This window comes from Enhydra lutris, unplaced genomic scaffold (genome assembly GCF_002288905.1).
Source record: "Enhydra lutris kenyoni isolate GAN:26980312 unplaced genomic scaffold, ASM228890v2 scaffoldscaffold50, whole genome shotgun sequence".
Classification (NCBI taxonomy): Eukaryota; Metazoa; Chordata; class Mammalia; order Carnivora; family Mustelidae; genus Enhydra; species Enhydra lutris.
This window is the reverse complement of record NW_019154134.1, coordinates 5,989,851-6,215,713: the sequence shown is the minus strand read 5'-3', so window position 1 is coordinate 6,215,713 and position 225,863 is coordinate 5,989,851. Positions and strand designations below refer to the sequence as shown.

Below are 225,863 nucleotides of genomic sequence, written 5' to 3'. Positions count from 1 at the left end.
GGCTCTCTGTTCAGCGGGGAGCCTGCTTTCCCCTCTTTCTGCCTGCCTCTCTGCCTAATTGTGATCTCTCTGTCAAGTAAATAAATAAAATCTTAAAAAAAAACCAGAAAAAAGAAAAAAACATATTAACTGGAAAGAGTTGAAGATCACTTCAACTGACTGTGGGTCACAGCATGGATGGCAAATTGCCATTCATTCATTGACTCACTCTCTCATGCATTTATTTATTTATTTATTAGAAATTGCCTTTTTTTTTTAGATTTTTATTTATTTATTTATTTGACAGACAGAGATCACAAGTAGGCAGAGAGGCAGGCAGAGAGAGAGGGGAAGCAGGCTCCCTGCTGAGCAGAGAGCCCCGTGGGGGCTCGATCCCAGGACCCTGAGAACATGACCGGAGCTGAAGACAGAGGCTAAACCCACTGAGCCACCCAGGTGCCCCAGAAATTGCCTTTTTAAAGGAAGATATTTGGTCATGTTTCTTTTTATGGGACATTGGGGTAGTCCCCAAGAAAAACTCAAGGTTTGCCCCTCTTGGAAGAAAGAAGGACAACATATCATTTATGTCAGAGACTGGAGGAAATTAAGCCATGAACTTAATTTATTTAAATCTGATCAGTTCTTTCAGAGGGTTTCCTATTTATAAATAAGCACAGAGAGACAGGAGAATTTATAGGGTTTTCTTTTGGTGTTTTCTTTTACCTAAAACTCCCACAATGTGTGTTACCACAAATTGCTTCTATTTTCCATTGTTTCATGGAAGAAGCACCCAGAAGGGAATCCTGGAATCCCAGGCTCTGGCAGAGCCAAGAGTATTTAGTGGCAAAGGCCTGGAGAGGTATGCTTGGGCGCTGACCAGACAGGACCAGATAGAGAGGCCATGGGTACCTCCACCTGCTTTGGATTTGTGGAATCAACACCTAAAGGAAGAAACCAAACCCCAAAACCAAGAGACTAAGCCCAAGAACTAGAGTGGAAGTAACAGCTTTGCTTTTCTGTGCTTCAGGGAAACAGCGTAACTCGCTTTAACATTTAAACATGGCAAAGGTTGACAAGAGTCAAGCTTTTCATAGGTAGACTTAAGGAAATGCATCTTTGATTTTACAGTGAACGTTTAAAGCTAAATCTAAAACAAACACATGCATACAGCCACATACGCGCATGCGCACACATACACAGACACAGCAGAAGTCAACAAGCAAAGAGGGCTAGCTGGGAGTCTAGTTTGTGAACCTACTGATGGATAGTCTGGGAAAGGCAGGCACAAACTTTTCTTGATTTGCTGGGCACACTTTCCAAGCAAGTGGGCCTATTAATTAAGCATGACAGTGGCTAGCTTCATTTACAATGTACATTGTTCCTACTTGATTAATTCTCACTCAGCAAAACAATATAATGCAAATCTGTTGGATCTTCTTGTGAGAGCTAGTCTTTATGTCCTTCTTTTATGCATGCAATTTACACTAAGGTGAACAGGGAAATAACAGGTACTCATTACCAACAGCAGGTACCAAAGAAGAAGGAGCAGCCTATCTATATGATAATCATTCTGACTTTCAAATCACAATTAGGGAAAACACTGGTTTGGACCACAGGAAGTGGCTATATTTTTAATGTCAAATAGTCAAATATAAGTACTTTCATATGGTTCAATGTAACACATAGCAACATGGGATAACACTAATTCTATAGTAAGCAAATCACTTGCAATCGCAGAGGACACATAATTTGCTTGACTATGTTAAACGTGCTTATGAGAAAAGCCTACTTGCAACAAAATATACCAAAATCTTAACAGTGCTTGTGTGGGGTTGACAACATTATGAGTGCTATTTTTACCTTTCCTGTTTTTCAAAAATTTAATAATGTTGCTATTTACAGTGAAAAAACATTTAAAAATAATATGCAAATATGGTCATGCATTTCAATCTTATTTTATAGGATCTGGTCTTTGCTTATACAGATTATATTTTAATATTATAGATATCATAAATATTAAAAGATATGTTATATTATAGATATTAAAAGATAGAGATATGATAAAGAAGTATTATAATAGAACATAACACTGGATGTGCTCACTCACTTTTTTCTCCATCCCTATTTTTGGTTTTGGACTTCAGAGTCCTTTTCACAGAACTGCCCCCCGTCCCCAAGTATCTTGAGAATGAGAGGAGCTCAGAATACTTACAGGTCACAGTGAACAGGGGGCAACAGCCAGTTTCCTTTGACTAAATCTTCTACACAGTTTTCCAGCGCTTTGATTAGAGCTGGGTAGCATCTTGCGTTTGATGACATTTCATCTCCTCATACAATCCTGCACAGGATTCTGGAAAAACTGAAAGCGATCCAGAGTGAAGTCCCATCTTCCCCCCGCCACATGTGGTGCAGAGCAAGTTGGCCTTAATGACCTGGTTCGAGTACATAGACAGGCACTCTGTGTCAGAAAGAGAAGGTCAAAGCAGTGTGGATGGCGTGAGGCTTCCCACCTGTCTCTGTGGTGGTGTTCTCGACGACGGTAATTACTGTTCTGTCTGATGCTCACACATTTGTTAGTGTTTTGTTATGATGATTCGGGTAAGTTTTACTATATATTTGGGTAAGTTTTACTATAAGTGAATTTCCTATTACGTTAGGCTTTGAAATTATTTTTTCGTCCACATGTCTCAATTGATTTATCTTTGTTTTGAAACGGTTAAGGCAAAAATGAGAAATATCTAGACGTGCTCCTTTTTCTTTCTTTCTTTCTTTTTTTTTTTTTTTAAGATTTTATTTATTTATTTGACAGAGACAGATACCACAAGTAGGCGGAGAGGCAGGCAGAGAGAGAGAGAGAGAGAGAGAGAGGAGGAAGCAGGCTCCCTGCTGAGCAGAAAGCCCAATGCGGGGCTCGATCCCAGGACCCTGGGATCATGACCTGAGCTGAAGGCAGAGACTTTAACCCACCGAGCCACCCAGGTGCCCCCCCTTTTTTAAACTTTTTTAAAGAATGGTTCTCTAATGTCAGGGTAACCACTCAGAGTGCCTACTTAAAAGGTAGATTTTCCAGGTCCACTGCAGGGACACTGGGTCAGAGTCCTAGAGGGGGAACTTGGCAATCTGCATTTAAATAAACACTTCAGGTGATTCTGATGCAGCTGGTCCCCAGAGCAGTCCTGAATTTATAAGGCTGTGACCAAGTCTTGGAAAGCAGTGAGTTAAACTACTTTTGCCTCTTTGTGCTGACATTCCTAACAGAGGGCATTTTCCCAGCTCGCCATTTGATCATAGGTGTGCAGAGATCGCCAGGAGGACAGTGTGATCAGAGCTAAAGTGTTGGAGTGGGGTAGCCCAGGGCTGCAACGTTCCTGGCAGGACACATACAACTTGGCTCTGGTCCCAGACAAATCTCCTGCTCCTTGGCTTGCATGAAGACCATTCTTCATCTTCAAATTCAGCAGCTAGGGCAGGGAGAGCCTGCTTCCATTGTTCTGTAAGGGCCTACTTAGCCAGAGCAATTTCATCTCGGTTAAACAGTGATTTTGTTGTTTATGCAGTAAAACTTAAACTGACCCCGCCCCCTGACCAGGGGAACTTTCCTAAAAGCAAGTCTGGGAAACCAGTAAAATATGGTCGACCAGTCCCTGATAACAGAGCCCAAATACAAGGGCGGGTCAGGTCAGGTGGAGATAACAGAGCCCGAATGCAGGGATGAGTCAGACCCGGTGGAGACATCCAATCACTATCTCCCTAAAGAATGTGGACCCTGCCTTTTGGACACCAATCCTGACCAAGGTGATAGGCTAGTTCAAATAGCTACTATAGGGTGAATTGTAATTCAATTGGCCACCCGTGTGTGACCTAGCATGACTATGCAACTTTCTCTGTGTGTTACAATCTCATTGGCCACCTGTGTGTGGCCAGGCTCAACCACATGGCCTTTGCTCTATAAAAGTTAGTCTGTGAGGCTGGGAGTTGTCGCTCTCTCTATAAGAGGTGGCCCCAACCGGTCGGTTTGATTCTTGATGGTTGGCACGAAATAAAGCTTTGCTTGACCTTCGCTTTGTATCAGTCTCGCTCCTTTGATCACGGACCCTAACAGTTCCAGTTGAAAAAAACGCCTTATTAGTTACACAGGTACCCATGTAAGTAAAGGGACCTTTGCATCTTAACCCCTGGAAGAAGAAAAAGTGGTCTTTGGGGCGATTGATTACATCCTGGGTATTCTGCCTGGGAACAGAAGGCTCATGGGGAGACTGTTTCCCTTCTTTTTCTTCCTCCCTCCACCTCCCTCCTTCTAGGTGATTCCTGGGCACGGTTGCTAACATGACTGGAGAGGTCACATTTCCCCCCAGGAGAGCCTGAGTGATCTGTAAAGAAATAAAAACCACTGCCTTGGTTTCTTGAGCCTCATGGGAGCCAAGCTCACAGAACTGTCTGTCTCTGCGTGAATACGATGGTACACCTTGCATATAATAAAGCTATAGGTTTTTAGTGGCTTTTATTTATTTTTCTCTTTACCCTTTGTTATTATGTATATGGAAAACGAGGCAAGGCAGATGAGCTAAAATAGGGGTGCAGCTATAAAATATATGTCGTAGCCCAGGACTGCACGTTGACTAAAGTCCCCAGCAGGGAAGGGCACATAGCAAATTTGCTAAGTACACTTTTTTTTTTTTTCTTTTTGCTTGTACTTCTAATTCCAGAGTATGAAATCATGGCAGGACCTTTTTCCTGAGCAATTTACACATTCATTCATTTCCTATCTGTGCTATTACTCCATAGATGTTTTTGGAGGAGTTCTGCAAAGATGAATAAAACATAGTTCTTACCTTTAAAGACCTGAGTAGTAGGAAGACATAAAAGAACACTGTAGACAAACATGCAAACGATCACAGCGCTAGATAGTGTGCTGAGTGCCTGGGGAATAGAAATGAGGAATAGAAAGAATTCAGAGACAGCAGATACTGTCGGTAGGGAGCCTGGGAGGTCTTCACAAAGAATGCAGACTTATTTGCTTATTTCCTTCTAAAAGAGATTGAAAGGATGAGATGTTAGCAGCCAGGGCAGGAGAAGACTTCGGGTTCAGGTAGATGTAAGTAAAAGGCAGACAGTTGAGGATTATGAGACTGACACAGGTGGCTCACTGAGAAATGGTAAACAGAGCTTAATGATTCATCACGTTTCAGTGCCTTTGGAATCCAGACTTGACACTCACCTATTCCTTAAAATGAAAACTGTTCGCAAAGTGCTCTTTTTTAAAGCTCCGACTTGAGTTGCTATTGTTCTTTTATTCGTTCAGGTACACTTTTTTCTAGCTTTTACAATTTTCCATGATATCTCTGGATAACAGAATCTTGAATTTAAGCAGTGCTTCTCTTCACTAAGAATTCAAAGCACCTTTAAAGTAATATCTATCTGCTTCTTACCCATGGGAAGAAGGAAGCGTCAGGCAATAGAATCTCTTTTCTTAAAGCTCACAAAACAAGAAGATTAAAGACTACATCGCACAGAGCAGAGTGGGGAAGATCCCATTCTCCTGCTGTGGCCATTCCTAGTCTGTTCATTTCCTATTCCAGGGCTGCATTGTCTCACTCTCAGGTTGAACACTATGTTATTGATGTTAAAGACCTCTCAGTATTTCATGGCAAGATTATAATTTGGACTGATAATTTAGTAAGTTATATTAAAGAACAAAAATCAACCACTACAGAAACAATAGTAATAACACTGTCTATGATTTTCCAGGCACTGGTGAGTTCCAGACATTGGTTTTGATGTTAACTATAATGCAAGGTAGATGTTATAATTCCCGTGGAGAGATAAGGACCATGGAATTTAGATTGGGCAATTAAAGTGCCCAAGTTCATACAACAAATAGTTGTCACACAGCGTTCTAACCCAATTCTACATCACGTAAAAACCACCAACTTTTCATTGTGAAGCATGACTTCACAATGTTCACAATAACACTGTTTTCTGAAAGCAGTGGCCCTTTACCATCTTTCTTTTTTTCTTTTTTTGAAGTTTAGAGCCATTTGAGAATCTGATGAAGCAGAGACACACATATGCACCCAAACACTTGCATACCATTTTTGGCAAATTCACAGACTTCCTGATGTCCATCCATGGCCTTGAAGGAGCTCATGGATCCCACATTAAGAATTTCAGCTCTGAAGATATCATTGAGCTATAAGAGAGCATAGTGTGTGGTCAAGAACATTAACTCTGGGTTCAAATCCCAGCCCTACTAGTAGATGACTTCAGTAAATTTAATTAACTTCTCTATGCCTCTTAGTTTCCTCATGTGTAAAATGAAGCTGATAACAAGAGTACATAACAAGATTAAATATTAACATATATAAGTCATTTAGAATACTGCCATGCTAATTGTAAGTTTTATTAAATATTGGCAAATATATGGATATTTGGACTGGATTATTTACCACTGATATTACTGCTTTCTTCACCATCCCATCACTGGAAGCAGACACAAACACATTCTGAAGCCAAAAGTTTAAAGATTTACCTGAGAGCTCTGACGATTCAGTTGTACTTGTATAACTGAGAGGTCCAGTTAGTAAGTCATCTATCCTTCTTCAACTTAGTGGCTTTGTTGATTGTTCCCTGAAAGGTTTTGCTCTGTAGATCTGGCCTGAATTTAGGAGAGTCACCAGATAGAGTTAATGCATTCATATTTTACTGTAGACAAGAAGGGCGTGTTTTCATCTTAAAAAGTCAATATGCCTTTTCTTTTTTTTTTTTTAAAAAGATTTTATTTATTTATTTGACAGAGAGAGATCACAAGTAGGCAGAGAGGCAGGCAGAGAGAGAGGGAAGCAGGCTCCTCACAGAGCAGAGAGCCCGATGTGGGGCTTGATCCCAGGACCCTGAGATAATGACCTGAGCCGAAGGCAGAGGCTTTAACCCACTGAGCCACCCAGGCGCCCCCAATATGCTTTTTCGATAGCAAAGACAAATGGTCACATTATTGGAAATCAGCTCTCTTTCATCTGGATGGCCAGCATGCCCTCTAGACTGAGGATGACCTGGAAATTTTGGGGTCATGTGAGCCATGGCCAAGGCCACTTAGGCAAGAAAGAAGCACCCCAGAGGCCAGGGTAATGCTGGTGGCATGCATCACCACAGGATCAACTTCGACAAAGATCTCAGTCACTCAGGTGACTTTGGAAAAACTGGTATGAGCCATTAACACTTAAAGAGGAACCCGAGCTTCTGCCCAACTGTCAACCTTGTTATACTGTAGTCTCTAGTCAGTCAGTGAGCAGACCCAGGGACATGCTGCCAAAAACAGGACTGGAGCTGCTCCTGTCATTGATGGGGTGTGATGGGCTACTACAGAGTTCTGGAAGAGGGAATTCTCCCCAAACAGTCTGGTATCATGAAGGCCAGATTCTTCAGTAGAAGAGCTGAGGAGAGGATTAAGGGCGTGTGGGGAGCCTGTGGCCTGGTAGCTTGAAGCCATGTGGAGGGAGGTTCATTGTATGCTAACAAGCAAAAGAACCCCTCAAACCCAAAACTATTGGAAATTAAGTTATGGTTTCTTTCTTTCTTTTTTTTTTTTTTTAACATTATGTTAAACATAAATGAAAAGAATACAGATTTTATTTTCTTTGAGTAAAACTAAAAAGCATATGAGAGTATGTCTTCCTTCCAGGAATTTGGAAATCTATGGAAGTAGGAAGAGAAAGGAAAGGAATTTTCATGGTGTTGTTACCCACATAGGGAGACTGTTTCATTTCAGGTTTTGACATTTGTGATGCATAATGAAACACAAAATATGTGGGTTTTTTTCTTTCTTTTTCTTTCTCTGCAATGCTGCTGAAGATCTCGGTGTCTTATTACTAGGAACCATAACCTAATTTTAGCGATGGTGTGGTTACTTATTTGTCTCACAGGTAAGGTCATTTCCTTTGGGCTTAGACCTCTCCTACCTTTAAGGGTAAATGTGAAACCATGGAGACTGTGACAAATTAAGAGCATGTGAGAGAAAACTGCTCTTCTTTTGACAACTTTTTCACTTTCAAGTACGAGTTTACTTTAAAAAGCCGAGCATTCAAGTGTCCATTAGAAATTGTTTGGAAATAACATATTTAAGCCTATTCTGGTGGTGAAAGGATAGATACGTGACGCATTCATTGTTGAGGTTGTTGAGTGATCATCAAGGAAAATCCGAAGGGAGGATGAACACCTGAAAAAAAATGATTGGAGAATCTGAACAATTTCCAAAGAAAATATAAGGATGGCTGCTATATTCCTAGATTATGGAGGAATGCATAAGCATGCAGCACAAATTATTGATAATAAAAATGCAATTTAAAACATTTAGGTACTATTCAGATAAAAATTAAAAGACAGAGTATTCTCTCTTGTTGGGAATTCTCATGTGTTGACAGTTATTTCAAATTGTTACTATCTTTTTGGAAGCCAATACTATAAGGGTTATTAAATTATGCACCACCTTTGACCCAACAAATGATTTCTATAAATTTAAAAAAATTGTGGAGATGCAGAAAGATTTAGCTATAAGGAGTTCCATTGCCTTCTCATCCTCTCAAGAGAAAAAGTTGCAAGTAATCTAAATGCCCCCAAGTAATTAAGTAAGGCTATGAGTTTCCCATTGCTACTGTAACAAATTACCAAAAACGTGGTGGCTTAAAACAACCCAAATTTCTTATTTTGTAGCTCTGTAGGTCAGAAGTCTGATGCAGGGTGTACTGGGCTAAAATCAAGACTCTGTAAGGCTCCATCCCTTTCTGGAAGCTCTAGAGGAGAATCAATTTTCTTGTCATTTCTAGTTTCTAGAGGTCACTCCAAAGCCATTGACGGCTGGTGGGGTCTTTCTCACAGTGCACGGCTCTGACATGGACTCATCTGCCAGCTGCTTCCACATTTAAAAATGCCTGTGATTACATTGCCCCATCCAGATAATCTCCGTATTTTAGGGTGAGCTGATTAGCAATCTTAATTTCATCTGCAACCTTCATCCCCCTTTGCATAATAAACATATTCACAGGCTCCAGGGAGTGGGATGTGGGCATTTGTGTGTGGAGGGGGATCATTATTTTGGATGCTATTATTTCTAAGTTATAATTCATCTATATAACTATTCTAGGCAACTATTAAATAACATGGACAGTGATCACAAAATGTTGCTGTATCAAACAACATGTTGGTGTCACCACAGATCCTCTTGGCCTCCAGCAAGTCCATGGATGTTGGCCACCTGTTCTTCAGCTACTCTGTGGAGAACCATTCTGTATGGTGTGGGATTGTCTTTCCTGGGTACCATGTGAGAGCACCTTGCCTCATGCCCTCATGATACAGCTTATGTTTCTCATCCCTGAATTCTTCCTCTACTGCTGAGACCTAGGAGGTGCATGATGCAGAAATTCAGGGAGATCAAGCCTTTTTGGGAAATCTATTGATTAGTGGGAGATGGAATCCAGTGGATAAACTCTATTTTCCTTTGTCCTCCTCCCAAGGGGTATTCTTTGAAGCCATAATTCCCAGGGTTCTTGGAAGACAGTCTGAGCAATCAGCTGCTCTTATTACCAAGAGGTTTTCCAGTCCAGCTATGCACCCTTGCACTGGTACTTCTCCTTGACACTCCTCTTCTCCCTCCATACAAGCCCCACTCCCTTCTCAAGTATTATGATCTCTAAGAAAGTGGTAGCACATAATCTCTCCTCTCTGAGAGCTCAGGCAAAACAATTGGGAGTAGCACGCGGAGTGGGGAGTGGTCTTGTAAATTAGATCAATGCAAAATAAGATTGGATTTCCACACATTTATCTCAACTGTGTTTCTTTTCTTTCTTTTTTTTTTTAAAGATTTTATTTATTTATTTGACAGACAGAAATCACAAGTAGGCAGAGAGGCAGGCAGAGAGAGAGGAGGAAGCAGGCTCCCCACTGAGCAGAGAACCCGATGTGGGGCTTGATCCCAGGACCCTGAGATCATGACCTGAGCTGAAGGCAGAGGCATTAACCCACTGAGCCACCCAGGAACCCCTCAACTGTGTTTCTAAACGTTAAGCCCCTACAATGGAAATACTATTTGTATAATTCATGTAATTGCACATTCATTAATTCTTCATGTATTTGTCAAAAACTTTCCATTAAACTGCGCTCTGAGCTCTAAAAATGCAGAGATGAACAAGGACATCTTCTCAGCACTCAAGAACTTAACCATCCAGAGTGGGACTTCTCCTCATGTCACTTGTCTTCTCTCATAGTTCTTCAGTTCCTTCCATCCCCCCATTCATTCAACCATCCATCTACCCATCCGTCCACCCATCTAATATTTAATGAGGGGCCACTGTGTTCTAGGAACTGGAATAGGCATGAAAAGTGGATATTGTCCTAGTTGGCATGGTAGGATAAATATGGTGCTTCCTGGATATTTGATGCTGATGTGGGATAATTTTCCTAACCTATGGAATTGATATAGAGTATGATTTTAATAAATGCATTCACTGGTTACATATTTAATTCTTTCTTACATGCTGGGCACTGTGCTAGATGCATAATAAATCCTGGCCCTCACAACCTTGATTTCTTAGGGAACTATTAGTAGTTCAGATTTTCAGGAATCTGAGTGTGGAAGTGGTGGGAGATGAGGGTAAAGAGGAACTTTATGGAGAAACATTAGCACGATGATAAATAAAGTATGTTTAAACTTTATTTACTTAAACATAAAGTATGTTTAATCCTGAGAGGCTCAGGATTCTGTCCTTCCTCATTAAAGAGAGGCCACTCTGGGACCAATGGGGGTAATGACAGCTCCAGAATGTCTATATATGAAAGGATTAAGAAATAGCAACTTGTTGAAAGGTGGGGATTTGCAAATTGCCTTGGAGTCATGTTTCCATAGCAAGACCCAGTTTTTACCTAGAGTGAATGCTTATTGAAGAGGGGGTGGGTGCTTAATGTGAAAAAATTGGCATAAACTCATGCCGGGGTGTGAGGCTGAATGCTGTCAGTGATGGAAGAGGGAGGGAGTTGACAGGGCCACTGGTTAGGAAATGGTTGTCCAGGTTGGAATTAACTGAAACTGTGGGGATGGAATGGAAAGGACAGATAAGAGGCATTAAAATTAGTTTATTTAGTGATAATGAGTTCTCTACAAAGAGACAGGGCCAGAGAAGAGGGGGCTGGGTTGGAGAGAAGAGATGGCAGTGGGTGCCTACATTTCTACTGCCCCATGGTGCAGGACGTGGGCACCCCCAGCCCCTGTCTCACAAGTGGGAGAATAGGGTTTCCCTGAAGTGGGGCATGTTGGGAGAGGGGTAACTGTAACTTCTTTGATTTTCTGAATTTGGGGCTTAGAGTGAACTTTGGTATGAGAAGAGACTTTTATGAGGTATTCACCCCAACTTTCTGGTCATAATTCAGTTGGTTAGTTATGGTTGAGGGACAGAGCTTTCTATATGGTGGGTTTTCTAGGCAATGAAACTACCAGACCACTGTCCTCCCCCACTTCCCCAACCCCTGGCTCTGCATCTCATGTCACCATGCTAGGTCATTAAATACCTCACTGCCATTACAGCTATAGCTACCACTAGGACAGTCCCGCTCATTTTCTTTCTGTCTTCTTTACAACCAATTTACTGAGGTATATAATTTGCATAACATGCAATTCACCCATTTAAAATGTACAATTTATGTTGTCACAAATGGCATGATTGCATCCTTTTTGATGGCAGAATATCCTACTGTGTGTGTGTGTGTGTGTGTGTGTGTGTGTGCATATCTCACACACCTTTATTCTAGACAAACAGAAAACTAAAAAGGATCATAAATACGGGGAACAAATTGATGGTTGTCAGAGGGGAGGGAACTGGGAGGATGGGTGAATAGGTGGAGGGGATTAAGAGGTACAAGCATCCAGTTATAAAATAAGTAAGTCACTTATGAAATACAAATGATGAAAATAAAAAATGAAAATAAAAAGTGTACAATTCAATGGTTTTTTATATAAAACTACTAATTTTTAAAAATTGTGGTAAAACGTACATCACATAAAATTTGCCTTTTTAGCTGTTTGTAGTGCACAGTTCAGTGGCATCAATCATATTCACAGTTTTGTGCTAGTATCTATTTCCAAAATTTTTCAGCTGCTTTAAATAGAAACTTTGTAACCATGAAGCAACAATTCCACAATCCCCGGGACTGTGGACAGGGTCACTGCCATGGCCCCATACCTGAGATCAAGGGCCACAATGCCTCCTTCAGATGGGGCTGAATATGGACAACAGAAAGTGTCTCTTTACTCCCTCCCTCTGGGATAGCAAGAATGGAGTAATAAATAACAGCAGTCTACTGCTGGCAGGAGGAGACAAAAGTGAGGGGAGAGAATCTCATTGAGGTTCAGGCTCACGGGCAAAGCCAAAGGCTGAAGTGGATCGGAACACTGAGAAACCTTTTGTGCTAACCCAACCCCAGCTCTAAGTACAAGGTAATGCCAGGGGAATTTAAAGCCTGAGGTATATTGACAGCAACTAGCAACAATAAATACAAAACCAGGTTAACTCCTGAGTAGGTTGACTCAATTCCTCCCAGTAGAAGTCTAGATAATGAAGAGTTATTCACACAGCCAGACACGAAACTATTTACCTCAATGTCTACTGTCTTGAAAATTATGATGCTCACAAAGAAGCAAAGAAAAACATCACACAGTCAAGAGACAAAGCACTCAATAGACTTGAGCTCACAGATGCCTAAAATGTTAGAATCCTCAGAAAGAGAACTTAAATAATTATGATGACTATGTTAAAATCTCTAGTGGAAAAGACAGACAACAGGCATGACCCTATGAAGGATATCAGCAGATATACAGAAACTACTAGAAGGGACCAAATAGAAATGCTAGAGATGAAAACCATAGTGAAAGACTAATAACTTGAATGGCTCATTAGGGGACTTTATTCAACAGGAAACTTAGAGATGGGTCAGTAGTAATTATCCAGACTGAAGCACAAGGACAAAGAAGAAAAGATGGAAGGAAGGAAGGATGGAAGGAAGAAAGCCAGAGCAGATCATCCAAGAGCTGTGGGACAATACTGAACTCACCGTCATAAAATGGAATCTCCGTTAAAAGAGAGGGACAAGGTGGCAGAAGAAACGTTGGCAACAGTAATAGGGTGAGCCTTTTATCCCTCCTGAAATCATGTAAGACTGCTCTTTTCTTCAGCAGGCTGAGATGACATTTGCAATCTGATTATTTCACTAATTTGAGCTACCTGGACATATTTTCCTCTCTAATTCAATTTCTAGAAGCTGCTATATTCCTCCCCTTATTCATTCAACTTAAGATACTTAGAAATTACCCACTATGGGCTAGATCTGGGAGGCAGGGCCACAAGGGATCTAGCGGCCTAAATAGACCCAGGAGACACTGGGGCTCTGGCCAGTGGGAAGACAGACAGGGCTTTGGAAGTGTGACAGCCCTGCCTGTAAATCCTGTGCCTGACACTGACCACGTGCACAATATCTGAGCACAGTGGTGCGGGGAGTCAGGGGGCTGTCGAAAGGACTGCTGTAAGGGGTTGCTTCTATGAATGACTGAACTACTTGGTCTGGGGTGATGGCAGGCATTTCTCCCCCAGCTTCCCAGGTAGTTATAAAACCCTAGTGAGGACAGAGAATTGCCTCTGTGAAGTGGACCCCTCCCCCAACCCCCACATAGCAGGCACTCAGCAAATGTTCGTAGGCCCCCTGTACCTACCTGGAATCGCTTCCGAATCACAGTCTTGGCAGATGCAGCCCTAAAGGGAAGGCTGATTTCCTCTTTATTAGATATGGGGAGGGAGAGGGGAGAGTGGGTGTTGACAGGAGGAAGAAGGTCCCCTGAGAGTGAGTCTGAGGGGAGGCAGGATGGGCTGCAGCTGCCCCAGGCTCATTCTGGGGAGTGTAGGGGGAAGGGTATAACAGGAGAATCCTTTCTCACCAGCTTCTCTCAGCTCAGCTCCCCCCTCGCCCCCCCCAACACACACACACTAGCAACTTCAGCTCAAGACAAAACATTTCCTGCAGTTTACACTTGGCCTGATTGGAGAGTGCCCTCCTCTCAGTCGTCTGAGACCCAGTCCTGTCTTTCCTCTGCATCATGACTGCCAAGTGCCATGTTGTTGCTGTTGTTGTTGTGAATACACACACTGTAGGTGATGGTATAAGACATAAATCTACTCTGTAAAAGTCCTTGAATTAGTAAAATTTGATAATTGGTGAAGGGGCTGGGTGATGGACCCGTTCCCAGAGTACACATTCAACCTAGTATTCTCTGCACCTGGGGACTTTCAAAACTAGAGTCCCTGATGGCTTTACTGTGCTGTCTGTGTTACTTGTACCTTGGCAGAAGAGTGACCTGGTGGTATATTCTTACCATCAGATTGTTGAACTTGACCAGTGAACAACTAGCACATAAGAACATCGCAAAAGGATTTGGCTAATCACAATGAGTTATAATGTAAAAAACAAATCTTTAAATTTCATTTTGGTATATTTTAAATGCTTATGATTTTTCTTTGGCCTTTTTTGATTTGTTTTACCGATAGTCTGTGAGATAGCTGATTTTTTGTTATGTTTTGTTTTGGTCTGGGTGAATTTGAAGAAATCTATACGTATGTCCAACTTTTTATAGCATCACAGAGAGCAAGACAGACACAGTTCTGTGGTTGTGTACTGGACTGTTTGAAAGCACAGCTGCTGGGCAGAAAGTGGTGGCTCCCCAGCTTTTTGAGTTAGACACACCTCACTTTACTAGAGTAGGTGTTTGGAGGCTGAAAACCACATCTTCTGTTGTGGGGAACAGAGCTAATGACTGGGGGGCAGGGGTCCTGTGGGCACTAAGCAGTTTGGGTGACAGTTTTTTCTTTGTCTACCAGGCTACTTTATTAGGTTAGATTTAGTTACTGCTCCAGAGGTATTCGAGGGTGGGTGGAGGATGAGACTTCTTTCTCTCCTTAACTGACATCTGGAAAGAGCGCTCAGGGTAGAGGGGGCAGGGGCACGGTAGGAGGAGAAGAGTGTGAGTGTGTGTATGTGTGTGCAATAGGCTGACCAAGTATGAAAGCAAAGGCTTGATTAAGATGTCTCTAGTTCAAATGAAAAATGTCAGTGAAGCTGAGAAAATAACCAATGAGGTAGTTTTACTTGGATGTGAAATGAGCACATCTCTAGCGTCGCACTATTTGTTAAGAGTAAGATGGAACAGCAGTTATCATATAGCTGAGCTGTAAGAAAGAACTCACCTTTAACAAGAGCTACTATATGGAGGCACTTTGGTGGCTCAGCCAGTTAAGTGTTGGACTCTTGGTTTCTGCTCAGGTCGTGATCTCAGGGTCATGAGCTCAGGGTCATGATCTCAGGGTCATGATCTCAGGGTTGTGAGATCAAGCCTCCCATTCGGCTCAGGGCGGAGTCTGCTTAAGATTCTCTCTCTCTCTCCCTGCCCCTCCTGCTAGTGCTCTTTCTCTCTCTGAAATCAGTCAATCTTAAAAAAAAAAAACAAACAAACCAAAAAAACAACAAAAAAACTAAAGCTACTGTATGTGTAGAAGGCTACCGCTGTGATGATCTCTTAGACTTTTCTCAACTACCAGTTTTATACATGGGGAGATTGATGATTAGGGAGGTTAAGGAACTTGACAAAGCTAGTTAATTGTGCACTTGGAATGCAAATCCAGATGGACTCCAGAGCCCATTTTCTTCTCCACGGGTAGCAGGGATGTCCGTGCCACAGTGAGGTGTGTGCAAAGCTGACTGATGCGTGACAGTGGAGTCTGGGCCAGGGTGATGTCCATAAGGGAGTGCCTGTCCGCACAGCAGTGACGTTTGAAACTATGTCCCTGAAACGAAAGATCTGGTTAACCACCGTTAGCCAAGTTTGGTGGGCGGAGAGCTGCAGAGTCTGGACTCTAGCCCTGACTCTCCCAGTCCCCGGGGATTGCCCCCCTGTGATGCATTTATTTTCCCTGGCAGCTACTTTTCTGTCTCTTAGGTAGGGGGATAGTTAGACTTAAAGTACTTGTACCACCTCAGAGGCTAGGAGAATGCCTTGCAAAACTAACTTGTGAAATGTAGTTTTGGGCAAATATATACTGACCACCATTTTCTTGGGGACTTTGTTCTGGTCGTAGTGAAGGGATCTCTGAGAAAGTGTGGAGGGGATCCTGGGCACAGGGACAGGGAGGAACTGCTTGAGGCAACTGGCTAGCAGCTGCCTGAGGTTGGAGAGCCGTGAGTGAGTAGCCTGACTTTCTGCCTTGTGGGGAAACTGGCCAGTAGACTGGTCTGTAGGGGAGTTTCATGCAGGGTGACAACGATGGACCTCCTGGGCTAATTACGCTGAGGGAGGGCACACTGACAGAGCTTCTGAGGCTGGGTATGGCTGATGGCTCCGGGTGATGGAGACATCTAATGTTTGTTTTGCGAAAGACACAGAACTTTAGTCCTTTGGACTCAAGCGTCTGTGGCGCGCGCGCGCGGGTGCGTGCGTGCGTGCGTGCGAGTGTGATTCCAAGACCTTGCCATCCCAGTTTCCTCTTCATAGTCTCTTCACCTTCTGGAACCACAGGGCTCCAGCGACCTGGAAAAGTTGTGATCCATATTCAGGCTCCTTCACTGGTGGAATCCGGACTTTCATGTTTGAAGTGACTGGAAGGCATAGGGATGGATGTTCAGAGAGGGGCCATGGACCTTCTTATTGCTTCCAAGGCTCAAGGGATAGAGACAGGGATTTAAAGTTGATGACATATCCTCCCGTGATAGCCTCTCTTTCCCGCAGAGGTGACAGGCGCAGGGCCAGAAGCATTTGAAAACGAATGGTTGGAGGCACAGTTTTTCCCCAGTCTTGCTGGGCTTCTCTTGCAGGATTTCACGCATCCATTCGTTGGTTTATTCATGTATTCATTCATTTGTGGGCTATTTACTGACTTTCCCATGATGAGAAAGACACCGACCTCACATTCTATGGGGCTGGAGTGGGTACCAAAGTATATCAGAAAGAGACCTTATTTGGAAGGAGTTTACAAAAGGAGATAAGATAGAAATGGCAATACCTAAAATACAAGGTAGGAAATGCTAAATGCAAAAAATGGCATTTGCTAAACACTATGGGGTTCTGGAAGAGGAAGAAAGTACCTGCAACTGTGAAGGTCAGGTAAGGAATCATGGGGGAGACGGTTGGATTTGGACGTGCGGGGATTGGAGAGAGAGCATGAAAGGGTGCTCCTGCTGAAGGAAGGCTCCAGCACAAAAGTGGGGAGGTGGGAAAGTGTTTGGGGGAATAGCAAGCTGTTCGGTTTGGCAGGAGCATGAGGTTACTGGGTACAAATGGAAGAGTTTCCTCTCACTCCCACCTCCACACCTTCAAGAATAAGGCATATGGAAGACAGCATCAGGCCTAAATCTTGCCTCAATTAGTACTACTAAGAAAAGGAGTTAGGGATCCAAACCACCTCTGGTTCTGGAGTCCATGGGACCCTGCCAAGGAGAGAAGTCAGTCAAAAGAACAACTTGAAGACTCCCTTCCTTGATGGTTTCCTGAATGGATTCTGATAACCACTCTGAAAAGGGCTGGTGAACCAACTCTCAACACAGACACCCTTGGCAAACCTAGGCTGCCAACTCTTTCTGGACATTGAAAGGCCTGGTTTTTTAAGTGGACTCCTCTCACAAACACAAGAAACAAGTAATAGCAAGTGAACTGTTTCTTAGAGGAAAAACTAAAGCAAAAGCTTTCCATTCTTCGGATCTAACACTGTCTTTCTTCTGGCATGAGGAAGACCTTGGGTGTGGGCCACCTTAGAGGAAGGATGGGGGGAACACTGGCATCTCCAGATGGCTATTGCTAAAATGTTTTCACAGGTTCTAGATGCTACTTTCCAGTAACGAAGTCTGCACAGCAGGGCGGACGTTGAGCAACATAATGGACAACATTTTTCAGAAAAAATTCATCCATGTTGTTGCATGTGACAGGATTTCTTTCCTTTATTTTTAAAAATTTGAAAAATGTTGCAGGATTTTTTTCATTGCAGTAAATGAAAATATATGTAGCGTAAAGTTGGCCATTGCAACCATTTTTAAGCATACAGTTCAGCGGTAATAAATACATTCACATTGTTGTGCAACCTTCATGAACATCCATCTTCAGGACTTCTTCTGTCTTTCCAAACTGGAACTCCATACTCATTAAGCAATGAGTCCCCATTCCTCCCTCACTCAGCCTCTGGAAAAGAGCATTCTACCTTCTGTCTTGATGAATCTGACTACTCTAGGTACTTCATATAAGTGGAATCGCACAGTATTTGTTCCATCATGACTGGCTCATTTCACTCAGCATATTGTTTTCAGTGATTATCCATTTGGTAGCTGCTGTCAGACTTTCCATCCTCAATAATATCCCTTGATATGCTTATACCACATTTCCCTTCTCATTTCACCCATTGGTGTTTCCTTGGGTTGCCTCTACCTTTTGGCTCCTGTGAACGATGCTGCTGTCAACATGGGTAAGCAAGTATCTGTTTGAGTCCCTTTTTTCAGTTTTTTTGTGTATATACCCAGAAGTGGAACTGCTGGACCCTATGGTAATTGTATTCTTAGCTTTTTGAGGAATCACCGTAGTGTTTTCCACACTGTCCCTACCATTTTGTATTCCAGCAACAGAGCATTAGACTTCCGATTTCTGCATGTCTTTGCCAAAACTTGTTACTTTCTGCTTGATAGTAGACATCTGAATGGGTGTGAGGTGATATCTCATTTTGATTTTTATCTGCTTTTTGAGAACATTTTTTATATAACATTTCTATAAGGATAAAAGTCATGACACAGGCTGAATGCTTTTTTACAGTATGACTCCAAGAAATGTATAGTCCAATGGATATTTTCATTAAGAATCAAGAGTGGAAATTTTATACAAAGAAATAGTCCCTACATCGATCCCACACTTCCATAAAAATGAGGAAAAATTTTTTTAACCAAAAAAGAGCATGTTTGATATATTATATATGGCAGATTTATACTTACCTTCCAGTAGACAATCTACGTTTCTGTCATTAAAATTGAGCTTTAAATGAACATTTGGCCACTCAGCTAAAAGCTGCTTCTTGTTAGTTGGGAAATGGAAAGAAATGGAAGAGCATCAGACTTTCATCACAAATAGATATTCTACTGTTACCTGCCATTAGATCATTCACTTACCTCTTGACTTATTTGTGAGAAAATAAATAATACAATAAATATTTCCCAAGCCTTTGAAATCTTACAATACCTTTGAATACATTCTTTAATTCATTCCATTATAAAATTTAAGCTCTTACTAATAAACTACTTTATTAAGTTCTCGTTGCCTAGCTTTCATGATTATCACATTAGTCTTGGGTACTTCCAAAATTCAGTTTCCCACACCACTTTCCTTGGAAAATTTGATTGTTTAGGATGGAACAGACCCAAGAATCTGCACTTTTGTTAAATATCCCAGTAACATATTACTTGTTTGCCTCTGAATATATTGCTTTGATTATCCTTGCCCAAAGTATGCACATCTCTTAACTCACTACCCAGTTAAAGAAAGGGTATTTTGATAAAGATGACAACAATTTAACATTTTAATGAATGAAATATTTATTATTTTAAATCACATTACTTTTCATGTTATCAAACATGCAATCAAGACATTAGTGTTTCAAATTACCATTGAATAATTGAACATAGAGAATTAAAAAACCTGAAATCACAGGAACTTTGAGTTGGAAAAAAATTTTCAAATTCCCTATATTTTGTCTTCTGTTCATAGGATGTACCTGGCCATCTATGAATTTCAGGCTCTGATCGAGAATATTCTAATTGTCTGTGGACTACACCACAAAATGTGATGACGCATTCATTGAAGGGCTGTTCGATCAATATTCAACAAGAACCAAAATGTGAAAAATATATATGAGCCCTGTAGAGAAAGCAAGAGAGAGAGAGAGAAAAGGAAATTAAAGAGTTATAGGGAAGAAATAAAGTGTGCTACATTTTTAAAAAGTTAAGAAAGATGTTAGTTGAAAACCTGGTGAAATCCAAATGAATTCTATAGGTTAGTTAATAGTGGTATACCAATGTTAATTTCTTAGGTTTGAGATATGTGCCAGGGTACTATAAGGTGGTAACCTTAGTGGAAACTGGATAAAGGACATGGAAAATTGGTACTATCTCTTAAGTTTTTCCGAAAGTCAAAAGTTATTTTAAGGGGCACCTGGGTGGCTCAGTGGGTTAAAGCCTCTGCCTTCGGCTCAGGTCCTGATCCCAGGATCCTGGGATCGAGCCCTGCATCAGGCTCTCTGCTCATCGGGGAGCCCGCTTCCTCCTCTCTCTCTCTCTCTGCCTGTTTCTCTACCTACTTGTGATCTCTGTCTGTCAAATAAATAAATAAAATCTTTAAAAAAAAAGTTATTTTAAAATAAAAATTATATTTAAAAACGTGATCTTTTAAACCCCTGGCTCATCTCACTGTAGACAGTAAATTCACTGCTATAAATTTGATCGTTGCCTGAACAAATTGGATCCATTTCTGTGGTGCAGAAATGTAGATAGTATGCATGGAGAATACAGTTTGGATGGATACATGATGATATCAAAGCGCTTCTCAACAGGGAGGATCTGAAGGTGGCGCATGGTGGGGAGGCTGTCCTCCACTGTGGAAGCAGTTGGGCTTAGCTTGCTCCTCGGGTGTGGCTCATGTCCTTGTGCCCTACTCGTCCCCTATCGGGCTACATGACTCTTCCCACGTGCTCCGTTCTGACTCAGTCTTGGGATGCACCCCAGTCTGAGAGAGGAGTTATTGGAGATGGTCTTAATGGCTCTCTAGAAACAGAGGCCAATATGGAGGATTCAATGTGCAAGGATTTGTGAAATGAAACACCTGTGAGAGAAAATGAGGAAGGAGGTGGGAAGGCTGACCAGAGAGTTAGACTGCAAACTCCTTCAGAGTGAAGGGGACAGGAAGGGAGATTTGATGGGAGTATGCAAGAATGCCCTGCTGGCCACGGAGGATATCTGGAGACTGTCATGGAGGTTATGAGACAAACTGGACCATCAGAGGAGTTCCTTTCTAGCACGAATGGGCCCATTATGATGGATTTCAAATTGCAAAGGTCAGTTCAGATTCATGCATGATTAGGCCTTCTGCAAACAGAGGTCTGCAGGGGTCAGGATCATGGCCACCATGGAGAACTATCATTCTGCATCAGGGCTTAGGCATTATGTCACACTGGTTGATAGTCTGCCTTTAGTAATTCACAGTTAAGTTCAATGAATTGATTTCTGCCTTTGCACAGTATCAAGCAAAATTACAGTGAGAGCTCAAACAAAACGACTTTCAGAAACAGGAACTTTGGGGAAAGGTGCAAGCGTGGCCCCTAAGTTTTTACAGACATCTTACCATTACCATCTATTGTGCTGAGGTTATCTATAACACAGATTTTGCCATTACTTTGTGATAGTTTCTCATACTTTTGAAGAATAAAAATAGACTATTGTGTGCTTACCCCCTTCCCCTGCAGAAAATACATGGGTTGCTATAAGTTCTTCCATTGCTTGCACAGACTGGATCCCATTCTCTGGTGCAGTACTTATTCTCAGATGGAAATTGTGTACAGTCCACCATCTCAACAGAGAGACAACAAAATTCATCAGGGAATGAAACTCTAGAATTTTCTTGAATCTCCCTCTGAAATGCTATGTGTCAAACTGGAAAAATATAGTCTATATGTAGTTGTAAAAGGTAGTATCTATAACACTAACACCTAGAAAACGAACACATATGTCCCTTAAAAAATAAGACATTATAAAAATGTCTTTACAAACCTGCTATTACTTTGTAAAAGGTCACAGAACTAGCTGTGTTTTTTTAATTTGATGACCACCATCCTCACTTCCCTTCACATCTTTCTACTTCCAAACTCGAGAAGAAATTATAAAGCTGAAGTTTTTCTGTTTATCATTCCCTTAGCTTTCCTGATAATTTCACAATGTATATGTGTGTGTGTCTGTGTATAAACATATAGATATAAATGCAATTTGTTTGGTGTTGACAGTGTTGGTAATCTCCATAAATAAACAATATATATGCATGCTTATATTATCTGCTTCTGAAATTTCCCTATGGCTCTGTTTATTCAGATACTCAAATAGGTACTTTAATTTTCACCTGTGTATATATGGAAATTATCATATTCCATCCATCCTTGAAGTGTGTATTTTTGTTGGTTCACTTTTCCTTTTGTTTTGCTAAAATGAACACTTCTACTATAAACACCATTTGACCTCTCTCAGATGCTTATATGACATATTTGTACCCTTTAACTACATTTTTGTGTAATGGGATATGTACATTTTTATGTTGTCTAGATAATGACAAATGGGTTTTTAAGGCTGTTATGTTTCTATTCCTTGACTTTAGTGTAAGAATACCACTGTTTTGTTGTAATTTTTGAAAGATTTCTCTGTTGTACATTTGTTTGATAAATTCCACTGTTAAAATTTACAATAAAATAAGCCAAGTATTTTATTTTTTTCCAACTTCCATCATTATTGACTTACCGTAGACTCGGTTGTAGTCGGAGGTCTGAAAGATGTCTCTGCAACCAACAGATTGATGTAATCATTAAAAGTGAAGATGAGGAAGAGGAGGAGGAGAAGAAGAAGGAGAGAAAGGAAGAAAGAAGGAGGAGGAGGAGGAGGAGGGGGAGGGATGAGGGAGGAGATGAGAGACGAAGAGAAGGAGTAGGATAGGGAGGAGTAGGAAGAATGGTCTTTTTGGTAAATAGAACCCATCTCTTAATAAACCTATGGGAATTGTTCCTCAACACTTGGCAAGTAATGAGGTGGGGCTTTGTGTCATTAACAAAACCAAACATTCACTGAATGCTATCAAATTTGGAAATATTTTGAAATCCTAATTATTCTCACTCTGTGAAATATAATTTGATGTATAATTTTTAATCATCCCTAATGCCCTTCTTTGAAGATAGGCTCTTTTTTTCTCCTTCTTTTTGTAGATGAGACATCTAAAACTGAGAAGACCATGCTTTCGAGCATGTCGCTTACATATGAAGAAATCAATTAGCACTTAAAGAATCAGTTCCCTAATCTAAATGGGAACATCTATCCAATAAAATGCAGATGACTTATTCTGCAGTTCATGGTCCCCCTTCAGCTCTAAGAAAGATAACTTTTGCCAGAGGAGTCAACGTGTCTCTCCTTTGAGCCTGTTTTTGGGACCTCACTGGGTGATCAAGAAGCCAGAATATTAACCAACAGCAGACCCAGAAGAGATCATTCCTCCTCATGGTTTGTATTTACCAACAATGGATTTGACCTCCAAAAAGGAAGAAAAAAAAAAGGGCAGGGGATTTAAGTAATGTTCTTTAGTCACAGATGGACAAACAACGAAGTTCTGCTGCCCATTCTAACCCACTACTCTGTCTCCACTTGTCCAAAAAAGGAAATGAGAAAAAGCAATCCACTGATGCAATTTTAAAAAGACATTTGTGGGGCACCTGAGTGGCTCAGTCAGTTAAGCAACTGACTCTTGATTTCAGCTCAGGTCAGATCTTAGGGTCCTGGGATTGAGCCCTGTGTCAGACTCCCCATTCAGCTGGGAGTCTGCTTAAGATCCCCCCCACCCCCGCCCCGTGCCCCTCTCCCCCAGCTCAGGCATGCTCATTTGTTCTCTCTCCATTAAAACAAATAAATAAATCTTAAAGAAACCCATACTATGCCTCTTATCACTTTACCAGTTTAGAGGCTGCAAAGGAGCTCCTCCCTCCTGGATTGTTGCAGTGGCTTCCCGCATGATCTAAGATATATTTCGCCTTGGACAGGAAATAGCTCACCTTGAACTGGAAAACTTACTCACCAGAATAAAGAGGAAACACCAAGGCAATGATGAAAATAGCTTTGATCCACGGTGAGAGGAGAGACATTTTATCAAGTCTGTGGAAAGAAATTTTGGTGTGTTTAGAACATGTGGCACATGGACAAATTTTCTGTTTCCAGATGAGGGTTTTTGACTGGCAAAGTCCAAAATCCTAGAGTGCTTAACAGATAACTAATTAAGGTAGACCACATATTCTTATTTTTCTTCCCTCAGCTCTCAGATTCAATAGGACATATATATGAACAAAAGGGCTCCTAGAGATGTGAGAGTAATCCCAAGATAAGTCCTCTCAGCACATTCAAGAAGGAGCTGCTCATTCTCCCAGGCTTGGCACAGCTCACAAGGAGCCTGGCTGCACAGGAGGAAATAGGCCCTTTGGAGGCCCCGTTTTGCCACAGAACACAGAAATGGTTATTTCTGGAAGGAGTGACCTTGAGCAGTCCTCACAGTGATGCTCTGTGCCAGGGCCACCTTTGTGACAGTCCTCCTCACTGACCTGAGACAGAGATGGCAGTGGAGAGAGTGAGGCCTTCAGCTTTAGGGACCGACTCTGTCTGTTTTGCTCATGTGTCTCTCTTGGTCACTCCCACCCAGCAGAGGCGCCTCCTTTACTGGCCTATCGGTGGGGAGCCTGATGGCACAAAACAGATGATCGGCAGCAGACAAGAAGCTGAGGTATTATGTGCTATGTGTGGAAAAGACGTCCCAGTTTTTCTCTCAGGGGGAGGCTGGGGACAATTTGATCCGATGAGTACAGAAGAATGAGATGGGAGAGCGTAATCAGGGTAACTATAGATCCTAAGATAGGGAAAATGTATGTAAGCTTTCCAAGCTATTGAGTTGGAAAGGACAAGAGAATCAAAACCAGCCAAGAAGAGCAGTTCGCTGAAGTGTAATTAGATACAGGCTTAGACCCTGGGCTTCACAATGCCGGAGCAGAGACTCAATCGGAGATTTGTTTTAGATTGAAACTCTCCTTACAGTTTCAATGTCAACTTTTTGATTTGAGATAATTATAGGTTCAATGTAGTTGTAAGAAATGACACAGAGCCCTCCGGCATCCCTGAGCCAGTTTCTCCCACTGGGAGCGTCTTGTAAAACTGGAGGGCAGGGGCACCTGGGTGGCTCAGTGGGTTAAAGCCTCTGCCTTCGGCTCAGGTCATGATCCCAGGGTCTTGGAATCAAGTCCCGCATTGGGCTCTCTGCTCAGCAGGGAGCCTGATCCTCCCCTCTCTCTCTGCCTGCTTCTCTGCCTACTTGTAATCTCTGTCTGTTAAATAAATAAATAAATAAATAAATAAATAAATATCTTTTAAAACAAAAACAAAAACAAAAAAAAAACTAGAGGGCAAATTCCCAGCCAGGAATTGCTATGAGCAGGAGACCTCTGGTCCGTGTCTGCTCTCACTACCAAGATTGTGCATCAGTTGTTTGTACACGAAGCCTGGGTAGTGGTATGTTGGAAAAACTCCCAGGTGGGTATCAGCGTAGCCAAATTTGGAACTTAGCCTAAAGGATAGTAGGCACGAGAGAGACCAACTCAGGGTGTTAATCCTTCCTTGATATGTATGTGCATCCAATCATCACGCTGTACGGCTGTAATTTACAGAATGTTATATGTCAATTCCATCTCAATAAACCTGGAAAAAACTAAAGAAGACTCACAGAAACGAGATTGAGACCACATGGGGCAATGTCTCAAGTTAAATAAGCGGGTGACATTAGAGGCTTTGAAGAAGGGTAAGGTATCATCAGTCATTGCCTCCCTAATTAACTAACCTCCTTCACAGTCCGATATCTGGAGTTTGGGCAATTGAAAACCTTGATTTCGAGTCTCATCTACCACTGAGTGACACATTGACACAATGTTCAATATTCTAATATGTAACTTCTTTATTTTAAATGTGGGCATAACAATTCCTGTGTCTTAGATGTCAGGGATAAAATAGAAACGCAGTTTGCATTCACAGTTGAGTGGTGGGCTTACCTTTGCCGCCCTAATGTAACTTGCCTTTGACCAGCAGTGGGAACAGCTAGGACTCAGGTGGGAAACTTGGAGGGTAGCACAGTTCAACTCCAATTTAATGGAAGAATACAAAATCTGGTGAGTGCAGAAAGCGCTCCATTATTCTAGTTCAGTGAATATTATTCCTAGAGGAACTCTTGGAATTATTGACAGACACCATCAGAGGCTTTTGTAGCAGATCTGTTCTTCTGATGCAGGACATTTGAGGAAAAAGAAAACTGAAGTCTCGAGTTGAAATTACTGAGAAGCCCTCCATAGTTCCCACCCTAGACTTCTCCTCTTGTTTGTTCTCACCAGTAGAGACTATGAGCAGGAGAGGCAGCCTATGAATCCCAGCTGGCCACATGCATTTTTGTTTTCTGTTTTTTAAATTATTCGGCACAAGGGATGTTTACATGTGTGAGTTGAAAGTTTCATGAAGAAAAAAATGAAGATATTATTCAACTTGCCTCCGAGGAAAGCTAAGAAGACTGCATCTTTCAAATAATAGAGATATTAAGAGAGAAGGAAGGAAAAAAATGAAAAGTGCCACTTCTAAAAAATGAGAAGTGCCCCAGTGCCACTGCCCCATAAATTGTGGGCAAAGAAATCCACCATTTTGGACAATAACGGTAAGCTACCCGAATTTTGCCTGAACATGTAAAACACCAGCTGGACTGATATATGAACTTCTCCCGGGTCATTGAATAATGCGTGTGTATGGTTTTGTAAACTTCATACTGTTGAAAAGAGAATAAGAGAAGTCCACATTTACCAGTATTTCATGAAAGACTGAATTCTTCCAGTTCACCACCTGTTTCAGAAGAAACCAAAGGGATTTGATGCCATATGCCATGCTTTTGAAAGATGTCTCAGAGGATACCTGGGAGGTTCACTTGGTTACGTGTCTGGCTCTTGATTTTGGCTCAGGTCATGATATCAGGGTTGTGAGATCAAGCCCCACATTGGGCTCTGCTCTGAGCTTGGAGCTTGCTTGGGATCATCTCCCTTTCTCCCTCTGCCCCTTGCACTCACTTGCTCTTTCTCTCTCTCTCTCTCCTAAAGTGGTGGGGTGGGGGGAGGGAAGATGTCTCAGGCAATAACCAAAGAGCAGAATTTGCTGATATAACGCTCAGTGCTCATCACAAGTGCCCTCCTTAACCCCATCATCCATTTAACCCATCCCTCACCCACTTCCCTTCCAGCAACCCTTAGTTTGTTCACTCTAGTTAAGAGTCTCTTTTACAGTTTGCCTCCCTCTCTCTTTTTTCCCCCTATGTTCATGTGTTTGTTTCTTAAATTTCACATATGAATGAAATCATACGGTATTTGTCTTTTTTCTGACTGACTGATTTTGCTTAGCTCAATACACTGTAGATCCATCCACGTTGTTGCAAATGGCAAGATTTCACTCTTTTTGATGGCTGAGTAATATTCCATTGTAGACATACACCCCAACTTCTTTCTCCATTCATCTGTTGATGGACATTTGGGCTCCTTCCATAATTTTTCTATTGTTGATAAGGAAAGCCATCTTATACACGAAAGCCACCAAAACCTAACACAGATTGTCCCTTCAAGAAGTAAGGGCAGGGGCACCTGAGTGGCTCAGTGGGTTAAAGCCTCTGCCTTCGGCTCAGGTCATGATTCGAGGGTCCTGGGATCGAGCCCTGCATTGGGCTCTCAGCTCAGCAGGGAGCCTGCTTCCTCCTCTCTCTCTCTGCCTGCCTCTCTGCCTACTTGTGATCTCTGTCAAATAAATAAATAAAATCTTAAAAAAAAAAAAGAAGTAAGGGCAAAGGGTAGCTGTGACCGTCTTGTTCGCTCTTGCCACCTCAGCTAGCTTCACTATGCTGAGAAATCTCCTCTAAAGATCTTTGTATAAGAAACTAGATGTAAGAGAAATGTTAATGATAAGGCACTGGAGTTCCTTTTGTCCTGCCCAGATTTTGAGAACTTGCCTTCTACAGATGTCATCAAAGCTATTCAAGCAGCATAGAGTAGGGGAATGTTTTTGATCCAATAGGCACACATGAATGGGGAGGGGAGAAAATGATGTGTAGTTAGTTATGGCTATGTACAATCTGTTCAAGCAAGGGAGTTTTACAGGCTCCAAGAAACTAGGATAAGAAAGCAAGACTTTTGGAATCTGTAATCGCTAAATACGACCAGAACCTCAGTATTTTAAATAATTGCTAGATATGAGAATCACTGAGGAGCTTTATAATGACATCTGGGTTCATTCCCTGAGATGGTGATTCGATTGTTCTATATTAGACCCTGGGCATTGGTATTTTGAGGGGGGGTGGTTAGAAGTAACCAAGATAAATGTGCAGCTCCAGTGGAGGTGGGTAACAGAACAAGGGATGTAGAATTACCTCTGGGACTTCATTCCAACCATTTCCCACCGTTCCAAACCAGAGCTTTTGTATTTAATAAAAACATTTTATAAACTGCTCTGCCATGAGTTTTATTTACTTAATATCTGTGAAGCTTATTTTAATGTCATTTTATATAAATTAGTTTCTTCTTTTGAAAAACACTGTATGATGCTTCTAGCATTATGTAAGCATTAATTTAAGCATATTTATTAATGGGGATTTATTTATTTCACTCCTGCTCAGAATGATCTAATTTTTTCCATGGCCTCTAGAAGGAAATAAAAGTCATTTAAATATCATGAAAATTGGTCATACAACTGGCTCTGGCTTGAATTTTTTGGTGCTTCTGTAATTACTGTCAGATCCCAGAAAAGATGTACCATATCACAGAACCCATGCCCCTTATGGGTCAAGGGCTTTTTTCATATTATTTACTTGCCTGAAAATTTTTGTCCCCTTTCTTCTGTATATGGTAAAGAAGGATTTTTCCTACTCTCCTTCTCTTCCCTACTCCTGTGTCTTTCTGAATGTATCTTCCTATGTCCTTTTACTAGGAAGTAAACTTTTATGGAGCTGGTTCATTCATTTCTCATCAGCTATGGCAAGACTGTAGCCTTGTACAAGAGGTTACCCAGCCTGGACTGTCATTTGCTCCCAGATAGCTCTTATCAAATAGCACTGAGAAATAGAAAGCTTCAGGTGGTTGGAAGTGGTAGAGTTGATACTGTACAAGGTAATCTTCAGGTGGCAGTCTAGGGACTGGGACTCTTCAGGACAACAGTGATAGGGATAATGTAGAACAATGGATCACACTGAAGTCTCTTTCAGTCTTTGGGATTTTTTCTAGCTATCCTCAAGAGACTTAATCAGGGAGTAGTGATGTCATAGGGAAGATGGTACCATTTATAAATAAGTCAGGGGGATATAATCTAGGCAGCTAAATATATTTACCTAACCCTGGACAATTTCTTTCTTTTTTTTTTTTTTTAACGATTTTATTTATTTATTTGACAGACAGAGATCACAAGTAGGCAGAGAGGTAGGTAGAGAGAGAGAGAGGAGGAAGCAGAGAGCCCTATGCGGGGCTCGATCCCAGAATCCTGAGATCATGACCTGAGCCAAAGGCAGAGGCTTTAACCCACTGAGCCACCCAGGCACCCCAGCCCTGGACAATTTCTTATCTAAGGGGACTCTTTAGCTAAAATTTCTATCTCTATTCCTTGAAAATCAATGCCTTTAATTTTTTGAAGTGTTCATGAACACTGAACTTAAAGTAGAACTAATTATTATTTTTAAAAAACTTTTCACCTATTTTTCTCACCCTAGTCCCCCATGTTAGGCAAAAAATCAATTGTGTTGTATATCTGCAAGTTTGGGGAAAGTCTAGAAAGCAAATAATCCCAGAAATCAGTAGCAACTCTGGAACTGACTTTATTTGTAGTGGAACAAATTTGAAAATAATGTAAGATCCATCATATTAGTAAGACTCTTGCTGACCTCAGTGGAACGCCTGAGGAAATCCATTTCTTAAAAGAAATGAAAGTAAATTTTGAGGTTCCAGGTAATTTGGTTGCTGTCAATGCTTAGCATTTCCCTTCATGATTCAGATTCAGTTTTCCATTACTCATCCTGCAATCAAGTTAATGAAAGAAATTAAGGATCAAGAAGTTGTGGCACCAACACAGAGAGCAAATGAGATTATTTAAAAATCACATGGGAAAGAGCAGGTCTAAGCTTTGGCTCACCTGTTTCACACTGAGTGCTCTGAGAAAATGTGACTATGTGCCAGTCCTTCCTTGACCCTGGGCCATGTGTCTTATGTATAAAATGAGAAAACAAGGGTCTCGTGTTTCTTCTTGCTCTAACTTTTATAGCTCTAGGGCATGCTTACCTTTAACATTTATTTATTTCTGCAGGAATGATTTATTGAGCCTTTAATAAATCAACTATAAAAAATAAAAGCGGTATAATTTTTACCTCATTACTATCTTTATGGCTGAACCTTCATTGATTTTGAAAGCTGAGTCATGTAACTCTTTCTTAGCCACGTGTTCTCATTTTAAGCAGCCTTATAATCACCATGTTTTGTGTGGATGGACAAGCGTGCAACCCTTAAATGTTTGCCTGGCTCACCAAATCCATTCTCTAATACTGTTATTTAAATTAAAAATACGTTTTAATAGTCAAGATTAAGTAATCCATGGGATTCACAGTCCTGTTTATCCTCTGATACATTGTGTTTGCTGTCTTCAACTACAAGAAAAGCTCCATGGAAGCAGGAAGTAATTCTGTGTGTTTTGCTCACCACCTTCCCTCCACACAAGCAATGCCTGGTATATAGTGGAAGTTTAATAAATATTTGGTAAATGAATGACTCAATAATCAATTTATTCCTACTGCAAAAGCTGAATGTAGCACATTCTCTCAGAAAATGCCTGAATTTACTGTTTCAGGGTTCAGTACCTTTCATTTTTCCTTGGACAAAACACCCAAGGCACTATTGAGAGAAAACTACAGAGACACAGAGAAAAATGTTCTTTTACCCCCTTTCAATCACAATAATACTTCCTGATAGAAAGACACAAAGAGTCATCTTACCTTTTGGCTTCATTGAATACACAGCGGTTCCCATAGGTTTTTCCATCAGAACCACAGACTGGCTTGTAGACAGATGGACATTTTGTATTTTCAGCTGGGTTCTTGCTGCTGGTTTTTCCAGTCTGCAGTAATGTGAAAGACCAATAGGCAAATAAAGGGAACTCGATTTAATTCTGATATTGTAGTTAAACCAGGAGTTCTTGCTAATTAATTATTGATTAAGCATTGCTCTAAAGCAATCATTTTGTTAATCCTTTTAATTTAAATTACACAACAAAACTGAAAAAAGAGTAGATTTTCTCTGTTGCATAATCACAGGCATATAGTATATTTAATTGACAAGCCCCAGACCAGATATGGATTAAATACCCAAGTTGGGGAGCAGACCCTGAATTAATGCAGCTCCAGAGCCCCTCCTCTTATTACACATCAGACTGCCCCACTTTAATTCCTTGCAGGCAAGTCTTCCCTTGCCTGAGAAAACAATAATTGTGGAAAAGTCATACTGGCAAATAACATATGTGATTGTATATATTTTTTAGAGATTTATTTATTTATTTGAAAGAGAGAAAGAGCGTGCACAAGAGTGTGGGGAGGGGCAGAGGGAGAGAATCTCGAGCAGACTTCCCCGTGAGCAGGGCTCCATCTCACAGACCCTGTGATCATGGACGGAACTGAAATAGAGTCAGACACTTAACTGATGGACACATAGGCATTCCACATGTGGTCTTCACTTACTGAAACTTTCTTTCGTCTTATCGCATGAAAGAAAATGAGGCGGGAGGTAGGATTTGCAGAGTTAAGTACTACCTGAGGCACTAGCTTAGAAGGGAGTTACAGAATGACAGAAGCCTGTGAACAGAAAGGAGCTCTGACAGCAGATGAGAACAGAGACACTAAATGAAATTGTGAGGATCTTCAGCAGGAGGCTTTGTCTTCTTAGGACCAAGGAAGGTGAACCTCTAGTTTAGTCTTTTCTGACTCAACCCCCATTTTCGTTTCAATCCATCTCTCTCTTTCACACGTGCTCTGAAATGGACAGGGTTAGCACACCTGTTTCCAAAAAGAATGTGACATTGGGAAAGCTTAAGTGACACTGTAAACGCTCAGAAACATGCTGGTGGTGAGAGTAAGTTCCGGATGGTGGGAGCGTCCCTGGAAGATCACTACTTCATGCCAGCCTAGACATAAGGACCGAGAGGGACAGGCAATTTTCATTAGAAAGGGTGTCGAGTGAGGAATGACAAATCTGAGATAAAAAATGAAATTCCCATTAAGATCATGAGATTGAGGGCGTGCTCTACCAAACTGTTTTGGATGGAGTAAGTGGAGTGCCCAGGATCATTGCTGAATGGAAATAGGAGGCTGGCAGTTGGAAGAGAGAGAAACTGGCAAGTAAACCCGAAGCACAGCAGGATTCAGAGGCAACACAGGAGTCATGGATGTACAGCTGTTTGCAATGATGTCTCACAAACATCATCATTCACTCGTCTGACAAGCAGTCCAAGAGAACATATTGTATGCCTGTCTTGTTCTAGAATTTAGGGACACAGATTTAAAAAGAAATGGTACTTTCTTTAGAGGGGTTCATGTTCCAACTAAACATACAGACAATCAATTACAAAGCAATATGGTACATTCTATGAGAAAGGATATCATCGATATTTGGAATACCACACTTGAACATCAAAGGGTTCTGTAAAATGTGGATGATGTGTGACCAAGAGTGACATGAAATGTCCAATCATAACCAATCATGACATGGGTTCCAATCATTAAAAAATCCTAAATGCCATGCTCAGGAGTTTGGGTCTTATCTTCTAGGCAGTATGGTGCCACTGAAGAATCTCCAGCTGGGCAGTGATAGGACAGATGAGATTTGTGATTTAGAAATGAACCTTGAATGGCTTGTAGATTATGGATGGGACGGAGAAAGGCATGAACGTTAAATCTGGTGGGGATAGGGACTCAGTTCACGGAGGCCTGACCTTGTCCAGCATAGGTAGAAAGCCTGGTATGGAAGTAGAAGGGAATGAGAAATGGAATGGAGAAGGATGACTCATCAATGATCGTAGATGTATATGGAAATGGCCACCTCCAGATTCCTCCTCATTTTGTTGAATCACTATCACCACAAAGTATCTGTCATTAGTACAGTATATTTTGTTAACTATTTCAAGTCTTGGAAAATAGAATGGCTGAGGTAAGTTTTTGTTTGTTTGTTTGTTTGTTTTTTTTTTTTTTTTGCTAGGCAGGGAGTCTGATGTGGGACTCCATCCTGGGATTCCAGGATCATGACCTGAGCTGAAGGCAGTCGCTTAACCAACTGAGCAACCCAGGCACCCTGGCTGAGGTAAGTTAGGAGAGGGAAAAAACAAAGAGATGAACATTAACCTGAATCTCCATTATATGGGCATTCAAAGGGTTGCCTACACTTTTTCTTTCTTCTTGATTGTAAACAGACCTTGGTTTCCCTTGTTGGCTAGACCATCCTGGTCTTCTTTGTGGGTCAGATGACATTGAACCCCCTTGCTGGCTAGATGACCCTGTACCCCCCTGCTGGCTGGATGATCCTGGCTTCCCTTTCTGGCCAGATGACCCTGGGTACCCTTGCTGGCTGGATGACCCTGGACACCCTTGCTGGTTGGATGACCCTGGATGCCCTTGCTGGCTAGAAGATCCTGGTTTTCCTTGTTCATTAGAAGCTTCAGCATTCTCTTTTAGATTAGAGCCTCCTGAATTCCCTTGCAGACTCCCAGGCTGATTGAGAATTCCTGGCCTTCCTTGCTTATTAAAATTCCCGGGTTTCCCTGGCTGGTTAGAGTACCCTGTTTGTCCTTGCAGGCTAAATGTTGCTTGTTTTCCTTGTGTGTTGCTACCTCCTTGCTGATTAGATTCCTGCTGTTCTCCTCAATGGTTAGCTTCATTTTTTCTTTCAAGAATAAATGCAGGTTCTGGACCCTCCTGTGGCTTAAAAACATTTGTTTTCAAAATCTGGGTTGAAGACACTGGAATGATACCATAAGCACAAAAGTAAAATAATGTTATTTAACTTCAACAATTCAAAATCAACAGCATTCATCCCCAGAGGTAGTACGTATTTCACGCCTCTTTGATTGTTTTTAACCAAACCTCAAGACAGAAGCTTTGCATAACTTCTCATAACCTTAATGTTTTGATTCCTCCATTTTTTTTCTTAACTGTATCATGGGTCCAAAAAAATCATGGGTCCAAACCGGTCTGTCCCATTTCTAAATCAGTCTGAATTACTTGAGCTGAATTATCCATGTTTCATGCTACAAATTCCTTTTAATGATTTCCTGATTAATCAAACAGACTCTGAGTTATGACCATTATAAACTTTCTCTCCATCACAGAACCCTTTCCTGTATTCCCAACCTCATGCTACAGAAGACGCTATCATCAATTTTCCAGACATAAGTCTTGCCAGGCAGGCATGAGCCCTCTTTACATATTCTTTTCTCCATCTCCATATATGCTTTCTGTAGCTGTTTTCTTCCCCGCTTGCCTCTGTTCTGAAGGCAGTGATTCCCTTCTTTTTCAAAACATCAGCTTTATGTCCACCATTTCCCACAAAGGCCGTAGCATCAATCAATCAGCCCTACTCCCTGGTGGTTATTTGTTTCTTTCTTTTGTGCTCAAACTACTGGAGGAGGTGGTAGATATTACGTGACTATTTCTTTTTATTTTTTTGACTATTTCTTAATACCTACGTATCTTAGCTCTTCTACTCCATCTCTCTAATTGATTTTGGAAGTTTATTCATCACTATATACATATATATATATCTTATACATATATATACACACACATATACACCTCATATATATATGTAAGATAAAAATATATATGTATATTTGATAAATAGATATATGTTTGGAATAGAACTTGAATAAATTATATATAAATATAGTATATATATTTAATATACATATTATATAATGTAATATATTATAATATATGATACAATATATAATATATATTATATGTCATATATTTAAAATATAATATATGACATATAATATATATTATATATTGTATCATATATTATAATATATTACATTATATAATTTGTATATTAAATATATACTATTTTTATATATATATAAAATTTATTCAAATTCTATTCCAAAATAAGCAGGGATTAGACAACGATCCATAAGCAATCCATAAATGAGTGGAATGGCTTTCTAGTTGTTGAGTGCAATGGAATTCTGTTGGGTCTTATGTTTCTTGTCCTTGGTTTGGTACAAAAGTGTTTCTTTTTGGCTTCCTCACCTTTTCTGTTTAATGGCTCTCTGTTCCCCCTTCCTTTCTCAACTGGGGTTTCCTCAAAAGCTGTCTTCAGGCTTGCATTGTTTTTCTTCACAGGCTTCCTTGGTAATTTTTTCAATTTATATTTCCACAAGTGTACACACTTGTACCTTCGGGTAAACTTGACTAAAATCAAATGCCTTGTTGATTATCATCCATTGAGCATGCAATGGTATACCATATTGTTGGTGGTTAAGGTCTTACCCAGGTCAGGAGCTTGGCACTCAGGAACCTGGCCTACTAACTGGTGGTGTAGTGTGGGCTGGAGTATGTGGGTATGATATAGCCATTCTTTCAATCTACCAAAAAGTATATTTGAAGAGTCCATTACTATGCTGGAACTATAGTAAGATCTAGACACACAGCCATGAATAAGACATTGTTGTTGTTGTTGTTGTTGTTGTTGTTTTTAAAGATTTTAGTTATTTATTTGACAGAGAGAGATCACAAGTAGGCAGAGAGGCAGGCAGAGAGAGAGAGAGAGGGAAGCAGGCTCCCTGCTGAGCAGAGACCCCCCCCCCCGATGTGGGGCTCGATCCCAGGACCCTGGGATCATGACCTGAGCTGAAGGCAGAGGCTTTAACCCACTGAGCCACCCAGGCGCCCAAACAAGACATTGTTATTCTGCCCCAAAGAAGCTGGAAAGTCTAACAGTAGGTACAAACAAACAGACAGACATTTACAGTAGTATGATCAATGCTCTAAGGTGAGAAGTAAATTAGACAATAGACCCAGAGTAAAGATTGGTGATAGTAGGGCATCATCTCTCCTTCCTGGAGGAGGTGACACATGAGAAGGATAGGCTATGATGTACTGTATGGGGACTAACATAACATAATAATAATAAAAAAGAAGGATAGGCTATAGCCAGAAAAACAGATAGGAAAATAATTATTTTCAGCAGTGAGATGAGTATAGGCATGAATTGTAAGAACCAAGCAGTGTTCCTTAACAGGCACTAATTTTGAGAAGAAATCAACTAGGATAAAGAAGTGGATGAAATGGTAAAAACTACATCAGTTAACCTATTTTCTTTGTTACTTATGTTTAGTTTTTTAAAAGGCCATACAAGCAAATACGTTTAATTTCCAAGATATAAAAAGGTAAATGGTTAAAAATAACTTTCCCTTCCTTTCCTCTCCCAAAGCACTTTGGACAAAATTACATTTACTAGGTTCTTTGGTATTATTCCAGAGATGTTTTACATATTTACAAACATATTGGGGATATATTTTTCCACACACTTACTAGCACATTATACACTGTTCTACTCCTTATTGTCTCCCTTGGCAGTACAGTGAGGTTTCTCTATATCAGTACGTATAGAGCAGTTTTATTATTTTCCCTAAGGGCTCCATATTATTTCATTTGTTCAATTTACCATAATTTATTTAAACGGTCTTCTGGCAATGAGTAGCTATGGTATTTCTCTCTTTTCCTAGTACAAACAATGATCTAATGAAAATCCAATTAAAATATCCTTGCTCACATGGCTAAATTTGTAAAGTAAAAACCAAGGGTGGAATTTTTGGGTAAAAAACAGAACTCAAATATCAGAATGTGGCTTAACCATGGGCTTTTTTTAAGTTAAACTTTCACAAAATAATTATCCTCACTTATTGTTTTGTATTTATCTCTTCTGATTTTACAAACTAAATACACTCTAGGCATTGCTTTATATTGTAACAGTCATATTCCTGACCCCTCTCTTTTCTTCACCCTCCAAATCCACAGAACCACCACATCTGGTATTCGTGTACTTTCTTCCATCAACAAATGCCTACTTAGTACCTATGAAATGTCACCAGGCAAGGCACTGAAGTTCAAAAGAGATTTGGTACCTGCCGTTAAGGAACATGTATGTTCTAGAAGGGATTTTATCAATGTGCATTTTTCCTCTAAAATGTACATAATCCTAATAAATGCATGTATAATATACCTCTTTTCTCTGACACATATATTATAAAAATATAGAATGTCTGTGTCATTTATTATCTCGAGATATTTACAACCCTAGCTGGAAATTGCATCTTTGAAAACAGACCATGTAATTGTATTGAGGTAAGGAGTGGAGCTCAACGACAGGCACCAGAGAGCTCAAGTGATGGTAGCTAATATCAGTGCAAATGTGATCCTTATGACAGCATCTAGGAATGGTTATTTACTTTCATTTTATAAATGAGAAAACAGAGATTAAAAAATTATGTGAGTTGCCCCAAATGACATAAATAGGAAATTGAAAAGCCACTGTTAGAACTCATTTCTCTGTGACGACATAGCCCTAGATCATCACACAAAACCGTATTTTTTAGGGAATGTGAGCTTGAGAGTATTCACAAACTCTCATAACCCCTTGAGATTTCATTTTCTTTCTAGTGTAATGTATTGCTTTTCCCATTCCCCTGCCTCTGCTTCTCTTTAGCCGCACAAAACCATTATTCCCTGTTGTCTTACCTTGTCCTTACTTTTATGCCTTTGGTCTATATTTATGCTGTCGGAAATGACCCTCTTCCTTTTCTCTGTCTGATGGATATTTGTCACTTTAACATTTTCTGACAAAGTATTGCTAAGTCGCTCAACGTTTCTAATTCTTTGAGAGTTGAAGGAAAGTCTTTGAATGTAACTTTTCTTACCTGAGAACATGGTCACGAACACGAAGGGGAGGAAAATGAAAGCCTTCATGTTAGAGTCCGCTGTTTCTGAAGTCTTTGTTGGATGGAGGTAAGGGTAACTCTTCAGTAGATGCTTTCTGAATAAACCATCCTGATCACCATCATGTTATATATCTGAAAAATCCTCCACCCTAGTTGCTAAACACTGTCACTTTGTATAAAAAAATTATAGAGTAACTCTCACAAACTGGAAGGTGTTGCTTCTTGAGTGGATTGCCATTTTTAAAATTAGTTTTACACCCCAACTCCCATAAATATCCAAAATGTAATATGCTTCTATTAGAAACCTATCTCACAGAAAGGAATAAAAATGGTAAAATCCATCTGGGAGAGTGGTAAATTCAGTGCTCAATTTTTTTTATTGTTAAGAGATGACTGATCTTCAGTTAGTACTGTTACTGACCTTGTAAGTTTGTATGTCCACAACAGACATTCCCATGACATTTTCCCGCAGATAAATTATGTGCCAATTATTTACCTCAAATTATATTTTAAAAGCCAGTAAAAATGCATCAGGTATTAGTCATTAAGAAGTGATGAACGTTTCCAGTGGGAATGATGATGTATAATGTATTTTTATGAGGAAACAAAAACCAAGACATCTTCTGTTTGAGAATAACATTACACCATTGACCTTGCCTTAAGCTATTATGCCAAACAGAAGCTCATGCGAAAATCGCCTTGAGATTTTTAGCTAGTCATAAAGTCAATATTATGAAACAGTGAAATTCTATGTTCAAGCTTGGCTGCCCTATATAAGAGAAATTTGAATTAATTGAGGCCTGGCTAAAGCAGAATGACCTTGATAAAAGGGATCTAAAAAACACATAGCAGAAGGTTGGTTGACTGTAGCAGAAAATGTAAGCTTGAGTAAAGACAGACTTAGGAGTGATGTTGCCATTGGATTCATCATGTGAAGGGCGTTAGCATGGAGGAGGAAGGTACTATGTGATCTGTGTAGTTCCAGATGGCAGAACTCATCCCAATATAAGGAAGTGCAGGATAAATATTCTTGAATTCTAAAGAAAATTTCAGCTTTGGGAAGGGAGGTGAGATAGGTGAGTCTTACAATTCCTTCTCATTCTAAAAAGTCTTCAGATTTAGTGGTTCTGGATTGCGTTTGATTTTCATTTCAGCTTCTTTACAAGGGCAATTTTGAAAATGATGAGTGATTTCTTTTAACCAAGCCAGCAATGTTAGGGCATCAAAAAGGACAAGTTTTAATTTTTTGTATAGTAAAAAGGCAAGATTGTTTCCCTCTCCACAATTATTCTCTGTACTGAGATTCAGTTGAATGTCAGAACAGGCTCAGTGAATCAGAAGGCCTGATTATATGGAAATATATATATAGATAGATAGATAGATAGATATAGATATACAGATATGTAGATTTAGATATATAGATAGATATCTATCTCCACATAATATACCCCATATTATTAATATACATATTTGAAGACCAGATAAATTTAACTAAAATTTCATTATGGCAAGTTCCAAAACACAGACAAGTTGAAGGAATTATGCAGTGAAAACCCATATAACGCTACCAGGACTCTTCAATTAATATTTTGGTACACTTGCTCTATGATGTATTGATCAAAATGGGTAAATCTGATATAAGTTTCTTTCATATCCAGATACTCATTAGAGACCTCAATTCAGTGAATTCCCAAAGAGCTGCATTTGCATTTTTACCTAAACAATTGCTTTGTACATACTTAGTGCCATCGGCTGGTCTACCCATGCTTTTCTCCTAGCTCCGATGTTATCACACTTCAGAATAGCATATGTAAAAAACAAATATCATGTGCGGATACTGCAGCAAGAAGATGAAGTCTCATGAAACCTCTGCTCCAAGGTCTTGGAGACCCTCTCACTAATTAGTAGAAGCTATTGCTGGTTGCGCTAAGGCAGTGCTTTCTCTATGTCACTGTTCTCCAAGCCATGCCAAAGGGTGTTTTGGATAATTGCTTTTAGTCCTCTAATTTTCTTAAATGGAACATTTAATTTCTTCTTTAATGATGGGAATCCTCCCACCTTTAGAATTGTCTACCATTGTCATCTTCCTTTACAGCTGGGAGTCATGTCAAAATTTTTTCTTGGAGTAGGCTCATGAAATGAGGGCATGACCATTTACCAGTGAAGGGAAAGGGGTGTCCCACATATCTTGGAGTGGGATTCTACATCAAGGCTACTTTTGTAGTGTTCTTCGTGTTTGGGTGGAAATAACAAGAACATTAGGGTCAGATGACCTAAGGTGTCTGTCACTCCTCATTTTAGTTGTGTAATCTTATGCAAGTTAATCTCTCTGTCTCTTTGTCTCTCCATCTGTCTCTTTTCCTATCTCCCTTTCCTCTTATTTCAAAACTCATGATAATAATACCCTATTGAAGGAGTTTAATTTTGCAAAGTATTTTATTGTGGTTTGGAAGGAGAAAGTTCATTCCTGAAGTTTAGTCATCTCGGTTTCTGATTGTGAGCTGTCTTCTAGCATCCCATGTCCAGTTACCTGATTCAGACCCAAGAAGCCATCTGTCATGCAGCTAAAGGGAAGGAAGCTTTGAGATCCTTATTAGCTCTCTTCTGAGGAATACTTTAGCCACTGTGTTTCCTTTCAATTCTTCCTTCGGGGGAATAGCAGGTTTTGTTCTTTGAACCTCACATGTGTAAAGATTGAGCACAGTACAAGATGGAAGGCAGCAGCTACATAGCATTCACTAGAATATTCAGACATAGATGCAAATAGGTTGAACTGAATTCAGCAGAAAAGCAGAATATTTGGTCTGGTTTTTGAAGTATAATTCATATTGCGTAAAAGACATAACATCTCTTAAATTCAGAGTCAGAGGGAGGCTTGCCATCCAGTTACCAAGTCTCATTAAATAGTTCACAATATTAAGAAAGAGGCAAAAGCTCAGGCACTAGGTAATCACTAACTGAAGGCCTTTTGCCATTTCTCGGTTGACTTATTAATTGGTCATTTCACCCAATCTTTGCCCACGTAGAGGCATTAGTTTCAGAACACAGAGTCCTGCAGGGTAGCAGATGCTTGAGATAGAATCTTGGGTAACTTCTCTGCTTTGGGTGTCAATTTCTGCACTCAGCACATAGTGCTCATCAGTTTTATACAAACTGAAATTCAGATATATTTAGTTTTATCATTATTTATTGAGATGATGCATATATCTGATACCCACACTAAAATGTGCCATTAATGTCACCTATTGTTATTATATCTGTGGGAGTATTTGGGATTAGAACCAAGACTCTTTCATGTATTTGTTAATTTCACATTATATACAGTTATATACAGATATAACTGGCCACATTTATGTGTACATATATTATGAGTATATGTGGCCATTTATTGTCTGTGGCCCAATCAGATACAGACGGCCTGTGACATCTTACACCATAACATACTTAAGGCTGCTTTCTAGACCTTTTGTGAAAAGACTCAGAAACCTTGAAATTGTGAGCCCAGGCTATGTGCACCCCCATAATTTCCCACAGGAGAGAAAACAGATTGGCCAAGGACATAAATTTGTTTGTTCACATACCATCTCTGTCACACCAGTATACTGATTCACTGGTCTTTTCAAAATATTTGACTTCCAACGTGTATGCCCTGTATTAAGAATAACAAATATTTAGTAAACACCCAGGACCAGACTCTGTGCCAAGAACTTTATATGAATTATCTCATTCAATTCTTAAAACAACCTGTTTTATAGATGTTGTCTTCATTATTCCAATGAAAAAACAGAGATTGTTATGGAATTTTGTGACAGAGCCCATCTTCTAAATTATCTCTCTTAATTGCTATAAAATATCTTCTGCCTGGGTTAAAACTCAAACAATATGACTGACCCTTTCATCTAGATCAGTGTCCCCTGCCTTCCTCTCAAATAATAATAAAATCTAAAAAAAAAAAAAAATCCCCCCAAAATTGTTCTCTATTGATAGAACGGGCTGCTTCTTTATTGTGAATTTTCCAAAACCAAGAGTACTAGATGAGGTGCTTGAAATTGTTGTGACTTAAAGTGAGATGCAGAGCTCACATGCCATCAGGAGCCAGGAGCTAATGAGAACGAGTCTCGGGGCCCTGTGGGAATAACTCATCCAAAGAAGTCAAGAGTTAATCATTGTTGTTACTAAGGAGCACGGGCACCATGTCAGCAGGTCCTTTCACTTTTCCAGAGTTTCTAGAAATCCAGTTTTTTTATGTGAACTTCTTTAGTATTCAAATATTGATTTCTACGGAAAGAAATGACTGTAAGAAAATCCTGAAGCCTTGTTTTCCATTTGTTGGAGATCTTTTTCTTTAGCAACAGTGTGCTGAAAAGTATGTGATACTGGCCTTCTCTGAGTGCTGATCTTAGTTTTTCTACATACTCAATTTGAGACTTCGGAAACAACCTTCTCTAAGATATCATTTTTCACAATGTTTCTGGATTTTTTCTTCTGCTTCCCCCCCCCCTTTTTTCCTTCCTTCCTTCCAAAATACCAGCAGCATCTTTATTTGAATGCCAATGTTTGTCAACCATTAAATTGACTGATTTTTCATTATACAATTCAATACAAGAGGCAATCTTCAGTTTGTATGAAACGTGACTCTGAAAAAAAGACTTGTTGGAAAATCCTTCCTGCTTTTAGTTAAAAAACACTTCTTTCACAAGAAACTCATGTTTTAAAACTATCTTTATACATGAATTGCCCCATTAATATGCCTGGTACAGGTTTAACGTGAGAGGTGTTTTTTTTTTTTAATTTAAATTCTAGTCAGTTAACATAAATGGTAAAATTGATTTCAGGTATAGAATTTAGTGATCCATGACCTACATATTCCGTTCTTTTCAAGCCAGCGAATTTCTTGTATGTCATCGATCAGCTAAAAATGCCATCCCTGCAATGAGGTTTTCTATTAATGCACTGCAGTAATTTCCTATAATTCTTAGGCTATGAATTGCTTTAGCTTGGCTCCCAAGGCTCTTTATGAACTGATGCCTTTCATCATTGATCACACCAACCTTCCATTTCCATTTCTGAGATTTGATTTTTGAATTGTGTGTTGTTATTTTTAAAATTATTATTATTTTTTATTTTTATTTTTCAGATATTTTTTTTTTTTTGTTTATTTGTTTTTCTCTTTGCTTGGAATACTCTTCCTCCAAATTTGCATGGGACTGAATCCTTTTTAAGCTGTCAGGATTCAGTTCAGAGTTACCATTTTCAAATAATTCCTCTCTCTAAACTGTACCTGCCCTTCTCCATCTCAGGTCTCAATTTGATTCCTTTATCAATTTATTGATAACTGAAAAATTACTGTTATCCCTTTTTTTCTTTTTAGAGAGAGGAAGAGAACGTGCAAGTGGGGGAGGTGGAGGGAGGGGTGGGGGGAGGGGCAGAGGGAGAGGAGAGACAGAATCCTAACTAAGCTGGCTCCATGCCCAGGGCAGAGCCTGCCTCAGGACTCAGTCTCACCAACTGGAGATCACGACCTGAGCTGAAATCAAGAGTCAGATGCTCAATCGACTGAGCCACTCAGGCATCCCCTGAAAATATATCTTTAAAATATTTTTTGTGCAGCCACTCAAATCTTAAAGCATGACACTTTAAAATAGAGAACGTCACCCTATTCTTGGGATGGTAGCTGGTATCTCATAAGTATTGAAAAATTATTTGGGTAATTAACAAAAGGAGTAATTTATTCACTGCGATTTTCTAAAAAAAACAGAAGCATATCAAACTACATTTTAGTTAGCTGGGATACATTTGTCTCTCCAAGTAGTCTATAAACAGTCTGAAGATGCCAAGCTTGTCTGTCCATCTTTAGATCTCTAAGCATCTACAACATGCCAATAAATGTATACTTTCAAGGTTTTTCACATTCTACCACTCATAGAAGCTGATGCTATTTTAGACAACGCTGGAGTAAACTGATAAAGCTGGTAAAACTGATACAACCCAAGACAACTGTCCTCGGGCTTCAGCTGTTCCTGAACCTATTTAGCTGCTTCGATGACCGAAGGGACCCACAGTCTGTCCAATGTGGTACTTATTTCTTGTGTCCTCATACAAGCTGAGAAGCTCTAAAAGCCACTCAGTGTGCCTCTTAGGGCAAAATACTTCCCCAACTATATGATATACTACAGAATGCTAATTTGGGTCAGATAATATATATTTTCTCGGACCAAGCTTTGTTACCTTGAGCTCATCTGCCTAAGTCTGAAGAGCCGAGATTCAAAGTGCTGGTGGGTGAATTCTGGGTTTGAAAACTGTAGTAATACTCTATGCCTGGTGTTTGTTTTCAAGTGGTAGCATTTCAGACTCAGGTGGCCTAACTAAATCAAACAGGTGGCTCCACTGTGACCTAAAAAGAACACCAATGGCGAAAGTGTGCCAAGTAACTTTACTCAAACTGTTGTCCTTTATGCATGATAACAGGTGGGAAATACCCCGCAAAAGGTAGTGAGTAACAGGGACCAAATCTTCTGATGCCAAGGACAAACGGAACACTATTCTTAGCTTGCAGGGTCAGAGGAATCAGCATTTCCCATTGTATTTGAAACCAAGTTTTCCATTTTTTTTTTTCCCTGAAAGAAAAGCGATGGTGCTCAGAATGAAATGTAGTGGAAATGGGAAAGGATACTTACACTTTCTAGGTCTCCTTGGGGATAATTAGTTTGCCTAATTCTAATTAAGAGCCGTCTGTACAATACTTAGAATAGGAAAGGCTTAACCAGTACCTTCCCAGGCCCATTCCCCACTGGCCCAAACTAAGTGTGCATTTCTAGAAGCCACTTCTATGTGCTTACGTAGCTGCCTTGCAGAATTCACAGCCATTGAGGTTAAGTTTGCCCATCAGAACCACACACCGGTTTTTGGATCTTGAGACAGGGTTTTCTCCCTGTAACTGGTTTCTCATAGTTGCTGCAAAAAGCCTGGAATTTAAATGAAATACTTTTTTTTACTTCATGAATAATGCCATTGACATCATTAGTTCGCTCACGGAACGAAAAGATAGGCTAAATTTATGCTTAGACATTCTTTGAAAAAGCACATATTTTATTATTCCAATGAAGATATATGTTGAAAATAAAAAGTAATAAAAGTTACATGCTGTCCGAGCACCCAGAGATGTCCTTTGCAAGCATTTGTTGTTCTTTTTTTTTTTTTTTAAAGATTTTATTCATTTACATGACAGGCAGAGGCTTCAGGTACCACCCAGGTGCCCCAAGCATTTGTTGTTCTTGCCATTTCTTCTGTATGCATTGCATTTCCAGTTTTATATTAAAAATAGAATCACAGAGGTGCCTGGGTGGCTCAGTGGGTTAAGCCTCTGCCTTCAGCTCAGGTCATGATCCCAGGGTCCTGGGATCGGGCCCTGCATTGGGCTCTCTGCTCAGCAGGGAGACTGCTTCCTCCCTCTCTCTCTGCCTGCCTCTCTGCCTACTTGTGATCTGTCTGTCAAATAAATAAATATAATCTTTAAAAAAAAAATAGAATCACACTGTAAATATGCCCCATTCATTCTTTATCACTTTACCTTTTCTGTACCATTATGCACATCCCGGAAAGCACAATTTTTGTGGTGTAATACTCCAGTCTAAAGATGTGAAATGATTTATTTTACTAGTTCCCCGTTGTTGTATATATATATTTTAAATAATCAAATTCTCCTTTTATTTTCCTTCTTATTTATCGTGATTTTGTTTTAAAAGATTTCTCTTTTTGCTATTTGGCTTCCCTTTTAATTACCTTTTGCATGATTCCATAAGGAAATCAATTTAATTTCTTTACTGTGTACTCAATAAACATTGATTGAGTGCCAACCTTGTGCCAGTGAGTTGAATTTCCAAGGTCGTCTAAATTTCTAGTGAAAATTTTACAATCAAATTTTTCCTCAAGAAAGTAACTGTTGCTTAAAAAGAGTTGAGATTAGGAGATAAGACAAGTACATGTGATTTTAGATTACATCCCATACTAGAACGATGGTATTTTGGGGACAACTGGTGAAATTTGGATAAGAGGATAGATTAGTTAACAGTTACATGTCAATGTTAAGATCCTGATTTTGATGACTGTGCTAAAGTTATGTAAAATGGTAAGATGGTATTTTTTCAAACTATTTTTACTGTTTTTTCTTTAAATCCAATTATTTCAAAATGAAAAGGTCAAAAAAACTTTAAAAAATAAGTACAAAGAAGTCCATTTAGACCACTCCATCAGCATATTTTAGGTTAGATATGTAGACGAAAAAAAGGCACATCTCAAAATTTTGGTAATAGGCTAATTTTTGGAAAGTAGAAATTTCACACGGGATAGTCTTACATTTTGCATTACATTCACATTACATCACATTTCACATTGGATAGTCTTACATATTCTCTATTATTTGCTGAATCTTTCATTCATTTTTAAGTTAGGATTCACAAAGGAGAGAAAACATTTTTCTGACCTTAAAGAGCTCATGCCCTAGTAGAGAAGACTATTTGTGAAGGGTAATAAAATAAGATAAATGTGGAACTGAGTACATTAATAAAATCCAACAGAAATACAGGTGAGAAAGCAATGAATCATTGGTGGGAACAATAGATAGAAATGACTTTGCTGGTGGAAGATTTCTACATATGCAGGGCACGTGAGAGGGGGTGTAAGAGTCCTTTGGACTGAGAGAACGGGCACACTTTAAAGATGGCGCAGACAGTAGCTGGCAGTTGTCTTTCGGATAAAGAGTAGCATCGGCAAAGGCATCTGAGAGGTCTTGGCCAGGGAGAGACTGTGGGCCATCTGGTATGGGCAGTGCCCTGGTTGCAGGGGGGTAAAGAATGAATGAGGGGAAACAGGGACACTGCCCACAGATTGGAAATGGACTCACATGCAAAGCTAAAGAATTTAGATATTACCTTCTGAGCAGGTGAAAAGTATGATTTTAAAATAGAGGATCAAGTGACAGAAGTTAAACATTAGAATATTCTTTGGTATCAGTGTGCAGGATATTTGTTGAGTGGATTAAAGTTTCAAAAGCACTGAAGTTGTTTTTCCTTATATCCCTTTATAATCATTTTATGAAAAATATTTAATATTCAATTAGAAAAGCAAAATTATAAATGTTTAACTTAGTTATTAAAATGTAATTATAAAACATCATTTAATAATAACTAATTTGTATTTAGCATTTATTATATGCTGAACACTCTCATGGGCTGTATACAAACTAACTCATAATACTGAAGTAAATGCTATTATTAGCTGAATTTGATTGATAAAGAAACTGAGGCACAGAACACTGACATAAGTTACCTCAAATCAAACATTTAGGGAGTAATAGGGCTGGAATAGGAGCCTACATATTCTCTTTCTCAGAGGTCATACTTCAGTAAATCAGCTAAACTGCTCCACTGTATTTTTTTGTATTTGAAGGTATATATCTATTTTTTAATGTAGGTCTTATTATTGTTACTATTACTTTTATTGTAGACCTTCTGAAGAATGTTGATCCTGTAATTATTATTTGCTAACACAAACTGCCAGCGGATTCAGTATTTATGAGTCTGGCATAGACTCACTGTGTATACTCAAGTATGCTTACTGAAATTTAGAGCTGTGGTTCTCCAATTTTAATGTGCCAAAATGGCAGAGGACTTCTTAAAATGAAGATTCCTTGGCCTCAAAATGCCTAGATGTCCTAATTCAATTGATAGTGTAATATGGATGTGTAAGAAGCAGGAATGTGAATTTTTATGTAGCATTTGTAGGGATGTTATGAACGAGGTACACAGATCCAGAGTTACTGGATGTCCTAAGTTGCCTGGGATGCTCTCCGTTTTTTTATTATCTTTTTGCTAGAACTATTATACACAGTACTTCCACTTCCAAAATTATCCTGATTTGGAAAATAAATGATATTCACCCCACAGTTTAATAAACACTGCCTATAAATGCCTTCTATCGAAATGTGACATCTGACTAATTTCAGGAGGATGGGAGGTGAGTTTCAAGTCCTTTGGTGGATCTGCACCAGTGATGATCCTTTGTCTATGTCAGTGTGTCAGGCCACCATTCCGTCTTCTCACCAAGCTAGCCAAATGAACTCTGAAGATCTTAACAGAACAGCCATGTACCCTTCAGCTCTAGATCTGCTATTGTTGTAAGGCAACTTCTTATGATTGAAGAGGACCCATGGGAGAGTACACACCTGAGAACCTCCTTGGCTTACAGCCTCTGCAAAAAGAGACCACACACTGATAAATCACAACAGCTCAGAAGAATCCCAGAATTTAACAGCTAAAATTATCCCTGGTGATTGTCCCTTGCAACTGTCTTATTTTATGGAGGAAAAACTGAGGCCCAGAGAAGGGAAGAAGATTTCTCAGGACACACAAGCTGTTAGCCACACAATGGAACTAGAGGCCAGATTACAAATGTCCAGTACAAAGCTCTTTTCCCTTCATTTGCTATTTATGATTTATGTGGCTTTTATCCAAACATGTGGCTCACTTCCTTAAGATTTATCTTAAAACTGAGCTATTCTGGGGCGCCTGGGTGGCTCAGTAGGTTAAAGTCTCTGCCTTTGGCTCAGGTCATGATCCAAGATCCTGGGATCGAGCCCCGCGTCAGGCTCTCTGCTCAGTGGGGAGCCTGCTTCCCCCTCTCTCTCTCTCTGCCTATTGTGACCTCTCTCTCTCTCTCTGTGAAATAAATAAAAAATCTTAAAAAACAACAGCAACAACAAAACTGAGCTATTCCTGAAGGGAGGAAGGCACAGTCTAGATCTATTCTTTATCAAAGAGGCATATATTTAACCAGAAAAGAAGTTGAGAATTCCAAAATTCTGAAGTCATTTGATTAAGGGATAACCAAGATAACTTGCAAACAAGTGGTAACATAATAATAGAATATAAAAGAATTTCAAGAACACTTAAAAAAGTCACATGATTCACCAGCATTCCCATTAACACTAACAATATCTACCATGTACTTGGGAGATTTCTATGTTTTAAGCACTATATTAAATCTTATATACATTAAGTCATTCCAATAATCCCAGAGAGAAGGAAGTTGAGTTCTGGGGCAAATAACTTGTCTAAGGACATACACTTTGTAAATGGTTGAGCCAGCATTCAAACCCAGGTCTTCCAGACTTTAGAGCTAAGGTAGTGAAGCATAATCTTTTATTGAAAGAAGTCTTAGAGCAGGTGAAGTTCACACTCTATATTTTAATGTGATGAGATAGAAGCCAGAGAAAAGGAGTAAGTTGCTCCTTATTAAAAAAAAAGACAGGAACATAATGAGGATTAGAAGTGAAATCCTAGCATCCCAGTTGTGGGCATTTTCTACTTCTCTCTCCAGGAGTCTCTCTTTCTAATTATCTCTTTACTTTGCTTGGGTGAGTGAGAACGACTCAGCTTTCTGTAAAACGAAAGCTTATCCGGAAAATTCTGGCAGTTGAACTCCTTAGATAAGAATTTTTTTTTTAAGATTTTATTTATTTATTTGACAAACAGAGATCACAAGTAGGCAGAGAAGCAGGCAGAGAGAGAGGAGGAAGCAGGCTCCTTGCTGAGCAGAGAGCCCGATGCGGGGCTTGATCCCAGGACTCTGGGATCATGACCTGAGCCGAAGGCAGAGGCTTTAACCCACTGAGCCACCCAGGCGCCCCTAGATAAGAATTTCTTAAAGGTGATTCTAAATGAAAATTTCTGATTTCACTATAAATTGTTTCCTTGAGGAATGAAGCTTCTGCTGTTAATTGTGGTCTGCTGAGGGAACACAATTAATTGGCCTGGAACTCCTAGATTACCCACTTGGGGCCCACGTGACCCAGGACAGACCATCTCATCCTACGAGATGTAACACTGTTTTTACAATAGGATAAAACCATCTCTTGTGTAGCATTGTACTAATAATTAAAGTAGTCAATTTGTAAATAAAAGTTCCTTCTCAATTAAAAATGTGATGGGCAGCTACCATCATTAACCATCCTAATTATCATCATTATCAATGTCATCATTAACAACATCACATCACATCAAGACTGCTGACACTAAATGATCTGGTCCAGAATGTCTTTTCTCATATATATAGTACTCACCTGTGAAGATGAACAGATAGGCCACGCTGACCAAAAGCAGAAAGCTGCCTGATGGCTCCATGGTCGGTGAGGTCTGCAAGGTCGGTAGGGAAAGTGTTAATAGAGTCCACCACCGTAGATGTTCTATGGGCTGTATTTTAAAGTGGATTTGTATGTATGCATTGAAGTATATACATTTTCAACCAGCCAGATTCTTCACCCTGATTGTGTAATCTATTTTCCCAGTGATTAAGGATACCAGAAACCAAAGAAGATTATTTCACGCCTTTTGCAAACAATCAGGGACAATGGACAAAAGTGATGTTTGGACAGAATGAAATGAATTCCATGTAACACACACAGTTGGCTCCCATCAGCAGCACATGGTGATAATTGCAATCAAGTCATTTTATTCTAATTTGCTTATTTTGATCTATCTGCCCCCAGCAGAACTTTGGGCCAGAAAGCTTCCATGTGGCGGTAAAATGTAGGGTGGTCTGTATAAGATATGTACAACATTAATAATGTTTTGTGTCATGGGTACTAGGACAGTGAAGATGCTGATGTGAGGGATTTTGAGGTGGAGGAATTCACTAGGCTGACTAAGGACATAACCCTAATAGTCATTACCTTAAAGATCCAGACAAGCAAGGTGAATATGAATTGGAGACTTTGTCTTCAACCCCTTGCTTTTAGGTAGCACGTGTGTGTTGATTCCTATTCAATATTTTTATTCTAGCAAGTTTTTCACAGGTGGATTTTAGTCATTGTTCATAAATGTCATCCACACTTACCTTCTTTCTCCTTCTCAAATACACAATGTGTTCTTCTCCTTAGGGCTCTTGTACTCACTCTTTCCTCTGCTAGGAAAAATCTTGGTTGAAAGATTTGAATAGTTCATTTTTCTAGAAATATCAGTTTACATATTACTTGCTCATCAGTGAAGATTTCCCTGACAATTCAAAGTACACCCACCCCTCATCAGATTAATTGTGCTTACTACTTTCTTAGTTCTTTTTAATATCTACAATTATCTTCCTCATTTGAGTATTTACTTGTATATTTTTCCACCAAGGAAATACATATCTACACACAGTCATACGCACAAATGTACACACCTACATGCTAGGATATGAACTCAGGGATCTTTTCCACTACTGTGTCTCCATGTCTCCACGCATAAAATAAGGTCTTGCCCATAGAAGCCTGTAGAATGATACTAGTTTTACAAACGCTAACTAATAAAAATTCCTTCCTTCCTTCAAAAATAATAATTGAGCACCCATTATTCCAAGTATTACCAGATGCTGAAGATGTAGTGAAAACAAAGACAGATTCATAGAGCTTACCTTCATTTTTTTTCTCAGACACTTGTTGGGTGGAACCTACTGATTCCAGGAAATTTATTAGATTCTGCAAATTTAAAGATGAGTAAGAGGGCCACCTGGGTGGCTCAGTTGGTTGGGCGACTGCCTTCGGCTCAGGTCATGATCCCGGAGTCCTGGGATCGAGTCCCACACTGGGCTCCCAGCTCCACGGGGAGTCTGCTTCTCCTTCTGACCTTCTCCCCTCTCATTCTCTCTCTTTCTTTCAAATAAATAAATAAAATCTTAAAAAAAAAGTAAAGATGAGTAAGAGAGGTTCACAGGTAGGAGGAGAAGAAAGCAATTTGGCTAATGTTATATACAAATAAGTAGGGGACCCCTGAGCACAGCACATTTGGGGGCCAGTGAAGGGTGGTGGGGGGAAAGGCTGAGAAGGGTGGTCAGGACCAGTCATCACAGAGGATTTGACCTCAGACGTAAGAAAGTTGGGGGCACATAAAGTGATAACCAGCATTCTAAGAATAAAGATTAATGCAATACAAAATAAAAAATTAATATAAAAAAGAACTAAGGTATATTTTGAGAAATAGTTAGACTCAAATGCAGAGACAGGCCTTAAGCTGAAAGGTTTATAGGTGATGCTGAGTTTTGTCATAACTCTTGTGCTTGAGGTTCGTTAAGATCCCTGGATCTATGGGTTTATAGTTTTCATCAAATTTAGAAATTTTGTTAACTATTATTTTTTAAAATATTTTTTCATTCCCTCATCATCCTTCTCCCACACTGCATGAAGTTGTCCTACAACTTACAGGTATTTTTTTCAATATAAAATTTTTCCTTTGCTTTATTTTTGCTCATTTCTAATGCTTATCTTCAAGTTTGCTAGTCTTTCCTTCTGTACTAGTTAATCTGCTATTAATACCATAAGGTTTATTTTCCTCAGACATTTTGATATTTTCATCTTTATAATACATTTTGGTTCTTCTTTTTTCTATGATTCTTTCTTTTATCTTCCATTTACCTTACTAAACATGCTCTTCTACTATCTTGAAGAGATAACTGATTTGGTAGCCTCATCTGTCAATTATATCATTTATGTTATTGCTGGATCTGTTTATATGATTGATATTTTTCCAGATTCAAGGTCATGTTTCCTTGCTTCTGCCTTCTATTTTCAGTTTTTTTGCATCCTGTTTTCATTCTCACTTGGTCCTTCTTTAGATATTTTTTATCCTAGAGAATCATTAACTCCTTGTCCCTTGCAAGGAATGACATATGCTATGTAAAATGGCTAGGGGTACAGGTCCTGGGCAAGAATAGAAGCAGGAAAAGATGCAAAAAGCAGATTTTTTAATGGAGAGCTTCACTTTACTTGTCTCAAGACTTCATTAAAATCCAAAATTTCTTTGCTGAAAGCCACTAACTGAGGGAAAATATTTGCCATATTTAAAATAAACCAAAAAATCTCTTAAAACTCAACAGTTCCCTTGAAATGAGCCAGGTAAAGTGTATTAGCAAGAGCAAATCTCTTCCTGGATTCTAGGATTTGGGAAACGAAAAGTTGGTGTCCTTAGGGAGGCGGGCATGAAGTCTTATGTGGTGATGTGTTCTTGAGATCATGCCAATTTCACTTACATAAAAGAGTATGAAGGTTCTCAGTAAGTCTCAGAAATTAACCTATAATTAGTTATGACACCTGTAGGAGTGGCTCAGTGCCTCTTGAAATACTCAGTATGAAAATATTTAATGGTGTCTGCTTAAATCTATAAAACTGTTTTCAAAGTATTGCACATCTAACAAAATTATGACCACAAAATGGGTTAGATTTTATTAAGTGAACAGTTTTCTGTGTAATGAGAACTCAAGGACTGTATTTATGACGTCAAATTATTTGTCTAAAAAATAGAATAATTCAGTAACTGCCATTGTCTTTCTAACCTGAGAATTGTGTGGTTTCCTTTCCCACTACTTCTTCCTTTTCTCAGCTGATGGTCTTTCCTACTTTCTCAATACTGTGTTATTAACTATAGTCACCAGGCTGTCAGTGGATCACCAGAACTTATTCATCTTATGTATGCCCTTTGACCAACATCCTCCTATTCTCCCTTACCTTTCCCACCCGTGGCAACCATCATTCTTCTTTCTGGTTCTGTGACTTGGACTTTATTTGATTCCACATATATATGACATTATGCAGCATTCGTGTTTCTGTGTCTGGCTGTTACATTTAGCATAATGTCCTCTAGGTTCATCCTTGCTATTGCAAAAAGCAGGATTTCCTCTGTTTTAGTTAGTTAGTTTGTTTGTTTGTATTTTAGGCTGAGTAACATTCAATTGTATGTACTGTTAAAGTAATTAAGGTAGGAGGACACTGCACTGAAGTGGCTCTAATGCCTTGGCAGACTAGGTAGTAAGCAAAACCAAACTAAACCAAAGTCAACAGGCTTGAGTCAGAGGAAATGGAATGTAGGCAAAACCAATTGCAAATAGCCAACTAGGTTCTCCCAAATAAGCCAACTGCTACAGGTAGGGTCAACCAAGCAATTGCTTTGCTTTGCTTCCACATCTGTGTTAAAGCCTTTCCTCTAGCTTCTGTCTGTGCTCCTAACCATTTTAACTTTGGTGTTGCCTGATTTGAATCAACGTTTACCCAAATAAATGTGTAAATTTTAGTGATCCTCAGTTTATCCTTTAACAACATACACAAAATTTTCTTTATTCCTGTCAATAGCCACTTAGGTTGTTTCCATTAGGGCTATTGTGAGTAAGGCTGCAGTGAACACGGGAGCACAGAAATCTCTTTGACATCAGGATCTTTTTACTTTTAGAGACGTACCTAGCAGTGGCATTGCTGAAGCACATGGTAGTTTTATTTTTAATTTTTTTGAGAATTTTTTAAACTGTTTTCCATAATGGCTGTACTGATTTACAATCCCACCAACAAGTTATAAAATATTTTTTCTCCATAACCTCACCAAAACTTGTTACCTTTTGAATTTTTGATAATAGCCATCCTAACAGGTGTAGGCTGATACCTCATTGTGGTTTTGATTTGCATTTTCCTAATGGTCAATGATGTTGAGTTTCTTTCTATGTACCTATGGGCCATTTACACATCTTCTTTGGAAAAATATCTATTCGGTTCCTCTACCCATTCTTTAGCCAATTTTTTTTTTTAAATTTTGGGTTGTATGAGTTCCTTATGTATTTTGGATATTAACCCCTTATCAGATACATGGTTTGCAAATATTTTCTCCCATTCTGTAGGTTGCCTTTTCATTTGGTTGACCGTTTCTTTTGTTGTGCAGAAGCCTTTTTAGTGTGATGTAGTCACACTTGTTTAGTTATGCACCTATTGCTTGTGTTTTGATGCCATATCCAGAGAGTCACTGTCAAAACCAAAGTAATGAGATTTTCCTTTTGTTTTCTTCTAGCAGTTTTACAAATTCAGGTCTTATGTTTAAGTCCTTAATCCATTTCAAGAGGGTTTTTTGTATATGGTATAAGATGAACTTCATTCTCTTGCATAGGAATATCCAGTTTTCCCAATACCATTTATTGACAAGACTATCTTTCCTACTTTGTATTCTTGGCAGCTTCCTTGAAGATTAGTTAAGCATTTATGTGTGAATTTATTTCTGGGTTCTCTATTCTGTTCCATTGGTTCATGTGTCCATTTTTAAGCCACTACCACACTGCTTTGATTCCTTTAGCTGTATAATATGATCTGAAATCAGTGTGAGTGAGATCTCCAGCTTTGCTCTTCTTTCTCAAGACTTTCTCAATAGTTTATCTATTTAAGGTCTTTTGTGGTTCCAAATGAATTTTAGGATTATTTATTTCTATTTCTGTGAAAAATACCATTGGAATTTTGATAGATATTGCATTGAATCTGCAGAACAATTTAGGTTCTATGGACATTTTAACAATTTTAATTCTTCCCAGCTTATGAACAGAGGATATCTTCCCATTTATTTTTACCTTCTACACTTTTTTTTAAATGAAGACTTTACTAAGAGCCAAAGAAGGTCATTATATAATGATAAAATGTTATTTCATTGTGAGGATAAAACAATGGTGAATATATATGCACCCAATACTGGAGCATTTAAATATATAAAGCAAATACTAATAGAACTGTTGGGAGAAACAGACAATGACACAGTAATATCCCCTTTTCAACTGAGGATAAATCATCTGGACATAACATTAAAAAGGAAACGTTGAATTTGAACTACTTTTAGGCCTGATGGATGAAGTGGAACAGAACAGGGCATCCAACAGCAACAGAACACACATTCTTCTTGAGTGCAAACAGAACATTCTCTAGGGCAGATCATTTGTTAGGCCCTATGAGTCTTACCAAATTTAAGGAAATTGAAGTCATATCAATATCTTTTTCGATTACAAACTTATGAAAATGGAAATCAATAAGAGAGGACAATGGGAAGACTCACAAATATGTGGAAATTAAACAACACGTTTCCACAAACAACAACAGCCACCCAGCAGACAAAGGAGAAATCAACAGGGAAATTAAAAAAAAAAAAAAAAAAACAGAAACAAAAACAAAAACCACTTGAGACAAATGAAACTGGAAATACAATATACTAAAACTTATGGAATTGTGCTTTATGATGTGCATTCTTTTAGTGTACATGTCTTATTAAATCTAAAGGAAGTGAGCTAAATGGGGGCCATGCAAGGATTCCCTTCCCTTATTAGGTTAGGTCTAAATCTTCTCACACAAAAGCAGAAGACATGTGTTCTGCTTATTTTCCCTTAGGTCAAACTACAGAAATGAAATGCACTCGAATTCTGTAAAGTTACGGATACCAGCTCGGAGGAAGAAAAGAAGAAAGTCAGAGAAAAACCAAGAACATTTCAGAGAATGCCTGGTTCAGAGTTAGTAACCCTTTTTTTTTTTTTTTCCAAAGATTTTATTTATTTATTTGACAGACAGAGATCACAAGTAGGCAGAGAGGCAGACAGAGAGAGAGGTGGAAGCAGGCTCCCCGCAGAGCAGAGAGCCCGATGTGGGGCTCGATCCCAGGACACTGGGACCATGACCTGAGCCGAAGGCAGAGGCTTTAACCCACTGAGCCACCCAGGTGCCCCAAGAGTTAGTAACCCTTTAGAACCAGGATTTCTCAGGCTACAACTCTAGCCCCATCATGAAATTAACATCAGTGTTCACATGTTAGGAATTATGGTAGATACTGTCACCCTCTTTGCATGTTCTTTTAAGCCTTTGTTAAGTTTATGAATACTTGTAATTCTGGTGTCTCCAAACATATAGGACTAATCCCTCCAATTAAACACTTATATCCAAGTCACTTAAATTACCTAGATTACATGAAAAGTAGTTTAGGAATATGGGATGGAAGTGACCATCTCGAGTAGAGACTCCGCAGCTCTCTGGCTACAAGATTGTGGATGAATCTTTTATATCCCTCCACTCAGCCTCCTCTTTCAGACAATGGAGCTGCAACTTCACGACCATAGCTAAATGTAAATGTGATCATGTTTGGGTGCTGATCAATGGGAACCTGGGCAATCAGTGATAGACTACCTCACCTAATTTGTTGTGGGGAGTTATTTTAGTCTTTTATCTTAGTTACTATTTTCTCTGGCCTCCCCCCACCCCACCCCGTTGCTTCCCTCTCAATTTTAGAGGATGTGTGTGGGGGTGCATATGTTTATGTTTACTACTTCAAGAAAACTTTACATAGGCACAGACAAACCTACGGACAAGGCCCCCTCACTCAGCCTAGTCACTGACACAGAACATCATTTCTGCAGTGAATTTGGCTTCCAAAAACCAGGAAGAGGCAAACAGATCAGAGAAATGTGACTTGGCAATGCTTGGCAGGGAAAGAAAAACGCCTGAGGATACTCAGTGCTTATGAATTTGGTATGGTCCGGTTTTGACAATGTTCCCATGGTTTTGAAGGTTTAATGACAGATAGGAGTGTTCAGATCAAATGAATTATTTTCTTATGCTTTCAAGAGAATAGTACAAGCCATACTCAAAACAGTGTGTTCTGTCCTGGCTCTCACCATAACGAGAAACAGAAACAGAATTATGAATATTTGCTTCTGTTGGAAGAAACTCTATGTTTTTAAAAATCATTAAAGAAACATTTTTACTGAAAAAATTTTAAACATACAGCAATACTAAAATAATTTTAGAGTGAACCCCTTGAAACCTACGTGCTAGATTGTACCATTGCTCTTTTACTATGCTAGTTCTGTCATGTATCTGTCCATTAATCCATCCTTGATGCAATTCAAAGTAAATTGCAGACATCAGTATCATTGTCTGAAAAACTTCACTATGCATATTGGAATTAAGACCACACAACATGTAAAGACTACACGACATGTTTACATTCTTTTCCTTGATGTCAAATTTGCAAACTATGATATGAAATCTTAAGTGTGTGTTCACCAAGGTTTGACAAATGCATACATCTCTGAACCCAAACTCCTATATTCTGGTCATTGATTATTTTATATGTGACTTGCCTCTTCTTTTTAAGAAATACACGATTCTGGCCTTCTGTGGTTTATTTTTTAGGTGCTTCCCTTCCACCCCCAAAGAATAGTTCAGAACTATTCAAGAGATAATAATTGAATTATTTACCCAGTTATGGTACCTGAAATAAACCTTGAAATAAATGGTAGTCTTAAGAGGTAAGGTAGGCAAGAGATTTGTATGAGGAAGGAAGGGTGGCTGAGGGGGCCAAGGTGGCACAAGAGGCCTTCCAGGCAGGGCTGGGAACAGTGGTGGAAACAGACGTTTTGTTGGGACAGCCAACAGGAACCAGGTCTGGCTGGAGGGGACAGTTCCAAGAGGAGAAAGGACGAGTGGGCCATGTCAGGAGACAATATGTTCAAAGACTCACAATGACTCAGTTTCCAAAGTACACGTAGTGCCTACATGTCTACATAAGAAGTAACTAAATTATACCAGGGAGTAGAAACTGAAGAGGAGAAAAGAGCATAATTTTGATTATGAACAGGGGACTTAGTATACAGATAAAACAGGACAGAGAAAAACCCCACATGACGAGAATTTTCAAAAATGTTGAAAGAACGAAAGGTAGACATTTTAAAAAAAAACTATTTAAATACTGAGAAAAAGAACAAAAGTATCCTGGATGGTGAAGACTGTATCATGCTGAAATGGATGATGGAACATAGTGGGGTAAGCTACTGATTTTTGAGCTCTACTTACTCATCAGAGATTGTTTAACTGCTTACATATATCATTTTCTTAATTTTCATGATAAATTTAGGAGGTAGATACTAGTATCCCCATTTTACAGATGGGTACATTGTAAAGGAAAGAAGTCAAATGACTTGTTCAAAGACACACAGCTCATGTGAGAGCCCGCGACTCGCATTCTGGTCCATGTGACTCAACGATCCACCCTCGTCTAGTTGCCTTACCTAAACTATGTATCTTGTGGGCATTTTTCTCCAGCAAGGGGAATAGTCTTTACACATGGAAGAGCACAAATCCCACACTTCAAAGAGTAGAAGATGTATATTTTGCCTAGTGTAACCTAATCTCCCTGGCTCTTGAGCTAAAGTTCAGATGCATCCCCAGTTTGGTTAGGTCCCATTCCATTGTATACACAAAGGGTAACATCTATGTACAAAACTCTACCATTCCAAAGAGATGAGAAAACTGTGGTCTAGGGAGGACGAATGTTTTATTTTTATATAAAGCACTTTTCCTGGATTTAGGAAGAAGTGGTATCATGGGATCTACCACCTAAATAATAGGTATTGTAAAATAATTATAAACATAATGTATTGTCACATTGTTAAAAATCTCTCATCATCTATATGGCAACTCCAAAAACAGGAAAGGGGAAGGGATTTTCCCAAGATCCCACAGTGACTGCTTGGTTGATTTAGATCCAAAAAACAAGTCTTTTTATCCAAGTTTGTGCCAGGTCAATTGTTCCATAATGTATCCGTGATCTCAATGTAGATCTCAATCCATAATGTATTCTTGATCTCAAAGTAGAAACCCAAGCAATGCTTCTACAGAATTTCCTTTAATGACAAGCAAATCCAGGGAAATTGATACATCCTGAACTACCAAAGAGCCAGGCAGAGAGAAGGCACATCTTTATAAATTTAAGGGATTCATTAGAGAAAAATAGAAATGAGAAAGGAAATGGCTGGAAGTCAGCACAAACATTGCCCAAAATTCAGCATTTTCCTTGATGCTTTAGGTTGATCTTCCCACCACTTTTCCTATAAAAGAGAAAGACAAATGTATGCTCAGTGCAATATCATTAGTATTCATTACAAAGGTTGGAAAAAGCTTTGACAGTGCAAGGTCCCTGCAATCTTTTGATTCTACAGGTATCCACGTTTATAATTTGGCAGAGGTTAATTAAATTTACTCAGAGACGACATCTGGACAAATTATAGAAAACATGAATCTTAAACAAATTTCAGTGTTTTACCCAGGTTTGACCTCCTGGTTTCAATTGTTCATTCTCTGAGAGGAAATATGCATACAACCAGAAAAGGTTAAAGTGAGAGAGATGATGGCAAAGGGACTCCAGTGTCATAGTCCTCATGAGATGTAAGAGGTTGAACCAGATATTCAGCCATTTGATACTTTATAGCAGGCCATGTGTTCAGTCCTCCTCAGCAATAAGTGTCCATTAAATCAAATCTCTGTTTACCCTTCTGCCTTTCTTCTGGGGAAGTTTGGTGTTAATCAGATATGTTACATAAGCAAGTAGGCCCATATTAATGTATTAATTTCATTCTATGTGCCTGGCCCTGTTATTATTAGTAGGGAGTTATATAATCCCTGTGTTTAGCCATTTTACAGCAAAGTTGAGTGAAATTAAGACATTCATGGAAGAAACTCTAATATCGGAAAATGAAGACAGTGGTGAGGAGTACGAGACTTTTTTCTGGCTTAAACAAGGGTTAAAATCCTTGGTTTTAGGGCAATCAATTAGACTAAAAGATTGCTTGATTGGATAAATTTTTATTAATTACAAACTGATCCCTTGGGAAGGTCACAGTTTAGTGTCTAAAATCTACAGCATCTGTTCTGTTCCTGACAGATGTGTAAATTTAATCAATACATATGGTCTTTGATGGAATTTTCCTAGGATCCTAGGTAAAGTTTGACTAGACTGCATTCTAAAGGATGATCTTTTCCTCTATTCTTTGATAAAGGGCTTCTTTTCAATGGCTCATGTTCATCAAAATAAAAGCGGAATGAGTGAGGGGAGCCTGGGTGGCTCAGATTGTTGAACATCTGCCTTTTCAGCTCAGGTCTCCTGAGAAGTTCCTGAGACGAGTCAGGCTCCCAGCTCAGCAGGGGGTCTGCTTCTCCTCCCTTTGCCTCTCCCCCTGCTTGTGATCTCTCTCTCTCTTGCAAATGAATAAATAAAATCTTAAAAAAAAAAAAGAGGAATGAATGGAAATTGGTACCTTAGTAACATGTAATTTGGTATAAAAGAAAATGTCTGGAAATAATACTTTTAGTGATGATAAATTTTCTCCCAGCTTTTTCATGTTTCTGATTTTGATGAGTATGATACTTACACCATCGCCTTACAAAAGGCACATTTATTGCCGTACGTCTGGCCGTCAGAGCCACAGTGGGGGTTAGATTCCCGAGTGCAGTAGACCTTGGGATCCTGGAACTCACCACAGTCAATCTGCCAACATAAGCATGGCGACCTCAACATTAGTGCATCCTAGTCTGTGTGGACTGTCCCTCAGAACAGAAGCTTCGGGCAGCAAGCTTAAACACACACATGCGCGCGCTCTGGATGTAAAGCTTCCTGAAATAGAAACATGGCTTTCCTTATCTGCTTAACTAGAACTTATTAAATGTAAATGAGACTTTTTCTTTGAGACACAGGAAACCCATTTCTGTAGTTATGGCATTTGGGAGTAAGTTAATGATGGAAGGCAGATGCTTACTCCTTATATAAGGAGTGAGGCAAGTGCTATAGGTATGATTTTTTGCTCCAACACCTAATTATTCGGAAAATAGTTTTTCAACTTTAAATGGTGCTTGCTTTTTCTTTTCTTCCTTCCCTCCTCCCTCTCCCTTCCTCCCTCCCTCCCTCTCTCCCTCTCTTTCTTCCTCCCCTTCTCTCTCTCTTCTTAATTTAACTCTAATAGCACTCCTTCTGCATTGCTATAAAGATGCAGAAGATTCTTGCAAGGAGTTCCCATATGTTATCTGATGGCTTGTTAATTTTCCCTGTTGGCTGCGACATCTATTTACTATCTCTTGAAAACAAAGGTCTAATGTTTTTATTATTAACTTACTCTGTCTCAGGGTCTATTTGTAGAATTCGAACTTTTGCATGTACTATAAAAACATAGTAATGGCTGCCTAAGCTGCTCTATTTAGAAGGATCCTGAGGGTGCATCCAGCCTTGGTGAGCACACATGCTATGACTAATTAGTAATTATCATCACAGGTCCTGTAGAAGGGAAGGTAGCACCTATGCACTAATATTTCTCCTTAGTTTTAGTGGTCTCTCAGGAGTAGCCTGGAGTTTTAAGATTCTTTTCAATTCAGTGTCAGCTGAGTAAATACTTGGTGTGCAAATGACATTTGAGGCATTTTATTCCAGAGTACAGGCAATATGTGATAGGTAAACCTGAACTCCTCCAGATGTCAGCTGTGTGGGATAGAGTAACATTTAAACATGAGCACAGAGACCACACTTCACTCCATCCCAGTTCCATTAAAACAACACTGGCTCATGTTTATGAACTGATTCACAATATTGAAACTACTCTTATATGGATTAGCTGAGTTGAGACTCACAATAACCCTGAGACATACAGTGAACGATGTTATATTTACTAGTTTATAGATGTGAATAGTGTTCCTCGGGAAATTTATGTGGCTCATCAATGCCGCAAGAGCAGACACCACTGAAACCAGTGCTTGAACATATTCCTCCTCATTGCTGGTCTAGAATATCCCACAATCTGCGATGGCTGATTTCCAACACATCCTCATTGAGAGAAATAAAGATCAACGGTCACCATGCACTCTTGACCACACTTACAGTCACGACATGTAGACTTCATTAAAATACCTTATTAGAGACATGCATGGACGTAGGTGAGATGAATCTTTATTCAAGATATTAGTAAAGGATTACATATTGACAAAGTCCTCCAACAGTTTGCATGGAGAAAGCCTCAGCAAAAGAATCACACAGCTGAATTTAAAAATATTATCACATATATCAGGTTTAAGGCACCTGAGACTATTAAATATAGATTCTTGTTGAAATTTGGCACTTGTACTGTTGAGATTGGGCGGTTTGGTACTTACCAGAGATCTTAGGGCCTGGCTGCGAGAAGACAGGCGTCTCATAGTTCCAGCTAAAGTTCTACTTTTCCCCACAGTTCTTCAAGATATCTCCTATCTCCCAGACAGTACTCTTTCCTTTAGGTCTCCAAACAGAAAAAAGGCTGGAAAATCTTTGGGGTCTTTTAAACCACAGGATAATTTTCTCAAAAGCTAATGTATTTTACACTTAAGTCATGGATGTACACATTTGCAGCTTTGTGCTTGAGTCAAGAAAGGACTGTAAACTCCAGAATCATCACTGATACTTTCATGTATTCCACAAAGAGCCGATGGGTAACTACTATTTGGAGGACACAGTGCTGGGTGCTGGTGATACAGAGAGAAATCAGTTATAAACACTGTCTCAATAAGCTCACTATCTCATCTGCATTAGGGAAGCAGAGAAGATGCAGGTAACTGGGGTGTCTGGGTGGCTCAGTCGGTTAAGCCGTCTGCCTTCAGCTCAAGTCATGATCCCAGGGTCCTGGGATCGAGTCCTGCATCGGGCTCCCTGGTCAGCGGGGAGCCTGTTTCTCCTTCTGCCTGCTGCTCCTCCTGCCTGTGCCCTCTTGCTCTCTCTTTCTCTCTGACAAATAAATAAATAAAATCTTCAAAAAAGAAGATGCAGATAGCCATAGCACAATGTGTAATTGAGGCCACAGCAGGCCAGTCACAGGCAGTGTGGAAGCAGAGGACAGGGTATCTTGGTCAGTGAGGAAAAGAAAAAACAAAGTCTCTTACATGAGAGAGACACCTCCTTAAGACACCTTTCCCTGGCAGCTGGCCCTCTGATCTTGCCATCCAGACTCTTTTGCCCTTGAGAAAGCAGATATGAAAGAGGGAGTTGGGGATGGTTCACTGTTGAGAGTGTTTAGATGCCCCTTCCCTCCTCAAGCCCACTTGTCCCTTCCTCTGTTCCCCTGGGAATGACCAGGCAGAATATAAGATTTCAACAGTGAAAACCCAAACAGTCAAATGGCCTAGGAACAGACTCCTTCATAACATAGACATACTTCGCATTCTCCCATTGTCTGGGCCTCCGGGCATCCCTGAAGGGAGCTGAGGAATCCTGTTAGGGAATTTGTTCCGCCACACACCATTAACTAGCTGTGTCATCTTGGACAAAGTACTCAAAGCCTCAATTTGCTCACTAGAGACTTGGAAAAAAATAACACTTTCCACGCTTCATTCCGAGCATTGTTACGAAGATCAAAGGTGGTCATAGAAGAATTGCAGAAAGTCAGGGTAGCATATTTGAACAGTCCCAGGCAAGGAGTGTAGAAAATAAGCTTCTGATTATAGGCCTGCTTGAACGGTACCATCGGACAAGACGGTCTCTGAAGACCCTTCCACCTTGGATGGTTTAAGTTTGAGCAGTGACCTCTCTCAATAAAGTGTTTTAAATAAAGCTAAGTCCTTAGTTCTTCCATTGGGTGGGAGAAACAACAACTTATGCCCAAATGCCTCCTCTTTTATATCTTGAGGACCCTCTTCACTCAGTGTGTGTGAAATTTTAGCATGGTGACCAAGGACAGAAAAGGACCACTCTCTGAGAGCTCTGGAGGACAGGGAAGGTGAAGGATGCTTTTGCAGGGACAGCCAGAAATTCCTTCTGTGAGGCAAAGAGCAAGGCACGGGCCTAGCAGGGCTGGGACTAGAAAGAGGCCAGGGCTCTCACAACTGGAGGAGAAGTGGGCTAAGATTTCTGAATGTCTTGCCTTTCTTAGGCCTAAATTTCCTCTCCCCTTTTATGTTTTTATTTTAGACTTCTATACATGGCATCCAAACTAATGGCTTCTCGGTGGAGGTCAAAGCAGGTCTAGACTAAGGGGATGGTGGGATTGTGTTTTCCTCCTTGAAATTTTCCCCTGTGAGGGCTTTAGGACACCAAGGAGAGCTGAAATTCTCCCCTCCTCCAATCGTTTAGAATCCCCTACTGCTCTGTCATGTTGGGGACTGTCCTGTAGATGGAATTAGACAGACCTGCCTCTGAATTTTGCTTCTTTCACTGATTAGCTCATTACCTTGTGCAAAAACTTGACTGCTGCAAGATTAACTTTATTCATCTTTAACGGGGCTAGCCATGCCTATCCTGTGAGGTTATCATAGTGATAAATCCTTTGCAAACACTTTGTAAATCCCAAGTACGTGCAAGATTGCTACTATGAATAGTAACAATGGAAATTATATCATAATCTACAATTTTTGGAGCCCATTATTTATTATCCTATTTTAGTGAATTTTTTGATGTTTTTACAATTGTTGTTGGTTCTAACAAGCACCTCCATTTATTTCCTGAGTTCAGCTTCTGAAGACCATGTCTAGGCACTTGGGTGCCAGTGTTTGGTATCAGCCTGACCTCTTGTGGTTCTTCAAAGAACTGTGCCTTCTGAAATATTCTGGAATGGGAGGACACTTAGTACCCAAATCAGTGGGTTTTTTGGGTTTTTTTTTTTTGCTAACAGGGACTACCAAATTATTTAACTTGTCTGGAAAATGAGCTTGTACAGTAACTCAATCAACTAAAGAGTCAGGATCATTGATATTTTAGTCTAGCACTTTAGTTCTACAATAAAGCCAATGAAAATTTGCAAACACACACACAATCATACAAAAATACCCTAGAGTGTAGTACTTCACCTATTCTTCCCTTTACTAAAAAATGCTAGTTTAGGTGCCCCTAAACTACTGTTTTCATTATAGTACTTCTTTGCTTAAGAAGTGAGGATAGTAAACACTAACATGTATTTATTTACTCAGAAATTCATGCCGCTCAATATGCATTCACATGCCCTGCACAATGGCTTTCTGTTGCTGATCAGAAATAGCATGGAGGGGCACCTGGGTGATTCAGGTCGTGATCTCAGGGTTTTGAGATGGAGCCCCACACTGGGCACCGTGGTAGGCGTGGAGCCTGCTTAAGATTCACTCTCCCTCATAGCGGGTACATACCTCAATATCATCAAAGCCATCTATGAAAAACCCACAGCGAATATCATTCTCAATGGGGAAAAACTGAGCTTTTTTCCCTAAGGACAGGAACACGGCAGGGATGTCCACGGTCACCACTGCTATTCAACATAGTACTAGAAGTCCTAGCCTCAGCAATCAGACAACAAAAAGAAATAAAAGGCATCTGAATTGGCAAAGAAGTAAAACTCTCACTCTTTGCAGATGATAGGATACTTTATGTGGAAAACCCAAAAGACTCCACTCCAAATCTGCTAGAACTCATACATAGAATTCATAGAATTCAGTAAAGTGTCAAGATATAAAAATCAATGCACAGGGGCGCCCGGGTGGCTCAGTGGGTTAAAGCCTCTGCCTTTGGCTCCGGTCATGGTCCCAAGGTCCTGGGATCGAGCCCCGCGTCGGGCTCTCTGCTCCACAGGGAGCCTGCTTCCTCCCCTCTCTCTCTCTGCCTGCCTCTCTGCTTATTTGTGATTTCTCTCTCTGTGTTGAATAAATAAAATCTTTAAAAAAAATCAATGCACAGAAATCAGTTGCATTTCTATACATCAACAGCAATACAGAAGAAAGAGAAATTAAGGAGTCAATCCCATTTACAATTGCACCCAAAACCATAAGATACCTAGGAATAAACCTAACCAAAGAGGCAAAGAATCTGTACTCAGAAAACTATAAAGTACTCATGAAAGAAATTGAAGAAGACACAAAGAAATCGAAAAACATTCCATGCTCATGGATTGGAAGAACAAATATTGTGAAAATGTCTATGCTACCTAAAGCCATCTACATATTTAATGCAATCCCTATCAAAATACCATGACTTTTTTCCCAAAGAAATGGAACAAATAATCCTAAAATTTATATGGAACCAGAAAAGACCTCAAATAGCCAGAGGAATGTTGAAAAAGAAAACCAAAATTGGTGGCATCACAATTCCAGACTTCAAGCTCTATTACAAAGCTGTGATCATCAAGACACTATGGTACTGGCACACACACAAAAAAAGACACATAGATCAATGGAACAGAATAGAGAACACAGAAATAGACCCTCAACTGTATGGTCAACTAATCTTTGACAAAGCAGGAAAGAATGTCCAATGGAAAAAAGACAGTCTCTTCAACAAATGATGTTGGGAAAACTGGACAGCCACATGCAGAAGAATGAAACTGGACCATTTCCTTATACCACACACAAAAATAGACTCAAAATGGATGAAGAGCCTCAATGTGAGACAAGAGTCCATCAAAATCCTTGAGGAGAACACAGGCAGCAACCTCTTCCACCTCAGCTGCCGCAACTTCTTCCTAGAAACATCGCCAAGGGCAGGGAAGCAAGGGCAAAAATGAACTATTGGGACTTTAGCAAGATTAAAAGCCTTTGTGCAACAAAGGAAACAGTCAACAAGACCAAAAGACAACCCAAAGAATGGGAGAAGATATTTGCAAATGTCTTATCAGATAAAGAGCTAGTATCCAAAATCTATAAAGAACTTATCAAACTCAATACCCAATGAACAAAGATCCTAATCATGAAAGGGGCAGAAGACATAAACAGTCATTCCAGCAAAGAAGACATCCAGATAGCCAGCAAACACATGAAAAGTGCTCAACATCATTCAGCATCAGGGAAATACAAATCAAAACCACAATGAGATACCACCTCACACCAGTCAAAATGACTAAAATTACAAGTCAGGAAATGACAGATGTTGGCAAGGATGCGGAGAAAGGAGAACCCTTCTACATTGTTGGTGGGAATGCAAGCTGGTGCAGCCACTCTGGAAAACAGCATGGAGGTTCCTCAAAAAGTTGGAAATAGAGCTACCCTATGACCCAGCAATCACACTACTGGGTATTTACCCCAAAGATACAAAAGTAGTGATCTGAAGGAGCACGTGCACCCGAATGTTTACAGCAGCAATGTCCACAATAGCCAAACTATGGAAAGAACCTAAATGTCCATCAACAGATGAATGGATAAAGAAGATGTGGTATATACACCACATATATAGAATATATATAGATAGATAGATAGATAGATATACACACAGCCACCAAAGAAATAAAATCTTGCCGTTTGCAACAACGTGGATGGAACTAGAGGGTATTATGCTGAGTGAAATAAGTCAATCAGAGAAAGACAATTATCATATGATCTCTCTGATAAGAGAAATTTAAGAGACGGGGTGGGGAGGTTCTGGGTGGGGTAGGAAAGGGAAAAATGAAACAAGATGGGATCCAGAGGGAGATAAACCATAATGGACTCTTAATCTCACGAAACAAACTGAGGGTTGCTGTGGGGTGGGAGAATAGGGATAGGGTGATCGGGTTATGGACATTGGGGAGGGTATGTGCTATGGTGAGTGTTGTGAAATGTGTAAGCCTGATGACTCACAGACCTGTACCCCTGGGGCAAATAATACATTATATGTTAATAAAATAATGAAAAAAAAAAGAAAAAAAAGATTCACTGTCCTTCTGCCTACAACCCCCCAATATTTAAAAAAAAAAAGAAAAGACGATGCATGGAGCCACATATGGTCACTCAACACGGAGTCAAGTGTCCTGAGGTGGTGACTACATAGTTTTACTGCTGTAAAGCTTGAGTGAGGTAGGTCCTCTTTCTGAAGCTTGAGTTTTCCTACTTGTAGTTAAAGTGTAGATGTTGGTTAACATGGCCAAGTTGTATTTAGTTAACCTGTCAATATCTTGATTATAAGTTAACACAAGTTAATTAGGAAAAATGAAGAGCCCCAAACACGTTTTAGCCATGGAGCATTATTTTACTAATTATACTATAATCTACCATGCCTTTATCTTAAAATACTAATAAAAATAAACTTAGATATCTTAAAATTGTTGTAAAAGAAAACCACTGACAATTATTTATTTTTGAGCAGTTTGTCATATTAATTCCAAACTGGAATATTAGTTTAAACAGCTCCTTAAGGGTATGGTTTCCAAATACCCAGCCTGATAGGGAAATAAGAAAAAGAAAGACAAAGTAGTGAGTATTCTGACCAAAAAACTATCCTTGTTTGGAGATTATGTCTTTCAAGCATTTTGGTATTATACTATAATTTCTTTAATAAAGACTGATGATGGTAAATAGTAGTTTCATTTTTTTTTTTAAAGATTTTGTTTTTATTTATTTGTCAGAGAGAGAGAGAGAGAGCAAGCACAGGCAGACAGAGTGGCAGGCAGAGGCAGAGGGAGAAGCAGGCTCCCTGCCGAGCAAGGAGCCCGATGTGGGACTCGATCCCAGGACGCTGGGATCACGACCTGAGCCGAAGGCAGCTGCTTAACCAACTGAGCCACCCAGGCGTCCCAATAGTAGTTTCATTTTTAATTACTGTTATTATATCTTAATTTTTATGTTACTTAATGTTCCAACTTGGCAAATCTGAGAGTTGGCAGCTTATTAGTCACTTACATTTACGGGGAAAATTTTACAGGACTGTGAATCCCTAAAGTCCAGGAACATGCTTTTTATTTAGTTTGAACACTCTTTTTGAAAGAATGTGAAGCTTTTACAAATCAATAATTTAAACTGCTCACTCTAGTTTCCCCTCAGCTGTTCCATCACGGAGAGACTTCCTGGCACAAGAGTATTGACTTTGGTGTTAGAGAAAACTCTCTCTCTCTTTTGTACTAGCTGGGTCAGACTTGAGCAGGCATGTTTCCAAGGATAGTTGCAACTTCTGCCTCTTGTTGGGACTGCCATCAGCCTTCCAGACACACAGAAGAGAAACATAGGCTTTGCGCCATCTGAAAGATGGGAGGCATCCTCCTGGCCCTTGATATTTGAGTGCAAAAGAGACAGCAGTCTTGGCCAGGAAGGCTTGGTTCATAAGAATCTAGATACCTAAGGCCGGAAAGGGGCTCTGGAGATCCTTGAATCCATATTTTCATTTTAGAAATGTGGAAACAGAGGCAAGGAGAAAGGAAGAGACACCCATTGGAACACACAGCCAGCAAAGATTCAAACAAGGACTCATCTGTACTATCTCCTGGGTGTTGGAGCATTTCAAAGTCAGTGCTTCCCAGCATCAGAGAATTACCTAGAATGTAGATTCAAAACTCCCCAGCTGCGTGATTATTACTCAGTAAGCCTGGCATGGTGCCTGGGGCTCTGCATATTGAGGAAGCAGCCCACAGGATCCACAGGCAAGAAGACTCTACGACTTGGGTCCATCTAGAGGAGCAGAACCAGTAAATAGCAGATAGTCAATGAACCCTAGGAAACACTAAAAGTCCAATCTGAAATCCCAAGCTGAAGGAAGAAAAGGAACTTGTGTGTTAATGAGAAAACTGGGGTTAAATTCCATTTGTTTTAAATCTCTGTGTAATGGCCTTATCATACTTTACTACTTAGTGGAATATGGAATATTTGTTTGGATTTTATGTCCTTTCTCTGTTTGTTTTGATATATAACATAGACTAGGCTACCATATACATTTAAACATAAGAATAAATCAATTTTAATATGTATAATTACATATAGCAATACAAACACGTGTGCATGTACTAGGACACAAGTGCACGTGTGTGCCCACGTGTGCACATGCACACGAAACACTGATAGTTAATTCTAAGGTATCATTCATTGGGAGATGCATCTCAATTTCCAAGATGTTAAAATTTGAAAAAAAAAAAGTCTTATGCAAGTGGTCTGTATACTATGGCTGGAAAATATTTTTCAGCTCCTTTGCCACCTCCAATTAGTTGGCGGTAGTGTCTGGGAAATTTTGATGCCAAGAGTTCCTTAGCACAATGAGGTTAACCAAGAACCAAGGCCAAAATCAAGTAAACACGTTCGGTATAGACACAGGGGCAAGACCGGCAGAACAAACCCCACTTATCTGTGTTGTCTTTTAGTAGAATGAGAAAACTGGAGAAAAGGTAGTGGATTAATTTGGAAAAAAAGAATCAGCTAAATAAAGAAGATAACTTGTGCTTTTTCCAATTTTCAAGCCCAAGTGTATTTAAGCTTGAGTGAACCTGTTTGTATATACTCAGCCCAAGACACTGAACAGGCTTGCTCTCTAAGCAAGAAGTTAAGAGCCTCTGGCTTACTATCTCCTGTAGAAGCTGCTCATGATTGATCACTAAGTCATCCTCCTATAGTTACCAAATGCTCCTATATAGTTTATATAACTTAAATCTAATTCTATGAGGTGAATAATATTCTTCCTTTTCTATAGTTGTGGAAATGATGGCTCGGAAAAGCTGAGTAACTCCCCCAAGATCACACAGTGAAATCAGTGACCCAGCATTAGCACTATCATAGATTTGCCTGATTTTTGTTTATACTCATTTCACTTTAACAAAATCTGAGAATGGGCATTTAGGCTCTTTAAAACTGAGGACAGTATACTCCAGTAGATATTGTAGTTAAGAAAATGAATTACTTCTGATTTCTGCATTTGGGCCCCTTGTTCATTGCTTTTGCTCTTTCACCCATAGGCAAACTTCTGTGCCAAATGCCACCCGGCTCTGAAGAATAGATAAAAAAATATACACTGACCTGTACTCCTTGACTGGAGACACCTGAAAAAAAAAAAAAAGGCACAAAATCTAAACAATGTAGTCTTTGAATGTGCAGAAAGCAGGATTTGCAAAATTACGACACCTGCCCCCCCCCCTCCAATCTGGGAATGATACCTTTTCTCGGTTCTTGGTTGCCTGATCAAGAAAGTCATGGCGTGGTAGTTTTATTGATTACACCTGTTCACTTCTCAGGGCGCAGCAGAAACTTCTGAAGTGATATAAGGACATGGGCCATGATGGGTAATATTTCTTGGCAGTTTGGGGAGAAGTTAGAGGAAATAGTTTAAGGATCTGGAGATTCATGTGATAGTCCTGGCTGAGTCACGAATTTACTATGAGAATGACCAGGTCATCTCTAGCTTTGCAATAGAGAAGTTGGGTCGGAAACTTTCCTCTCACTTTGGTGTTCAGGATTCAGCACATGCAGACCCTCCCCAAAGCCTTTGTCCCAGCCAGCTGGGGAAGACACTACATTTGTTGTTTGTTCTTTGAGCCCCAAAGTGCTCTTCTTCCCTTTATACTCAACCAGCTTTAAAGACTTGGCCCACATACTGACTCATAAGGACAAACTCTTTCTCTTTTCTGTGACTTATTTCTCCTGCTACATCTTTCTAAATTGCTGAAAGAGAAAAAAGTCCATAAATAGAGTCTTGGTTCTCTCCCTCCATCTTTAGGATTATGTATGTGATATTAAGTTGTGATTAATTAGCTCAGTGGTTTAAAATACTGATAATAAAAGTCTGAGGTTGATTTCTGGTATGAGCTGTTGAATCTTATCTGGCCATGACTGCGGAACACCTAGTGCCAACAACACTTCTCACGTGTAAGCCCAAGGGTGCTTTGATGACAGAATTGCATGGGTGCCATCCTTCTCTCGTGCTGGCCCGCACTTGCAGGAGAACACCTGGAAATACCTCAACTGCCCTCTCTATTCAAGGGGAAAGGAGAGACAAGGCTTTTGAATTTAAAAGGAAGTTAATGAACATCTGCTGTAGTGATTCCCAAACTTACTGCAGCCATCTGGGTTATTACATGGGAGCTACATGTGTGGTGATCACAGCAGAACGTATACACTTGGTGAATCACTATGTTGTACACCTGAAACTAATGTAACACTCAGGGTCAACTATAGTTCAACAAAAAAAGAGGATTTCTCCACTAAAAAAAAAAAAAAAAAATCACAATTTCAACAACAACAAAAAAATATAGATTCTTTGGACAATCACTCAAAAATTTCATTCTATAAGATCAAATAGGACCTGGGGTGCCTGGGTAGCTCAGTTTGTCAAGCATCCCACTCTTAGTTTCGGCTCAGGTCATGATCTCAGGGTGATGAGGTTGAGCCCCGCCTAGGGCTCCACACTCAGTGGGGAGTTTCCTTGAGATTCTCTCCCTCTACCCACCCCTCCCACCCACCTGCTTTGCCTCATGCTCTCACATACACACTCTCTAAGTAAATAAATAAATAAAATCATTTTTAAAAAAGAAAAGTTCAAACAGGGCCTGGAAGCCTCTATTTCTATAACCAGATAAAGTGATTTTTATGAAAATACATCATTACAACTTTTAGTCATTTCTCCACTTTATAAATCTTTGATCAGAAGAGGAGGGATCTTGCCCAAAGTCCCATAGGTAAGAAATGTCAGGGCAGAAGCAGAATTAATATCTACAAAGTCCGAGTACAATTTAGTATTCTTATCATTAAACTTTAATAATGGCAATATTATAGATGCTTGTTGAGCTTGTACTCTGTCCCACCCACTATGTTAAGTACTTTGCAGGCAATTTCTCATTTAAACTTCCCCATATAGGGCTAGTCCTTTTATACCTCCATTTTTTTAAAAGATTTTATTTATTTATTTATTTGACAGACAGAGATCACAAGTAGGCAGAGAGGCAGGCAGAGAGAGAGGGAGGAAGCAGGCTCCCTGCTGAGCAGAGAGCCTGATGTGGGGCTCCATCCCAGGACCCTGGGATCATGACCTGAGCCGAAGGCAGAGGCTTTAACCCACTGAGCCACTCAGGCGCCCCCTTATACCTCCAATTTACAGACATGGAAAATGAAAGGCAAAAAGGTTACCTCACAGTTATAAAATGGAAATGGCAGAACTTAAATTCTTTTCTCTTTGTCTCAACATTAAGGCTCTTGGGCACCGTGCCTTCCCCAATACGGATATGTCTGTGAAGGATCCTGTTTTGTATTAATATTTGGTATTGGTCAAGGAGATTTCATTAGAATATCCATTAGCTTTTGTAAAGAGAAGCAGTAAGAGGATATCAGCTAATTTCTAAGACTATATTTGCAAGTGAAATGTAATGTTTTTATTTTATTTATTTGTTTATTTGAGAGACAGAGAGAGAGTGCACACAAGTACATGAGTGGGGTTGCGTGGGGGTGGGAAGGACAGAGGGAGAGGGTGAGAGAGAATCTAAGCATGTAGAGCTTGATCTCATGACGGTGAGATCATAACCTGAGCTGAAATCAAGAGTTGGACACTTAACTGACTGGGCCACCCAGGGGCACCTTAATGGTATTTTATTTTAATGTTAGTTATAGATCTATTTTTTATGGCACCTCAGCAGCTGACTGAACCACTCATTCAAGTTACTTGATTTTAGCAGTCAAACTTATTCTACAATATCACTGAAAACCTTTCTCCAATTTTAAAAAAGATATTTCCAATTGTATTTGTTATGTAAAGAGGACTAGTTCCCAACAAACAATGACTTCTGCATCTGCTCAGTTTCATTGGAAAATTCTTGTTTTTACATGTTCCGCCATTTAAAATCTCTGACAGCTGCAAAATTCAACTACTTTGGTCACAAGTGCTGTATCTTGACATGGAAGTTCCCAGGACACAATCTCATTTCTGGCATTCTACAAATGAGAGATCTTGAAATGCTGCGCTGTTTCTCCAGGTGACACAGGTCATTAGTGGAAGAGGTGGGCCTAGGTGCTAGGTCTAGAGTCTCTTGCCTGGACTTTGTCCATTGCAACAGCAAAGAGTAGGATAATAAAGGAAAGAAATAGGTACAGTGTACCTGTTCATTCAAATGACGCTATGATGAAAAATATCAGATTGAACTGTAATTATCCTTTCAAACAACGTGAATTGATAGAATATATGACTCTGCTCACTAAAGTGGCCGAAGATATTCCCCTGCTTGAAGAATTCACCACCAGCATATATGTTTCAGCATTTTAAGATTCCATAGCTTTCCTGAAGCATTTGCTGAGTTGCCTTTTTCCTCCTGGTTTCAGTTTCAGTTGTTTGAATCCCAAATATAAGAATAATGAGGACAGGAAATCTTTCTTTTGTCTTGGAAGCCAAACTACTAGTTACAACAATCACCCATCCTCCAGCCTTGTTCTGTGAAACAAGCATCTATGATGTTCAGAAGTGTGGATTCAAATTCCAAATTCTACTTTCTGGTTGCAAGTCCCTTGGCAATTTTCTTAAATTTTTTGTGCGACGGTTTTTTTTAATATGTAGAGTATAAATATGGATATCTTGCCGAGTGTATTGGAGATGATGCAGAAGAGCCCTCAGTACATGTCTAGAATACAGTATATGCTCAACAAAAAATTATTTTTATCATTACCATCACCATTCTCATCATCACAATCATTATCACCATTACAGTGACCTCAGAATTGTTCTTTAATATCAAAATTGTTAGGATTTCAAAATACGGTAGATAAATACCCTTATTTCCAATTCTTTATGAATACTGGATTATAATTTTAAGGAAAAAAAGAACTCACCTGAGAAAATGCTGAAAAGAGCCAGAGAGAGGAGCAGAAAGACACTCAATATTTTCATGGTGCCAGTTAGTTCACTCAGATCAAGGCTCCTTCGTCCAGTTCAGGTTCTGTGTCAAGACACTTCCCAGGATACTAAAACACATACTAGGAGATATATATAGACATGATCAAGGGACCTGGGATCTCCACCTTCTTTATAATAAAGCCATATGCAAATCTATACAATTTAGGTATTTACTGGGACCTCTTACCAACTTAAAGAGATGGTTCATGCTTTCCATAATTCCTAAAAATTAGAACAATTATGTGAGTCGGACCTTAGATCTTATTAACTGAGGATGACATTTTCTACCTGTAGTCTACATTTTCCTAACAACTAATATATCCTCCCTACTCTTCCCTCTAAGGTTTTGCTACATTAAAGGGATGATTCACTTGCGGAGCCCGCTCGATGCCTAGGTCTCTTTCAGACAGGTCCTGCATGTCTGTGGTCCAGATGAGTAACCACAGGGGAATGGAATCTAGGGTGTAACTTGGATTTTCAAAGTCCACATCATCCAAGGTGTACCCCAAAGAAATAGGTATTCTACATTGTCATCAGAACTGCATTAGCAAAAGCATTTTCTGGGGAGGAATCAGCCTGCTAATTTTAAAAATTATTACTGTAGTCAAATGCTAGTGATTTTCAATTCTTTTTTAAAAATTTTTTCTTTATTTTGTTCAGTTGGCCAACATATAGTATATCATACGTAACTTTCAATTCTGAAGTCAAAATGAAGAAAGGAGTCAATGTATTTTTTATTTGTAAAAAAATTATTCTTATCCATTCATTAATCAATGATATTGTATGGAAGTACTGAATCACTACATTGTATACCTAAAACCAATATTACATTGTATGTTAGCTAACTGGAATTTAAATAAAAAGTTAAAAAAATTATTTTTAAAAGTGACTGAATCAAAGAATATTTAAAATAAGGAATATTAACTATTTTCCCTTTCTCTGTAAAGTAAAAAAGTAGTCATAATACAACTTTTTGTTTTAGCTCCTTGAAAATATACTGCTCAGGGTTGCGTGGGTGGCTCAGTCAGTTGGGCAGCTGCCTTTGGCTCAGGTCAAGATCCTAGAGTCCTGGGTTGGAGCCCCGCATCATGTTCCCTGTTCAGTGGACAGCCTGCTTCTCCCTCTCCCTCTGCCTGCCACTTTGCCTACTTGTGCTCTCTCTCTCTTTCTGTCAAGTAAATAAATAAATAAAATCATATATATATATATGTATATGTATATATATATATATACTGTTAATATACATTGATGAATCCCATTAACTAGCATGGCCAATTCATTTGCAAAAGATATTAAAGAGTGGGATGTCCACAGCTTTCTTTGTGGGAACAACAACAAAAATAAGCAATGGTTATAGTGATAATGAGAAAATCTGTTTCAAATCACAGTTACTTAAAATACCATGAAGAAAAATATAGCACTTTAAAGTGTTGGAAGAACATGCAAAATGTGCCCAGTTTAAGTACTCCTTTATGGAATCTAAAAAACAAAACAAATGAATAAACAAAAAGCAGAACCGGGCCTATAAAGATGGCAGCCATCAATGGGAAGCGGGGTGGGGAGTTGAACGAAATGGGTGAAGGGGCATGGGAGGTACAGGCTTCCAGTTATGGATGAGTAAGTCACAGCAATAAGGGATACAGCAGAGGGAACAGTCAATGACATTGTAACGGCATTGCATGGTGACAGACACTGGTGGTGAGTATAGTGTAAGGTATAGAGAGGCTGAGTCACCCTTCTGTACACCTGAAACGAAGTAACACCGTATGTCAACTATAGTCAAACAAAAAAAAAAAAATCAAAAGAATACAAAAATAAACACAAGTGATTAATGTGTTGCATGTACAAATAACTCAGAAATTATACTTCTAAACAATGGGCTTCCTTTTCTAGTAATTACTTTGAGAAAATATATACATAGTTCAGATATTGCTCCTTTTATTTCAGGATATTTCTTTTCTTTTTGGAAATTTACATATTTTTAGGAATATTAATTTGCGTCTATGGCCATACCACCCTAACGTGCCCAATCTCGTCTGATCTCAGAAGCTAAGCAGGGTTGGGTCTGGTTAGTACTTGGATGGGAGGAGTATTAATTTGATGCATCTCAGAATTTAGGATGCATTTTCTGTCAAAAATTAGAATATGAATATATTGCATTGAATTTGGTAATCAAATAAAATATTGCTGTTTTATAAGAAATGAAGCATGACCGTAATAAAAATGAGAATTATTTTCTTTTAATTACTTCTCTGCCATTTTTGAAAGATGTGAACTTGAAGGGTATAGGAAATGGGAGGGTTGAAGAGTACAGGTAAGAAAGAGAGGATAGGAGTAAGGAGGGAGGAAAAGCAGGTGGTTGGTGAGTATTCACTATTTTCTTTCTTTTTTAAAAAAGATTTTATTTATTTATTTGACAGAGAGAGAGAGAGAGAGAGAGAGAACAAGCAGGGAGAGTGGCAGTCAGAGAGAGAGGGAGAAGCAGCCTCCCCACTGAGCAAGGACCTGAATGTGAGGCTCAATCCCAGGACCTGGGATCATGACCTGAACCCAAAACAGATGCTTAACCAACTGAGCCACCCAGGTGCCCCAGAGTACTCATTATTTTCTTTCTAAGGAGTGTGGTGTAACACACATGTAGACACATATGTGCTCACATATACATCATCTTGAAGTCCTTTGCAGAAGGTTATGGGTCAGATGGGTCACTAAAAGTTTCAAAGACAACTAATCAACAACCTTAACAACTGTATTTAAACTTTTCTTGAATGCTTCATGGGAAGAAATTTTGTGGCTTCCAAATATTCTTAGCAATTAATATATGCTCAGAAAATGTTTGATATATAACTGAGAATGAAATTATCTTTAAATGGCAAGACAAATGTGTTCTGCTATTATTGTGACATGAAGAAAAGAACAAGAAAAATAAAATTTCATTCTTGGACACAGAAATCTCAGCTTATATAAAATTGAATCCACTTTACTCAGTATGTTAAGTCCAAACTTCATTAATGTTTTATCATAAGAAAATAAAAAATAGATTTTATAATTAAGGGTAATCTTCAAGGACATTCTCCCACTCAATACAAAATTCAAGCTAACATTCTCCTGAGAGAAGTACATAGTACTTTTACACTTACTGGTTCTGTGATGGGTGGGAAAGAGATAGAGTTTGATTCCAGATAAGCCCAGAGTGCACTTTCCACTTCTGCCATGCACTGTATTATCTGAGGGATGTTAATTAACTTTTCCGAATCTTGATATTTTTTAATAAGATGGATTTCTTCGTTCTTTTCATGCATCTCTTACTTATTTCTTTCACTTTCTTGGCTCAGAAACACGTTTAAGTTTTGTCAAAAATTTGCATTCAGTCTCAAAATTGTTTAGGCTTGAGTCTGTTGTCATATTAGTGATCCCTTTCAACCTTGTGTCAACTACAAATCTAATAAATGTTTTCTCAATCATCATCAATCTCATTGACAAAGTGTTGAATAAAACAGGGTTGAAGATATTTCACCAACTTATCTCCAAGGTTACTCTACTGAAATCGATGTTCATGTTTTTGGCATGGTAGCAAGCTCTCACACTTACGAAATACAGTGAGGATATTGGGCATGACTTGCTTTTAAAGAATCTATGTACACTCCTGGTCATCCTCCCCTTCTTTCCTAAATGCTCATATTATATCATATTTCCTGCTCCTCCCGTCACAGATTTGGCACGGCTTTCAAAATAAGTTCTTCATGGTTTCTCATTTATTTGCATTACATTTGTATTTTCCTAACTTAAGTCATGATGTTGCTTTTGCCTGGGATGTTCTTTTCCCTAATTGCTACATGTCTAAATTCTACATATCATACAATAAGTCCAAGTTATAATACTCTTCACAGAACATTCCTCCCTTTCCTTTTTTCCTTTCTCTTTCTTTCTCCCATCCCTCCTTCCTTCCTTCCTTCCTTCCTTCCTTCCTTCCTTCCTTCCTTCCTTCTTTCCTTCCTTCCTTCCTTCCAGAGAGACGTAAGTGGGTAGGGGTAGAGGGAAAAGAAGACAGAGAATTCCAAGCAGGCTCCAAGTGTAGCACAGGGCTTGACGTGGGACTCGATCTCATGACCCTGAGATCATGACCTGAGCTGAAACCAAGAGTTAGTCACTAAACTGACTGAGCCACTCAGACACCCCTTACAGAACATATCTTAATCCTCTAAGGTAAACATCCTAAACTGGTAGCATGAAGATGGACTCTGACTTACTGATGTATTTTATTTGTATTTTAATGGTTTAGAAAATTTAAATTAGTCTACAGCTTTTAAAATTTGAATATATAATAAAATGTTAAGCACAAGATTTCTGAAAATTTGGGGCCCTTCACTGCCAGGGCGAAGTCAGCTGAAGTTTAGGGGTAACTGCTTCATTTGCACATGCCATTGGTTCACTTACTTGTTGTTGGCCCTAGAAGGCATTTGAGTTTGAGAATCACGTCCTTTGATTGTAATACTACTTATTCTTCCGAATTCTCTTGGCATGTATCTTTACTTTTCTTGTGAAACCATTCTTCTTTGTAAAATTATGCTCATCTGACATCTCTATTTGTCTAGATGCTCCTTATGAACAGAATTGGAATCTTATTAGTCTTCTATCCTCCAAATCTTTGTCTTGTATTTAGCAATTACTCTGCATTTATTCAAAATACAAGTAAGGTTTTTTAAAAGTTAGCATTATATATTCATCAGATCATTAATTACTTGTAGACAACATTTTTCAAAATCTATCCTCTTTCTTCCTTTACACATGTAGATGTTTGCTCTCTAGTTTCCTATCATTTCTTTCACTTTTTGGATTCCCTACAGATACATTTCAACAGGACTGTAAAGTCACTTATAAACCCCCATATACTTACCTATTTCCTAATAAGATAGAGGAACTACATCCTAATACTCACTGACTCTCATGCAAGAACACATAGACCGCCAATCACATAACTGGGAGTCAGATTTTGTAACCTGCAGATCCTTGAATGGCAATTGTCTCTTCAGTTCATATCATCTCCATTCACAGCCTTTGCTCCACCACCCACACTCCCTTCATATCCCATTTCATTATGACCAAGGCTATTATGTTTTGTTTTTTTAGGATTTTATTTATTTGAGAGAGAGAGAGAAAGAAAGAGCGAGAGAGCAGGGGGAGAAGCAGGGCTTAATCACAGGACCCTGGGATCATGACCTGAGCTGAAGGCAGACACTTAACTGACTGAGCCACCCAGGTACCCCAGCTATTATGTTTTTTATATCACTTTGGCCCCAAGAGAAATCAAACTAAGTCATCAAGTATACTTTAAGAAATTAACTGATGTTATGAATCTTAATACAGTATCAGGAAAATTTCTATCTCATTCAGAGATTTCTGTCTTCCTGATCTTCTTTCTTTTTAATATTTTTGTATATTTCTCCATGAATTCAATTCTACGGTTGAATTTTGCATGTGTTTTCATATTAAGCCTCCTCAAATGTCTTATTTTTTAACTTAAGTATTATAGTTCCACATCAATTTGGAGAAGATTCAAGAAGAGTTTACCATAGCATAAATTCAGGAATGCTATGAAAGGGTGACCCTATTCCTTAAGCATCCTAAAAAAAGGTCAGGGTCACCTTGTTTCCTTCTTTGACAGGTAAGTAGACTGGTAGATGTGGGAATAGAGTAGACGCAGTGGACTGAACAGTGGCAAGGCACGAGACAGTCTCTCAGGCTGTAATTGTGAAGGGACAGAGAATTAGAGCAGACTCCTTTGACTGGTTCAACAACAGAACAAAAGGTGCTGATGGATGAATTAACACACCTGGGAAGAATAGAGTACTGTCCCAGTTAGTATTTTCGTAACTAACTTCAATGAAGATGTAGAAAGCACACTTCAAGTATGAAGTTATCTATTATCCTCTCCTTTTGTGATTCATTCCCTTGACTTTATTAGAGAACATTTCATCTTGTTCATTTTGACCGGTCATCAGTGTACGGTCATCAGTGTATCACCTTCACTGATTGTATCAAAGTTATCAGTTAAACTGTTCTAGGTGTCAGGGCTGGAGACCACCCCTCTGGTCATTCATCTTTCTCTTCGTAGAACTTCTATAAATCTGTTCCATTGAAACTGGTACTGGATTGCTATGTTATGTTATTGACGGATGAGTCTTGTTCTGTAGCTTTATCTACAGCATGAGATTATAATGATCTTGAAAGCAAGACAGGGGTTTATCTTATTCTCTTTCTAATTCTCCTACTGAAAAAAAATAAAAATAAAAAAAATTCTCCTAGTGATATTTTTTGAGTGAAAAAGTACAAGCGGTTTTCATCTTTACTTACATTTTTTACTTACTAATATTTTGGTTCTTTCATCTAAATGACCTCCTAATTTCCTCTGCTACTCTTTTTTTTTTTAAATGTCCTACATTTAGAGAGTTGATCTAGACAGCCTGCCACTTAATATCAGTTCTTCACAGGTTGATTGATTAATTAATTAATTAAAAATACTTTGTTTATTTCCTTGAGAGAAAGAGAGAGCACATGAGAGAGAGAACACAAGCAGGCAGAGGAACAGATGGAAGGAGACAAAGAAGACTCCTCACTGAGCAGACAGCCTGATACAGGGCTTGATCTTATGACCCTGAGATCATGACCTAAGCCAAAGGCAGTCACTTAACCAAGTAAGCCACCCAGGCACCCTGCCTTTCTTTGAAGCTGAAGTTCCTCAAAGGTTTCTATGGGTTTGTTTGGTTTTGCTCCCTCTGCCTTCTCATATAGATTTGTGTCCTGAATATAGTGCCTGCAACATTGGTGTTTGCCCTGTGCTCTAGGTGCTCACAGTTTAGCAAGTAAGATACATACAATGCAATTCAAGTTTCATGTAGTAACATCCTAGAAAATACACTGTTTTTGAAGTGCCATAAGTGCATAAAGATCCAATTAATTTTTCTAAGACAGTATCATTGAGAAGGGCTCATTAAAAAAGAAAGATACATTTGTCCAACCATCAGTCTTGGAGGGTAATTAAGAGTTCTGTGGTATTGCCCTACTGGATATTTACCTGAAAGATACAAATGTAGTGCTCTGACCAGGCAGGTGCACCTGAATGTTTATAGCAGCAACATCCACAATAGCCAAACTATGGGAAGAACCTAGATGTCCATCAGCAGATGAATGGATGAAGAAGATGTGATATATATATATATATATATATATATATATATATATATATACACAATGGAATACTATGCAGCCATCAAGAGAAATGAAATCTTGCCATTTGCAACAACGTGGATGGAACTAGAAGGTACTATGCTAAGTGAAATAAGTCAATCAGAGAAAGGCAATTATCATATAATCTCTCTGATATGAGGAATCTGAGAGGCAGGGCAGGGGGTCGTGGGGGTAGGGAGGGAAAAAATGAAACAAGATGGGATCAGGAGGGAGAGAAACCATAAGAGACTCTTAATCTCACGAAACAAACTGAGGGTTGCTGGGGGTGAGGTAGGGATAGGGTGGCTGGGTTATGGACGTTGGGGAGGGTATGGGCTATGATGAGTGCTGTGAATTGTGTAAGCCTGACGATTCAGACACCTGTACCCCTGGGGCAAATAATTCATTAAATGTTAATTTTTATAAAAAGAGTTCTGTGGCAAATTAAGACTGGGGGCGGGGTGGGGGGTGGTGGTGTGGGATGCTGAAGAAGAGGAGGAGGAGGAGGACACCACAACTGAACTAGAACCCAGGCAAACACACACGAGTGTGGGAAGGCTATTGACCATATGAACACCAAATAGCTCTGTGGGCTGAAACACAAGCTCCCTGATCAAGATGGTTGAAGAGCACAGAAAACGGGGACAGGACGAAGGAGTTCCTGGAATGTCATGGTGTTTTCAGAGTGTGCGGTGGCCCAAGGTGATTTAGAGCTCGCTCTGAATCAGACAGTAATAAAAATACTTGCTGGCACACTGACTTTTCCTACCGCCCTAAATTGAAACATTCACCCTCTGGAAAACAAGCTAGGGTGAATTGCACTTTGGTAACAGTGGAAAAAAAGAAACAGTTTCAGCCCAACTAAATGTCTGGCTGTGACTGTTCCCTTTGAAGCTTAATTATAACTTTCAGAAGAAGCTTCTTAAATGTTTGGTAACAGTACAACAGGAGGGGAAATTTCACCAAAGTCTTAAAATCACAAGGAAATAGTGTTGCCTGGGTCAGTGATTTAGTTCAAACAAATCATTATTCGGTTTGCCCTAAATCTGGGGGGAAAGCTTCTGCAAGATTTTTACTTCTAAATTCTACAATCCCATTATTTCCATTATCTGCATTGTCTCCCAAGATTATCATTTCGGGGTAGAGGGGGCAGCTACCCGAGGGAAAAGTAAGTGCGAGTGCCTTCCTGCTTAACAAAGCTTAACCAATAAAATTAAAGGGCTTTCAACTAGGGATTCAAGGTTCTTCTGTGATCTGGCGTATCTTCTGTCTCAATTTCATCTCCCAGGGCCCTTGCCAAATAGCAGAGGCTCAAATCACTAAAATCGTGAGTAATCTTCATTTTTCTCTTCCAATACTTTGCCCATTAATATCTTCTCCGCCTAAAACACATTGTTGCTACCTCTGCTTATCACAATCCGACTCAACTTCCCTGATTAAGCTATGGTAAAGCCTATTCTAAAATGGTTTCTGCTGTTGCCCAGGAAAGAATCAATCTTTCTCTTCTAACTTATATTAAAATATAAGCATTTTATTTATAATAAAAATAAATAAAATTTCATGGCATATAGCACATGATAAGTCTACATCTGCCTTATAGAAGTTATTCATTTTTACTTACGATACTATATAGTCTTTGAGAGTAGAGGTTTTTTTGACATATGCCAGTCAAAAATAGTAGGAACTGTAAATAAGAGTTTAATAATAGTAAAAAAAAAAATTGGAGAAGCTAAATAACTGTGTTGGGTGGAAGAACCAATGTTTGTATGATTTGGTTTTCAAAAGCTAGATTTATTTATTTGGTTATGTTTCATATAGAGGGCAATGTATATGATGTGGGCTCAATGCCTGAGTGTAAGAGAAACAATCCTGTCTCTAGGACAACACAGCCCAGTGACTCTCTTATCCTCATAACCTTGATGCAGGTAAATTTTGCGCCATACCTCTTATTACAAATTGTTTTATGTAAGATAATCCCATTGATATAATACATTACCTCTATGTAAATAATTTACACAAGAGGAAGTACTTCTCAGTTGTGTAATATCCTGGTGACGGTCTAATTTCCAGACAGCTTTTCTCTAAGCAGTGACAAAGAACTCAGTCTCCTTTCATTTGGGGCTTCCAAGTGTGGCTTAAATTTGCTATGCTCATTTGCATCAAGGTGATGGGAAGAAGACAAATACTGTGGGACACCTGGGTGGCTCTGTTGGTTAAGATTTCAGCTCAGTTCATCATCTCCAGATGGCGAGATGGAGCCCCACCTCAGTCTCCATGCTCAGCTCAGAGTCGGCTTGAGATTCTCTCTCCCTCTGCCCTGCCTGCTCATGCTGTCTCTCTTTCTCTCTCTCAAATAGATAAATAGTCTTTTAAAAAAAGAAAGAAAGAAAGAGAAATATTGTGAAGGGTTCACACCTGATTCTTCACCAACATGGCTTAAAAGTGAAACACCACACACCATTGCTGAGGACTAGTCACATGATCACACTTACATGCAAAAGGGGAGAATAACCAATTTCCTTGTTGTGCTTTCACTTCCCAGCAATGATTCTATATTCTCTCAGTGGAGTATGAATTTTGTAGATAACTAGTCCCCATGGCTACCAGATAACCATGCACGCCCCTCTTCCCACTCTTAGGACATACACACTTTTCATAAGAGATCATCTAAAGTGCTATACAGTCATTGCAACCAGCAAAAAGTCCTGATTTCTGAGAGTAGCTTTCTGTGGAGACCCATACATTGTAAGGCATGCTGCCGGCCCCCATCTGCTCTCCCATAATAATACATAATGGAGGAGCTTGCACAAGGTCACCATGTTTCAGGCTCCCATTCTGAAAACAAGAGCGATGAGATATACAAGCCCATCACTGGCACACAGCACTGACAAAGTCTGCTAACAGGGACTAGTGAAGTCTCCTGCCCCAGTAATGTGGCACATTCTTTGATAATACTCTGATTTTATTACCTAGAGAAATGTCCTTTTTCCTAGTTCTTTGCAGTTTCTGGCTCTGCCCTCTGATAGGATCTTATTTGCCTTTCCTCCATCAAGGAGTCAAGGATCAGTCTGAGGCAGAGTTTGGAAATACTTTAACCCTGGGGCAACACTTCTTTCAAACTCCTTCATGGTCAAGTTCAGGGGCTTAAAGTTTATTTAAGGTAAGTGGGTTTTTTGTTTTTTGTTTTTTGTTTTTTTTTTTTTAAATCCTGGCTTATAGTTTCTCTGGCAATTCCACTTGAAAAAAAGAAGAGAAAAAAAAATAGTTTCTCCAGCAATATAAATCCTCAAAATTTAAGAAGTTTCCTGAACTATTTCCTTTTACTTCTTTCATTTTGCGGACTACATTCAAAGTCCTTTCCTATAGCTGTAATTCTAAGGCCTACCTTGAGCCTTTTCCTTCTTGATCTCCAGTCTCCAGCTCTACATTTAAGGATGGATAGTTTGTGGCCATCCGAAATAATGAGCTTAGGTGGGAAAGCAACATCTTTAGTATGATCTTGGCAATGAACCTGAATGACTTTTTTCAATGGAGAAAATGCACATGACTTTTGTTACTAATTTTTTTTTCAGTCTGTTTCTTATCTTGAGGGGTCTAGAAGGCAAAAAGCTTTTTAATTTTCTCAGAAGCCTCACATATCTGGGTGTTCCCTACATTCCCTTTAATTTCTACTAGTAAGCCTCCAAATACTTTTCTCAACTCATGTCTTTTTCATGATACGTTAAAATAAGAAAATAAAAACTGGGGGGCTGCTGGGTGGCTCAGTCAGTTAAGCATCCAACTCTTGGTTTCAGATGGAGTCAAGATCTCAGGGTCATGAGATCCAGCCCCACATCAGGCTCTGTGCTCAGCAGAGTCTGCTTGAGATTTTCTCTCTCCCACTGCCCCTCAGCCTGCCCACAGTCTCTCTCTCTCTCTCAAATAAAATAAATAAATAAAATCTTTACAAAAAGGAAAAGAAAAGAAAAACCAGAATATACTCTCTCTGTGACTCCTTCCTATCTTTCCCCCTGGAATGATAGGTTCAACAGGCATCTGGGATAGCTCTCGCTTCATCCTGGTGTGACAGTTGTAAAACCCAGTCCCAAAGCTGTTCACACTCTTCCCACAGGCCGTCTCCTTCAACCTGGGCAGGTTTGGGATTGTGTTGGTCACTGCAGTATGCCAGAAGTGAGGCTGTGTAAGCTCTGGGGGTAGGTCATAGAAGTCCCCACAGTGTGCACCCGGCTGTCTTGGAATGCCTTACTCTTAGGAGTTTCCTTCTTGGTGCACAGGTTGAATAGATTTGCAGTGTGCCTTTTGTTCAATAAAGTGTTAGGCAAAATGATGGGCAAAGAACCCAAAACATTTTCGAAGAAATTGAACAAGCCTAGACTGAAAGAGACAGTTGGAAATGAGGAGGCCATGTTCTGGGCAATATGATACAAAACAACTATGGACAGGAGGCAGGCTTAGAAAACTGCTTAGCTGTAAACAAAGAGCATTTTTTATGGGGTGTGTGTTTTTGATGGGTGGGGGTGTGGGGAGAAGGTAACTTGGAGTGAATAACCAAGAGACTAGAGGACAGGACTAAAAACAGAATTATTGCCAGGTAGCAGTGTCGGGCCCTTATCAAAAACTAGCAACTTGTGCCCAATTACTGGAGATCTATAATGAAGAAGTGGCATGATAAAAAGCACATTTAGACTGAACTATTCTGGCTCAATGTATCATGCTGACATGTAATGCTGAACGTTGAATGCATACTGAAAGAGTGGGAGCAAGGATGGTAATTAGAAGATTATTGTAATAATTCAAGTGAAATAAGACAGTGACCACAGTGAGGAATTAACAGGGAGGTGATGAAAAGTGGTTCGCTTTGGGGTATATTTTGAAGATGGAGCCAAAAGACTTTGCTGATGGATTAGACGCTGGGTGTGAGAAAAAGAGTGCAGTCAGGATGATTATAAGGTTTTTGGCTTAATGACTGGAAAAACGAGTTACCATTTTATGGGCTGGTGAGCAATGAGGAAGAAACAATTGTGGAGGGAAAGAATGTCAGGAGCTCTGTGTGGGACACCATAATTTTGAGATTCTGATTAGATATTCAAATAAAAGTGCTGAGAGGACTGTTGTATACAAGACTGTGGATTTGGGGGAAGAAGTACAGATTGGGAGGTACAAATCTGGAAGCAGGGAGATCGCTAAGAGAAGAAGTATGGGTAAAATCCAGAATGGACCCAAAGGCTGAAAACTTGCAATTGTCACACAAGGAAGGGGACTGGTAGGAAGTTGAGATGGAGCGTCTTGGAAGTGTGATGGGGGAAAAATGTACTTTTTAGAGGAGGGAGTATTTAATTGAATGAAAGGCTATTGATAAGTACACTGAAGAAAGGACTAATATAATTATATCATTCAGTAATATAATTAATTAATTAATCAACTCAATCAAATAATCAGACAATAAATAATTAATAAATGATTATAATTAGATAATTAATAAATAATGATGTAGATTAATTAGAATTAATGAATTAATTATATTAATATAATTATATTATTCAGTCTTAAAAAAGAAGGAAATCCTGCCATTTTCAACAACATGTTGTTGCTATTATTCTTCATATTGGTCATGTCTTCTCTCTTTTTGTTTTCAGTCAGGGGGACAAGAATTTTACCAGTTTTGTTAATCTTCTCACAGAAGTATCTTTTGGTTTTGCTGATTTCTCTGTACTGATTTTGGTTTTTAGCTTCATTATCTTCTACTTTGGTGTTTATGATTTCCTTTGTTATACTTATTTTTGATTAATTCTCTCTTCTTTTTCTATTTTCTTAACGTGGAATTTGAAGTCATTGACTCGAGATCTTCTTTCTTTCAATAAAAGAAGAAAATTTTCAGGATCAGGTAGAGTGTTCTACCACAGTAATATTAGAGAGTACAATCTGTAGGTTGGTGGTGGGAGGCTAGCCTGGGTCTTTCAGGATTGCTTCTACTTTCTCAAGGAGGAAGTTTCTGAGAGTGAGGGTGACTTGAGAGGTGACTGAGAGATTTCTGACTTGAATTCAGCTTTGTTTAACATTGACTTTAATGACATGCACTTTATTTCTTTTTCCCATTTGATGGTTATAGTTTTGACATACTTTATGCTTTTCAATTTTTTGTTAAATCCTTGTGCTGCTTTTGTAATGTGACTTTTTAATGGCTTTCATCTTTTTGTAACAAGGAGAGATTCTAGTACTATATTTATTGTAATGATTGCTATTTTAATTATTTCTGTTATCTCAACTATTTACATTTTGAAAAAAATCAGATTTGGTGCTCTGGTTGTCACAGGTGAATGATTTGAGTTTGAATATTTTAGACAGGAGTTGTAGCTCAGACCTAAGACCACATTTCAGAAATGTGAGAAAAGTAGAACAGCTGTTATTTTGTCTCTTTCTCCATAAAATAAGGTATTCTTATGCACTCACATTTCTTTATGTGTATCATTTGAAAAAAACATGTATAAATCAAAACCACAAGAAAAAACAAGTGCTGGCGAGGATGTGGAGAAAAAGGAACCCTTGTGCACTGTTGGTGAGAATGCAGACTGGTGCAGCCACTGTGGAAAACAGTACAGAGTTCCTAAAAAAAAAAAAAAAAAAAAAGATAGAATACCCTATGATCTGATAATCATACTACTGGGTATTCATTTCCAAAATACAAAAACACCAATTCAAAAGGATACATACAACCCTATGTTTATCGTAGCATTATTTGCAATAGTCAAACTATGGAAGCAGCCCAAGTGTCCATCAATAGATGAATGTTTAAAGAAGATATAGTATACACTCACGATGAATATTATTCAGTCATAAAAAATGAAATCTTGCCATTTGCAACACATAGATGGAGCTAGAAAGTATACTGCTAAGCAAAATAAATCAGTCGGAGAAAGACAAATACCATGTTTCGTTTACATATGGAATTTAAGAAAAGAAACAGACGACCAAAGAAAAAAAAAGAGAGACAAACCAAGAAACAGATCCTTCCTTCCTTCTTTCCTTTTTCCTTCCTTCCTCTCTTTTATTTTCAATTAGCCAACATATAGTACATCAAGGTCTTGATGTAGTGTTCAACAATTCATTAGTTGTTTATAACACTCAGTGCTCATGATATCATGTGCCCTCCTTAATACCCATCACCCGGCTACCTCATCTCCCACCCCCCTCCCTTCTGTAACCCTCAGTTGGGTTCTCAGAGTCCAGAGTCTCTCATGGTTTGTCTCTCTCTCTGATTTCTTCCTATTCAGTTTTCTCTCCCTTCCCCTATGGTCCTCTGCACCATTCCTTATATTCCTCATATGAATGAAACCATATGATAACAGTCTAAGAAAAAGACTCTTAACTAAAGACAACAAACTGATGGTTACTAGACGTCAGATTGGTGGGGGATGGGTGAAATAGGTGATGGAGATTAAAGAGTATACTTATCATGATGAAAAAAATTAAATTAAAAAAAACCCATTCCTTGGGTTTTCTCATTTTGAATCTCACAATGCTGTGAGATAGTACCTTATCAACAGGTAAGGTACTATCTCATTATACATGTGATACAACCATGTACAATAACTGACTATCCAGATTGTAAACGGCTTAACAATGGACATTAAACGTCTAGTATTTCCAGGGCGCCTGGGTGGCTCAGAGGGTTAAAGCCTCTGCCTTCGGCTCAGGTCATGATCTCAGGGTCCTGGGATCGAGCCCCACATGGAGCTCTCTGCTCAGCAGGGAGCCTGCTTCCCTCTCTCTCTCTCTCTGCCTGTCTCTCTGCCTACTTGTGATCTCTGTCTGTCAAATAAATAAATAAAAATCTTTAAAAAAAATCTAGTATTTCTTAGAATCAGCCCAAAGGGCACTACATTGACACAATATAAGCTTGCATAGAATTCTTCTGTGGAAGACAAAACATGTAATCCCCTAATAAATGTGTTTGGAAAGCATAGTAGATGCTCCTGTGAATGGTATGACTTCCGCCCCCTACTCAGGAGTCATTCTGTAAGAGTGAACTCTTCAGAGCTTCTCTGAAAATAGGACACAAAACTTCTGCTTGACTCCTTAAGATGCAACCCTGCAATAGAAGATCTTTCCTCTCCTAAAACTTAGTCATGATGCTAACAAGTCATAATTTCCCTTGGAAAGCTGACATAGGAGGATGTTGAGTAAACATGTAATCCTTGCAGCTAAGTTATTGTTATACACACATTCAAAAGTCTTGCTTTGATATTAGATTCATCTTTCCCTAAGAGCTATCTCCCATGTCCCTCTCTCTATGCCAGAAAATGTTTGGCAAACTCAGGAAACTGAACAAGGTCCTCACCACAGCAACATACACGTTCCATTCTTACTTATGGTCATACAGGTCTTTCAAGAAAAAAAGAAATTAAGAAGAATTGTTTTGTCATGTCAGTGTAGAAATACTCTCTTCATCAGTCCTGGCTCCTAAGATATATTATATAAAAAACTATTATATATTATAGAAATATATTTTAATATATTATGATATATAAATTATATAAAATATTATATTTATATATATTTATATATAAATTATATAAACTATTATATATTATATTTTTAAAAAGATGCAGAATTTGCATCTTTTCCATGTCTTTTTATTTGATTAGCAGTATCATTATTCATCTCAGACTTCTACCTTGTCTTTATATCTGTACATTATCCAGTCATTAAGATGGCACATTCTTCCTTGGTAGGATCTCTAAGTAAGGAGGAATCATAAACCATGAAGTTTGCAAAGGTATAATTTCAAAGATCTGATGATAATAATACAGATGTCGAATATACCACACAGCACAGAAAATTCTGAATACATAAGTATTGTATAACTTGTAAATCAATTCCAAATACTTAATTGCTTTTCCAATTTTATAATCGTTCCTTGATAATTATTTCTATTTCTATCATCTCCTGAATCCTGCTAGTAAGGGCTGATCTACTTAGCAGCACGTGTGATAGATAGTTGAAATCTTCACAAAATGAAGCTGAATTTCTCCATCTAACAAGGACTGGATAAACTGAGGAAGTTTCTCCTTCCTACTCCTGTTGTTACACAGTTGTCATCATGACAATGGGACAAGAAATACAAGGCAATCTGAGAAGGTTCTGCCATATCTTAGTTTAAGAAATACAATAGAAATGTTTTAGAACCAAATGTCATTTTAGTATTTATGACCTCAATGATGTGCTAGATCTCGAGGGGCTAATTCCTTTTCATTTATTAATTTTTTTATTTGTTTGTTGAATATGCACCTACATTGTGTCAGTCACTAGAGCAGGTATAGGGAATATAACCATAAATACTGATACGTAACTTTCCTGCTCCCCTGCAGCTCGTGGTCTAGTTATGGAAAAAGAGGTTAGTAAAATTATCCTTGTGATGCATGCTTAATTTTCTGAAATACAGGCAGTCAACACTAAGATAGGCACAATAAGTTCAGATGTAGTTTGGGACTCAGGAAAAACATCCATGAAGAAAAGGAAGTCTGAGAAAAAGCTTCCTATCTCACACTGCTCCTTCCTTTTCCTCCCCATAGCTACAAGCAAAAATATTGTAACCTGCAATTTTATTTCCCAGGTCTATGTGGGATCTATGTACTATTTTATTTCCCAGATCTATGCTTTCTTCTTCTGGGAATCAGGCTGTGATTCACATGTTTCTGCTTTCCCTGGTTACTACCCAAGGTATGACATCAACTCTAAACTAACAGCAGGCACTATGAGATCCCTCTCCCACCCAGCTCCTCCTGAGAGCCTGCCTCTCTGGGGCTAGTATGGGATGGGAAGAATTGGATACCTACAGAATCTGTCCTCTTCAGGTCACTGGTCAAACTGTTTGCTCTGTGTCGGTTGTCCTAAGTTTTGCTTCAGGTGGCACAGTTGCATGCTTATAGAAGATGAACATAATTTCCAAGGGCTGAGAAATAGTTTAAGCATACAAAACTTGCACCTGGCTACAATCTCCCTACAATCCCTGTAAGAGCAGTCATTCAACCTTTGCTTGAGTATTGTTAAGACAGGGATGGGACTTCCTTTTTTCAGGGAAGCCCATTCCACTGTTCAATTACACAGTTAGACAAAGCTTCCTTAATTTTAATTGAGACCTGTCGTTCTGATGCTTCAATTATCTTAATTTGCACCTTGAAGCCACACAAATCACGATGTATTTCTCTGTCCCTTCGTAGGATCTTTCCCTCTTCGGTCCACCCTCCCTCATCCTTTGTTTCTTTCCTTCCTTCCTATGTTTCATGCACTATATCAATGTTCTCTTCCACATGCCAGATATCTCCAGTTTTGTCTTTTATTTTTAATTTTTAAATTTTAAAAAAGCTTTTATTTTTTAAAGTAATTTCCACACCCAGTGTGCAGCTGGAACCTACAACTCTAAGGTCAGGAGTCACATGTTCTACCTACTAAGCCAGCCAGGTGCCCCTGCAGTTTTGCCTTTTCAAAATGGCTAAAATAGTACTTTCATTGTTTTGATCAAGTTTTTCTATACAATTGCCAAATGTTCTGTTTTTCATAAAGTTTCTTACCTATAACTACACGTACATGCACATACACATACACACAATATTCCTGAATATATAGTCCTATATATTATGAAATACAGACTATTCCAGAAGCTCTGCATCAAAATAGAACTTAGCAGAGCTATCAGTTTCCTCAGTCTGCACACTAGACACTCCTACTCACGCTCCCTTTGAATCATTTCCCCACTCATGTATTTTAACACCTTCCTAATACTTTCTCTTTTCTCTCCTCTTCTTTTCCTCACTTTTCTTCCTTGTTCCTCTCTCAACAGTTTATTAACTGCCTACAATTTACTAAGATATACCACATATGTGCTGTAGTTCCAAGGACCTTTAGTTCACATTAGCAACAGGTATTTCAAATTCCTAAAGTAATTATTATGAAGGTGGAAACACGTTTTGCAAGCAAGGAACTTTAGGTAATTTTGTTTCTCTGGCCGTCTATCAAACCACTAGAATAAGGAGAAGTCTAGGTACAAATTTGATTCAGAGAGAGGCTTTCACAAATATTTCATGTGTTAAAGAATCACAATGCCTTATGACTCTTGCAAATGCTCCCTTCTCCTAAACACAGCACTATAATCACCCACAGGGTACAAAGTAGTCTGAATAGAAGAGCACTTAGAGTCTCCCCCCGACCGCAGCCGCGCCGCCATCATGGACACGAGCCGTGTGCAGCCCATCAAGTTTGGCCAGGGTCACCAAAGTTCTGGGCAGGACCGGCTCGCAGGGACAGTGCACACAGGTGCGCGTGGAGTTCATGGACGACACGAGCCGCTCCATCATCCGCAACGTGAAAGGCCCCGTGCGCGAGGGCGACGTGCTCACCCTATTGGAGTCAGAGCGAGAAGCTCGGAGGTTACGCTGAACTTGGAGTTGGGTCCTGGATATCTGGGTCGGCTGCTTGCTCACAGGGATGATCTGCATATGTTAATAAATCATTTGTCTGGCTCTGAAAAAAAAAAAAAAAAAAAAAGAAGAGCACTTAGAAAATCAAAAGAACGGCACCTGGGTCCTCAGCTGGTTAAACGTCTGACTCTTGATTTGCATCTCCGCTCCTCTCTTTTTCTCCCCCACCTTTGCTTATTTGTCTTGTTTCTTCAATTCCACATGTGAGTGAAATCATATGGTATTTGTCTTTCTCTGACTTATTTTGCTTAGCATACACTCTCTAGCTCCATCTATGCTGTTGCAAATGGCAAGATTTCATTCTCTCTGATGGCTGAGTAATATTCCATTATATATACACACACAACCTTTTCTTTATCCACTGATCAAGCGATGGACACTTAGGATGCTTCCATAGTTTGGCTATTATAAATAATGCTGCTATGAACATAGGGGTGGTGCACGTATCCCTTTAAATTAGTGCTTTTGTTTTCTTTGGGTAAGTACCCAGTAGTGCAATAGTAAAAAAAGACAAAATATAAATAAAATAAAAGGTAAACCACCTACTAAGAGAAAATATTTCCAACACACATATCCAACAAGCGGCTCATAGAGATACATGAAGAACTTCTATAAATAAAAATGCAACAGCCCAGGGTGCCTGGGTGGCTCAGTTGGTTAAGCAACTGCCTTCGGCTCAGGTTATGATCCTGGAGTCCCAGGATCGAGTCCCACATCGGGCTCCCTGCTTGGCAGGGAGTCTGCTTCTCCCTCTGACCTCTCCCCTCTCATGCTGTCTCTCCCTCTCAAATAAATAAATAAATAATCGTTTTTAAAAAAAAAAGCAACAGCCCAATGGAAAATGTGCAAGAAAGAAGTTATCAAAAAGCTAATAGATTATTCATTATCTCCATTTTTATTTACATTTGTTTTTTCATTATCTAGTTTTTTATTTGATGTTATAATAAATCCTGTTCTTCTACTTAGAAAAATGTAATTTGGTTCCTTAGATTATATTTACTTTGGGGCAGTATTCATCATGTTTCTTTCTTTTTTTTTTAAAAGATTTTATTTTGCAAACGACCTATCAGATAAAGGGCTAGTGTCCAAAAAAATCTATAAAGAACTTAGCAAACTCAACACCCAAAGAACAAATAATCCAATCAAGAAATGGGCAGAAGACATGAACAGACATTTCTGCAAAGAAGACATCCAGATGGCCAACAGACACATGAAAAAGTGCTCCATATCACTCGGCATCAGGGAAACACGAATCAAAACCACAATGAGATATCACCTCACACCAGTCAGAATGGCTAAAATTAACAAGTCAGGAAATGACAGATGCTGGCGAGGATGCAGAGAAAGGGGAACCCTCCTACACTGTTGGTGGGAATACAAGCTGGTACAACCACTCTGGAAAACAGCATGGAGGTTCCTCAAAATGTTGAAAATAGAACTACCCTATGACCCAGCAATTGCACTGCTGGGTATTTACCTTAAAGATACAAACGTAGTGATCCGAAGGGGCACGTGCACCCGAATGTTTATAGCAGCAATGTCTACAATAGCCAAACTATGGAAAGAACCTAGATGTCCATCAACAGATGAATGGATAAAGAAGATGTGGTATATATACACAATGGAATACTATGCAGCCATCAAAAGAAATGAAATCTTGCCATTTGCGACGACGTGGATGGAACTAGAGGGTATCATGCTTAGCAAAATGAGTCAATCGGAGACAGACAACTATCATATGATCTCCCTGATATGAGGAAGTGGAGATGCAACATGGGGGGTTAAGGGGGTAGGAGAAGAATAAATGAAACAAGATGGGATTGGGAGGGAGACAAACCGTAAGTGACTCTTAATCTCACAAAACAAACTGAGGGTTGCTGGGGGGAGGGGGGTTGGGAGAAGGGGGGTGGGGTTATGGACATTGGGGAAGGTATGTGATATGGTGAGTGCTGTGAACTGTGTAAACCTGGCGATTCACAGACCTGTACTCCTGGGGATAAAAATATATTATATGTTTATAAAAAATTAAAAAATATGTATTTTGAAATAAAAAAAAAGATTTTATTTATTTATTTGACAGAGATCACAAGTAGGCAGAGAGGCAGGCAGAGACATAAAAAGGGGGAAGCAGGCTCCCCACCAAGCAGAGAGCCCAGAATTCTGGGATCATGACCGGAGCCGAAGGCAGAGGCTTTAACCCACTGAGCCACCTAGGTGCCCCTTCATCATGTTTCTTTCATATAACATGTTGCTCTCTTCCATTTTTTTTTTTTTTTTTGGCTATATTATAATTAGAGGCTGGCAAACATTTCAGTTTTTCCATATCATTATTTTTTATTTTTTAAAAAGATTTTATTTATTTGACAGCACAAGCAGGGGAAGCAGCAGACAGAGGGAGAAGCAGGCTCCCCACTGAGCAGGGAGCCTGATGTGGGGCTCAATCCCAGGACCCCAGGATCACGACCTGAGCTGAAGGCAGATCCTTAACCAACTGAGCCACCCAGACATTCCCAAGGTTTCATTTTCTTAGGGCTAATATTCCAGTGTTTACATATACAAAAATCAGAAATTACTTGGAGTATGGGTATGCGTAGACGGCCAAAGAAGTTCATTGAAATACTATGCAAACCACAAGATCACCTTACACCATGGTTCATTTTCTTTCTTTCTTTCTCCCCCACCCCCAGGTTCATTTTCTTTAAATTTCAAAGTTGTATTTTAAAATTATTTGCTTTGAAATACAGAAATGTAAATCTTAACTGAAAAAGTAAAATCAAGCAAAACATTGCTTGGTTTTGAGGAGAAGTGAAGCTCCAAATAAATTTAAATAGGGATGTCCAGGTGAGTAACAAATGCAGGCAAAACCTTAGGTAGAAGCAGGAGAGCTCTCCTTCACTGCCTGCATAGGAATCCCCATTTCTGAACCTAATTAAGGGGAACAGTTTAAGCTGGCCATTGGGCTACACAGTTACGGGTTTAAATGACGGTGCTCTACTGCCACCTTCTGGGAAAATAGGGTGTGTTACACGTCCCACAAGAGCTCATTATGTGTAAAATCAGGCTTTAGGCTGGACCTGTGTGGCAGGTGAAATAAATGTCTTACAGGTCATACTAGGATGTTTGTTTGTATTATAACTCACAAAAGATACCATGTTTTTTTAACATGTCATGTTCAAATGCTTCTAGAAGGGAGGCAGGAATATGGTTGAGACAATACAATGGAGGTAATAGTTAAGAATATAAAAATAACCCACTAAAACATGATGAAGACTTGCATTAAATAAATACTCATGGGTTTAATTTATACTTAGGATGAAATAAGAAATATATAAAAGTTGTATATTGAAATTGAGTTTAAGTGAGAAAAGAGAGACGATGACATTGACTTTAATTAAACCAAAACACATGGAGGAGTACACTTAGAAAAAAATAGGACTCAGATTAGCTCTACTGACTTTAAAGATTCTATGAGTCCATGAAATTACGATGTGTAGTACCTGATACTGAGTTCATGGGTACAGTCTGGTCATGTGAACATGTGAGTTTTAAGTATACAGACAATAGAGAAATTACAGGGGTGAGTGGGATCATCAAGCAGAGAAAGACGGGGAAAGAGAAGATTGCAATGACAGAAACCTGGGACAGATCAACATTTAGAGAATACAAACAAAAGGAAATGTGACAGAGGGAGTTCAAAATTTGAAAGAGCTGTGAGAGAGGGCGAGCGAGAGAGGGCGAGCGAGAGAGCAAGCTAGGGCAGTGGCTGCCAGAGCAAGGAAAGCTAGGGGGAAAGCATCTTTTATGTTAGCAGTGAAGGGACATGTGCAGCAGAGGTCAGCTTTTAGAGGTTGCACTGAAAGGAGGGAAAGCTTGTATTTTATAAACATGCTGCTTCCTTCCTTTCCTTCTTTGGAAATGTCTACTGTTGAATGAAAGAAAAATGTCATTATTAAAGTCCCCTTTTACTGTTGTGAATAGTACATTTAAGGAAATGCTTTATTACCCACTGAAAATTTTTGTATTATTACAGAACACGAGTCTTATCCTTTGGAAATTCTTTTTTTTTTTTTTTTTTTTTTAAGATTTATTAGTTTATTTTGGAGAGAGAGAGAGTGCATGCTTGGGCAGGGGGAGGGGCAGAGGCAGAGGGAGAAAAAGAATCCTCAAGGAGACTCCCCAAGGAGCACAGAGCCCCATTTGGGGCTTGATCTCAGGACTCTGAGAGCATGACTTGAGCCAAAATCAAGACTCCGTGACTTAACCAACTGAACCACCCAGGTGCCCCAGGAATTCTTTAAAACAGTAGGATAATGACTAATAAATACATTGACTAATGTACTTCTAGACTTTAGAAGGTATCAGAGGAAAATCTAAGAACAATGATAAAGATAAAACTGACTTCTACCTTCAAATAATAGGTAGTAAGAGTAACCAGATATACCTCCTACTTGAAAAGACAACAGAAAAATCAGGCAAAATATATAAAACATCAGGCACCGAAGGACGCCAATTCCAGAGAGATGAGAAATAAATATGGTGAGCTCTAGGACTGATCTTGGTTTCAGCATTGTGAGAGATGCTCAGAACAGGAAAGAAGAGTCCAGACAGAGCAAGTGGATTCCCCGAATTGAGAAGGTAGAGAGCTGAGAGGAGAGAGACCAATGTGGTATGTTCGCAGGACCACAGCATGAAAGAGCTGGACAGAAAGCTCAGCACATCACTGATTGGTGCTCGTGTGTGAGGAAACTACCCAAAGCCAAGAAAGAACCACCAAAGAGGATTAGAGGTAAGAGAGCCCAGATCTCATATAAGGCCGGTAATAGTGCCTATTCCTGTTAGCCACCCTAGAAAAACTTAGAATTCATGGAACGTTGAGTGGAGTACCCAAGAGGAGCTTGCCTCAGTAATGATCAACAGTTAGCCACTTAGTGAATACTGCTCTGGTCCCACCTAACCACTCTTAAAAGTAAGATCCCAGAGGGTCAGTCTGCTTCCAATAACTGATCTGTGTCTCAGAACAAAGCTCAAGACTAATTCTACAAAGATCAAAATACTCAGGGCCAAACGAGATAAAATTCATAAAATTATGAATTTATAAATTCATTCATAAAAATCCCTATCTTCGGATGTCATCCATCATGAGAAGAAAATCAACCGTCCTGGAACTGACACCAATATTTGAATTAGCAGTCATAAAAATAGTTATTAAAACTCTTATTCCAGATGTTAAAAAGGTTAGAAACACGAAGGATAGATCAAACTTGTAGAGATGAAAATGAAAATGTTTGAGATGAAAAATTGATGACATGACACCTGTAGCAGTTGAATCATTACAGGAGAAGAGATTTGTAAACGTGAAGTCAAGGCAGTAGTGTTAGAAAACAACCCTCCCTGCAGTTCTTGCTGTCCCTGCACCCCCAGGACTTAGAAGAGTGGAAATAGACATACCATCAAGATAGAGAATATTTCATTTCCCCCAGAGCAATTTGCTTTTCATATTCTACAGTTGATAGACTAAAGGGGATTTTTTCCCTTTTTGCTGGAGTCCTGTGTCTGCCTTGTAATCAGCATAGTAGTCAAGGTCAAAGAGCCAACAAACAGGTAAGCGCTCTTGACTACAGTCTTACGAGGATATTCAGAGGCAGAAGAGATACTTTCCCCTCCATATTAGGAATGTATACACACACACACACACACACACACACACACACACACACACACACACAGAAGAAATATAACCCAAAGAAGAACATGTCCTGATAGGTTTCAGAGGTTGAAATGTGTTAAGAGAATTTAAAAAAACAATGGGACATTCATGGACACCACTGATGTAGGCTTCCTTCTATGGAGAAAAGTGGGGTCCGTGGACTGGGTGTGTGTAAATGCCTGTCTCAATGCTGAGTCTAGAAGTGGGTTTGTTTAACGAGGGGCTTGCTGCAAGGAGACGGCAGGAATGGGCAGGAAGAGCACAATGCTCTGTAGTTCCTAGGAACAGGAAGAAATACCATGGAAATACAGAAGAAATTTCTGTTGTGTTCCTTGGAAGACAGCTTGGAGCACTTACATTATAGATTATTTCGCTGTCCACAGTCTCGGGAGCTGATAAATCCCAATATTTGTCCTTGACCTTTGGCTCTGAGAACTGAGACGCAGATCTGAGGACCAAGTTAAGTCAGGCTTTCAGAAAAGTTTATTAGGGAGGGAAGAGGCCTAAGGAGCCTTCAGTTACCTGATACAAGCTCAGCTGGGGCAGGTCTCTGCCACCATCACATGGGAGGAGGCACGAATTGCAAGAGAAGGACTGTCATGATGGAGAGAAAAAAGATATCCTCTTGGGCATCCAAATCCACTCAGCTAGCATTCTCCATCATTTTGAAACCTAATTTCCCATGAGATTTCCTAAAGGAAAAATGCAGAATTAACATTTCACGAATAAAATGTCAGAACTACAAAAACTCTTTAAAATTATTTTATCTATCATCCTTATTTTATATTTAGGGAAACAAAGAGCCAGAGCACAAAGGGAAATGACTACATACAAGAGTCAGGTTATTGGATTTCCTACCCAGTTACCCTTCCATGATTCTAAGAGGCCATGGACAACATTACAACCTATGCTACAATCTCTTTGAAAATAAGTTATTCAATCAGGCCTGAACCTGTGTTATCTAAGGCACATCAGTCCTCTTTTTATTCTCTTAACACTCTCATGTTTTGGCCCAATTCCTCATGAGCGGGGATGATGTGGGATTTTCACATTCCTGTCATTGCTCCTTGTACAAAAGTACAAAATGATTGTTGGGTCGAGGGCTTCAGTCTGATACCACGAGGAGAATTTTAATCCCCATGAACCACACTGGCTTACACAGAGATCAAGCTGAAGCCATGGTTTTGAGAGACCCCGGTGTCTAATCACTGATAATCATCTCCCATAAACCCAAAAACCTAAACACTGACTCCTAGCACAAGAACCCAATCTTTGCAGTCACCTCATCCTAGCTCAGAGTTTCAGACACCGAAGAGATGGAAGGTATCTGAGAGAAGGCAAAACTGCAGTTTTTCTTCCAATCAAAGAATTTCAGGGCTGAATGGAATAACCGAAGCTTTACTTGGCCGATGGGAATTGACATCACGTAGCGTATGGGAGCGTGAGGGCTCAGCCAGAAGGGCCTGAAATACCACAGAGTACACTGAGTCTGCTTTCCACCCCAGCGGGCTTTCTATTGCCACATGCTCTTCTGATTGGGGACTGATAAGTATCAGTGCTGGAGCAAGTTCCTGGCTTCAAGGTTGACGCACTTGGTAGAAGAGGGACATAGTAATTGCTGTAGGCTAAGTTTGTCTTTGTTCTCTTCTTTCCCCGCCAAAGAGTACTCACAGGCTTTCAATACACAAGATGCAGGGGTTTTCATAGGTTACAAAATTAGTGCCACAGATGGGTTGATGTAAACCAGGGCAGGGGTTCACGTTTCCAGTGAACCAACTCAAGTTTACTTTCTTATACGGACATTTCACCTGAAATTCAGTTGAAAAGAATGATATGGTTACAATTACTCTCACAGACAGGTAGGTCATATCTGGACTTGATGAGGAAAAGCCATTACAGCTGCCCCTCCCCAGAGCAGTGGAGGCCGACCTCCACTGTTCACCCCATTTGACAACAACGATGCCCTCCTGGTGAGGAGTCCTGGCAGCCACAGGGCACTGAGGCCTCCTACCCTCTGGTGGGAAAAGGAAGAGCGGATAAACAGGATGGTGTTTGGGCAATTTAGCTTCTTTCTCAATCTCCTTTATTCCCAGAGTATCAGACATGGCAATAGTCTTAGAGATTTTCTATGCCAACTGGGCAAAAAAACCCTGAAAGCCCGTAACTGGAGAAGATGCGTTACTGGAACCCATATGCTTTGATTTAAAATATGTACCATAACACGTACATGCACCTTGGAATTCTTGTGGATAGGAATAATAGAGAACCATAAAGAAAGACAGAATAGCCTGCTCAAGTCCCAAGTGGGGATCTGAACTTTATTAGCTGATGTGACTGACTTTGTACCCTTAGGCACTGATGCCTGCCCCATGCTAATTGCATACATAATTAATTATCTGGCCCACTAGGTAGTGATGCCTTGAGGAGGATTAAAAAGACATATTCATATTTGTACTCTCAGTGTCTCACTGTATTTATGAAGACATAATAGATAGTTAGTGGTTCTTTCTTTAAAGAGTAGATTTTCAGTGAGATAAGCACAGGCCCAGAAACAAAATGCATCCAGAAGGCAGGTAGATAACAAATGTGTGAATTCATGTTGTGTAATAAAAATGGATGGTGGGAAACTAGTGTCAACTTCAAGTGGGCATGCCATGTGTATTACTATGTAACAAACCACCCCAACAGTTAGTGGGTTAAGTAATTGCTTTAATAAATCATAGTTCTGTAGGTTGTCAAAAAAATATATATACATACTACAGTTTATCCACTCTCAAAATCCCTAAGTCAACTCTTTTTTTGAAGTTGTGAAATGTGAAAGCCTTCAGCATAATGCCCTGACTTTGTAGGGAACATGAAAAACAAAAGAAGGGACATGTCTCATCAGGGAGGAGAACCCATGTCCCCTCACAGGGCTGGGGTCAGAGGCAGCCTGAAGCAGGGGCTTGGGGTTCCTGGAACTCAAGGAAGTGGTCTCAGGGGCTCTATGAGAGCCATAGATAGATTGATAATGTGCCTCTAATACAACATGGGAGAGAGTTTTGGCTGAGTATTTAGAGAAAGAGGGATCTTATCCGAGCGTAGAAACTCTTCTCCTTCTTTCCTTATCCCACATCACCACCATGGCCAGGCCCCATCATCCTGTAGGTCTGTCACCCATTAATCCCTCCACATCCTCTAATCCCCTGGCAATTGTCAGTGTTCATAAACACTTCCTAGGCACTGGGGAGGGAGGGTCCTCTGGTTGTCAGATGACCAAATCTAAGCTTGGTTCCCGGTTTGGATCACACCACTCAGGGCTCTTGTACCAGCAGTGTACCTGCCATGTTCCTGTGAGTGGATTCTGAAGAACGCCACGGATGGCATTCCTGAAGTAAGGTTCTAACACAACAATTCCAGAGAAAACTCAGATTAGAATGCCAGTCCTGAGACACAGAGTGGAAGGTTTACCTTAATAGCTCCATGTGGTGGCCACCACTCTCGACGGCCTGAACTAAGACACACATGAGAATAGTTGCAGACTATGATAGTTGGTAAATCCTGGCTTAACCTGTTAGCAGAATTAAAAGAATTCTAATTTGCTACTGAGGAAGCTTGCAATATGAAAACATTCTTTTATTTATACATGCATTCATTTTCCCCTCAAAAATGTGGACTAGTTCTTCTACTCCTGATAGATAATGAGCAAGCAATCACCGCTCTCGTAAATGTTGCCAGTCCAGTGTACCAAATAAGTTTTTGATTAATAGGAGTTAGCCTGCACTTGAGACAATTCAGAACTGGCAGCCATTACATAAAAGACATGAGGAAATGCTAGGACTTTAAAGAGACTGTTAGTCCAACCCCCGTATTTTACAGAGAGGGAAAGACACTTGCTGATTCCCTGAAATTCGTGGTAGATAGGTGAAAATTCAAGCTCTTCAGTCCTTGAGCCTAGGTCTCTTTAAAACTCCCTATAGGGCTCTTCTCTAAAAGAGGACAAACACCCACTCAAATTCATGGCAAAGCATTTTTAAAAGCTTTGAGTCTTCGAGATGTGCTGAGCTGTGGGCATGTTGCCCACCACTGTAACGTCACACCTGACTGAGTCCCCATGAGTTAGGTTTCATAATCTGCATTAATAACTGGGAAAACAAAGGCCCTTGCACATTGGCTGGGAGCTTTTGTTTGTGACCACACTGCATTGCCTTTCTCGCTATAGATACAGATATATATAGAAAGTGATATCCTTACATATATATATCGAGAATAACTCCAAAGCATTATTTCATATTACAATGTCAGAGCTCAAAAATCAAATCTACATAACTGCCAGAACCAGTCAAATCACTCACCAGAGGGGCGCCTTGGTGGCTCAGTCAGCTAAGCATCTGCCTTCGGGCTCAGGTCATGATCCCAGGGTCCTGGGATCGAGCCCCACATCTGGCTCCTGTTCATCGGAGAGTCCGCTTCTCCCTCTGCCCCTCCCCCTGGCTGTGCTCTCTCTCTCTCTCTCTCTCTCAAATAAATAAAATCTTAAAAAAGAATTACTCACCAACAGGTAACGCCCAATATAACAAGATGAAGAACAAAAGTGAGCAGCATACTAGAAGATATTTGGCCATTTTTTTTTCCTTCTGGTGTGTGTGTCCTTAAAATGATGCTCTGAGATATTGCCTTGGGACGTTCCCCTCTAGCACAATCACTAGAGCAAGGTAATCAAGATATTAGAACCATCTTTGAAATGAATATCCATCTCTTGCTTTCCCACCGTAACCACTGTATGCCATATCTGGAAAGACTATTATTTCATCCTTCACTAAGAACAAATGTTCAGAAAAACCTAAACTTGGTTAGTTGTAAAGTACAGAACTCAGTGCCAGATCTGTGACTACTTAGAAGATAGAAGTAAATCAGAAGTTATTCTTAGGACAGAATCCTATTATTTTAGTGTGACGGTATTTTACATGTCTTGAAAAGGCAATCCCTTACCTAAAGATTCACCCAGATTTTTTTCTTATAGGGGATACAAAGAAAATAATGAGGCCACTAGAGGCTTCTGGACTGCAAGACCTTCTCAACGGAGGAAGCAGGTCTGTGCTTGCTCATGAAGCAGAGGATAGCTCTTTGCAGTAAGACAAAGATTGGAGTATTTTAGGCATACTTGGCTGTGCTGAGAATCTTCTGACATGGAACGCTCAGCTTTCTTGGAGCATTCTGAGAGAGAACATAGGGAGAAATACCACTCCATGCTATCCCATGGGCGCCCCAAAGTTATTTTCATCCAGACACCTGGAAAGGGAGAAGTCAGTGAGCAAATCCTCCTGTGGGATTGCCTTCTCTTGTAGAAGCCTTTCTGATTCTAGAGAACGGTAGAGGCAGGTTCCAGGCCTTACCGAAGGACCACATTGAACTACCCTATCTTCTTAACCCTGTAAAAGTGACCTGATCCTCCCTATGTGCTTTGGCCTTCTCCGCTCTGTAGCACATGTGACAAGGCAACTGACATATACTCTTTCCCAGATGCTATGGTGTGATTGATATGTGATCTCTGAGACCCAGTAAAGTCTCCAGGGTACTCCACTCCCCGGGATGGCTGGAGTTTCTTGCACAGTGTTTGGAGCTGCCTAGCTGCCCACCCTGCCTGCTCCTGGGACAACCTAGGACATGTTTCTGCTCAGCACACCCCATCTCTTCCTGACATCATCCTTGGCTTCCTTCGGGACCGGAGCCGCAGCAGTGTCACGAAAGCAGGATGCCAGATACCCACTCCCCCTGCAATATAAGTCCCCTTCGACCCACCTCAGAAAGAGGAGAAAAGAAAGAGAGACGTAACATGCTCCTTCGCAGCTCATGCTTCCTTTAAGGAGCAGGTACTAGGGCTGCAGGAGAGGGTAGAACAGCTATGTAGGACAAAGAAGGCACTGAGGCATTGTGTGCTGGGAGGAGCAGGCCCTGGAGGCCCCATGTTCAGGGTAAATCAAAGTCAAACCTCAGCAGGAGGCATTGGAGAAGGAAGCACAGAGCTGCCTAGAAGACTTGGGGGTGGGAATGGATCACTGGACACTAGACAGCCCTTGGCAGGCAATCCAAAGAGGCAATGGTTTGAGGAAACGTACCACAGTCGGAAAGAGCACAGCAGAAAGAGTAGAATATATTCTACAAGGAGAATTAGTACCTCCAGCCAGCGTGCAAGAAAGGAGGTGGGCACCGAATGAGGTCTCCGGATACCGTTTGTAGCAGGTCCAGCCAATCCGGAGCCTTTGCAGCTTTGTGACCTGAAGATCTGTGGTCATGCCTGAATTGCCTCCCATTATCCAAACTTCCTGCCTCCGTTTTCCTGCCTGTAAAGAACAATTGTTCTTACACCAAGGAAATATGTGAATAGAAATAGAAAATAGGGGCACCTGGGTGGCTCAGTGGGTTAAAGCCCCTGCCTTCGGCTTGGGTCATGATCCCAGGGTCCTGGGATCGAGCCCCACATCGGGCTCCCTGCTCGGCGGGGAGCATGCTTCCTCCTCTCTCTCTGCCTGTCTCTCTGCCTGCTTGTGATCTCTGTCTGTCAAATAAATAAAATCTTAAAAAAAAAAAAAAAAGAAATAGAAAATAGAATATAGAATTCAATAGAAAATAGAAATTTAAAAAAAGAAAAAGACGTGAAATCTTCAAAACTCAGAGATAACTGTTAAACATGTGTTAAATTATACTGTTCCAGTCAAAAATAAAATTTTTGTAGTACTGTGTATTGTTTTCTGCCTTTTTCACTTAGAAATGTACTGTGATGTTTTCCTGATCGTTAAATGCAGTCATACAGTACCTGAATAGAGATGCTTGGTGCCATATTATGTCACATATATGGGTTTTTATTACATTAATATTCTTCTACTGTTGCTCAATTGGGTTGATTCCAATTTTCATCATTATTATTATTAACAATGCTAGAATGAGCAAATTTTTATTCCCTCAGTTAATTTATTTCTTACTAACTTTGATAAGTGCCTAAAAACAAACCTACTGGACACTTCCAGAAAGGATCTGAGTCATCTAGAATATTAAAGAGGTAGTTTTCACCTAGTTTGTTGGCCCTATGCTTGTAATCTAAGGTGGGACATTTTGAAAACACAGTGCCACCTTACTAAGTGAATCATTTGTCCCCCAGCTCAGAGAGATAGAGGGACTCCATTGCATAGAAGGCATTACAGAAGAAAAAGTAAAACATCATAGGAAAGAAATAAAGCTAAAGTATCTATAGCTTTTCCAAACTCCCCCAAATTCCAGTTGAATTAACAATATTGGGTGAGGAGAATAAATAAGATTAAGGAATCACATCTCCCTCAGAGAATCCTTAGTCTATGACTTCCTCATCATTGATCATATCCATGGCTTAATGCTAAAAGCTATAACTTGGGGCTATGTCCCTGGATGGCAGGCTCCTCTTCCTAGCTATGAAATGATTTGATTTGTATGTTTCATGACACTTCAAACCAACATTTTCAAAAACAAACTCCTTACTCTATAGTCCAAAGCAGGTGCTTATCACCTTTCAGGGATACCAAAATCCTCTACAAGATTTAACCTACAGCTCCGCTGTTTTTCTGCAGAAAGGAAAGTTTCAGCTCCACTGCCCAAATTACAGAGCTCTCTTATCTAGCTCATTCTGTTAACCAATTATATTCTCACCAGAGCACTGAGCTGCCTTCTTTTACGTCCCAACAGTTGTCCTTCCCTCACAGAATAGCCACCACACAGATGTCAGTCCAACCCCAGGCTATAAGAGAAAGTCTTTTTCTTCTCACAGATTTAATAGAAGCCATAGAACAGCATTAGCCACACTTGCATAATCTCCCACTCTGGTCTTGAGTACTGATTTGGGTAAGAGTTCCTGACCTCTTCTCCTGACCGAAATGGCATTAATGGCTTTCCAGTTCCCCACAGCTTGACTAAAATATAGACAGGATTTTACCTTACTCCGGGCACCTGACCTCCCTTATCTTAGAACATTTACTTTAGAAATGTTATAACTAAATTCCTTCTCTGTTGCCTTGAGACTTAATTCTCTTTGGAAGCCTCTCACTAGTTTCAAAACCCAGAAACGTCTTTCTCGATGACCCGGGAGGAGTCCCTTTGAAATGTAGCACTCAGGAAAGCCTGTGCAGGCTATCTCTAGTCTCTGGGGAAGGGCAAGAGTCCAACTTTTCATGGACACCATGCTCTAAGTTGCAAAACTACCTCCTGTCATAAAGGTATGAGATGTTTATATTTCCTTACATAAAGCCAAGTTTATAGTTCCTTAGATAAAGCTATAGGCCAAGTGGCCTATGATTTTCCTCTCACCTCCTCCAGTGCTTTCTCACTAGCTCACCCAGACCTTAAAAATCTTCTTCCATTTTTTTTTTTTTTCAGCAGCATTAAGCTCATTCTGAACTCTGGCTTCTCTTACCCATTAGCATTGGGTAACTCTTCTTTACCCATTTAATCCTACCTGCTGTAATTTTTGTTTTGACAGGTGCATCCCACATGCCCAATAAGACAAGTTTTCTTTTCTCTTTTCTTTGGACAGAAACACTGTTTTGTTGCTATTTCCTATATTTCTTTTCAACACCAGCACTCAAGCTTGTGTAATTCAAGTGTTGGCCTTCCTATCTTGCTGACGTGCAATTCCAGCATAAAATGGAAGCACTTAGGGGCGCCTGGGTGGCTCAGTGGGTTAAAGCCTCTGCCTTCGGCTCAGGTCATGATCCCAGAGTCCTGGGATCGAGCCCCACATCGGGCTCTCTGCTCAGCAGGGAGCCTGCTTCCCTCTCTCTCTCTGCCTGTTTCTCTGCCTACTTGTGATCTCTCTGTCAAATAAATAAATAAAATCTTTAAAAAAAAAAATGGAAGCACTTATTTCTTGTTAACCCTACTTCTTTCCTTAATTGACCATTTGTTTACTCCCCTATGACATTCAGAAGTCTTCCCTGCACTATGCACTCACTGGTCTGCTGGTCCCTGTTGGTAACTTCTGGCTGCTACTACCTGTCCCCAAGGATTAACCAAGAGGTGGAACTGAGACATGTTGTGCTTCCCTTTTACTGTCTTCATCCTTTGTTCTCCCTAAAACTCCCATCCCTAGCTATACAGATATACATGAATTTTTTAACTAAAAGGGTGGAGAAAGAGAAATCTTTAAAGGGAATTACTGAGAAGGGGGAGAAGGTAAAAAGCTGGTAAGCTAGAGATGAGTTTCATCAAAGAGAAGAAGGAAAATAAGAAATCCTTAAGGCAAGGTCCAGACGCTGAGCTCACACGGTGTCTGATCTGATTCCTCTTCCCTCAGGCTTCTGTTTCTTTTCAAAGACGGATTTGCTTTTCTCTGTTTCACTTTGGGGCAGCAAATCCTGCCCACAATCTCTTATGGGATGTCTGGAGGAGAGGCTCTGACCATCTAAATCGTGAGGGCCCAAGTAAAGTGTGGGCGCTTTGAGTTAACTCTCCTTTGCAATGTTCTCTGATCAGTGTGAGTTAAAGACATCCCACTTTCTTTTTGGGGTTGCAGCGGACACAGAGGTATGAGCACACATACACAGACACATACTTCTGCTCACCAAAGTTAAGCATTAAGTCTCAGATCGTACAGTACAAGTTTTCAAATTCTATATTGTGACCCTTTGGCAGGTTGTGAAATTCATTTTGTTACCACCACTACTTTAAAATAAAGTGTAGTAAAACGGAGTGAATAGAGTAGAATAACATAAAAATTATAGTATAACTTTATTAGTGTGTGTGTTTCTAGGTGGTGAGGTAGAATACAATTTTTTTTTTCCACTGCAAGTCACATTCAATGAAGTTTCAAGACACTTAGAATAAACCTATAGGTAGGGAAACAAATATTTGCTATCTGCAAGCTTGGTAACTCTTGCAAGGAGGAAAAAAGTTTTTATTCATATTTTTTGGCGAAAAGCTTGATATAGTGCTTTGTTCTTAGCAATTCAATAAGCATTTCTTATGCCCCTACTTGGAACCCTTCTGTCTTCCCTTTCATAATTACTGGAACATCATAGGCACATAATAAGCTTGTTTCTTGAAGGACTGAATGAAAACTTTCTCTAGTTGCAACATACCATACTATCCTCCAAAATCAATCTAACTTGTACCAACATTTGAAAAAAGTAAAGTGTTTCAAATGACACACCAATGTTATGAATAGCCTGAGCCCTCCCTCAGGTGTTGTATAGTCTAGTGGAGTTAGCACAGAGGAACAAGGCAGATGAGAAATTGTAATTCAAAATGTGCCAGGGAAATGGGTTTTCATATCAAGTACTAGCATTATTAATGCTGGATAAATGTATTTATACTTGTTTTAAGGAATAGGATATGCTCCTTCTTCTTAATTTCTTCCCCTAATATTGATACACAGCTATATAAATTTTACCCGAAGTACTACATTAGGGAGATTCCAGAAATTATATTACTCTCTTCTTTTTATTCAACTCAAAATACTTTTAGTTTCTCATTTGATTTCTTCTTTGACTTAGGGTTTATTTATTACTGTGATATACACTTTCTAAATACTGGGGATTTTCCAGAGATTTTTGTTTTGTTTTCTCATTCAAATCAGTTGTGCTCAGAGGACATATGTCATGTGACTTGAATTCTTGTAAATTTATTGATACTTGTTTTATGGTCAAGAAAGTGGTCTATCTTGGTAAATATTTCGTGTGTACTTGAGAAGATTGTTTACATTGCTGTTTTTTTGGGGGGTCGTTCTCAGGTCATGTGATTGATAGAATTGCTCAACTCTGCTACATGATTGCTAATATTCTTGTTTTATTAATTTTTGACAGATGGATATTGAAATCTCTGATTATGATCATGGATTTATTTTTCCTTGCACTTGAATTCATTTTTTAAAAGATTGTATTTATTTATTTGACACAGAAAGAGAGATCACAAATAGGCAGAGATGCAGGCAGAGAGAGAGGGGGAAGCAGGCTCCCCACTGAGCTGAGAGTCTGATGTGGGGCTCGATCCCAAGACCCTGAGATGATGACCCGAGCCAAAGGTAGATGCTTAATTGACTGAGCCACCCAGGTACACCTTGGATTCATTTTTCATTTTTGAATAGTGAATCTTGAACTTCTAAGGTTCATAAACATTTAAGATTTGTATATCTCCTTAATTAATTGACAACTTTATCATTATAAAATGAATTCTTATCCTTTCAATAATTCTTTGCTCAAAAACTGATTTTGCTCATATTAACATTGCCACTCCAGGTTTCTTTTGACTAATGTTAACACGGTAAACTTATTTTATCCTTTTATTTTTATCCTATTTGTGCTTTTACTTACTTAGTCATTTGCTTACTTACTCAATATTTAATTTTTAAGTAATCTCTATACCCATCATGGGGTTTGAACTCACAACCCCAAAATGAACAGTTGTATACTCTACTGACTGAGCCAGCTGGGTGCCTGTGTGCTTTTATTTATTTATTTATTTTTAAAAGATTTTATTTATTTATTTGACAGAGAGGAAGAGATCACAAGTAGGCAGAGAGGCAGGCAGAGGGGGAGGGGGAAGCAGGCTCCCCACTGAGCAGAGAGCCCGATGTGGGGCTCAATCCCAGGACCCTGAGATCATGACCTGAGCCGAAGGCAGAGGCTTAACCCACTGAGCCACCCAGGCGCCCTGTGCTTTTATTTTTAAAGTGTTTTTCCTATCAACACACTTGTTTGTTTTTTATCTAGTTTTTTTTTTTTTTTAAATCTAGTCTGGTAATCTCTTCCTTCATTTGTAGTGTTTAGACCATTCAAATTTAATATGATAATTGATAAACTGTAATGGTTAATTTTATATGTCAAATTGGCTAGGACATAGTGCCCAGATATTTGATTAGACACCAGCTGAAATGTAACTGTGAAGATATTTTTCAGATATAATCAACATTTAAGTCAGGACATCTTGTTGGTATCATTGTTGTTTGTAGTTAAATTGTTTATTATTATAAGGTCAACACCCATGTACCCACCACTCTAGTGATGAGCTAGAATGCCTTTTATCTATCCTAAGAACCTCCCCCACATTATTGCCTGCTATACACTGAATATTTGTGTCTCTATCAATTTGTATGTTGAAGCCTAATTCCCAATGTGTTGATATTAGGAGGTAGGACTTTTGGGTGGTGATTAGGTCATAAAAGCAAAGTCTAGAGCACTCCCTTGCCCTTTCTGCCATGTGAGAACACAGCAGGAAGACAGTTCTCACCAGATACTGAATTTTCTGGCACCTCAATCTTGGACTTGCCAGACTCCAGAACTGTAAGAAATACATGTTTGCTGTTCAAGCCTCCCAGTTTATGTTTTTTTGGTTATAGCAGCCCAAACAGACCAAGACACTGCCTAACCACAGCTTCCTCTCACAGACTCTATTTTGACTTCTATGTTAATCACTCACAGGCATTTTTATAGTTTTACTACCTATATATGCCTCCCTAAAAAAGATATTTTAGCCTTTGGGATTTCCTCTTTGGTGAGGAAATCAGTAGACTTTGAGTAAGGCATAGTAGTTTCCATAATATGGGTGGGCCTCCTGCAATCAGTTGAAGACCCTAAGAGAAAAGCCAAAGATCTCTCTGGGAAGAATTCTGCCTCTCAACTGCCTTCAGACTTGAGCTGCAACATGAACACTCTCCTGGGTCTCTAGGGAAGTGCTGACCCACTTCTCAGCCCCCATAATCACATGAGCCAATTACTCAAAATAAATCTTTTTCTTTTTCTCTTATCTCTCTCTCTCTCTCTCTCTTCACACAAACATGCATACACAATTAATTTTGTTTTTCTGAAGAATCCTAACTAATGCAATTACATTGAGTCTACCACCTTGCTACTTTCTTTCTATTAGTACAATCTGTTTTCCCCTTTACCTCCTTTGTCTTCTTTTACATACACAAATATAGGATTTTTTTCATCATTCCATCTTATTTCCTTTGTAACTTATTTACTGTTGCTTTAGGATTTATGGTATACATTCTTAGCTTCTCACAGTGCACCTTTAAGTGGAATTATACCCTTTAACTTAGCACAGAATCTTATAATAGAATTGTTTCATTTCTTTCTTCTATCATTGTGTTGTCATGCATTTTATTTTCAAATATGACAAATAAAAACAAAGTTCTGGCAACCTAGCTGCTATGAACAGAATTGTGTCCCTTACAAATACAAATGTGAAAACACTAATTTCCATTGTGACTGTATTTGGAGATAGGGCTTAGGAAGTAATTAAGGTTAAATGAGGTTATAAGGGTGAGGTCTTCCTTTCCGTTTTTATTGAACCTTTAATAATTCTTTTTTTTAAGAATTTTATTTATTTATTTGACAGAAAGAGATCACAAGTAGGCAGAGACGCAGGCAGAGAGAGAGGAAGGGAAGCAGAGAGCCCCATGCAGGGCTCTATCCCAGGACCCTGGGATCATGACCTGAACCGAAGGCAGAGGCTTTAACCCACTGAGCCACCAAGGTGCCCCTAATAATTCTTGATTATAGTCTTTTTTACATTCTATAGTAATCAACTCGTCAAAAGTATGTCTCTGACTAGTGTACAAACTTCTTAATGGTATGGATTCTTTGCCCATCTGTATTGCTTTCCCCTACACAACAGATTGCTTGACCTATAGTAATCTTTCTATGTGTGTTGTTAGAAAAAACACACAAATCTCTACAATATAGCTGGCAAGTATTTGCCTAGTGTTCACTAAAAGAGCATTGTGCTGGGGTACCTTGGTGGGTCAGTCAGTTAACAACCAACTCTTGATTTCAAATCATGTCATGATCTCAAGGTCATGAGATTGAGCCCAGCAGTGGGCTCCATGCTCAGCAGGTAGTCTGTTTGAAGTTCTCTCTCTCCTTCTCCTTCTGCGCCTCCCCTCCTGCATGTGCACGTTCTCTCTCTTTCTCAAATGAATAAATAATTCTTAAAAAAAAAAAAAGCATTGTGCTTTGGACAGATGAACTTATAGGGCATTGCTTTGTTCCTATTTAAAGATTCACTGTTAGAAAATTCTTCTCTTTACCAAGGCAAAATATCTGTCTAGGCATGTTACATGAATGACATGACTCCTCTCTGTGGAGCCCCAGAAATGACAAAGTTCTGATCTCTCTATTTTATGATACTCCTGCATATGCCCTCATCTTTCCCAGTTACCTTGAACTTTCCTTGGGCCTTTTAGTGACTTCAACAATTTAATCAGATTATATTGTTTTTATTCTCTTCCCAAGATGATCAACAAAATGTCTTCCTTTGTGGATGCCAGTTGTGACTGAGTCCTCTTTTTTTTTTTTTTTTTAAAGATTTTTATTTATTTATTTGACAGACAGAGACCACAAGTAGACAGAGAGGCAGGAAGAGAGAGAGGAGGAAGCAGGCTCCCCACTGAGTAGAGAGCCTGACGTGGGGCTCGATCCCAGGACCCTGAAATCATGACCTGAGCTGAAGGCAGAGGCTTTAACCCACTGAGCCACCCAGGTGCCCCCTGAGTCCTCTTTAAATAGATATCTAGCATCTAATATTATTCCTGGTCTGAGTAGTTGACACTATTATGGATTCTTACTTTATTTTTCTCCAAAGCTGAATTTTCCACCTTTCATTATTGTGGCTAAAAGTACTAACGTTAGACTTGTGGTCAGATCTGCCCCTTGATGTATGTTTACTTAAAAATTGTGAGTTAAAAAAAAAAAATGGAATGCTAAGAGCAGATTCTTCTCTCACCAGTGTATATACAATCTCTCCAGCTCTCAACTTGAGTAGAAATAGAGGAAATCTTTCCATGTGACCTATTGAGGGAAATGGCCATAGACATTCTCGTTAAGAAACAGTCACATCCAGAGACAAACCTGAAAGCTTTCTGCTGAGAATCTTTTATTGAAGGATCAGATTCATGCATTTGCTCCCATAGCCATCCAAGAGGGATTGGTTCTCTATGTGGAATCTGCCAAAGGGAACTTGGTGCCCTTGAGCATCAGGGAGACTGGCACTCTCCATGCTTTGCCAAAAAAAGTGCACCACGGCTCCTCCTACAAGAGAAATCATTTTTTTTTTTTTTAAGAGAAGGCATTAGAGATCTTAAATTGGACCTTGAATATTCTTAGATCAAGCCAGCCAAATGAGCACATAGCATGAAAGTTAAGTAATTAGTAACTGAGTTCCAGCATGGTAGAAAAAGTAATTCAATGTACTAGTCAAAGCCAGTGTTAGGAGCCATAAAAAAAATCTATAAATATCTCTGTTATCTCTCACTTAGTAATATTATGATGTTGACCAAATCTCCTTTTCCAGCTTTGGTTTCTTCTCACTATCCCCTTTCTTTCTTTCTCTTGCCCCCCTCCTTTTTACTTCTTTTTGTAAAATATAATTTTCAGTGTATCACCTCACTTTTATGCTTTATAGGAGCATCTTGCTTATAGGTAGCTATCGTGGTTTCTGGCTCTGTGGAAAAGGCTATTTCTACAAATAACACATTAAATTCAGCACTTACATAACAGCATTGCAAAACAAACATTTGTTGCTATAATTCTTTCCATCAGATCCACAGAGAGGTAAGTATTCCATGGTACACATTTCAGAATATTGGGTGCACTCAATATCCTGCAGTCCAAAAAAAGGAAAAAAAGAAAGAACAACTTCAAGTTGTTAAATTATAGAAAATGAACTTTTTTTTTAAGGCCTTGAGATGTCATTTAGCCCTCAAACCCACATACAAAAAGACATAGCCTCTTCAATTTACAAAATCTGACCCAACCATTGTGGCAATCTCATTACAGAAAGAGATAGCTTAGCTTGAGGTTAGGGCTTTCCTCTCACTTATTCTGGTGAGTAGAGTACATCTAGTGGGTTCTATCTTGTGCTTAATTTACGAACCAGTCCTCTCCTCACCACACACTTACCTACTTTATTCAGGCCCTCTGGATGTCTTGCCTGCATAGTTGCAGGTGTCTGCCAGTTTGCTGCCCAGCGTCCATGCTTAGCTAAGATTTCAGTCACCCTCCACACTGATGTCAGGGTGATCTTTTAAAAACCAAATCAGTTCTTATTTTTTGATTAGTTAACAGATTCCCCATCTATAGAAAGTCCCCTCATGAGTCGTGCTTACTTCTCTCATCTGCTCTGCCTCTAACTCCAGCTAAACTTGACTGAATTCCCAGAGTGTTTCCTGCTCCTATATATGTCTGTGCCTTTGCTTAGGTTGTCTTCCTGTCTTACCTGACCTCTGTACCCATTAGAACAACTCCTAAGACTCCGAGTCCTCCTTAGAAATCAGTTTAACTTTTTTTGTAATAGTTTCATGACCACATTTCTCTTCCTCAAATTGGGTCAGATGTCACTCCTTAAGATGACCTATCTTTACTACCACAACCCCATGTTTTTATTTCTCTTGTCACATTTCAAACATTAAAATTACTGACATCCACTCACATAGCTCTTTACTCCTGAATTGTCTTACATTTGTTCTTGAATTAAAAAAAAAGTAACTTCCTTTATTTTTATGAGAGTGTCCTTGAGTCCCTAATGTCCTCTATTTAACCTGCTAATTAGAAAACCAGCACATGTATACCAATCTGCTCCAATTAAGGACTATGAGTAGAATTTGTGGAGCTTTCCTCTGGAAAAGTAAATTAACTATGCTCAGGTCTTCTGTTTAGGCTGGCCACATGACTTATCTATGACCACACATACTTGTGGATAGTTTCTAGAATGTCTATTTTAAAACTTTCATAAAGTGAGGAATTACTGTAATGTTTTATATTAAGAATAAATAAAATTTGTGTATACTTACACATTTATTATGTTGAAGTATTCTGACTGGAAATCCTTTGTTTCTGAAAGAGAAGATTTTATTGAATGGGTAATATGTTATTTGACATTTCACAATCCACAGGGTAAAATACAGTCATATGTCATTCTGTATTCTCTGTCCTGTACTGAGAATGAGGAGCTCTCATTAATATTCTACCCAGGTTGGTTAATACTGACCATAAACACCTTTGATGGATGATCATTTTGTAAACAAATAAAATTGAAGAAAATAAGATCAACACTAAGAGGAGATTGGGCACTCAAAAAAGTTAGTCCATGAGTACTCAGATGAAAATCAAGCATCGTATAGTGTGAAAATATTTTTGGAGTTAAGAAAAAGAAAGTATGTTCAAATCCATTTCTGGAACTTATAGTCTGTGTAATTTTTGTTACAGTCACTTCTTTCTATAAGATATCTCTCTTCTAAAAGGAGTCTATGAGATGATAAAATCAGTAAAATCTCATCTTTAGTCTCTTGTGTTTTTATTAATACATGGGTTTGCGTATCCTGAGAGACTTTATTCTGAATAGCACTTGTTATTACACTTGACTATACACTTTCAGAAGAGTTAGAAAAGGAGAAAATGTTGAGAACAAGAGCTCATTTCTGTAAGTATTCAGTCTGTATTAGCTGCATAGCTAAGATTTGATGGGTTTTATCACTGTGGATCCTAAACACTATTCTAATTTCTATCTTACAGATGGGAATACTGAAGCATGAGGTGGATTGGATATCTGCCTAATGTCACACATCTCCTAAGCACAGTCTGGATTCTAATGCAGATGTTTGATACCAAAGCCCGTGATTTTAATCACTAATCACAAAGTAGTGAATTTCCAATTCCTGGGATGGCTGGTAATAACCATTCTTTCATTCTTTGAGAAGCTGAGATGTTTACAGTGAGGAACTCATGTAATTTGTGGGGTACTGGTGGTGGGGCTCCCAAATCCCATCTGTACTTTCAATTTCCTCCCTAGACTTCTCCAGATAATCTCCTCCCTAGACTTCTCCAGCAACATGGATTTTCTCTGGGGTAGAGAAAATCAAAGTCTTGTAATAGCACCTTGGAAAAGAGCCTCCATAGAGCATTCTTGTGCGCTCTCATTATTCTTAAGAAAGACACAACAGAAGATTATGGAACTTTGACCAAGATATATTTTCTGCCTAAGACTCAGCTTATGCAAATGTAATGTGGGAATAAAAATGTCTATAGAAAACAGCTAATGCCTGAGCAATAGTGTATAATGTGAAAGAGAATTTGGCTGGATAGCAAAGAAATACGCATCTCCTTAGAGATACAGGTAAATGTATTTGTGTACTTTTTATTTGAACAAAGCAATGTCAAAAGGGTATTGGAGGAGCACAAAAAATGTAGGACTGATCAAACCACACTGTCAGAAACCAAGCAGATTTTGGCCCATGTGGACTTCACAATCTTTAAAAAAAAAAGAGAGAGAGAGAGAGGATCCAAGTGAGTATGATACTTACTGAGTTAGCATGCAAAACATACATTCATTACTGTAAGTGCTATGATCTGTGCCACATACTGGGTCCAGGTGCCTTGGGCATGCAAACTCAGAGCCTTTTGTGTTGTATTTGAAACAGTCCACCTATAATTGAAACAACAACAAAAAAAATGGCCTACATTGTCTTTCTTCAGTTCCGTAGTCTTTCTTGTATTAAGTTGGTAAGACAGAAAAGAGAGTAGAAAGAGTTCTAGTCTCTTCAACTTTTCAGCAAACATGTCTAGAAGACCCTATGTGGATCAGGAACTGTGCTAAGTCAGACATGAAACATTCCATAAGTAAAACTAGAGTTAGCTGTTTATGAAGGAAATGTTAGTCTCTCCTTTTTGAGTTACAGTGTGAGTACACTGGAATAATGAAAGTGAAAAATACTCAGAAAAGTTTAAAATGTCACCTAAAGGTAACAGTTTACTTTATCTGTTGTTCTTTTGCAAAGAGATTCCTTTTGCCAACTTTAAAGAAAGAACCACCACCAGGAGAAGCAGAGTAGGAATGGTTTTAGCTCCCCAGGAATTATTTCCATCCACAGTGAGCCAGCTTCATTACGTTCACAGTTCCGTTTACACATCAGCTCTGATTTCATTTTTACCAAGACCCCATAGAAAAGGTTACACTCACCTTTCTTCCCCCTGCTTGATCACCGACTGGAAGAGAGTGGCGTGAGATGCATTTGAACAGAAAGAATCAGAAAAAGAGCAAATTCCACAGTCAGAGACGCAAGGTTGAATTCATCCACAGTAACTAAAGCCCATTTCTGCCATCCCTCGCCCAGGCCAGCCCTGACAGGTCACTTCTTTACTCAGGATCAATTTAGGATGAAGCCAGAAATGTATGTGATTCTGATTAAAAACCACCACTACAACAACATAGGGGAGGGAAATCCCTGGTCATGGGACAAAGGGCTGTCACAGGTATCCAGGAATTCCTGTGAGCAAGGCCAGGGTAGGGTTGGGTGAAGTTCTCAAAGCTGCATAAGTTGTTTCTGGGAGGCAAGTCAGAAGCCTGACCTGTTGATCAGGAATTGAGCAGGTCGCCCACAGTCCTTTTTTTCTTTTCTTTCTTTCTTTCTTTCTCTTTCTTTCTTTCTTTCTTTCTTTCTTTCTTTCTTTCTTTTTGATTGAATGAGGCAGTATGTTTCATTAGTTTCGGGTGTACAACATAGAGACCCACTAAGTCTATATAGTATCTTGTGCTCCCCACATTAGGTTGTAGCTCCCATCTGTCACCATGCAGTAGTACAGTACTCTAACTATATTCCCTATGCTGCACCTTTTATTCCCATGATAATTTTTTTATCATTTTTTAAAATTTATTTTCAGCATAACATTATTCATTGTTTTTGTACCACACCCAGTGCTCCATGCAGTCTGTGCCCTCTCTAATACCCACCACCTGGTTCCCCCAACCTCCCACCCCCCCACCTCTTCAAACCCTTCAGATTGTTTTTCAGAGTCCATAGTCTCTCATTGTTCACCTCCCCTTCCAATTTCCCCCAAATGCCTTCTCCTAACTCCCCATGTCCTCCATGCTATTTGTTATGCTCCACAAATAAGTGAAACCATATGACAATTTTTATCCCTCTTCTCAGTCTCTCTTCCTCTTCTAGAAGGTCTGACCTCTACCCACTCTTGCTAATTAGGCCAACCCAAATAATTAACACCTCAGTTTTTCTTCTGACTTTACATTCCATCATTACTGAAGGTTGAACAAACTGCAGTTAACATAAAGCTATCGCAATTCAAAGGAGTCCTAACTCACCAGGTGGAGAGGCAGCCCATGCAGTGGCTACAAGAGCAAAGATGGCAAAAGCCGTGATGCTCTCCATAGTGATGATGAGTGAGGGTGGCTTCTCTGAGGCACACATACACGTATATATACACACATGCATAAGGCAGGGTCCACCTTCCTCAAGACTGACCTTTTCACTGATGATTGGTTGTTTACCTAAGCTAGGATATTAATTTCATTGGCCAGGGAAAGCTTCCTTACTCCCTTGATTTATAGGCAGCTGGAATAGTTACACCCTGAAACTCACCTACCAGAACTGTCTTGCATAATAATCCTCTGGTTTCTTAGCAAATGTAACAGCATGGCTATATTTGAGAACAAATAAAAGCATAGGTATAGTAAAGAGAAATAACAAAATGACACATATAAAGGGTTTCAAGATTATATGAAATGCAGGAGAGTTGAAATAGAAAACAGGAGCAATGAGAACATTTCTTGAAAATGTACAGTAGTACACAACATGAATACTTAGCACTGCAATACATTTTCTAGAGTTCAAAGATTATTTACAGTGTTCTATGAAGGCTTGTTAAGTGACTAAAAGAAACTTGTGAAATATTCAGACTAGTGTTATTGCCCCTTAGCAGATGGGACAATGAACACAGAAAGATTAAGTGGCTTCTATTTAGTCACAGAGTAACAGTTGAAAGATCCAGTTCTCTAGAATTCTTGACCTATACTTCTTTCCTATTTTTTTTTTTACTAAGATATGCTACTTCAATAACAATAACCAATATTTATATTCAATGTCCAGATTTTAGCATAGTGCCTCATGCTTCTTTAGATTATAACCATGATATTCTGTTTGACACATTCTCCTGCACCCATATCTGTATATGTTCTGTCCATCCACATAACCAACGTTCTTTCAATAATACAGGCCTAATGATTTCTAATTCCTTAGCACTTTCACCTCTATTAACTCATGTGGATGACACTACCACATGTGAAGACATCAGCTCTCCAGAAGATAGCGTTAATATGGAGTTAAGCTAAAGATAATTCCCAAAGGACAAACTCTTAAGATTGGAGGAGTTAAGCAAATCGCCCAAAGCAGATAGCTAATGAATGACAGAATCTTGACCCAAGCCAGATCTTTCAATTTCAGAACTTATGATCTCCCAGTAACTAGTTGCATTTATTTCTAATTTTTTTAAAGAGTTATTTATTTATTTGACAGACAGAGAGACCACAAGCAGGCAGAGAGGCAGGCAGAGAGAGAGAGGGGAAGCAGGCTCCCTGCTGAGCAGAGAGCCCGATGTGGGGCTCGATCCCAGAACCCTGAGATCATGACCTGAGCCAAAAGCAGAGGCTTTAACCCACTGAGCCACCCAGGCGCCCCTATTTCTATTTTTTTAAGATATGCCTCTCTCATTCATACTTTTCATTTTCCAATACCACCTCTTTTTCTCAGAGATAATTCTATAATTTTGGTGTATGCTATTGTGAAATTTGAATACTTACACCTCACCTATATTTCAGTGCTTCTTTAGCATTCAGAAATCATATATGCTACATTGAAAATCCAGAAACTTTTCTTAATGAGATAAATGATCTTCTTCCTAAGTCATAGTGGAACATCTGATTAGAGTGACCAAGTTCTGAGTATATGACAGAAATGAGAAAAATGGCTCAGTGATGGTAGAGCTGGTGAGGTCAGGAGCAAGCACGTGGGTCTGTGGCTTTCAAACTTTTCATTATTGTTATTTAATTAAGAAATGGTATTAAGTCCCTCCCTGAATGTAATTTTATGAGGCAAGCATGAAACGAAACAGATTTTTAAAAGGCAGTCACTTAAATAGAAGCAAGACAGGATTCAAGAGAACCTTAATTTCCACCACATACCAAAGTTTCCATGCAAAAGGAAGTGAGGCCCTGGAAGGGAGAGTATCTTGTCTAAGATCACTCAGTGAAACAGATCCCCAGATTTTAGTACAAGATTTGTTCTTCTATGCCACACCTTCTCACACCATTACACAGCCCCATGTCAACATGGGATTTCCACCCCTACTTGCTTTCCCAGAGAACGTGAGAAAGTATCTGCCACCTGGGTCCTAGACTCAATTCTCTACTGTTTATTGGATATCACCTTTCTGACATCCCAAAGGATCTTCCAGTTCAACATGTTCCTAGAAGACCTTGTTGCTTAATCTCATTTTTAGTGGCTTCTCTCCAGTTTCACTTTGTTAATATTTATCAGTGGCAACCCAATCCAGGAAAATTTAGGAATCTTAGTTTCTTTTCTGATTTTCACACTCACACCCTATCTCTCACCAACTAGGTTTTAATTTGAGTGTATACCTTCTTTTTGGGAAGAATGTAAGTGTTTTTTTTTTTTTTATTCAGAGTTCAAGAATATTAGTGTGTAGTTCCTTCTTTTGGAAATTCCCATAGGATTGACAGAGAATTTAACCCTGTCAAGAAATGGGCAGAAGACACGAACAGACACTTCTCCAAAAAGACATACAAATGACTAACAGATACATGAAAAAATGTTCAACATCATTAGCCATCAGGGAAATTCAAATCAAAACCACATTGAGATACTGCCTTACACTAGTTAGAATGGCAAAAATTGACAAGGCAAGAAACAACAAATGTTGGAGAGGTTGTGGAGAAAGGGGAACCCTCTTAACACTATTAGTGGGAATGCAAGTTGGTGCAGCCACTTTGGAAAACAGTGTGGAGGCTCATCAAAAAGCTAAAAATAGAGCTATACTATGACCTAGCAATTGCACTAGGTGAGCATCTACCCCAAAGATACAGATATAGTGAAAAGAAGGGCCACATGTACCCCAATGTTCATAGCAGCAATGTCCACAATAGCCAAACTGTGGAAAGAGCTGAGATGCCCTTCAACAGATGAATGGATAAAGAAGATGTGGTCCATAGAAACAATGGAATATTACTCAGCCATCAGAAAGGATGAATACCCAACATTTGCATCAAGATGGGTGGAACTGGAGAAGATTATGCGGGGTGAAATAAGTCAAGCAGAGAAAGACAATTTTCATATGGTTTCACTTATTTGTGAACATAAGGAATAATATGGAATACATTAGAAGGAAGGGAAAAATGAAGGGGGGTGGTAATCAGAGAGGGAAATGAACCATGAGAGACTATGGACCCTGGGAATCAAACAGAGCTTTAGAGGAGTTTGGGGTGGGAGGATGGGTTAGCCCAGTGATGGGTATTAAGGAGGGTATGTATTGCAGGGAGCACTGGGTGTTATACACAAACAATGAATCATGGAACACTACATCAAAAACTAATGATGTACTGTTATGGTGACTAACATAATAAAAAAAAATTCTACTAAGACTGCATTTTTCTTTCTTCCTCTTGCCACTACTCAGTAACTGTCTAAAGATTTAATGCTCAACATCACTTGGCCTCAGGGAAGTACAAATCAAAACCACAATAAGAGGGGCACCTGGGTGGCTCAGTGAGTCAAAACCACAATAAGATACCACCTCACACTGGTCAGAGTGGCTAAATTTAACAACTCAGGAAACAACAGATGTTGGCAAGGATGTGGAGAAAAGGGAACCCTCTTACACTGTCGGTGGGAATGCAAGCTGGTGCAGCCACTCTGCAAGACAGTATGGAGGGTCCTCAAAAAGTTAAAAATAGAGCTATCCTGTGACATAGCAACTGCACTACTAGGTATTTGTCCAAAGGATATGTAGTGATTCAAAGGGGCACATGCACCCCAATGTTTATTGCAATGTCTAAAATAGCCAAAGAATGGAAAGAGCCCTGTGTCCATCAAGAGATGAGTGGATAAAGATGTGGTATATATACACAACAGGATATATTACTCAGCCATCAAAAAGAATGAAATCTTGCCATTTGAAACATGGATAGAACTAGAGGTTATTATGCTAAGCAAAATAAGTCAGTCAGAGAAACACAAATACCATATGATTTCACTCATGTGTGGAATATAAAAAACAAAACAGACAAACATAGAAAACAGAGAAGGATGCAAACCATAAGAGACTCTGAACTATAGGGAAAAATACTGAGGGTTGCTAGGGGAGGTCGGTGGGGGATGAGGCGACTGGGAGGTGGACATTAAGGAGGGCACTTGATGGAATGAGCAGTGGATGTTATATACAACTGATAAGTCACTGAATTCTACCTCTGAAACTGATAATACACTATATATTAATTAAGTTGAATTTAAATAAAACTAAAAACTAAAAACAGTATGATTATGTAAACTCAATACCATCACATTGCCTAGATCAAAAGTTACTTCAAAGGGTTCAAGTCCATTCTCATTTCTTTTACCAGTTCCTTAACAGACTTAAGGTTTTATCTCAGAAATAATTGATGGGCTGTGATTTTAGGGCAGCCAGTGCTCAAGGTGGATGTGTACTGCACATGAATTCTTAGCAACCCCCAGTATGATCCCCCACATAGTAGGTGTGAGTTTTGATCAATAAATGTAGATGTACAAAATTATCTATTACCTCCTTTTCTCTAATTAAAATTATGTCTGATTCCAAGTCTTCTGCGGGCTTTGGGGACATGTGGTGTCATTCATTATGCAAATTAATGAGGATCTGAGACAGTTAAGGAGTGCACAAGAAAATAAGGAGAGGCCCTCTAATCTCTGGATAGTCATGGCTATTGCCTGCATCCTGATGGTCCAAGCCAGCTGTAAATGGTTCCCTTCCCTGATGCAGTTCCTTGATTCTGTGCCATCTATGCAACGTGGTGACTTTTGAGATTGAGAACTCTTGAATCCTGGGCTTGGCAGACACCTTTTATAGTCATACACTAAGCAGTCTTTTGCCTTTCGAGATTGCTGCCAAACAGCAGTGTTAGTCAGTGTTAGAACTTGGTCCCTTTCATTTCTCTTGAAAATTTTACTGCTTCTCCTTTGGTTACTTTCCAAAGCACATGAGCCATTAAGATTAATTTCTTGCCCATTATTTATATTTTTGTCCAGTTTAACTCAAATATCCTCTAAGGCAAATGCACACACGGTTTTATAGATTTGTGATAGATGGGAAGGAAAGATACAGGGAAGAGTAGTTAATAGCTTTTAACTATTGCTTTTATTGGATATTATGTTATTTCATGTTTGACATATTGACATTAAAATGACTATCAACATCCCATTCTTCTTTAGATATCTTGTGTTTCTAGGTAAGTGCTAATCCAGGGTTATGCAGCTCCACCAGCAATCCTTCAGCAGACACTTATAACTGGAACCTATTCAACTGCCTACTCCTTTTTTGAGCACATAGTAACAGCCTCTGGGTGGAGAAGGATGTGGCATTTCCTGCTTGACGTAGCCATATCAGTCCTATGACCAAAGGATGGGACTTAAGCAAATATTCCCTGTGAACACAACTTGTCCATAACTCATTTTTAGAGACCTTGGCAATAGGAGTTCTGGCAACTTTCTCACTTAAAATTTCAGGAGCAAAATGGATCCAGAGGTAAGAATATAATAGTTGAAAATTTCTCATTTTATTACTGCTCCTAGGTCTTCTTCCATGTAAGTCAAGCCATTGGAATTCACTTTTCATTATTAATCTCATTCCTATACACGAAAAAATCAGCATGTCATACTCTCTACTGCTACATGTTCCATAGATTTGGAATTGAATTATTCCACAAATAAACAGAAGTGACCATTTCTGTAGGTAATGAGCAATTTTCATGATCACTAGATGCAAAATCCATTTCTTTTGTCTGTAAACATAATGAGATAGAGAATATTATTTGTATGAAGAACATGGCACTGAGATTCATGAAGCCAGAGGGAGTGGTGTAAGGAACATGAGATTAAAATACACTTACTTGAATTTGTATTTCTGATTTAGACCCACTTGAGTAAGCTCAGAAAATCACTTTCTCTCTCCAGGTTTCAGGATTCCTAGATATGAAACATCCTGGATAAATCATCTCTAATTTTTCTCTAGCCCTGTCAACCTGGGATATTAGCAACCTGAAATAAAATGATCTTTTCCCGATTGTGACCTTGTAAGTATGTATTTAGCTGATAAAGACCAATTCAAAGTACAATGCCAATTACAATAGTACACTTCACAGCATAGTTTTCTGGAACCATGCTACTCTTTGCATTCCTCTTTAGCTACAGGTTTTGCTAGTTATTTCTGAGAAATACCTCATGAATCTAGCCTTCTGGGGTGGGGAGGAGTAGGGGAGATACATCTTATAAGTTCGTATTTTCGTGTAACTAGTTTGTTTCCAGCTATTAGCATCAGCACTTTTTTATTTGTACCAGGAAGGGAATGCAGTTCCTTCTTCAAGTTCCTTGAAAAATAATGGTCCTCCCCTATCATTTGTAGACTTTATGTCATTGACCAGAACTGAGAGTTTCTGTCCTATATTCCCTTTTAAAATTCTTCTCTCAAGGGTCTTGTTTTATTCAACAACTTTTAATAAGCAATCACTCCATGCCAGGCATTTTACTAGCACTGGGTATTTAAACATGAATAATAAATGATCTCCTCTATTAAAAATGTCACAGTCTAGTGAGAGAGATAGACTTCTAAATAAGCAAGTACACAACAGTGACAGTTGGCCATGCAGGTGTAAGGAGAGGATATTATGGGAGCATATGAAAGGAATAACTAATTCATAGTCTTTTAAAAAACGTTTATTAAAAATAGAGCTACCCTATGACCCAGCAATTGCACTAATGGGTATTTATCCCAATGATACAGCAGTAGTGAAAAGAAGGGCCATATGTACCCCAATGTTCATAGCAGCACTGTCCACAATAGTTGAACTGTGGAAAGAGCCAAGATGCCCTTCAACAGACAAATGGATAAAGAAGATATGGTCCATATACACAATGGAATATTACTCAGCCATCAGAAAGGATGAATACCTAACATTTTCATCAACGTTGATGGGACTGGAGGAGATTATGCTAAGCGAAATAAGTCAAGTAGAGAAAGTCAATTATCATATGGTTTTACTTACTTGTGGGACATAAGGAATAACACAGGACATTAGGAGAAGGAAGGAAAAAATGAAGGTGGGGAAATAGGAGGGGGAGATGAACCACAAGAAACTGTGGGCTCTGAGAAACAAGCTGAGGGTTTTAGAGGGGAGAGGGTCGGGGGATGGGTTTGCCTGGTGACGGGTATTAAGGAGGGCATGTACTGCAGGTGTTAAATGTAAACAATGAATCTTGCGGGGCACCTGGGTGGCTCAGTGGGTTAAAGCCTCTGCTTTCAGCTCAGGTCATGATCTCAGGTCCTGGGATCGAGCCCTGCGCCGGGCTCTCTGCTCAGCAGGGAACCTGCTTCCTGCTCTCTCTCTGCCTGCCTCTCTGCCTGCTTGTGATCTCTCTGTCTGTCAAATAAATAAATAAAATCTTTAAAAAAAAACAGTGAATCTTGGAACACTACATCAAAAACTAATGACATACTGTATGGTGACTAACATAATACAAAATAATAAAAATAAAAAATAAAATTTTAAAAATTTTATTTATTTTTAGAGAGAGAGAATGCACAAGCCAGGTGGAGGGAGAGGAGAGGGAGAGAGAGAGAAACTTAAGTAGGTTCCACACCCAGCACAGAGTCCAACATGAGACTCAGTCTTACAACCTTGAGATCATGACCTGAGCCAATATCCTGAATCAGATGTTTTACTGACTTAGCCAGCCAGCTGCCCCAACTAAATCATATTCTAAGGGGAAAGAGGTCATGGAAGGTTTCCAGACAAAAGCTGTAACTTCAATGAGCAATAACAGAGTTTGGAGGGATGGACCTTGGGAGATGGAAGAAAAACTGGGAGAAGGCCTATGGGGATGGATAAAAAGAGTATGTTAGGAGGGGACATGCAGGAAGAAGTTAAAGAAAATCATTCAAGGGAAAGAGGACAACATGAAAGTGGAGGCTAGAGAGGTGAACAGAGGCCTTGCATGTCAGGAAGAGTTTGTTGAAGGGCATCTTCATCTTGGGGGCTAGAGAAGCCACTTATAGGTTTTAAGAATAATGTTATCAGATCTGGATTTCAGAGCATTATTCTGCCTACAGTGAAGAATGCAGTGGAAGGGAGAAGACTGAAGCTAAGAGATCATTTGTAAGAGATGATCATGAAGCAATGATGATGGTTTGAACCTGAGTTTATTGGTGGTGACTGACTCTAGGATGGTGGGTAGATAGAAACCAATGCTTGGACTTGGACTTTGTCTCACTTTGCTTTGTTCTAGCACAGTGTGGGGGCTTAGTAGGCATTTTCGACAATTTAAATTGGGCAATTGAAAATATCAGTGTTTTGAAGAGCTCATTGAGAGTTTTTTTTGAAAAGAGAGAGCTGTAAAGGATAGAGACTAGCAAGTCAGCTTGAAGGCCATGAGAAAAGTCAATTGGGGAAAAAAAGAGGGTCTAAAGTTCATAAAAAACATATTACTAGTACTATAACAGATTGGAACGGCAAAAGTACACACAGTTTTCTGATTGCTTTGTGATAGATGGCAAGGAAAGAAACAAGGAAAACTAGTAAATGGCACAGTTACCTTGAGGAAGAGAGCACATCATTCCTCAACATAATCTGGAAGGAGCTCTAAGGTCATATGAAATTTCCATCAAGGATGACAAATATTTTGTTTGACTGTTTTACTGGGACTAATCCTCATTTAACAAAGTCCTCTCTGTTCTTTCCTCATGCCCAAAGAGTGATTAATAGTCACATGTTATTTAGATAGAACTTTAATTTCCATACTGGAAAGAAAAAGGCACTTGTGTGCCATAATGGCATCAAAGAAAGAACAAGAATGTCTTATTATGCTTTTTTCCAGGAGGTAAATAGCCCTTGTATTGTAAAGGGCACAGGACATATTCACTTTATTTACTATTATCTCTCTGTATAATATATGACACTGGCCTTGGTCAAAGTCACCACGAAGGTCACAAAGAATATGGGATTCAAATGAATATGGGGTACAAATCTGAGTATTGCCATATGCTTTTCTCAGTTTCAAGCACATTTTAAATGTTTAGAAATGGCAACATATATAATTTTCTATAATTCTATTAATTATTCTATTTCTATTTTTATTCTCTATTATCATGGAATGAGAAGTGTGGTTGGTGTTGACTAAGAGTATAGAAGAGGGCAAAGAGAAGACCAGTAAGTCACAAAGAAGGACAAGAGTCAGATTCTTACCCACTACTGAGTTACAGCCCATAGGTCAAACCTGGCCCACCACCTGATTTTATAAATACTTCTATTGGAACACAGCCAGGTATATTTATTTACATAAGGTAAATTCATTTCCTTACACAACAGCATCATTGAGTGGTTGTGACAGAGACTATATGCCCTACAAAGCCTAAAATACTTACTATCTGGCTGTTTATTGGAAAAGTTTGCCTACCCATAGCCTAGCCAAATGCTCTCCTTGGGTGTTTTTGAAGCCTTGAGAGAGAGGAGAAATTCAGTTCAGTTCCTTACATGAGAAAATAAGGAGTTTGATAGTGTTAGATCTCTGAAAACCCATATTTTGAAAACAGAATCCAAAATAGCATCAATTATAGAAAATGTGTTAAGTTTGTGATAGTGACCAAGTTGAGGTGATACAGTTTTTTCAGTTCCAACTCAGGATCATTTGTCACTTCCTGGGCTAGAATTTTAGGGCTGGTTTGTGAAATCTCAGTGACACTGGTCTGGTTTTCATTTGCCTCCCATCCATTGAGCCATAACTCAAGAAACAACTCAAAAATTAGTTCACTTGAAAAAAATTAGTTTACTTGATATTTAATGCACCTATTTTTTTGTGAACATTTTGACACCGAAGACATTTTGCATTCACCTCTAGTTTATGTTTGCCAAAAAAAAAAAAAAAAGATCAACTTTCACCTTTTTTAAAATCCCAAGTTATGTGTTCAACACCTTCACATTCAACCCCAATCCCTGCACTTCAGTCCATTGTCTGTCTTTCTTGGATCCCACCCCATTCCTGACATCTGCACTCTTCACTTTACCCTTGACCTTCCCTGGGCCCCTGGGCCTTTCCCCATCCCCATGTCTCATCCCATTCCAGACCATCCTATCCTTCATCCCACCCTATTCCTAAGCCACAATTTCCCTGGTGCTCAGAATGATTATCCAGGATTGGTATATATATACACCAATCCTTGATATATACACATACATACATAACTATCCTTGAGATATATATATATTTAATTATTATTATTATGTTATGTTAGTCACCATACAGTACATCATTAGTTTTTGATGTAGTGTTCTATGATTCCTTGTGTATAACACCCAGTGCTCCATTCAATACATACCCTCCTTAATACCCATCACTGGGCTCACCCAACCCCCCACCCCCCTCCCTTCTTAAACCCTCAGTTCGTTTCTCAAAGTCCATAGTCTCTCATGGTTCATCTCCCCCTCTGATTCCCTCCCCCTTCATTTTTCCCGTCTTTCTCCTAGTGTCCTCCATCCTATTTCTTACGTTCCACAAATAAGTGAGACTATATGATAATTGACTTTCTCTGTTTGACTTATTTCACTCAGCATAATCTCCTCCAGTCCCATCCATGTTGATGCAAATGTTGGGTATTCATTGTTTCTGATGGCTGAGTAATATTCCATTGAATATATGGACCACATATTCCTTAAAGGATTGGTTAAGTCTTAAGCGTGTGATAATAGTCTTCTGTGCACATTACCTAATAATCATAGTCATCATAAAAAGTACTAATGAAAGAAGGTAAAGGGTTTATTGTTTATAGCTCAATAAAATGTTCAAAATGACATAACAAAATTCAACTACTTCTCAAAGAATTACATGTCTTAGCCATGGACACCCTAGTCATTCCGAGTTTTTGGATTTCCTAAACTACACAGGAAGGAGAGCCATAATTCCATGTTACAGACTCCCTAAACCCTTCCCTTACATCCTGGAATTGCCAAAGAAAATAGCAACATCATTTTCTCACTTTTTTTTCAAAGCCTTCTTTTTTTTCTGTTTTCTTAATGACAACACAGAAGAAAAAAAAAAACTAGTGTGGAATTGATTTCTCACACAGTTACAAAGGACAAAGATCACAAAATCCTACTATAATTGCCCTAGGGACTACTTATCTAAAAGAAAAGGGCAGAGGTGAAAAATACAAGATTAACTTCCCAAATCCAAGTAGACCTGCCATTCTGTGCACAGTTCCTTTATAGCTGAGAACAAATTCAACCATGATGGATTCTGCATAGCTTTCTCCCTCTAGGATGTATTCAGGTCCAGCCCAGTATCTGTAAGAGAACAACGTTAACTAGATATGGTACGGTCACAGGACACCAGTATCATGACGGGGAGCATGACAAAGTTTCAGCACTGAGGCAGGAGCTTATAAGCTGTCCCATCTCACTCTTACCTACTGCCTGCATTCCCTGGTTGATTTCTCAGGTGCATGAGCTCACTGTCTGGTTTAGTGGCCTCTAGTTATATGTAGCTATTAAGCATTTGAAATGTGGTTGGTCCAAACAGATATGCTGGAAATACAAAATACATATACTAATATCAAAGACCTGGTTAAAATGAAAGTTTATATTGGTTATATTTTGAAATGATGATAGTTTTGACATATTAGGCTACATAAAATATATCATTAAAGTCAATTTTACCCATTTCTTTTGTATCTACTAGAAAAATTGGAGATTACATGTGATTTGACTTCTATTTCTAATGGACAGTGCTGTTCTGGAGACATGTGACACACCAGTAGTTCTCATTTCCTTAGTCTTGCCCCAGACCATGGGTCCAAGGCCCTGAGAGGAAATAGTCGAGAGGCAACATGACTGAATATGAGAAACTACTGGTTTGTGACTTTGGATGCTATCTGGGTAACAGTGGTAGTTACGCTCTGTGGAAGTATAGAAGGAAAGGAGAAGAGCTGGTAAGGTGACAGGTACCAAGGTGATTCATAGCTGGTTTGGTCTTACACAGCTCTTGAAAGCCAGGGACCTCATAGCTCCCTACCTCTCTTTTAGACATGTCTTCCCAACTATGACAGCAATTTGAATCTGAAAAAAAGTGAGCATTCTGTGTCCACCAATAGCTTAACAAGCCAAGCGGTAGAGTTTCAGCTTCTGTAAAAACACACATACACACACACACACACACACACAAACAAACAAGACGTTCCTATTATCCAGGCAGTGATGAGGAATCCCAGAAAAGGGTGTTCTGCTGGGTTTACTTTTATTGAACAAGTATTTGAACAGACAGCATTGTGATCAGGAAGTTTTTAAGCACAGACAGATGGAGGTGTCTCTGTGCCCTCAGATCACAGAATCTAGGAGGAAAGAGATGGGAAAGACTGAAGGTCAGTGAGTCCATTCCCCCAATAGCTCTGTATGGTTTTCTGTAGTAAATAAGACAAGCTCTGAAGAATTCTTTCTCTGTACAGATGGTGAGGGTTAGGTGATTCAGAATTGGGGCATATATTTTCCCTCATGGCTTTCACCAATTCTTCCATCATTTGTCCTGGAAGAGAAGATGAATAGGTTAGGTGCTAGAAACTAAGAGATATTATAAAAATGTGGGTTATACATTTAAGGTGTACTGTAAGACAAAGAAACCCATACAGCCTTGCAGTCTGCCAAGAACTCACCATTTATGATCACTTTCACATTTTATTCAATTGGTTCAATGACTACCAAGCACCTAGTACACACTACCTGCAGCAGTAGATATAAATACTAACTCTGCCCTTGGTCATCTGTGACCCTCAGCATGTGTGATCATGTGTGACCAGACCCTGGCAATGAAAAGAGGTAGGTGTCAGTAACATCATTTCACAGAGGAGGGAACAGAACTCCAGAGAAGTTGGAGTGACTTGCCAAAGTCTCACACTGGGTCAGAACTTAAATCCAATTCCTCGAACACTAATGCTTTACTGTTGTAAGCTGTTTAAGGCCATAAGAATTTCATCAGCTAACTTCCTTGCCTGACTCATCCAATATATATATGCTCTTGAAATGGACATTTAAAATATCAGATCAACACCTAAACATCTTTTCAAAAGAAAAAAAGGGCCTCAGGAAGTTTTTTTTTCCCATATAACCATGCAGTGTCAGCCAGTAGTACTATCATTCCAAACCCAGACCTCCATTTTAGTTCTCACATCCACCCCAGGAGATTTCCTTTGGTTTGAGGTTGGCAATCTATGGTCTTGTGATATCTTGAAAAGCTTTACCATGGAACTGAGAATAGTCATTTATTCATCTCACAAAATAGTATTGGTATTTTCCTTAACAGAGAAATGTCCTTTCAAGGTAGCTAATTTTTATTTAATTGAGATATATAATCCCTTTTGTAGAGGCCCTGGTTTTCAGAATTTCCTGACAACTAAGGGAAGGTGGCAGAGCAGAAGCCATGAAGCCAGAAGATATATACTAGATGCAACACAGAATGTTGAATAACTCTGATAATTGCAGTATCTCCCCCAGGCTGATTTACGGTAAAATGGGAAAGATAATAATCCCTGCCTAATCACAGGCCTACTGTGAGGATGTGCACAAGAAAGAGCACATAAAACTCTGAGTTACGTAAATCTTGGGAGTTCTTGTATAATAGAAAATACTTCTTAGATACTAAACATGAGTACGCATTCTAGAATCGTCAGTCTCTTTTTCTAGGAGAGCTGTGACTGTCTGGCCTTTCATTCATTCTTCAGATTCCAGACTCTCTCAGAGAATCTTTCTATATAGTTCAGGCAATCGCTTTCAATCTCCAGGACGTGCATGCGTCATAGCTGTCAGAGCAACACTGGGCCATGACCCACTTGTAGCACCTTAGTGTATCCAAGATCACACCCCTGAATCATACAGAGGGAACCGAACCCATATTCAGGACGCCTTTTGTTCTAATGATTTATTCCATCATCTAACACCATAAATAAGTCCTGTCATTAATAATGTGTTGTGTAATTCTAGTGGAAAGAAAACACTGAAAAAGGAAAAGAAACTCTCTTACAAAATCTTTTATGCTTAGCCCTGTCAAGATTCTTCCATATTTGAATAAATACACCTTATTAGTAATCCTATGGCAAATTTCTCATAAAGTTTTTTGTCAAGTTGTCTACATGAGAGTACAGCAAGATGCGGTCTAAAGTGATCTTTAAGATTCACATAAAGATTATTTTTACCTACTGTCCTGAGTTACATGTAATCAGGTATATTTGTGAGGTGGGAAGGATACTATATTCTGTTAATAAAATAAGGAGCAAACCACTAAGAATTTATATGTAATAAGACAGCAAACACAATGTGGGGACTAGAACAAAAGATGATACCATCTCTTTATGGATGTGTAAAGACCTCAAATACACCAATGCCTGTCAGGCCCACGGGAGGAAAGATGAAGGTCTTCTGGCTTCACCCCAATACTCCGCCTACTCTACCCAACCTTCCAGCTGCTAACGGAAAACCCAAACCACTGAGTTTCTATCTCTTGTTTTTCCAGGGTACCATATCAAGATTCACTGAATAGTTCTTTTTTTTTTAAGATTTTATTTATTTATTTGACAGACAGAGATCACAAGTAGGCAGAGAGGCAGGCAGAGAAAGTAGTTCTTATGAATGTGCTCTCATCTACTGTTCCTCAGGAGCCCCAAATCTCGCCAAATAGTCTCCAATTCCATTATTGCCATAGCTTTTGGTGGCAGTGGAAGTGAAACTAGTTGTGAATAATAATAAATTTTTATTTCATCAATGTAATTTATTATACTATTTCATTTTTATTGAATGTAAGTATATTTTTAACATCAAATATAAGTTATTAAACTATAATCCATTGTAATTATTAAATATACATAAGCACTGTGCCAGGATCTCTTTCTCTAAGTTTACACTACAGACTCTTCTCTTTGTCTAAGTTCATACTTTGGTCTCTTTGGCATAATAATAACAGTGATAATAATAATCAATGCCATTGGTTTGTAGACACTGTGCCAAATGCTTAAAAGTCAGTATTTATTGAGTATTTTCAATAACCTGGTGAGATCTTTGGTTTAGATCTTTGACTTGCCAAAGTTCTCATATATGAGGAACTTTTATAAAAAAACAGAATTTAAACCCATATTTACCTAGTAACAAACATTCCTAAATTTCCTACAACAAAATTCCTACATTTCCCCTCAAGTTACATACCATCTTGCCTGTGGAAGAGCATCCTCAAATGCAGTCACCAGGGAAAATGGCAAACTCTACAAAGTCTGTCAATTTTGCAGGCTGCAAGGATGTTCTGACAGACATTATCGAGTTTGCTATTCTCCCTGGTGACTGCATTTGAGGATATTACCATGACTTTGGAAGCTGGGAACCAAACTGAGAGTTACAGAAGGGAGGGGTGTTGGAGGGTGGGGTAACTGGGTGATGGGTATTAAGGAGAGCACGTGTGGTGATGGGCAGTGGGTGGTACACACAACTAATGAATGCCTGAACACTACATCAAAAACTAATGATGTATTACATGTTGGCTAACTGAGCATAATTATAAAAAAATTGTTGCAGGGATTTAAATGACAAGGCCAGCTTTTCATGTTGGGAAACAGTTGAATGTGAAGTGGGAAACAATGTGAAGTGCAAGAACATGGGGGTTACCCAGAAACGGCTGAAATTCAGTTCCATCACTATGTGACCTCTCCTAATCTTTTCTTCTCTCTTTATAGTAAATCACAGGAAATAAAGCCTACTTTGTAAAAGTGTTATGTGAGGGACATTGCTCACAAATAATCTATTAATGATCCCAGTTAATAGTAAACACTTAAAATACGAACTATTATTACTATCCCTGCTTATTTTAGTGATTGCTTACTTATCATCACAATGAAGATGTGACCAGTTCTGGGATTATATAACCCAGGATCACTGCCCTTGGCAGAGAAATGTCCATCGGTCGGTGGCAGACACGAAGCAGAACCAATTGGCTCTGGCCCAGTAATTGCGAACGCAGTGTACTTACGGATGCTGGCAAGTCGAGAGGGGTTGTTTCTGGGATGCTGTTCTCTTCACACTTCCCTTCACTGCGTATGTGTGTATTAGTTTGGCGTATTCTAAAACAGAGCAGAGGAAATTAAAAAGATGGAGAAACTGACAGGGTAAGAAAAGAAAACAAACAAGGATCAACGTGGATGACATCCCGGCATCAAACCAGAACTGAAATTACAGGTAGAACCCAGAATCAGAATTCAACTACCTCCCAGTATCACCAGGATTTAGCTGCAGATTCATTCCCCAGGCCTGGATTCATTCCATCACCTTTCATTCACCTATATACTCATGAAATTTTTCAATGTTAGAAATACACTTGGAGACCATCTATTCCAAAAGCCATTATTTTACAGATGGGAAAACTGGATCCCACAGAGAAGCCTCATTTTACTGAATACCTATAATGTGTGATTACAAAATACAATATATATATAAGATAAAAATATATAAGGTAAAACTTAGGGGGAGGAGTCAAGATGGCGGAGAAGTAGCAGGCTGACACTACTTCAGGTAGCGGGAGATCAGCTAGATAGCTTATCTAAAGATTGCAAACACCTACAAATCCAACGGGAGATCGAAGAGAAGAAGAACAGCAACTCTAGAAACAGAAAATCAACCACTTTTGGAAAGGTAGGACTGGCGGAGAAGTGAATCCAAAGCGACGGGAAGATAGACCGCGGGGGGAGGGGCCGGCTCCCGGCAAGCGGCGGAGCAACGGAGCACAAAATCGGGACTTTTAAAAGTCTGTTCCGCTGAGGGACATCGCTCCAGAGGCTTAACCGGGGTGAAGCCCACACAGGGTCAGCGTGGCCTCAGGTCCCACAGGGTCACAGAAGGATTGGGGGTGTCTGAGTGTCGCAGAGTTTACAGGTATTAGAACAGGGAAGCCGGCTACAGAGACAGAGCCGAGGAGTAAGCTCTAAGCTCGGGGTTACCTTGAACCGGTCGCAGGCTCGGTCAGCTCGGAGCGCGGCCGGAGGCAGGGTGACGGGAGTAAATCGGCGCTGTTCTCTGAGGGCGCACTGAGGAGTGGGGCCCCAGGCTCTCGGCGTCTCCGGGCCGGAGACTGGGAGGCCACCATCTTCATTCCCGCCCTCCGGAACTCTACGGAAAGCGCTCAGGGAACAAAAGCTCCCGAAAGCAAACCCGAGCGGATTACTCAGCCCGTCCCCGGGTAAGGGCGGTGCAACTCCGCCCGGGGCAAAGACACTTGAGAATCACTACAACAGGCCCCTCCCCCAGAAGATCAACAAGAAGCCCAGCCAGGACCAAGTTCACCTACCAAGGAGTGCAGTTTCAATACCAAGGAGAGCAGCGGAATTCCAAAGGAGGAGAAAGCAAAGCACGGAACTCATGGCTTTCTCCCCATGATTCTTTAGCCTTGCAGTTAATTTAATTTTTTTTCTTTTTCAATTTATTTTTCTTCTTCTGCTAAATTTTTTTAACTTTTACCCTTTCCTTTTTTAACGTTTTTAAACTAGTTTATCTAATATATATATTCTTTTTTTCCTTTTTATATTTTTTCTTTATTGGTTTTCTTTTTTTAATTGTTTCTTTTTTTTTTTTTCTTCTTTCTGAACCTCTTTTTATCCCCTTTCTCCCCCCCTCACGATTTGGGATCTCTTCTGATTTGGCTAAACCATATTTTCCTGGGGTTGTTGCCACCCTTTTAGTATTTCACTTGCTCCTTCATACTCTTATCTGGACAAAATGACAAGGCGGAAAAATTCACCACAAAAAAAAAGAACAAGAGGCAGTACCAAAGGCTAGGGACCTAATCAATACAGACATTGGTAATATGTCAGATCTAGAGTTCAGAATGACGATTCTCAAGGTTCTAGCCGGGCTCGAAAAAGGCATGGAAGATATTAAAAAAACCCTCTCCGGAGAGATAAAAGCCGTTTCTGGAGAAATAAAAGAACTAAAATCTAACCAAGTTGAAATCAAAAAAGCTATTAATGAGGTGCAATCAAAAATGGAGGCTCTCACTGCTAGGATAAATGAGGCAGAAGAAAGAATTAGTGATATAGAAGACCAAATGACAGAGAATAAAGAAGCTGAGCAAAAGAGGGACAAACAGCTACTGGACCATGAGGGGAGAATTCGAGAGATAAGTGACACCATAAGACGAAACAACATTAGAATAATTGGGATTCCAGAAGAAGAGGAAACAGAGAGGGGAGCAGAAGGTATATTGGAGAGAATTATTGGAGAGAATTTCCCCAATATGGCAAAGGGAACAAGCATCAAAATCCAGGAGGTTCAGAGAACCCCCCTCAAAATCAATAAGAATAGGTCCACACCCCATCACCTAATAGTAAAATTTACAAGTCTTAGTGACAAAGAGAAGATCCTGAAAGCAGCCCGGGAAAAGAAGTCTGTAACGTACAATGGTAAAAATATTAGATTGGCAGCAGACTTATCCACAGAGACCTGGCAGGCCAGAAAGAGCTGGCATGATATATTCAGAGTACTAAACGAGAAAAACATGCAGCCAAGAATACTATATCCAGTTAGGCTATCATTGAAAATAGAAGGAGAGATTAAAAGCTTCCAGGACAAACAAAAACTGAAAGAATTTGCAAATACCAAACCAGCTCTACAGGAAATATTGAAAGGGGTCCTCTAAGCAAAGAGAGACCCTAAAAGTAGTAGATCAGAAAGAAACAGAGACAATATACAATAACAGTCACCTTACAGGCAATACAATGGCACTAAATTCATATCTCTCAATACTTACCCTGAATGTTAATGGGCTAAATGCCCCAATCAAAAGACACAGGGTATCAGAATGGATAAAAAAACAAAACCCATCTATATGTTGCCTACAAGAAACTCATCTTAAACCTGAAGACACCTCCAGATTTAAGGTGAGGGGGTGGAAAAGAATTTACCATGCTAATGGACATCAGAAAAAAGCAGGGGTGGCAATCCTTATATCAGATCAATTAGATTTTAAGCCAAAGACTATAATAAGAGATGAGGAAGGACACTATATCATACTCAAAGGAACTGTCCAACAAGAAGATCTAACAATTTTAAATATCTATGCCCCTAACATGGGAGCAGCCAACTATATAAACCAATTAATAACAAAATCAAAGAAACACATCGACAATAATACAATAATCGTAGGGGACTTTAACACTCCCCTCACTGAAATGGACAGATCATCCAAGCAAAAGATCAACAAGGAAATCAAGGCCTTAAATGACACACTGGACCAGATGGACATCACAGATATATTCAGAACATTTCATCCCAAAGCAACAGAATACACATTCTTCTCTAGTGCACATGGAACATTCTCCAAAATAGATCATATTCTCGGTCCTAAATCAGGTCTCAACCGTTATCAAAAGATTGGAATCATTCCCTGCATATTTTCAGACCACAATGCTCTGAAGCTAGAACTCAATCACAAGAGGAAATTTGGAAAGAACCCAAATACATGGAGACTAAACAGCATCCTTCTAAAGAATGAATGGGTCAACCAGGAAATTAAAGAAGAATTGAAAAAATTCATGGAAACAAATGATAATGAAAACACAACGGTTCAAAATCTGTGGGACACAACAAAGGCAGTCCTGAGAGGAAAATATATAGCGGTACAAGCCTTTCTCAGGAAACAAGAAAGGTCTCAGGTACACAACCTAACCCTACACCTAAAAGAGCTAGAGAAAGAACAAGAAAGAAACCCTAAACCCAGCAGGAGAAGAGAAATCATAAAGATCAGAGCAGAAATCAATGAAATAGAAACAAAAAAAAAAAAAATAGAACAAATCAACGAAACTAGGAGCTGGTTCTTTGAAAGAATTAATAAGATCGATAAACCCCTGGCCAGACTTATCAAAAAGAAAAGAGAAAGGACCCAAATAAATAAAATCATGAATGAAAGAGGAGAGATCACAACGAACACCAAAGAAATACAGACAATTATAAGAACATACTATGAGCAACTCTACGCCAACAAATTTGACAATCTGGAAGAAATGGATGCATTCCTAGAGACATATAAACTACCACAACTGAACCAGGAAGAAATAGAAAGCCTGAACAGACCCATAACCAGTAAGGAGATTGAAACAGTCATCAAAAATCTCCAAACAAACAAAAGCCCAGGGCCAGATGGCTTCCCGGGGGAATTCTACCAAACATTTAAAGAAGAACTAATTCCTATTCTCCTGAAACTGTTCCAAAAAATAGAAATGGAAGGAAAACTTCCAAACTCATTTTATGAGGCCAGCATCACCTTGATCCCAAAACCAGACAAGGATCCCATCAAAAAAGAGAACTACAGACCAATATCCTTGATGAACACAGATGCAAAAATTCTCGCCAAAATACTAGCCAATAGGATTCAACAGTACATTAAAAGGATTATTCACCACGACCAAGTGGGATTTATTCCAGGGCTGCAAGGTTGGTTCAACATCCGCAAATCAATCAATGTGATACAACACATTAATAAAAGAAAGAACAAGAACCATATGATACTCTCCATAGATGCTGAAAAAGCATTTGACAAAGTACAGCATCCCTTCCTGATCAAAACTCTTCAAAGTGTAGGGATAGAGGGCACATACCTCAATATCATCAAAGCCATCTATGAAAAACCCACCGCAAATATCATTCTCAATGGAGAAAAACTGAAAGCTTTTCCGCTAAGGTCAGGAACACGGCAGGGATGTCCGTTATCACCACTGCTATTCAACATAGTACTAGAAGTCCTAGCCTCAGCAATCAGACAACAAAAGGAAATTAAAGGCATCCAAATCGGCAAAGAAGAAGTCAAACTCTCACTCTTCGCAGATGATATGATACTATATGTAGAAAACCCAAAAGACTCCACTCCAAAACTGCTAGAACTTGTACAGGAATTCAGTAAAGTGTCAGGATATAAAATCAATGCCCAGAAATCAGTTGCATTTCTCTACACCAACAACAAGACAGAAGAAAGAGAAATTAAGGAGTCCATCCCATTTACAATTGCACCCAAAACTATAAGATACCTAGGAATAAATCTAACCAAAGAGACTAAGAATCTATACACAGAAAACTATAAAGTACTCATGAAAGAAATTGAGGAAGACACAAAGAAATGGAAAAATGTTCCATGCTCCTGGATTGGAAGAATAAATATTGTGAAAATGTCTATGCTACCTAAAGCAATCTACACATTTAATGCAATTCCTATCAAAGTACCATCCATTTTTTTCAAAGAAATGGAACAAATAATCCTAAAATTTATATGGAACCAGAAAAGACCTCGAATAGCCAAAGCAATATTGAAAAAGAAAGCCAAAGTTGGTGGCATCACAATTCCGGACTTCAAGCTCTATTACAAAGCTGTCATCATCAAGACAGTATGGTACTGGCACAAAAACAGACACATAGATCAATGGAACAGAATAGAGAGCCCAGAAATAGACCCTCAACTCTATGGTCAACTCATCTTCGACAAAGCAGGAAAGAATATCCAATGGAAAAAAGACAGCCTCTTCAACAAATCGTGTTGGGAAAATTGGACAGCCACATGCAGAAAAATGAAATTGGATCATTTCCTTACACCACACACGAAAATAGACTCAAAATGGATGAAGGATCTCAATGTGAGAAAGGAATCCATCAAAATCCTTGAGGAGAACACAGGCAGCAACCTCTTCGACCTCAGCCGCAGCAACATCTTCCTAGGAACATCGCCAAAAGCAAGGGAAGCAAGGGCAAAAATGAACTATTGGGATTTTATCAAGATCAAAAGCTTTTGCACAGCAAAGGAAACAGTTAACAAAACCAAAAGACAACTGACGGAATGGGAGAAGATATTTGCAAATGACATATCGAATAAAGGGCTAGTGTCCAAAACCTATAAAGAACTTAGCAAACTCAACACCCAAAGAACAAATAATCCAATCAAGAAATGGGCAGAGGACATGAACAGACATTTCTGCAAAGAAGACATCCAGATGGCCAACAGACACATTAAAAAGTGCTCCATATCACTCGGCATCAGGGAAATACAAATCAAAACCACAATGAGATACCACCTCACACCAGTCAGAATGGCTAAAATCAACAAGTCGGGAAATGGCAGATGCTGGCGAGGATGCGGAGAAAGGGGAACCCTCCTACACTGTTGGTGGGAATACAAGCTGGTGCAACCACTCTGGAAAACAGCATGGAGGTTCCTCAAAATGTTGAAAATAGAACTACCCTATGACCCAGCAATTGCACTGCTGGGTATTTACCCTAAAGATACAAACGTAGTGATCCGAAGGGGCACGTGCACCCGAATGTTTATAGCAGCAATGTCTACAATAGTCAAACTATGGAAAGAACCTAGATGTCCATCAACAGACGAATGGATAAAGAAGATGTGCTATATATACACAATGGAATACTATGCAGCCATCAAAAGAAATGAACTCTTGCCATTTGCGACAACGTGGATGGAACTAGAGGGTATCATGCTTAGCGAAATAAGTCAATCGGAGAAAGACAACTATCATATGATCTCCCTGATATGAGGGAGAGGAGATGCAACATGGGGGGTTAAGGGGGTAGGAGAAGAGTAAATGAAACAAGATGGGATTGGGAGGGAGACAAACCATAAGTGACTCTTAATCTCACAAAACAAACTGAGGGTTAATGGGGGGAGGGGGGTTGGGGAGGGTGGGATTATGGACATTGGGGAGGGTATGTGCTATGATGAGTGCTGTGAAGTGTGTAAACCTGGCGATTCACAGACCTGTACCCCTGGGGATAAAAATATGTGTTTATAAAAAATAAAATTTAATAAAAAAAATTAAAAAAATATATAAAATATATATAGAATATAGATTTTATAAAACACAAAATACGTAATTATACAGTTTGCATTTAATAGCTGGAAGAAATCTTAAAAGGTATGAATTTTAATGCCTCTCTTTTCAGAAATATTGCATATCAAACATCTGCTTGTTTGCCTCTGGTGATGGGAAACTCACTATCTATCAAGGCAGTTTGACTTGTCCTTGGACATTGCTCAAGTTGAAATTGCTTCCCTCTAAGACTACAGAAACCAATACCATTTCCTCTTGCCTGGGATAGCCTGGATCTTCTCTCTATAATATATACTACCAGTTCCTTTGCTAAACAATCCATCCTGAGGCATGCCTTATTAATATTTTTAACATCAAAGTTTCTAACTCTAAAGTTCCCTTGATTAGAGTATCGCTTGTTATGGGTTTGTACAGTTAATGGAATGCTTAAAGAACACTGGGAGGGTAATTTAGGCCCTGACATTTACAATAAAGGGAAGTTGAAGAATTTCTGGGTTGAAGATAAGGTATATATTGTAACAAATTCCTGAATGGTTGCATTCATTTCTTTTTTTTAAAGATTTTATTTATTTATTTGTCAGAGAGAGAGAGAGAGAGTAAGCACAGGCAGACAGAGTGGCCGAGGGAGAAGCAGGCTCCCTGGCTGCATTCATTTCTTAAATGGAGATTTCTTAATTCCTAAAAATCTGTAATATCCATGAATGGATTTTTAAAAAAAATTTCTTTATTTATTTGACAGATAGTATAAGCAGGGGGAGTGGCAGGGAGAGGGAGAAGCAGGCTCCTGTTCAGCTGACAGCCCAGAGTGGGGGCTCGATTCCAGGTCCCTGGGATCATGACCTGAGCCAAAGGCAGACCCTTAACAGACTGAGCCACCCAGGTGCTTCTGGATTTCAAGAGATTTATGCGCCCACAAATACTATGCATACAAATTGTTAATGTTGCTTCATTTTCTTTTCTTGTCTAGAAAGAGGTAACTTTCTCCATGTCATCAAAGGAACTTTTGAACCCCAAATGTTTAAAGAATTACTGCCTTGGATATAAAAGTAGTGTAGTAAAAAGAGAACTGTATTTAGACCCAAACCAACAAGGTAAAAATCCTGTCTGATCTACTTCCTAGCTTTGTGACTTTAAACAAATTACCTGGACTCTCTGAACCTCAGATTCACCCTGTGTACAGTGAAGATAATAGCACTCACAGCATGTAGTGATGATTCAGTGAGAGAGTGAATGTGGGAGTGTCTTACCTACAGATGTCAGAACACATAAAGAACTCACATTCAGATATGATTCTAAATGTATAAACTGTAGAGTGTCCAATCCTCACATTCTGAGCTTTGCCTATGGTGTCCCCAGAAGGCAAGAACATACATGGACTACAGTGTAAATCTGGGGTGGGCTTGGGGTAGGATGGAAGAGTTAAGATTTGTCGTCGTGCTTTCACAGACAGCTAGTCAAACATGAGACATGTGACTGGAGGTGAGGGTAAGATAGTATTTGAGCAGAGAAGTAAAAAGCTAAAATCCATAATGACAGTATTAAAACAAATCCCTCATATTTAATTTTAAATAAAAATGGCAATTCTTCTTAAAAACCCAGTGAAGCCAGCTGGCTCAGAGAACTTTTGCACTGGAAGTGTGCACTTCCACAGTGATCTGCATTTCTGCAGTGGAAAAAGTGAATCTGAGAATGATGAGATAATATGCCCACAGATGCACAGGCAGTAATAAATCTGAGCCCACACCAAGCCCACCATTTGTTCCAGGGGGTTTTCTCCTGAATGATACCACTTCTGCTCCAAGAAGAAGACTTGGAGAGGATGGAAATATGTGACTATCAGGTAGTCAGAGGGCCCAGTAGAAATTATTGGCTGGACAGACTCAACACAGTAATGATTCTCAATTTTTTTTTCTTTTTACACAACACAAGGATGATGTTCACATTGCCATGACTGTACATGGGCTCATAGAGACTTTCTCTAATTGTTGTAACCCCACCACTTTTTCCTTCTCTTCCACTCAGTAAAGTATATAAGCAACTTAATCAAAAAGATAACCTCTAATCCTCTCTATTTTATATTTGAATAAGATCATCCACAAAATTTGAATTTTAACTGCTATGATTAGTAAATTGGTGTAACACACCTCAAGTTGATAGAGTGCAGGCCTGTGGATTAACACCATAGTCAAGAACCTCTACACTCAAAGATATGATAGTGCCACTTGTATACTTACAGGTTTTCATGACAGAGCATGCAGGGATTGTTGTATGTCTGGCCATCATCACCACAGACAGGATGTAAATTCTTTGGGCAAAGGTAACCCATCTTGGGCAATACTCGGTAGTGTTTGCACATCTCAGAATCCTGAAGGAGTAAAACAAATCATATTTACTCAATGGCACTCAAGAGGGTTTGGCTTGGAAAAATATTTTGATTTCCTCAATCGCATCTGATTAAAACATTAGTAAAGGAACTGCAACATAGGTCATAGAAACTCAGTATTTAAAAATCAACCAACACACTTACTTATAAAAGTAACTCATGACTGAAGGTAATCATAATGGGATGTAGAAGTGTTTTAAACTGAATGATAATAAAAATATAAACTACCAAAAAAAATATAAACTACCAAATCACCGCAGCTAAAGCAGTGATTTGAGGGAAAGTTGTAACTAAATACATGATTGGCAAAGATGAAAGTTTTAAGATTTAACCATAATTGGTTCAGAGTTGACAGACTATGTAAGAAAAGGGTAAGGATCTCTCTCTCTCTCTCTCTCTCTAAAATAAAATTTAAAACATCCCATGAACTGCTTTAGATTATGTTGAGTTCCATATTGATAGATACTCAGGGAGAATTTAGACAAGCACCTTCAATGAATCACTGGCAAAGGTAGGAATGAACCAGATATATCCTTAATATTATTTCAGGTGTCTGCCACTACAAGATTCAAAACCATTAGGATAAATCATTACAAAGAAGCAATGACAGGCTGCTTCTCTGTTTTCTTACACAGTACATCAACTCTGAACCAACTGTGGTTGATTCCACCTTCAGAGCAGACCCAGGATCCAACCACCTCTCATGACTTTTACCACTACTGCCATGGCATGAACTAGTGTCATCTCTTCCATTGACTACTGCTATGACTAACCAGCTGTCCAGATTTTGCTCTTGCCTCCCTGTAATGTATTTTCATTATACCAGGCAGAGTTAGTCTTTTTTTTTTTTTTTAAGATTTTATTTATTTATTTGAGAGGGAGAGAGAGAGAGAGAATGAGAGATGTCAGCGGAAGAAGCAGACTCCCTGCTGAGCAGGGAGCCTGATGTGGGACTCAATCCCAGGACTCCAGGATCATGACCTGAGCAGAAGGCAGTCCCTTAACCAACTGAACCACCCAGGTGCCCCCAGAGTTAGTCTTTTAAAAAGCAAACCAGATCACATCAGTCCTTTTTTTTGAAAATCTTCATTCAGAATAATAGTCAATATCTTTAATATGGTCTATAAAATCCTTTATAATATGGCCTCCTATTACTGTAATGACTTCCCCTTCTATGGCTCTCTCTGAGGTCCCTCTATTTCAACTATCCTGGACTCCTTGCTGTCCTTTGACCCCTTCTTTGGGGATCTGCTATTCTTTTCTTGGAATGCTGTTCTCTAACTTAACATGTATGGTATCAATCCATTTAGGCCGTGGTATAAATGTCACCTCAGAGTGCATTCCTGTACAGGCTACTTAAAACTGTACTCCCCTCCACCCTGACCCTGATCCCAGTATTTACTATATCATTATTTAACTTTATTTCCCCCTTGGAGTTACATTTTATTTATTCACATTATCTACTAACTATATTCTTCAAACATAAACTCCATGAATGTAGATTTCTGTCTGCTTTGCTTATGACTATTGTTCTCATACACATGAATAATGTGTGGAAAATAGTAGGAGTTCGGTAAACATTTGTAAAATGAATGAATGGATGACAAAATGAATAATAAATTTGGTTCTCTTCTCCAAGAGAAAGCTCAGCTCAAAACCAGATTGTACATTAGGAAGAACCGTGAGGCTCCTGGTGTCTGGCAGTGTCTCATTTCTCTTTTATTTTTTAAAGATTTTATTTATTTATTTGAGAGAGAGAGAGATCACAAGTAGGCAGAGAGACAGGCAGAGAGAGAGGGGGAAGCAGGCTCCCCGCTGAGCAGAAAGCCCAATGCAGGGCTTGATCCTAGGACCCTGGGATCATGACCTGAGCTGAAGGCAGAGGCTTAACCCACTGAGCCACCCAGGTGCCCTGGCAGTGTCTCATTTCTTGATGTAGGTGCTAATATCACAGCTGTGGTCACTTTGCAATACCGCATTTAGCTGTACACTCTGATAAGCACACTTCTTCTATACGACTATTATACTTCAGTAAAATGCTTTTTTTTTCTTATTCGCAATAGCCAAGACATGAAAACAATCTCAATGTCCATCAGTAGGTAAGTGGATAAAGAATACATGTTACACACACACACACACACACACACACACACACACACACACACATACCCCGAGAGAGCACTGGAATATAATTCAGCCACGAGAAAGAAAGAAATCTTGTTATTTATGACAACTTAGATGAAATCTTTAAGGTGTTACACTGAGATAAGTCAGAGAAAGGCAAATGCTATATGGTATCAGTTATATGTGGAATCTAAAAATGCAATCTTGGAAACAGAGTGTAGAATGGTGGAGGGAGGGGACTGGGGCAATGGGAGACATTGGTCAAAGGGTACAAACTTTCACTTATGAGATGAGTAAGTTTGGGGGTGTAATGTACAGCATGGTGATTATAGCTAATCACACTGTATTTTATACTTGAAAGTTGGTAAGTGAATAAATCTTAAATGTTCTTACCACACGCACACAAATAGTAATTATGTGAGGTGATGGTGGTGTTCGCTAACACTAGGGTGGTATCATTTTGCAACTTAAAAAGGCACTAAATCAACACACTGTACATCTTAAGTTTACAGTGTTATGTCAATTACATCTCAATAAAGCTAGGGGAAAAAAGAAGAGATTCTGTGAATAGTTTCTCTCCATGCTTATGGGATTCCTAGGGTAGCATCTAATTTACTAGAAATCTGTAATTAGTATATATTTCACTAGTGTAACTCATCTACTATCTTACTTAAATTGGGCAAATAATAAGATTAAATTCATGTTTAATACTTTTTCTTTTTTTTCTGGGTCATCAGGCTAGATGCTAAAGTTTTACTTTTAGAGGCCAATTTGATATGCTACTTCATGAATATGCTCTTATTCCCTTTCCTTCTTTCTATTCCTGACTTTGACAAAGCCCTAAAAAGCAAACCTCTTAGGCTAATTTACACTAGGGTACGTTACTGACGGCCATCAGCTTGTATTTTGAATAAATAAGTTTTAGCCACTGTGAATCGCTGATCATGGAATTTCACAAGTGTGAAAATGCTCCGCACACCTCTCTAGGCTATTGGAAAGAGGGTTGATTTGGGGAGAGGGATAGAGAAGAAGCTGGATGAGGAGTCTTTTTGGCCTGCTGAAATTACAGAATTGAGACTCACTACTTATGTGACCATATGTGCAGTAAGTCACATTCACGGCACACCCACGTTTTAAAATTTCAATAATGTACTAAATTGGCTTGGAACAGGGCTAATAATCTAAAAGAGCACAGAATAATGCATTGGTGAGTCATCCCAGAACTCTCACTGAGCTTGGAACTACATACAAAGGGTTTGGAGCTACACTGAATTCCCCTTTCCAAGGCCTCTATCTGGAAATGAAGCTCATGGAGGAGGAGTGGCAACAGACTTAAGGCATTAACTTAATAAGTAGCTTTTCAGGAATAGTAATTCTTACCAGAATAGAACTGGAGGCAGTTGGGCTGTTTTCCTCTGTAGATCTAATGTGGAATGATTTCTCCCGAATTCTTGCCCTTTCCAAAGCTTCTTTTTGACTACAGAAGAAGACAAAAAGTAATTTAAAGTTATAGCCATAAAGACTAGCACCTATAACTTCCAGTGGGAAGCTATGCAATCCTAAATAAAATATGATAGAACCACAGAACATTCAACCAGAGGATGATGTAAGAAAACTATATAATGGGGAACTGGTTTAGAGCACTCATCATTTAATAGATGTATGACCTTGGACAAGTTGCCTAAATCCCTTGAGCTTAGCTTTTCTAGAACATAAAAAGAGGGTGGTATTGGTAATTCCTATCTCCAGGAACATACTACAAAGAGCTAAAAAAGATACTAATTATTATAATTATGTTCACAGTTTCACAGTGTTTCCATAATCATCATCATCAGTATCAATCATGTCCATTAGTCCCCAAATATGGTTGTTCATTGAAATAACCTAGAAATCCCTTCTAAACAACAAATTCCTTAGCCCTGAATTTTCTGCCAAATACATTTTGGGGGGTAAAATATCTGTATTTCTGACAAAGACTTCTATGTTGAGTCTGATCTAGTTATAGAACAAAGACTTGTTAGAATTTCTTGTAGCTACGATCCTGAGAATTGAAAAAAATTTTCTCCAGTGACACAGCTAGTAAATATTCTGGTTAGAATTCACATCTGGATTTCCTGTCTCCCATATCAGGTGTTCTTAATCTAAGAGCATTGAATCTAAAGACTTATTCTAAGGATGCCGTGGATTCATGAGCACACATTTATTTAATCGGCAACTTCTAAAGATGCATTTCCCATGGGTCCTGTCCCTATGCTTTAATAAAGACACCTTTACACTAAAAAATTAAAATTTAAATTAAAAAATAAAAATGCAAATCCCCCAATAGCTGGAGGGGTAACAGGATCCTCCTACTCACATGATCGTTCTGCACATATAGCACTTGTTTTTGTATAATCTTCCATCAGTACCACGCACAGGGTCATTCTCTCGAGTACATGTGAGCCGGTCATTCCTCACGTACTGCCGAAAGTCACTGCACTCATCCTAGAAAATGAGAAAGGGGAAGTGAACAGGATTTTTCCCCTTTCTAAAACTTGATTTTAGGAAGTTTTTTCTTAGCTCTGAGTTCAGACTCACTGCCCTTATCCTGGCAATGGAAGCCAAGGAATGCCCAGACTTTAAACACTTCATTCTGAAACTCTCTGCCTGGTCCTGGAAATGCAGGGTGAACACCTGATAGATCATGTCTCCCTCACCTTTTTCTTCCCAGATTCCTTCCTTCCTTCCCCTCATTTTCCACATAAGCTGCACTCTTTTTTTTTTTTTAAGATATTTTAAAAAATTCATTCATCAGAGAGAGAACTGCACACAAGCAGGGGGAACAGCAGATAGAGAGAGAAGCAGGCTCCCCATTGAGCAAGGGACCCAGTGTGGGACTTGATTCTAGGACCTTGCGATCATGACCTGAGCCAAAGGCAGATGCTTAACCAACTGAGCCACCCCAGCATTCCACATGAGCTGTACTCTTGAGCAAAGGACAGTATCACAGGGATCTAACGCCACAAATGTGATTATCACTGCAAAGGACTGAATGAAGATGTCTTTTCTGCAAGCTTGAAAAGTAAAAAGAAAAGGCAGCATCACGCATGCACACTATTGATTTGTTGACGCTGAAACAGAAAACAGGAAACAACAACAACAAAAAATGACATCAAGGAGAGAAGCTAAAGGGGAGGCTTTGATATTAGTGTATGTTACGTGAATTGTAAAAATCAATGTCAACAAGCTACCTGAAGCCTCATTTCACATTTAGTGTCAGAGGAAAGCATGTGGTGGCGGTGGTAAAGAATCTTACACTCTATTTTTTCAATCCATATTTCTCCCAAAGAGGAGAGCAATATTTGATTCACATCGTGGGCAAATTCTTTATAAAACTGAGAAAAATATCAAACCTTAAAGTCAGACAAAAATATGTTATAACCAAAATGAAATATTAGCAAAACCTATTTTCTTTGAAGCAAAACATTGGCATTCCCATTATCCAAAAAACTGGAGGAGAATGTCAGATTCTGAGGATGAAAGGTGAAACAGTTATCTTCGCATCTTTTAAGAAATGACCTTTGCATCATCTGAGGGCTTGGCTCTTGATTTTTCTTCATCATTCTTTTTTCTTTCACTAGCTTCTCGCTCGCTGCAGAATAAAAAAAGGGTTCTTACTGAGTTTTTTTGTTTGTTTTTACTGTTTTTAAAATTTTTCCCTAGTTCTAAACTTTAGCAAATCTAACACTATTTTCTCATATCTAAAAAAATATCTAAAATACTTGTTTTTTCACTAACGAGTCTTAACTGTTCTAATTTTTATAGTGCATTTGTGGCAATGCTATGAACTTTCAGAAATTCAGTTACTACACTGTCATTCAGAATGCTAAGCTCCTAAAAGTCCATTGTATTTTTTTCCTTAGTAAAGTATTTATATGGCTCTCATGGAGAGTTGCTTCATTTCTCCTTTTCTTTTTCATATTAAATTAGAACTGAACTCTCCAATATTGATTTTCTTCATGTGGTTATATTGCTTTCAAGTTTATAAATGTCTGAAAAATATTATCTCCTTGAATTCTTATGAAAAGTCTATTATATAGAAATTGTTTCCTTTACATACAAGGGAAGTATATGGCACATGGCCCTTTACTCAGCTGATGTATTTCCTCTCTGAAAGCCAGGATTTGGGAACTAAACAACAGCTGTCTCCCTGTCCCAGATGCTCCATGTATGATTGTGATCATCAAAATAAACATATCTTGTGATCGTGTTCTAGAAGCTCATTCTCCTCTTCTAAAGTGAAGGCCTAGTAGGTTTTTCATGTACAATGACCAGGGCCTTAGGTTTTAAATTAAAAAGAACCATGTCCTTGCAAATAAGAACCACCCATCAAACTGATTGATAATCTTCTTCACGTACAAAATGCTCTGACACATAGCACACTTGTTGACGTGCATCTTGCCATCTGGATCTCGAACAGGGTTATTTTCTCTGGTGCAGATAAACTTCCCCTCTCTCACCATACTCCGGAATTCGTGGCACTGATCCTGCCAAGAGAACAGAAAAAAGATGCTACCACAATAGTCTGATCTCTAAAATTTAAAACATAATTTCTGACACATAAGCTCATAATACTTGAGAGGGGAAAGAAAAATCTAGAAAAAACAAAATTTTCGAGATGGAGTATGTTTCAGATGCTCTTTATTCAGTATCTGTGTAGGAAGTTAGAATTCTCTCCATAGCATCCCTCTCAAACAATGACCTCGTCCTCATGGAATTTCACTCCTACCTCAGGCAGCCTGTACTGTGTTAATGCAATTTTTAGCGGGCTGAGCCCCAAACCTGTTTCCCTGCAGCGTACTCATCACTCCACACATAAGTAAGCCCCAGAACGAACTGATAGGTGCTCTTTGGCAAGACATTTAGCTCTGTTCCTCAAGAACAATTTTATTTTATTTTATTATAAAATAATTTTTTTTATTATATGCCAGGCATTTTGTTGTGTGCTCTAGTGGATTTAAGAGCACACAGGATAAACACTCATTATCCCCATTTTATAGATGACAAACACTCATTATCCTCATGTTATAGATGAGAAAATAAGTCTCAGAGATTAAGTAAAGTCAGTGCTGGAATTGTGATGGGAAATCTGTAATGAGTTTTGTTATTTTCTATGCTTTTATGTGGCAGAGAATAAAACCCCTAAACACTTGTAAACAGATAAAGCTGCATTTTATATCTAATGAAAAATAAGAACTTTAAAAAGAAGACAGTGAAAATGAATCCACAGGATCTGGCCTCTGATGAACTTTTTGAACATCTATAGAAATTTGTCATAAAATTACATGAAAGCTCAAATAGCCAAAGGAAAGATATGGGAAAATTACTTAGAAAAATACTGCTAGTAACATGGATGGCAGTCACCCTTCCTTCCTCCCTCCCTTCTTTTCTTTCCCTCTCTCTTTCTTTCAAGAGATGGTATCTATGTATTTTAGAGAGAGAGTGTGTGTGAGATGGGGGAGGAGCAGAGGGAGAGAGACAAGCAGACTCCACGCTGAGCAGGGAGCCCGACGTGGGGCCGGATCCCATGACCCTGAGATCATGACCTGAGCCAAAATCAAGAGTCAGACGCTCAACTGACTGAGCCAGCCAGTTGCTCCTATCCTTCTTTCTTTAAACTGATATCCATGAAAAACTCCAGACCTACTTTTATCTGCAGTATTAAAAAAGTTCTCTGGAATACTTAATCAAAATATTAAATGTCTCACAGCGATCATTTTTGGAAGCTGCTAGAATTATTTCCATTTCCAGCTACACAAAATCCCACATATGTATATGTTTATGATACCACCCATCTGCCTGTGCGTCCATCTTTGCTTCATGGGTGCAATCTCCAGCTCTTCTCTTATTATCTGCATGTAGTTATTATCTGAGCTTTTCTCAACTGAAACTCTAGAACAATACCACCTGCTGCATAGATTTTGGGAAGACTTTTTAATTTTTTATTGATGTATAATTGATTATATTAGTTTCAGATAAACATAGTGATTTGACATTTGCATACTTTGCAAAATGGTCACCCCAGTAAGTCTAGTTACCATCTGTTACCATACAGAGTTACTATGATGTTACTGACTATACTCTTCATGTGTACATTATAGCTTCCTGACATTTATTCTAGAACTAGAAGCTTGTCCTGGGCACGTGGTCCATATGGATAAATGTTACTATGCTTTGTCCTGCATAAACAACCACCTGGATCTGCATGTACACAGGCAGGCTAAGAAATTTGTGAGACTCATGTTGTGTGAATAATCCTGTGAGCCTGGTAGTTTGAAAATATATTATCTGGCCTCCAGATGGCCCTTCTGTTCTGGGCGCCAGGCACTACAAATCTTGTCTCACACCCCCTCCTGCTCAAGGCTGGGCTGGCCCCTGGAATGGAATCTGGGAGAGGAGGCAAACAGACATAGCCCAGGTACCTTGAAAATATAGAAACATGGTAACATAGAAATACAGCTCACTGCAAACTGCAGGTAGGTGGAAAATGTTTAATTTCAAACCCTATTATTTACCCTATAAAAAAGGCCCTTATGGAGAGGGTCGGTTGGAAGTCTCACCTGAGGGGAGGATGCTCAGCCCAGGTCTCCAGCTGAGACTCCAGTCAGGCTATTCTCATGGGCTTCCCCATCTAATGAGGTCAGATGTTGTGAGTACCTGATTTGATGTAACTTTGCCTAATTCTCATTTACTGCCTACAATACTTTCATCTACGTAGATTCCTTTCTTCTTCTGTTCCTATTAGGTTTCTATAATAGTAATAAACTTCTCTTTCCTTTTTGAAACTGAAACACAGCTATTGTGAATCTTCTGTTCAGAGCAACAGGTCTCTTTTTGCCACACAAACACAGAAAATGTCTGGACAATTTTAATAATATGAATATATATTTTTTGTTTGAAATTTCTAAAACAGGTATTAAAAAAAGAAAAATATTGCCCAAGATTATAAATAGAATAGACAGCTATTACAGATGATTGAAGTTGTATGACACAATCTTACCTCAAGGCCATTCAATTACCAAAGTAAGTAACAGATATTCCCAACATATTTTTTAAAAATGAAAATTACTGGTGTGCCTGGGTGGCTCAATGGGTTGAAGCCTCTGCCTTCGGCTCAGGTCATGATCCCAGGGTTCTGGGATCGAGCCCCGCATCGGGCTCTCTCCTCGGCGGGGAGCCTGCTTCCTCCTCTCTCTCTGCCTGCCTCTCTGCCTACTTGTGATCTCTCTGTCTGTCAAATAAATAAATAAATAAATCTTTTAAAAAAATGAAAATTACTATTAATGGTTCATTTTATAAGTCAGTATAGACCAAATGAAAAGTTCCCTCATTAATATTCCTTAACAGGAAAACTTTCCTGGGGAAACTTCATATTTTCTCTTTCCTAATTAGAGTCCATGGATGGATTAGAAGAGATTGTGCTGTGTCATATTCTATGTGTTAGTGTTGTAAAGCACCGAACATTATTTTTAAAGCCCTTATTGGATACAAGATGGCACTGGAACGCCAAATCAAGAATTTACCCTCTGGAGCTCCAAGTTTTGGATATTTGCTTTTTTGTTTATAATTTTCCTATCTATTTGCTTGATTATTTGTTTTAAAACTTCAGAGAAGAGGGGTGCCTGAGTGGCCCAGTCAGTTAAGTATCTGACTCTTGGTTTCGGCTCAGGTGGAGATCTCATGGGTCATGAGATAGAGCCCCATGTTGGGCTCTGTGCTCAGTGGGCTGGAGATTCTCTTCCTCTGCCCCTCCCCGCAACCCACAGGCACATGCTCTTTCTTTCTTTCAAATAAATAAATCTTAAAAAAATATAAAACTTCAGAGAAGAAATCCACTTGATAATAACAGTAGCTTGACGATTGTCATTGGTCCTGCAAATAGATGGTAATTGCATCAGGGTTGCTTTCAGGGCATTGAATAGCATGCTATCTCTTTGCAAGACCTGGCCATGCTTTCCTGTTCATCATTATATACAGAATGAATGGGACAGAGTGGGACAGACATTTCATAAATAGTTGTTGAATGAATTAACCTTACCCCCAAGCTTCCAGCTTTAGGTACTAATACATCTAACACACACTACCTGGTTTTCATTGTTCTTTTCTCCTGTGTTTCTCAAGCTGTCCTGTTCTTTCTTTTTTCCTTCAGCTGCTTCCCTTTCCCTTGAAGAAAAAATGGAAAAAAACATTTCAGCTGAAGTGAAAAGCACCTCATTAATAATTAGATGTTTTTAAAAAGAAGTCATTTTTCAAACTTGAAGTATGATTATCATACTTCAATATTCACAATTAAAGTCCCATTTTTGAAAATACTCACAGTTTGTCTTTACACATAGCACACTTATTGCCATGTGTCTTGCCATCTGGACCCCGCACAGGGTCACTTTCTCGAGTGCAGATAAGTTGTCCATTTTTCATTTGGCTTCTAAATTCATCACATGTGTCCTAAAGAGAAGGAAAGGTTATATTGGAAATGGCTGTTTTCACATAGTATTTGATTGAGCTTGAAAATCCAAGATTTTGATTTGAGAGTCAGAGAGCCACTTAACCCTGCTGGGAGGTGGCATAATGACCTAAAACACGTCCACATTCTAATTCCTGGGACCTGTAAATATGTAGGTTGACATGGTAAGGACAAACTAAGGATGAAGATAGAATTAAGATTGCTAATTAGCTGCCCTTACCATGGAGAGATTATTCTGAGTTATCTGGGTGGCCCAGCGTAATCAGAAAGGTTCTCATGAGTAAAAGAGGGAGGCAGGAAAGTCAGTATCAGAGTAAGACAGCATGAAAACAATTCAACTGGCCACTGCTGACTTTAAAGGTGGTCATGAGCCAAGGAATGCAGGCAGCCTCTAGAAGTTAGAAAAGGCTACGAAACAGATCTTCTCTAGAGCCTCCACAAAGAGAATTTGTGTTGTGATAAGCCATTTTTGATAGTAATTTGTTACAGTACCAAAGCCTCATTCTCCCCATCTATAAATTAAAGTTAAAAAAGGTGTTTGACCAGGCTATTCAGACAATGAAGTAAACTACTATTTGTAAAAGTGCTTTATAATATGTTAGACTGAAAGATTTCCATTTGGTATTAAATATCTACATTGAACAAGTTACTAGCAATACTGACATGTATGATGGCTTCTGATCTTAGGGCAAAGATCTTGGGTGGTAACACATTCTCTTTGCCTGTTTTTTTTTTTTATTATTTTTTTAAGATTTTATTTATTTGTCAGAGAGAGAGAGAGAGAGAAAGCACAAGCAGGGGGAGTGGCAGGTAGAGGGAGAAGCAGATTCCCTTCTGAGCAGGGAGCTGGACATGATCCCAGGATGCAGGGATCATGACATGGGCCAAAGGCAGACCCTTAACTGCTTAACTGACTGAGCCACAAAGGCGTCCCTTCCTTCCCTATTTTTGGTTGCCAAGTGCTGACCTACAGAAAGACCATTCTTGTCAAAATCTAGTTAACGACTCACCTTTTCTGGTGCTGATTCAGTCCCATTTGATCTGTAGCCAGAAGGCTTATTTTTTTCCTCTGCTTCTCTTTCCCTGGAATAGAAAAGTCAATAGTCATCATGTTAACCCAAACTCAGGTTTGGAAGTAGCCTTACAGTTCGGATATCCTAAACCACTCCTTCACAGAGAATGTCTGTGCATCCTTGAGGCGGACAGCCAGCTCTGTTATTAGGAATCTTCCTTATCACAGGGTATATAAGGTAGATATTATAGGTAGAGCAACTCAAGTAATTTCAAAGTCTCCTTTATTTGTGTCCAGATTTATCTCTAACTTTTGTCCTTCAGCCTTACTTCACAGTCCCAGGAAAACACAGAACAGGTTTGCTGAATCCATGACCTCTTCTGGATATTAACCCATCAGATATTTAGAGGCAAGTTTCAGGTCTTAAGCCCAGTGTCCTCATCTTTCCATCATAAGTTGTGGTTTTTAATTTACCACCAACTCATCATCCTAGTGCCTTGACAAGTAAGGCAACCCATTAGAATATTATTTCTTAAAGAATGGAGTCCAAGACAGAAAAAAAGACAAGTAATCTAGAAAGTACTTTGGGATCATGTTTGTTTGTTTGTTTTTTAATCTCTTACTTTTCTGATAAAAAACTGATGTCAGTGGCCCCCTATGTTTTCATGTGCATTAAGAAACACTGAGATTTTTAAAAGTTTAGATTCACTGACCATCCCAACAGGTTTACTGGCAAGATCTAAACTAGGATTCTAGCCTAACTTTTAACAAGCCAGGTCATTCCAATGCAGTTGGCTCAAAATCCAAATACTGCAAAACTCTAAAACACTTTTATCTCTTTCAAAGTTTTGTTTGGTTTTGTTCACAAAACAAACATGTGTATGAATGTATATAACCTGAATATGTATATATTCTTTTGAGGGAGTTCCCTCTGTGTAGTAAAGTGGCAATAAAACATATCCTAGAGATTCAAGCATATATGAAGTCATGATATTTTAATCAAGTACTACTGGAAAAAGAGGGTACTGTAATGATTCAGTTTAGTGGAATTCTCGTGATAATCATGGCGCTGATCAAAAGCCTCCAGTGACCTTTGATCACACATAGAATGAAATCCAACATCCTTCTCTTGGTCTAAAAAAAACCTTATCTGATCTTTTCAAACTCATTTTTCCTGCAATTTTCCATGCAATAATTTTGAGACATGATGACCTCCTTTCTGTTTCTTGAGCTTGGTAATTTTTCATCTTCAGAAGTTTGCATTGGTTCTTGCTCTGCCTGAAACTTTCTTCCTCCAGATGTCCAAATGGTTCACTTCACTCACTTTTTACCAGTATCTCTCACATGTCAGGCCTGCCCTGAATACCATAAACAAAGCAGCAACTGTAATCCTTTTCTGTTGCCTTCTGTTTTACTTTCCCATTGCTATCTGGCCTTGTGCTATGCAGTTATTTCCTTATTTATTTATAATCTGTCTTTTCTATATTATATTATAGTTCCATGGCAGGAACTTTGTCTTGTTCACATCAAGAATGCTTGTCCATGAGGAGGGTCTATTACATAGCAGAGAGTCAAAAACCATTTATTGTCAGATGAACGATTTCCAAAGATCATAAAAAATATTCTATTTGTATTGTGTTTTTAAAAAATACTCCACGTAAGTATCTTCTAACATAGATGATTCTGGTCACAATGGCAAAATTTTATCTTCATAACTTTGTGCATCTGAGAATTATTTGTTCCTTAACCAAATTATGTCCTATTAATATGTGATGCAAAAGAAACAAAGTCATAAGTGAAAAGCTATCTCGATTATGTTAGTTGTATTTGCAAAGTAAAAGTTGGACAAAAGGGTAATAGGATAGTGTGAGAGATCATAAAATCAGTGATTATGCTGTTATGTATTATTTACTGGACACATTTATCCCACGCCTACTTTGTGCAAGGCACTGTATTAGGAGTTTTTACATAGTTCTGCTCATTTAACGTTCATAAGAAACATTATGTGGCTCTGATGATTACTGCTGCCTCTACCTGCATTATAAATACAAGCAGACAGAAGCCTGGGGAGTGAAATAACCTGTCCTGGAACATGAAGCTCAAATCATCTGATGTTAAAACCCCAGCACTGCTATAGTCTACTGCCCTGTTTCTATTAAAGACTTTTTGTAATGTGAATAAATATTAGACTGGTATCCAGAGGAACTGAATTCTGGTTTCAGCTCTGAAGTTCACTCCCCCATGAAACCTTGAACTTAAAAAAAAAATTCAGGTTTTCTCATCTGTAAAATGCAACATTTATACTAATTAGATTTTCTCACGTGGCCTATACTATCACAAGATTGTCATTTCTTTTCAAGGAGAAAGGTGGAAAAAGGTGTATGTGTAGGGAAGCATTACTTACTGATTACGTATTGATTACATGCCATAATTAATAGAATTGTGCTACAGGCATCCAATTTTAGAACTATGAGTACCCATCAAGGTCACCTAGAAAACTACCTTAATATAAAGCAGTGGTTATGTTGTTAACTTGCCTCGGGAACACAAATCAAGTATGGCTGAGTTGGATAATCAAGCACTCCAATTCAGTACCATTCACCATGGGAAAACAGAAGCAGCACACCCTGGATTATACAATAAATGTGTTGTATGCATACAAGAAACAGGCCTCTTAAACTATGCCGGTGAGCTATCCCAGACGACGTTCACAGACTCTCCATAGGATTTAGGCATCGTATGTTCAAAAGCACAATTATCTACTGGGATGGCACTTACAGGTCACAGAATTATGACAGAAAAAATAGAGCAGGAAGCAGACACTGATTAGCTGCCATTGGTAGGGCTTGTGGTTCCTCAGGCAACGTATGGGAAAGAGACACTACTTGGGAATTAACAAAAACAGTAATTTTCCTGGAGGGAGTTGTAAGTAAATGAGAAAGAGCCAGTCATTCAGGGGGAAATGGGGTCTATGTTTTGGACTGCTGGAGGAAAGAAGTACTTACAGTATCTCTTTACACATGATACACTTATTGTTGTACGACTTGCCATCAGCATCACGTACAGGATCACGCTCCCGAGTACAGCTGAGTTTTCCATTTTGCATTTTGTCCCGGAACTCTGCGCATTGGTCCTGAGGAAGAAAAGGAGAGTAGGCCTCCAGATTACCTGATCTATTGTATTGCTGTTAAGTTTAACAAATTCAATTCAAAACCATTTGAGTTAAGAAAAGTTCTGATTTACCTCCTCTTACATGTAACATCTAGCATGGCTATCTACAGAGAAAGGGGGGACTGGAATCACCAATATCCTAAGACGCCAGTTGTCATGGATAATAATACTGCGTTTGAGATTCTATACAGGGAAATCATCAAGCTTGCTGGGATTTAATAGCATGGATGAAAGGTCATCAAACTAGAGCCTACAGGACTGATCTGTCCTGCTGTCTGTTTTTATATATGGGGTTTTATAAATAAAAGTTGAAACATACCCTCACTCATTCAGGTATATTTATGGCTGCTTTCCGACAACAGTGGCAGAACTAAATAGAAGCAACAGTGACTATAACGACTCAGAATGCCTAAAATACTTGCTATCTGGCTGTTACAGAAAAAAATGTTGCTGACCTCTGATATAGATCGTAGGGAGAAAGAAATGCTGGAGGAAAATACAAAGTTACGCAAAATGCCAAGAAGACAGGCTCAAGCGAACTGTGGAGTAGAGAGACAAAGGGCCTTACCAGGTTTTCCCCTTGAAAGTGAGGATATAGCCTCCTTAAGGAGAAAGATGGAAAAACAGAATAGCCAGAATTTATCAAAGACATATGCTGAGCCTGTGTTGGATCTGGAAGCAAAGAGATGGTCTTGATAGCCCAAGGTCATAAGAAGAGAGACCAAGCAGCTATCATCTTACGCAGTGCTGTTCACATGCCCAGGAGGAGTTGATAGGCAGTTACTGTCATTCTGACCCTTCAAAATGTCTCAGGAAATGTGCTAAAAACTTGCCTAAATTGTTTTATTTTATCCTCTGTAAGAGCACTGCTGAATAAGGGAAACTAGAGTTTAGCAAGATGAAGTCATTTATTCCACATTGGACAAGTCCTGCGTGGCAGGGGCAGGGTTGTACTCCAAACTATCTGGCTCTGAAAAACCCTGCTGTTTCACCTAATATGCTGCATGGATCAACAGAAAGTCTCCCTCTCACATGTGGCTTCACTGAGGGAAAGAGAGAGTACTTAGAGAAGAGGAAGAGCATGAAATGCTAACAGGGAACAGCTCCACTATCTCTCCTGGAATCAGTTACTGGCCTGAGAGCGACATTATGTAAAAAGGGGTCAGGAGACACAGATGACGTCATCATGTTAATTATTCCAGGTTTAAGGAAGTTAAAATACACCCAAAGGAGATGAAAAATTGCTGAGATATTACCCTGCAATTTCAAGGGGAAAGTCCCCTGTCCTTCCCAGGATGTTTTCACACCCTGCATGACCTCCATTCCCCTTTACCACGGGCTTGGCCGCGGTGCCCTTGTCAGTGACTTGTGTCCACCCTGCCTGTGGGAATTAGAGGTCCTCTCACCTGAGCTTTGCCTCCTCCGCCACCGCCGCCATGGGAACTATGCCCTGCAGCATTTCTCTGATCTTCCTCTTCTTTTCTCTTTCTTTCTTCATCTTCTTTCTGGCTGGAAATTAGAAAGAGGGAGGTAGGGAAGAATAGATTAATGGAGAGTGGAGTGCATGTCTGTGAGTTCCTCCTCCTATCACCAGATTAGATCTGTATAGAAAGTCACCAGCATTTACTGAACATCTACCATGTTGCAGGCCCTTCTCTGAAAACAGAAAGACAAATTACGTGCAGTCCTTCTGCCTGGAGGAGCTCTCCCTGCTGTAGAGGGAAACCAACATGTACGTAAGCATAAGCAAGTCCATGTGAGCGATTTACTAGCCCTTCATACATGCTCACTGTGACTCTCAGCTGGATTCTTCTCAAACGCCTCAGAGCCAAGAGGTCCAACAATAATTATCTTTTCCACCAAATGTGCCCTTGCTCCTGGATTCTCTACCTTTCGGGAAAAACAAAACCCTGGAGTTGTCTCTGCTCCCACCTCTCAGCTCCCACAGTTGTTGCCAGCATGGCACTGATTTCATATCTCACCTTCTCTCCTGTTTCTCTCACGCTAGTTACTGCTCCTGGATTCCTGCAAACCTCTTCCACCACCAGCAGCATTCCAAATCTCGGTCCCTTCCTTCTCTTTTTTCCCTTTCTACTGCTGATATAAATGAATCTTCCCAAAGGAACCATACTTATCCCACTTACTCTCCTACCTGAAAATTTTTAGCGGTTTCCCATGATATATAGAATTGACTTCAAAATCCTTGAACTGGCATTCAAACCCAGCAAAATGGCTAAGTTCTGACAAACTAAGTGACTTGCTCTTTACTGTTCATATGATTTCCTTAATTTAAGAGATTTACCTATGTCTTTCCCTTCTCCTCTCATTCCTGCCTGGACTGTTTATATCTTATCCAAATTATAAGGTCCAGGTCTACTCCCCCATAAAACTTATTAACTTTCCCTTCCCCGAAGTACTAGAACACATCAAATACATCATTTATCATTCAGCAATTCCTCCTTCATATTTTTTTAAAGATTTATTTATTTATTTTAGAAAGAGATCAGGGGAAGGGGCAGAGGGAGAGGGAGAGAAGCAGACTCCCTACTGATGGTGGAGCCCAATGTGGGGCTGGATCCCAGTACTCTGAGATCATGACCTGAGCCAAAGGCAGATGCTTAACTGAGTCACCCAGGTGCCCATTCTCCTTCCTATTATGTGAACTTGTCCCCATGTCTATTGCATCCATCTATGTACAATTATTATTCACACTGTACACTGTAGATGTTCAGTAAATGGCTATTGGATGACTGAAATATTTTATGTGTACTTCTGAGCTTTGTGTAAAGATTTTTTTTCTTTTTGTGAAAAATGTGATATTTTAAAAAACATAGGTAGAAAAGTTAGACTGATAGTAAAATATATTTATTACTTTCCCAGAGGTATTTAAAAGATAATGTAGAAAAGAGATCCATCAGACAGCAAAGGACTTCAAATTTTACCCTGTTGTGATCTATTAGTAGGTAGGTTTGACTCCAGAAATTATAGAGAATGTAGTACCCTAGTCATATATTGCCTGGTTCTAATATTGGCCTTTATAAGAAAGATTTGCCTGAAAACATTCTGCAGAGAATCATTTATTTCCTTGATATGTAAAGAAAGGAGAAACACAATAGACATTATCTTCCTGGCTCTCTGGCTCCTCAACTCTGCCCACCCCAGCAGGGGCTTCATTTGAGCACTCACAACACAGCTTTGCACATGGCACACTTGTTGCCGTGGGTCTTGCCATCTGGGCCACGCACAGGATCATTTTCTCGTGTACAGAAAAGATTTCCATTTTGCAAAAGGCTCCGAAATTCACTGCATGTATCCTAAAGGAGGAGAAAAGGCAAGAGCCATGGATATTTTCATATAAATTACTTTGTTGGGTTCCTTCCAAGAGATTTCTAGTAAAACAGGTACAGAAAATGACCTCTGGGTATTTTTCTTCCTGGCAATTGTTTCCATTCAATTCCTACCAAACATGGATGACTTAATAAGAAGTTTCTTTTTCTTTTTCCTTGAGATATAGCCCCAAAATCCAGACTGAATCTGCACCCACAAATAAGAAAGAATCCCTTAATAACACGGCTTCTTTGAGAACTGGCCACTCATCTTTGATGGGGGCAAGCAAATGACCACAAACCTGAAAAAAAATCTACTTGGAATCAACCTTTTTGAAACCAAGAAAATATTATCCCAGATTATTCTAATGTGCCCGATGTATTATTTTTATTTTCCCCAAAATGCTGGCACCAGAAATAATTAAAGTGAGGAACACAACTGATGTGACCCAATGTGGTCATCCAACCGACATAGTGGGTTAGGAATAATGCCTGGTTTGGTGTCTGGACATCTAAGTTTGAACTCCTTTGTTTCCATTTTTCAACTATGAGAACTTGAAAATATGAACATGTGGAATCTGACGTCAATCGTGCCACTGCAATTTCTTCCTTCTCTCTGGATTTCAAATCTTCATTTAAAAATTCGGGAATGAGTTAAAACCAATGTTTGCAAACTATGACCTATAAGCAAAATCTGACCCACCACCTAGTTTTGTAAATAAAGTCTCTTTGGAACACATCTATGCCCATTACCTGCATATTACCCACAGTTGCTTTATAGCTGTGACAGCAGAGTTGGAACAGAGACTGAATGGCCATGATCTAAAATGTCTACTCACTGGTCCTTGAAGAAAATTCTATCAATTCCTGGACTAGATGATCCTTGAGCTCTCTTACTTTGGTTTTCAGTAATTCTATGTTTTTGTTTTGTTTTGTTGTTTGTTTCTTTTAACAGAGAAACTGCAAAACCTCATCCTTCACTGTGGTATTAACCTTCCAGGATAACTACCTTTTCAGCTTCTCTCTTAGCTTTTGTTCTGGATTCAGCTTCTTCTTTTTCTTGTGCTTCTTGCTGGCTGTAGGAGGGGGGGAAGGGAGAATCATTCCTGGCACCCAGTACCTATTATCCTAACGGGAAAATCTCGCTAGACAGAAATATCCTATTATTTCCATACTCTACCAACTGAGCATGGGAGTAGGAAGGTAAATGCCCAGCTCTCCATATTGTTTTTTGTTTTTAATGTTGCTTAAAGAATAAGACACATGCATCACAGGAAACCAGCCAACAAGTTTTTAGCACTACATTCTCTGGAAATATAAAGATCTTGTCCTTCTTCTCAGGAAGCAATGAAGACGCTGAAAATATTTACTAGATGTTAGCAAACGTTCAATTTGGTAGCACCTAATGATCACATCTTTGGATTATTCATGGTGGTATGTATGCAGAGAACAGGTATCCCAGTCCTTGGATGCCATTAACTCTGGAGGAATCTGCTGTGAGCACACAGTCCAAGAACACTTTAGAACACTGAGAATACCTCAAAGAAATGCGCAAAGTATATGGTTTTATAACTGTAAATGCTTGAAGTCCATGCAAAGATAGCTTCCAGATCTACTTACTAGAGAAAACCTTCGGTGTGACCACCCTTTCCTGCCCCGGGCCTATCTTTCTCCCACACTCAGCAGCAGTGGATGTGGCTCTACTCACAAGAAGGCTTCACACATGGAGCACGTGTTGCCATGCATTTTCCCATCTGGGCCTTCAATGGGGTCGTTCTCTCTAGTGCAGGGGAGTCGTCCGTTTCTCACATAGTTACGGTATTCACTGCACAACTCCTACCAAATGAGGGTGGATTTAAGAATTAGGTAACTAAATACTGGAGAACTCCTCCACATTACCCCTCTGAAAACTGTGACAGAATGCTCCCAAACAGTGGATACATCAAAACAGTGATGTAGAAGGTCAATGTTACCAAGATACTTTTCAGGGGTCTAGGTCACACATTATCTAGAAAATAAGATTATATTACTGATCTCATTAGAAAACCTTCAATTCAACTCAAATATTATTCTGGGCTAGGTACTGTGAGATAGATGAAGAATCATCTATTGTTCCTTTCATAAAAAAATTTGTGATCAGCGAATAGTATTTCTTACCCCCCAAATTTGTCCAAGCCCTAATACTCAAATCCTGTGAAAATATTACCTTACAGAGCAAAAGGGACTTTGTGAATATAATCAAGTTAAGAATGCTGAGATGGGGAGATTCTCCTGGATTATCCTAGTGTCCCCAATGTAACTGCAGGGGTCAGTTCCTACAATTGGAAGAGTGAGACAGGAGAGACTGAGAGGAGTTAACTGCAGAGGAACAGTCAGAGACATGATGCTGTTGGCTTTGAAGATGATGGAAGGGGTCTAAGAGCTAAGGAGCACGATGGCTTCTAGAAGTGAGAGAAAGCAAAGAGACAAATTCTCCCCTATAGATTCCAGAAAGAAACACAGCCCTACCAACCCTTTGATTTAGTTCAGTGAGACCCAGGTCAGACTTTTAATGTAAAAACCAAAGATAATAAGTTTGGGTTGCTGTAGGCCACCAGGTTTGTGGTAATCTGTTAGAGCAACCGTAAAAACCAAATACAGATTATTTAGAGTCTTTGGGGAAAGTGCACAGAAGCATCTGTAGTTAGAATAAAACAAATGATATAATTGAGAAATAAAAAAAAATTGCTGGCATAATAGATGACAGAGTTATTAAGTATATTGTTTAAATGGGGAAAATCTTTGCAGAGCAGCTAATTCTTATTCTGAGACATGAGAAATAGCCAGAATTTTGACAGAAGAAAGGGATAGTCATGTCTGAGTATGAGGGGGCCATACAGAAAGTAAAGTTCATTTCATGTATAATCCTGAAGACTTATACATGGATAAGTTTCCTAGGACTTCACAAAAAAAATGTACGTAATAATATTTTATAAGTGAAGAAAATAAGACACAAACTATTTGCCTTACTGGGAGGGAGACGCAGACAGTATTTGAGCCCTGGCAGTGTGAGTCCAGAGTTCAGGTTTTTAACCGTATGTGACTGAGTCCATAAGATGGACTACCTTGAATTAATGCTTGGTGTGTCCAAGAAGCAACAAGGTGGCCACTGTAGCTGGCACAAGGGTGGCAATGGGTAGAAAGTAGGAAATGAGGTCTGAGAGGTAGCAGAGGGCAGATCATGCATGGCCTTGTAAACCACTTTCTAGTGGCCTGGTTCTTACCTGGAGTGAGATGAGTAGCCACTGGGTGGCATAAGCTGCCTTCTGTTTTTAAATAATTACTTTGGTTTCTGAGTTGAGGGCAGATTGTAGGGAACAAAGGTGAGAGCAGGGAGAACTGTAAGAAGTCAGGTCTTCCAAATTATAAAAGGATAGAGGAGAGGAGAAATGAAGAGCTGACCGTACCCTATAGGACTCTTACAAATGGTGACAGGGTGCAAAATCTAAGGTGTATCATGGGCATTATAGCCAGAACTTGTGGTCCAATTGCTAGCTCTCAAATTATTAACTATATGTATTTTCTTATCTGAGCCTCTGAGCCCTCATCTATAAAATACAGACAACAATACAAACATTAATGGTTACTACAAAGATCAGTCCTAAAATTGCTATACCATATGGCATATAGCAGCAACTAAATAATTAATAGCCATCACCATCATCATCATCATCATGTGAGAATGGAAACCCAAGGCTCAAAAATACCATTAAGCAATTTCCCCAAAATCTCACAGAAAATTAATTGGGATTAAAACTTAGGGTTTATCATAAAATACTCCTAATCTCACAAAACAAACTGAGGGTTGCCGGGGGGAGGGGGGTCTGGAATGGGTGGTGGGGTTATGGACATTGGGGAGGGTATGTGCTATGGTGAGTGCTGTGAAGTGTATAAATCTGGCGATTCACAGACCTGTACCCCCGGGGCTAATAATACATTATATGTTTATAAAAGAATTTAAAAAATTATTTAAAAAAACAGGGTTTGTTTTTGTTTTGTTTATTTAGAACTAACCATCCCTACATAAAAAGATACAGAGAAAAATCTGAAATCTGCCTCTATTGGTTTGTATTCAGACAACAAGACAGCCATCTGTATGCACTTCTTTTTTGGGGATAATACTATTCACATGGTCAGTGGAGAAAATGATGACTGACCTCTTCTCAAATGCACAAGCAACTAAATCATATTGGTGTGAATAGGAAGAAGGGATCTTCTTATACACAAGGATCCAAATACATGATCTCATTCTGTGAAGTCACTAAGGACACTGGAATGAGGAGGTGGGAGTAGGAGGCTTGTCTAGGGGAATGGAATATTTATGTGATTCTAATATCTAAAACAGTTACCTGTGCTGCTTCTCTTTTCACTTTCCCAGGCTTTTCTTTGTCCTTTCCTTCCTTGCCATTATTTTTCCTCTTTTCTTCTTCTTCAAGTTTGCTACAGTTAAAAACAAGATACAAGCTAAGTACAATTTCCCATTTTTATGATAACGTATTTTAAAAAGGGATGAGGACCTTTACATGGTCAGATTCACTCTTCAGTAAAAATTTATCCAGTCTAAGAGATGCTATCATTATCACTGTGCCCAATAATGCAGATAATAAGCGAAATAATAATAAAATATAATCCGCCTTAAGAAAAAAAACTAGCATGATCTTTTATCAATATGAGACCCTCAAGTAGTCTTGATTCCATCAGTCTTATCCCATCAGTGATTTCAATGATCTGAAAGAGGCCACAGTTATCTTGATTTTTTTAAAATTGTGCAACTTTTCCTATATAAATAACAACCATATCAGTGATGAAAGCCAGAGGTGATACCAAGTCAGATGATGAGCCCATAGTCAAAATAAACCATGTTTCACTATAAAATTAAAATTTTAGATATTATTTTGAGGGAATTAATATTTAAGTTGAAGTTCAAGTTGTAGAATTATTATCCAAGTCCAAGAAGATTCAATAATTAATATGTTAGGTTGATCATGAGCCTAAGCTTCTGGCTTTCTTGCCATTTTCTATTGATACACAGCTTATCAAAGCTGGAAAATCTGATCACATTCCCAACTAGTCATCACCACAGCATGGACAAATGGATCAATGAGAAAATAGTCTGGATTTCCTGAATGTCAGGCTACTGTGTACACTACTGGCCTAGTCTGTCAGTCTCTCCTTTAAGGAGCTATGTGCATACACCTGAGATTGGACAAGGACATGTGAAAGTTAAGGGACAAAAATAACCTTGCACCTTTTCAACAGATATTATTTAAATATTTTCCTCAACATTTACCTTAGCATGAGACTCTGTAGAGGATTAGGAGTCTAAGAAGGAGGAGAACCTGAGGAGGGAATAATCCATTTCTCCTGTACTGTCTCACCCAATGGAGCTTTGGTTCCACTCACCAAAACAATGGCCTAAAAGTCCCTGGACTTGGCTCACAAAAAGACATTTCAGTAAACATCTATTGTATGGGCTTGCCTCTTAGAGGCTTTATTCTCTATACTAAACCACTTATCAAAGTGTTTACTTCAGCTATACACAGTAATGTTCCTGAAAGGATAAATGCAATCCATTCCATTTCTCATTTGGGTTATTTTAACACTTCTTTCCTATCACTTCCTAACTTCTGTCCAACTGGTTTTCCCTTAGCCAATAGTTGAATATATTCACAGAATCATAAAATGTCAGGAGTGAGAGAGAGAGACAAAGATATCACTGCATCCAGATCATGAAACTTCTGCTCTGTTATGAATGATGATTATCAAGTGTTCAAAATATAAATTGAGACTTTCCCATGGCTTAACTAGAGGACAGACAGATAACTGGATAGAGAATCACACTGTCACTGTGATCCATTATTACTTCATGTCTTGTCCATGTGCTTTTAAACTTACATTGCATACACACCACGGTATGTATTCTACACATTCCTGAGGAAACTCAGACTCAGACATGATCGATGATGAAGAGATTCAGTGGGACAGATGAGGGTAGGTACTCACAATAGGCTTGCACACATGGCACACTTGTTTCCATGAATTTTGCCATCGGGGCCGCGGACAGGGTCATTCTCCCTGGTGCATATAAGCATTCCATTCCTCACTTGGTTCCGAAATTCACTGCAGAGCTCCTGGAAAATATTTTCTCAGAATGACTCTCTGCCTTTCCTGTACCTTTGTCTTTCTGAGGAATAAATGATGCAGAATAGAAGAAAAACAAAAAGGGATGACAGGGAGCAGTAAATTGATAAGTATTTACAAAGCTTCCATCGTGGACTCAGAACTGTCCTTGCACTAGAGTGGATCTGGAAAAATTTGTCGTCATCATTCTCCCAAGGCTGCTTACACTCTAGGTGCAGAAAAAGGCTGACAAAATTGGCAGAGAACAATACACGTTTGTGTTATGTTACATATCACACTCTATGAAAGCTATGAAAGATCAAAGCGGCGGGAGTTCAATGGACCAAGAAGAGGAGGCTCCCTGCAGAAACTTCCTGGAAGAATACTGCTGAGCCTTCATGAGAATGAAGGGCATCTTGCCATTTGCAACTACTTGGGTGAAACCAGAGGACACTGCTATCTGAAATAAATGAGACAGAAAAAAAAATATGGTGCGACCTTACTCGTATGTGGAATCTGAAAAGGCTGACCTCAAAGAAACAGAAAGTAAAGTGGTATTTGCCAAGGGCTGGGAGGGTGGGGGAAATAGGGAGTCGCTGGTCAAATGGTGTACATTTTCAGTTATAAGATGAATTAAGTTCTGGAGATCTGCTTTAGAGCATGGCCATTATAGTTAGCAGTACAACAGTATACTATGCAGTAGAACTGAAATTTGCTAAGAGAGTAGATCTTAAATGTTCTCAACACAAAAAAGTAATGTATTTATGTCATAACATGATGTGATGGAAGTGTTAGGTAATGCTATAGGAGTATCATTTTACAATATATGACTGGACCAAAACAAGACAATATACACAATGTTAAACTTATACAATGTTGTATGCCAATTATATCTCAATAAAGCTAGAAAAGTTAAAATGAGAAGAATGAGCAAAAAAATTGGTGGATCTCAATTTGTTTTTAGAAGGCTGAGAAAGAAAAAAAGACATGCACAAACTAAAAAATAAAGATATATTTGAAATAAAGATAATGGAGGAGAGGGCAAGTGTGAGTCCTTGGAGAAACTGACACCTTCCTGGGAGCTCCTTGATAAAGTAGAGGGATAGGGGATGCAGATTTCAAACAGGAGAGGTACAATAGGAGCAGAGGGAAGGAGAAATGTGTTAAGACCGACTGGAAAATCTAAGGTGATTTAGCAGCTGATCAGATATTATGGATAAAACAAGTGTTCAATTCTAAATTACCAATAAAAAGATGGTTTCAACTAACAGAAAGAAAGTTCATGAGAAAGTGAGTCAGTTTAAAGATGGACTTTTAAACTGTGTCAACTTTCCCCAAATAAATATTAGGCTTATACTTTGCATTTATTAGGTAATAAAATCCATAAATGTAAATCTTGTTTATGGCCATTATATAAGAGTAATCCAACATCACATACAGACAGATTTCTTGTGCTACTTGTGACAACAGAAATCTAAGAAAAGCCAAATATGGAGAATATGCCCTACAGAGTAAGTTAACCCTCTCCTTCTTATAAAATGAAACTCAAAATTTGAATTACCATGCAAAAAAATTGGTACTCTACAAACTTCTACTTAAGACCACTTTTTACAGGTGAAAGCTTTTTTGTTGTTGTTGTTCATTTCAGGCATGGTAATTGAAAAGGAAAACCTTTCTACTAATGAGATATCTAGAATACCTTAAGGAGGAAACAAATGTCAAGGCATAGCATTCACAGTCCTAAGAAAAATTACCTTTGCAGCTTCTCGTTTAGCCTTTGTTCTTGCTCTTTCTTCTTGCTGACTATAAGGACCAGGAGACGAAAAAGAGAGCAAAAGAATAAATGGGTCTTAATACAGTAGATTCTTAACATTTACATGTTGATCATCTGTTGCTTTGACAATTCTCAAGCACCACCAAAGATCCACTCACAGCAATTTGTAATTTTATTGGGCGACAAACTGAAATGATTCATTTTACCTCAAGAGAACAGTGTACAAGAAAAAGTCCCTTAATGAGTAAACCCATTCAGCTCCTCAGCAAGTACACAGCAGTAATACTTTCCTATTGGCTGATTCTTTTGCATCTATAACAGCTCTCGATAAAGTGCAATATCTGGCTTCTAGGAGGCAGTATAGCATGGTGGTTAAGAGGACAGATCCCGGAGCCATAAGGAACACAAGAGATGTCTGAACCTCTCTGTGCCTTCCTCATCTTTAAATGTGGAAGAAGGGAGGGATAGGAGGAATAGTAACCACATTCTTCTCACAGGATTGTTGTGAGCATTAAGTGAATTGATACTGTAAAGCAACTAGAGGAAGTATCTGGTACATAATGAAATGATTGACAAAAGTGATATAAATGATCACTATCATCATCACTGTAATTATTATTAAGAGTGAACCCTCCCAAAAAAGGCATATGATGGAAATGAAGTGAGGGTGATAGCTCTTAACCATTTTTGACAACTAATGGCATTGCAAATCAAGTTTAGCACAACTGGATCTATAATCTAAACAATTTAATCCTGTTAAATATGTAAAAAAGTTTTCATTTTAAGATATAAGAATGTGTAAATAATATATAAAAATGTTATGGTTCAATCAACATAAGACTTTTTCATTTATCAAATTAAAACCTTTTTAAAAGGCGCAAAGATGAGGCGCCTGGGTGGCTCAGTCAGTTAAGCATCTGATTTCAGCTCAGATTATGATCCCAGGGTCCTGGGATTAGGTCTCAGCAGGGAGTCTGCTTCTCTCTCCCTCTGCCCCTTTTCTGGCTCATGCTCTCTCTCTCAAATGGATAAATAAAATCTAAAAAAAAAAAAAAAAGGTGAAAAGACAGTTTGTATATGGTATGAACATGTGCAAGAAAAAACTATGGAGGGAAAATGATTCTCAAAAAAGCCAAGAGCCTTTGCTAACATACCCACAAAATATGACATAGTCAATCTTTATTTCTTTTTGGTAAGGAAGTTTTACAGTGATGGGAGAAAATTACTAAAATAGATTTAAGAAGCATTTTCTTTCCATACTGGGAAATTATCAGAGGACACAGCAAAGCGGATCACTAGGTGGCAGAATTAATTCCTTGTCACTGAAAGATGAATGTCCAGGTAAAGAAAAACAGACTGAAAGAAGCCTAACTACAGGCAAGTATAATCAATTGCCTGAAGTTATAAAGGCATTGCTAAATGATTATGTCTACAGCATACAGTGGAAAACATCATTTTCTTCATTTTTTTCCCTTGCACTGATATTTCTATCATTCCCAACTTCTCTGGGCCTTTATGTTGTTATCTATAACTTAGGATAATGCAAGAAAGACCCACTTCATGTGTTTTTGTGAAGCTTAAATGGGATTAGGTATCAAAGCTTTTAGCAAGTATGTGCCAATTACATGCATTCAATAAATGTTGGTTATGATGATTCGGTTTTTAGTGCTTTCATGCCCAAACACTAAAGGACCAATCTTCGGGGTTATATATAATGCTTTTCACCAGGGAAGACTGAATCATAGAGCAGTCTTTTCTCTGAATAAAAGATCTTGAGTTACCTTGAAAATATCCTAAAAGAAATTATTACAGTTCTCTTTAGATCACAATAATCATCATCTGAGAGCTCTCCACTTCTTGTTTTTGTGTTTTCTTGTATGGGGTTTTTTTTTTTTTTTTTAATTTAAGTTCATTTATATGTGACATCTAAGAATGACCTCTGCCCTGAAGAGAAAAACGCATTATTCACAATTGTTTGAAAACTTCCCTCAGTTCTTTCCCCCTCTCCTTCCGAAGTACTGGGCTCTACTCACAAGAAAGCCTCACACATGGAGCACGTGTTGCCATGCATTTTCCCATCCGGGCCCCTGATGGGGTCGTTCTCTCGTGTGCAGACAAGCTGTCCATTCTTCCTTAATTTGCGGTATTCACTGCACAATTCCTGTGAAATTGAGGAAGGAAGTTTGAAGTTTTGAACACAGGTTGGGTCAAGTTGGAAACAGCTGAAGTTTAGACTTTTTTTTCTTAAGTGGGGATCAGTAATTGGCTTATTTTAGAATAGTTCTTAACTGGGAAGACATGACTATTTTTAAATGATGAAAGTTACACGCCCTTGATCTGGAAATAGTCACACATGCACATGGGTATATGCTCACATATAAACAAACACGAACTGTACAAATGTTTCCTACAGTTTCAGGGGATTTATGAGTTTCCTGGATGCCATCAATGGAGTCCAGGTCCTCTGACTTTTGGAGAAGTTCCCCTCACCTCAAAGGGAGCTGTGTTCTCAGATTCTCTCTTATTTCTTGACTCACTTTCCTTCTTTTTCTTTTCTTCTTCCTCTGTTTGGCTAAAAAAAGAATGATTAAAAAAGACATCAGTAAGGATCATAGAATGTCCAGGTTGAAAATGACCTCAAATATCACTTAATTATTACAGTTAATACTTATTAAATTCTGGGGCCTCTGGGTGGCTCAGTCAGTTAAGCATCTTCCTTTGGCTCAGGTCATGATCCTGGGGTCCTGGGATCAAGCCCTGCATTGGGCTCCCTGCTCCCTCTCCCTCTACTTCTCACCACCTTCCTCCCCTGCTTGTGCTCTCTTTCTAAAAAAATAAAAAATAACAAACAAACAAACAAACAAAACCCCAAAAAACAACAACAAAAAAACTTACTAAATTCTTACTATGTGCCTGACCTGGCACTCATTCCATGAAATCTTCCGAACTGTATATTATAAAACTACTACTATAACCCCACTTACAAATGAGAAAACTGACAGAATGGATCGATTTTCCCAGGACACAGAACTAACAAATGTACACTATAGATTTAAACCCTAATCCAGAGGAAGTTTTTTGATCTTCCACTACTCAAGACTTCTAATACTCAGTAGGTCTGATTACTGTCTAGTTTTTCTTTAATCTGCTAGTAAATTCTCTACTTATATCATCCTTGAAACCCCATAGAGGTCATTCTACCCCTAAGTCATCAGACTGTGAGGAAGTTGCTCCTGGCATTGAGCCAGACCCCTTCCACAGCTTTCACTCGTTGTACCCACTTTTATGCACAGAGACAACCTAGAACTAATGTTGATAAAACAAAAGCTACTTGGAAATTTCAAGACCATGACTTCTCCTTTGCTAAATGTACTGAGGCTTAAGAGTCCTTGAATGACACTGTTTTATTGATTTCTCCTTCTTCTTTTTTTAAAAATTTTTATTTATTTTTTAAATTTCTTTTCAGTGTTCCAGAATTCATTGTTTATGCACCACACCCAGTGCTCCATGCAATATGTGCCCTCCTTAATACCCACCACCAGACTCACCCAACCTCCAACGCCCTATCCCTCCAAAACCCTCAGTTAGTTCCTCAGAGTCTCATGTTTTGTCTCCCCCTCCAATTTCCCCCAACTCCCTTCTCCTTTCCATCTCCCCATGTCCTCCATGTTATTCATTTCTTCTAAATTTGTTTTTGCTTTCTGCTGTAGTGGTCCTCTCATAATGGAACACAAAAAATGAAGCAGAAAGTTAATCTGAACTCACTGCTTACATTTTCTAGAATCCCTTCCATAACAACACTTGTCTAGTAGAAGAGAGAGATGTTGAACATATAGTCACACATATCAATTTATAGCTACTGACCATGCTTAGTGCTATGAAGCAAAGTCCTGATTACCATGAAGGAGAAAGTGTGGGGTTAGGGATGTAGAGTAGGCTTTACCATGGTTGTTCAAGCTGACGAGACACCTGGGAGGGGCTCACTCCACCAGATACTCATCATTCTTATTCCAAATCATTCCTCCAGGTCCTGTGTATGAACTAATGTACCGTTTCACATATTGGTATGTTTGCTTTGTGATGTGTTGTGTGATTTCAGATGACTTCATAGCCCTCTCTGCAAGGGTAAGATCCTTGTTTTACATCCTGTACATTTCCACAGGAACCCAATTAGTGATTGATAAGCAAGAATGATTCTTTGGAGTTGGTTAGGAGTGACGTCACCATGATGGCAACATAGGTGGTTGTTAACTTCCCTTCCCCTCACCAGAACAACCAACCTCTATTTAAGACATGACTGAGAATCCTAGAACACAAAGACGAGCTTGAAGTATGCATTGCACCTCAGAGACCAAGCCAGACTGCATTAGAAGGGTACGAGCAGCAGCTACATGTGGACCTCATTGCCCCCCCGCAGCACAGAGCAGAAATTACTCTTTGATAATGATGACACTGTGCAAAAATGCCATTGACAGGAAACAAACACAACTTAAGAAATAAAATATAAAAAGTTAAATAAAAAACAAAAAACAAAGCAGAGGGGCACCTGGGTGGCTCAGTGGGTTAAAGCCTCTGCCTTCCGCTCGGGTCGTGATCCCAGAGTCCTGGGATCGAGGCCCGTGTTGGGCTCTCTGCTCAGCAGGGAGCCTACTTCCCTTTCTCTCTCTCTCTCTCTGCCTGCCTCTCTGCCTGCTTGTGATCTCTGTCTGTCAAATAAATAAATAAAATCTTTAAAAAACAAACAAACAAACAAACAAAAAACAAAGCAGAGAGGACAAAACTCTCCCTCATTTTCCCAGGTACAGCGCTACTCACAAGAACACCTCACACATGGAGCAGGTGTTGCCATACATTTTCCCATCTGGGCCCTGGATGGGGTCATTCTCTCGTGTGCAGGGGAGTTTTCCGTTCCTTACAAGCTTGCGGTATTCACTGCACAGCTCCTGCCAAGATAGAGAAAGCAAGCTGGATATGTTTTATTCCTATTCTAAGCAGAAGACTGGAACATCAACATTGGCAGAAACTAATGTTATGCTTCTTTGACACCAGGACTTTAGTTGTGTTTCTCTCAAATCTAAAATTTAACTCAACAAAAAGAACTCATCATTTGCTAAGAGATGGAAACAAGACATAATGGGATGTCACAATATAATAAAAGAGGTGGACAAGTAAACTCCACTATAATCTAAACACATTAAAATATGGGTGGCGGAGCCAGGGTGGCTTGGTTGGTTAAGTGTCTGCCTTCGGCTCAGGTCATGATCCCAGGGTTCTGGGATGGAGCCCCAGGTCAGGCTCCTGGCTTGGTGGGGAGTCTGGTTTTCGCTCTCCCTCTGTGCTTCCTCCTGCTTTGCCCTTCCCCCTGCCCTGCCCCTCCCCCTGCTCGGCCCCTCCCCCACTCATGCTTTCTTTCTCCCATGCTCTCCCTCTCTCTTGCAAATAAGCAAAATCTTAAAAAAAAAATTTTGTAATATAATAAGTGTAAACATACAGGTACAAGGAAATCTGAGAACACAGAGGTTGGGGCCATGAGATCTGATTGTGAAAACTGGGAAAGACGTCATATAACAAGAATAATTTGAGTGAGACTGAAGAGTAAACAGCATTTTTGTGGGTAAGAAGGGGATGCATACAAGACCCTTAAGTTGGGAAACAAAGTAGGAAACTACATGGGCATATAGCAGAACATGAATCTCTGAATGAAGGTAAACCAAATAAGAAGGGAGAGATAAGAGATTGAGGTACATCCTATAGTTGATGATGAGCCACCTGTGGCATTTAAGCAGAACAGTACTGCAATCTGATGAATACTGTGAAGCTTTACTCTAGCTCAGTTGGGGAGGGCAGCTGGACCAGGGAAAGACTAGAATCTAGAAAGAAAAGTAGAAAACTTTCATCTTCTAAATAATAAACAGTAACAACTTATAGAAGGCTATGGAAATGAATACTGTAATTTCAGAAGTAAAAATCAGGCTTTCTGTGTGCAGAATGAAGGTATTTTATCTCAATTCAGATGTGAAATTTCAAAAATTCATATGTAGAAAGCATACACGTATAGTCTCTGGGAAGTGGTCTGCAAAAGCTAACACAGTCTGTAAGTGATGAAACCAGTGTTAGAACCCAGTTTTTTCAGACCTCAAATAATTTTTACTTCACAGGGTTAGTCTTGGAAGCAGCAAGAATTGATGAAGTTCCCATAGCATTAATCTCAATGTCATCTCTAGATTAAAGGGTTAGGATTTCCTGGCAATTTTTAGTGGATGATACCCTACCCTTTAGACTCTGAAATATGTTCAAATTAGAATGCCAAGTAGGACTCAATGGGTGGATTCCACTCACTGTATATGAGGGTGTTTTTTCAGATTCTCTTTTATTTCTTGCTTCTACTTCAGCCTTTTTCTTTTCTTCAGCTTCTGCTTGGCTAAATTAGAGGGGGAAAAAAAACGAGAAGAATCCATTGGACCAAGTACAGGCAATTATTTGTCCACATTTTTGCATTGCTACTCTGTCCTCCCTCCTTAGGAAGAATAATTTTGTCTTTTTATCACTACATACCAATGAGAAAAAACCAAACAGCCTTTAGTATGGTACGATACCATAACTTCTTCATACTTTTTGCTTAACACTGAAAGAAAGATAGTGATTGTGGATCTAGAAAGCTTGCTCTCTATAAAATACCTTTCTTGCCTGTGGTCAAAAAAGAAATACCATCAAGGTCCATTAAGGAGATATCAAAACTAGTACCATTGTGACGTTATACCTGGAGGCTGAAAGTGGCCTTTATGAGGGACACTGACTGGTTCCCTTGTTTCACAGAGAGGAGCTGAGGCACAGAAGGCTTTGGCTATACTTTTAGGACAGTGCTGTAATCATCCAAGGTCTCTCAAGTCTATAGTCTCTCTATCACATCATGCACACCCTCGCTTTATTAATTCACCTTAAATGTATTGCTTATTCATAGTTGCGTTATCTAAAGACAAAATACAGTACAGGTAGAAAAAGGCCAATAATTTCCATACATTGATAAACCAAATGAGCCTATATTTGCTTCGCACAATAGAATTGCATGGAATGTATGGTTAACTGATGCTACTTCAACCACACAAGGCTGTCAATCAAAACAAAAGAACACAGATTTGAAAGAGAAATCAACTACTTAATCTTAGTTCAATCAGATAAAATGGGAGCAGTTCCAAATTTTGAAAGCAAACTGCCAATTCTAACTTGCTGTTATATAAAGTAACATTTAATTTTGTAAGGGCTCATGATTGCTTGATGGGCAACATTAACTCTAATCATCAATATCTGCATTCAGTGCTTGCTTTGGACCACAGCCTCTCTGGAAGATGAGCTGCCTATAAACTTGTACAATAGATTCACATGTGAAGCTTCAGCACAGGGAGTATGTGGTGTTCGCACAAGCTCAGGGCTGCCAGGATGTTCCAGTGGTAAGAGAATGGGTGTCAGGGAAGTAGACATATAGGAGTAGATAGCTCTAGGATTTTCTCCCTGCTCTACCACCAACATTCTCAGTGTAAGTATTCCACTTATTCAACTCCCTTCCTTGTTTTGAGCCACAGTTCCCCCATTTACAAAAGTAGCTAATTCTATTAGACTCTCTATTAAGTCCCTACTCTCTCTGGCATTCGTTAGACACTCTGGCATTCTATACTCACTAGAAGGCTTGACACATGGAACACAAGTTTCCATGCATTTTCCCATCTGGACCACGAACAGGATCACTTTCTCTGGTACAGAAAAGTATTCCATTCTTTGCATGATCCTGATATTCACTGCAGAGTTTCTAAATAATGAAAAGGAGACAGTTTACATATAGTTCCCTATTCTGTTTATACATTTTATTTTATTTTATTTTTTAGAAGATTTCATTTATTTATTTGAGAGAGAGAGAGAGAGACTGAGATAGTGAGAGATAACAAGAGCAGACAGTAGAGGGAGAAGCAAGCTCCCTACTGAGCAGGGAGCCCAACATGGGGCTTGATCCATGAAGGCAGATGCTTAACTGACTGAGCCACCCAGGTACCCCTGCACATTTTTTTTTAAAAGATTTTATTTATTTATTTGAGAAAGAGTATGAGAATGAGTTGGTGGGGGGAGTCAGAGGGAGAGGGAGGGAGAGAATCTCAAGCAAATTTCATGCTGAGCATGGAGCCCAATGTGGGGCTCGATCTCATGACCCTGAGATCAAGACCTGAGCCAAAATCAAATGTCGATTGCTTACCCAACTGAACTACCCTCACGCCCTCTGTTTATACATTTTAGATGCTGTTAATTAAAGATATCAGAGAAAAGGAACTAAGGATAAAAAATAAAACTTACAGGATTTAGGGTCATCACAAAATTTTGTGATATTTCTCTCCGTGTAATAGACACCCATTTAAGTCAACAAATGTAATAAGGGGATATAAATGTAAATGTGATTTAGCTCTTTTATCACTCAAGTGGACAGGAGTAAAGAATTGCAATATAAAAAGCTGAGAGATATGACAAAGGTCTGAGTTAAATCTGTACAAGCACAAAGGGAAGAATGATTCATGGAAGTACAGAGAAGAGTTTATAGCTGAGTTCTATATCTTTAGGATGTGTCCAGGTAAATAGTGTGGCAAAAGGTTCTCTAAGAGGAATTATGACATATATGCAAAGACAGAGGAGCATAAAAGACCATAGTATCTTGAGATAATCTATTATTGTCAGGAGTAAAGTATTAGCTGGATAAAGAGAGGAAAGTTTGGGAAGGGGTCAAAAAGGAGACCTTCATAATAAGTCAAAACTAGATCACTGAACCTTGAAGGGAATTTGGACTTTATTCTTAGGAAATTGGAAAATGATAAATATTTATAGAAAAGAAGAACATAAGCAAATCTGTTTTAGAAAGACCACCCAGCTGGATGTGTGAGGATTTGAGTAACTGGAGACTAAAGTTGGAGAAACTATAGAAGAAAATAAGGAAAGAAAAGGAGGGAGGAGGGTGGAAGAAAGGAAGGAAAAAGAACAAGGAAGACAAAGAGGAAGGAAGAAACCAGAATGAATGATAAAAGGCATGTCTTGATTTGAGAAATAAAATTAAAGGATTGAGGGAAAGAAATCAGTTGAAAGTGAGGCCTAGACAATATTATGGAATTACATGAAGTCAGAAGGGGAACTAATAAAGTAGGCTGTTCTATGAAACTGCGAACCACACACTACAGAAGCTGGGGTAACTCACTGTTAAAAGTAAGTTAAATAGGAGTGAAATGGTCCAAATATCCTCTAGGATACCCTCAAATGTTGGCTTTTCATAAGGTCACTGAGTCATGGAAATATTTCCCACTCTATAAAAACAATGTGGAAGATGAACTGAATATTGAGGATTGAGGAAGATGTTGGTAAGAAGCATAGAGACCAGCCAGAATGCTAATGCATCAACACAAAGGAAATCTATTAGATGTATGAGCTAAGTTGGTAGCAGGAGAAAAAAGGACAAATGACTAGCTAAGAGATGTTTAGAAAGTAGAATGTGGCATGATTTTAAAGAGAGAATATTAAAATGTTACCTAGAAGACCTCCAAATATATGTGTGATACCACACATATCAAAATTTGAATTCAGATAATGCTTTGATATATTACCTTCGTTTAGGAACTATTCTGCTAATATGACTTGATTAATTTCCTCCAAATAGAGCTAAAAATTGTAATGCTGAATTATTCTTCTAAAGCTTATGAAATACTAACTATAAACTACTTTCCAGAAAATCCATCAGTAGTGAAGGAAAATGAACCAATATTGAAAATGCGTTCTAGAGTAAAATGCACACACACCCCACAAAAGTCATAATTAAATTGATCAAACTAATCCTCACCTCAATTTCTCTCTTAACTTTGACTTTTTCCTCAGTCTTCTTCAGGTTTTCATGTGCTTTATTTTTTTCTTCTGAAAAACGCTGTTTGCTGGAGGAAAAAACAAAAATAAATAAATGAGTACAGGTGCTTCAAATCCTCATGTTATAAAATAGTCATTTGGGGGCTCCTGGGTGGCACAGTCAGTTAAGCGTCTGCCTTCAGCTCAGGTCATGATCTCAGGGTCCTGGGACTGAGACCAGCATCGAGACCAGCATCCAGCCCAGCATCCGGCTACTTGCTCAGCAGGGAGTTGGCTTCTCACTCTTCCCCTGCCCCTCCCCCTTTGCTTGTGCTTTCTCTTTCTCACTCTCCCTCTCAAATAAATAAATAAAATCTTTAACAAAAATAAAATAGCCATTTAGGTGCAGGTGGAAAATAGCCACGTGTTCATGAGTTCTAGAAAAAACATCTTCCATTCATCTTAGGGCTCCTGATTGAAATCTTCACTCTTTCTCCAAAGAAGCTCTTTTATTTTGCCCTCAAGTATGATATTTCTTTCCATTGCAATGACCGTTTTCATCTTGCCTTCTTTTAAATCTTCTCAGCTTAAATTCTGCCTTCCTTAAGAAGGCAGACCAGACCTCACAGTGAAAATAAACTGTATATCTGCCATTGTATTTTCATAGCTGAATATTCTCTTATGGCATAGTTCTTACTCTGTCTTGCAACGTGTGTGTATGTGTGTGTGTATGTGTGTCCGCGTGTCCATGGCTTATTTCTGCTGTTTAACTTTAAGCTACTTGAGAGCACGGATCTTTATTCATATGTCCACTCAACATTTGGCTAGCAACTATTTTTTGTCAAGCGCTGGCCTGGGTGCTATATATAAAACAGACACATACCCGATCTTGTTCTTGGAACTTAGAACCCAGTCAACAAATGGTCACAGAAGTAAATACAGAATTGCCAGCTGTGTTGAGTGTTATGAAATAAAATTATTAAGAGTTATAAAGACTGATTTCAATTAAGAATTTCAGGAAGTCTTATCCAAAGAAGGATAATCCTGAAATGTGATCCACAGAAGAAGAGACACTGGGTATCCAAGACTGAGACAACCTGGCAGTAGGACAACATAAACGAGAGAGCTTCGAGGGTTCAAGGATCTGAAACAGTGACAAGACCTGGTCTGAGACATCTTCATAAATGCTGTAATTATTGCAGGATTTGCACTTCCCCCCAGGTCAGATGCCCGATATGAAAAGATAAAGTTAATCCAAGTCACGTATAAACATGAAGTTTTCCTGGGAGACAACATCTGTTCTTTCACTCAGGATAATTACTAAAGGAAAACAGTCAAAAGTCTTGGTATGTTTTGCCCTCATTCTCTATTATGACTATCTTATAAAAAGGCTTACAAAGGTGGTGGGAGGAAACAATAAGAAGTATTTTGTAATCCAGCCCTTTAACTGGAAAACAGAATCCATTTGTATTCAGAAACAGACATATATCATTAGGATCTACTTACTAGGTGATATCATGATTTGCAGAAGACAGAAAACTGCTCAAAAATTTTCAACAACAAAGCTGCACCTCAACATTGTTCTTACTCGCCATTCCCACCAATCTCCACTTTACCCATCCTGTCCCTCTAAAGAACCCACATCTGGACTCACAAAATTTCAGCGCACAGAGCACATTTGTTGCCATGCATCCTGCCATCAGGGCCACGAATTGGGTCACTCTCTCGTGTACAATAAAGTCTTCCATTCCTCACTTGGGTTTCATATTCTTTACAAAAATCCTGCAAAAAGGTAAGTAATTACATTTAGCATTTTTCTACTCCTTAACACAGAAAATGTGTATCATGGATTTATAGTCAAAGAATGTCAGGCCTAGAAGCTGTTGGTAAATATGTAACATATTAATGAGGATTAATAAGAAATAGTAATTATGTTATGAAATTACTAGGTACCTGCATTTACAATGTGTATATTTATTAAAAGATAGAAGAACTGTGTGGTGCCTGGGTGGCTCAGTTGGTTAAGTGACCAACTCCTGGTTTGGCTCAGGTCATGATCTCAGGGTCTTGAGATTGAGTTCCTCTTAGGCTCCACACTCAGCGGAGAGACTGCTTCTCCCCACTCTCCCTCTACCCCTTTCCCAACTTGCACACGCATTCTCTCTCTAAAATAAATAAATCTTTTTAAAAATGTAAAAGAGCCTTATAAAGAATAAGGCTGAGCAAACATCTCATAAAACTAGATGACTCTTACTAACTTTTAAGTCTATGAAAAAAGGATTACAAAAAAAAGATCTTTCAATGAGTTCCAAGAAAAACATAACAAAATGCAGCTGGCCAAGACAAAAGAAAAATGTGTCAACAAGCAGAATAGAGAATCTGTAAGATGAGATGCTTAAACACTATTTAATATGGATCAAATCAAGAACAATCTGGTCTGGTTTGCAAGGAAAATGAATAAGGTGGCATCCATTGTCCTCTCTGTGAATCTGTGGCCTCCTTTACTGATGTTCACTTTAACGTGCTCTGCCTCGTTTATCAATGTCCATTTCTAATACAGTAGGTGGAAAGCATGGAGAGTGAATCTAATTTTCCTTCATTCCCCACTGGAGAGAGGTAAAACACCAAGACTAAAATTTAAATTTAATTTAAAAGGCTGTGACTTCCCCCAAATAACCCAAGAAAGGTTTGTTCCAGATTTCCCAATGCTTTGGTTTAGGACTTTTGGGTTTTTCTCTGTTTTGAAAATTCTATTATCTGAGTTGAAGGCTAAACTTTATATTTACAGCTATATTTATATCTCTACCTACCCCAAATTACTCTAAATTTAGGAATCTCCATGTCAATAAACATGTTTTGTAATGGCCTGTATCACTATATAATCTACAAAACACAATCTACAAAAATATGCTTCTCTAAGCCTTTTTCAACTATGTCACCCTCATCTTCCCATTTTAGCCAAGAAAACATGAGCATAAAGAGTGTGGTTTGAAGTTGGAAGACCCTAAGCAGCTAGCCTGTGCCTTTGTGAAATTTCCCTAGGAAATCATAGCAAGGCATGGGCATGGGCATAGACACCACAGACAACTCTATCTTACCAACTACACAATTAAGTTTTTGGAGTAATGTTCTTTAAGGCCTTTTCTAGATGTAATATTCTAAATTTAAAAAAAAATAACTCATATTTCATCAGGACACTTTAAAAAAAGAATCCTAAGTGTGCCTAGGTGGCTCAGTGGGTTAAAGCCTCTGCTTTTGGCTCAGGTCGTGATCCCAGAGTCCTGGGATTGAGTCCCACATCGGGCTCTCTGCTTCAGCAGGGAGCCTGCTTCCCTTGCTTTCTCTCTTTGCCTGCCTCTCTGCCTACTTGTGATCTCTCTCTGTCAAATAACTAAATAAAATCTTAAAAAAAAAAAAAAAAAGAATCCTAATTGACTCCTAATAAGAAGATATTTGTTTTTGGAGGAGCAATGGGTGTGCTCCCAACTTCCTGGTTGTAACAATCCGGGAATAAAGACACAGAAGACAATCATCTATCTGATAATCATAGCATGGTAGGAAAATTACTGTTCAATGGTTCCCATAAGAGAAACAATGATAATTTCAGTTTATAAGTTGTGATTCATCCAAGGAGATTCTGAAGAAATGCTTTTGTGAACAACCCACTGACAGGCTAATTATGCAGCAGATATTGAGCCATCACTGTAAAGCAGTCGCATTCAACATGATCACGTCCAGTGACCCCACCAAAACAACGACCCCAGCCACAGAGGAAAAGAGGGAAAAATAAACAAGACCTGAGGATAGATAATGGAAAAGAACTGTCTGTGTTTACGGAGGAGTAAAATATTCAATATTACAAGATGACCCGAAGTTTTTGACTGAAATTTAACAACCAAAAGAATTGCTTTTCAAACCTCAGTTAGTATTAAACAAATTCCTGAAGACCGACTCCTCCATATTCCTTCACTGAAACTCTGTTGAACACCCTATTAGGGTGGGAAATTTGCTTGAGTGAATAGTATCACGAAGTAGAAGTACCAAAAACTAGACTTGTGTCTATCCTTAGGAAAACACATGCCCATCATCCACAAAACTGGTATATTTGTTGTGCCGTCTCTCCCAATCAGATGGGGGCTCCCAAATGGGGGGCATCCTGATGGAGTTGGGGCAGGTGGCACAGGTAGTAAAATAATCCACCCAAGACAGAACAAAAGAGATAAAAGTATGTTGGATACCCCACAAGGAAGGGCAGGAAGGACAGCAAAGGATAGACTCTTCCATGTGGTAGTGGGTAAGGGCTGTATTTAAAGGGGGAAGGAGAGGAGGTATGGTAATGTATGGAATTTTCCTTTTTTGGTACCTATATCTGGGTGTAAGTAGCCCATTGGTTAGTTAGGGCTGATATATATTTCAAGCCGGTCACTTGATGGGCCTGTTTGGATTCAGCCAGGGGATCACTGTGGGACCTTTTGCCTTGATCAAATTTCCATTGTTCAAGCCTCCGGCCTAAAAGAGGCCTCTACACTTGTAGTAGCACAGAAGAGTACAGGGTGTGGAATCACATTACAACAAGAAAGTAAAATTGAGGTCATTTATCCAAACTCTTAATTTGGAACAAAGAAACTGAGGTCCAGAGAGAAGAGAAGACTTGGTCAGTTTCATACAGCAAGAACGTAACAAAACTATGGGTAAAACTAAATTGTTCTGACTTCTCAACAGAGAGCTAGTCATTTAGCAAAGTAACTGCTATCAGTTATAGTGAAAGTAGGGTTTAATAAACTTGGTGATTTAGGAAATCCAAGCTGTATCACCTACAATGTTTACTCAATTACTAAAAGGAATAAATTTTTATACTAAACAATTAAACCACATAATAATTTGAAAAAATTTAACTTTAAGGGCTCTTTAAAAAACACAATATTTGTCTGATATTTTTGTTTAAACAGAAGCAAGACCTTTATAAATGTAGGCCTCACTGTAATAACCATAACAAATAACTCCAGTTTGTATCAGTGGGATGATTCATAAAATACACCAGTGGATACACTGTTTAAAAGACTCTAGAATTATTTTAAAGTTATTCCTGTCTAATTTATATTATGTCGTATTAAAAAAACTTATTCAAAGCAAAATTAATCTAAGCCAGGGAGACGGATGGTGGAAATTCAGTGGAATTTAAATAGCATATTTTCTGGCTTATATTCTTTCTTTCCCTTTTTCTTAAAAATAGCATATTGTGAACTTCGGGTGGGAAAATGAAATTTTAAATCTGAATCTAATGATTAATATACTTGAAATAGTCAACTTGTGGAAGTTTGGAATTAAGGGAAACAATTTATTGTAAAAATTAAGGACAACGACATTACTGACCCACCTCAAAGAGTCAAGCCTAACTTTGTTAATACTTTGGCCACAAGATCAAATTATGTTGTGAGGAATTTACCTTTTCGACACTTCGTCGAATTCTGGTTTCACCTTCTCTCTTGGCATTTTCCTGAGCTTCTTTTAAGCTGTTAAGAAAGAGAACAGTTGGTCAGTTTCTGACTCATATTTTCAGGGTCCAGTTCTGTGCTAGGCACTTTCATATCCTTGGCCACACCTTGTTAAACAGATCCACTTACAAGAGACAAGCTTTTGGGGCACCTGGGTGGCTCAGTGGGTTAAAGCCTCTGCCTTCGGCTCAGGTCATGATCTCAGGGTCCTGGGATCAAGCCCCACATCAGGCTCTCTGCTCAGCGGGGAGCCTGCTTCCCCCCCCCTCTCTCTGCCTGTCTCTCTGCCTACTTGTGATCTCTGTCAAATAAATAAAATAAAATCTAAAAAAAAAAAAAAAAAAAAAAAAAAGAGAGACAAGCTTTTCCCTGTCTCTAATTGGAGCCAGAAAATTGACAAAGATAAGGAAGGGTGTGAAACTGACTCACTGACAGTCAATTAAAGGCTTTGTTCTGTAAAAGCAGGTGGGTGTGACTCCTTGATTGACAAACGGAGATTGTTGGGGAAAATTCCCTGTAACTGGAAGAACCAAGAGCTTTTTAACACAATGCTGTGACAAGGGTAAAACCAAACTGAGCATTTGAAGTACTGCAGTCCACACCCTTATGTAAACCTTTTCTACACCTTGTAAAGTGTTTGTTTGCCTTCATGTAAAATCACCACAGTTAAAAAAAAGTGACATTGAGCTTCTGAGTCCTCTTGTATCTGTTACCTAATTACAATCCCATCCGGAGACAGGCAGTATTATTAGTTCCACAGAGGAAGAAACCAGGAGTTAGGGAGGTCAAATTCTCTTTTTTAGCTAATTCATGAAAACAGAAAGTCACAGAATTGGGGTGGGTTGGAAAACTAAAGGCACATGTCTCCTAGATAAGAATGTAGAAATTTTTTTTTTAAAAATGTAGTAATTAGGCTTATTTCCTGTCTGGAAACCAGATATAATCACTGTTTTATAAACCTGATAGGACGTGCCCTTGAATTTTCTGGCAGCACACTATAATTTTCATAGGCAGGTGTGAAATTTATTAATCTGTTAGATCTTTCTCTGTCCTGATTTTAAAGATCCATAGATGTAAATGGAGCACTTAAAAGCCTGCTGACATATAGAGAGTCTCTATCTTGTTTAACCGTCAGAATATTAAAGACTCATTGGATCTTCACTTCTCAGCCTTAGTACTCACAGTTAGGCACTCAGAGAAAGTTAACCCTATCCTTCCCTTTACTAAAGTTCCACCTTCTATAGTAATAAGAAGGCAGCCACATGACATTACTGTTATTATTTTAAATTAGACTGTCACTTCTAGTAAGAGTCTCTGTACATATTCAAATGAAGCAATGCCTGTCAAACGACTGACCTAGTTTATTCCAGGAAAGTGTTTTCTAAATTGTAAAATACTGTGCCTTATAAAATACTGTGCATTGTCCTATCACTATAATTAAACAAAGGAAGAGTCTTGAATTTAAGAACTAACATAATTACCTTACCCATGCCTTTTAAGAAACTCTAGCAGATGATATGAATTAAAAAGAAAAGAAGCCATTCAGAGAGCAAGGATTATTTCACCTTACAAAGACAAAGAATTGTATGCTTCATGAAAAGGACTGTATCTCTCTGAAAAAGAGTGAGAAAAAAAGTGATTCTGGAGTGACTGTCAGGAAGGCAACCAAGTGTGTCCTCTTTAAGTCCACCTACTCAGAGTGGGGATGATGATACTTACAAAAGCTCAGCACACATGGCACACTTATTGCCATGTGTTTTGCCATCAGGACCAAGGACTGGATCATTTTCCCTCGTGCATCCAAGTCTTCCGTCCTTCACATAAGGCCGAAAAGCACTACATACATCCTGAAGAACAGGGAAAAGAACTTAACATTCACCATCCTGATTGTAATGCCTTCCACGGTTTTCGGAAATCGTATAGTACTCAGTGTTTCTCTGCCCAGTGTATCCTAGCCACCAAGAGCAATGCCTAGAAGTAGCTTAGTAAGTGTTGCATAATTCACGAGGTTATATATGGTGCTCATTTATTTATTCATTTATTAGTAAACACAGATACCCTAGTAAGTGCTAGAACTAAGGTGGAACACAGTCCTTGCACTCAACTTGCTCACGATCTACTGGATGACACAAAGAGACATTTAAAATATGATGTGCTAACTGTCCTGGTAGGTGTTCTAGGAGCATAGAAAGGGCACCAAATCTTGACTTAGGAAATACATTCAGCTAGAAAAAGTCAAGTGTGACAGGTCTGAGATACTCATTTCTTTCTTCTGTCATCACAAGTGCACAGAATGTTAGCAAAGAGAAAAGCTATTTAATCAAAATCTCATTTTTTGATATGGCAACACTGGTATAGTGTGGTAAGTAATTTGTCCAAGGTCTCCTGACAGCAAGTAACAAGCTAGGGTTTCAATTCAGATTGACTGATTCATAATGCCCTTTCTACGACAAGTGTAGTTTCCTTTTGATGGATGGATGGATGGATGGATGGACTGATTGGTTTTTGTTTTGTTTTGTTTTGTTTTTTCATAGAAAGCAGAAATAGAGCTGAACATTCTAACTACCAGCGTCACCTGCTAGAGTTGTAGGAATCAACTGCTTTTCATCCAAACAGGCAGTGCCCGATCTTATGTAAAGCAAGAATTGCTCTCTTCTTAACACCCCACACCAAAGAAAGAAGAGGAGATCATCTTCTTTCTCTCTAAAGTCAGCCTCCCAAGATTTCCCACCATTTGACACTCGTCCTCACCTCCTCTGGATTACTGGTCTCACATTCCCCTTCGCTTTTTATGCCAACTTGGGACCTGGTTTTACTGGAATTGAAAGTCAGGAGACACAGAAGTTTAGTATCACAGAACTTCTTACCATTCAAAAATAACTTATTGTCACTGTATTATGATTCTCCTTTGTACTTGAAAACAGATGTCACATTGCATTCTTTTCCTCACTTACTCTTTCTAATGAGAGCTTATGTTTACAGCTTGAAGTTGAAGAAATAGAATTATGTTGGAGGGCTAATAAGAGTCAGATCTATAAATATTATTTCTAGAATTTTCTTTCCTATGCTAAAGAGAATCCATATCAGAAGAGAAGGAAAAAGTACATCTTATAACTAGATAGTAGATGTCCCCAAAGAACTATGCTGTTGTTGATGATGTTGTTTTGAATATATGAATTCAAGTTCATAGATCTAACATCCTACTATATTATTCTTTGTTTGGCTTATGCTGACTAATGCTTTGGTTGTCATGGAAAGTACCTAAAGTCCCAAGAATTAGGTTGATTCAGTCTAATAGAGCTTTAACACTATCTGAAAACAGAACCATAAATGTAAAATATACTTCCTACTTTTTAAAAAGGTAAGGCAGCTTAAAACCACAGCCTGTGTATAACAATGAAAAAACAATATAAGGAGAAAAATGAAGCTATTAAAAGTGATAAGAAAAAAGTTCTATCAAAAGATAACCTCTGAGGGAAACAAACAAACAAATCGAATCCCAATGTTATTGCACAGTCTCCTAGTAAACAAAGCTAAGGAAGAAACCCAATGAGCAGTATGGCTCTCACTGTATAATGTAGGAAGCATACCAGAAATTAGGGATGAGAAATTTAGACCTGATGAGATTTAAACATTCTATCACAGGACCCTCCATATAAAACACAATAGTAGTTAAATGTACAGTGTGCTCATAATAGTATTACAAAATACATATCTAATAAAACCTGTCTGTTCTCTGTATGTATGTCTGTATTTTCCATTTATGTTGACCACTCGTAAGAGGTGAAGGCATTAATTTCAGACTGCATCTCTGAAAATGCAAAAATGCAAAGGATCAGAGTGATTTGATTCAGTTGTATTTTGGTAAAGATACTTATGACAAGAAGGGATAACTCTTGCACAATCCTGAAGACGGAATGTTTATCATACCCTTTATTGGCTTCAAGCACTGGTTGCTTTATATTTGCAAAAACTGAAGAGCAGACAATTCAAGACTGAGGCCACAGGCTAGAACCTGTGAAGCAGGGTGTGCCATCTTGCTGACTGAAGACAAGTGACAACCAAACTTAGCACTGAGGTACACAAAGAATGAAATGGGGACAAAATGTTGGACAGCAAGATGCGTTAGCTATGTGACAAAGGTCGAATCAATGGGGAGAAGTTCAATATTAAAAATTCCAATTCTCTATCTACTATTATAAATTACTGAGCACTAAATGAAAAAAATCACTTGATGATTAAATAATTCTCTGTGAACAAAGATATACTCCTAGAAAGACAGATAGAAATGGAAATATGTCTGTTACGTGTAAGTAAGTATACGTACATATATGTGTGCTTATATGTGCACACACAGGGAGATACACAGATTTAGATCTATCAGATGTCTGTCTACTTCACAGAGATACTGATAACTATCTGATAAACTGCACACAAAGGTGCTTTGTAAAATATAAAGTGTTGCACTACGTATTTTTTTCCGTAAGAATAGTAAAAGGAGTGGTCCTAATAATTTATGGCTGGCTAACTCTCACAAAATGAATTGATATTTTAAAGACTGGAAGAAAAAACTGTGTCATGTACTTATATGGAGAGTATGCTTTAGGGAGAAAGCCTGACGCAGATACTCACGCGTTCTCAGCACACAGCGCACATTTGTTGCTGTAGGTTTTCCCATCTGTGCCACAAACGGCTGCGTTGTCGAAGGTACAAATAAAATCCCCATTTCTCTCTTCTTTCCTGAAATCATCACAATTCAACTGCAAGAGACATTATCAAGGAACATCAAAATAGAAGAGATAAAATATTTGTTAGGTACATAGATACATAAATAGGTTAACATTTTAAACCCACAACAATATAACTTAACTGAAGAGCAAAACAGACTGTATGGATAACATTATGGATAATAGAACATGGCCCAAGAACAGAGATGTAATTAGATTTCAGGACAAAGAATTGCTATTTGATCTCAGCCACTTGCCATCTGGTGAGGTAGGCTAAGTCTCCTCTCTGGAACTTTGTATATACTGTTTATCAAATCCTGCCCTCCTTCTCTGCAGAGTGGTAATGAAGTCTAATAGATAATGTATAGGAAAGATCTCTGTAAACTCTAAGCTGCAATAAAGTTTTTATTATTATAGATCAGGGTAGTGATCAGGAGCCAGATTGCTGGGCTCATAATTCAAATTCTGCCACATACTGCTGTGTGATGTGGGAGTTACTTAATCCCTCTGTGCTTTAGTGTCCTTATTTGCAAAATACAATAGTACCAACCTCTCAACATTTTAAATGGTTTTCAGTGCACGAATATGTGCACAGCATTTACAATGGCGCATAGCATGTCAAAACCACCTACTGTTATTACTGTTGTTATTTTAAACATTTTCTGCACTGACAATCAAGCCAATCATGAAACATGTTTTGATGATGATGGAAGAAATCCCCAATCTCAGCTCAAATAATATGACACATACTTAGGGACATACCCGTATGGTGAGAAAAACAACTACACTAGGTGGTAACTGGAAACTAGGATTTGATTCTCACCTCTGCCACCCACTCACTCCACCTCTTTGAACCTTACTTTTCTTATCTGACAAATGGAAATTCACACCCCATCTGTACTACAGATTTGTGCTGAGCGTCAAATAAATACCTAGGAAACCTTATTTGGCAACACTATTGTGACATGAGCTAACTAAAGAAAACCCAGACTTAACTTAAATTTAATTTCTATCTAAAAGCAAAGAATGACATTGGAGAATTTTTCAGTTATTACATCGCATGACAAAATAAACTTTTGATGTTATTGTCATAACACAAATATTTTAAATATAGATATGGAACACTTAGAATATAGACCTGTGACCTAGTATGTTACACAATAGAAAAAATAAAAGAATAATGGATACAAATACGTAGAGAATTTGTGAACCAAAATGTTACATTGAGGAATACTTCCAAAAGACAATAAAAAAGGAAAAAGAATTTTACTTTATTTACTTATTTATTTATTAAGATTTTATTTATTTATTTGAGAGAGAGAGAGCACGAGAGGGGGAAGGGGCAGGCAGGAGGAAAAGCAGAGTCCCTGCTGAAGCAGGGAACCCAATGTGGCACACGATCCTGGGACTCCAGGATCATGGCCTAAGCAGAAGGCAGTCACTTAACCAACTGAGCCACCCAGGTGACCTGGAAAAAGAATTTTAATTAGGAAAAAAAAAAAAAAAAAAAAAAAAGCTATGGAAATAACCCACTATTCATGTCATCTGTTTGGGAAGAAGTTAAAATAGAGTGAAGATAAGTAATGGCTATAGGTATTATTGCATTTATTTGGTTGTTCATTTGTTCCTCAAAATTTGCTAGGCTCTGAGTTTCTACCAGACTAAGACACTGCAAAAAAAAAAAAAAAAAAAAAATTGAAATGTATGTTCTAAGGAACTTACATTCTGATGAGAAGTTAAAGACCATAAATATAATTTAAAATTAAAATAAATGCTATTAAAAATCACTGGAACAATAACTAGAATGGTGGTTATTTTAAATAGAGTGTCAAGAAAGATTTCTCTGTAAAGGTAACATTCGAGGTGAAATGGGATTAATGGGGAGAAACCAGCCATTAGAGATCTGAGGGAAGGACATTCTAGGCCTAGAGAACTGCAAGTGCAAAGGATTTGTGATAGGAACTCGACTGTCCTGTTTAAGGGGCACAAAGAAGTGTGTCTGAAGCATAAGGAAAAAGCAGGAGAGGGGCTGGTTTTCTCTCTAAGGTCATTTCTGAAGAAACCACTGAAGCATGGGTGGCATGGATTGATTTTATTAACTTGGGACAATCACTGCTCTCCCTCTTCAGCAAGAGCAACAGCAGCATACTAGGTCACAGGTGTTGGAAGGGTGATGATAGGGCAGATAAAAAGCCCAGCTGTAAAAAAAAAAAAAAAAAAAAAAGCCCAGCTGTGAGGCGATGAGAACAGGTGTGGGTATTTACTACTCCACCTCCTCCTCCCCCTCCAAACTCCAAGGGCTGGTAGGTCACAACCTAGAAAGAACACATCTTCCTATTACTAACAGTTTCTGAGAACTTACAGATGGATTCCCAACCTGGTGGACTGGCAACAGACTGGAGGGGTAACGCTAGTTCCAGAAACTTCTGATCTAGGCTTTATCCCTTTTCCTATCCTTACACTCACCAGAGAGGCAGAGACAGAGCATAGCCTTGAACACCATCTCACTCAGTGTAGCAGAAAAAAATAACTAAAGCTATTATGGAATCTTAGAATGGAAATACCTGTATGTGTGAGGAACAAAACATAAAAGAAAATGGTAATGTGAGCAAGATTCAGTATCAGTTGAAGCAGAATTATCAGAATGCATAGAAAAACAATTTTTTAAGAGTGTAACTATGCTTTAGAGAAAAAATATCTGCAATATGAAACAAGAAAAAAAGTTATAATGGGAAAAAAAGTGGAAGTTTTAGACATGGAAAATATTTAAATAGTTATAAATAAAACAGTAGAAAGACTAAAAGTAGGATAGGTACAAGTACCTAATGAATTTGTAAACCAGAAGACTAGATCAAGAAACTCTCAGAGAAGCAATCATAAAGGAAAATGAATTTAAAATAGAAGAGAAAATCTAAACAACATGGGGAATAGAATTAGAAGTCCCCAAATGAGGCAACCATATATAGGAAAAATATTTGAAGAAATAGTGAACATTTCTAGAATCAATGAAAAATGAAAAACAAAAACAAGAGAAACAGAGAAACAGCCATAGCAACTCAAAGATGGAATCTAGTCAATAATAAATTAGAGAAGTTTAGGGCTTTTTTTTTTTTTTTAAGATTTTATTTATGTATTTGACAGAGAGAGAGTCGTAGGACACAAGTAGGCAGAGAGGCAGGCAGGGAGAGAGGGAGGAAGCAGGCTCCTTGCTGAGCAGAGAGCCCAATGTGGGCCTCGATCCCAGGACCCTGAGATCATGACCTGAGCCGAAAGCAGAGGCTTAACCCACAGAGCCACCCAGGTACCTGAAGTTTAGGACTTTTTAACCAAATAAAAGCAAGCTAACATATGTTAGGGGAGAAGATACAGATTTAACAATAAACAGTGGCATTAGTAATAGTGATGATAAATAATTATAAATATGGGTATTTGGTTAAGGGGTGTCATAGTAAGAGTCAAAATAGATATGCAACCTTTAACTCATCATCAAAGAAAACTGAAAGGAAGAAACTACTTTTAAATTATTTTTTAAAAGTCTGATAACTGAAAATATGAAAAATTAGGAGAACCAAGTCCTAGTACAACAGAATTAACAAACTATAAATGAGCTAAGCACACAAATTAAAATACAATTTGTGCTTGGATTTAAAAAACAGGATTAGGGGCACCTGGGTGGCTCAGTGAGTTAAGCCTCTGCCTTTGGCTCAGGTCATGGTCTCGGGGTCCTGGAATCGAGCCCCCGCATCGTGCTCCCTGCTCAGCAGGGAACCTGCTTCCTCCTCTCTCTCTGCCTGCTTCTCTGCCTACTTGTGATTTCTCTGTGTCAAATAAATAAAGTACTTAAAAAAATTTTTTTAAAAATGAAAAACAGGATTGAGCAGGTATGGATGATAAAAGAAAATTAAAATTAAAGAGCACACAGATACTGAAACAATAAGACAAAAGATATGAGGTAAAAATGAATAAGAAGAGAGCAGATGCAGTAATATTAATACTAAAAATATAGAATTCAGCCCAAAATGCATCATAAGTGACAAAAGACACTATGTAAAGTAAAAGGGAAAACAGAACATAAGGATATAATAATTACTGAGCATTCGTTCACTTAATAATATAGGCTCTACCTCCATCAGACTGCAACCAAAAAATTTTGATAGAATAAGATAAATCAGTAACTGGATTTACGGATTTTAGCATATACTTCTCAGAAACTGATAGATGAAGGAAAAAAATTAAGATGCTTATGTCATTAGATTTTTATAGAAAACTATATCCAGGAAACAGCAAATAAACATTTTTTCCAAGACATAGAAAACATTTATAAAAGTGGAATATTTACTAGGCTACTCAGAAAGTCTTAGGAAATTCAAAGGATCAATGTCATATGGTCTATGTTCTCTGCCCAAGAAATATTTGGCAAAGAGTGACAAACGGAAACACTTCAAGCACCAATCTTGAGATAGATGATCATTAGTATCTTTACATACCCTTGTCATGGAATCTTAAAATTAAAAATTTTAATGCTCAATCCATTACAATATGTGCACCAGAGAAAACATAAAGAAATAAGAACAAGTGACACGGATAACAAAAAAAAAAAAAAAAAAAAAAAAAAAAAAAGAAGATTAACCAAAAAGCTGATACTCAAATTCCTATGACAGTTGGTAAGAGAGAAGACAGAAATAAAAACACATGCAATCATCATTTTAAGTAACTATATAAAAATTGACACATATATACAACAAAAACATATTATCAGTATCTATATGCTAAAACATCTGAAAACCGAAATAGAGATACCAAAAAAGTGTAAAATAGTTACAGTGGTTTGATAGGAAAAGTGGAACAGACATTAATCCCATTGATAAACTGGTCTGAGATACTCCCTCCTCCAAATGCCCAAGTACTAATAGCTTTAAAATCCACTATCTAAATTGTTAAGAAAAAGTGAAAACTTGTACTGAGTAATAATAATTTAAAAGTTATTCCAAAAATTGAGAAGTTATGTTAACTGAAAAATAATTGTAGACAGTTTTATTGAGGTTTTACTTACATACCATAAAAGGCATGAATTTTGGTAAATTTATGGAGGTGTATAGCCATCACCTCAGTTTTAGAATACTTCCATCACTCTAAGAGTTTCCCCTGTGCCCATTTACAGTTAATCCCAGTTCCCAGCTCTAGCCTTAGGCAGCCACAGATTTTTCTGGTTATAAATTTACCTTTTCTGGATATTTCTTATAAATGGAATCATAAATATGCAATTGTTTGATTCCAGCTTCTTTCAGTTTGCATAATGTTTCTTAGGTTCATCCATGTCATAACAGGATCAGGGGTACTTTCCTTTTATTTCTGAATAAAATTCCACTCTATAAATGTAGCTCATTTTGTTTATCTGTCACCAGCAGACCTGCAGACATTTAGATTGTTTCCAGTTTCGGATTATTAAAAAGAATACTGTTATGAATATTCACATGCATGGCTTCATGTGGACATATGTCTTCACTTCAATAGGGCAGAGTCCTCGGACCAAATTTATTAGGTCATATGGCAAATTTATGTTTCACTTCTTCAGAAGCTGCCAGACTGTCTTCCGATGTAGTTGCACTCTTGAATAATCTTTCCTGCCATCTCTAAGTGTTCCAGTTTGTCCAAAATCTTAACAACATTCTGTATTTTCCGTTTTGAGGATTTACAGCCATTCTTGTGGGTGTATAACAGCACCTCACTGAGGTTTTAATATGCATGTCCCTACATAATAATAATGTAAAACATCTTTTTAAGTGCTCACTAGCCATTACATTTTTAGTGTAATAGCTATTTCTAATTGAGTTGCCTTCTTATAATTGAGTTGTAAAGAGTTCCTTACATATTGTAGATAAAAGTCTTTTACCCTGTATATGAGTATTTCTCTCAGTCCATACTTGTTTTTCTATTGTCTCAGTGATTTTATTTGAAGCCCAAATGTTTGTACAGGCATACTTTGGAGACACTGCAGGTTTGGTTCCAGACCACTGCAAAAGCCAAATATCGCAATAAGGCAAGTCAAACGCATTATTTTTTGTTTTCCAGTATATGCAGAAGTTATGTTTATACTATCCTGTAGTCTTTTAGGGGTGCAATAGTGTTATGTCTAAAAAACACAATGTCCACACCTTAATTAAAAGATACTTTTTTTGCTAAAAAATTATCATCATCATCTGAGCTTTCAGTGAGTCTTCCCCTTTTTGCTAGTTGAGGGTCTTGGTTCACAGATCAGGATGGTGGTGGCTGAAGGCTAGCGTGGCTGTTGCAATGTCTTAAAATAAGGCAACAATGAAGTGTGCCACACCGATGAACTCTCCTTTTCATGAATGATTTCTCTGTGGCATGTGACGCCGTTTTGACTGCATTTTACCCACGGCAGAACATCTTTCAAAACTAGGAGTCAATCTTCTCAAACCCTGCTTTACTGACTAAGTTTACAGAATATTCTAAATCTTTTATTGTCATTTCAACAATCTTCACAGCATCTTCACCAGGAGTAGATTCCAGCTCAAGAAACCATGTAAGTGACTCCTCGGGGCACCTGGATGGCTCAGTTGGTTAAGCACCTGATTCTTCGTTCTGGCTCGGGTCATGCTCTCAGGCTCATGGGATGGAGTCTCATGTAGGCCTGTGTACTCAGTGAGGAGTTTGCTTGAGATTCTCTCTTTACCACCACATCTCCCCAATGCCTCCCCTCAAATAAATGAATAAAAATCTTAAAAAAAAAAAAAAAAAGAAGTGACTGCTCATAGGTTCAAGTTTCATGACAAAATTGCGGTAATTCAGCCACACTCAGCCTGCACTTCTGGAGAATACTTGCTATTCCTGCCACATCTGCAGTTGCTCCCTCCGCTGAAGTTCTAAATCCCTCAAAGTCATTCGTGAAAGTTGGAATCAACTTCTAAACTCCTGTTAATGTTGAGACTGTATTTTGACCTCTTCCCATGAATCAAAATGTTCATAATGGCATCTAGAACCGTGAATCCTTTCTAGAGGTTTTCAATTTACTTTGCCCAAAGCCATCAGAGAAATTATTATCTATGGCAGCTAGAGCCTAACAAAGTATATTTCTTAAACAATAAGACTTAAAAGTCAAAATTACTCCTTGATCTATGGGCTGCAGAATGGATGTTGCATTAGCAGTCATGAAAACAACATTAATTTCATTGTTCTTCTCCATTGACGATCACTGATCACAGATAACCATAAAAATTTATAATAATGAAGTTTTGAAATATTAGGAGAATTACCAAGATGTGACACAGAGACATGAAATGAGCAACTGCTATTGGGAAGACGGTATCAATAGACTTGTTTGATGCAAGATTGCCATAAACCTTCAATTTGTAAAAACATCTGAGACACACAATAAAGCAAGTGCAATAAAATGAAGTATGCCTGTAATTTTGATGAAGTCCAACTTATTAATTTTGTATTTATAGAGCATGGTTCTGGTTTCACATTTAAAAACTCTGTCTAACCCAAATTCATGAATTTCTTCTGTTACGTTTTAGCCCAGAAATGTTATAGTTACGACTCTTAAATTTGAGACTCTAATCCATTTTGAGTTAATTTTTATGGACGATGTAAGGTAAGAGTCTAAATTTATTTTTATGGATATTAAATTTTCCAAGCATTTGTTTTATCTTGACAAGTCAGTCAAGTATTTGACCATAAATGGAAAGAATATCAATTCCATTCCACTGCACTGATCTTTATGCCTGTCCTTAAACCAATAACACACTGTTTTGTTCACTGTCATTTTATAATACATTTTGAAGTCAGTTACTCTTGGGTGTCGCAACATTTCTATATAAATATTAAAATTAATTTGTTGATTTCTACCAAAAAAAAAGTCAGCTAGGACTTTGTAGGGGATATGTAGAATTTATAGATTAATTTTGGGAGAATTGCCATCTTGATAATAATTTTTGGATTGTTCATTGCTAGTATACAGAAATACAATGCAGTTTGCATTACTGATTTGTATACTGAAATCTTGCTAAACTCATTTATTAGTTTCTTGCTAAACTCATTCTCTAGCTTCTTTTTATGGATGCTTAGGATTTTCTATATACAGTATCATGTACCTACAATGAAAAAAAATTACTTTCCTTCCAAGCAGAATATCTTAATTAATTAAGAAATTTTGCCTTGGGGTGCCTGGGTGGCTCAGTCATTAAGCGGTTAAGCATCTGCCTTCAACTCAGCTCATAATCCCCCGTGTCCTGGGATAAGCCCCTCATTGGGCTCCCTGCTCTGCAGGAAGCCTGCTTCTCCCTCTCCCACTCCCCCTGCTTTGTTCCCTCTCTTGCTGTCTCTTGTGAAATAAATAAATAATAAATAAATAAATAAAATCTGTTAAAAAAAAAAAGAAAAGGAAAGAAATTTTGCCTTATTATATTGGCCATATGCACCAGCTCAATGTTGAATAGAAGTGGTATGTTGAATAAAAGTGGTAAGAGCAATCATCTTCACTTTCTTCTAGTCTTAAAGTAAAAGTATTCACTCCCTAACCATTAAGTAGATGTAAGTTATAGCTTTATCATAGATGTCCTTTATCAGCTGAGGAAGTTTTTATCTACTGGTAGTTTTGTGCATGTGAGTTTGTGTGTTTTCATGTTTGAGAGAGAGATAGAAGAGTGTTTTTTTTTTTTTTATCTTGAGTGACTGTTAGATTTTGTTAAATGCCTTTTCTGCCTCTGTTGAAATAATGAGGTACTTTTGTCCTTTATCATTATGGTGTACTAGATTTTCTGTTGTTAAACCAACCTTTCTTTCCTAGAATAATTTCCTTTGGTTATGGTTTTATCTTTTGTTGTTGTTGTTGTGGATTCTGTTTGCTAATATTTTGTTAAATATTTTTCTATGTACATTTATGAGAAATATTTGTCAGTAGTCTTCTATAGTTGTGATATCTTCCTTTGGATTTCATATCAAAATAATACTGGCTAATAAGTGTCACTTCTTCTATTTCCTGAATGAGTCTATACAAGATTAATATTATTTCTTCTTTCACTATTTGGTGGGGGTCACCAACAAAATCTGAACTTTTCTTTCACTTAATCATGGATTCAACTTGTTTACTTGCTATACATCTATTTTGATTTTTTATTTCTTCTTGGGTCAGTTTTAGTAATTCATGTATTTCTAGGAATTTGTCTATTTTATGTCAGTTGTCTACTTTTGGGGCACATATTTGTTCATAATATTCTACTATAATCCTTGTAATTTCTCTAGGGTATATAATGATATTTCATATTTCATTCCTGATTTTGGTAATTTTTGTTTTCTCTCACTTTTTTTCTTTTTTGTTAGGGCATTTTGTCTAAAGGTATACCAGCTTTGTTAATCTTCTCAAAGAACCAACATCTGGTCTATTAACTTCCTATTATTTTAAGGTTTTCTATTTTATTGATTTCTGCTCTATTCTTTAATATGTCCTTCCTTCTGCTTGATTGAGGTTTAGTTTGCTCTTCTTTTTCTAAGTTTCTTAATGTAGAAGTTAAGATTATTAATTTGTGACCTTTCTTCTTCTCTGATTTAGGTATTTAAAGCTCTATACAATGCTTTAGCTAAGCTCATAAATCTTGAATTGAGTTTTTATATTTCTTCAGTTCAAATTATATTCTAATTTCTCTCAAGATGTTTCTTTTATCCATCAATTATTTAGAAGTATGCTGCTTCTTACTGTCCAAATATTTGGGGATTTCTCCTATTTCTTGCTCTTGCTGGTTTTCTACTCAATTCCATTTTTCAGAAAACATATTTTGTATGATTTTAATTATTTTAAATTTAATGAGATACATTTTATATCCTAGCATTTAATCTATTTTGTAGACTGTTTCATTGTTCCTTGAAAAGAATGTACCTTCTGCAATCATTGAGGAAACAGTCTGTATATTTCAGTTAGTTCCTAGTGTTGTTCAAGTATTCTATATCATTGATATTTTGTCTAGTTCTATCAATTTTTAACAGTAGAGTATTAAAATTTCTAATTATTATTGCTGAATTGTCTATTTTTTCATTTAATTAAAGAATATTTGGTTTTATACATTTTGAGCTTCTGTTAGTAGGAGCATATACATTTATAATTGTTATATCTCCTGGTGAGTTAATACTTTTGTATTACAAAATGTCCCTATTTGTCTCCAATAATATTATTTGTCTTAATGTCTATTTTATCAGATGGTAATGTAGCAAATCTTGCTCTCTCATGTTATATTTGGCCTGGTATCTCTCATCATTTCACACTTCTTCTGTCTTTGGATTTAAGGAATACCTAATGGAGATACTTTATAGCTGTTTTTTTTAATCAGACAAAAATCTCCACTTTTTGACTGGAATATTTAAATTATTTACATTTAGTATAATTATTGATATATTTTTATTTGCTATGTTTATATTTGTTTTCAATATGCTTTTGTGCTTTTTTACTTCTTTAATCCTCCACTACTGCCTTCTTTTTGGTTAAATATTTCTAGGGTGTCTTTTTAACTATTGTGTTCATTTTATTTATTTATTATATTTGTCATTTTCTTGCTGGTTACTCTAGTAATTGCAATATGCCTCCTAGTTTATCACAATCTATTAAAGATTAATATTTAATTCTGGTAAAATATAGAAACTTTGCCCCAACACAGCTCTTTTATTCCCCTTTGTACTATAGTTATCTTAAATATTTTATCCATACAAATGCAAGCTGGTGCAACCACTCTGGAAAACAGCATGGAGGTTCCTCAAAATGTTGAAAATAGAATTACCCTATGACCCAGCAATTGCACTACTGGGTATTTACCCTAAAGATACAAACGTAGTGATCCGAAGGGGCACGTGCACCCGAATGTTTATAGCAGCAATGTCTACAATAGCCAAACTATGGAAAGACCTAGATGTCCATCAACAGATGAATGGATAAAGAAGATGTGGTATATATACACAATGGAATACTATGCAGCCATCAAAAGAAATGAAATCTTGCCATTTGCGACGACATGGATGGAACTAGAGGGTATCATGCTTAGCGAAATAAGTCAATCGGAGAAAGACAACTATCATATGATCTCCCTGATATGAGGAAGTGGAGATGCAACATGGGGGGGTTAAGGGGGTAGGAGAAGAATAAATGAAATAAGGTGGGATTGGGAGGGAGACAAACCATAAGTGACTCTTAATCTCACAAAACAAACTGAGGGTTGCTGGGGGGAGGGGGGTTGGGAGAAGGGGGGTGGGGTTATGGACATTGGGGAGGGTATGTGCTATGGTGAGTGCTGTGAAGTGTGTAAACCTGGTGATTCACAGACCTGTACCCCTGGGGATAAAAATACATTATATGTTTATTAAAAAAATAAATTAATTAAAAAATATATTTTATCCATACACCCAATAAAAGAGCACTGTAATTATTGCTTTATATATTGTATCTTTAAAAGGAACTAGGTAAGATGCACCTGGCTGTCCCTGTCAGTAGAGCATGGGACTCTTGATCTTGGTGAATTCAAGCCCCACATTGGGTGTGGAGATTATTTGAAAAATAAAATCTTTAAAAAATGAAAAATAAATAAAAGAAACTAGATGAAAATAAGGGAAATATATTTATAAAGTAGTTCATATTAACATATATATTTATCATTTCTGGTGCTTTTCATTTCTTTCTGTAAGTCCAAGTTACTATCCAGGAGTCATTTCCTTTCAGCTAATGCACTACTCTTATTATTACTTGTAAGACAGGTCTGAAGGCAACAAATTTTCCCAGATTTCACTGATTTGGAAATATCTTTATTTGACTTAATTTTTATAGATTAACTCTGGTGGATATAAAATATTGATAAACTTTTTTTTTTTTTTTTAAGAACTTTGAGCATGCCATTCCATCGTCTTTGGGCCTTCATTATTTTAGATGAGAAGCCAGTCATCAATTGTAACCAGTACAAAGAATGTGTCATTTTTCTTTTGCCACTTCAAACATTTTCTCTTGATTTCAACATTTTGACCATGATGGCCTAAGTTCCAATCGCTTTATATTTATCCTATTTGGGATTTGTTGAAATTCTTGAATGTAATGAGTAATTTTTAAAAAATATAGTGTGATACATTTTAGGCTATTATATCTTGAAATAATTGTTCTATTTTATCTCTTTTTTATTTTTGATATTTCTATTGCACATGTTTTGGCATGCCTGCTACCTCAGAGACTCTGTGGCTCCATTTTTCTCAACATTTTTCTCTATTTCTATTATTAACTTTTATTGATCTTTCTACAAGTTTAGTAATTCTTTCTTATGCAACCTCAATGCTGCTTTTGAACCTCTCTACTGAATTTTTTATTTGACTTATGCTTGTCAACTCCAGAATTTCTATTTGAGATATATACCATTGTCTATCTCCATCTCTATCTCCTGAAAATTTCTATTTGTTTATTCATTGTCATTATACTTTCCTTTAATAATCCACCTATGGTTTTCTTTAGTATTTGAACATTTTTAAAATAGCTGCTTCAAGTCTTTGTGAAATCTAATATTCAGGGACACTCAAATAGTTTCCATTGGCTTTTCTTTCCCTGAATATGGGTCATACATTCCAGTTACTTTGCATATTTCACAATTTTTGTTGAAGATTGGACATTTTGAATAATGATTTCACTCTAAAGATTCTTTTTGCTGCCTTATTGCTTATTTGCATCTTTGGCTGGGCTAACTCTCTGATTTCTTGCTGTCCTATAGTGTACAGCTGTTGATGTGTCTCCCATGAAAACGTTTATGGTTTTTATTTTTTTAAGACTGTCTCTCTAGGTTTTTCTTTATCCATCTCTATAACTTAGTGGTTGGCCAATGATCAGACACAGTTTGGGCTCAAACACCTCAGGCTAATAAGGCTTCCAATGTTTGCAGATAGACCTGTATGTACCGGGGAGGGCATTAAAATTTCAGGACATAGTTACATCTACCCCAGCATTTGGTTTCCACTGGGATTTTTTTCATGTGTGTTTTCTTTTTCTTTCTTTCTTTTTTTTTCTGGTGCAAAAAAAGTGGTTTTATTAAAGTACAGGAACAGGACCTGTAAGCAGAAAGAGCTGCTTCATGTGTGTTTTCGAAGTGCTTGTGCACAGTCTTATGCAGTTAAAACTTTGTGGATTGCTCATTCCCTCTTTGCTCTCTGCTGCCCATGTATGAAGACTCAGCCAGAAACAGGCTTTCCTCAGTCATGCTACAACTTCAGGCTCCTTACTCTTAGTGAAAATCATGACAGCCACTGAAAACATCTCTGGAAATGATTGTTGCCCACTACTCTAAATAACTTTAATAAAGACAGTGCAGTTGCTGACCAAGCAAAAGGAGCGAAATGGCAGTATCCCTCAACAGGAACATCACAGACCACCCCCTGCATTGTTCCTATTAAGAATCTAGCAGTTTTTCAAGCATAAATGCTTGTCAGAGTGACACCGGCTATTGGTCAATTTCCAGAGTGCTATGATTGTTTTGGTCAATTTTGTCTCAATTTATAGTTGTTTTTTGGATAGAGGATTTGCTAACCTCCTTAAATGAAGTGAGTAAACTTAAATGAAATGAGATCTCCAGTACAATGAAAAATGAAGTGTTTTCATTTTACTTATGAAAATAGTTTCAAATTTTCTAAATAAAATACTATCCAAATTCAACGGTGTATTAAAAATGTGTATGGTTAAGTATGATTTACCTTAAGAAAACATTAATAGTTTAACATAAGCAAATTTATCAAGAAATTTATTATATTAATAGACTGAAAGAGAAAAATCAGAAAATTATTTCAACAATTGTAGAAAAGACATTTGGTAATGATCAAAACAGATTCAGGAGATTAAGAACAGAAAAGAATTTTCTAAACTTGCTAAAGTTTATTTATAAAACACCTACAGTAAGTATAGTTACGGAGAAACTCTAGATATATTCCTTTTAATATATGATGAGAGGGCAAGCTAATGTTCATTATCATTACTACTGTTTACGGAATTCTAGATCCTAGACAATGATATAAGAAAAAAAAAAGAAATAAAGGAGTGATAAAATGGAAAAGGAAGTTATAAAACACCTATTATCTCCTATTATGCAGATAATGTGATCAACTACCAAGAAAAAAATGACAGACTCAAAAAACTATCAGAATTAACACAAGATATCATAAAGCTGTTCGATATAAGATTAGCCTGTAGAAATCAATAGAACAATAACCAGACAGAAATACCATAAACAACAAAATACCAAACAAAATATCAGTAAAATGACAAATTTTCTAGGTATTAGCAAAAATTATAAAAATCTGTTGAGAATACTTAATAGATTTCATAAAGCAGACAGAAATGATTATGAATTAATGATAAGGTATTTTGTGCTCTTGAGTTGGGTAGGCTCATATTACAAAAAGTCAATTTAACTCAAATTAATTTATAAAATTCTTTGTATCCCTGATCACTTTGTTCCCAAACTCAAGTTGGATTTTACATAAACTCAATAAACTTTTTATTTCTAGTATATGGGAAAATGTGTGTCTATGCATAAGTAAGTGAACTTGGAAAAAGATGAATTAAGAAAAGGGACCTGCCTTATTAGTTACTGAAGCAACGAGTTCATCTGAACAGAATAGGGAACTCAGAAACACACAGATACACACATATGGACTTGATATCCTACATAGTTGGCAATCTACACCAATGAGAAACATTTTACCTGAAGGGCCTGCAGCCAAATATGGACTACCTTAATTTGTAAGTTAAGTATGTTCCTAGGTAGCAAGGCAAGTAATCATAAGGACTTAAGAGGTTAAAAATTATAACTCAGGCATAAAATGATAATAGAAAAGGATCATGTCTTAGGATTCCAAAATTTTATTTCTTAAAAATCTTATTTGATTAAAATTCAGTAAATGTATGATTAGAAATATTTCAAAATAGTTTTGTTAGAATTGGTATGTAAGTGTATTTCATTTTTTTTGTTTGTCATTTGCTGTGTTTTCTATCTTAAAACATCATTGATTAGTTTCTCATGAAGGAAAAAGATGGGAGGAGAGGGTGGAGAAGGAGAATAGATCATACTGAATGAGCCTCTCTCTAAATGTGACAACTAAAGGCAGAATTGGAATTTTCCAGGAAACTTTTCTGATCTCCAGAGATGTTTTTAGAGCACAGAAGCTGCTCGCTTGTGCTCAGATAAAGGATTTGCAATGATTGACCAATTGAGTGGTGACTGTGTTATTGTTTTAAAAGTGAGACCAGTTGAGTTCAAGCAAAGATTGTGGTTAAGTAGATTTACTGTGAAGGCTAAGATTCTCAGATATTCCTAAGTACCATTGATGGGGAAAATTTTAGCTTGGTTAGACCACGGGTGTTACAGTAATTTGGGTGCATCTCCCTTGACTGATTGTTTTAATTATGTGTCAGGAACAGAGAGGAGGAACAGCAAGAAGATACTGGAGAAGAAACTACCCAGGAAACCTGGAGTGATACGAATACTTGTCAGAATTCCTAGTGATAATCCCCAGCTTCATCAACAGCTTCCTAAGGAGTTGGCCTCACAACAGGTATGACCTAGTAATTAGGAAATACACAAGTAGCTCTAAATAGAGTCAAACACAATCTTGAAAGCAATAATGACAAGTTGACTTCAAATAATCTCACCTTTTCTGGGGCAGTGGTCCGAGAGGCTCTTGTTAAATAGCTGGCCCTTTTCTGGGATTTTGCTTCTTTTTCCCTGGAAGAAAGCAGGGAGTAGCATAGCTTAGAATGCTTTCCCAGCTTGGGGGATAATGGCATATATGCCAACCTTAATTTTGATTCTTTTTCTCAGTTCAATCTAGTATATCTGATGTGGAGGTAGGTATGTGCAGAAATTAGCTACAGGACCATAAATCTCTCCTCAGTGTTGAAAAATATCTCAGACATGATTCTACTTCAGTGCTGAAAAATGTCTCAGACATGGCTCTACAGGAGGCAAGAATCTCTACCTTTAATGGCACAACCAACAGACTATGCTCCCCGACCCCTTTCATGCTTCCAACACCCAGGTGGTCACCAACTCTAAAAGCCATCTCTGCCATCATTGGAAGAGTCTCCTTGAAATACCATATTCGCACTGAACCAAAATCTATCTGCTTGTTTTGGTTCTAAACTGTAAGGTCCCACAAGGCAAATTCAGAAATTTAAGAGCTTTTATGCCTTGTATATCTCCTTTTCAGTTTAAGAAACCAAGTTTATTCCAACATAATTTAAATAGGTGACTGAAACAATAACTGAGTGAGTGACTTCAAAGAGATAAATAACCTGCCCTGTATGTCTCAAGGCATTTTATTTTTGTTTCAAACTACTTTTCAGTAAATGTACTGTATTTCATAGTTTCAGTCTCCTAGGAAGACATCCTATAACAAGAAGGAAGCTTTATAGTAAATAATACATCTGCTGGTTTACATTCAGCTTTCAAGAGACCAACTTGCCCTGGGTCTCCCCCAACCCCACCCCTTAAATCTTTCCTTTCTTTTGCTATCTTCCACAATTTCTTCACTAGGAGCAGCATATGTGATCACAGCTTCATTATCCCAATATTATTGACCATGTCAAATTAAATCCCCTGAGACATACCCCCTGGCATTTAAAATGCTAATTATTATAACATAATTATCTTAAATGGATAAGCTTAGTATAGGCTTGATATCAGTGCTGAAGTTTTGATGGTGGTCAGACATTAAAGATGACCTCCTTTTGAAAACCAATTAGAACACTTTGATTTGAGGATTTTTCAATGAATAACAAGCCTTCTTCCACCTTTAGGTGTCATTAAAGAGAAGGATATCAAGCTAAGGAGCATTGCATAGATGTCAGTAAACCCCCAGGACACTGGCCCTTTCTGAGCTGCTGGGACGTGGAATCTAAAATCAGTTCTTTAGACCATGTTTTTCTAGCATAATCCTGAAATGTTTAAAAACACTGGCAACTCACAGGATTAGGGTGTGTCCCGCTTAAGTTTTTCTACTGGCTGGCTGCCCTAAGGAGAATTCGGCATCACTCCCAGGGGACTTTCCTCAGTCCCAAACGTACAACAAAGTCAGGGCTTAACACACCACCCAAGAATTCTTTTTTTCCCCAGAGCCAGAAAACTCAAATTGGGACTACTTCTTCAAAAGACTATTAAGTGCCACATAAGGTATTAACCCTGGACGCTCTAGAATGCTTTGGAATACCATTTGTGTGATTGTTAAAATCTTATCAAGTAGGTGGCACTTATCCAACTCCACCTGAAGAGGGGTCAGAGTGATCTGCTAAGCATTTTTATTTAAACTTTGCAAGTTAGAAAAATGTATTTGACAGAACACAAAAATACACTCGCTAGTCCAGAGAATAGCAGGTAACCCAAACTCTTAAAGAGGAAGTTTACTCACAGTATTATTTTGCACGCGGCACATCTACTGATGAAGGCTCTTCCATCAGGGCTTTGAAAAAGTTCTTTATCTTGGGAACAAAATAATTTTCCATTTTTCATCAATGTCCGATACTCATCACATGTTTCCTAAGGAAAAGATGAAAAAAAGTGTGTTTACTAAAATCTCATCAAAGCAAGACTTTACCCTCTAAGAACTTCCTTCAGCAATACTATTTAAATACCAATACCTGCTTTGTATAAAAGCCATTCACTCCATCAAAAGAAGAACACAAATAAAAACAATGACTGACTGTCCGTTGGAGATTCCGAATCTACTTAATAAGCTTTCTTCCAAAACAGTTAGTGAAATGGAAAGACCTGACCTTATATTCGAGGGTAGATATTTACAAGCCCAATAGTCTTCGCAAATTAACTTCTCGATGGCTAACTTATCCTATCTGTAAAAATAGAGGATATTATTTCATATGTTCCATATGTATTGTGAGGATTAAATATTATAAGTATGTAAAACTTTCAAAGTGCCCAACACATAGTAGATAATAATTATATTATCCTCTTCCCCTCTTCTTCCTCTTTTTTTTTTTTTACTATTGTGATTATTATTACTGGAATATGACACATGTAAAATACCTAGTACGCAGTAGGTCAATAATAATTACTGTCAAAAGGAACACAAAAAGATTGCTGAACAAGTTAATTCAATATATTTTATGGAAGACTTGCTATATGTCACTCTTAAAATCAATGGAGCATTTGCAGTATCTCACTAAGTACTGATTTAATATGTTATACTCCCTATTAGAAAATCCAGTGGGCCTTTAGAGCTAGCCTTTTTTTTTTTTTCAATTTTGCCAAAACAAACAAACAAACAAAAAAGTAACAGCATGAAGGGCATTAAGGAGGGCTTGTGATGTAATGAGTCCTGGGTGTTATATACAACTGATGAATCACTGAACTCTACCTCTGAAAGTAATAATACACTATATGTTAATTAATTGAATTTTAAAAAGAAAAGGATTCTATCCAGCCCCCTGTATCTTTATAACAATCATTAAATCAGTCAACAAAAACTCATTATGATATTAATTTACTTCGCTGGGTGACACGGATATGCCTAGGTGCATGGATATAGCTATAAGGCAGAAGCATCCTCACCTAAACTGTGCTTACCGTCAAATGGGTAATGATGTACTTCACCTAGCCCCTTAAACATGGGAGGCAGTTGGTAGCACTTGCAGAATGATTAATGGTGAAGAATAAATAAATAATATCAGAGACCAAATAAATAATATCAGAGACCAGCCCTGGGAAATTTTGCCAATGGCGACCTACTAAAATATCTCTAAAATTATTATCACCACCCAGTGATCTTATCTGAGTAGCACAGCAATAATTTCTGGCAACAGATTGATGACTGGGCCTCTTGAGATCTGTCTAGTCTCTTGACTCTACAGTATCTAATGCCACATTGCAAGTTACTGCTTAGCTTGCCAGATGTAACTGATTCTATATAGTCTAGATAAAAATTTGTCATACAATCAGAGAAGAGCCTGGTTGTTTTTTATGATAGAATTATATCCCTTGTGAGGCAGGTCTTCAGAAAGTATTGAAAACAAAGATTCATTAAACACTAGAATGAAGGTTTTAATAGTTTTTAGTGGTCCGTTGAAAAAGAACATTACCAATCAGGATAATTCCTGAACTGGACAGGCTTCTCCAGTATCACAATGAGATGAATGGCTAATTCCTAGAAAGACCTGCTTTTTCTTTTCTTTTTTTTTTTTTTAACAGATGGACAACCAAGACCCAGAGAGAAGGTCAAGATTAGTTAGTTTAATTAGTTAAGGTAGAACTCAATGCTTCTTTCTGAGTTATGAAATAATCCAACATACTCTTCTTGGAAAACAGGAAAAGGCCATACAAATTGAAAGCAGGAGGAGGGTTTTCCCTGAGAAAGAAGGAATGTCCTCTCAATTACCCAACAATGAGAGAGGGTTGAAACAAGAACAGATCTACACCAAAAAGGCATCCTGAGGTGGGGAGATTGCTTTTCAGCAAGTATTTACTTGCACTCCACCTTCCAGCTTTTGGCTTGTTTCCATTTTGTTTTGTTTTGTTATTATTGCTGTTTGTGCTTTCTCCACAGGTTTCAGAAAAACTAAAGCCCTCCAGGGCCAAACTCTTTCCTGTACTGGTTGGGATGTAACCCACTATTTTTTTTTTTCCCAAATAGGTAAAAAAAAAAAAAAAAATTAACTTCTATAAGAAAATGACACTTTTATCGTTCAAACAAAAGACCTCTAATAGTTGGCTAGACACCCTCCTGACTCAAGTCCTCGACCATTACAAATTCTTCTCCCTGATCTGCTGTCACCTGCAAAAATCTGTAGGACTTATTACCTTTAGCTCCTTGGTCTAATACTATCTTTTCAGAGAAAACTTACTTGAGTATCCTAAAGTATTGATACCACCTCCATCCCCAGAAATTCCTATCTTCCATTCTGGTTCATTTTCCTCCTAACATTAATCATCATTTAATGTTCTATATATTTTACTAATTTACTTACTAACTTATCTGTTTCCCTCCACTAATATGTAAGCTCCACAAGGGGAGAATTCTTGTCTATTTATCTTTATTTTCCAATATCCCTGACGACTCACACAGGGTCTGACAAATGATAGATGCTTAGTAAATGTTTACTGAATGATATATATACACTGACTATATACAAGTTACAGACAACCCCTTTATACACAACGACCACAAGGACATTTATTTTTGCTTTCTATGTCTGTCATGACTTTTTCAGCTATTAAGTCAAACAATACTAATTCACTGGTTTGTTTATGGAATTTGAAAGCACTCCTTTAACATGGTAGATTGCATCCTGCAGACATCCATCATCATTAATACATTGATGTGTATGTGTGTTTATGTGTCTGTGTGTGATTCATGTCTTCCTTCATAAAGACCTGTTTCTGTGTTTTTAACAAAAGCTACTAGTGCCTATCAGTATAATATGTCTATATTATTAATGTGAAGGTGTTGGCCATAGGCCGTTTTTCTTTAGAGATTTTGGAATGGTTTCAATGAACAGAAAAAGCAGGACTAACCTGATTTTCATCCTCACTGGCGGCATCTGGGACAAAAATACAGAAACCAAAGTTAAGGGAATGTAAACTATTCAACAATAAACGATTCACTCAGTGCAGTGCCTTGCTTATTTTAATGACTGCATGTTATAGAACCACAAATTGCTTTTGAACATGTTAAAATTTACCATGGCAAATAAAATGAGGGCACTTCACCAGGAAATCAGTACATGTACTTACAGAGGTCTAGTCACTCATAAAAGTCTAATTACTTTGGAAAATAGTAGTCAGGTACTTTCTTACCCCCTTCAAAATATCTAATTTCAAAGAGATCCTTTCACAGCAAAGTATGGTAGAACTCTTTTAAAATTATAATACAACAAATGTATCATGTCAATTATAATTTATAAGTATAATGTAGCATAAAGTTTATATCATATATGTACATAAAATGAAAGTTTCTGAATTCTTGCAACCCTCTCTCCTCATTACAGCTACAAAACTTAGAGATCTGACAAAGATCAAGAATAATTAAAATCATAGGCTACTATACTCTCTCATTAACAGACTCCCTTTTGTACTTAAATACTTATTTTAGGAAATTGGGCATCATTTATGTATAATGATCTCATGACACTCCATCTCTGAGATTTTCTTTTAAAAATACAAATGCTTCAGAGAGCCTGGGTGGCTCAGTTGGTTAGCCATCTGCCTTCGGCTCAGGTCATGATCTCAGAGTCCCAGGATCAAGTCCCACTTCGGGCTCCCTGCTTGGCAGGGGGCCTGCTTCTCCTTCTCCCAGTCTCCCTGCTTGTGTTCCTTCTCTTGCTGTCCCTCTCTCTGTCAAATAAATTTTAAAAATCTTCTAAAAAAAATACAAATGCTTCAGAGCAAGACTGAGTCTAGGAAATTAATGTTCCCTTCAAATTCAAATAACAAATACAAAAAGCTACCTTCTACTTCCCACAAAAGTATCTTACCTTTTAGGGGAAATGCTTTTTTTTTTTTTTTAAGATTTTATTTATTTCTTTGACAGAGACAGATCAGAAGTAGGCAGAGAGGAAGGCAGAGAGAGGAGGAAGCAGGCTCCCTGCTGAGCAGAGATCCCGATGTGGGACTCGATCCCAGGACCCTGAGATCATGACCTGAGCTGAAGGCAGAGGCTTTAACCCACTGAGCCACCCAGACACCCAGGGGAAATGCTTTTAATCAACTTAGGATTGGAGAACACAGAAATAAAATGCGCTAGAAGGCACTACTACTTTAAAATAAGAATAGATGATTAAATTTGATTTTTAATAGTTTATAAATATAGCATTATTATTTATAAAATATACATCTAAAGTTTTAAATATTATATACATAATTCCTATCAGTATGAATTGATATGATTAGTATCATATATACGCACAATATATATAATTCCTAACAGTATGAATTAATATGCTTGGTGAGAGGAAGATGAGGAAGGATCTATTAGCTTTTCAGAACTATTATAGAATTAATAGAAGGATTTCTCAAGGATGAAAATTCAGATTATGTCAAACTATTTGCCATTTCTAAAGTTAACAAAATAGTTATTAAGCCACATATATAATTCTTCAAAACTCTGTGTCTGGCAAGATATTTCAAGACTATACATATACAAATACATATAATCACACAAACATACATACATACATACGTATATACATTTAGGAGCAGGGGGAGGGAGACAAGTCCCTGCCCAGGGCTTTGCCATGTGTCGCAAGAGGCTTAGATTACATGCAAATTGCTCACCTTGTATGAGGCAAAGGGCCAGGGTCAGAAGCAGTGGCACTTTGGCTATCTTCATATTGAAGATGATGTAAGTTGATTACAAGTCGGCTCCGAGCATTGCTCACCAGCTGGTGCTCTAAGACTGAACCCATGGAGATGCAGCTCACATTTATATGCTCGGTGAACACCCACAATTAACAACCAACATTACAAAACCAGTTGTTCTAGGTCATGCTAGACTTACTATACCACATCAATTTAGTTTCCATCCTTTAGCATCCTGTCAAGGTGGCAGATCTGAACAGATAATGTCTATTTCCACAATTCTAATATGTTTTCATGATACCTCCCCCCAAAGGCAATAGACTCAGTCCAAGAACCCTATTAAAGTTTAATGCTCCATTCTCCTATGTAAGAACTGAATTCTTCACCAAGACCAGACATACAACTCTGCAGATAAACATATCTTTAACTGGGCTCCCTTCATAAGTGGGAGGGGAGGAAAGAAGACAGATGGGTTATCCTGCTAGTCAGGTAGAGACTTACAGAGTCCCACATCTGGAGAAAGTTGCTAAGATTAAGAGAAGTTACAATTCCTGTTGTTTCCATCTGCAGGTGTTTTGAAGGGTCTCAATTCAGTGCCATGGGCTCATGTACAAGTTACAGTGAACAACCCAAAGAGATAACCCTGCAAGATTTTAACACTGAGTACATGGTGAAGGCAAAATTCAGAAAAGGGACAATGACTTTCACAAGAGCATATAGTTTAGATGGAAGAGGCAGAGGTGGTACTTGAGGAAGACCATGCAAATTCAACACTTTTTTTTTTAAACTCCATACACTGCTTCTATCACACACTGATAAAGGCAGAAACTATGTGAAATCATGGCTTGCACATAATTACTTCCAGAAATTCTCAATCTGAAGGACATTTTCTATTCTAAAGCCTTATCTTTTAGTCTAACCAAACATTGTATTCATAAACATTAGAAGCTCAAACTTCAACTTCCCACAGCCCATCACTCCCCAAATTACTGTTTGAAAAATGTCGCTAAATCAATTTCCCCCCAAATTAAGTTTACTCCAATACTGACTCTTTATTTACTCTCCCAGGAAGAAAAGAAAGAATTAAATACTTAAAAATATATCATTGTAACATTTTTCCAGAGAAAGTATCTTCTCCTTAGTTCCTTCTTCCATTTTACAAGTAATGCCTTCTGTCCACCAGTTTATTCTAGTCTAATAGTTCAAGAAAGCACCTGAAAAATTACACAAAAATGACTGAAGACAGAGACAAACAGTTTGATTCCAGTACTCCAAAGTGTCTCCACATTCACAGTGGAAAAGTTTGGTACTCTATGAGATCAAAGCCCTTTTAAAGATTCTTCCAGAAAACTGATCTAAGGCTAGCCAATTTGAGGATGATGTCAATATTCTGAATACCATCAAAGCCAGAGTATTTCCTTTCCCTTTTTTAAAAATGAAATAACTTATTTCCTCTAAAAGTGTAATCATTGGTTTCAAAGTCTGTACTTCGTTTCTTTTCAATAGTTTAGTAAAATGAGTGTCTATGGAAAGCAAGATCAAACTACATTATTGTTACAGATTAGAAAATTGAATCCATCATAGCTTAATAGAAAGAGAATGGAACAGGGAGTCAGGAAATTTGTTTCTATTCCTGTCTTTGCAACTACACAGTGTAATGGAAATGAACCTGACTTTGACATAATGTAGACGTGGGTTCAAATCTTGACTTACCAGTTACTAGCTATATTGCCTTGGGCAAGTCATTTGTTTTCTTTCTGCCTCGGCTTCCTAATATGCAAAACAGGGGTAATAAAATTACACTGTACAATTGTTGTAAGAGTTAGAGGTAATTCGTGTGTGTGTGTGTGTGTGTGTGTGTATGTGTGTAAGGCTTAGGACAATTTTGAGTTTAGTGATAAGTTTTATAGTTAATGACAGCTGGTCCTGAATTTTTGTCATTACAATGATGTAGTTGTATTATTAGGTAATTTCAAAGATACAAGAAAAGTCAACATCTCTTGGACATTGTCCTTATCAAAAGATTTTAAGCTTACTCAGGATATAATGAGACCCCCAACACATTATGAAGTGAAATTAAAAAGTCAAGACCTAAGTCTTCTTTCTAATTTTTTTATGTTCTAAACCGCAATACCTAAAACAAATCAAAGCATTTGCTTTTTCCGAGATCAGACGAGATGGAGTGCGTTCAGGGTGGTATGGCCGTAGACAAAGCATTTGCTTTTTAAAACCTGTCAAAGTCATTGCAAGATTTCAGCCAGCATTGATTCCTTAGCTTTTCCGGTAAAAGTGTCTTCTAAATATTGACCTACTAGTATTATTTTTTTATTTTTTATCTGATCTGTCAGATCATATGAAATGAGTCCCAACAATACACTCTATCACTGGTGGTAAGAAAGTTTAGCACCTCACAGTAGAATTGGTGACTATGTAATGTGCTCTGATGAACCCCAAATCTAGCCCAAATGGATATAATTCCCAGGAGTGGAAGTGGTATGAGGGTAGAACAAAAGAACCTAGAGATTACTGTAGCTCTGAAGAATCTCTGCTATGAGGAAAGGCTGAGGAGTTGGTTTCCTTCTTACTGGAAAAGTGCTCCTCACTGCCACCCAGGACATCCTGAAATGATGAATAAGAGGTTTGGAACTGAGAGCCTCTTCTAGGAGGAGAGGGAGCCAAAAGAAGATTCAAGAAGCACCGCAATATTAGAAGGATACTCAGCTGCCCATTGGCATCAAGACTCTTTCTCCATTTCATTTCAGGAATGTTTTAAATCCAGAGGTGATTCATTGCATACTCTGTTAATCACTCCATGTTTCTGAAAACCACAAAATGCAAACTCAAGTGAATGGGATTGAGATTTTAGAATATTGGGGTTTGGGTCATCAGAGTGCTTTTTGTGTGTGGTTCTGAAAAGTGTTTCTTCTTTATTGTTATTTTACAATGTTGCATGACTGTCTCTTCCATGTACATGAGCAAAAACAATTCTACTGACTGAGAACACTGTGGTTGGGTCAAAGGCTGCTGGTAATAAGAATGACACCTAAGGTTAAAGCACATAGCCTGGCAAAAGCCTATCAGGGAAAGCAGGGTCAGCAATATTTTCATCAGAGAAATCAGAGTTAAATGACAAAGGCATTAAAGATATGGGATATCATGTAAGCCCCTTTGGCCCCTGCCTCCACTCCTGACTCCCCTGACAGCTGTTGCACCTTGAGGAGAATGGATCTTGTATATCTTACTATATCCAATGTAAACTACCCATTTTCTGTTTTTTCCTTAGTTCTTTGTGAGCCCTTGACATATCTCCACATTCTTTCATCTCCTCACTGTCCAAGTGCCCTTCCTTTTTTTCTGTTTGAGGATTTTATTTGAATTCTAGTTAGTTAACATATAGTGTAATATCAGTGTCAGGAGTAAGATTCAGTGATTCATCATTTACATACAACACCCAGTGCTCATCCCAACAAGTGCCCTCCTTAATGCCCATCACCCATTTAGCCCACCCCTGCCAACCTCCCCTCTTGTAACTCTGAGTTTATTCTCTATAGTTAAGAAGTTAAGAGTCTCTTATGGTTTGCTTCCCCCTTACTCTTTCCCCCTCTCCCCTATATTCATCTGTTTTGTATCTTAAATCCCATGTATGAGTGCAATTATATAGTAGTTTTCTTTCTCTAAGTGCCTTATTTCACTTAGCATAATACACACTAGTTCCGTCCATGTCATTGCAAATGGCAAGAGTTCATTCTTTTTGATGGCTGAGTAATATTCCATTGTGTACACCACATCTTTTTTTTTTTAAAGATTATATTTATTTATTTGACAGAGAGAGAGAGAGAGACAGAGAGAGAGAGAACACATGCACAAGCAGGGGGAGCAGCAGGCAGAGGGAGAGAGAGAAGCAGGTTCCTCATTGAGCATAGAGGGGCTCTGTCCCAGGACCCTGGAATCATGATCTGCGCTAAAGGCAGCGGCTTATCCAACTGAGCCAACTAGGCACCCCATTCCACATCTTCTTTATCCATTCATCAGGTGATTGACAATTAGGCTGTTTCCATAATTTGGCTATTGTTGGTAATGCTGCTATAAACATCAGGGTACATGTGTCCCCTCCAATCAGTACTTTTGTATCCCAAGTGCCTTTCCTATAAGTCGTCCTGCAGTCCTTGGAGAAATCAAGGGGTACCCCTGTCCTTTTTTCTTTTTGCTTTCCTCAGCATGTAATCTCCAGCCAGGTGCTTCTCTGAAACCCACTGCTGGCTTCCAGGCTTTGCCTGGGATTTTGGCTTGCTCTCACATAGTGATTTTCCCTCATTTTTGGACTTGCTCTGCTCTTCTTGCTTTACCACAAAGGAATGGAGTTAGATTATAAGAAGTACAAACTTTACAATTCAGAACATGTATCAAGTGACCCAGAATCTGAACTCATATTAAGCATACTGACACAGAGGGAAGAGATGAGAAACTATAAAAGTAAACAAGGTTTTGTAGACCAGTAGCATTACTGAATACAAAGGTTATTCCCAAAGTCCAAAGTTATCAGACTATTGTTCAAATCTTCTCTTTTTCTATGTAGAGATATCCTTCATGATCAAAGAAGTTTAAACTTAAAGTTTAAGATCACCTTCTGCATCTTTCAAAACAATCTGCCATTATTAGCTCTCTTATCTGCCTATGCAATAATGTGAGGTAGCAAAGTAGGTATTATCCTTTTCTTACCTGCCCCAAATGGTACCACAAATGAGATCCAGAGCAGGTACTAGTGTAGAAAGTAATCCCACCCTTGTCACTCTCTCACCTTGTACACCCAGTGTGGCTAACCCAGAGCCTTTCAGGGGATTTCAGAGAGAATCCAGACATTATGGTGCTGTAAATTAGGGAGAGCATGCTACTGTTAATGTAGTTCGTTCTCCTAATTCCTTCTCTCTCATGTTCATACAAATGCACACACACACACACACACACACACACACCCATATACCCATAATGACTAAGTCAAAAAGAAGTGTGTTGTGATCATGACTGGAAAGTGTATGTCCTAACAGATCGTAGAAGATGAAATCATTTATTTTCTTAACTCTTAATTTCCTTTCCTATAATTCTCATTTTGTTCCCCCAACAATTTAGCATGTCTGTATTCTTCTTCTTTTTTTTTTTTTAAAGACACTAACTGGAAAACAGCCTTTACACACCTTCCTATTTTGCACTGTTCTGTTAACAGCCAACTTCACTCCCTCTCTGAGAATTCCTTTCTGTTTGTCTGCAAAAGCTAAGAAACTACAGAGATAAGCATCTCTTTTTATCTAAGAACAAGATGGGATGGGCACTGTTGGATCACAGACCCTGCTATTTATAGATATAATTGTTGCTTTTATTAGAATAGGATTAAAAAAACAAGAAAGTTTCAATACCTAATTTTAAATTGCATTAAGTTTTACGTTTTGATTTATATTTGGTTCTTAAATACAATATCCTTACATGTGATGCTACAGGAACTCTGTTATGTGACTTCGCACTGCCCATCACCTGGAAATTCAGTATATTCCAAAGTCTCCTAGGATTCACTCTGAGTATAGAAAACAGAAGTTTGTGGAGCTACAGTCCTTGAAAAAAATCACAGTGAATTAACTTTGAAGTAGCAAGTATGAGCAATTTTGATGAAAGAATACTGCATATTTTATGTGTGAAATATTTATATATTTGTGTATACAGTAAGCAAAACAAAATTGTTATATTTATAAGCAAAAATTGGAAAAGATAATTTATGTGCTTTTGACTTACATATCTTTATAAAACCATTTGCAAAGAAATAAAAAATTTGCTGGCATTTATTATGCACTTACTGATAGGTATAACAATAAAACTAAAGGGTAACTATTTCATTCTGTTTTACAGGTAAAGAAGTTGAGGTTTTGTGAAATACTGTAACTTTTCCAAGGTCATACAGCCTGTAAGTAGTAGTCTTTGCAACTGATAACCATCATTACAAATAAAGGCAAACTCCAAAGCCCATGCCCTTAAATACCACAGACTGCAGAGACCACATTACCTACATCTGTAATTAACTCAGCTCAGACACTCAACTGTTATGGTCTCAGTTGTGTCCTTCCAAAATTCATATCTTGAAGTCTTAACACCCAATACCTCAGTATAGGTCCTTTAAAGAGGTGATTTGGAGATAGGTCCTTTAAAGAGATGATTACATTAAAGTAAGGCAATTAGGGTTGGGCCCTGCCCCAAACTGACTGGTGTCCTTATAAAAAGAAGAAATCTGAACACACAGAGAAATACCAGTGAGGTGTCTGCACAGTGACTTACACCAAACCACCTGGCTTGTAGGTGGTTAAGCTGAGATTCCTACCTAGGTCTTAAGATTTAAATTTCATTTAATCACGTAACATAATGATTGTATCGTGCCACAATCTTGATTCATTAGACAGGAAAAGGCAATAAAGGAATGAATAGAAACCATAGAGTTCTCACGTGAGGGGCCAAATTCCTAAAATGTGACTTAAAAAGTTGAAATGTAAGTCCAAAGTGAGATGTCACGGTAGTCCAACAGATTCCATAATACTCCCCACATTAATACAATGAATACTGACTAAATGCCTACATTTGCTAGCACTGTTTGAGAGCCTCATGCTAAATTTGTGAAAAAAAGACATGATGAATCTTTAAGAGATTATAAAAATATATATATATTATATATACATATAAAAAAAGACATGAATCTTTAAGAGATTATAATCTAGTGGAAGAGGTAGAAAATGATCATACAAATCATTGTTCAATCAGATCTGTGAAATTGTTTTTATTTTGTATTTATTAAAGATTTTATTTATATTAGAGAGAGAGAGAAGGATGAGTAGGGGGAAAGCAGAGGGGAAGGGAAAGAGAGAGGGAGAGAGAATCTAAAGCAGACTCTGTGCTGAGTGTGGAGCCTGATGCAGGGCCCAATCTCATGACCACAAGATCATGACCTGAGCTGAAACAAGTCAGCTCAACTGACTGAGCCACCCAGGTGCCCCAGTGTGAAAGTATTTTTTTAAAAGGCTATCCATGGAGTAAAGCTAACATATAATACAGGTTTTAAACCCTGGAGGGGGATTTCCTGATGAAATCAGGCTCAATTTAAAAAAATGAACTGGGATTAAAAAGGTATATAAGCTCAACTATCTGAAAAATTCAGTTAATCAGAATGAATCATTCCTTTAATAATTATGAGAATCAAAGTTTTGATCTGGTAATTTCTTCTGACATTTTCAGTTTTTTACTATATCTCTAGTTAGTTATCTCACAGAGAGGCAGGAGTTGAAATTAAAATTGAATATGGGCATGATTTTGAATTTGGTGGGTTTTTGTTTTATTTTGAGTGATATCTCCAACATGACATGAATACATTCCAAATCCTTACTAAAAAACTGATTTAGTTAAGAAAATATTTTCCCTTAAGAGTAATTTTACTACTTAGGGCACCTGGGTGGCTCAGTGGGTTAAAACCTCTGCCTTCGGCTTAGGTCATGATCTCAGGGTCCTGGGATTAAGCCCCACATTGGGATCTCTGCTAAGCGGGGCGCCTGCTCCCCCCTCTCTCTGCCTGCCTCTCTGCCTACTTGTGATCTCTGTCAAATAAATAAATAAAAATCTTTTAAAACATAAAAATAGAAAGTAATTTTACTATTTCAAGGGGCTGTAAATAGTGGACTTTGTCAACCACATAAGCAACCTTGGAAAATGCAATAACTAGCTTTAGTCTACAGTATAAGATGGGGTTATTTTTTTTCTCACACACAGAAAATGCTACTTATGTTTCTTTAGCCCACTTGGTCTCCCCAACTCTCAGCTATGTATCTGTATCTCAGGGAGACTGGTAGTCTCCACCTGTGTTTTCTCTCTATGTGTAGCTTACTTAGTATTTTTTCCCTCTCCCAGGGATCACTGACCTGCACTATTTGATGTCCCATGTCATTTCTCTGTATTTTTTTCATTGTTTCAGGTAGGAGGAAATATCTTTTCCTTGTTACTCCATTGTAACCAGAAGCATAAATCTTACTTTGTTTTTAAATGATATTTATTTTTCTCTTTCCATGCATTTGGTGTCCTTCTGTCCCCTTTACTTCTTTCTGAATATATGTCTCTCTATTGTTTGTTACTCAAGGGTTAGAAATGAAGGAGAGGGGTGCTTGACTGGCTCTGTCAGTAGAGCATGTGATTCTTGATCTTGGGGTCATGAGTTTGAGCTGCACATTGAGCACAGAGATTACTTAAAATTTTTTTTTTAATTAAAAAAAAAAAAAAAGAAAAGAAGGAAAAAACACCGAGAGTACAAAAGATTCCAGACAAAATGAAGTAAAATGTTTCAGGATTTTCCTGAACCATCTACAGGTGGAGCCAATGTCTGGATAGAGAAGATCAGTTCTCCAAACTGTACTGTAGACTAGTGATTTTTTGGAAATGTGAGACTTAGGGCATTTAGACCTCAGCTAACAATGATAAGAGTATCATCCATTTGACAGCACTGTTGAGCAGATTGAGATGATTATGTGAAAAACCTAAAGCAACTATTATACTGGGAACAGTGCAAATCATATCATGAAGACTACCTGAGAGCCGGAAGGACATAAAACTTTGAAGTTAAGTGTTCAGCTTTGCAGTGATACTACTTGGATTCAGAAATTGGCTTTTTGGATGTGTGACCAGTGACAATTTACCTCAATTCTGTCTCAATTTCTTTACCGCTAAACTGAGAATTTTAAGGGTAACTTCCATGAGGATTACAGGAAATAATTCATAGTAAAGACTTAAAATGATACCTCGTGTATGGAGAGTGCAGTGTTAGATGTTATTAGAAATGTCTTATTATTAGCCTTTTGACAATATTGAATTAGGGATCACAGTGGTGAAATCCAATTCTGGGTCTTTGAAAGTATTAAATGTTGTATGGGAAGTGTCAAAAACCAGTGTCTAATTTTAGGGGCACAAATGAACAATGTCCAGGGTAGAAGAGTCATTTCCTTATTAGTGCCCCTTCCTTTGGACAGCTGATTGCACTCCAGGTGGTGAAGCCTTTGCAAGGAACTGGGTCATCCTCTATGAACAATAGCACACGTGGCTAGATGGATTGACAGGTTATTGAGACATGAAAAAGTGACTCCTTTTCAAATAGGTCAGAAAACCAAATGGCTCATTCTAACCTCTTCAATTTTCAAATATTTTCCCCCTTTAAAAGAGAGGAAATGTCTCATCACCTACCTGAAAATGGGGGTTGGGGAACTGCATTTTCCTACTGTTGGGAGTCCCTCTTAGACCTCTAACTCATTAGCAAGTTCATGAATATAGTCAAATAGTATCTAATGAAGAATTAGAGAGTTTGCATTTTAATTCCAGTCCTCACTTTTAGCTGAAGCAAGGCTGTGAACATGGATTAATTTCCTAAATTACTGATGAGATGTGAAGCACATTGGAAAATAGACAATGGGGACAAAAAGAGGGTAGACCAGTTAATTTTTACTAATCAAGTGTATCAACAAATGTAATAAAAATACTGTCTTCACACAGAGCATTTTTAGGATAGTGAAACTACTCTGCAATGATACTGTAAGAGTGGATACATGTTATTACACTTTAGTCCAAACCCATACAATCTACACCACCAAGAGTGAACTCTAAAGTGGGGCACCTGGGTGGCTCAGTCAGTTAAGCATCTGACTTTTGATTTTGGCTCAGTTCATGATTTCAGGGCCCTGGCATTGAGCCCTTCTTCAAGTTCTGCGCTCAGTGAGGAGCCTGCTGGGGATTCTCTCTCCCTCTTCTCCTGCTTCTCCTCCTGCCTATGCTCTCTCTCTCAAATAAATAAATAAATCTTTAAGAAAAATAGTGAACCTTAAAATAAATGATGGACTCTGGGTGATAATGATATGTCAAGACAGGTTCATCAATTGTAATGAATGCATCACTCTGGTGGGGTTGTTGGTAACGGGGGAGACCATGCATTTGTGGGGACAGGAGGAATATGGGAAACCTTTGTACTTCCATTTAGTTTTGCTCTGAATCTAAAACATCTCTAAAAAATAAAGTCTAATAAATAAACATTTTAAAAAAATATTGTCTTCAAAGTCAGCATAACCTGGAATGTAACAGCATTCAGTAGATAGTGAAGTAACTGATGACCCTTTTGATTAAAACATTCTATCATTAAGTGACTTAGGGAACCATGGTGAAAAAAAGCACAAGATTTGGAATAAAAAAACTGGGTCCCATAACTTATCTGTGTGATTTTAAACAAGTTTATTTATATCCCTGAGCCCATTTTCTCATTTAAAACATACAAATAGGGGCGCCTGGGTGGCTCAGCGGGTTAAAGCCTCTGCCTTCGGCTCGGGTCGTGATCCCAGGGTCCTGGGATCAAGCCCCGCATCGGGCTCTCCGCTCAGCAGAGAGCCTGCTTCCTCCTCTCTCTCTCTCTGCCTAGATGTGACCTCTATCTATCAAATAAATAAATAAAATCTTGAAAAAAACCCATACAAATAATATTGCTATCTACAAATTAGTTTTGTCATGAAGATAAAATTAATAAGAGTGGAAGTAGTCCATAAACTTTGAAGTGCTAAGCAAAAGCTCACTGCTCTTCTTGATCCATACTGGTATTGTGAGCCTCAAGCTGCCTCAACCCTTGTCTCAATCATATTCGCTTACAAGGCTAACTCATTACATCTAAAATCTTTAAAAAGGGGGGAGTAGGGAATAAGGAAAGGAAGAGCTAACACTCTTTTTTTTTCTTTTTTTGCCCTTAGATTAATTAATATATGCAATTTTAACTAAAGCTAGTTCTTAAAAAATATAATTTGTTGTCATCTGGGTGTGGTTGTATAGTAAGATGCCACTGCTCTGAGGGTGGCTGGCAGTGGCACCAGGCCAAATCCATTGTGGGTGTGGAGACATCTAGAATAATAAAGTATCACTCCACCCAGCTGTCCGTCACCTAATTAACTGGGGTGTTCTGAAAACAACTCTTCGGAGTCACAGTAATCTCTCATCTTAAAGTTATGATGCAATGGAAAATGGCAGCCTACTTATGGCGGAAATGCAGAATATCCTCCAACGTTTGTTTTCTGGGAAGAGAGGCAAATGGAGAGAACTGGGCCCCATAATTCCCATGGAAGTTCACCCTTGATTCTTTGCCCACTTGGATTACATTTGTGAGCTCAGCAAAAAGTGCTTGTATAACCAAAAGTGCTTAGCCCTAGGCCTCCTCTCTAGGGAGAAAATAAAATGAATATTGTAAGGCAAAACAGATGCCTTTGGCAGAACACACTTCTCCCTTCCATTTCTTATAGAATTAAGTAGTGAGGGTAGCTATAGCAATGAGCATTGTTAGAAAAGAAAAAAAGAAAGAGGGGAAACCTGTTAGGTTTGGCTTGACAAAAAAATACTCAGCCCTCTTGAATGTACAGTCTTTGAGAGAATTCAGTATCTAAAGAACCAGGTGAATATTTATGAATGGTCACAAACTAATCATAGTCTTTGACTGGGAATGGGTCTTAGCGTATTCCAGTATATTCAAATATCTTCATTTTATCATTAAGGCCGATGGGCGAAGCCATAGATTCAAGGACAGACAGAGAGTGGCAGAGTTGGAACTCATTCCACATCTCCTGACCTCCAGCCCCATGTGCTTTCTCCCACACCACTTTTTCAATCACCTACTCATGCTTGATTTGGGGATTAACTCTTCATCACCCTGTATTTTGGGAATACGCTGAGACTCATCTCATATGCAATTTTGTGTAATGGATTTGAACTCCAGGTTACATTTTTATTAGGTTTACTCTATCTTCACTGGAGGCAATTTTGTCTCCCCCTGACTCCGAACCAGGGGACATTTAGCAATGTCTGGAGACATTTTTAGTTGTTACAATTAGGGATGTTCTAAGGCACTAATGGATAGTGGCCAGGGATGCTGTTAAATATACTGCAATGCACAGGACAGCACCTCCCACTCCCAGCAAAGAATTATCCAGTCCAAAACGCCATAGAGGTGTTCAGAAACCCTGCTCTATACTTCTTAACCAGTATTAGTTTCAAAGTTTCATTAAGTATCTTAGTGGTTAGACAGTTGGTTCTGGAACAAGGGATTCTGCTGTGACACACAGAGGGTATAAGGGTACCGTTAGAAAAGCCAAGTGATATTTATTTATTAATGACTTACTAGATTAGCCAGTTTCTCATTTCTGATTTTTAAAAATTTTATCTTCCCCCAAGTGCAGAAGTATATTTGGAGGAAAAGTGATATTGTAGATTTTAATTAGGATGTAATAAAAGCTGAATGAAAATAATGGTACAATTAGAATAGGATATTGGGACCAGATTATAAAAGGCACAATACCCAAATCTTGAGTTTCATTCTTCTTTATTTCTCATGGATTTTTGTACCCGATATTTTTTTTTTAAGATTTTACTTATTTATTTGACAGAGAGAAATCACAAGTAGGCAGAGAGGCAGGCAGAGACAGAGGGGGAAGCAGGCTCCCCACTGAGCAGAGTCTGATGCAGGGCTCGATTCCAGGTCCCTGAGATCATGACCCAAGCC

General features: G+C 38.6%; 4 protein-coding genes and 1 pseudogene across 4 annotated transcripts; 2 read left to right on the top strand and 3 right to left on the bottom strand.

The window, feature by feature from the left end:
- Window positions 1-7,005: 7,005 nt before the first annotated feature.
- On the top strand, window positions 7,006-7,459 carry LOC111156978 (annotated as a pseudogene).
- A 52,087-nt stretch (window positions 7,460-59,546) lies between these two features.
- LOC111156901 (serine protease inhibitor Kazal-type 6-like) lies at window positions 59,547-64,761 on the bottom strand. Its single transcript, XM_022518035.1, has 4 exons — window positions 64,720-64,761; window positions 63,437-63,511; window positions 60,913-61,028; window positions 59,547-59,592 (listed from the first exon to the last, which is right to left on the bottom strand). The coding sequence occupies exons 1-4, from the start codon at window positions 64,759-64,761 to the stop codon at window positions 59,547-59,549; spliced, it is 279 nt and encodes a 92-aa protein (XP_022373743.1).
- Window positions 64,762-93,499: 28,738 nt separating this feature from the next.
- LOC111156944 (40S ribosomal protein S28-like) lies at window positions 93,500-93,728 on the top strand. The gene is given in 2 exon segments (XM_022518112.1): window positions 93,500-93,529; window positions 93,531-93,728. Coding segments are annotated over 2 exon segments (210 nt in total). The 3' UTR covers window positions 93,711-93,728.
- A 20,707-nt stretch (window positions 93,729-114,435) lies between these two features.
- Window positions 114,436-119,661, bottom strand: LOC111156900 (double-headed protease inhibitor, submandibular gland). The gene is made up of 6 exons (XM_022518033.1): window positions 119,556-119,661; window positions 118,416-118,441; window positions 117,760-117,881; window positions 116,251-116,293; window positions 114,952-115,061; window positions 114,436-114,490 (listed from the first exon to the last, which is right to left on the bottom strand). Exons 1-6 carry the CDS (start codon window positions 119,659-119,661, stop codon window positions 114,436-114,438), a joined length of 462 nt encoding a protein of 153 aa, XP_022373741.1.
- Window positions 119,662-131,775: 12,114 nt separating this feature from the next.
- On the bottom strand, window positions 131,776-213,305 carry LOC111156935 (serine peptidase inhibitor, Kazal type 5). Its single transcript, XM_022518089.1, has 33 exons — window positions 213,251-213,305; window positions 211,493-211,518; window positions 208,377-208,504; window positions 206,623-206,695; window positions 190,852-190,979; window positions 188,971-189,034; window positions 187,939-188,066; window positions 186,171-186,237; window positions 182,379-182,506; window positions 180,726-180,813; window positions 178,540-178,667; window positions 177,203-177,284; window positions 175,679-175,806; window positions 173,354-173,435; window positions 172,897-173,024; window positions 170,844-170,892; window positions 168,973-169,100; window positions 167,319-167,409; window positions 164,639-164,766; window positions 163,940-164,006; window positions 162,791-162,918; window positions 161,011-161,113; window positions 159,439-159,566; window positions 156,432-156,504; window positions 155,275-155,402; window positions 155,042-155,120; window positions 151,317-151,444; window positions 150,477-150,549; window positions 149,275-149,402; window positions 148,299-148,395; window positions 144,646-144,776; window positions 135,562-135,652; window positions 131,776-132,081 (listed from the first exon to the last, which is right to left on the bottom strand). The coding sequence occupies exons 1-33, from the start codon at window positions 213,303-213,305 to the stop codon at window positions 132,073-132,075; spliced, it is 3,192 nt and encodes a 1,063-aa protein (XP_022373797.1). The 3' UTR covers window positions 131,776-132,072.
- Between the last annotated feature and the right edge of the window lie 12,558 nt (window positions 213,306-225,863).

What these genes read in the sequence shown, in the direction of transcription:
- LOC111156901 (XM_022518035.1), bottom strand. Translation starts at nt 64,761, where the DNA reads ATGAATAAAGTTAATCTTGCAGCAGTCAAGTTTTTGCACAAG. An exon ending in CAGTCAAGTTTTTGCACAAG is followed by an intron (nt 63,512 to 64,719) that starts GTAATGAGCTAA and finishes TGCTTTCTCAAG; the next exon opens with GGCAAAAGAGTCTGGATGGC. An exon ending in GCCTTTTGTAAGGCGATGGT is followed by an intron (nt 59,593 to 60,912) that starts GTAAGTATCATA and finishes TCTCTTTTATAG; the next exon opens with GAAAAGTGGTGGGAAGATCA.
- LOC111156900 (XM_022518033.1), bottom strand. Translation starts at nt 119,661, where the DNA reads ATGTGTGCCTCAGAGAAGCCACCCTCACTCATCATCACTATGGAGAGC. An exon ending in ATCAAGCAGGGGGAAGAAAG is followed by an intron (nt 117,882 to 118,415) that starts GTGAGTGTAACC and finishes TTTCAATTATAG; the next exon opens with GTGGACTGTTTCAAATACAA. An exon ending in TTGTTTTGCAATGCTGTTAT is followed by an intron (nt 114,491 to 114,951) that starts GTAAGTGCTGAA and finishes TTTCTCTTGTAG; the next exon opens with GAGGAGCCGTGGTGCACTTT.
- LOC111156935 (XM_022518089.1), bottom strand. Translation starts at nt 213,305, where the DNA reads ATGAAGATAGCCAAAGTGCCACTGCTTCTGACCCTGGCCCTTTGCCTC. An exon ending in AAAAAACACCCTCATATACA is followed by an intron (nt 175,807 to 177,202) that starts GTGAGTGGAATC and finishes CTATCTTGGCAG; the next exon opens with GAGCTGTGCAGTGAATACCG. An exon ending in AAAAGAACAATGAAAACCAG is followed by an intron (nt 151,445 to 155,041) that starts GTAGTGTGTGTT and finishes TTCTCTTGGCAG; the next exon opens with GATCAGTGCCACGAATTCCG.